This window comes from Spermophilus citellus (genome assembly GCF_964194105.1).
Source record: "Spermophilus citellus genome assembly, chromosome: 1".
NCBI lineage: Eukaryota > Metazoa > Chordata > Mammalia > Rodentia > Sciuridae > Spermophilus > Spermophilus citellus.
Genome location: NC_138182.1, coordinates 36,798,110 through 37,086,467, shown reverse-complemented (window position 1 = coordinate 37,086,467; position 288,358 = coordinate 36,798,110). Strand labels below are relative to the sequence as shown.

At 40.6% G+C, this 288,358-nt stretch overlaps 6 protein-coding genes across 23 annotated transcripts; 2 read left to right on the top strand and 4 right to left on the bottom strand.

Annotated features, from left to right (window-relative positions):
* Nucleotides 1-55,377: 55,377 nt before the first annotated feature.
* ATP7B (ATPase copper transporting beta) lies at nucleotides 55,378-132,363 on the bottom strand. Of its 4 annotated transcripts, XM_081266345.1 has the most exons (23): nucleotides 131,529-131,605; nucleotides 98,796-98,921; nucleotides 96,759-96,935; nucleotides 90,378-91,608; nucleotides 85,520-85,762; nucleotides 84,497-84,660; nucleotides 81,680-81,841; nucleotides 79,102-79,178; nucleotides 77,394-77,568; nucleotides 75,374-75,607; nucleotides 74,595-74,686; nucleotides 70,610-70,737; nucleotides 70,345-70,499; nucleotides 70,024-70,158; nucleotides 66,634-66,828; nucleotides 64,608-64,790; nucleotides 63,284-63,452; nucleotides 61,843-61,986; nucleotides 60,367-60,509; nucleotides 58,929-59,132; nucleotides 58,732-58,849; nucleotides 58,071-58,173; nucleotides 55,378-57,551 (listed from the first exon to the last, which is right to left on the bottom strand). In XM_081266345.1, exons 3-23 carry the CDS (start codon nucleotides 96,765-96,767, stop codon nucleotides 57,278-57,280), a joined length of 4,338 nt encoding a protein of 1,445 aa, XP_081122471.1. In that variant the 5' UTR covers nucleotides 96,768-96,935; nucleotides 98,796-98,921; nucleotides 131,529-131,605; the 3' UTR covers nucleotides 55,378-57,277. The 4 variants fall into 4 exon arrangements, 3 of the variants coding, with proteins under 3 accessions (XP_081122471.1, XP_081122470.1, XP_081122472.1); XM_081266344.1 differs by lacking the exons at nucleotides 96,759-96,935; nucleotides 98,796-98,921 and adding an exon at nucleotides 131,910-132,363 and having other exon boundaries at nucleotides 131,529-131,633; XM_081266346.1 differs by lacking the exon at nucleotides 98,796-98,921 and having other exon boundaries at nucleotides 131,529-131,635.
* Nucleotides 132,364-132,470: 107 nt separating this feature from the next.
* On the top strand, nucleotides 132,471-146,948 carry ALG11 (ALG11 alpha-1,2-mannosyltransferase). 2 transcript variants are annotated; one of them, XR_014018861.1, is made up of 5 exons: nucleotides 132,471-132,588; nucleotides 135,049-135,279; nucleotides 137,025-137,956; nucleotides 140,534-140,693; nucleotides 142,120-142,253. XR_014018861.1 is itself a non-coding variant. In XM_081266825.1 (4 exons), exons 1-4 carry the CDS (start codon nucleotides 132,545-132,547, stop codon nucleotides 142,389-142,391), a joined length of 1,479 nt encoding a protein of 492 aa, XP_081122951.1. In that variant the 5' UTR covers nucleotides 132,522-132,544; the 3' UTR covers nucleotides 142,392-146,948. The 2 variants fall into 2 exon arrangements, 1 of the variants encoding a protein (XP_081122951.1); XM_081266825.1 differs by lacking the exon at nucleotides 140,534-140,693 and having other exon boundaries at nucleotides 132,522-132,588; nucleotides 142,120-146,948.
* A 707-nt stretch (nucleotides 146,949-147,655) lies between these two features.
* Nucleotides 147,656-201,712, bottom strand: NEK5 (NIMA related kinase 5; the record flags this gene model as incomplete). The annotated part of the gene is made up of 22 exons (XM_081308630.1): nucleotides 147,656-148,566; nucleotides 154,725-154,833; nucleotides 157,318-157,455; nucleotides 158,928-159,053; nucleotides 161,848-161,974; nucleotides 164,230-164,298; nucleotides 164,543-164,623; nucleotides 168,462-168,554; nucleotides 170,743-170,829; nucleotides 171,845-171,961; nucleotides 172,928-172,994; nucleotides 175,770-175,954; nucleotides 179,613-179,746; nucleotides 181,678-181,759; nucleotides 181,839-182,039; nucleotides 185,211-185,265; nucleotides 187,903-187,989; nucleotides 188,799-188,869; nucleotides 188,956-189,039; nucleotides 190,737-190,834; nucleotides 196,662-196,758; nucleotides 201,596-201,712. The coding sequence occupies 22 exons, from the start codon at nucleotides 201,710-201,712 to the stop codon at nucleotides 148,359-148,361; spliced, it is 2,433 nt and encodes an 810-aa protein (XP_081164756.1). The 3' UTR covers nucleotides 147,656-148,358.
* Nucleotides 201,713-205,528: 3,816 nt separating this feature from the next.
* Nucleotides 205,529-234,662, bottom strand: NEK3 (NIMA related kinase 3). Of its 10 annotated transcripts, XM_081285214.1 has the most exons (17): nucleotides 234,608-234,642; nucleotides 231,325-231,367; nucleotides 230,298-230,467; nucleotides 228,359-228,452; nucleotides 228,173-228,270; nucleotides 224,971-225,054; nucleotides 224,265-224,332; nucleotides 224,088-224,174; nucleotides 222,756-222,810; nucleotides 220,079-220,279; nucleotides 219,295-219,367; nucleotides 215,340-215,386; nucleotides 211,015-211,117; nucleotides 210,212-210,361; nucleotides 209,246-209,380; nucleotides 207,058-207,184; nucleotides 205,530-206,582 (listed from the first exon to the last, which is right to left on the bottom strand). In XM_081285214.1, exons 3-17 carry the CDS (start codon nucleotides 230,412-230,414, stop codon nucleotides 206,498-206,500), a joined length of 1,524 nt encoding a protein of 507 aa, XP_081141340.1. In that variant the 5' UTR covers nucleotides 230,415-230,467; nucleotides 231,325-231,367; nucleotides 234,608-234,642; the 3' UTR covers nucleotides 205,530-206,497. The 10 variants fall into 10 exon arrangements, with proteins under 10 accessions (XP_081141344.1, XP_081141336.1, XP_081141343.1 ...); XM_081285215.1 differs by lacking the exon at nucleotides 231,325-231,367 and having other exon boundaries at nucleotides 220,079-220,273; nucleotides 234,508-234,648; XM_081285213.1 differs by lacking the exon at nucleotides 231,325-231,367 and having other exon boundaries at nucleotides 234,386-234,646.
* A 2,904-nt stretch (nucleotides 234,663-237,566) lies between these two features.
* Nucleotides 237,567-248,433, bottom strand: CKAP2 (cytoskeleton associated protein 2). 3 transcript variants are annotated; one of them, XM_081280551.1, is made up of 8 exons: nucleotides 248,329-248,433; nucleotides 246,748-246,826; nucleotides 245,771-246,639; nucleotides 245,151-245,355; nucleotides 243,628-243,798; nucleotides 241,156-241,225; nucleotides 239,906-240,158; nucleotides 237,567-238,821 (listed from the first exon to the last, which is right to left on the bottom strand). In XM_081280551.1, exons 2-8 carry the CDS (start codon nucleotides 246,808-246,810, stop codon nucleotides 238,575-238,577), a joined length of 1,878 nt encoding a protein of 625 aa, XP_081136677.1. In that variant the 5' UTR covers nucleotides 246,811-246,826; nucleotides 248,329-248,433; the 3' UTR covers nucleotides 237,567-238,574. The 3 variants fall into 3 exon arrangements, with proteins under 3 accessions (XP_081136677.1, XP_081136678.1, XP_081136679.1); XM_081280552.1 differs by lacking the exon at nucleotides 248,329-248,433 and adding an exon at nucleotides 248,102-248,187; XM_081280553.1 differs by lacking the exon at nucleotides 237,567-238,821 and adding an exon at nucleotides 238,868-239,425.
* Nucleotides 248,434-257,123: 8,690 nt separating this feature from the next.
* Nucleotides 257,124-287,928, top strand: VPS36 (vacuolar protein sorting 36 homolog). 3 transcript variants are annotated; one of them, XM_081283269.1, is made up of 14 exons: nucleotides 257,125-257,307; nucleotides 265,552-265,620; nucleotides 267,594-267,664; nucleotides 270,072-270,186; nucleotides 271,310-271,399; nucleotides 272,232-272,318; nucleotides 278,244-278,276; nucleotides 278,392-278,469; nucleotides 279,194-279,328; nucleotides 281,270-281,335; nucleotides 282,988-283,052; nucleotides 283,646-283,730; nucleotides 284,652-284,728; nucleotides 284,816-287,928. In XM_081283269.1, exons 1-14 carry the CDS (start codon nucleotides 257,212-257,214, stop codon nucleotides 284,907-284,909), a joined length of 1,161 nt encoding a protein of 386 aa, XP_081139395.1. In that variant the 5' UTR covers nucleotides 257,125-257,211; the 3' UTR covers nucleotides 284,910-287,928. The 3 variants fall into 3 exon arrangements, with proteins under 3 accessions (XP_081139396.1, XP_081139395.1, XP_081139397.1); XM_081283270.1 differs by lacking the exons at nucleotides 278,244-278,276; nucleotides 278,392-278,469 and having other exon boundaries at nucleotides 257,124-257,307; XM_081283271.1 differs by lacking the exons at nucleotides 265,552-265,620; nucleotides 267,594-267,664 and having other exon boundaries at nucleotides 257,146-257,307.
* Nucleotides 287,929-288,358: the final 430 nt, after the last annotated feature.

Below are 288,358 nucleotides of genomic sequence, written 5' to 3'. Positions count from 1 at the left end.
TTTCCTTAGTACACATTTTGCCAGTTTGAAATCAAGAATTAACCATGAGTTTCTTTTCCCTGCCTGGTGCTAGGGATTGAACCTAGGACCTCATGCATGGCAGGCAGGCTCTCTATCACTGAGTTACATCCCCAGCCCTTGTTGGATTTTTAATAATCATTACATATGCACAGATTCCTGCATGCTATAAAGGTTTCTCTGTTGGCATCTTGGGTAATACTGGTTTAACTTATTTTCATATCATTTACATTTATATCATTATTTTCTTGGGTTAAATTTCAAGCTCCAATTTTATTAAGGAACAAAAGGTGATGAGAAAGCTGGGAATGTGTACATTTGTTATGAGGTATTGGAGAACCAGTAGATGTTTCATTTGTTTGATTGCTTGTTTTTGTAAGTGAATATGTCTTTTGCTATTTAAAACCCTAATGGGATTATGAATGGAGGTTCCTTGATACACAACACACACACTCAAGTTTGATGTGCAAGCTGGAGACCAGGATTAGGGAAGAGAGAAATCTCTCTGAATACTAACAAGAAAATCTTTGGAACTCTTAGCTGGTGTTGACTCCAGAATTTCTACACTGCAGGAAGTTGGAGATTTGGTTGAAATGGAGGCATGAAAGCTAAAGTTTTTTTTATTCCTTCTTAAGCTTGACACTCACCATTGTTCCCAGGGACTGTGAAAGTCAGTGATGAGGGCTAGAGATGGGAGAAGAAAGGCACCTGACTAGCCAACCCCTCTCCGTTGGTCCCTGTTTACCCCAAGTTGTCACATGCTATGTGGCTCAGCACCTCAGGGGATTAAATGTGATGATACATGTCAAAGTACTCCTGCAATAAATATCTACTGCAACGTTTTCTCCCCACTCTCACCTAAGATGCCATTATACTGTAAGGAAGGTGCTATCGTTGGGATGTTGAAGCTCCGCCCAAGGCCTGTGCAGTAAAGGCTTGGTCCCCACAGTGGTGCTATAGGGAGAGGATAGAACCTTTAAGAAGTAGGATCAAGTGAGAGGTCTTTAAATCATTGTGTGCAAAACCTTAAAGGGGATTGTGGGACCCAATCCCCTCCTCTCTCTCTCTTCTTTGCTTCCTGGTTATGATGGAAACGTGTGGACTGGAACCTTCAAAACTGTGAGCCAAAATAAAGCTTTTTTTTCTCTGTCTCTTTTTAAAGCTCTCTCTATGTAAGTTAGGTCAGGTATTTTGTTACAATGACAGTGGCTGACCAGCATGGCAGGGGAACGACTTTACCTTGCCCATCTTTGTATCTTCAGCTCTTTGCACACAGGGTCTGCTGGTGCTTGACGGATGTCTGGTGCGTGATAAAATGGGTCATAATTCACTATATCATTTACTAATAATTAAATATTATATTTGTTTTAAAATGTTCTTCATTAGAAACATCACTACAATGAGTTTATTTGTCCCTATTTTGGATTTTTTTTCTTAGACTCAAGAAAGTAAAAATAGTATATGAAGGGACAAATTTCCCCAATTATTTTCTGATATGTCTATCTTGACAATCACCAGGGTTTTTAGCATTTTCTTAACAATTTGTATGAAGTGTGTAGGTACTAAAAACACTAACTTCTGTCTTATTCATTGCAAATTCTTTTCCTACTCCACTGTTTATTATGTTATTTAAGTGCTGATGTATGATTTTATTTTAGTTATACTGGGTCATTTAAGTTTTAAGAAACTTGATGTCATTTTTTTTCTAGAAAATTTATACTGAGGTCTTTTTCATATACAGGTTTGATAAATATCCACTTCTATTTTCTTCTATTTTTCCCACTCATATAGTTTAACTCTTGAGTTTATATGGAATTAAATTGACATGTGGTATATGGAGAAAGGTAAGGATCAGAGGAATTTTTCTGAATTGGTATATAGGAATTCTCTCACAATATATTAAATAGCTCTTCCTTTCTCTATGCAAAATCTCCTTTGTTATATCATGTGCAATGGAGCTCTATCTCTCATTTATATTCAGTGTTTTATTTCATTAGTTGGAATTTCCAAAGGATATTATATAAAAACAGTAACCTTGGGCCTCTGCAACTGGGTCCTAATGTTGGCTCGATGTGCATTGACACAGACTCCAGGAATCGAAGCTTTCTGCAGGCAAGAAAAAGCCCAGGGCCTCACAGATCACAAATACCAAGAGACAAAGATTTTTGAGTTTTTGGACCACTTGGGTTGGATGGGAATTAGGAGAGTAGGGCCTGTGTGCAGGATGGAGCCTCCAAGCAGAAGATGACTCTGGTGAAAAGAGTCTATGACTCAGGAGACCTGGGCATTAGGCAGCTCCTGAGCACATGGACTGAGACAGAGGAAACCAGTCTGCAGCAGGAGAGAGGAACACAACATACTTTCAGAGCAAGCTGACCTTCCCAAGCCTGGAATCTCCATGGATACCTCCAGGTCCTTGTAAGACTTTCTCCTTTTTCCTAACATTAGCTCAAGTCATTTTTATTTCTTGACAGTGAAAAGGTCCGAAATAACAAAAGTTTCCATGGGTTGGATGAGCCCTCTCTGAGCCATTGCTCAGAGAGGCCATCCTTTAAATGGAGAATGAAGAGGACTGTTGATGGCTTTAAGGTGTCCCCTGTGTCACACAAATCTGCCCACAGGGAATGTAACAGCTATGAATTTCTACAGTTGGGGGAAGATTTAGAATATGAGTTGGAGCTAAGATGAGGGGTGGCAGTACAAAGGCAAATGGAATATGTGTCCTTCACCTTCTCCCCCTCCCCCACATCTTTCCACCAGGAATTTCAGGTCACCTGTTGTGTGCCAGGCACCAAGCCCACAAGGATGGCATATGGTCACTGTTCTCAGAGACATTAAAATACAGCTGCAGAATAAGATTTAATTCCAACAGAATGCAGTAGGTGCTGAGAGAGGTTTCAGAAGAGGTCATTTAACCCAAAGGTGGGGTTCTAGAGAATAAAAGGAAATCGGGCATAAAACAGGAAGTCAAGTCATAGATGCCTCAAGTGGACAACTTTTCACAGTAAAGAGTCAAGTGCCCCAAATATCTTCCTGTAACAGCAAGAATTCTTTGTTCCTTCCCCAAACCTGCCATGGGTAGGGGAGGTGATGTGGAATAGGGCATAAGGATGTGGATCGTGGTGGGGCAAGGGGGTTGGTCAACAGAGCTGTAGAATTTCTGTTTTCAAGCTTAAATTTGATTTGAGAACACTGGTATGAGAGAAACCATGGGTAATACATAACCGAGCCCGTAGTTTCAATGGGCGCCTATTTTTGGAAGGTAGTAGGCGGCTGCAATAATTTCTAAGCTCCTAGGTTGTTGACTTTTAAATTAAATTCCTCCCACCCAGAAAAGCAAAAGGGCTAAGCTGAGCTATGAACAAGGAAGGACTGAGGGTCAACTGAAATACTTGAAGAGAGCCTCTGATTGCCATTCTCCTCCTTGGAGGTCATTAACCTGCCCCACGGCCTGTAATGTTAAAGTGTTTGGAAATGAAAATCGGTTGTTTTTAAAAACTTGGTTGGGATGTCCAAGAGACTAAGGAATAATGATACTTATGGGGAAACTTTTTGAAGAGTAATTCTTTTTCTGTATAAAGTTAAATGACAAAGAACAACATGAAGGAAAAATTCAGTTACCACACTCCTTCCCACCACCTAATTATCCCATTTCAGTGGAGGGAAAAAAATAGACAAAACAAACATATACTTACGATGAAAAGAAGATATTTATAAGTAGAAATGCTTCAATGCTATTTTTTTCCCCACTGGGTCTCATTTTTAAATTTTGGAGACAGGTCCCATAGTCCCATAGTGCCATGAGAAAACCACTTGTGCTTTGGTAACAGGCTCTATATTTCTAGCTGAGGTCCTGGAGAAAGATGGTGATTGAGGCTTATGCTGGAAAGTAAGGGAAACAGAGATTGCTTGGCTTGAGGAATGGAAGCTAAAGGTGAGTTAATAACAATCATCACCCATCCAGGGGCACCCAGGCAACAGGACGGCATGAACAGACAGAGCATGGACGCTGCAGTAGTAGGCATTTTACTGGGGCTCCTAACTGATGGTGGCTGTAGCCTGGAAAGGACATCAGATCCCTGCTCTGGGACTTCAGGAACAGGACGGACTCCCACCCACCACATAGAGTTCCAATATTAATTGCCAAGATTATATGAAAGTATCCTCAGGAGAAGGACTGCAAGTTTAAGGCCAGGCTGGACACCTTAGTGAGGCCCTGTCTCAAAATACAATTTTAAAAAGGGGTTGGGAGTTAACAGAGGCAGAGCAATTGCCTAGCATGCATATGGCTCTGTATTCAACCCCCTAAATGACTAAAGAAAAGAACAGGGAAGAAGAGAGAAGGGAACAGAAAAGAGACCTGGGTCACTTCATCAGGCTAATTAGATAATTAAATAAACTAATATGTGAAATGTATATCAGATCACCCTAAAGTCATGTACTAATATGTGTAACAGCCTTACATTTAAGATTTGGGACCCTGGAGGCAGATCAAGTTGCATTTGATTCCTGATTTCAACACCTGCTTTGGTGTATTGTATGTGACCTTGGTAGTCTAGTGACCTCAGCTGTGCATGGTGAAGTGCCCTGAAACAGAGTGAGACTATTATGAGGCCAGAGGAAATAACATTTCAGCCTCTAACACAATTTTCCAGGGCACAGTAGATGTTTGCAGAGTCCACTGCAGTTGACATGATGATTACTACTGTATGCCAGTCAATGTCCATCACGGTCATTCCACCCTCTTGTCACCTGACCAGTTCTTGTCTAATAAGACTTGCAGTTCAGTCTGCTAAGGGAACACTAATTTCTCTCCCAGGAGAGAGTCCTGGAAGGACACTGTCTCAGGTTTGTGTCTGTATGGGACACACGTCTTCCCTTTCTACTCAATTCTCAGATATAATACCAAACAAATGGTTATCATAAAATTGGCATTTGCCAATAAATTACAAAGAATAAAATTTTTGTAGACCAAAAAGACTCAAGGAAGCTGGATACTGGAAGGCACTGATCTTATTCCCCAAGCGACACTCCTTTGGATATCAACGATCAGATAAACTTGGGACTCTTGGAACTAGAAGTCTTGGAAACATAACCTTATCCCTCAAACCACAGATCCCAACTTTGGAATAGAGATCACATATAGAGTCAAGTCAAACAGACAAATGTCCAGTGCGAACAAAGGGTTTCTAAAATCATGGCAAAGAGATTTATAAAACTTGCTTGCCTTATTCTGCAAACAGGAACTTGGGAATCATGAGGCTACTTGGCCACTCAAAACTCCATATAGAAAAAAGCTTTCAGAAGGTATTTCTTCCATGTCCAGCTTCCCTGGCTGGCACTAGGACCTTCAATGGCACCCATCATTCTCCTTTAATTGCTGTATGGCTTTTATTTTTTTTAATTTTTATTGTTGGTTGTTCAAAACATTACATAGTTCTTGACATATCCTATTTCACACTTTGATTCAAGTGGGTTATGAACTCCCATTTTTACCCCGTATACAGATTGCAGCATCACATCCGTTACACATCCACTGATTTACATATTGCCATACTAGTGACTGTTGTATTCTGCTGCCTTTCCTATCCTCTACTATCCCCCCTCCCCTCCCTCCCCTCTTCTCTCTCTACCCCATCTACTGTAATTCATTTCTCCCCCTTGGTTTTTTTCCCTTTCCCCTCACTTCCTCTTGTATGTAATTTTGTATAACACTGAGGGTCTCCTTCCATTTCCATGCAATTTCCCTTCTCTCTCCCTTTCCCTCCCACCTCTCATCCCTGTTTAATATTAATCTTCTTCTCATGCTCTTCCTCCCTACTCTGTTCTTAGTTACTTTCCTTATATCAAAAGAAGACATTTGGCATTTGTTTTTTAGGGATTGGCTAGCTTCACTTAGCATAATCTGCTCTAATGCCATCCATTTCCCTGCAAATTCTATGATATTGTCATTTTTTAGTGCAGTGTAATACTACATTGTGTATAAATGCCACATTTTTTTTTTATCCATTCGTCTATCGAAGGGCATCTAGGTTGGTTCCACAGTCTTGCTATTGTGAATTGTGCTGCTATGAACATCGATGTAGCAGTGTCCCTGTAGCATGCTCTTTTTAGGTCTTTAGAGAATAGACTGAGAAGGGGAATAGCTGGGTCAAATGGTGGTTCCATTCCCAGCTTTCCAAGAAATCTCCATACTGCTTTCCAAACTGGCTGCACCAATTTGCAGTCCCACCAGCAATGCACAAGTGTACCCTTTTCCCCACATCCTCGCCAGCACTTGTTGTTGTTTGACTTCATAATGGCTGCCAATCTTACTGGAATGAGATGGTATCTTAGGGTGGTTTTGATTTGCATTTCTCTGACTGCTAGCGATGGTGAGCATTTTTTCATGTACTTGTTGATTGATTGTATGTCCTCCTCTGAGAAGTGTCTGTTCAGGTCCTTGGCCCATTTGTTGATTGGGTTATTTGTTTTCTTATTGTTTAATTTTTTGAGTTCTTTGTATACTCTGGATATTAGGCCTCTATCTGAAGTGTGAGAAGTAAAGATTTGTTCCCAGGATGTAGGCTCCCTATTTACCTCGCTTATTGTTTCTTTTGCTGAGAAAAAAACTTTTTAGTTTGAGTAAGTCCCATTTGTTGATTCTAGTTATTAACTCTTGTGCTATGGGTGTCCTATTGAGGAATTTGGAGCCCGACCCCACAGTATGTAGATCGTATCCAACTTTTTCTTCTATCAGACGCCGTGTCTCTGATTTGATATCAAGCTCCTTGATCCATTCTGAGTTAACTTTTGTGCATGGTGAGAGAAAGGGATTCAGTTTCATTTTGTTGCATATGGATTTCCAGTTTTCCCAACACCATTTGTTGAAGATGCTATCCTTCCTCCATTGCATGCTTTTAGCCCTTTTATCAAATATAAGATAGTTGTAGTTTTGTGGATTGGTTTCTGTGTCCTCTATTCTGTACCATTGGTCCACCTGCCTGTTTTGGTACCAGTACCATGCTGTTTTTGTTACTATTGCTCTGTAGTATAGTTTGAAGTCTGGTATCACTATACTGCCTGATCACACTTCCTGCTTAGAGTTGTTTTTGCTATTCTGGGTCTTTTATTTTTCCATATGAATTTCATGATTGCTTTATCTATTTCTACAAGAAATGCTGTTGGGATTTTGATTGGCATGCATTAAAACTATAGAGGACTTTTGGTAATATCGCCATTTTGATGATGTTAGTTTTGCCTATCCATGAACAGGGTATATTTTTCCATCTTCTAAGATCTTCTTCTATTTCTCTCTTTAGGGTTCTGTAGTTTTCATTGTATAAGCCTTTCACCTGTTTTGTTAGGTTGATTCCCAAGTATTTTATTTTTTTTTGAGGATATTGTGAATGGAGTGGTTGTCCTCATTTCCATTTCAGAGGATTTGTCACTGATATACTGGAATGCCTTTGATTTATGCGTGTTGATTTTATATCCTGAACTTTACTGAATTCATTTATTAGCTCTAATAGTTTCTTTGTAGACCCTTTTGGGTCTGCTAGGTATAGAATCATGTCATCTGCAAATAGTGATAATTTTTCTTCTTTTCCTATTTTTATGCCTTTAATTTCTTTTGTCTAATTGCTCTGGCCAGTGTTTCAAGAACTATGTTGAACAGAAGTGATGAGAGAGGGCATCCCTATCTTGTTCCATATTTTAGAGGGAATGCCTTCAATTTTTCTCCGTTCAGAATGATGCTAGCCTGAGGCTTAGCATAGATAGCTTTTACAATATTGAGGTAAGTTCCTGTTATCCCTAGTTTTTCTAATGTTTTGAACATAAAGGGATGCTGTACTTTGTCGAATGCTTTCTCTGCATCTATCGAGATGATCATATGGTTCTTATTTTTAAGTCTATTGATGTGGTGAATAACATTTATTGATTTCCATATATTGAAGCATCCTTGCATCCCAGGGATGAATCCTACTTGATCATGGTGCCCAATTTTTTTGATATGTTTTTGTATCTGATTCGCCAGAATTTTATTGAGGATTTTTGCATCTAGATTCATTAGAGATATTGGTCTGTAGTTTTCTTTCTATGAAGTGTCTTTGTCTGGTTTAGGAATCAGGGTGATGTTGGCCTCTTAGAATGAATTTGGAAGTTCTCCCTCTTTCTCTATTTCCTGGAATAGCTTGAAAAGTATTGGTATTAGTTCTTCTTTACAGGTTTTGTAAAACTCTGCTGCATACTCATCCGGTCCTGGGCTTTTCTTAGTTGGTAGTCTTTTGATGGCTTCTTCTATTTCCTCAATTGATATTGGTCTGTTTAGGTTGTCTATATCCTCCTGACTCAATCTGGGCAGATCATATGACTTAAGAAATTTATCTATGCCTTCACTATCTTCTATTTTATTGGAGTATAAGGATTCAAAATAATTTCTAATTATCTTCTGTATTTCTGACGTGTCTGTTGTGATATTGCCTTTTTCATCCCGTATGCTAGTAATTTGAGTTCTCTCTCTTCTTCTCTTCGTTAGTATGGCTAAGGGTCTGTCGATCTTATTTATTTTTTCAAAGAACCAACTTTTAGTTTTGTCAATTTTTTCAATTGTTTCTTTTGTTTTGATTTCATTAATTTCAGCTCTGATTTTAGTTATTTCTTGCCTTCTAACTTCTTTTGCTGTTGTTTTGCTCTTCTTTTTCTAAGATTTTGAGATGAAATGTGAGATCATTTACTTGTTGGTTTTTTTCTTTTTTTAAGGAATGAACTCCAAGCAATGAATTTTCCTCTTAGAACTGCTTTCAATGTGTCCCATAGATTGCGATATGTTGTGTCTGTGTTTTCATTTATCTCTAAGAATTTTTTAATTTCCTCCTTGATGTCTTCTATAACCCACTGATCATTCAGTAACCTATTGTCCATTCTCCAAGTGATGCATGATTTTTTCTTCCTTCTTTTATCATTGATTTCCAGTTTCATTCCATTATGATCAGATAAGATGCATGGTATTATCTCTACTCCTTTATAATGTCTAAGAGTTGCCCTGTGACATAATATATGATCTATTTTTGAGAAGGATCCATGTGCTGCTGAGAAAAAAGTGTAACTGCTTGATGTTGGGTGGTATATTCTATATATGTCAATTAAGTCTAGGTTATTGATTGTATTATTGAGTTCTATAGTTTCTTTATTCAACTTTTGTTTGGAAGATCTGTCCAGTGGTGAGAGAGGTGTGTTGAAGTCTCCCATAATTATTGTATGGTGGTCTATTAGACTCTTGAACTTGAGAAGAGTTTGTTTGATGAACATAGCTGCACCATTGTTTGGAGCATATATATTTATGATTGTTATGTCTTGTTGGTGTATGGTTCCCTTGAGCAGTATGCAGTGTCCCTCTTTATCCCTTTTGATTAACTTTGGCTTGAAATCTATTTTATTTGATATGAGTACGAACACTCCTGCTTGTTTCCGAAGTCCATATGAGTGATATGATTTTTCCCAACCTTTTACCTTCAGTCTATGTATATCTTTTCCTATCAAATGCGTCTCCTGTAGGCAGCATATTGTTGGATCTTTTTTTTTTTTGATCCATTCTACTAGCCTGTGTCTCTTAATTGGTGAGTTTAAGCCATTAACATTTAGGGTTATTATTGAGATATGGATTGTTCTTCCAGCCATATTTGTTTATTTATGTTACTTAACATGGTTTATTTTTCCTCTTTGATTATTTTTTCCCTTTACTATACTACCTCCCACTGTTGGTTTTCATTGTTATTTTCCATTTCCTCTTCCTGTAATGTTTTGCCAAGGATGTTTTGAAGAGATGGTTTTCTAGCTGCAAATTCTTTTAACTTTTGTTTATTGTGGAAGGTTTTAATTTCATCTTCCATCCTGAAGCTTAATTTCGCTGGATACACAATTCTTGGTTGGAACCCATTTTTTTTCAACGTTTGAAATATGTTGTTCCAGGATCTTCTAGCTTTCAGCGTCTGTGTTGAAAGATCAGCTGTTATCCTGATTGGTTTACCCCTAAATGTAATCTGCTTCCTTTCTCTTGAAGCTTTTAAAATTCTCTCCTTATTCTGTATGTTGGGCATCTTCATTATAATGTGTCTAGGTGTGGTTCTCTTATGATTTTGCACATTCGGCGTCCTGTAGGCTTCTAGGATTTGGGATTCTGTCTCATTCTTCAAGTCTGGGAAGTTTTCTCGTATTATTTCATTGAACAGATTGCTCATTCTTTGGTTTGGACCTCTATACCTTCCTGTATCCCAATGACTCTTAAATTTGGTCTCTTTATGTTATCCCATACTTCTTGGATGTTCTGCTCATGGTTTCTTAACAGTGTTGCTGAGCTGTCTATGTTCTTTTCAAGTTGAAATGCTTTGTCTTCATTGTCTGATGTTTTATCTTCTAAGTGTTCTACTCTGCTGGTAGTATTCTCATTTGAGTTTTTAAGTTGGTTTATTGTTTCCTGCATTTCTAGGATTTCTGTTTGTTTTTTATAACCTCTATATCTCTGTATAGTTGATCTTTTGCTTCTTGGATTTGTTTATGTAATTCATTGTCGAAGTGATCTTTCATTGTCTGATTTTGCTGTCTAATGTCTTCCTTGAGACTCCAGATCATCTGAAGCATGTAAATCCTGAATTCTTTATCTGACATTCCATCTGCTGCGGCTATTACCTCTTCTAAAGTTGAGTTGACCTGCATTGCTTATGGTCCTTTCTTTCCTTGTCTTTTCATACTGCTCACGTTTCTTTCTGCTTGGTGAAACTGTTGTGTTATTGAATTTTCCCCCTATATATTTATATTGCTCTTGTATAGTTGCAAAGTCTCCCTTGCAGGGGCGGGCGGCGGCTGTGCTTCTCCTCCAATTGGGGTGATCTGTCTATCATGCCGGCGGGCCGCTGGGCCCCTTCTCCAGGTCGGTGGTCTGCCTACCTTGCGGGCAATGGCTGGGCCCCTCCTCCAATAGGGATGATCTGTCTACCACGCTGGCGGGCCGCTGGGCCTGTTCTCCAGTTTGCAGTTCTGCCTACCTTGCAGGCGCAGGTGGTGGCTGTGCCCCTCCTCCAATTGGGGTGATCTTTCAACTAGGCTGGCAGGCCGCTGGGTCCCTTCTCCGGGACACGCGGTCTGCCTACCTTGCGGGCAGCAGCTGGGCCCTTCCTCCAATTGGGGTGATGTGTCTACCATGCTGGCGGGCCCCTGGACATGTTCTCCCGGTAGGTCGCAGGTCTGCCTACCTTGCAGGCGTGGGCGGCAGCTCTGCTCTGCCCCTCCTCCAATTGGGGTGATGTGTCTACCATGCCAGTGGGCCACTGGGCCTGCTCCACCGGTTGGTTGCAGGTCTGCCCACTTTGCAGGCGCGGGCAGCGGCTCTGCTCTGTCCCTCCTCCAACTGGGGTGATGTGTCTACCACACTGGCAGGCTGCTGGGCCTGCTCCGCTGGTCAGTCGCAGGTCTGCCCACCTGCTGTATGGCTTTTACTCTGAAGATACTGGTTGGGAAAGTGACATGAGTGATCTTGACAGGGAAGAGACTGACTGATGCAGGTGGCAAGCACCCAAATGACGATAAGCCTAGAAAAAAGGAAAGAGGTGCTGATGGAGAAGTTGGTGTTAAGGAGTCCCCAGATGGAAGGCTTTTTGGCTTTAGTTTTAAATAACTTGACTGTTAAGTTATTAAGCAATATTTATATATGTTGACCAGTTAGCTTGTGTGATCTCCTAAATGTTAGACAGATAGTAACTTGTTTAATCCTCAAGACATCTTATAAGGAAGAGGTTTGTATTATTCCCATTTTAAAGATGAGGAAAATAAAGCCCCAAGCTGCTGAGTAACTAATTCAGTCACACAGCTAGTAAGTGACAGAATGAGGATTTGAAACCAGGTAGTTTATCTCTAGAACTAATGCTCTTAACCTTCCTACTATTGGTGCCTTAAATAAAGATTTTTCCCCCTATAGACACAAAGCTTTTTAAATTCCCTACAGCAGTCTTATTTCAAGTCATAGACTACAACACAATCCATGACTAGCAAAGATTTGGAGCAGTATCTTGGAGTTTACTATCGTAAGATTCCATTTTCAGTAAATTGCCAGTGATTAAAATTTTCAAGCTGGTGAATAATTAAGGGGTAAGAACTAAACCCAAACCTAGTTTTCCTGTCCCTATGTTAAACAGTGCTGAGATTGAGCAAAAATAACTTATCTACCTGCATCAGGAAGTACTTCTGTTTCCAGAAGGTGGGACTATAGATGAGTTGAAATGTGAAGACTATCAGCTAACCTATCAAGGCTATGAGCTAACTCCTCAAAACCAATGTCAAGATTCTTATCTTCCTGGGCTCACCTGTTCAAAGCTGTTATGCCAGAAATTCTGCTCAATTGAAACCAGTTTCCCACTTGCAAGAAGCACGGTAAAATCACAGAGCCGAAGACCTAAGCTATATGGATCTCTTCTGAGACATTACTAAGACCCCTAAAGGTGGTATGCTCTCTACTGCAGTAAGGCTAACAAATTTGGCTTCGCTTGACATCTTGACTTGTGGGGTGGTCTTTTGGGGGAGCTGATGGTTGACAGAGGGGATGCATTTATCAACTGATGGTTGCTACCCAGACTCCTTTGAGTCCCTAAACACCACTGACCAACACCTTAAAGGGAATGAGAGGTATTCATTGCCATCATCAGATCACAGCATGAGGAAAATGATGAGTCTGCTGGGACAGTAAATTCTGGAAGACTCCATCAATTGCCTTCAATCCTGTGTTTCCTTCTCCCATTCTGGAAGATTTCAGGCCTATTGGGGAACAAGGGTTGCTGAGGGAAAGTGGCTGAGGAAGAGCAGAATTAGTATTGCAATATTAATTAGGGACTTAGTACCAGGATTTTTCTCTCTAAAGTGTCACCAAGGAACAGAAAGCAACCAAGGAAGTTCTTTCAAGGTTCAGATTAGTTTAATTTGCTTTCTTGGCATTTCTCAAGTATTCATTTAGGAGATTAAGAGGGAGTCTAAACTCTGTCTATTGTTTCAGCCATTTAAAAAAGAATTGGATGAGGGATGCACTCAGAAGTAGCTAACTAACCTCATGTAGCATGCATAGGGTCCTGGGTTCAATCCTCAGCAATGAAAAAAGAGAGAAGGAGGAGGGGGAGGGAGGAGGAGGAGGAGGAGGAGAGAGAAAGAAATTGCCAGTATCATCAAAAACGGTCTCCCTTGGTAAGAAAATAGCAGCAAGAAGCACCCCAAATCTGAAAATTTGGGCTTTGTCTCTGAACTGCAGATCTTTCCAGTCCCCAATCTCCGATGCTTCTCCTTTCTTCCAGATCCTGCAGGGCCTGCTGCCTCAGAATCATTTTGGTCCTGAAACTAGTCAGAAATACAATGGTTACAAGAAATGTGTACATTTCTGGGGCTCTGGAAAAATAATTTGTATCTAGAAAAGTTGTACAAAACTCTCCTCCTCGGGCTTTCTCCATATGTGCTTCTGTTTGGCTGCCCCACCTGAGAACATGGACATTCAAGTGCTCACCACCCACTGAGGGCTGATCCCTGGAGTGTTATAGTGCCCAGGAAGCCAGAGGGTTGGTTCTGTGTTTGGGGAAAATGTTCCTTATTTAATTAATATTATTATGTATTGGAAACATGCCCAGAATTAAGATCAATCCAGATAGGGATGTTTTTAAAAATGTAAAAATCATACCAAAAGTTTGCCCTCTCATTGTGGAGGGGAAAAGAATACATGAACTCCTCAATGCAGAACTTTATATGACTTAAGTAATAATGATGATGATGATAATTAAGCAACCAAGACGGCGGTGACGTAAGCAGGGTGAAGAAGTAAGCGCTCGCACACAGGACAGAGCCTTTCAGGTCCTTATGGCAGGTGGGTGACATCTGCTTATTTTCAAATAGATTTTGATATATAGAGACTCACCATCACCTGTGTTGGGGAATTGTGAAAGGAATAAGTTTGTTTTCCCCATAATTTTAGAGGTTAAAAGTAACAGAATATCTCATGCTAGACATAGAAGCCATGAACATACATTGGGGAAAACACAGTCTCTTTAAGAAATGGTGCAGGGAAGACTGGAAATCATATGTAGCAAAATGAAATTAAACCTCTCTCACCCTGCACAAAATTCAACTCAAAGTGGATCAAGGACCTAGGTATTAGACCAGAGGCCCGGCGCCTACTAGAAGAAAAGTAGGCCCAAATCTCCATCATGTGGGCTTAGGAACTGAATTCCTCAACAAGACTCCTAAAGTGCAAGAGGTAAAATCAATAATCAATAAATAAATGGGATGGTATCAAACTAAAAAGCTTCTTCAAGCAAAGGAAACAATCAAGAATGTGATCAGAGAGCCTACAGAACGGGAGAAACTCTTTGCCATCAGCATCTCAGATACAGCATTAATCTCCAGGATATATAAAGAACTCAAAAAACTTAACACCAAAAAAAAACCCCCCCACAAATAACCCAATTAATAAATGAACTAAGGAAATGAGCAGACACTTCACAGAAGAATAAATACGACTGGTCAACAAATATATGAAAAAAATGTTCAGCATCTCTAGCATTTAGAGAAATGCAAATCAAAACTACAATGAGATCTCATCTCACTTCAGTCAGAATGGCAAGTAACAATAAGAATACAAGTAACAATAAATGTTAGCGAGGATGTGGGGGAAAAGGTACACTCAAACATTGGTGGTGGGACTGCAAATTAGTGCAACCAATGGAAAGCAATATGGAGGTTCCTCTGAAAACTTGGAATGGAACCATCATTGGACCCATTATCCCACTCCTCAGCAAATACCCGAAGGGCTTAAAATCAGCATACTATATAGTAATGCAGCCACATCAATGTTCACAGAGCTCAATTCACAATAGCTAAACCATGGAACCAACCTAGGTGCCCTTCAATAGATGAGTGGATAAAGAAAGTGTGGTATTTATACATGATGGAATATTACTTAGCCATAAAGAAAAATAAATAAAATTACAGCATTTTCTGGTAAATGGATGGAACTGGAGATTATCATGCCAAGTGAAATAAACCAATCCCCAAAAAATCAAAGGCCAAATGTTCTCTCTTATATGTGGATGCTAACACTCAGTAAGGGGCAGGGGGAAGTATAGTACTCTGGATTAGACAAAGTGGAATGAAGGGAAGGGAGAAGGGATGGGAATAGGAAAGACAGTAGAATGATTGAACATAACTTTCCTGTGTTCATATATGAGTACACGACCAGTGAAGCTCCATATCATGCACAACCCCAAGAATGGGAAGTTATACTCCATGTATGTATAATATGTCAAAATAGACTCTACTGTCATATATATCTAATAAGAACAAATTAAAAAAAAATTTTAAAAGTAACAGAAAAAATCCAGACAGTGGGATTTACTGGTTCAGATAACTGTGAAAGGACAAGGACAGAAGTGGTCTCGGGTACAACTGAATTCAGGAACTAAAGCAAAGGCATCAGTACTCTACAACCTGTAGCATATTGTCTTGCCATGTTAGTCTAGTTCTCTCCCACTGTGGACATGTTTTCATGTCAGGGGACAGGGCATCAGCACAGGTCACACCAGATTCATGCCACTCCAGTTAAGGATGCTCCAAGGTGGATGAGAGGACCAACTGGTGGCAATTCAGTGGGAGGTCTCAGATTGGCTGGGTTTGGGTGTCAAATTCATTCCTGGAGCCAATCAATGCTTGTGACCAGGAGTGAGTGCTTGTGGTTGACCAGGATGGAGTCACAGACCCATGTTCCATGCCTTTGGCCAGTGAGCAGGGTTCCGTGACTCTAACTCTGCCCCAGTCCCACTTAACTGTAGGGTGGGAACTGGACACCTGCCAGGTGTCCACTGGAAAGGCGTGAAAGGACTGAAAATTGGCAAAAGGACAACCCCAGATGTGTGGGTAGAAGCTGCAATCACTTTAAGGGAAAGGAACCAGGGTCCCCCTGGCTGGGGCACTGTGGGTGGTTTGTGGGGAGGAGCAGAGAACCCACAGTCGGGGAGTTTTCTGATAGCATTGCCCCGTTTGACTGCCATCTTGGGTGGGAAATGATGACTGTAAGTGGTTTTTAAATCCTTCACCTGTGGGAGCGGACACCCTCAGATGGGGCTCACACTTGGTGGTAGCGGCAGGGAAATTGAGTTGCAAGACTGGGCTCACCTGAGACGCTGTTTCTGGAGAAATGGATTCTGGTGTGTGGGAGGGGAAGGTTCATCAATGGACTGACCCCACCTGGGGACACACACACCTACCTGCAGGACAGGATGATGCTGGGGCTGCCAAGGACAAGCAGACCTGCGATCTCTTCATCTCCCATCCTCTCTCCCCACACTCCTCCCAGCCTTACCAGGACACCACTGCTCACTTGGGATTAGGGTGGGGTGACAAAACTGCTGAGAAGGCAGTGAATTGTGACTACCAGAGGTGACTACTGCCCATGTGCTAAGGGCTTAACTTACAGGATGGGACGGCACTTCTGGATTGTAAACACTCTCCTCTCCAGATCAGAACTCGGGATCCCTGAGACCTAGCATGTTCTTGCCCCAATTCTCTCTCAATGGTTGCCGGATCCTTCTCCCCGTAGCCCAGATACCTTGTCTCTTTTCTGTGGACCGAGTCTACTTCTCTTCAGGTAGAATAAGGAGAGTTTGCGAAAGTTCTTTTAGCACTCAGCCAACTCCGGGCACCACCTGCAGATGCCTGTTCCCAGAGGAGACGGCCGTTGGGAAGCCTGACTCAGCACACGAGAAAGCCTCAGGCCAGCTTCTCTCTTTCTCCAGTTCCATCTTACAGGGCCAGTGGGCTGTAATTAGCTATATGGCTCTACAGAGGAGAGAGAGAGAGAGAGAGAGAGAGAGAGAGAGAGAGAGAGAGAGAGAGGAAGAGAGGGAGTGGGAGATAAGATTTTCATTTCATCTGTCAGAGTCCCGTGAAGCCCCCAGCTTTGGGGGTGGGACCCCCAGTGTTTGCTGAATGCTAATAGAACTTTCAGATACCCTTGTTCTCCCTGAAGAATAGAGATATTTTAAAGCATACACTGTCCACAGAAAAAGGTGAGGTCTCTGGGCTAAAAGGAGAAGCATCAGGCAGCCAATGAGAGAGATTTAAGGAAGAGCATCCTGGGTCTCAGGGATTATTTTCATTTTTTTAAATTGTTGATGGACCTTTACTTTATTAATTAATTTATTTATATGTAGTGCTGATAATTGAACCCAGTGTCTCATACATGCTAGGCCAGCGCTCTACCACCGAGCCACAACCCCAGCCCTATTGTAATGTTTTAATCATTCAGAAACTCTGTTTTAAATTTGAGAGGAAGCTGGGCGTGGTGACGCACGCCTGTAATCCCAGCAGCTCTGGAGGCTGAGGCAGGAGGATCACAAATTCAAAGCCAGTCTTAGCAATTTAGCAAGGCCCTAAGCAACTTAACAAGACCCTGTCTAAAAATAAAAAGTTGGTAGAGTGCTTGCCTTGCTTGCACCAGGCCCTGGGTTCAATCCCCAGCAACACGAAAATAAATAAATAAACAAACGAACAAAAATAAATAAATAAATAAATGGCCTGGGGATGTGGCTCAGTGGTTAAGAATCCCCAGTACCAAAAACAAACAAACAACAACAACAACAAAAAACCCAGAAGAATATATCAGTCGCAGCATTTCCAGGAGAGGTTTCTCTTCTACCCCCTAGCTAAAGATGCTCAGGGGAGCTCCATGGCCTGCTCTGTCACTGGCCTCTCAGGAGCTTACTCTGAAAAGTTGAGGGTGTACATGACCTACTGCCTCACCCACAGGACGCTCTGAGACTGGGATGATGTGGTTGTCAAGCAGAGCCTGGAGACCACCAGAGAGGCCCACCTCTCCCCGTGAGTCATCACTGCACCTGTCTTCCTACGGTGCAGTGTCTGCAGAACCCTGCTGGGTACTTCTGGCTGTGAACTCATCCATGTCAGAAGCTTGGCCACCCTCTTGTGCCTGCCAAGGGGTCTGACCATCATGAGAACACTGGTCTCAACTAGTCGTGTACTAGGAAAGCTTACACAAACACAGGTGCCTGGGGTTCGCTCTGGACATACTAAATGTGAATCACCTGGATGGGGCCCAGGTGGGTATGAATTTTTGAAATTCCACAGGTGATTTTGATGAGTACCTCGACAAGGGTCATCTACCCCAAGTTAGCCAGCCACAGTTCCATGGGTGTTGGCAGGGTCAGAAGCAAAGGACTTTATTACAGCACAGCAAGCAGCATAACTTTCATGTTTATTTTTTTTTTAATATTTATTTATTTTTTAGTTCTCGGCGGACACAACATCTTTGTTTGTATGTGGTGCTGAGGATCGAACCCGGGCCGCACGCATGCCAGGCGAGCGCGCTACCGCTTGAGCCACATCCCCAGCCCCTCATGTTTAGATTAGTTACTTTTATTCCTCGAGTACCACAGGGTGGTACAGAGGATACTAAGCACACAGTGGGTTGTCACATCAGAGGAAACTCAAGATTAGGGAACCTAAGTATTTGAAAAGTACTACAAATAAACCTGCCCAACTTTTATATCAGAGCGAGACATTATCTTTACTATCCTAGAAAGCAAGCAAATCTGCCCTTTGCCTGAAGGGAGACATTCTTTTTGCCTTCCAAGGTGATTTGCTTTATTATTTTCCTTAAAAAGGTAGTTGGGAAGATGATTTAGACAAAAGTTCAGTTCCCCTGCTCACAAGAAATGTAGAAGCCCAAGAGACCCATGGAAAATATCTTCCTGACCAACTCCTGGTTCAGAAGAGTTGATGTAGAATATTGCTTCTGTATACAACTGCTTCTCAGTTTTCAAACAACTAATTGAGTCTTTATAGTGACTGCTTGTTCTGTGGGAGGGGGAACGAGCAACTTCCTTGTGGTATGATGACAACTATGACTATATAAATGCCACTCATTTCTGAATACAAAACAAACACCAAATTCACAGCTATAGGAATACTGTGAGGGTTAGACTAAACAATACAGGCAAAATGTTCACATAGTCAATAACACATGATGCTAGTTCTCTTCTTTTTTCTTTGCCAGTCTTGTTCTGGAGCTATGCTAGTTGTGCAAAGCCAAGAAGAATGGTTTGGGTTTGGGTTCTTTTCCTGCTACCAATGGCATTGCTAAAAGGAATCCATTAGATCCTCAAATGGAGATCCTCCAGGAGAGGCACCCATTATGCCAAAGGGGTAATAAAAATGACTAGCAGGCTACCTATTTTCTCATATTCCCTCATTTGAACCTACCTTGCACTTGCCTATCATTCTCCCTGACTTCCCTCTTTTCCTCCATCCTCAACCCATTCTTGACTTTTCTCATCCATTGCTGACCATGGGTGGTCTTCTCAAGGCCACATTCTAGAGTCTGTCAAATCAAAACCACAATGAGATATAATTTCATATCCACTAAAATAAAAAAGGAAGACAATAACCGCATTAGTGGGGATTAGAGAAACTGGAAACTTCCCACATCACTACTAGGAACACAAGATGATGTAGCCCATGTGTCAGTTCCCCAAAATGTTAAAGATAGAGATAGTGACCACATTAGGCCAGCAAGTTTATTCATAGGTTTGTACCCAAGAGAAATTTAAGCATATTTTCACACAAAGATTTGTGTGTAAATATTCATAGCAGCATTATTTGTAATAGCCAAAGAGAAGAAGGAATCCCCATCAAAGGATGAATGGATAAACAAGATGTGATATGTTTATAAAATGGAATATTATTGAAAAATAAAAAAGGAAGGAAATACTGGTACATGCTACAACATGGTGAACTTTTAAAACACTGAAAGTTAAGCTAAGCAAAAGAAGCCAGACACCACATAGTGTATGGTTTCACTTATAGGGAATACTCAGAATAAGCAATTCTATAAAATAAAATTTAAAAAGTAAATTAAAGACTTGATGAAGAAGCAAAGTGTGACTCTTAATGAATGCAGGGTTCTTTGGGGGAAGGAAACCATAACTTTTAAAAATTTGAAAGTGGCCATTGTTGCACAACTCTATACCAAAACCTACTGAACTATAAGCTTTAAGAGGGTAAGTTTGGGGGCTGGAATTGTGGCTCAGCAGTAGAGCACTCGCCTAGCACGGGTGGGACCCAGGTTCGATCCTCAGCACCACATAAAAATAAAGGCATTGTGTTGTGTCCATCTACACCTAAAAAATAAATATTAAAAAAGAGGGTAAGTTTTGTAGCATGTGAAGTATATCTCAATAAAGTTCCTTTTAAAGATGACACTCAAACTTCAGGTTGTGACATTAGTGTTCATAAAACTTCATTTGAACTCACAAGACTATGAAGGAAAAGAATTTGCATCTGTCTGTAACACTTCAACATAGCATTAGCTGGATGTGTCTGCACCTGGCTCATCTAGAAAATTGTACCTGGTACCTGACCTGCTGAAATGCCAAAGTTCCATATGGTCTATGATTCAATGCAGAAATCAACCTCATACATTTAAAAAAAAATCCACTCTGGCTGGAGAGGGTAGTGTGCCCTGTGGATTATCTATGCCCTACCCAGCTGGTCCATGCCTCACATCCTTTTCAGTTATCTATAACCCCTTAAAACAGGCACTTCTAAGAATTAATAAAGCCAAGGAAACTCAAAACAAAGAATAGTCCAACAAAAATTCAGAAGACATTAGTTTGCATTGGTAAAAGACAACAAACTAGCCACCCAAGGAGAATATTGGGCACACCTTCAAGCTTCTGGTTTCCTCACTGCCCTTCCCTAGTGCCCACCCCATCCAGAGCCTTTTTACCAATCCCTGTGGCAATGGCTCTCCAAAGTCTCTGGGATCTACCTGCTCCCCTTAGATTCTCTGCCTCCTCCATTTCAGGTTCTGTCACCCCCTCTCTCCACATAGCTTTCTGCTTTCCCTGCCTCCAGCCTATCCTGGGACAATCCACCCAGGAGAAGCCTTCAGAGGGTCCATTCATATCCCATCCCTGCTCTGAAAACACAAATAACTCATTGGGCTCCCCAGTCTGGCACAAATATGGCAGGCCTTCCTTATCCTGTCCCTTCTCATCCTGTGGTGTTATTTCAAAATCCAACAGAAGAGGGTTTCATAGAAAAGCCAGCTCCACAAGGAGGTCATGTAATGAAAGGACCGAAATGAATCTCTCTGAATGTGGTTTCCATTTCAATGGTGAGGTCAGAAGCCAACACACATTGGATGAAAAATAACACAAAGATGGGTGTATTCTCCATTTTATGAAATGTTGAACTCCAGAGAAGCAAAATGGAAAACAAAAAACCCACTGATTTGAAGATAGATTTCCAATCACTTTGTTACATTTTCTAGTTGGAACCGTGGGAGGTGGACCTTGCTTTAGCGCGGTCACACCACACTTACCCCTTCCCATGACCTGGTGGATGAAAAGACTTAGGAAGATGGCTGCTGATGTTGCTACCAAGGCCACCACATGACCAGAGATCAGAATGTTCAACCTCTGAATGGCTGAAACAAACTGCTGAGAGAAATGTGCAGATCCGAAAATTAGAGGAAAGTGATGAATTATTTTATTTTATTTTAGAATATAGGTTTTCTAGAGAGTATTTTGTCTTAGGCCAGGTTTTCTAACCACTGAGCCTGGAAATGGGCATCTTTCTCAAGTGATTTATTAGGGGGGAAAGGGAAGCAAGATGAGGAAGCCGGGAAATGCTAGGCAAGCCAGGGGTCTCAGCTGAAGACATACAACAACTTGACCCGTGCAACTGCTCTTCAGAGTTGGTCCCTGTGGTGGCTTTACATTAAGCCCTGCAATTCTTTGACTGACTCCCTTCAAAAGGTGGGGCTTCAAGTCCTCTCCCTGTGCATGTGAGATACCTCTGTAGGAGAGAAGCCAAGCCTCCTGCCAATAATCAGACAGCCAGGTGAGCAGGCAGCCCCAAAAGCAGGTCTTTTCACCTCAGGCTGGCCTTCAAATGACACCCTGCACAGCCTCATGAGAAACCTGAGCCAGAACCACTCAGCTAAGCTGCTCCCAGATCCAAGAACCCCCAGGACCTGTGAAATAATCAACGTTTAGTGTTGTTCTAAGCCACTAAGTTTTGAATGAATTTTTGGTGAGAAATAGATAACTCATCCCTCTGTGACGGCAATGTCATTGGTTGTGGAATAACAAGGGAGTGGACAACCTTTCAGGCAAGACTTGGTCTTCCAGGACAATTCTTCCAGAAGGTGGCAACTGCTGTGAACCAGCTTTCATAGGAGCTGGACATGAGAGCATCTGCCCAGTAAAGAGGACCTGGCCAGCCACCAATAGGTCCACCATAGGGGTTGGCTATAAACTATCTAAATACAGTTTTGATTTTAATAGTTTTCTCTGTGTACACACACACACACACACACACACACACACACAATTATGGAAATATTCTGCACTCCTTTAATTCCTTTCTGGGTGCCCTCTCCGTCTGTGTAACTAGGAAGCACACATTGCAACAGCAAGGTGATCTGGAGGCACTTTATTACTCCCTCAGTCCTTAAAAGTGCCTGCAGATACAGAGAGTGCATGCAGAGGATCAATGATAACTAACCACATTGCCTTCATTACTAATTCAAGTCTTGCTTCCCAGTGTGAGGTAGACCCAGGAAAATGTCAGCTGGCCTCCAGTAGCTAATGAACAGTAATGGCAGGTAGTAATGGCTAATTTCCCAGGGATTTAAATGGGAATTGCTGCTGCTATGGGCTTAGAGAAGGAGGAGAGTCTAGATCAAGAGAGACGACCAGCATGGCCCATTTTCAAGGTTATGTGAAAACTTTGATACACAGGTGAAGCTTCTCGGACTTACAGGGAAGGTAAGAGCTGCTAGCTATCATCAGTGAAGTTTCTCAACCTCATCACCATGGACATTTTGGTACAGATGATTTTTTGCTGTGGGGGTGTTTAATAGCATTCCTGATGCCCATGGATGCCAATAGTGTACCCTCCAGTATTTACCACCAAAAATATTTCCAGACATTACTAAATGTCCTCTGGGGGAGGTCAAAATCACCCCAGATGAGAAGCACTGAGCTAAAAGAAAGGCAGAAACCATAGAGCAGTTGACAGAAGGAAAGCAGGTGGCAGGGAGCTGGTGCAGGGGGAAAGATTTTTCTCCTCTGGAAAAAAGTGCTGTGAAGACGCAGGAGCAGGGGCCCTGTTACAGGACTCCAGGCAGCAACCATGGGCATCCGTGACATCAGAGCAGTCTCAGTACTTCCACCTACCTCAGGATGCTTCAGACACCTCACTGGATTGGCTGCACCTGCCCCCAGCTCCTCCTCCTCCCAGTCAGAGAGATGGCATTGCCCTCTTGAGACCCTTTCATGGGGATGGCACCTTCTTCAAGGTTCCCTGAATGTCCTGTCAGCAGCTCTCTGGTTTTTTTTTTCCTTAGCAGGCTAGTTACCTTTATTTGCAAAGGAAGCACCTAGAAAGTAGAGAAGTAAGGAGGCAAGTCCTAGCAGAGAAGGTGTGAGTTATCTATTTCTCATGTGGCTGTGCCTGAACTGCCCCTTCTAGGGGCCTCGTGGAATTTTATGAACTATGAGTTCTAGAAAATACAGAACGTGACCCAGGGACTGTGCAACATTTAAAAGACCACGCTCTGATTTCCAAAGAAACCGGATGTTATCCTGAGAGACTGTCTTGGTGAACGTCAGTGCGTGTCTGAGGACAATACCCCATGGTGCTTTGTAGGAGAGTGACTCAAACTATGACTCAGCCTTCTTGTCCTCTATGGAATTGATATTGACAGTATCACTTGTTGGGAATCTGAAACAGACAGGTGGATGTCTAGACTCAGAACAAATACCTCACCTGAATCTCCACACAGAAACACAGGCACTGAACTCACAGGGGACAGACTGGGGCTTTGACGGGCAGTTTGGCTCTTCACGGGCTCTGTGTTCTGGAGGGACTGAAATATCCCAGCAAATGGCGAGCCAGTCTGGAGTCCTTGGAGCAGGAATAGCGTGGAGCAGTGGACAGAACTAGCAATGTCAGAGCTGTATCTTCCAGCAAAGGTTAACTCCTTGGTACACAGAGGAGATTCCCTGAAGCATCTAAGAAACTCCAGAGGGTGAAATATAGCCAGACAGAATGAGCAGAAACCAGGGACAGAAGTGGTTCACTGAAGCACAGGTTCAAAGTGGGTGAGGCTTTGCAGGGCTCCATAGCTTCACCCATGGGCCCAGGGAAGTGTGATTCTAGGACCCCAAGCTGATGTAGACCCCCCAGTGAGTCCCTGAAGCCCCATAGTGTCTGTTCTTATATAACTGGGGTAAGGAGTCCCACCCTGTAGGTTACTATGAGGACAATTGGAAGGGGCTTCCAGGGCCCTAAATCATGAAGTGAAAGTTGATTATTATGGGCCCAATTCCTCATACTTTGCAAATGGCATAAAGATCTGCAAGTCTACAGAGGAAGTTATAGGTTTCTATAACTCCTGGGAAGAAGATAATATGTTTATGACAGAACCTGACCCTCAAGCATTCAGTTTGAAGCAGGCCTAGGCTCCCTGCCAGAGCCAGCAGACACTCTCCTGGGATGTCAGGCCCTGAGGCAGTTTGAGGGACAGCAACTCAAGCCTTGCCAGCCCTCCTTTAAAAATACAAAAAGTCCCTGTGACTTCTGGGCAAATTCCCAACTGACCTTTGACACTGGGGAACAACTGTGGGTGGGGAGGGATCCCTGTGCACACACTAGCAAAGACAATGAGTGAGAGCTCAGCTTCTTTCTGTTCTTCCTGTTGACCTGACCAATTCAGACAGGACTTGGCAATGCTCTGCAATTGCATCATCTGTGCTAGGTGCTTTGCAAAGATGGCTACAACAACCCCCCAGACCAGAGTGGGGATTGGAGCCCAACATTGTAAACACAGCTTTTAGGTAGCTGGTCAGCCAGGAATGAGTGAGCAATACAGACAATGAAGGGTGACTGACCACAGAGAGCCTTATCTGACAGATAAGCACCTGGAAGATGGGGTTTGGTATGTTGAAACCTCCCCCACCCTTAATTATATCCCCTTGAGAAAAAGCATTGTTTGACAATCACGTCACTCCCTATCAGGTGGCCTGGACCCTTCCTTATCTCCGAAACTATGATAACCCCCAGTCACCCTGGCAACCAAAACATCAAGACCCTCACAGAGAAGCTTGCTGAAGGCCTTTCAAAGGGCAGTAAACCCATTAAGGGGACAGAAATTTAAGGTGAAAACAGGGGACTCAATTTCCTTAAACTCGAGCTATGTGAGCACCACACTCCTCCTTCAGAGGAAGTCCATGCTGATCCTATGCTGTCAGTCAAAAGTCAGGAGGTGGACCTGCACCAGACTCTGGAAACTTCCCTAAGACTCCCAACAAAATGTCTCATTTTTGTAACCGATGTGATTCTGCAATCTGTATTTGGGGTAAAAATGGGAGTTCATAACCCACTTGAAGCTAATGTATGAAATATGATATGTCAAGAGCTTTGTAAGGTTTTGAACAACCAATAAAAAAAAATTATATCATCAGTATAGGAGTGGTTTGCGATCAGCTTACTATTGCCTCGTATCTTTATAAAAGGAGTATAAAAATTATGTGGACTAACACACTGGTATACCTACATCTTTTCAAAGTAACATCTTTGACACAGAAGTTTGAACTAGTAAATGGTTTTGTGGTAGAAAAAAAAATGGAGGGAAGGAGGGGCATAGTGTCCTCCTCTCTCAGAGTGTTACCAAAAGCTCACTCCTTGTCTCCAATACCAATCCAATAATGAGGAAAAACAAGGTCTTGAAAAAAAAAAAGAAGATATTTTATTGCTTTGCTAGCAAAAGAGAAACACAGGGGACTCCAGTCCCAGAGGCTCTGGTTCTGTCCATCAAGAGGAGCAAGGGGATTCTAAAGAGGTAATTCAAAGGCTACATTCCAAGTGTTCTTTGCTCAGAGTTGAATTTCACTTGTTAATTTGGGAGAGTGTCTTTTCTGAGGTTTCCTAGTGCCATCCCCAAGTCTGAATTACTTCCTTCCTGTGGTGGGCTATGCTCAAGGACAGATAATTCCCAGTAGCATGGGGAAGAAAGAAAGGTAATCCTGTTTCCCCTGGGATCAGAGACGGGAGAGATGAGGGAGGAGGAAGGAGAGGGAAAGACCAAGAAATCTCCATTTTGAAAATAAGTCACAGTTGGTCTGGAAATAGCTTAGTTGATAGCGTGCTTGCTTTACATTCACAAAGCTCTGGATTCAATCCCCAGCACCACAAAAAAAAAAAAAAAATAATAATAATAATAATAATAATAATAATGTCACCAAGGCAGAGCAGCAAGGGCTCTGAATATTCAAAACATAAAGTGGACTCCTGTTAAAGAGAACCCACTATCTCCCCTGAGAATGTCCCCTTTCCACCTTTCCTATTCCTTCTAATAATTTTCTTCTAATAAACTCTGAGCCCACATCTCAGCTGTCTCATTTTTGTTTTCTGTGCTTAGGATGGAACCCAGGACCTCACTGAGTTACACCTGGACTCAACTTCCTCCTCCAGCCTTCTGCTAGGCTTCAACCCTGGTCACCTCGGGGTTGGGGAAAGACAACTAGGGACAGCCTTTGCACCTGAAGACTACTGAAATTATCCAAACCAGCCAGTCCTGAACCTGCTCACCTTGCCTCATCATTTTTTTCCATAGAAACCACAAGAAAGACTCTGGTCTATGTTTTCCCTTCGATCCTTCTGCCTCCTGACCCTGGTGCTTCCTCTTGTGTCCCTGCATGACCACAGTGTGTCCTCTTCTATGACCTGTGAGTGTCACACCAGTTTTCCAATGGCAGTTGTCTCCTGATCTGTGGGCGTCACCTACCTGAATAATAATGAAACCTGTCTTTTAAAATAATATTGAATGAAAGAAAAGGCTCAGGTGACCCACATCCCAGCTGTGCCCATCTGTAAGCTGACCCCCAGCTGAATACTGCCAAATGAGTGACCCCAGGGGAGACCAGCAGCAGAACCTCCCAGTTGATAGAATCATAAGAAATACCTCATTTTATTTATTAGTTTAGGTATTGGCACTCTATGACTGAGCTATACCCTCAACCCTTTTTATTTTGAGACAAGGTCTTGCTGAATTGCTAAGGCTGGCCTTGAATTTGAGATCCTTCTGCCTCAGTCTCCTGAATAGCTGGGATTACAGGTGTGAACCACCTTACCTGTAATCTTTTTTTTGGGGGGGGTGCTTGAAATTCTTTTTTGGGGTGCTTGACTAAGATTACTCCCCATGGTAAATCCTGATAGGTCGTTTCATAGATAAAATGCAGGTCTTCTTATGAGCCTTTGCTTTTTTGAAGAGATTATTATGATCCCTATCTCCTCTCACATGAGACAGATTGTTCTTTTCAGATACCCACCTCCAGGAGAGGGTAGAAGTGCTCCCTCCTCCTAACGTGATCCTTGCCTTCTGGCACATGGCGACGCCTCTCTTACCTGCCCCCCATGGTTGCCCAAGCCTGGATCCACTCTGCAACACAGATTCCTGGCCATGTTGGAGTGCGCCCTTGGGGTCTATATCTTGTTCCTGGATGAAGACCTGCCCTGCACCTTGTTGTCACCCCCTGGGTGTCTTCTTGTTGTTGTCGTCGTCGTCGTCCTCCTCCTCCTCCTCTTTCTTCTTCTTCTTCTTTTTTAATATCTTTATTTAGTTTATTTATTTTTATGGAGTGCTGAGGACCAAACCCAGTGCCTCACATGTGCAAGGCAAGCTCTCCACCACTGAGCCACAACCCCAGCCACCCCGGGTGTGTTCTTCTCCTCCACTCACACAGGGGGCTCACTCCTTAGGGAGAAGAGCCGCCCAGCAAAAGGGCTGCACGTACTAGATGTTCTATAAATATCTTTGCTGAGACAGTTTCCTCAACCCCAGATTTTTCTTTTCTAGGCACCAGTTCACTGCCCTGAAGTCTGGGTCTGGACTGACCTGAGAGTGGGCACTCATATTAAAACAAAACTCACATCAGGCCACTTCCCTGCCCAAAGCCACCACTGGCTCCTCACCTGACTTAGAGTCCAAGCTCTGGGCCCTCTTCACTTTGGCCCAGTTCCCTCCACCACCGTGTTCCCAGCTCCAGAGCCCTTTGTCCTTCTCTGAACACAATAAGCACCCATCTGCTCGGGGGACAGTGCACTTACCCTTCCCTCTGCCTGTGTACTTAGGGCATTCACATGGCTTCCTCCATCAAGGGTTTGCTCAAACACCAACTTGGTGTGGATTCCCATGCCCACCCCCCTGCACTCTTTATCTCATGGGCCTCCTTTTTCTTTCTCCATTACTATGTCACCCAGCACAGACTTACTTGTTGATTGTTGTGTCCCTCTTCATTATATAAACATCAAAGGTGCAGAGATACAGCGCTCATTGCCTGTGTTCTCAGTCTCTAGGACAAGGTGGATGGGTGTTCAATTACCACTGAGAGGTGAATACATGAGAAGAAGGCTTGACTCTGGTGAAGGCGTTCTTGCACCTGCTGTCTGACAGGGTCACAGCATGGGAGATGCTGTGGCAGGGCCCCACCATCTGGAAACCAGAACCATTAGGAATGTTAAGTGTTTTGTTTATGATACTCATGAAATGGATAACAGGGCATATGTTAATCAATAATAAAAGTACATATTGCCTGAGATTGCAGGAAAATTCCCAGAATGAGACTAAGGATACAATGGAGGCATGCCATGAAGTGCTTTTCAGTATCACTCAGGATACAAACAACAGTGTTAGTCCTCAAGCCTGAATAACAAGAAATATTTATCCATGGTTAACAATTTACACTAGCCCCCCTCAACCCCATCCTAAAAGCCACAACCTGCACAACAGCCTAGTTACAGAAAAACAATTGCTGTGCCAACATTACAAGGACCACCGTATGTGGTTTATGGTATCCCCCCCGAGGACAAGAGGCTAATAAAAATACACTCCCCAACCAATAGACCCTCCTTTGCCTTGCACAGAAACTTAAGATGAAAATGGAAAACACATAGTTAATATAAATGACAAATGGGTTGAGGTGTAAATCCTGCCCTTTAGTTAAAGATTACAAAGACATAAGAATCAGTGTGCTTTGACCAAGGATCAAGGAAGTTCTTTAAGAAAGCAGTTGAATAGGTCATATGAAAAAAGGAAATTACCTTGGAAATTAAAATAGAATAATGTAAAATTAACATAGACATATTTTTGAGGCACTTCAGAGTAGTAGGCTTTTAAATAATAGACTTTCACTACTATAAGTGTGTTTTACTGGGATTTTAGTTTAGAAGTAAGAAAGTTTACCATTAATCATAAGTATGCTTTAAAGTTAAAGGTTAGTGAAATAATTATAGGTATGCTTTAAAGTTAGAAGTGAATAATAGGTCAGGAGTCATGTAGTCTAGCTGTGTCGCCTAGCACCTAGTGATTGGGGTGAAAACGTAAAGCTTAATCATGATTGTCTAAGGTCACAGAAAAATATTGTGAACCATGTACTCAATATCTCAGGTAATCAATGTATGTCAGAAAAGATTGGAACTCTTGAAAATTATCTAAATCAAAAAGTTTCAGGATTTGAAGCTCTCCATTAACTACCTGAAAAAACACCTGTAAAAAAAGGTATAAAAATAAAGTTCCCTCCAGGGGCAGCAGAGATGTCTTCTGGTGGCTGCTTGTAACTTGCAACCTGTGGCCCCAACTCTTCTTCTTTCTCTGACACCACTCCTCTTTCAGGATCCCTGGAACCCCACTCCCCCCCCCGCCCCCGCCCCCGCCGGTGCTGGACCTGGGCATGGCTCCTCCGACCTAGGGTTCCCATCATGCTTGCTTTTTGGCACTGCAACCTATGACTGCTTGCAACCTTCCCTGTGTCCCTCGGGGCAGCAGCCTCCACAGCAGCTTCAGGGTGCCTGTGTGTACCAAGGTCAGCACATCAACACACCCTGACAGAGCTGCCAGCCCATGAGGGACTCATTCACAAGAAGTGCTTCTCTTAGTACATGCTGCGGGGAGACTGGGAAGAGGTCTACCTGGCACGTCATGTAGCTAGCTATACAGTATGGTTCAGATCTAGGAATATCCCCTCAAAAGCTCATGTGTTAGGCAATGCAGCAATGTCCAAAGGTGAAAAGATTGGTTATGAAAGCTGTAACCGCAACAGTGGACTGATCCATTTGACAAATTAATAATTTGAACGGGTTAGTGGGTGGTAGATGTAGGCAGGTGGCATGTGGCTGCAGAAGGCAGGTTTTGGGGAGTGTGCTCTTGGGGACTATATCTTGTTCCTGGCTCCTCTCTCCCTCCCTCCACCTCCCCGTCTCCTTTCTTGCTGGGCTCCTTGGCTGAGCAGATTTCCTCTGCCATGCCCTTCTGCCATGGTGTTCTACCTCCCCTCAGTTGCAGAGCAATTAAGTCAGCCTATCATGGACTGAGACCTCTGAAACTGTGAGCCCAAAATAAATCTTTCTTCCTCTAGGTCATTCTTGTCAGATATTTTGGTCACAGCAGCAAATAGCTAACACCACACTGTACTTTTCAAAAGTTTCCTTTAAACATCTCTTTCTCCAAAATGGTATCTCCCATTTATTTCTGTAGGACCCTTCCAAGAAACCTCTCCATACCTCTAGAGCCAGTAAGTGCCACTTCACATGTCCCCAACCTCTGGGTTTTCCCCAGAGGTCTCTGCCCCTACTCTAAACAACTATAAGCAACTCCAGGGCAAAGACAGTATCCCGAGTGCAGTCCTGGAATGCAGTTCACATTTGACAACTGGTTTTTGAAATTAAATAATGAATAAATACATGAATGAATGAATGAATGAATGAGCAAAAGAAATACTCTAGAATCTGCAAAGTTAAACTGATTGGAAATGACTAATAGAAGGATTTTCAGAGCTGTATAATTCTCTCTGGTGAGCCCCTGTCTGTTGGACCTCAATACTAACAATTGTCATAAACAAAGATTTCCAAGGAAAGGAATCTCACAGTTTCCTGTCCTCATCTTTCCGGGCTGTTGATTCAGACACCAAATTAAGAAATGGATGAGTGAGCTCCTTGCCTTCCCAGGGCTGTCTGAGCGCTTCCTGTGCAGCAGCTCGTGGTGCACACACAATATTGCTAAGGTCAATGGGTTTAGCAAGAGAGCTGCTTCCTCCTCTCTTGAACTCCCTGCAGAGGGAAGGCTCAGGAGCTTCAAACCACTGCAAAAAAAAAAAAAAAAAAAAAAAAAATCATTCTAATAAGATATATTAAATCCTAAGCAAATAACCAAGGAGCTAAGCTTTTACCTGTGGCATTTTGCAATTTACCAGTAAGTTAAAAAAAAAAAAAAAGTATTGGCACCAAAAAGATAGGAGGGGCTGTCTCCCAAAAGGGCAATTCAGCAGAAAGAATCTCTTGGAATGACTGTAATTATATTGTCTCCCGACTCTCTAAGCCAGTAACAGCATGTGCTTAACGAGCTGTTCCTTGCTGAGAAGGTGCCATGTTCATCTTTTTCCACATTTACAGCTGCATTGCAGGGACAGGTTAAAATAACCCAAACCCAGGCCAGCCTGCCACTGCCACCAGGGCAGGACCTTGAGAGTGTGACCATTGTGGTGCATATCCTTCTGGCTTTTCCTTCTGGCAGTGCAAAGACCAGGAAGCCTTGTGGATCCAGACAGCTAGGAAACAGCCTGCTCCAGCTCTCCCTTCTGGAAATGTGTCTGCAGGACAAATATATGAGAAGACTCTGAAAAAACACCGCCGCACATGCCCTAAAAATGACAAGATCGCAGCAGCATGTTGCCATAAGGTGGCCTGTGGCTATGAGGTGGTGTAGTGAGGATTTGGGGTACATCTGGGAGAAATGAGGCAGGGAGAGGCTGCCAGAGGCTGTCAGCCAGCTGTACGGCTGCACCGTGCTGAGAGACCAACTGGCCAAGCTGACATCTGTCAGGTGACAATTAGCTGCCATCAACCCTCAGCCTCTGCTCAGCCCTCTGTGGGATTTAAGATGTTTCCAGATGTCCCCGTGTTTCAATGTTGTCCCTTCTTCACACATATTAAGAAAAAGGAAGCACAGGCTGTAAGATGTAGTCACTTGATTCCCAAGGTCAGCTTAGCCCTGGAACAACAATGACCAGTTCCACAGGGGCTATGGGCCAGCACACGCAGAGTAGTGTCATGTAACTTGTTTTATAATGCCTCATTTAATCCCTGAGCAACTCTGTGAGGTGGATCATGTTAAGTAAGCCCTTTGACTGCACATGGGACCTGATGCTCAATGAAGCTAAGAAGCTCTATCTCCAAGGTGGAGAGAGCCAGGTCAGTAGAGGTCAGCCACGTATGTGTGTCATCTTAGGACCCTCTTGCTGGCAGATCTTTTTTTTTTTTTTAAATGGTGCTGAGGATTAGAACCCAGGGCCTTGTGCATGCAAGGCAAGCACTCTACCAACTGAGCTATATCCCCATCCCTTGCTGGCAGATCTTGAGGCTTCCTGTGGCACCCTGGGCCAATCCCAGACTGGAGATGATCTCAGAAAAGAGAGGCCTGGGTATTGCTGCCCGCCTGAGGTGCAGGATGATGGGGAGGACATTCTTCTTAAGCACTCAAAACTGACTGCTGGGACTTCCCACTTAGCCCACCTGCCACTAGGTGAGAGGGGGACCAGAGCTGTGAGTTCAACTGACCCTGTCACACTGAGCAAGTCACACTGCCTCCCTGGATGGGATGCTCTTGTCTGCAAAATGGGAACATGCCCACCTGGAGCAGAGAAGATGAGAGCTTAGTAATGACCTCTGGAAACTACACAGTCCATGGGAGGAGCTCCAAAAGGTGTAGGAGGGAAGTCAAGGAGTGCAAAAGGTGTTCCCAAAACTTCTCAATTCACACAGGTTTCCAGGATTGAAGTGAGGGGAAGGTGATTATCAGTGAGGCCCCCTTCATAAGGAAGCAATTACAGTGATCTAGTTACAGTGCACAAGAGCTAGCCATGGAGCACATTAGCTTAGAGACCCTGGCCCCTCAGCGTGTGGCCCACAGAGTAGCAGACTCACGCCGCCTGGGCCCTGCACGCTGACGGAGCTAGACAGAACCTGCACTGACCCAAGGTCCCAGCAAGGTGGTGCATGGTAATAGTCCAAGATGCCCTGTGAGGCCAGCACTTGGGTTCTGGCTTCAAATCTCCCTGGGCCATGGAGTGGGCATGATTTCACCTTGTCAACTATTTGGCAGAAGGAGCTACAGAGTTTGTGGGACTTGACACTCATGCAATTTGGAGTTTTAAAGAAGAAAAGAATATAAAATGACAAATAAAATATTAGATATAAAAGTGATGGTTTGGGTGGAAAAATTACAAATATTAAAGAGATGACAAATATCAAAACACCATACAATCCAGAAAAACAACTTTATGCTTTTATTAAAAACATACACTCTATAATATTTTTACCCTATTTTTTGGGGGGGAGAGGAGGCTCTGATCATCTCTTCACATGACAACGACTTTATAGAAGACAATTTAGTCTTTCCTCTAGCATGGTTGTTGGAAACGTTTTCATTATTGTGTGTTGGAATACATAGAACACGAGATTCCATGTATAGATACACTTGCTATATTTAGTACTACTATGGATTTGTGCCCTAAAAATGCAGCAATTGCAATAGATTGTTTTTCTTGGACTTGCCATCAAGAAAGAAAACTGTGATATTGAGAATACTCCTGACACGAGAGACCTTCCGTCCATGAGAATGGACGCTGCTGACAATGTTGCCCATCTGGTAACTGGGAGAGCTCCCCACAGAGTAGCTTCAAGTTCCAGGTGCTTCAGAACTGTGTCTCCTCCCCCTCTCCGTGTGCCCCACAAAGACACAGCCATGACACTGGCAGATCAGAAAGGTGGCAGTCCAAGACGTCCTAGAAGTTCTTCCAACACAAAGTTAGCTTGAACCAAAGGCAGAGGTGAAGAAATCACATAAACGTACCTCACTCGGTCCAAACTGAATACATCTCCAGCTCAACAGTCCTTTACCCCCACCCCCATCACTATGGCCATCTGACATCACCGGACACAGGGAACATACGTGCCCTATTGGGGACATCAGAGTGGAAAGGAAAACATATGCTAACCAATTGCAAATATAATAATTTTCTTTTGCAAAACTTATAAAATACATGACCACAGAGTAGAGGAAGGGGAACAGGATGAGGAAGATGAGAAGGGATAGAGGAAGTACTGAGACTGAATGGAGCTAGTTATATTCTATCATCTGTGATTATGTCCAAATAAATCCCACTATTATGTATGATTATAATCCCCTAATGAAAACTCTAAAAAAAGAAGAAGAAAATATACAACCACAAGAACACGTTGAGGGTCTCCTTCCAGGGCTGGCAGGGCCCCAGGCAGTGGATGGGCCTCAGGGGGAAAGCTTCCTTAGCTTCCATTGAATGGCTCTGTGCTCCTGTCTCAGTTCCTCCTGTTGGACACAGAAGGTTGCATGAAAATTAAGAGAATTGGCATGTAAAGGGTTTATATCTACTTATTATGGTGACTGGCATGTGTTTGAAGTATTTATTGTCAATGAATTCCTTCCTTGTTGAACACATTCTATTTCTTTTTTTTTATTGTTGGTTGTTCAAAACATTACATAGTTCTTGATATATCATATTTCACACTTTGATTCAAGTGGGTTATGAACTCCCATTTTTACCCCGTATACAGATTGCAGCATCACATCAGTTACACTTCCATTGATTTACATATTGCCATACTAGTGTCTGTTGTATTCTGCTGCCTTTCCTATCCTCTACTATCCCCCCTCCCCTCCCCTCCCCTCCCCTCTTCTCTCTCTCTACCCCCTCTACTGTAATTCATTTCTCCCCCTTGTATTATTTTTCCCTTTCCCCTCACTTCCTCTTGTATGTAATTTTGTATAACCCTGAGGGTCTCCTTCCATTTCCATGCAATTTCCCTTCTCTCTCCCTTTCCCTCCCACCTCTCATCCCTGTTTAATGTTAATCTTCTTCTCATGCTCTTCATCCCTACTCTGTTCTTAGTTACTCTCCTTATATCAAAGAAGACATTTGGCATTTGTTTTTTAGGGATTGGCTAGCTTCACTTAGCATAATCTGCTCTAATGCCATCCATTTCCCTCCAAATTCTATGATTTTGTCATTTTTTAATGCAGAGTAATACTCCATTGTGTATAAATGCCACATTTTTTTTTATCCATTCGTCTATTGAAGGGCATCTAGGTTGGTTCCACAGTCTTGCTATTGTGAATTGTGCTGCTATGAACATTGATGTAGCAGTGTCCCTGTAGCATGCTCTTTTTAGGTCTTTAGGGAATAGACTGAGAAGGGGAATAGCTGGGTCAAATGGTGGTTCCATTCCCAGCTTTCCAAGAAATCTCCATACTGCTTTCCAAATTGGCTGCACCAATTTGCAGTCCCACCAACAATGAACAAGTGTACTCTTTTCCCCACATCCTCGCCAGCACTTGTTGTTGTTTGACTTCATAATGGCTGCCAATCTTACTGGAGTGAGATGGTATCTTAGGGTGGTTTTGATTTGCATTTCTCTGACTGCTAGCGATGGTGAGCATTTTTTCATGTACTTGTTGATTGATTGTATGTCCTCCTCTGAGAAGTGTCTGTTCAGGTCCTTGGCCCATTTGTTAATTGGGTTATTTGTTATCTTATTGTCTAATTTTTTGAGTTCTTTGTATACTCTGGATATTAGGGCTCTATCTGAAGTGTGTGGAGTAAAGATTTGTTCCCAGGATGTAGGCTCCGTGTTTATCTCTCTTATTGTTTCTTTTGCTGAGAAAAACCTTTTTAGTTTGAGTAAGTCCCATTTGTTGATTCTAGTTATTAACTCTTGTGCTATGGGTGTCCTATTGAGGAATTTGGAGCCTGACCCCACAGTATGTAGATCGTATCCAACTTTTTCTTCTATCAGACGCCGTGTCTCTGATTTGATATCAAGCTCCTTGATCCATTTTGAGTTAACTTTTGTGCATGGCGAGAGAAAGGGATTCAGTTTCATTTTGTTGCATATGGATTTCCAGTTTTCCCAACACCATTTGTTGAAGATGCTATTCTTCTTCCATTGCATGCTTTTAGCCCTTTTATCAAATATAAGATAGTTGTAGTTTTGTGGATTGGTTTCTGTGTCCTCTATTCTGTACCATTGGTCCACCTGCCTGTTTTGGTACCAGTACCATGCTGTTTTTGTTACTATTGCTCTGTAGTATAGTTTGAAGTCTAGTATCGCTATACCGCCTGATTCACACTTCCTGCTTAGCATTGTTTTTGCTATTCTGGGTCTTTTATTTTTCCATATGAATTTCATGATTGCTTTCTCTATTTCTACAAGAAATGCTGTTGGGATTTTGATTGGCATTGCATTAAACCTATAGAGAACTTTTGGTAATATCGCCATTTTGATGATGTTAGCTCTGCCTATCCATGAACAGGGTATATTTTTCCATCTTCTAAGATCTTCTTCTATTTCTCTCTTTAGGGTTCTGTAGTTTTCATTGTATAAGTCTTTCACCTCTTTTGTTAGGTTAATTCCCAAGTATTTTATTTTTTTTTTTGAGGATATTGTGAATGGAGTGGTTGTCCTCATTTCCATTTCAGAGGATTTGTCGCTGATTTATGCGTGTTGATTTTATATCCTGCCACTTTGCTGAATTCATTTATTAGCTCTAATAGTTTCTTTGTAGACCCTTTTGGGTCTGCTAGGTAGAGAATCATGTCATCTGCAAATAGTGATAATTTAAGTTCTTCTTTTCCTATTTTTATGCCTTTAATTTCTTTCATCTGTCTAATTGCAAACACATTCTATTTCAATCTGCATTTCAGTTTAGAATAAGAAGTCACATGGACCCAGGTCCTGACTTACATTGGGTACTTCCAGCGATCTGAGCAGGGAACAAGCCCAGTCCCTCATCCCTGATATCCCAGGCCAGGTCTGGCTCCCTTGGGTACCATTGGCTAAGAGTTTCTGAGAGTGACCTCAGGTCAGGTACTCAAGGAATCCTTGATTCTTTAAGTCATGCACCTTAAATTTCTCTTTCACTTGGTGATTTTCTTCTGGGTACCATATTATGCACATCTTTCCTGTTTCAGTTAAATTCAGCAAAGTTTGATTGACAGCTCGCTCTCGCTCTCTCTCTCTCTCTCTCTTTTTCCAGTCCTTCCCTCCCCCACCAATCATAGACATCATTCTCATGCATCATTTCTATTTCACCTTTAGGTTCTGGAAAACAGACTGACTCACTCTAGGTCATTTAAACTCAGCTCTCCCTGTCCCACTACAAACCCAGTGCCTTATTCTCTGTTATTCCAAGCAGGACAAGTAATATCCCACTTAACACTTACCTGAGGACTTAAACCCTGCTTGCCCCCCTACTGGCCCAGGAAAGGCATTTCTTAAAGATTGCAAACATGATTTATGGATCTCAGTCCACCCACCTCCTAGTCCTAGTCGGATCTTCCTATTTTGTAACACAGTCCCCAAAGATGGCAAACATTACCATGAAACTCAATGGGGGCAATTGTTGTTGTTGTTTTCATTTTCTAACAGGTTTTCCAGTGGATCCACAACATATACAGGTCTCCTCCTCCTTCCAAATTAATGGCATCAAGTTGGTGGGCTGCCGTGTTTTACCTTTAAAACCAGGTAAAGGATCAGCTGAGGACAAGAAGAGTTTTCTCCAGAGAGGCTGCTCAGAGAAGGAAGGAGAGGGAGAGAGTGGAATAAGGGTCAGAAACCAAGACAACTGAGGAGTATCCCTAGGTTCCTGTATCCCCAATCTTCTCCTACCTCTGCCTGCCCACGGATCCAGGTACCTTACACACCTGAATCAATCCAGCCAGCTATTTCCTGGGAGATGTTAGAGAAACTCTCTCCTGACGACTGGTGCCACCAGAAAGACCTGCAGTTTAGAGACAATGGACCCTCAGGGCTGTGAAGAAGGGCTCTTGCTATTTGGTAAGTGTGCATTGGAGGAATCCACTCTCCTGAGCTGTGTTAAGTCATCAAGTGTGTTGATGAGGCTTTCGTGACCTGAATGAACACTTGATAAATCACAGCATCATCACAATCCTGGGTTGACCCTCATTTCTTTGCCCATAGGAGTCCCAAATTCCCATGTTCTGAGCTGAAGCTCAGGGCCCTCCAACAATGTTGACTCCCTTCCTCTCACCTTTGGATGTCTGAGTGACTTCATGCTCACGTGTTGGAGAACTAGCTTCACTATACTCTTCCTCTCATTTACTTCTGCCCCTTCAAGGATTTGCTCTATCAATTTTGCTTCCTTTTCATACTTGTCTGAGCCTCCAAATATTGATCTCTCCATCTGAAAAATATTTTGCTCATCCTGGCCACCGTCAATCTCCATCCTCTTCTCTCTCTCTCTCTCTCTCTCTCTCTCTCTCTCTCTCTCTCTCTTCCCAACCATCAAACTTCATAAATTGATGTGCTGCATTTTTCAGTGCTTATTCTCTCGAAGGCCCTCCATGACCCCCTGTTGCTTATTTCAGCAAAGCCTTGGGGCCAGCACCCTCTCCTGCCACCTCTGTAGCCTCAGAAGGTCTCTGTTCTCCATCCCCTTGATCTTCGACTCTCTCAAGTCATCTGCAACATTAAAAGTTGCTGACATCTCCCTCTTCCTCAGTGTGGGTATGGGGACATGTGCCTGTGGCCTCAGCACTGTGTAGGACATGGCAGGAGGATTGCTTGAGCCCAGAGGATTGAGGCCAACCTGGGCAACATGGTAAAACCCTGGCTTTTATGAAAAACACCAAGAAAGAGGTCTGCCTGGGCCTCTCGTGTCCCTGTTTGGGTACCAACTGCCACAGCTGTCTCATCTCTCTCTGAGCCATGGCCATTAATTAAGGGAGTGATACTGGATGAGGAATGATGGGGGATGAAGAAAAGACAGAAAACAAAACAAAACAAAAGACACACATAGAGAGAGAAAAAGGTAGAGCCAGGTGGGCAGCCAAGCTCCGATGGATTTTGACTGACCGAGAGCTAGCTCAGCACATTTAGTATATAGGCTCCATCATCAAAGGTTATCTGTGCCCCCACTGACCTGCTGACCCATACCAGAGCCTAGGCTCAGGTCTAGGACCACCCACACTGACCAGTGTGAGAGCCCAGGCCCAGAATCATCCTTGGGAAGCATGGAGGACCACGCCTGGGCTCCCCATTTACAAACAGGTTGCTCCCCCAGCCTGCCTCCATCTTGGGTCACTGCAGCCTTTGCCATATAGCCTTCCCCACGTAGTAGCCTCCACCTTGGGACAACAGACAGGCCTTGGAGGCAGCTACCTGCCCTAGCACTGCGGCCACAGTGCTACATCTCTGTACAGGCAGCACAAAGCCATTGTATGGCCTGCCTTTCAGCCCCATCTCTGAAAGTGGTTGCATCCATCTTGGGACACCCCCACTACAGTCTTAAGTTACCTCCGCTACTGCCACCACCACCTTTAGTTGCAGTAGCATTCATCTTGGGACACCAGCCAGGGATTGGAAGCCCAACACCAAGGTGAGGGACAGGTAATCTGCAGGGACACTACAAGAATATAGTGTAGAAACTGCAATACCTCAGACCCACACTGCAAGAAAGGAAGACACATAGACAAAATGAAAAAACAAGGGAAGAAAGTGCCCCCCCCAAAACCAAGATACTAGAATAATAGAATCCATTGACAGTGCAACTGATGAAGTGTCAGAGAAGGAGTTCAGAATGTACATAATTTAAATGATCTTCAAATTAAAGAATGACATAAGAGAGCAAATACAGGCAAAAATTGGTCACTCCAACAAAGAGATAAGGGAGAAAATACAGGTAGCAAAAGATTACTTCAAGAAAGATTCTAAAAAAAGGTAAAAAAAAAATAACAAATCTGTGAAATGAAGGAAACAATAAACCAAACAAAAAACTCTATAGAAAGCATCACCAACAGACTAGATCATTTGGAAGACTGAATGTCAGATAATAAAGACAAAATATATAATCTTGAAAATAAAGTTGAACACACAGTGAAGATGGTAAAAAACCACAAAGAGAATATCCAAGAATTATGGGATACCATCAAAAGACCAAATCTAAGATTTATTGGGATAGAGGAAGGTTCAGAGATTCAAACCAAAGGCATGTACAATCTCTTCAATTAAATAATACCAGAAAATTTCTCAAACACAAAGAATGAATTGAAAAATCAAACACAAGCGGCTAACAGGACACAAAATGTACAAAATTATAACACATCTACACTAAGGCACATAGCATACAGAATAAGGATAGAATCTTAAAGGCCACAAGAGAGAGGAATCAGATCACATATACGGGGAGACCAATTAGGATCTCAGCAGATTTTTCAACCCAGACCCTCAAAGCCAGGAGATTCTGGAACAACATATATCAAGCTCTGAAAGAAAATGGATGCCAACCAAGAATCATATCCAGCAACATTTAGCTTCAGATTTGATGATGAAATAAAAACCTTTCATGATAAACAAAAGTTAAAAGAATTTATAGCGAGAAAGCCTGCACTACAGAGCATCCTCAGGAGAATATTCCAGGAGGAGAAAATGAAAAACAACAATGAAAATCAGCAAAGAGAGGAACTACACTAAAGGAAAAGCCAATCAAAAGAGAAACCAAGTCAAGTTAAAAACCAAAAATAACCCAAAATGTCTGGGAATACAAATCATATTTCAATAATAACCCTGAGTGTGAATGGCCTAAACTCATCAATTAAAAGACATAGACTGGGGCTGGAGCTGGGGCTCAGTGGTAGAGCGCTCGCCTAGCATGCATGAGGCACCAGGTTCGATCCTCAGCATCACATAAAAACAAAATAATGTGTCTGCTTAAAACTAAAGATACATAAATGAATGTTTAAAAAAATTAAAAATAGACTGACAAACTGAATTTAAAAAAACAGTTCCAACAATATGCTGCCTTCAAGAGACTCATCTCACAGGAAAAGACATCCACAGACTGAAGGTGAAAGGGTGGGGAAAAAAATGTATCACTCACATGGACCATGTAAACAAGCAGGGGTTTCATTGTCCTATCAGTTAAAGTAGACTTCAAATCAAAGCTAGTGAAAAGGGATAGAGAAGGACATTTCATACTGCTAAAGGGATTCATACATTAACAAGACATAACAATCATAAATATCTATGCCCCAAACAATGGGGCATCTATGTATGTCAAACAAACCCTTCTCAACTACAAGAATCAAATAGACCACAGCACAAGAATACTGGGAGACTTTAATACACCTCTTTCACCACAGGATAGATCTTCCAAACAAAAACTAAACAAAGAAACTATAGAACTCAATGATATAATCAATAATTTAGACTTAATAGACATATATAAAATATTCCATCCATCAATGAGCGAATACACTTTTTTTCTCAGCAGCACATGGACCTTCTCCAAAATAGACCATATGTTATGCCACAAAGCAAATCTTAGCAAATACAAAAAGAGATACTATCCTGCATTCTCTCTGACCATATGGAATGAAATTAGAAATCAGTTATAAAATAAAAAATATAATTTACTCCAACACCTGGAGATTAAATAACACACTAATGCATGATGTATGGATAACAGAAGACATCAGGGAGGAGATAAAAAAAATTCTTAGATGTAAATGAGATATCCAATACAACATATCAAAATCTCTGGGACACTATGGGCAGTGCTATAAGGAAAGTTCATTGCATTAAGCTCATTCATTAAAAGAATAAAAAGTCAACAAATAAATGACCTGACATTACATCTCAAAGCCCTAAAAAAAAGAACAACAAACCAATACCAAAAGTAGTAGAATATAGGAAATAATTAAAATTAGGGCAGAAATCAATGAAATTGAAATAAAGGAATCAATTCAAAAAATTGACATAACAAAAAGCTGGTTTTGCAAAAAATAAATAAATAAAATTGACAAATCCTTAGCCATCCTAATAAAAAGAAGGAAAGAGAACTACTAAAATTTGTGATGAAAAAGGAAATATCATGACAGACACTATTGAAATACAGAAGACAATTAGAAACTATTTTGAAAATTTATACTCCAGGAAAATAGAAAACTTTGAAGACACCAACAAATTTCTAGAGGCATATGATCAACCCAAACTGAATCAAGAGGATGTGCATAATTTAAACAGATCAATTTCAAGCACAGAAATAAAAGACACCATTCAAAAGCCTACCAACCAAGAAAAGCCCGGGACCAGATGGATTCACAGCCAAGTACTACAAGAATTAATATCAACACTCCTCAAATTATTCCATGAAATAAAAAAGGAGGGAACCCTTCCAAACTCATTCTATGAATCTGGTATCATCCTGATACCAAACCAGGCCAGAGACACATCAAGGAAAAAAAAAATTCATACCAATATCCCTGATGAACAAAGATGCAAAAATTATCAATAAAATTCTGGCAAATTGCATAAAAAACATGTTAAAAATAGCTCACCATGATCAAGTGGTGTTCATTCCAGGGATTCAAGTTTTGTTCAAAATACAGAAATCAATAAATATAATTAATCACATCAATAGACTTAAAGATAAGAATCATAGGATTATGTCAATTGATGCAGAGAAAGCATTTGACAAAACACAGTACCCTTTTATGTTCAAAACATTAGAAAACTAGGGATAGTAGGAACGTACTTCAACATTGTAAAAGCTATGTATGATAAACCCAAGGCCAACATAATTCTAAATGGAGAAAAATTGGAAGCATTCCCTCTAAAAACTGGAACAAGACAGGGATGCCCTCTTTTACCACTTCTATTCAACATAGACCTTGAAACTCTAGCCAAATCAATTAGACAGATGAAAGAAATTAAAGGAATATGAATAGGAAAAGAAGAACTTAAGCTATCATTATTTGCCAGTGACATGATTCTATACTTAGAGAATCCAAAAAACTCCACCAGAGATTTTCTAGAATTAATAAGTGAATTCAGCAAAGTAGTAGGATATAAAATTGATACCCATAAATCAAATGTATTTCTATACATTAGTGATGAATCCTCTGAAAGAGAAATTAAGAAAATTTTCCCATTCACAATAGCTTAAAAAAAACCTTGGGAATCAATTTAACAAAGAGTTGAAAGACCTCTACAATGAAAACTACAGAACACTAGAAAGAAACTGAAGAAGACCTTAGAAAGATGCTCTTGGATAGGCAAAACTAATATTGTCAAAATGGCCATACTATCCAAAGCACTATACAGGTTCAATGCGATTCCAATTAAAATCCCAATGTCAGTCCCTATAGAAATAGGAAAAGAAATCATGAAATTCATTTGGAAAAACAAGAGACCCAGAATAGCCAAAGTAATCCTTAGCAAGAAGAGTAAAGCAGGAGGTATCACAATACCAGACCTTTAACTATACTCCAAAGCTATAGTAACAAAAATGGCATGGTATTGGCACCCAAATAGACATGTAGACCAATGGTACAGAATAGAAGGCCCAGAAACTAACCCACATAAATAGAGTTATCTCATACTAGACAAAGGTGTCAAAAACATACATTGGAGAAAAGGTAGCTTCTTCAACAAATGGTTCTGGGAAAACGGGAAATCCATATGCAGCAAAATGTAACTAAACCCCTATCTCTCACCCTGCACAAAACTCAACTCAAAGTGGATCAAGGACTCAGGAATTATACCAGAGACCCTGCATCTAATAGAGGAAAAAGTAGGTCCAAATCTTCATCATGTTGGATTAGGTCCTAACTTCCTTAACAAGACTCTTAAAGTGCAGGAAGTAAAATCAATAATTGAGATAGATTCAAACTAAAAAGCTTCTTCTCAGCAAAATAAACAATCAATGAGGTGAAGAGAGAGCCTACATTTTGGGAGCAGATTTTTGCCACACATGCATCAGAACACTAATCTCCAGGATATATAAAGAACTCAAAAAATTTAACATCAAAAAAATAAACAACCCAATCAATAAGTGGGCTAAGGAGCTGAGACACTTCTCAGAAGAAGAAATACAATCAACAAATATATGAAAAAGTGTTAAGCATCTCTAGTAATTAGAGAAATGCAAATCAAAACTACTCTACCATTTCATCTCATGCCAGTCAGAATGGCAGCTATTAAGAATACAAACAACAATAAGTGTTGGGAAGGATGTAGGGGAAAAGGCACACTCACACATTGCTGGTGGGACTGCAAATTGGTACAACCAATATGGAAAGCAGTATGGAGATTCCTTATAAAACTGGGATGGAACCACCATTTGACCTAGCTATCCCACTCCTCAGCAAATACCCAAACGACTTAAAATCATCATCAATGTTTACAGCAGCTCAATTCACAGTAGCTAAACTGTGGAACCAACTTAGATGCCCTTCAATAGATGAATGGACAAAGAAACTGTGGTATATAGTCACAATGGAATATTACTCAGCATTAAAAGAGAATAAAATTATGTCATTTGCAGGCAAATGGATGGAGTTGGAGAATATCATTCTAAGTGAAGTTAGCCAACCCAAAACACCAAAGGCCAAATGTTCTCTCTGATAAGTGGATGCTGATCCATAATGGTGGGGGAGGGGAGTATGGGAAGAATGGAGGAACTTTGATTGGGCAAAGGGGAGGAGGCATGGGGACAGGAAAGATGGTGGAATGAGATGGATATCATTACATGTATGACTGCACATATTTTGCGACACTACATGGTGTACAACCAGGGAAATGAAAAGTTGAGCTGTAGTTGTGTACAATGAATCAAAATGCATTCTGCTGCCATACATACCTAATTTGAATAAGTAAATAAATATATTTTTTAAAAAGGTTATTTATGGGAAAGTTTTAACAAAGCAGCCAATCTGAAGGATGCAGGACTGGTGGGACGTTAGGGTCATCTTGTTTAAAATCCTCTATCCCTGGGAGCTAGTGCCTGAATTCAAGGTCTCGACTGATAATGCTACATGCCTTTGTACACAGCCCCCTCTAGTTGGCGTCACGATGGCAACGGGGCCACTCCACCTGCACCTTTGTACAGGAAGTTCCCTGTGCAACACAGACATCAGGGAGTCAGACCATGATTTAAATCACTGCTCTCCACAGAAGTTCTTTGGTCATAATATTTATTTTAAAAAGCTTTCTTGATGTCTGGGTATTTTAGAAATGCACACTGCAGGGTGCAGGGGCAGAAAGACACGAGGTCCAGGATTTCCTTTATATTAATGGAAGGAAATGGGGAATAGAAGAAGCATTTAGAATAAAGTAAGATCTTGACAATTATTTACTTCACGGAGAGGATCAGAGTGGGTACATGGGAATTCACTGCGTTAAGTCTCTCTGTTTCTATATTCACGCGAGTTGACATTTTTCATTTCAACTTCTTTCCTGGAACTTTTCACACATCCCTTCTGACTGCTCCGTCTCTGATTCCTTTTCCTGTTTACATATCCTTCTCCATTTCCCCCTCTTATAACAAGCACCAAGGCCTGTGCCCGGCTCTGGGTCATGACCAGTACCCAGGACCAGGAGAGCACCTTCAGCCACTGCTTGGCCAGGGCCTGCTGTAAGGTAAGCCCAACTCTGCAGCTACATCCTGGCTTCTCTCCAAACTTGAGACCCACATGTATTTTTTTAACTAACACATTTTAAAAAGATATATAGAAATGCAGAGAGCAATACGAGAAAAATGCATGGACCCCCCACTCCGATTTAATCAGAGCTGACAATTGGGCACATCTGCTTCATATTTCTAGACACAACAAGTTATAAATACAGCTGCATATCTTGCTCAGACCCTGTCCTCTTCCCTTGTCCCTGAAAGAAAGAACTGTTCTGCATTCGTCGTGCAACTCCTCACCAGGTTTATACTTTGGCGAGGGAAGCCTTTGTCTTCAGTGACATATAGAACTCTTCTGTTTTCTAAATTGCCACCACTCTATGTCTGTCTGCAATTTTTCACACTCCACAGTGTCCTTTTGCCCCATTGATTCAGGGGGATCTAGTTGGTTCATTCTGAATGTTGCAGAGTATTTCATCACATGACAGGTACATCTAGTTGTCTATCCACTTACTTAAGATGAACTCTCAGATACTTCTGTGCAAACAGTGCTGCAGGGACCATCTTGGCAGGTGCCCTTATGTGCACCTGCATGGATGAGCATGTCACTCCCTTCTATGTGTCTCCTACCAATGTCCCCATGACACTTATTGTGTGTGCTTGCTTCTCCAATCCCCCCACTCGACCCCACACACAGAGAGCATTCATTTCATCTCTAGGCTGTTGGCACACAATATCTAGAAGATTAATAAGAAGGCAGGAAGGAAAACTTTCCATCACCAGGGTTAGGAGCAAAGGACCAGGCAGCAAGGGAAGTGTTTGGTGGAAATCCTTGTATAAAGTTGGTAAAAAAAAAAAAAAAAAAAAAAAAGTTGAAGGATCCGTGAGGCATTTTAATGGTGACTTAGACACCTGGGACCAAAGAACATAGAGTCAGCAAGCTTTTTCCATCCCAGCAGAAAAATAAGTGCTGCCTGTATTTGGCATCATACTGAAAGAGAAGTATTAATTCCATGTGGTTTTTCAGATGAAGAGAAACCACATTTCCTAAGCCAGCTAAGACTGGACAAATAACAGACAAGACTGATGATAATTTGTCCAACACCTATGGAACTTCTACTCTGCGCCAGACAGCCCTGCTGAGCTCTGAGAAGGGTCAGGGCCAAGGTCAGCCCCCTGTACTCCCTTTAGTCCATTCACCACAGCCGCTGGAGAGGTCTTTTTAAAACATGAATCCTGTCACGTCACTCCCCTCCTTAAAACCCTCCAACGTCTTCCATCAGCTTTTGAGCCAGCATGCCCAGACAACATGGTCTTGCTGGCCTTTCAGGGGGGTAGAGGTGACAGCCAGCATCTCATTGGTTGTGGGGGTTCTTCTTGCCCAGGGGAATCCAAGCCACCCTAAAACTACAATCTCAGATAATTAGTAAGTAACAAAGCAGAAATAGTCTGAATTAGATTCACACAAGACGAAGCCCCTGATAGATCTAGTCCACATGAGTTCTGGAACTAGACAAAGGGAAAATGGCTCTGGTGGTTTATGTAAGGGGGTACATCCACAGCAGGGATAAGGTTTCAAGGACAGAGTCTTGCTTCATGATGTCTTGCAGTCAGCAGGTTGATTGACATCTTGGCAGGTCACACCCATCTCAGGTGCAGTGTGGGATCTTTGGCAGAGCTTGAGGGGGAAGTTCACCTGCATCAGGAGGTCAATCCCTGTGGGGGTGCCAGAGGGAGTTCCCAGTGCCAGACTTACCCCCTCAGGAGGCTACTATGCCCAACAGTCCACACACAGCCACAGACAGCTCATGACACTGGCCATGCCTTTCCTGGGGCCCTCCCAGCTGAGTTCCTCAACAGGTCAGGGACTGGTTGGTGCAAATCTCCCCTCCCCCCTCTCATGGCTGGTACCTGTACCCTCCTGTCCTGCTACAGTGTCATGCAAACACCTCCCACTTGTAGATAGTACCTGATATTTGCCTATTGCTCTTTGTTCCACCAAAATTGAAACTCTTGAAAGACACCTTGTCTGTTTTGTCCTCTGGCTACAGCCCCAGCACCTACAACTGTGTTAGGTAGGAGAAGAAGGACTGAGTGGTCCTAGTGGCCTTTAGATTCCTCGCCCTGTCCTCCCTAAGGACCAACCATGTTTCTGCAATACTAGTTCGCCTGTTTTAAATACTACCCCCACCCTACCCCTGCTCCATGTTCCTTGATTTGGTTGGCTTTATTTGATGTGGCTTCTGATACTTGGCAATTCAGAGTTCTGCCCAGGGATGTGTTGTAAGAAGTGTTTATTCTGGTCCACACTCAGACACTGTGACTGCAAATCAGCAGAAGATCTCCTGGGGACCAAGGGTCTGTGGTGACTATGGGCAATAAAGTGTCAGTCAAGGGTTGGGGCCAAGACCCAACCTTGTATAAAGTTGGTAATGAAGGCTCCGTGAAGCATTTTAATGGTGACTTAGACACCTGGGACCAAAGAACAGAGAGTCAGCAAGCTTTTTATATCCCAGCAGAAAAATAAGTGCTGCCTGTATTTGGCATCATACTGAAAGAGAAGTATTAATTCCATGTGGTTTTTTCAGATGAAGAGAAACTACATTTCCTTGTAGTCTGCAGCAGGGAAGACATCAGATAACTAAGCAGCTTTACCTCTTAGTCTGTAAACTTAGGTCTCTAGGTCATTGCCATTCCGACTCCTAAATCTACTGGGCTGGAAATGACCATCACTGGGCTCCAGGTGGCTCCCAAGGTCTTACAGGAATTCAGGAGCCCTAAATGACCCAGAGCTTGAGAGAGCCTCTTGTCCCCAGCATAGCAGGTTTTCACCTTGATCCTCAATGTCTAGTACAGAGCAGTCCTTGGGAGTGTAGTGCTAACCAGGAAGGTCTTGCCCTCTCAAGATCACCTGACTGCACATTCAGGCAGCACCTGTCTTTGGCTCTCCAGGCCACGGAGGATGCTCTGGGCCTATTTTAGTCAGGTTTTCCCTGCTGAGACTAAAGGAGTTGACCAGAACAACTGGGGGCTTATGGTTTCAAAGTCTCACTCCATGGACAGCCAGCTCCATTCCTTGAGGCAGGATATCATGGTGGAAAAGTGTGGCAGGGGGAAGCAGCTCACATGATGATCAGAAAGGAGAGAGAGAGAGAGAGAGAGAGAGAGAGAGAGAGAGAGAGAGAGAGAGAGAGAGAGAGAGAGAGAGAGAGAGAGAGAGCGCTCTACTTGCTGGATACAAATATATACAGATACACACCCCAAAGCCACACCCCAATTTCCACGTCCTCCAGCCATACCCCACCACTTCAGTTATCACTCAGTTAATCCTGATCAGGGGATAATTCACTGATTGGGTTAAGAATCTTACAATCCAAGGATTTGTCCTTTGAATCTTCTTGCACTGTCTCAGAGTGACCTTTTGGGGAACACCTCACATCAAACCATAAGAGGGCCACTCAGCCCACAAACAGCATCATGCAGCATGAAGGACAGTGGTCTGCTTTATTTTCAAGTCTTCAGGATTTAAGAGATCCGAGCATTTTTCACCCCCAAATATAGGTCCCCTCCTCTTCCCTCCTTATCCTACTTAGCCATGGGGTGGGGTTGGGGGAATAGTCAAGAGCAGTTTTTCAGGGACTCAACCTAATTCAAGCTTTCTTGTTCACTCTTCCCCACCAATGTTCCTACCCAGTGCACTTGTGTGTGTGTGTGTGTGTGTGTGTGTGTACATGTGTGTGTGTGTTGGGGACAGGACTATCAGTCCATGGTGGTGAATTCTTTTCCCTCTTTCCTTTGTGCATCTGGGCTGTGTCTTGTTAAAACACAAGGACAAGATTCGTGTCTCTGTTCTCTGGTCCTCGAATCACACCTCTTTTCCAGGCAATGCTGGCTCCAGGAGGTGGAGATAAAACGCCAGGGAGAGGCAGACGGTTTCAGTGAATCCTTTATCAATCACCCGACCGCCAAGAGTTCTCTCTTGAAACAGGAGCCTCAACAGTTGAGGCCTGTTTCCTTTCCCGAGAAGATTCACTTGGCAGTGACTTCCTAGTGACTTTGCTCATGATAAACAAGCAGCTGCCACCCTCGCTCAGCAGGGGCGAATTTCAGGACAGTGCCTGCTCTGGTCACTTCCCAATTACGAGGTCACTTGAGTTCAATGGAGAGATCTGCTTCCTGAGGTGACTCACACTATTGGCTGGTCTTCCCATAGGGCCACTTCGATGACACAACAGGAGAACGGCAGTTGATTTCACTTGTGGGAACTATGGTCCCACGGCCCCAGCAGAGGAAGGGATGAGCCAGCGAGAAGCCAAACAGAAGTAGGACCCTTCCTGGTGTCTTCACGGCAGGGGTGGGGAATGCAGGGAACAGGGCAGTAGGGTCACCCACATGGATCCCTTAAGGAGGGGCAAGAGCTCAGCATTGAAACACCACTTGGAGATGGATGGAACTTTAAGTGGCAAACAAGGTCCCAGCCTGAGGTGTCCCATATATTTCATACTCTATAGGAAACCCTATTAGAACCCCCAAACAATTGTGTCCAAAGTCAGAGGCTGGTAGCATAAACTTCTTTCAGATTCCCATCCCTTTCACTTTCTTCTCTGGATTTAGCTGGATTCGAAACTCATGTGGATTTTAGTCCGAATAATCAAACAGGAAAAATAAAACAGAAATTTATAAAATATCTATATTCCTCCCCAAACTAAAAAATACTCTCATGTGCTCCCCCTAACCCCTTGTGTACTATTAAAGGCAAGTTATTTTGTGACTTCAATTCCCATGATGTCACGGCCCACTCACTTTGGTGATAGAAATACCACACCATGGGGATGGGGTTATATTTAGCTCTTAAAGCTGGGTCATCAGAAATAGAGGAGCAAGTTGTTCTATTTTAATAAAAAATTAGTGCAATCTTTAGAAAACCACACCCCAAAGTGATATAATTCTATCCTAGAGAAAAAAGAAAAGACATCAGAAAAGATTGGTACGACGATCAAAGTTCTAAATATAACACAGGTGGATTGAATTAGACAAATTCCACCTCCAAAACTCAGACTGGAATGTCATGTTAAAAATGTTACTTTGCTTTTGTGGCATTTGGTGTTCACTCCCATCCCTTATACTTTCTGCTCAATTTCCATTGTGGAAACTGGCCCTGTTCAATCAATAAATATTTTCCAAAAGACCACATCCCATCCCAGGACAATTCAGATCCTCTCTGAGCATCTTGTCCACGGGTCTCTCCCTGAGGACACCAAATCAGTGTCGTTCTAGCAATGACTGACTGCCTTTTAGGAGGGTCTACCATGTGTCAGGCACTATGCTAGGCATTGTACATACGTAATATCATTTAACCTTCACCACAAAGGAGGCAGAAGTTTTACACTGATTTGGAAGCTCAGAAAGGCAGCAACTTCTTCAGATGGGTTGAGCCAGGGTTTGAACTCAGGTCTGCCCAACTCCAGGGCTAGTGCTTATAACATCCACCACATTGCTGTTGAAAGGTCCTTCCTTGAACATGGGACGTGCCATCCAGGAGATAACATGCCAGGACCACCAGGAACCAAGAGGAATAAGCAGGGGTCTGGCCTGGCATACGCTAATGGTTGGTTTGTTCCATTTTAAGCAAACTTAAATTAATAGCTTGCTTGGCCTTAAAAGCAGAGCTTCAGGTTGAGGGGGTAGCTCAGTGGCAGAGCATTTGCCTACCATGTGCAAGGCCATGGCTTCCATCCCTGGTAGCGCGCACACACACACACACACACACACACACGTCAATAGGCACTTCCTCCAGGGTAGCCATGCAACATACAGACTGCTTTTACCTGCTCAGGGCAGAGAGGCTGAGTTGTTTTACTTTCCTAGAATAGAGACTCCATCGCTCATGAAAACAGCAGCTGGCATCTGTTGAGCATTAAGGATGCACTAGGCAGCATTCCTAGTGCTTTACCCCGATGACCCCACCGCACCACACAGCAACCCTGTGCAATGGGAACTACTGTTATCCCTGTATCTATGGATGAGAAGCAGAGATGCTAGATCACACTTGGTTATTTTTAAAATTGCAACAAGGAGGATGATCCACCCCAAAGGGCAGGACAACACATTTGTGGTTCGTGGCCTGCTGAGATCACCTGTGACCATCTGCCATCCTGTAGTTGGTGGGTTCCTAGGCACTGACCTTTCTACCATTTGCGGCGGCGGGGGGCGGGGGGGGGGGCTACTGGGGAACCTCCTGAGTTGCTGGGATTACAGGTGTGTGCCTCTACCCCTGGCTCGTATTTCACATCTTGGGAGAGTGGAATGGGTCGTTCTCATGGAACAGAGGGGAAAAAGGTCCAGAGCAAGTAAACCTTCCCAGGGACATTTGTCCCTGAGAACCATGGTAAGGATCTATCTTCCGGCCACCAGGGTACCAGCTCTGTTTCTCTCCTGGGAGTTGGGACGGGGCCTTATGCACCCAAAGCAAACACAGGAATTTGAGGACTTGGAAGTTTGGAGCCACCAACAATGTTTGAGCCCTTTATTTTATTCATTTATTTTGGTACTGGGGATTGAACCCAGAGGTCTTTAGCCACTAAGCCACATCCCAGTCCTGTGTTATATTTTATTTAGAAGCAGGGTCTTGCTGAGTTGCTTAAGTCCTCACTAAGTTACTGAGGCTGGCTTAAAACTCAAAATCCTCCTGCCTCAGCCTCCTGAGCCACTGGGATTACACGTGCCTGAACCCTTTTAAAACATTTTCTTTCTTTTTTAATGCTCAAGCCAAAATAAAGTATCCAAATTTACACGAATATATAATATGACAGAGAAGTATGGTGACTGTGTGTACCCTGCAAAGCTACGTACAAGTTGTGAGGAGGCTCTGAAGCTCCAGCTGCAAGTACAGGTGTTAAATGTAGCTTGGAGGCCCCAGGTGCCAGGGCACAACTCTAGCCTCACATTCTTCCCTATTTCCATGTTTTCTTTATGATGACATTTATTTGGATTTCCAGATGCATAAAAAAATGATAAAGAGAATGTGCACTCTAGCTACAGACTGGGAGGTTGTTTTGGTCAGAGAGACACCTGGTGGCTCTAGAGATAAACCACACTGTCCTGCCATAGGACATCTCTCTTGTCCTACAGGAGGGCATTCACATTCACCTTTGGGAGCAGGCAGGCTCTTCCTGCAGGGTGCACAATGGATGTTGGGTTTTAGGGCCAGAGCCAAGTGGGGTTGTCTTCTGAACAGCCAGCTCAGTGACCCTGAGGTTGGAAATAGGAAGTGACAGAAATAGCTTTTAAGACCATCATGAGAACTGGAGGCACAAAATGAGATGGAAACTGTCACACAGTCAGCACACAGTAGCCTGGAGGTATCTGTTCATTGCCTGACCTACCAGGGACCTTGATCAGCTAACAGCAGGTCCATCCTGGGACCCTTGCAAAGTCTCTGTGCTCACATGGCAGGAACTTGGTTAAAGAGGCGGGAAGGCTTTGCTTTGGGTGTCCTGATTTGGTCCACCCACGAAGGACAAAGGACCCCCTACCCTGCACAAAATCATATCTATGAGCTTCTCCCTTCTGAGGCCAACGTGGGTTATTATGGTGACTTTTCTAGCCTCTATGTTTATTTAACATATTTACATTTTCATCATAAGCAGTTATATGCTTTTTGTTTGCACGTGTGTGTGTGTGTGTGTGTGTGTGTGTATGTGTGTTGTTTTTGTGGTGCTGGGGCTGTAACCCAGGGCCCCCGCTCATGCTAGGAAAGCTCTCTATCATTGAGTCACACAGTCCCAACCTGTTCCATTTATATTAAGATATAATAGCCATTTACATTTCAGAGAGGAAAAAAAATGTTAAATTTCCCATCAATTCTTGTTTTCATTTTAGCCCTTGGATGGTTTTACATCTGTTTATCCATTTTTTTTAAAGTAGAATAAAGGAGACTGGGATTTCCTGGCATTACTTAACAGTTCCACATTCTCTTCTGTAATTTCAGCTGTTGTCATTGTCTTCACACAAAGGAAAGGGCAGACAAGGAGACATCTCCCTTGGAATGAGCACCGACCATGGCTTAGGCCCTGCCCAAGGCCTGTGTGAAAATGTAGAAAGCAGAGCAGCTTCTTCCCCACCAACCCCACAATTCCTTCCAATACAAATCAGCTCTCCCACCAGCCAGGTAAGCTGAAAAGGGAAACAGAATTGGGCTGGCTGCTTACCACATTTCTTCACATATGAGCTCCAAAGAAAGGTGCAACCAACTAAGAGAAGGTTGTACCCCAAAGTTTTCTAACTCAAGAATTTTATGAACTCTTTAAGGGAAATTGTCAAATGAAATGTGCATGTGTGGTACTGGAATTGGACCCGGGGCCATTCACATGCCAAGTAGGTGCTCTACCACTGAGCTAGGTCCCCAGTAGCCTGACATGAATTGTTTAAAGCCATAAAAACCCCTCTGTAGTTTAAGTAATCTTTTTCTAATGAGATTATATGTTTGATTGATTGTCTTAAAATGAAGGTCTCTTTTATTAATCTCAGTTCCTAAGCAAACGAGTAATTTGGGGATCTATTTTCTGACATGCCAATTTCCAGATGCCTTTGAAAAGAAACAACTGGAATTATAATTCATTAAAATGGTAATCACACCACAATTTTTCACTAAGGCTGAAAATTTATCAGGAATGGACAGATGCTGTGATTTATCCTGGCACCCAAGGGATTTTATCAGGGAAGTTTGTTCAAGTTTTAGAAAGGGTCTGTCTGCTAAAGAAGCCCTTCCCAAGATGGGATCAACGTCCCCTTTCCACAGCGGGACACATATTCTATGTGAAACTTCCATACCTGCCATCCAGCACATGTGGCATGAAGTTGGTGTCCTGGAGGGCACTCGGTGTACCAGTACACGGGACCACAAGTTAATCACCTCAAGGACTCAACAGAGGAATACTGGCCTAGGGAGGGGGACACTGAGGAGCTGCTTAGAGTTGTGTTTAAGGATTATGTCATTGTCACATCACTGGGACCTACAGTTAGGGCGAAGTTCTAAAACAAACTGTTCATGTTGATGGTGATTTCACAATGTCCACTTCCCTTCTAAGGAAAGTGACCACGTGTCCCAGTTTAGGACAGTTGTCCTGCATAATTATTAATAGTGCACCCTTATACTCTGAAGAGTCCTGGTTTGCATGACATATTATCAGCTCCCTATAGGCCTAACTCCCTTCAGGCAACCTGCCATCCCCAGATGCCCACAGAGCTTTCTCAGCAGAACCCCCTGGTCCAGATTTTTCTAAACACTCCCACCCTACTCCTTCAGGACCAAGGGACCTAAATGAATCCCTCCTGAGTACAGTGTGCTTGGGAATGGCCTTTTGCTGGCAACGGTCCTAAAGCAGCGAAGTCCACATGAAGGGACTGGAGGTGCATCACTAGAGGTGCATCACCCCCTGAGGCTGCGACTCTAGCAGGGGCCACCTCTTGAAGCTCTCCCTACACATCACTAAGGCCAATGGCCTTCAGCCAGAAGGAGAAGGCTCAGACTAGAGCAAGGGAGGGCAGAGCAACAGGGCATTGGCCACCCTCATGTCCCCAACTATTAAAATCCCTCCTTCTCTGTCCATCACGAGGTAGCAGGCCAAGTCAGCGCCTGGCTGATGTTCTAACCTGAGACAGATCACCCCAGCCTGATCACCCCAGCCCAACTGGTTTCCCACGCACACAGCCAGACACAGGAAGAGATTTGGATGAACAAAATGAAACTTTATTCTCATATGGCATGTAAAGTTTTTGAAGTAGGCACTGTTACCTGACCAAAAAAGTTCCTGACACTTTGAACATCTAAAAGGTTATTTTCTGTACAATTATATAAATATTTTCATGTCTAAATATGAACAATGCTTACAGTCCTAGCAGTTTTAAAATTCAATACAATTAGATTCTTTAGAAAATGATTAGCCTAGTTTCAAAATAAGAAATATTCCCCAAGCAAGAATAAAAGGAGGATACGATGGGGTGGGATCATGGAAGGGGTTAGCAGAGAAGGGAAGAAAGACTGCAAATAGTAAGAGCACAACAAAACCCAAACGTGGATTTTAGGAGATAAAATCCAACAAGACTACATTATATGCAAAAATTGAAAATAACCATCCAAAATGAAGGTGGGATGACCTTGTGACCAACTGCATTTGAAGTTGATATAAATAATACATAATCTGGCAGATTTGCTTTTCCAGGAGCAAGGACATTTTCTACTTTGTTCTTATCAAATAAACTGACATTTAAGGTGGCAGGAGAATTAGAGAAGACTTCAAAGTCAAAGACATTGTGTATATATTGGCTGTGTGAGCCTCGGCAAAATATTTAGCCTCTCTGAACCTGTTTCTTTGCCTGCAAAATGTGAAAAAATAACTAACTTGCTACTTTGTTGTTGAGGGGGTTAGAGATAACCTACAAAATGTACCAGCACTGCTCCTGGTAAATAAGTGATACTCAGTAAATAACTAAGATTATTTTGTATGAGACCAGGCTTTCACTTTGGATAGTCTAATTCTGCCAGGCTGCTCCCAGGTGTCCTGTCAATCACCACTGACTTCAGAGCCTACACCTGGGCTCATCCCTGCTCCTCTGATGTCACACAATCACAAAGTACCACTGACAGGTAAAAGCAGACTTTCCCCTGGGGAGCTGAGGCTGCCCTCCCTCTAGCGCCCACTCTGTGTGCAGAAGACTCCTGGAAAACTGTGCTCTCCTTTCATCGGGGGACAGGTGCTTCATAACACAGGGACACTAGTGACCTGAATGCTCTATTAGACCCTGTGAAGTGACAGGGAGGTTCCTGCACACATATACCTCCCACAGGGCCTCTGTTTCAAGCACCAGAACCTGAGGCAGGGACATCAGGACACCTGGGTCATCAGCACCTGGGCCCCACAGGAAGCTGAACTGGACTCCAGGTCAGTAGCACCATGCACGACTCTGCAGAAGCAGCTCTTAGCAAGAAGCGCCTCTCCTGAGCATGATGAGGGATATGGCCAGCTCCTGGGCTGGGGTGTGGACTAGCAGATTGGCTGGATGTGGGCGTCAGTCCTGCCCCAGATGATGGACAGGCACATCCCCAGTGTCAAGGATGCCAAGCACACATGAGGGCAGAAAAGGGAGAGATGGTGCTAGCAGGAAACAGTAGGCACATTGGAGGTAAACCACGGGCTCAGACGCACGGGCACCTGGACATCATCAAAGAGGCCAGCTGCGAGTTTTATTGGTGTTCCCTGGAGAGGTCCAGCTAGCTTTCTGGTCCTGATGATTTTGTTCCTCATTTCACAAGCAGGCACCCTGAATACTCCCAGCAGAGGAGACTTCTCTCCTCTCTGGAGTCCCAGCAAAGTTCCCACAATGCCAGCATGGTGAGTCCAGGCTGCTTGGCCGGTGCCAGGAAGACCAGGCAGGGAGTCCAATCCAAGTTGCACCTGGGCCAGGCCGTGGGCTGCAGGGAGGGCTGATGGGAACATCCAGGGAATGGGAGTCCTCAAGGTGTGAGTGAGTTTTGCTCAAGCTGCTGCAGCCTGCTGGGACTGTACCTGCTCCAGTGAACTGCAGAGAGTAGATGTGAATCTCCTTGGGGGGAACTGGGCCCTGGCCAGCCCTGGATCTGCCCACCTGGAGCCTTCAGATGTACTGTTCCTCATCCCTGTCATTCAGGAGCAGAGACCACTTGTCCCCACCATTGTCCACTGCGGCGCTGTGCCGAGACAGCCTGTCGGACGTCAGAGAAGACAGAGACACCTGGCTGACATAGCTGACCTGGTCCCATGGTGTGGCCCTGGGGGAGTCCCGTCTCCGGTCGTCCATGCCGACATGCACGCTGACTTGGGACGCGCTCAGAGGCTTCATGCGGCCATGGGCCTGAGCCTCATACCTCTCCAGGTCGGGTTTCCTGTAGCTGGAAAGTAAGAATCCAAGAGCATATGCACCACTCTGCACATAAGTTCTGCTTTTCTTTTTGAAGCCTGGTGAAGGCTCTCATTCAAGTCTTTCAATAACACATGGTATCAAAACCTCACGGGTTTTAAAAGAAAAAGGACACTGAATGCCTATGTTCAAAAAAAGTTCAACTGATTTAGAAACTTCCTATGCAAATACCAACAGGTAGATTTTGCTAATAACTTCAGTTAAGTAAATGCATGAATAAATAAATAAACTCCTTTTTAACAAGGACGAATAACACCACCAGGGATTTCAGCCTGCTTGAGACCCACAGAAACAGCCTGTGAGGAGAAGAGTACGTGACAACTGGGGAGAGGTAAATGACTTGCTCATGGTGCTGACAAATCACTACCCAATCCTGCTCAGGCTGCCCACTGTCACCCAGGAAGCATGCCAGCACCCCAACCTGCTGTGAGCGCACAGGGGCAAGGGCCTCCTAAGACTCTCCAGCAAGTGCTCCTGGCCCAGGACTCACCACTTGAGCTGCAGAGAAGAGAGCACCACAGACACTGAGGAGGCCGCCATGGCCGCCGAGCCCATCCAGGGTTGCAGCACAATGCCAACGGGCATGAAGACGCCTGCCGAGGAAAAGGCGGCACTCACCCCGCAGCCAGGGGAGGCAGGGCCCCACCCTTGGCCGCCCTGTGCAGCACCATCCTTGGGGTGCTCCGAAGACCCTGTGCCCACCGGCCTCTGAGGTGGGCAGTAGAACACTGGGCAGTAGGATGTGAGAGGACCTGGTCTCTTCCTCCTGCCCTTTCTAGAGCCATGCACAAGTGACATCACCTGATATGGGGAGTGGGAACCGCAGCGATGGGGAGGAGCAGGCTGATATTAGACTATAGGTCTTAATAGATGGTTCAGAAAACATGGTCACGGTAAATAGACAGCCGAGCATCTTGACCAGCTGTTTACAGAAGACCAGAAAAGGAGCTTTGGGGTCCTCTGGGCAGTTATTCTCATTTTTCTTTAGAGACACCTAAGGCAGCAGCCAATACCAACTTTTCTACATGCATCCAGCGAGCCAGCCAGCAAGGGGGGCAACTCACTGAGCTCTGCAGAAACCCGGCAGAGGACCCTTCTGGCTGCTGGAGGGGCTGAAGTTGTCAGGGCAGGTGAACACCATGCCTACCTACCTGCTGCGATGGGTATCCCAACCATGTTGTAAATCAACGCCAGCACCAGATTGACCCGGATCCGCCGGACAGTCCTCTTGGAGAGGTGAATGCTGGCCACCACATCCAGCAAGTCATTCTGTAAGGGAGGATGGTGCTGAGTACCGGGCCCTCCCTCCACCTCACCACCCCAGCAACCTGGACGAAGCCAAGCTTACTCTGATGAGGACGACATCAGCTGCCTCGATGGCCACATCCGTGCCACTCCCAATGGCTATGCCCACGTCGGCCTGAGCCAAGGCGGGGGAGTCATTCACCCCATCTCCCACCATGGCAACTTTCTTCCCTTCGTTCTGCAGCTCCTGGACCTTGGCGACCTTGTGAGAAGGTAGCACCTCTGCAAAAACTTTGTTGATACCAACCTAAAGGAAAGGAAATCGATACCCAATGCTAACAAAGCCTCTAGTCACCCTGGTCCCCTCCCCTCAGCCCCCAGGTCGAGTCATTCATGCCAATCAAACAACTTTTGAAGACTCAAGGTCACAGGACAAATAGACCCTCTGCTCCTATCCCTGGTTCAGGTCCCTACTGGTCTGCTCGTCATGGGCTTGGCTGCCTGCACACTTTCCAAACTGTTTATCAGAGCAGCAAATATTGGTCATGTTCCTCTCTTTGCTTCAGTCCCATCGATCCCACCCACTTCCTTGGATACAGTCTAACCTCTCAGGAATCTGCCTTCCACAGTCCTCCTGGGTCTGTCCTCTACCTGCTGGTCTGTAGCCAACACCACCCTCAAGAATGCACCACTCAGCTACTGTTCAGCTACAGATCACGGCGCCACTCTGCGTCCCTTTGGGCAGGCTGCCTGCTCTGTCCTGAGAAGTTCAGTTTTCCTCTCAACACCACCCTCTGCAGTTTCTTCATCTGACAGAAGCAACCCCTCCTCTGGGGAGCCACCCCCAGTCTGTGAGGATGGGGATAAGTTGCTCCTTGGTGACTCTCATGGGGTCCCTGCCCACTTCTACTGGACCCCTGAGCACTCAGCCACAGTGTCAGGGTCCATCCTCCCTGTAGGACCATAAGCCTTTCGTTTCTCTTTGTAGCCGCAGTGCCTGGTGTGGTGCCTGTCCATCACCCTCATGGTGCTTCCTAAGTGAGTGTTTTTAACCAGGAAAAGAGGGCAGATACTCATCAAGTCCACCATTAGTAAGGAAGGCCATGCACCATCAGAAACAAGTCAGGAGAGTGGGGGATGGAGCAGGGATACAATTTCCAGGCATTCACCCTAGAGTCAGGCTGTGTAGGGATCAGTCATCCAACAGTTGTTGCCCTCATGCCCCCAATGCAGAATCAAGGGCCCCTGAAGCACTGCCCAGGACTAAGTCATCCATCTGGGAACACACTCATGAGCTGAGCCAACAGAACATGCCCCAAACATAAAGGTTAGAGCATTTCTTTTGTACCCCCTGAGACCATGACTATTTGGGAAATGGTTAGAGAACATTGGGATCACTTCTCCAGGGATGCACACAGCAGGAAAGAGCAGAAGCAAAACTGAGAACGTAGGTACTGGTGCTTATTTTTTCCCCTGCTTCTGTGAACTTAACACAGTTTACAGTTTTAAAGGAGAAAGATGTCTCTGGCCTCCAGCCGTACCTGGGTGGCAATGGCTCTGGCTGTCTTCCGGTTGTCCCCTGTGATCAGAACCACATCTATACCCATGCTTTTCAGTGTGTGCACAGCCAGGGCAGCCTCTGGCTTGACAGCATCAGCGATGGCGATCATCCCACAGAGCACACCTGGAGCAGACCACCGTGATCAGCCACGGGGGGGGGGGGGGGGACTCGATGGCCCTCATGCAAGCAGGACATCAGGACGGGCTATGGGTCTCATCATATAATACTACACACAATAAACAAAACTCCAAACTGTGTACATAATATGAATTGGGTTCTGTTTTCTTTTTGTTTTAAATCATGTACAATTAAAGTCCGGAAGGGATATCAAGATGTTCATGGTGGCTCCCTGAGGGGCAGGACTATCAGTGATTTCATTTGTTTCTTTACAGCTCTCTGAATTTTCCAGATTTTCCACAAGGTACATAAATTATTGCTTTACAAAGTATCTGTCCCATTATAAGAACTCAAAAATGTTTGCAATTAAAATAAAAGAAATATAGCAAATGTCACAATTGTTCCTTAAAGTGATAGACATCCAAACGAGTAGATCAGTCCTTCCTTTTTTTTTTTTTTTTTTGGTTGAGACGGTGAATCTTTAGACACAGAAGAAGCAGGAGAGTTCTGGGCTGAGAAGAGAATGGGTACAGATGAGAATGGGAACAGAGTGTATGGCAGAGCTGGCTCCTTAATTGTGCCCATTCTGGCTTGAGGAGCTGAGGGGACTGAGGGTTTATAAGGAAAAAAAGAGAACGAGAGAGAAAGACATATTTGGCTGGAGTTTTCAGAATATAGTATCCTAAGTTATTTATTGGCATGCAGTTTTACTATTATTCGCAGAAACTAAACGAACAAAGTGTAGGTTCTGATCTCCTCGAAGCATGTGGCCCAGGGTATAATCTGAGTGCTATGGCACACAGAGCCACCAGAAGCTCTGTGCACATCAACAGGTGTGGAGAGCTGTAGTGCACAGAGCATTTAAAGCATCTGCAGGATGCAGACCTTTGGGGCAGTGGATTTCTGAGCTGTCCGCAGTGATGGGACAGAGGGGTGACTCTGCACTGCCAACTTGGACAGAAGCAAAGATGATGGCAAATAGTTTAAAATTCATGAGCAAGAAGGAAGACGCAAGAGGAGAGGTGGCTCCAAGTCAAGGTGGAGATGGTGAGAGAGAAAGGGCTACAGGACTAGAAAGGAAGAAGGCAAGACAACGTTCTGGAAAACCCAACTGAAAACAGGGGGGAAATACTTATTTAAAAGAAAGAAAGAAAAAGAAAACAGGGAAGAGAGAGGAAAACAAGAAAAAAAAGAAAGAGAAAGATAAGAAGAGAAAGGGAAAGAGGGAGACAAAAGAAAAAAAAAGAAAGAAAAGAAAGGAAGGTTGGAAGGGGGAGGCCTCGTTTTGCCTGGACTGCATTCTTGAGGGAGTGGAAGGAAGGCTCTGGGAAAGCGATACCGTCAATGGCCACCAGGATGGCGGTCTGTCCCTTCATCTCATGATCTGTCATAGCATCACTAACGTCGCTGGAGATGGTTAAGCCATTGCGCCTCATCCATTCGCGGTTTCCGATCAGCACCGAGAAGGTCTGGGGAGCCGCATCTGTGCGAGAGAGACTGGTTATTCCTGCAATCTAGCTTCACCATGAGCTAGAACAGCAGAACAGCTGTTGAACCATCCTAAAAACTAACTTGGTAGGTGTCCCACCATCTGTAAAGGACCAGAGGAAGAGTACACCTAGTGTGTAGGCCATGGGGGGATGCATTACCACAGCGCATTGGCAGAAGGAGCTGTATGTGTGGAAACGCTGTGAAGGTGAACCTCATGGAATGCCCTCAGCTGCCTTTAGAGGCATCTGTTGGTTATTTTTCTGCAGAGATGAGAGGCAGTTGGGTATTTTCCAGAACAAGGCACGTGCTGACCACATTCATTACTGTTTGGTTTGGATGACCCACGGGGAATCAACAAATCATCAGCTAAGTGTTTCCATGATTGTTTAAAAACTATCCCCCAGCCAAGCGGTTCCTTCACTGTCACCTCTAACAGTGTGTGCTAAGTAAGGTGCCATTGCTCTGCCCCTCTCTTGATGCTTTAATGAAAAGGTCGCCCCAGGACTTCAAACATCTAAACCAAGATTACACTGTCAACACACATAGGAAAAAGAACAAGACATGGATTTTGGGGTTTTGGGTGTTATCTATACTCTTAAGGTGCCAGTTGGCAAGTTGTCCTGAGACAGGGACAGCCAGTAGCCACTCTAAGCAGCATCCATTCTTGGCTTGGGCAGATCATTTCTATCACTTCCCTGACTTTCAATCAGCTCTGTAAATACTACATAACCCATCACAGTTCACCTATATGGGCAGGAAACAGGAAGAACAAAAGTAGGTCTCGTCTGAGAAGCAAGATCTATCTGGACCAAGAAAGAGGAGACTCAAAATACTAGATCAGCAAAGCAATCCTCTATGAATCTAAGTCAATACTATTTTAGCCTACCACATGCATCAAAATTTAGATGCAACAAAGCATGCAAGAGAGAGATTGCAGGGCTGGGTTTGTGGCTCACTAGTAGAGCACTTGCATGTGGGAGGTACTGGGTTCGATTCTCAGCACCACATAAAAATAAAATAAAGGTCCATCAACAACTAAAAAAGTATTCTGAGAAAGAGAGAGAGAGAGAGAGAGAGAGAGAGAGAGAGAGAGAGAGAGAGAGAGAGAGAGAGATTGGTTGCAGGCCTTCAGGTATGGGGTACCCAGCTATAAGCCACCCGTCTCCATGGCAGGGAAATCCTGGCAGGCAGGGTGGGCACAGGGATCCCTGTGGTTTGACCCACCTCCACTTTGACCTAGTGGGACCAGCTATGGGCAGATCCAGCAGAAGAAACAACAACCAGGATACCTTTTCCCATAGGAAGGCTGCCAACTTCCTTTGGGTGTCCGGCCCACTGGCTCTGGGGGTGCTCACTGTGGGCCAGGATGCCCTCCACATTGCTGACTTTGCAGCCGATTCCACAGCCTGGCACCGCCTGGAAGTCCATGCAGTATCCCAAGGTCTCTGTTCCAAGTTCCTGTGAAGGTAGTGTGGGAGTGGGGGACCAGAACACAGGGAGGGCAGGACAGAGGCGAGGGAGAAGGCAGAGTGAGGTAGGAGGGATGGGAAGTAGAATTTAAAGCAAAGGTCAGGAAACTGACTCTTAGCTCAGCAATCACTTTTCTCTCATCTGACAGCCTAACACGGTTACTGAACTGAACCACGTTAAACAGCCTAACCCCTGCCTGGACAGATGCCTCGCCACGGTGCAGAGTCTGCAGACCAGAAGGAGGGAAGGCAACTAGCATCGACACCTCCAAGTAAAGAAAAGTTCTTGTATGTTGCAAATAACTTAATGAGAACAATGCAGTAAGTAAGAGTGGGGAGCAAAGCTATTGTGAGGCTATCGAGAGAGAAGTTCCCATGGCTGGACCCTGGAGAGGAGATCGTGAGCTGACAGGGGAGGAATGAGCAGACCAGTAGGTGAAGGACAGCTGAGGGTGATGTCCTCCCCTGGCCGCAGAGGGTGGAGGCGAATGGCGGTGTGCTGACCCCTACAAAAGACAGATCATAACAGAAGCTTCCAGAAGATGCTCTGTCCAGGAAGAGCGGGCAGCCTTTTCTGAAGCCATCTGCACCACATGTCTATGTTTCTGATAACAGCATTGGCTCAGGCCATTTAAAAACTGTCAACACAACATTTGGCACATTCTACTGCCTCCGTGTTCAACTGAAAACAGAAAACAAAACAGGACTTTCCCTGAGGAGAGGAGGAATGCAATGCCTCTCTGTGAAGTGTGTCAAGAATCCTCAGGGCTGTGGCTCCCCTCTGCTGGCCCCTCTGCTCCCGCCCTCCCTGCAACACCCTACTGTGCTGCATGTCCCCTCACCAAGCCTCCTGGAGGCCAGCGTTCTAGGCCAGCCTACCATCCTCTCCCACCCTAGACTCGGGCTCTCGGTGGGCAGAGGGCACTTCCTCATGGGTTTTGTTCTGAGCCCAGTGCCAAACAGATGCTCAGCTGACCACTGTGACGCAGAACTGCTTCTGTGGTGACCTGAGGCTGTGAGGGGCTGACCGTGAGCCCACCTATCCCAGGCAAAGGCCTCTTCCAGGCCAGCAGGGAGGGCGGCTTGTGGTTAAGGAGGAGGATGGGACCTGGAGAGGGGTGCAGCCAGGCTGGGCTCTACATACCTCTTTACAGTATTTGGTGACTGCCACACCCAAGGGGTGCTCGCTGCTGGCCTCTGCGGTGCCCACCACAGCCAGAACCTTCCTAAGGGGAAGTGTAGCCACGTCTGTGAGCAGCAGGAACCGCATGACTCTGGGGACCCCATAGGTAATGGTACCAGTTTTATCAAACATCACGGTCTTGATCTGCCAAAAAAAAAACACATCTCAGTGACGCAAGGTGGATAGGAGGGGCTTTTACAGTCCATTCTGTCTCCAGACAGAGCTTTATCCACTTTCCCTAGGCAGGTAACTTCTTAACCTGACTGTCTGTGGGCAACCCCTGAGCTCAACAACTGCAAACAAACTGATTTCCACCTGCCCGGTCAGAACATCCCCACTGTGGCTGAGCCTTGACCAGATAAAGCTGGACACTCCCTCACCATGCAAGAGATGGTGTGGCACAGTCTCCAGAACTTTTTCTTGTGTCACCTCAGGAGTCTAGCCTCAGAGAGTCCTCTGTCCCCTATTTTCCGTCCAGCCCAGCCACTGTTTTCTTCTGTCACCAAAGTGCAAGAGCCTGTCTAGAATAAAGTCCTCAGGCTCTGAGTTCCAGACAGGAAGAGATAGATATGTGGCCAAAATAACTGGTAACTATAGAGACAGCCATAAACCCATCCCATGCGATCAATGGTAGTTTTGCCCCAGTCCTCGTGTGTCTGGGTTTAGTCTGCAACAGTCACTCTGGGGCACCCTTCCATGGCAAGAGCCTGAGCCCTCATTTCTCAGAGATCAGACAATGGACTGATGCTTCCCCATACCCTATTCAAGGTAGCAGGATGCTCTGCTCAGACAGTGCCCCAAGACACAGCCTTCCCTGGCCAGCAGGCAACACTCTGCGTTTGAATTCCATTGCTGAGTGACAGCTCTTCCTTCAACACTAGCAGCTGATCTCCAAAGATCCCTGCCTCTCAATCTGTCCTGTGCTCTGCAGGCAGAACATCCTTTCCAAGGTGTAACCTAGTTGCCCACAGAGGTGCGTCCTACCCCTAAAGTTCAGAATTCAAATCTTCTAGGCCTCTCTGATCTGGTCTCTCCCTCGACAGCCTCATCCATACACACACATTCATATTCTTTCTTTCTCTGACTTTCTTTTAGCTGATCACTTATTTATTCAGCAATTAACCTCTGAAGGCTTTCAATATGCCAGGTTCCGGGCCAGATGCCGGGGATACAATGGTGAGGAAAAGTTCAGACCCTGATCTTAAGGAGCACGGCTTCCCCAGGACCTTTCCACCAGCTGTGCTCACTGCTGGAACATTCTCCCTGCCCTCTGTTGACTCTTGCTCAACCATCAGGTCTCAGATGCACCTCTGCCAGCCACCTTCACCTGCCTTATCCCTGAGTGTCCCCAAGGCACTGGCAGTTGCGTAATACTCAGCATTTGGCATCTGTCTTCCCCACTACACTGCAAGCTCCTGGAAGCTGGGAACCATGCCCATCCCCAGAACCCAGCATGGGCCCCCACACTGTAAAAATGCTCAGCAAACACCAGATAGATAAATGAAAGTGTGAAAGGTCAGGGCCTGGCATGTGGGACACAGGAAGACTCTTCGTTCACACTGTTGCTCACTGTTCCAACCCCATGTCACAGGTCTCTGCCACTAATCCCATGATATGAGCCGGTAGTTTTCTTCTGTAGCATGATGGCTCACAGATAATCCTGGCTCTGTCACTTGATAGCTGCAGAGACAAGTTGCCTAACCTCCTCCTGCTGCAGTTTTCTCATCTGTAAAATGGGAATAAGTACCTACCACCAAGAGCTGCTGAGGACATGAAATCAATGAAACTCAGGACATGAAAGCATTTAGCTGCTGCTGCCTCGCTGCTGTTGCACCTAACCAGTGTGGCTTCCTACCCTATTTAATTGGCATTGTGGCCCTCAGGTTGCTCTCAGTTTTTTCTCTTATATAAAATAGCAAATAGACACCATTTTCATTAGGATTAAAAAAAAAATGCCAGCTGAGGGAAGAGACTGGCGAGGACCTACCTTGTGCGCCATCTCCAGAGGCTTGCCTCCCTTGATGAGGATGCCGTGCTGTGCGGCCACCCCAGTGCCCACCATGACCGCCGTGGGCGTGGCCAGTCCCAGGGAGCAGGGGCAGGCAATGCACAGCACGGTGATGGACGTCTGGAAGGCAAACCGGATGATCACCTCCGTCTGGGAGATGTGCTTGCTGGGGTTCTGAAGAGGAAAGAGACAGTAGCTGAGAGCCAGCGAGGAATCTCCTGGGATTCTCGTCACATACAAGTGTCTCAGTGGGGTGGCGGAGCTGGTTTAGGAAATAAACACATTCTGTGCTGCTCAGTGAGAGTTCTCACTGCTCCACATCCCAGCTCCTGACTCAATTCCAGAGGCTTCCTTGGAGAGGCAGTACAGCAGCAGAGAGTCACAGAAGAGTCCATGATGGGGACAGAGTGCAGACTTGGGATACAGACCACATAGTTCACGTGGGGATGGCAGGACCTCACATCCCAGGAGTATGAGATGGGACTAGGACACATTCAGGTGATGGAGGGCATTGGGGGCTGCGGGGGTGGACCTGGCTCTAATGCTAACTTTGCCTCTCTGCTGCCTCAGTTTCCACTCACAATGGAGAAGATCCTATTCAGCTCACAGGTTGTTTTAAGGACTGAATAAGGCAGTGTACATATAAACACAATGCATACATACACATAATACAATAATGGGCACAGGAGAGGCATGTAAGAAGTTATGACTCTTACATCATTATAATTTTTATCATTATTACTATGAAAACTTTAAAAATGATTGGTCTCCAAAGAATGGATTCTAAGAGGATAATCATACAAATGGGAAAAGATACAAGTATATTTATCACTGTGCCTGGTTTTGTTTTTGTAATGGAAAAAAAAAAAGCCTGGAAACAATGAATAGGAGATTAGCTGATTAGATTGTGGGCATAATGGGGTACCAGGCAATTGTTGGAATGATGATAAATACCTACATCTACTGACATGGAAAGATACCAGTAACAGCAGAATTTTAAAAGCAAGTACAAAAAAAAACAAGTGCTGCAGTTTTATTCATGGAAAAATTCCTGCCTATAGTGGGCATAGCCTTTTTCAATAATACTGGAAAAATGTTCACCCAAGGGCAAAAAACAGTCACCTAGAGGTATGGAATGTGGAGCCAAATGGGATTTCTTGACTCTAAATGCGATTGGGGATGTCTCATCTAGTGGTTTCTTTGTAAACCCCAAACAAATAAATATGGGTCTATTTTACAGATGTGTTGATACAAACTGCCATTATCGTTTATACCCTGAGATCTTGAATTATCTTGATTTATTTTTTCAAAATGCCTGGTAGCTATGGAGTATAACAAAGAGTTAATACATTCACTTAATTACAGTGAAAAAACACATTTTCTACATCAAGGATACAGACCACAATCTCTTTACCTTCCATTTATTCTTTATTCTTTGATTTTAAAAGATAGGATTCTAAAATAAGGTAATTATGAGGGGCATTTAATTTTTATAGCAATGGTTGTATTTAGGTAAAGATTCGCACTAAGTTATGATGTGATTTTTAAAGAGATAAAGATAATGCAATTTCTTTCTTTCTTTCTTTCTTTCTTTCTTTCTTTCTTTCCTGGGGATTGAATCCAGGGGTGTTTAACTACTGAGCTAAATCCCCAGCCCATTCTATTTTGTATTTTGAGACAGGGTCTAAGTTGCTGGGGGTCTTGCTAGATTGCCCAGTCTGGCCTTGAACTTGCCTCCTGCCTCAGCCTCCCACGTTGCTGGAATTACAAGCATGCACTACTATACATGACACATGATGTGATTTTTTTTTTTTTTTGTAAACCCAGTAATTCTTGTCAAAGTAACACTTGGCATTCTGGTGACATGGGTAGACTTCTGAGGATTTGCATGAGCCCTTCCCTATAGTGATGTTTGTGCGGCAGAGTGATGAGAGAATTTTAAAGGAACATGCAGTACCTCATTTGCCAGCATCCTCCCTGATTTTGCAGATAAAAAAAAAAAAAACAAAAAAACAAAAAAGCCAAAGTAAGATAGAAAAGCATGGAACAGCAGAAAGCCACATATTCCAACTTGTTTAAGACTGAGTCTTCCTATGGCCACATGCCAATGAGCTATTTCCCCCCCCCCCCGAAAAAAAAAAGCAGAAGTTTTTGGCAATCAGGTGTGTAAGCATCCACTGCCAAATTCTAGAAATACATCCACAGGTTACTTTTAAAATCACTGAGGTCTCCTTAGATGTCAGAAAGTGTTTAACTTGGACTTTTTCAAATTTAAGATAGGGAATTTGAGGGGGAAAATGACATTTTAGTAAATGACATGTACCCTAAGAATATCTGATATACCTTCAATTATGGGCAGAAAGTTTTAAAAAGACAACAAATGTATTCCATATTTTTAGTTTCTTACTCTTCATCTCTAAGGTAAAATAAGCTTTGGATTGGTTAGGTATGAGATAAGGTAAAGCATTGTTCCACCTACTGGGCAGTTAGCCAATACTGCTCTATGGGTCACGATATATACACACACACACACACACACACACACACACACACACACACATACATATATATATGTAGCAGGAGCCTGTCCTCAGTCTTACACAATATTGAGTAGCATTCTGGGTTTGTGCACAGATGTAAGTAGCATCCACCTCCAAGTGGTATCTACCTCATTCACGAAAACAAAAAATGTGTCCAGATACTACCAAATGTCCCTGAAAAATCACTGATATACATAGTTTTGTTTCTCAAGCAGATAAGGGTTTTGAGGAATGGATAGCATTTTTCATATTGCTTTTTTTAAGTTCAATAAAACAATATTTCCTAAGGCAGCTTTTTCACCCACATTTTTAAAACTAAAAATGCTCATTCTATTGCCTCACATACAAAGTTAAATAAATATTTGTTATTAAAACCCTCTGCTCATGATGGTATATAAAACCTTTCAATAATACAGGAAAATATCATTGCTTGAAAAAGTGGGAGACTGATGGATGTAGATGGCAAAAAATGTATTTTTCTTGATATCTATTCAATGCTATTATCATGCCATCAAAATCACAAAGTGACCTATCTTAAGACTTAACACCTCAAAACTAAGAATTGAACAATTCTGCATACTGTAATGCTTTAAGCAGCATAACCAAGTGCTATCTGTGAGTGGAAAGCAAACAGCCTCTGTAATAAAAACCTACAGCAGTACATTGGCTGACTTTTTCCTACCCTGATTTAGATTTTGCTGTCAATAAGTGAAGGAAGCAAATAAATAAATGATTAAAGCCCAGTGAATCTAAGACATGAAAGATTAGGAATAATGGCAGTGACTGTTTAAAACGCAACAACCCATACTGCCCAAAGCATTCAACTTACAGGAAAGTATTTCTGAACAACACCAAAATCGATAAAACCGATTATAATCCATACCACCAACGTCAAGGTTGAAATGATGATGATAAATGGGACAAAATATCCACTAAATCGGTCAGCCAGTTGCTGAATGGGAGCCTGTGAAAAGAACATGGAGACCATGGGAAACTGCAGCCTAGGAAGGCACAAGACACCATGAGCACGGTAAGGACTAAGACCCCCAGCTCCTCTTGGCCTGTGTTTACTCATGAGTCACCTCTCAATTTACTGATTCTATGGGCCTCTCGAGCTAACGTTATGCCATGTGTTAAATTTCTTCGTTACCTTTGACATCTGAGCCTCTTCCACCAATTTTACAATTTGAGCTAAAGTGGTGTCGTTGCCCACATGGGTGGCTTTAATGAGCACAGAGCCATGTGCATTGATAGACCCGGCGATCACAATGCTCCCAGGTTTCTTAGTGACAGGCATGGCTTCTCCTAGAGGTGGGAGAAGAAATAACCATCACTCCCTCAGCCCCATTCCATGTCATGTGGCCTAGCAAACACTGTGATGCCCGCCCGAGGGAACGTGAGACATGCCACCTAACCTGTGATGAGGGACTCGTCAGCCATGGTATTGCCTTCCAGGACCTTCCCATCCACTGGGAATTTTCCCCCGGGGACAACCTTGATGATATCACCCCGCTGCACCAGCTCCATGGGCACTTGCTCCTCTCTGCAACAGATGCCACTCAGGTCATACACAGTCACACACCTTCTTGGTCTATCACCAGGTCAGATGTGAGACCAACCACTGGACCAGTCAGTTTATACAGCTGGCCCGCTGCATCTCAGGGTTCTGTACCCACAGATTCAACCAACTTCTTATCAAAAATATTCAGGGGAAATAAAACTTTGTGAATATGTACAGACTTTTTTCTTGTCATTATTCCCCAAACAATACAGTATAACAATTATTTACGTAGTATTTACGCTCTGAATTAGGATCATGAGTAGTCTAGAGAGGACTTAAAGTATAAAAGAGAACACATAATATGCAAATATAACTCCACTGACTTAGGAAGGGGCTTGAACATGGGCAGATTTTGGCATCTGAGGGGATCCTGGAACCAGTTCCCCACAGGGAGCCAGGGATGACTACCCTTGCTTCATACTGAGCAACAGATGGGGCTGCGCTCAAGAGCAGCAGGTGTCGCTGTCACACTGAGCAACACAGATTTCACCCTAAGACATGGGGAATCACTAAAAGACTTCCCACCATGGAGCGATACAACCAGACTTGTGCCTTCAGAAAGCTCACTGGTTTGAATGTGGAAAAATATTTTGAAGAAGGCAAAGCTAGAAGCAGGTGGCTAATGAGGGGACTGCTGTAACACTTTGGGGGAAGAGCCTGTGGTTGCCTGGACAAGTGTGCTGGCCATGGCGGGGCCAGGAATGATAGTCCTGAAGATGGAGGAGCAAGAACCAAGAGGCCAGATGTGCAGATGAAGGAAGGAAAGGGGCCACAGAGGCAGCCAGACTCTGCCCTGGAACTGTGTGGTGGCCCCAGAGGAAAGGAAGCATCTGGAGGGGAGGGAAGGATGGTAGGCTGGGCTTGAGCCCTTGTGAGCTGTGCAGGGGAAAGCTGCACCCAGCAGCTGGGTCCTGGGGTCCACACGGCTGGGGTTTGGGGAGGTGATCTTTCCCAGTGACCATCTGTAACGCAGTTAAGATGTCAAAGACAGTGAAGAAGGTCCAGAAAGGAGACTGAGCAGCAGCAGGGCAGCAAGGGAAGATCCAGAGAGTCATACGTGTAAATGCCCCATCACACAGACCTGGGGTAGAGAGGAAGGGCAGGCATAGCTGCCACAGGGATGGAGGGAAGGAGAGGCCCAAGCCTTGTTGAAAGGAGCCAACCAAAAAGAAACTCCAGTAGTCTTCAGGAGGCACCAAGGACCCATTCTTCTAAGCAGGGTCCCAGAGGTGGGAGGCCCCTGCAGGAGGCAGAGGGGACTGTAATACCTGGCACCCACCATGCGTCATGTTACAGCACGGTCAGCTCCTCAGGAGAGGCCTGGACTGTTGCAATCCAAGTGGCAGAGGGAGGAGCTATGGCCCTGGGAGACTAGGGTGCAACCATGGGCCTGCAGCAACCTGTGAGGAGGGCGGATGGGCATGGCCTCCCCAGAACTGTGCAATAGCAGTGTTAATAGCACGTAGCCCATTCTGGGCAAAGTCAGAATGAACTCTGATCTTCTGACTCCCAGCTTAAAAACTGGTACCACCCCAGTGTGATGGCAGTAGTCAGGCCCACAGGATCACCATCTTTAGAAAAGAACTGAGTTATGGCAAGTACAGCCCATACTCCTTCGGCATCTCAGCTGGCTCGCACCTCCTGGCAAAGACGTTCAGATCATTGGAGCTGCTACAGTGGGGGCCGGGCCGTCAGCAGCACTTCAGACTGCAAGAAGAGGCTAGAGGCTGGGTGGTGGCAAGGTGAGTCCCAAGAAATGGAGCTGTGGCCGGCTTTGTTCACACACCAAACACTTTACTCCTCAGAAAGTCTCACGCCATTAATTTATAAGAGAAAAGAAAGACACCAAAGTGTGTGAGACCATAGAGCCACCAAGGTGGCCAAGCGTGTGGGAGCCCAGCAGTACCAAATGCTTATCCCACAGAATCCCCTCAACTGGGGGACAGGGTGGCGTGGTAGCCAGGGGCCTGTGCCTCCAGGGGCCTGATCCCAGCTCTGCCATGTGCCTGCCGGTGGACTCTGGGCAACTTACTTCACTTCGTTGAGCTTTAGATTCTCCCTTGTGAAAACAGGGATAATGACTGTACCTACCTCACAGGAGGGTCACGGGGATTAATTTGTGTTAATTAGCTAATTAGTGCTGAACAGCATATCTGGTATATAGTATGGAACCAAATCTCAGCTGTTATTATTATAATTATGATGCATAATTAAAAGCCAGCATCCGGGGCTGGGGGCATGGTTGAGTGTAAGCTTAGGGTGTACAAGGCCTGGGGTTTGATCCCAAGCAACCCCACCCCCCATTTCCCCAAAAGCTAGTATCCAGAACAAAACTGGCACTGCTGGGCTTCAGTCAGCCTGCACCCCACAATGCCTCTCTCATCAGCTCTTCCACCCCAAAGGCTCACCAAGGGCTGCTCTGCACCAGCCCAAAAAGCCTGCCAAGCAGCAGAGGCCCTGTCTGAGTCCCCAGTGGTCAGTCATCACAGGACACAGCTGTGGCCACTGGCCTTGGCAACAGGAGGATGTGTGAGAAGTGCATAGTGGGGAGAGGGGTGCAGAGCTTGTCTGTCTTAACAAGGAAGACTCCGGAGTGAGTCATCCCAGATGGAAAGAATCAGCAAAGATGGAGATACCAGAGACCACAAAGAAAAGTGGCAGGAAGAAGCTCCTAAGCTGAGACTGAAGGAGAGTCCCCTGTCTGTCCACTAAGATGGGGTACCATGGCGAAGGCCAGTTTGCAGGGTGAAAGGCAGGGAACTGCCAGGCTGTCTGTGGAATGCCTGTGTCTTCAGCAATCAGAAGTGAGATCACAAGCTAAAGGGAAGGGAGGGGCCCCAGCAATGTGAAGAAGGCCTAGAACAACCACTGCCCAGAATATATAAAAGAGGCCAACCAAGGAGACAGAAGCCTTAATTTGTGCTGGGCGTGGTGGCGCACGCCTATAATCCCAACAGCTCGGGAGGCTGAGGCAGGAGGAACATGAGTTCAAAGCTGGCCTCAGCAACTTAGTGAAGTCCAAAGCAACTTAGCAAGACCTTGTCTCCAAATAAAATATAAAAAACGGGCTAGGGATGTGGCTCAGTGGTTAAGCGCCCCTGGGTTCAATCCCTGGTACCTAAATAAATAAATGCCTTAATTTGTAAACATTTCCATATTATTAAGTGCTCTAAGAGTTGAAATGTGGAAATGTTATGAACAGCCTAGATTATGTCCTAATCCTTACCACTTAATTCCTGTGTAATCCTGGGCCAGCTGTGTAGCCTCTATGAACCTCAGTTTCTCATCTATAAAATAAGAGTAATAACAGTCCCTTCATCATAAAGTTTGCTTTTATTCCTCAAGGGATGGGGCTAGGTTAAATATAAAGAGGTTAGAATAGTGTATAGCAAACAATAAATTTTATAGAAGTTTCCAGCAACGATGACAATTATTTTTAACATCAGGCAACCTTACAAGGAAGATAGATACCACTCCCATATCATTCTTTGGCAAGATGAAGTCTTTCTCTCACTGCTTATCTCAATCCTCCAGATCTTGCAAGGAAGACAGAGTTCATATTCCATGTTGTCTGTGAAGTATCCCTGTCAACCTTTAACCTTCCTCTTCTAATTTCTGGAATACAAATAGTCTATGCCTCTCCTTTGCCACCGAAGACACAAACACCACCTCCAACTCTTGCTGGTTCTTTACTTCAATGCCTTGTTCACATAATGGGTTGAGAGTGTCCCTACCCACCCTCCAGGGTCTTGTGCAGGGCCACCACACGATGGGTGATGGCTGTGTAATATACAGGTGACATAAACGGATCAAGAGCTCTACTGGTGAACCTGACTCACCTGATGATTAAGTTATCCTCGCCCAGGGTCACCACTGTGGCTTCTGTGGCTTGGAGAGACATGAGTTTGGCAAGAGCTTCTGAGGTTTTGCTCTAGGAAATAACCAGAGTGTAAAATGAGAGCTATGTTAACTGCCCAAACCCAGACTGACATTCACAAGCTGGTGCGCTAGGCAGTCACAGAAAGGGGCTCCCCTAACGTGGGCACACCACGCACAGGCCAGGGGGGATGGGCAGTGCTCAAGCAGCCACACGTCTTCACCCCACTGAGTGCGCAACACTTATGCTACGACTGTAGTTCTAGGAACTCCATTTCAGGTTCAAAACGATATCAGTCAGCCCTGCGGCCGTTTTCTTTTCAGTTCCAACTAATTTCTTACATGAACTGAGCCCCACTTTTTTATGGGGGCCATTACACTGCTAGGTTCAAAGCAAGATGTTAAAAATGACAAGACCTCAGAGTGGAAGTATGGATTTCTAACTAATAAACTGTCTACTCGGGCGCTGAGAGACCACGTGGGCCCTGACCTGAAGTTCAGTGTTCTTTCCATTACACAATATGCCCAAACAAAGGTTTTAATAATTAACCAGATTAGCTGGGATTTCAGAAGTAGCAACCAATTTGGAGATTAGTGACCGCAGCACCTAATTATATGGTGGTTTCAGATTTCAACCTTTTCCTGTGTATAATTAGCAATTCTCACCCTGCATTCAGATGGATACAGATCTGTGTTACTGAAGGACTAATTCTTTCCTTAACCAGAAGCTACATATATCTACCTTTGCCACGTGTTCCAGCCACCGCCCTAGGGCAATGAACACAAAGAGCATGGGGGGCGTGTCAAAGAAGGTCACAGGGCTCTTCTCAGCCTTCTCAGCAATTGCGACCACCAGGATGACGATGGAGTAGGCATAGGCGATGCTCGTGGCCAGTACGATGAGCACGTCCATGTTGGCTGACTTGTGTCGCAGAGATTTGTAGGCCTGGACGTAGAAGTACCACCCACCGAGGAACTGGAAGACAAGGAGAGCAAAGGCTGCTGACAGCCAGCAAAGAGCTCCCTGCGCAGCTGGAACCTGGAGCCCCTCAGGATGGCAAATATGCGAGGTGGTGCGTGCACAAACCTGACATCCCTCGTCCTCAGTGACTGACATTTTTGAAATACACTTTTTGATTCAGGCTACAGAAATGGATGATCAAAGTGTGTGCAACCTTTATAAATGTCCATCCACAGGAGAATGGTAAAAATGGCTCATTGATCCTGTGGACGGAGCTAAGCAATCTCTAGAGAGAAAGTGGTATATCTGCAAACCACTGGCGTAGAAGATGTCTGGGAAACATGGGTAAGTGAAAAGCCAGTACACAAGAGAGTATCACATATGATCCCATCTCTGTTATAAGCCTGTGTCTGTGTTATGTGAACATGTACACACACACACACACACACACAGACACCCAAATACGTGTTTTCTCTACACAGATGATATCTGGGAAGGTACATGCCAACTCCTAATGATACTCCTAATGATCCTAATGGTGAAGTAGTATCTTCCCCTTTGCTTCTGATACCTCAACATGGCCCGTGTTGACTACAATAAGTTTAAGTTACATTGCTATTATTTTTTTTATTGGTTGTTCACAACATTACAAAGCTCTTGACATATCATATTTCATACATTAGATTGAAGTGGGTTATGAACCCCCAATTTTACCCCAAATGCAGATTGCAGAATCACGTCAGTTACACATCCACAATTTTACATAATGCCCTATTAGTAATTGTTGTATTCTGCTACCTTTCTTATCCCCTACTATCCCCCTTACATTGCTATTAAAAAGAAACTATTAAAAAGTAAATTCAGCCTACAAATGCCTGTAAATAGTCCTAAACATTCCAATATTAACTTAGGAGTTCAGTTTTATACTCCAAAATATGTGCGTAGAGCATACACTTCCCACCAAAAAATGGATCACCACCATAAGTGGATGTTCCATGAAGCCAGCTTCTGTTGAATTACAATTTGCTCATAGATAAGAAACACATCTTTACTTTGCATGATAGAATGTTCAAGAGGGTCATGAGCTCTGGGGGCTTCTAGCTGCTGCTTCTAATGACACAGGTAAATTAAGCTAAAGAGGAAGCAAACCAATCGGGATACATGGGGTCACCAATCTTGCTATAGAGGAGACTGCTGTTCTAAGGAGGTTTCAATCACCTGCAATCAATATGAAACTTACACTGAAACTGAGCCACTCACATTGTTCTCCACATCAAAAAGCCCTGCCCCTCCTGGCTAGTCATAAGATGGAAATAAAAGCAGTAACCGACTGGAAGCAGGGCAGGCAAGCCTAATAGTGCAGCTTTGGGGCTATGTTCTCAGCTTCTGGGCCTCAGTTGCTGCACCTACAAACTGGAGGTCATATACAGTTGTGTGAAGGCCTAAACATCTCCCAAATCTCCTTGCAGTGTTGTTTAGACCTTTAGATTATCCCACAGATGGCTGGGTCATGGAGAGACTCCCAGGCCCCACCTCCTGCCCAATCCTGTCCCCTGGTGCATTACTAGAAGTTGGGCGTGCACCTTTTTGTATCTTATCTGTGTGGAGAAAACACACACCTATGTGTATGTGTATGTACATGTTCACATAATACAGACACAGACTGTTAATGGGAGTGTGGGATCATATGAGACACACTGAAACCAAGCTAAAGGGTTGTGTAGAGCCTAAGTAGGCAGAGCATCCCTGGGGCACACACAGTCATGGGGAGCAGAGGTTTGCTTGGCTTTCTTATACGCACCTGAACAAAGGTACACAAGATGAAGAAGATGAGGTTTAGGATGGACAGCCCTGGAATGATATTGTGGTCCAGGACCATCACTTCTTGGGAGTCCTTGCTGGGGATTAACATGTAGATCATTATACCCATGACCGGGATGCCAAACACCAGGCTGCATAGGAAAGACTTCTTCCACCTGGAAGCCACACAGCAACACAGACACATTAGACAACATTTATCACTTGGATGATGGGCTGGTCCCACCTGAGGACTTGGTTTAAGATGTGCCTTTGTCTCATGGCTGGGACAGAGCACCAAGGTCAATCTAAAGGCCTAAATATTGCTGCAAGGACTTCTGGGAGATGTTTAAGCCCATTCTTGCCTTCATATAACCAATAAAGGACCGCTAATTTATAGGTGCAGCAACTGAGGCCCAGAAACTGAGAATTTAGCCCCAAAGAGGCTAAGGTCCTCCATCTATGGCTAGCTATAAATCTTTTTTAAAAATGCAATCTTATATAAATTCCCAAAGAAGGAGCGGGGGGGGGGACCCCTAGGCAAAAGCAGTGTATTATATAAGCTTGCTTACATATGCAACTTTTAAACAACTATTTAAAATAAAGTCACTGAGAACAGTAAGGCTGTCTTGAATGCAAAAGTCTGAAATTGGGAGTCACAAATGACAGCTGTAGTTTCTTGTTATTTGTGACATAAGTGAAAATTCCAACCAAGCAGGCTGGAACCTTAATTTAAGGCACTTCTACATCAAGGCACCTTAAGCAGGGCCTGCAAACCACCAGCCTGTGAGACCCAAGTCCTGTGCACTCAGCTGCTGCCCAAGGCCCTGGAGAGTCCAAGTCTGCTTGCTTTCCAGATGCCTCACTGCCCCAGGGATGCCAATAGGACCAAACCACATGCCTCCCTGCTGGCCCCTAGAGGACCCCTTGCCCCACAGACTCCTTCGGCCTAGCATAGCTCCACTCATTCCCTAAGCTTCAGCTCATGGGTCCCCTGCTTGGAGCTTTCCCAGACCTTCCCAGAGTCCACCTAAACCACTGCTGTCAAAGCTCACTCATTCTTTGCCTGCCAGACCAGGAACCCCTCTGAGGCAGGGTCCACGGTCTATTAACCATCCCCAGCACTGGTCACAGTGCCCTGCATACAGTTGTAGCCTTTAAGTTTGATGAAATAATAAAGGAGTGGCCATCTGAAACAATAAATGACTCTTTTAGGTCTCCTGCTTCTCTATTTTCTTTCTACTTGGCCATGATGTCTGTCCCCAGATCCTAGTTCTAGAACCTCTGCCAACCAAGTCTGAAAATACTGTAAAAGAAAAACCTGGCCCTCAATCCCAATTAAAGCATTATCCAATCTGCTAGGTGGCTATCAAAATTAATTTAAATTAATTTTAAATTAAATTTTAAAAAATTCGGTCCCACAGTCAAGCCAGCTGTATTTCAAGTGCTCACTAGCCACATGGGATACTGGCCACTATCAGTGCACACACAGGATGCTGCCACCATCGCGGAAACTTCCACAGACAGCAGTGCTTCAGAGGGCTAATGTCACAGGGTAAAGGCAACGGACCCAGGTAGAAGTCACCCAGGGAAGCAAGGACAGCAGGGACACCAACAAGCCACGGAGACATTTGCACAGTATGAGCCACAGTCAGCGGGGAGGGGAAGACACATAACCAAGAGCTACAGTTTAGCTTTCATATTCTACCTACTGCTTTATTTCCATCTTGTGGTCCAAGTGATGAGCGTTGGGCTTTCTCTGGGACAGGGAGGCATGATAGCCGAGTTCCTTGTTATTAAAAAGAGAGGGGCAGGGAACAAGGGGGGAAGGTACTTGTTAAAACATGCATTGGCAGAAAGCACTTTACAGCCCTGGAAATTATAAAGCAAATCTAAAAAGTGCCTCAGAAGATCAGTGGGTTTTCCTCTCACAACCTCTTTACCCAAATTGGCCAACAGATCCTGTTCAGAGGTTCAGCACCAGCTTACACTGAGCGACCACACCATCTGTAAGGAGATGGTGTCAAACGGTGATCCCTGTCCCTGCTGTCGGCAAAGGGAGCAGGCTCTGGGAAGCTAACCTTGCCAGGCAACCCCAAATACCTTATGGGGTCTAGCACCCTCACTCCACACATGGGGACATCGAAGGTCAGAGGGGTTAAGCACTTTGCCCAAAGTCATGGCACTACTCTGAAGAGCTGAATCCAGAGCTTGGGTCTCTAGGCCTCCGGGCCAGGCTCCTCCTCCACAGGGAACTCGGCTCCCCCTCAGCATCTGGAAGCACGGCTTCTGCTGGGCCCCACAGAGGCTGTGCTCAAGCACTTCTGCCACCACTGGACCTGACTGTTTTGTCTCTGACCCTCCTTATGAGGACACCCAGGGAAAGCTGTCAAGAAATGTCTTGTGGGGCTGAGGCTAGGGCTCAGCAGTAGCACTCTTGCCTGGCATGTGTGAGGTACTGGGTTCGATACTCAGCAGCGCATATAAGTAAATAAAAAATAAAGGACTATCAACAACTAAAAAAAATTTTTAAAAAAATTAAAAAAAAAAAAAAAGAAATGTCTTGTCAGTCAGCACAATATAGAGTGGGGCCCAGAACTGTGCTGTGACTTGTACACAAATACTAAAACTCTTAGATGTTCTAAGACCAATGTTTTTATTACCAATATCGGTCTAATTATATTGTGAAAAAGTGCTCCAGAGATACAAGCATGGAGACCAGGCAATAATCTAATATTCTACTATTCCTCAAATAAGGACAGAGAGGATGATGCCCACAGGCTGGGGAGAGGCAGACAAGGGCACTAAAAATCAGACAGAGATGAATTCAAAGGCACCACCTAGGATTCTCCTGCCCATCTACCCCATCAGTCTGACTCCTCAGCATCACCAATGCCACGTTCCTTAAGATCCATGGCGTAGTAGAAATAGAAAGGCTGCTGAGCTTGGAACTGAGAGATCTGGGTTTGAATGCTATCCACCACCTGTGAGCTGGGTACTAGTGAGCAAAGTCCTTAACTTCTCTGAGGATCCTTCCTCATTTCATGAAGCAGCCATGCAGGCGGCCTCCATGGGTGAGGCCTCCTGAACCTCAGCAGCAACAGCAGCAGCACTGCCAGGTCACAAGGCTCTGCTGGCCATATGACAGAAAGCACCTCTCTATAAACACATGTACACAATGAATCAAAGATGAAGGATGAGCTGGGCGTGGTGGCGCACAACTGTAATCCCAGGGGCTCAGTGGCTGAGGCGGGAGGATCTCCAGTTGAAAGCCAGCCTCAGCAACAGTGAGGTGCTAAGCAACTTGGTGAGACCGTGTCTCCAAATAAAATACAAAATAGAGCTGGGGCTGGGGCTCAGTGGTTGAGTGTTCCTAAATTCAACCCCTAGTAGCCAAAAAAAAAAATAAAATAAAAAAATAAAAACTAAGGATGACAGCATTAAACATGCTATGAGATTATTTCATTTCACAAGCAATTTCATTAGTAATCGTTCTTGCTAGATTTAATTTATCCTTACCAGCTGTTACAAAGTTAAATTTTGTTCATTTTGATTAGCTTAACCCACTCCTATCACCACTGATTCTCAGTCTAGGGTATAACACAGCCCACAAAGAGGAAACAGTTGGTCTGTGGACAAACTGAGGGAGATAGAACAGGCGTGAGAATTCTGATTTTCCAGAGCAAAAATGAGCAAACTCTTAGGGCAGGTCCAGCAGAGGGACAAAATGTGGTATAATTCTGTCCAATGCCAACATTCCTTTGTATAAAGATAACTGGCACAGACATAAATAATATTTTAAAACTGCAATTACCCATTGGCTCCTGAGGCTGGAGGATCACAAGTTCAACATCAGCCTCAGCAACTCAGTGAGACCATGTCTCTAAATAAAATATTAAAAAAGGGCTAGGGATGTGGCTCAGTGGTTGAGCGCCCCTGGGTTAAATTCCTGGAACTAAAACAACAACAACAACAAAAAACCCTGCAATTAAACAATTTAACCCTATATACCACATTTATCATGGCAATACTCACTGATCTCCAGGACTATCTGAAACAATAATGTATTTTCTCCCCCTCATCTCTTTCTTACCAATTCACTGATATTCTCCCTCAGATTATTTGATAGTTACTTACCTTCCCAGATTAATTTAAAATGATTGACCATATTTCCACAGAAAAAGCTGATGGATTTTAGTGATTTTCATTCTGCTTATCTATACTTTCTCATTTTTCTTCAATGACTACATATTACTGTTTCTTAAAAAAAAAATGAATTGAATGAATTACCTCAATGATTTTGACAATATCCCGCGGACCGATAATTTCAGGGTCAAACTTCACATGGGCTTTGCTGGTGGCGAGGGCCACTGAGGCATAGGTGATGCCATTTGTCCTGGTGAGCCTGGACTCTATGTTGTGAACACAGGAAGCGCAGGTCATCCCTGTGACCTGCAAGACAGGAGAAGAAACTCCCACAGGCCCAGGAGCCACTCAGGAAATTCCGCCGGGTGACGTGCCATCATAGGATGGGGCCCTTGAGTGTCACACCTGCCCTGCCAGCCTTCCCATCCACAGCACCTTCTTGAGACTCTGGATGCCCACCTCCAAACCCCTGTAGGAGATGCTCGCCCTTAACCTTCCTCAGTGGCTCCAGGGTATAAGCACTGCTTCTTCCCCAGCTCAGGCACAGGACACAGCGATCATTAGGCAGATGGCAACAGACGGAAGTTCAACTTCTGGCTCTGACAAGCATGTGCTTTTGAAGCCACCCTCTGCTCTACCTCAGATTTCTCACCAACAAGATGGGGACAAGAACCGCCTCTCAAGAGTAAGGTGACATACTTCTGCCAAACCTTCTGGATTCCTGAAAGACTTATGCATATGTCACCAGTGCCTGCCCTGCAGCCTCTGCTATACCCTCCCAGCTCCAATGCTCTGCTGGTGATAAGGGGTCTGATGGCAACGCCTCATTATCAAGAAGGAAGAGACTTAGGAAGTGACCAGTGGAGGAGATGGAATCCGAAGTGTTCAAAGTATGGACCGGGTTTTGAACAGGTGATGGTAAGGGTAACATTAGGAGGAGTGAAAAAGGCAGGACAGTGCAGTGTTCAGGCACCCACCAACAGCTGACGTGGCTGGTGCGGGAATGAGAGGAAGAGGGGGATGGTCTGCAGTACTGGTTGGGTCCACAGCATGAAGGCTCTCGGGCACCCAGCTGAAAGGGTGGCTAAGCCATTACTGGACGCAAAGCCATTGGGGAGTCATCAGGATAATGTGACCAGAACTGCACTCTGAAATTTGCATCAGTCATCCCAGAATAAATATCAAAGAGACAAGCGTCCCACCTGGAATTAGGGAAGAGAGGCAAGCTCATCTGTAATCCAGACACATTCAACTTGGCCTGGGACCCAACAAGACCAGAGAGGGAGGACCATCAGAAAAACTAGAGCTTACCTGCTGGCAAGTGGCTGTGCTAACAGAACCCAACTATTTCAATGATCCTTCTAAGCTCTCCTTTATATTTGCAATAGTAATAAGCAATATGTATGTACTCTTGTGTAACGTTTGTGTACTGTCTCAGGCACTGTACAGCTTTCACCAGCCCTGGGAAGTAGGCGTCAAAGCCGTAGCACCAATAGGTTTAATAAGTTGCCTAGAGGCACACAACCAGTGAGGAGCAGAGATGGAGCTCCTCATCTGGAGCCAGATGGACTGGCTCCAGGGTCTGCTCCAAGCCACCCTTGTCTGCATAATGAGGTGGTTCTCTAAGTTAATACATGTCCCTGAGGCAACAGGGCCAGAATTCACACCCAAACCTCCTGCATTTCTACCATACCACAAGGTGCATCCTGACATGATAAAAATGGAGTCTGAAGGGAGGCATGCCATTCCTGGAATACGAATGAGGCAAATTAGACAATTTACTCTTCTGATGTGAGTGGTCACTGTTTCCTCAAACACTAACTAAATATTTAGAAGTTCACAGAAAATGTCTGTGATCATGCGATACTAATAGAACTTTTACCACCACACTGTTTTAAAAAAGAACACTGCCAAAAAACCACTGTTTCAAAGAAAGTCTTCACCATTTCCAATAATAATCTTTGTTTAGATTTTCCACATAGTAGTCTGAGTGGGTTGAGATGATCACATGTGGAACTGCCAGTTTGCAGGAGGGACCCTCCCCTGTGACAGGGCTGATGTGGGCATAGCCCAGGAAGTTTACCCCTCAGCGCTCAGGAGGCCTCCCCAGAGCAAGAGATCTGCTCTACAGAACACCACTCATCAGGAGCTCAATGGAGCTCAAGGTGCCACTTCTGCATTATACACTTCTTCTTCAAACATTGACTTAACACTAATGGCAGTGACTAAACACAAGTGAATAAAGGGCCCCTTCTGCTTTCAATGACTTGTTGATGTGTAGCTAAAACCATGAACAAACAGAAACTACTCCTTCCCGCCCCAAACACTGAAAGCCACCCCCTTAGGCATTAGCCTTGGACTGAGCTTCTGGGATACTCTGGTCACTAATTACTCCCTAGACACCCAGCACCTACAAGTCCTCTTCATTTTTGTGGGTTTTGGTTGGTTGTTTTTGTGGGGCTGGGGATCAAACCTAGAGCCTTCCACTTGCTAGGTAAACACTCTGTCATTGAGCTGCACCCCAGCCATCTAGCCTCCTCTGAATGGCACTCTGTGCCCCAAGGTCCCACCTTGTCTACCTAGAGATGTCTGCAGGTGGTTGAGGTCTCTTTAGGCTTTAGACCAGGTCCATATTCAACCTCCCCAAACCACCTTACTCAGGACAGCCCACTATTCGTGATTCCTCCTTGTCCCAAACTCCTGCACCTTACCACCTCTTCCTCCTGACACCCCAGACACCCTCAGTGATGGCCTCCTCTGACTCTTTGACATAGCTGACCTTCCTTCACAAAATGAACAGGTCACTGTTGTTAGTGTCAGAGAAAAACAAAATAAACCCTGACACAACAACAAATAGGGTATATACCCTATATATAGATATATAGATAGAGAAACTCATTGGTCAGAAGGAAGGCGCTATCGACTTATCCTCAAACCCGCTAAGGCTGTGACGATACTCACAATCAGCTCGATGTTGCCATCCGCGCCTGCGTTGTCTTCCATGACTGACACCTCAAAGCCCATGTCCTGGATGAGCTGAGCTATCCTGGGTGGCTGGATGACCTCGGGATTATACTTGACCTCTGCTTTTCCCGACATCAAGGCAACCAACACCGAGAGAACACCTAGAACCATCAAGTCACAGTTGTGACACTCTGGGCATGGCGTCTGGGATGACATGGTCAACACAGTCAAGCAAAGAAAAATGTCTCCTCAGAAACCTCTGGAGTGGTGGGGAAATTATAAGTTAATTTTCCGAGCAGCCAGCCCACGGATGGCAAAGGAACTCTTGCAGCACCTCGATTTGAGCACAGTCATCGTGGAGGCCCAGGAAACTGTGGAGCACAGCAAGCAGAGGGTGGAGGAACCCTTCATCCTCCCTGAGGGCTGACTGAGGGCCAGGAGCCCAGCCTAAGACACACGGAACCACAGGTGTGGAAAGAGAATGGACTCTGGAGGCAGGGCTGAGTCATGGCTCAGGCAATTCCAAACAAAATGGGGACAGGGTTTTTGTTGTATTTTCAGATTTAAAAGACAGTACTGGAAATATAGCTTGGAGGATAAAACTTAGATAGTTCCACAAAACTCTATGGTTTCAGGGACAACAGAATGGAATATTTGAAATCAGAATTTCTACACAAAATGGAGATAATTCACTCATTTTACGGGAAGGGGTGGATGAGAAGGGAAAGGGAGGATATTAAATAACACAAGACAAACTAATTGAGAAGTCTAGCCACAGATTTAAGTTGGACTTTCCAAGGCTAACTTTGAGTAACTTTGAGATACAGTTTATCTCAAACTAAATAGAGAAAGAATGCCAACTGCCCAAGAACATTAGACAAACATCTACACTATCGCACACAATGGATTTGCTGCCAGATTGTCAGGGCTCTTGATAAACGCTGCCATGGAGACTCTGAGGGGAGACCATGCAGCCCGCACACAGCATTTTCAAGTTCAACATGAGGCCAGATCTCTTACCAGCTTCTTTCTGAAGATTCCTTTCAATGTTAGACACACAGGATGCACAGGTCATGCCTTTGATCTGCAGAAAGCACTTCTGTGGTGCTACTGTACCAGTGGGTGGTGGGAAATTTGGCAAGGGGCCAGCGCTGTGTTTTTTAGGGAGCACTCCACCATGGGGAGCCACTTCCGGCACAGACACAGAGGTGCCAGCCAGAGTTTGCCGCATGGTATTCCCAGCATGGTTGGCAGAATACTTTTCTAGGAAAAAATGTCAGAAATAATTCAAATTAGAAGAACAAGTAGTATTTTTTCTTTTTTTCAGAACAGGAAGCTCAAGCCTGATAATATTCAGGTAAAAGCTCCTAAAGAAGCAATGTGGAGATTGAGGTTTCCACCTCTGTCTCTCCCTCCCTCCCTATGACCAGGACAGAAGCACACAACTACAGACACGTGAAAACATACAGTGCTTTGGGGTGACAGCTCTGGGCTGGTGAATGCTCTTGCTTAGAAGACAGTGGTGGTAACAGTAGTCAGACTAACTCCAAGGTCTGTGCCTTTGACCATCAACTCTTCCCTGTGAGCAGAGGCATGGCTCTCCCCATGAGCATCTCATCTTCATGGAACTGTCTGCCTTTTTCTTAATGCTTGTACAAGTCCTACACACAATCTAGACATACATCCTTTGTCATCTGGGAGCCCTGCAAATGTCTCCTCCCAGTCTGTGGTTTATGTTTTTGCTCTTCTATTGGTATCTTTTGGTAAATGAAATCTTTGATGTTAAGGAAGCTCAATAGCAATTAGCATTTTTTGTGCTCTTTTGATGGATGTCTTCCTCAACATGGCAAAAAACATTTGTGACGTTTTCTTCCAGAATCTCTATTGTTTTAATACATACCCACATTCAAGGCTATGATACACTTCAATTATTTTTTGTGTAAAGGTAACAGTCGACGTTAATTTTTTTTGCAATTATGATCCAGCTTCACAGACTGAAAAGACCACTCTTTCCTCACTGGTACCTTTGCCATAAATCAGGAGAACACACAGGTACAGGCTTGTTTCTGGGCTCCATTATGTTCTCTGATATTTTTTGTCTATTCTTGTGTCAGTACCACACTGCCTTTTTTTATGGGGGGGGGGGTTAATTTACTTAGAATAAGATGTGCAAATCAGAACAATACTATTCTTAATCTTGATATACTGAATTAGTTTCCTACTACTCCTATAACAAATTACCACAAACTCAGCACCTTTAAGACCACAAATGGATTTTCTAGCAATCCTATAGTCAGAAGTGCCACATGACTCTTCCCAAGTGAAAATCAAGGTGTGGACAGGGCTGTGGCCTTCAGGAGGCTCTAGGGAAGAATCTACTCCCTGCCTTTTCCAGAACCTAAAGGCCACTTGCATTTCCAGATTTGTGGCCCCATTCTGCCATCTTCAGTTATCAATCCTGAATCGGTGACATCTCTAACCCAGTCAGTAAAGGGTTCTCCCCTTGTAATGACTGATGGGATCTTCCTGCGCTCATCTGGATAATTCAGCATTCCCTATCTCAAGGTCCCCTCCTTCCATCACAGCTATGAAGTCCCTTTTGTCATACAAGGTAACATTCCATTTCCAGGAATTAGGGTGTGGACCCTTGGGGACCATTATCTGCCTACCTGTAACTACCACCCAGATCAACACATACTACAGAGAAAGTCACACTATTTTGATAATTCAAAAATACCTTTAAGAGCATGTGGAAAAGAATCCTATTATTTAATGATAGAGTCTCTCAGACAAAAAAAAAAAAAATAGCAGTGATCTATACTGACTGTGGTCCATAACTTAATTCTGCATGAATCTCACATACTGGATGCTTTGCGCATTTTCTGCAGAGGGGTGAACTACTTCCACTCACTCCTTCCCTGGGAAGATCTGCTGGGGCTTCTCTCTGAGGTCTCCTCCCAGGGCCTATGTGGCTTCTCAGCCAACATCCCTGTGATTATTCCCTGCAACACTCCTTCATGGAGTACCCCAGGGCCCTGCTTTTCACAGCCTATTCCTTCACAAATGCCTGTGATGTTCTGGGTGCTCAAAAGTCCAAGGAGAAACAAATTTGAAGTCTGTCCCCTAAGAGCTCCTAACCAATCCAAAGGGAGTTGTACCAAATACAAATAATACCTTGTAAGCATTTAAGTAATTATAAAGGATAGTCACACCAAAGCCCTCATGGCTTATCCTAAATTAAAACTGCTAGGTAAGACACAGGATATCCAGTTAAAGTTCCATTTCCACAAATAACCAATGATTTTTTTAGTGTAAATATATAATAAATGTCCATACACTAAAAACAACAACAAAAATGTGCACTATTTTTCTGCAGTTCAAATTCACCTGGGTGTCCTATATTCTCATAATCCTGGGCTAGATATAATTCTTATTCTATAAAATAAAAACTACTTCTTTCTAGGTTTACTCAGTCAGATCCAATTATTCTGTAATATGTAGTTCAATTCTCACTTCTTTTTTTAAATTTTTTGTTTTAATTAGTTACACATGACAGTACAACGACCTTGACATAAAATACATTTGAATCAGATGGAATATAATATCTCATTATTCTGAGTGCACAGGTTCAGAATCACATTGGTCATGCAGTCACGTATATACACACAGTAATAATAATGTCTCTTTTATTCTACTGTCTTTCCTGATCACATGCTTGGAAGACTACACCTCACAGAAAAACAACAAATGCTGACCCTATATTTCTTCCTTTTAAGTACAGAATTTACTGTGCTATGCTATTGTGTTTTCTTTATTGATTTTTTTTAAACTGTTTCCCAGGGTGCAGTAAGATTGATTGGGGGCAGGGGGACAAAACAAAACCCAAAACTCCTTCCTGAAATTTGGTACAAAGGACAATGAAAGTGGCCAAACCACCCCATATGACTTACCCAGCCCTTCAATGGTGGGTGTGCTGTGTACAGAGGGAAGGCAGGGAAGTTTCACAATACAGCAAACTTTCCAAGGACGCCAACTTTATCTTGGTTACTAGAGGAACAAAATGTGGGAAACCAAAGTCCCGCAGGCCCTGGCTGCTGCCACAGGCCCTGTGTGTGGGTGCTGGGCTGCCTCTCTCTGTAGCAGCAAACTCCAGCCAAAAGGCTACCATATCTGGTTCAGCCCACAGATTTGGAGGACACACAGGACCTGCATCCTAGACCTAAACAGTTACTACTGAGTTGACCATCATCAACTGTGGCCCTTCTGCTTAAAGTACCCACAGCTTATCCAGGTACTCGGCTACCTGTGGGGCCTGAGGCAGTGGATCTCTTAATCCCAGGAATTCAAAGCCAGCCTGAGAGAGTAGCTGGCACTTACATAGTGAGACTTTGTCACACACATAAAAGAAGTGCCCTTCCCTCCTGTTCTTCAGCCCTCTCTGGAACACCCCCATATCCATTGGTCCCAGGCTTAAGGGAGCTGTTTTGTGCTTGATGACAGCTTCAAATCCCATATCACTTACATGGTCCCTGAGGTCTTCAGGTTGAATAAGATAAGGCTGGTAAGTGATGACGGCCTCTTGGTTGCTGAGCGAAACTTTGACTCTCACCTCTCCATCCCCCTCACTACCATGCAGCCTGGACTCCCACTTTCCTAATGTCATGAAGCAGCCAGTGGTCACCCCCCACTAACCCTGAGAGACATTTCACACCATTGCCTCTGTGGCAATTTTCAGCAGGCCACACTCCAATCACTGAGAGATTCTCCTTTATGCTCCCACCTCCAGACTCCATCTTCTTTCCCTTCTCCCATTCATTCTTCTGGGGTCTCTGTTCTTGCCCAGGACTCCCACATTCAAATCTGCACCTCTAGCCCCACACTATCTTCAAGCATCAGGAGGGGCTCCTCCTAGGTTCTGCCTCTCCTCTCGGGTCCTCCCCCATCACACACAATTCCTAGCAAGGGCAAACTTGGTGGCTCTGACCTCCCAACTTTCCAAGTGGAGGACTAGCCTCCCTGTCCTTCTGCTTGGGCCATTCTGCATCCTTCCACAGCTCCCCCCACATATTGTCAGGCTGAGGCCACTGCCCAGGCTGGCCTAGCTAAACAGGCTGCTTCCTCTGCTTCTGATGGTCTTGGTCCTCCCTTCCCTCCCCACACCTCTCTTAGTTGACAAAGACAAGGCCTGGGCTCATGTTGGACTTGTCCTGCTGACAGCAATGACTTACTTCCATCTCCCTTCACTGCAGCATAAGCTCTTAGGACAGACTGTTTTCCTAGTTGTGGCCCCACAACTAGCACAGACCCTGGCAGGTGGCATGCAGAAAAGGTTGAGATGATGCTGCACGGCAGGCTCTCAAGTAAGAGAAAAAAGGGGCAGGAATGACCACCTCTCAGGAAACAGCACAGGTGGGGGCCTTTCCTTCGTGAAGACTGTCATATCTACCCTGCCAGCCCTGTGCCCATCAGAGGGGCAAGGGCAAAAGCCTTCCCTTCATTCCCACTTTGAACAGAATGGCCTCTGGGTGCTGAGACTACGATTCTGTTGTTTTTATTATTTTGCTTTACTTAGCAGAGAAAATCTTCAAAGCAAATTTATCTTTGGTAAAAGAAGGGTCTGCTGCTCCCATGCTCTGTTTTAGGACACAGAATCAGAATTCTTTCCAGAAAAGAAGCCCAGATTAGAAGTTTAGCATTTCACAGCCAGCTACCTGAGAGCAACACTTGGAAATCCCATTTCCTCTCTCCTGACCATTTTAATGCGAGGAGAGGATACAGAATCTTGCTAACTGTCAATAGGAGAGACAATAAGCCAGGAACCTTGTATCAATACCCAGATACACCCTAGGACAAGCTTTGAACATCTATCAATACATACCAGGAATCACTGAGGCTTCAAATCCCATGTCTTCTATAGCAGCTCTGAGTTCTTCCGGGCTAATTACAGTGGGATCATAAAGAAAAGTTCCAGTCCCTTCAGCCAAAGAGACAGATACTCGCTTCACCCCTTCCCGCTGGGAAAGTATGCCTTCAATGGACTGGATACAGGACGCACAGGTCATGCCGGTGATGGCAAGCACCACGGTGCTGCATGCAGGCTGCCCCTGGTTTCTCTGGGAGGAACTGGGGAAATGCTGGTCAGAAGTCTCACCGTCTGTCCCAGTCCCTCCTGCTCCAGCAGGAAGAGAAACTTTATAGTGCCCAGGTGGAAGGGCCTCAATGGCCCTCTTTAAAGACACAGGGGTGACAGAAGAAGGGTCATACTCTACTAGGGCAGTTTTGTTCTCCAGGGACACTTGAATACCTTGAACCCCTGGGAGTTGGCCAATATTTTTTTCAATGTTCAAGACACAAGAGTTACAGTGCATTCCATCTATTCCCAGTTGCAGGGTAACCACGTGGCTTCCTTGGTGCCCTGAGGTCTCAGAATTATTGAAATTCTGATTAGCTGAAGCCGACAGTCTCTTTGGGTTAATGCTCTGTAAGCGGCCAATATCAATTGGTCCCAGGCTTAAGGGAGCCGTTTTGTGTTTGATGGCAGCTTCAAATCCCATATCACTTACATGGTCCCTGAGGTCTTCAGGTTGAATAAGATAAGGCTGGTAAGTGATGACGGCCTCTTGGTTGCTGAGTGAAACTTTGACTCTCACCACTCCCTGCAGTTTCCGGATCTTGCCTTCGATGGAGTTGACACAGGACTGGCAGGTCATGCCCTCCACCCTCAGCTTGACCACTGCCTCCTGGGCTGGTAAGGACCTTGAAGGCCACGAGGAAGCTTTTCCTTCTGCAATGCTGGCCTCGAAGCCCATTTCCTCAATTTGATGGTAAATCTGTTGCAGGCTCATGACTGATGGCACGTATCTCACAGTGGCACTGCCTTGTTCCAGAGAAACCTTAATGCTCACGACGCCTTTCAAACCAGATATTCGGCCCTCGATGGACTTGACACACGACTGGCAAGTCATACCCTGGATGCTGAATGTGCCAGTGGCTGTCTGAGAAGGGCACATGCCATCCAGACCACCTTCGTAGCCGACATTGTCAAAGGCAAAACTCTGCTTCATGGCTGGGTCCCAGGAATGAGTAGGCACAGAAAGTTTAGAGAAGATCTAAAAGGAAAAGAAATAACCATTTTTTAGCTTTAAAATCAAATACTTTTTACAGTATCCCAGCTTGCTTGGCACTAGAAATGATGTTAATAACACTGGTGTCAGGATGAGAACATAAAACAGACAAAAGTGGAGGCATCATTTACTAAATGAATGGGCTCATGTGAGTCCCCTTTAGCTCTGACATTCTGTGATTATGAACCTAGCAGTCAGTCACTGTCTGCCCACCTTAGTGAAAGGCCTTTCTCACCCAGCAGACGGAAGTTTCTGAAGTACAGCACGACCTGGCTTTATGCATAGAACACAGCATGACTGGGCGACGACAGAGGCTGAGACCTCAAAGACAAGGCCTAGGTGTCCTTCCTTCTGGCTGATACCTGAGACCCCAAAGAACTTGCTCCTTTTAGCTAAAACTATGCAGGGTCCTAGTGAAATTCAACTCCCAGAACAGGCAACCCCTTAATTCTGTGTATCTTTCTAGAAGTCAGTCTGATTTTCTAAATAGGGTCTCAATACACCAACTGGATCTTGGTATAACTAGATCTTGCCTTCAATGGAATTGGCGCAGGACTGGCAGGTCATGCCCTCCACCCACAACTTGATCTTTGGGCATAGGCTACAAACGCAGGCCTCCCAGGCCTGGAAGAGTTGGAATCAACAGGTGGACTACATGTCAGCAAAGAAAGGTCTAAAGATATGCTGAGGCAAAATGAGCATAAGTGGCTGGCCAAGAAGGGCAAAAGGGAGAATCAGGAAGAACAGGAAATTGAGTTCCTGGATCTATTTTCTTTTCCCACATTTTTTTCAGTGCATTACAGTTGTACATAATGGTGGGATTTGATGCTACATATTACTCTATACACATAAGAAAACAAAACAATTTGGTCAATATCATTCCCCAGTATTTCTCCCCTCCCTTCCCTCCTTCCTTCCCCTGGTCCCTTTCCTCTCTAGCTTCCACATTTGAGAGAAAACATACAATCCTTGACCTTCTGAGTTTGGCTTATTTTACTTAACATAATGTTCTTGAGTTCCATCCATTTTCCTGCAAATGACATAATTTTATTTTTCTTTGTGACCAAATAAAAATCTATTGTGTACATATACCACATTTTCTTTATCCATTCATCCACTGATGACACCTAGGCATGTTCCATAGTTTGGATAATGTGGATTATGCCTGCTATAAACATGGACATGCATATATCACTGTAGTATGATGACTGAAATTCTTCAAGATAAACACTGAGGAGTGATACAGCTGGATCATATGGTGGTTCCATGCCCAGTCTTTTGAGAAACCTCCATACTGATTTCCATGGTGGTTGTACCAATGTACAATCTATTACAGTTTAGCTAACAGGTGTCCCCTAAAAACTTCATATGTGAGACAATGCAACAACATTCAGAGGTGAAATGATGGGGTTGTAACAGCCTTAACCCAATCAGTGAATTAATCCCGAGATGGGGATTAACTGACTGTTAACTGAAGGGAGATAGGTGTAGATGGAGGAGGTGGATCATTAGGGGGTGTTCCTTTGGGGTATATATTTTGTATCTGGCAAGTGGATTCTCTCTGCTGCCTGATTATTATGTGAGCCATTTCCCTCCATCACATGCTTCCACCATGATGTTCAGCCTCACCTTGAGCCCTGAGGAATAGAGCTGGCTATTAATGAACTGAGACCTCTGAAACTATGAGCCCCCAGTACAAAATTTTCCTCCTCTAAAACTGTTATTTCAGGTCTTTTAGTCACAGCAGAAACAAAAAAAAAGCCACTGACTAAAACAAAATCCTAAGAGTCTTCTAAAAGTGTTACTTTTTCTCCACCTCCTCTCCAGCATTTATAATTGTGTGTATTCTTGATGGCTGCCATTCTGACTGATATGATATGAAATCTTAGTGCAGTTCTGATTTGCATTTCCCTAATTACTGATGATGTTGAACATTTTTTTCCATATGTTTGTCAATTATCTGTAATTCTTTTGAGAAATGTCTGTTTAGTTCAGTTGCCCATTTATTGTTTTTTTTTGTTTTAAGTGTTTTGAGTTCTTTATATATTCAGAATATTAATCATCTGTCAGAAGAATAGCTAGCAAAGATTTTCTCCCATTCTGTAGGTTCTCTTTTCTTATCTTTAATTGTTTCCTTTGCTGTGCCAAAGCTTTTAAATCTGATGCCATCCCATGTTATTAACTCTTGGCATTATTTCCTGAGCTTTAGGGGTCCTATTTGAGAAAATTATTGCTTATGCCTACATGCTAGAGTTTTGACCCAACATTTTCTTCTAGGAGTTGCACAGTTTTTAGTCTAATTTTTAGATTTTTGATCCATTTTGATTTTTGAGCAGTGTGAAAGAGTCTAGTCTATTTTACATATGGATAACTAGTTTCCCAGCACCACTTATGAAAAAGGCTGTATTTTCTCCATTGTATGTTTTTGGCATCTTTATCAAGGATCAGATGATCTGTGTGGGTTGGTCTCTATGTCTTCTTTTTTTTAATTTTATTTTTATTAGTTCTAATCAGTTATAACATGACAGCAGAAAACTCTTCGACTCATTGTGCATAAATGGAGCACAATTTTTCACTTCTCTGGTTGTACATGAAGTTGAGTCACACCATCTATTCTGTACCATTAATCTATATATCTGTTTTCATGCCAGTAATACACAGTTCTTGTTACTGTAGCTCTGTAGTATTGACTCTGGACCCATTTTCTTAATCCACCACAGTATTCACATTATTTCCTAATTTCTACACATAATGATGCAGCCTCAGTCATTCTATTAACAAGACAAAAATCTTCATTTTGTAGACTCTCAGCCTTCTGCTTTCTTAATTAGATATAATTTTCATAGCAGTTGTATTTTCCCCAGTTTTTGAAGCATGTAATACTACTGTGGTGAAAACTATATCTGATTAAGAAAACAGATGTGATTTTTAAAAAGCATGTTTCCCTCTACTCATACACAATCCTACTGACCCTCAGATGAATCTCAATCACATAGATTGATCTCCACATCTCTGCACATAGCACAGATCTTATCAACTTGCCTTTTGAGCAGAGTAATATGATAAAGTTTAAATAACTTTTAAATGGAAAATACAAATGTTCATTTGTAGATCCACAAGAGGAATCATAAGCCAGGTTGGGATTTATAATAAAGAATTATGTTTTTTTTAAATATTCACTACAACATTTTCTATGACAGCAGAGAAAAAAAGGAATAATTAAATAATTTCTGGGGAAGCAATTCAAGAGTTTGCTAAATTTAACAGACACTGAAATTATCTGAGGTATGAACATGGGATGTAGTATATGATAAGGATGACATGGAATAACTATTATTCCATGGATAACTGGCCAGGCACCTTAGAAACCTATGTGGAAAAAAAGAATTCAGAACCTATATGTCAAAAGACATTTTGGATGGATCAAAGACTGAAAATTCAAAAAATAAAATAATGAAAATACTAGAGGAGGTTCTAGGGATGTGGCTCAGTGGTAGAGTGCTTCCCTAGCATGCCTGAGACCCTGGGTTCCATGGGGCAGGCCGGGGTGGGGGTGCAGTTTGAACAAATATAGGAGGATATCTGTAAAAATCTTTGAGTGGGGAAAGCCTAAATATGACCAAGAAAATGAAACAGAAAAAAGTTATAAAAGACTGATTAACTATAAGAAGGAAAAGAAATTACTCAAACCCACTAAAAAGATAAATAAAGAACTGGAAGGAAAAAGAACTTGCATTGCTAATTTCCTTTTTTTTCCTTTTCCTTTTTTTTTTTTTTTTTTTTTTTTTTGCTGTGCTGGGGGTCAAACTCAGGGCCTGGCACATCTAGTGCTCTATCACCGAGCTACACTCCCAGCCCCAAGAGCTAATTTCTTTAATACAGACGAAGTTCCTCTGAATCCAAAAATCCAACAGAAAAAGGAAAACAGTTCATCAAAAAGGAAATGTGAATGATAAAAAATGAGACAAAAATGACTTTCAAACACATGAACAAAACATTCGAGGAGAAATATGACATTCCATGCTCACCACAGCAGAGTGCTCACCAACCAGGTTGGTCCCATCTGTGTGTTCTCAGAGCAGGCCCTTCCCACATCCCCATCAGGAGTGGCACTTCCCTGGAGAACAATGTGGCAATGCTTTTTTCTTGTTTTTTTGATACTGGGGATTGAACTCAGGGTACTTTACCACTGAGCTTCATCTTCAGACCTTTTTTTTTTTTTTAATTTTTAAAGTTGTAGTTGGACACGACACTATTTATTTATGTATTTATTTTTATGTGGTGCTGAGGATCGAACCCAGCAATCCCAGCCCTTCCCAGAACTTTTTACTTTTTTTTATCTTGAGACAGGGTCTTGCTCAGTTGCCCAGGCTGGCAGCTGAGCAAGTGATCTTCTTGCCTCTGCCTCTCCAGTAGCTAGGATTACAGGTGTGTACCACTACACCTATCTGTGATGATACCTATTAAAATAGCAAATTCACATCCTTTTTGACTTCAGCAACTCTATTTCTGATAATTTTTCCAATAATTATATTTCTTTATGTGAAAATGAAAGCATGTAACAAAGATTTAAATGCTATAAAAGATAAGAAAAAACAAATTTCCATCTGGTTAGTCTGGTTAGTTAAATTATTATAACCATACTACCTAGTTTTTAAAATGAATGAGGCAGCTTTGAACATACTTTGTTCAGGGGAAAGAGCAAGGCACAGAACAGAGGGTATGTTTCTGTTATCTTCTGTTATATGACAAACCAAATTTAGCAGCTTACAGAGTTTTTCCACTTGGACAGGGCTCAGCAGGGAAAGCTCATTTCTGCTCTAACAGCATCATCTGGGCAGGGGGGCCTAAATAGAGCCACCCTCAGCTGGATGGTGGTTCATTCAGCACAAGGCTGCCAAACTGATGTTGGTGACCAGTTGGAGGTTCCATTGAGGCTGGTGGCAGAACCTGTTTTTTTTCTCCTTATAATGAAGTGGGGAATCTCACAGTTGGTGACTCCTGAGTTCTGAGAGCCAGTGTCACAATGGCAAGCATTCTCACAGAACAAGTCTCAATGTGCAAGCACTTATCAAAATTCCCATTAGCCAAAGCCAGTCACATGGCCAAGCACAGTCAATGTGAAAGGGAATTACCCAGAGCATAAGTGCAAGCAGGTGCAGTTCACTGAGAGGGCCACCACAAGTTTACCACAGTAAGCCAGCACTGAATGACACCAGAAACCATTATGCAAATAGATCATCTCTGAGTGAATGCATAAGAAATCGGTCCAGAGTTCTGCAGAGGACTGAACAGCTGAAGGAATCAGGTAGCTGGAATACAAGGAAAAAAAGTCATGTACACTGTACAGATTAGTGTACAACGTACATGCATTACCAAATGCTAAAAAATAATTAATTTCGAAATTAAAAGAAAATATCATGAGTGCAAAAGAGATCCAGAACAGAGACTTGTTTATAGTTATCACTAATTAAATACTGATTTAACTTAAGGGATGAAGGAAAAACTAAGAATATATTTAAGGACACTCACTTTCATACAGTGCTTTCTTAGTAGAAATTGCCTCCTTTTAATAAGACATCACCCTCACCTATCTAGTCTGTTCGAAAAACAAATCTCTAATGATTTACTACCCAACTTATGTCCTGGTCCTAGCCCTAGCGACAATTTACCAAATCCAAGCCACAATGCTGGCTCTTAATCTGTGGATTGTTGAACTTACACTCCTGCCAAAAGGATGTGCAGAAGTGTTGGAAGCTATTTGCTTGTGACAAACAATATTAACAGGTACCCCTTTTTAGGTAAGCAGGTTTCTAAGGACCAGCAGTTATAAGAAACAAGAATTGCAAATAACATGTCTTTGTGAAAACACTTGAGTACCTCTTGGTTCAGGAACCATCTCTTAAGTGTAGACACATGGTGTGTGTGTGCTTTCAGTTCAATTAATACAATCTTTGGAGAAGAAGAAAAATCCTCCTATTGTGTTTTATGTCAAACTAACAAAGGTTTAGATTTAAGGGCTCATCAAATAATCATGATGTTGGACAGCAGGCCGGAGCTTCGAGCCTTGCAAAAGCCCTGGTTTTTCTCCTATTCCCACCCAATTCCACATTCCCTATAAACATTTGGGGCTTTTTCTGCATACCCAACACCATACTGGGGGAAAAACTTTGCAAGCCCTTGAATTTTTAATAAGCTATTCATATGGTGGTCATCAAGATTAGAAGGAACTGGGACTGGGGTTGTGGCTCAGTGGTAAAGCACTTCATAAAGATGAAAAGATGCATAAGGTGAGGCACATGAAGGAACAGAGCTTCCATGCCCTCCCTGTGTGAGCCACCTCCAAGAACTTCCAGGAACCTTCACAAGTTCAGCAATCTGGAGGCTGACCAAATCTTCCCTTTTAGGATTTTATGAAAGCTCTAGTTCATGACACGATTGATTAAATCACTGGTCAATGGGATCGATGTAACCTTCATTCCCTCTCCCCTCCCCAGAGGTTGGGGAGTGGGGCTGAAAGTTCCAATTCTATCCTTTGGTTTTGGTCTTTCCTGTGACCAACCATCATCCTGAAGCCACTTGGTGGTGGCACCAGTCAATTCATTAGCATACACTGCTTTGAAGATTCCAAGGATTTCAGGAAAAGGAGGAAGACCAAATGTATATTTCATAATATAGCAACTAGTTACTTCTGAGATTTCTTACTTATACCTGGATCTCCATCACCCTTAACAGGTCACCACTGGGCTACTCTCTTTGAAACTTCTTTCACTGTGAAGGATGTGTAATGTTCTTAACATCCTATGCAGCAAAAGCATTATAAGTGATGCAAATTTTCCAAGATAAAACCTCCATCTTCTATATATTCCACACTCTGAACTTTCAGGGAATGCAAAGCACAGAAAAGTCCTGGTTCATATATTCATACACACACACTCAAGAACAGCAAATAATGAATGATTCTGGGTGTTATTTTATAAAGATGGATGGCATTTTATATCCCTTATGCTCACAACAATTCTAGCAGTAGGTATGTTTGCTTTTTTTACTGTTGAAACCACTCCGGAGTTTATCCAAGTCCACAAATCAATTTAAATAATAGAGCTGGGGTTGAAATCCAGTTCAAAAGTCCAATAGGCCCTGTATTTTCTTAAAACAACTTTTAAGGTTACCTTTTTAAAAATCCATATTAGGGCTGGGGATGTGGCTCAAGCGGTAGCGCGCTCGCCTGGCATGCGTGCGGCCCGGGTTCGATCCTCAGCACCACATACCAACAAAGATGTTGTGTCCGCCGAGAACTAAAAAATAAATACTAAAATTCTCTCTCTCTCTCTCTCTCTCTCTCTCTCTCTCTCTATCTATCTATCTATCTATCTCTCTCTCTCTCTTCCCCTCTCTCTCTAAAAAGAAAATAAAAATTCATATTATTACAACAAGTGACTATAATGCAGAAAAGAAAACAAACGCAAACAGCCGTGTCCCACCTGCAGACAAGCTGAGCTGCCTAAACCTGAGTCAGGGCTTCACCCCTAAGTATCTGTCTCCTCAGAAAAACTGAGGCACTCACTTTGCTGTCCTCAGTGTTCCCAACTGCCACACACTTGAGGGAAGCAACTTAGCCATGAATGCACGACACAAGTAACAGGAACAGGTTCCTGGGCTACATCCAGCACCCTGGATACACTGTAGGTGAGTCAGAGCCTCGCTCGGCCTTACCTCAGATTTCCCTGGATGTCCCTGATTCCGGGCGAGGGAGGGTAAGAAGGCTGCTTGACTCAAGCAAGGATCTCACCCAGAATGGGAGTGTGGCTCAGTGCTGGAGCCCATGCTCGGCATACACAAGGCCCTGTTTCCAATCAAAAGAGGTAGGGGAGGGGAGGGAAGGAGGGGGGAAGGGAGGGGATGGGTTCTCACCCAAAAGGACCTGGGCATCAGGACGAGTGGGTGTTAGTCTCCAAAACCCCCTCTGAAGAAGAATCCATGTTAAACCTCTACGTAATTAATCAAGGACATGTATATGTACTTGGGTGTTCAAATGAAAAATTGAGATTCTCTTTAGCTGAGTTACGAAATATTGATTATTTTTTAAAAGTATATCCTTTCCAGTTTTAAAATTTAAATAAAAAGCAAGTATTACTTTTCTTTAATATCTTTATTTTATTTTATTTATTTATGTGGTGCTGAGGATCGAACCCAGTGCCTTACGTATGCGAGGCAAGTGCTCAACCACTGAGCCACAATCCCAGTCCCAGCAAGTATTACTTTTATAATCAGAAAATAAATGTGATTTTTTTCACTTGTCTAAAGCAAGAAAGAAAATGTTTTTGCTCAACCATACTAATTTAAGCCAGAATATTAATAATTATAATAAAGATGATGAATGGATGACACATTTGGATATTATTTTATATTCTAAAGAACACTTTCACATATATCTCTGTTTAAATATCTTCTTTCCTACTCATTATGAATTTCCCAAGGGTGTGTCTGACTGTCTTGGATATGAAGTCCATCTCTGAGCAAATCCAAGCCTGACTCCTTATGGTAGAGTGGCAGTAATAATACTGACTACCCTACAGCTGTACTTTTATAACCAGCACTAAGGGGACTTAAAAGGTTAAGAGCGTACATGTCTGGTAATGAATGCCCATAAGAACACATATGGCCTCATGTGATCTTCAAACATGGCCCAGTTTGCAAGGCCCTTAATATTTTCTTCATTTTACTGATAAGGAACTAGTCACTGAAATTAGTGTACATATTTTCCCAACTCCCACTCCAACTCCTCTACCATGTCCTTTAACATTATTTCACACAGGTTCAGAGAGAGCTTCCAATAGTAGTTATTTAAATTTTGTCTATTTCAAAAACTCAGGCATTCATTCAGACATACAGAAGGACCTACTATGTGCCCACTGTGTACGCAGCAACCCAATATCCTGATGGCAGACTGCACCTTCTGGGAAATTTTACACCAAGGACTATTCAGTGCCTGTTTTTCTCTGAACCACAGCAAGGGAAATTATTAACCCTAACTAGAAAACTGGAAACACATATTTGATACTTGACTGGAAAAACAAAGTGAGTAAAATAAAGGACAGATGAAATTAACATACCCCAACACATACATGCATATAACATGTTGTTTTCAACAAACAACAAAATCCACAAATTCACAACTTGTGAGACAATGGTATCCTCTCCAAGGAGCACTTCCCGTTATCTCAGAAAACACACTCCCAATCTCCTGCCACACAGCTTTATATCAACCAGTTCAGAGAACACTGTTGTTTTTAACTGATGTCTACTGTAACAACTATTCCATCAAACTTACCAATCAATCCCACTTTTCTACTCTGAAATCTTCTCTGAAAGCACTCTATAATCAGAGAGCGTTTTCCTCTCCCAAATTATAAAGTTTTAAATGACAGGCCCGTCACTAGCAAGCAGCTGTAAATGTCTTGGAATTTATTTTTAATGTTTGAATGAAGTAATCTAATTCCAAACCATAAAGTCATAATTTCCTTATGTCATTTCTCAGGATTAGTATAAGAGCATGATATAAGAGACCTACACTGGATATGTGAAATATCACCACTGGTTAGAAGAAATGGCAACACCAAAGATATTAGTTCAGATATTCATACTACACAGCAGAAATGAATGGATTTGAGATTCTTTTTGTTGATAAATTGCATATGGTTGTCATATTTGAAATAATACAGTTAGTATTTTATTTTGCTTTACAAAAATTTATAAAATAATTGCTAAGGAATGAAGTGGTTTTTGCCTGGAACTATGACACATAAAACAAATATATTTCTTTAAAAGACTTACCTATAAACCTATTGTTTATAATACTACTCTATAAATGTATGGTGGGTGGGAACTAGCTACTAATTCCCCAAAAAGAAATGCAAGGGGCTGGTAAACCCTTTTTTAAACATAAATAAGATAGGAATTTAAATAATATATATTTTTTTTACCCAATAGACTAGTAAAATATTTAAAGTTTGATGATAAAGTAAGCAAGAGTGTAGGGAAAATAATTTGTACCTTTTGGGAGAGCAATTAGGCAGTATCCATCAATGTTAATGCTCATTACCTTTGCTCCAGAGAATTTTCTTTGAAATTCTGGGAATTCCATCATACAGATATAAAATTAGAAATAGCAATGCTCATTGCTACTCAAATGGTGAAAAATTGAAAATGAGTTAAACAGTCTTCTACAGGGAGCCAGCTACAGAGACTCAGACAGAAACGCTGTGTCATGATTAAAAGGGGAAGGGCACATGAAAAGGCACCCTTGAAAGATTAAGGGAGAAAGCAGCAAAACAGCATAAATAGGGTCCTATCTGTCCTAAGGAGGACAAAAAACACATTTCTATGCCTTGTTACTGATGTTTCCATCCAGCAGACACTGCTTTTAGGGAACGCTAAAGAATCTGATCAACATGATCTCTAGGAAAGCAAATTAATTTCTCATGATGCTGCTGCTGATTCTGTGGTGATGGACAGCCACTTCTTTAAGTTACTACTTCACCCCACTTCACCTATTTTCCCCTTATTTTAGAAGGCTTATACTTATGCCAGCTGGGTCTTCTTGATTTCATCTAGGAAAAAATAAAACTCAGCCCAAACACCACTCATCTATGGTAAAATTCTGTACCCTGCTTCCCAAAAATGGTAAGGGATGGGTGGTAAAGCATGTGCCTGGAATGCTCAGGGCCCTGGGTCCTATCCTCAATACCACAAAAATTTTAATAAAGATGGTAAGTCCACAACGTAACAATGCTGTTGCCTTTATCAGTTTAATGCCTCTGAAACCAACCCTCCTTCCTGCAAGATAAACCTAGTTTGAGCTCATCTGTGTGTTTACTCAATAGCTTGATACCAACGAATGACACTCTGCCAGACGTGAGATACAAAAACAAAATCAGCAGCTTAGGACTGTGTGTAGCTCAGTGGCACTTGCCAGCATGTGTGAGGCCCGGGGTTCCACCCCCAGCACACCACAAGATTAAGAGGGGGGAAAAATACCAGCAGCCAATTTTGGTCAAAGAGGTCAATAGGGTCATGAGTAAGGAGGCTTAAGCAGTTGTTTCTGGACAGAAAGGGGAATTCTCTACACACCTTAGACAAAACCCCAGGAACCGCCAACTACTCTCACTTCCCAATGAAGGTGAAGGAGAGATAAGGAGGGGCAAGGGTGGGCAGATAGGTTCCCTCCTCTCTCTTCCTCCCCTTTTCACAACTAATTTCTTAGGAAACTCCAGGTTTAGCCCTGTTGACAGCAAAGAGAGATCTAATAAGTAAGGAGGTAGAAGGAAACGTACTACCACCACTGGATTGGCTTTGCCTGTTCCAACATTTTCCCCGTCTCTCTAAAACACATACAAATCAAAGACAGGTTGCTTAAAATCGTGCTTTAATTCTCAATTGTACAGAATGTACTCTACATTGTATAAGAAATATAAAATTCAGGGGCTGTGGATATGGCTCAGCAATAGAACACTTGTGTGGCACATGTGAGGCATCTGGATCCATTCTCAGTACCACATCAAAATAAATTTAAAAAATAAAGAAATATAAAATTCGAACAAAGGCACTAATCATAAATAACAAGTTTTAAGTTGTTATTTATAACATAGCAGCTACTGTGTCTCTTGTGAATAAAGTGTCACCTGAAAGCCAACTTTCCATCCACCATAAATTAGAAGCTCTCGAACACTCAAGCATATTCAAAACTCTGTCAGAGTCACAATGGAAGAGCAAGGGATCAAGTCCTTCAAGCTAGCTCAGCTTTCATGTCCCCACAGGAGGACTAAGGACACCTCCTTGGGTAGTTAAGATGACTAAATTAATTGACAAGTGACACAGGCAAGGTGCCTACCACACACTAAGTACTAAATAAGTGAGTTCTCAAGATCCAAAATTTGAATCATAACAGAATTTTAGTCAAGACACTATTGACATGAAAAACAGTGAACTGTAATTGACTTTTAGTTTGGTTTTTATAATCATAAACCAGCTACTACATATTTTCCCTATTTGAGGATCATTTAAGTTCTTTCTAAAAGTAACCTTAAATTTAAAAGTGGGGCTGTCATTTAAAATGGCAGTGTAGCTGTGTCTATGTATTGACATAGAAAACTATCCACAAAATATTGTTAAAAATCCAAGATATACAACACTCTGTATAATCTGATCCCATATTTATAAAAATATATTTAAACATGTACATGTACGCATACATAAACAGATATACACAGCTATTTGTATGTGGTTGCTTTCATTTCCCTCTTCATACCTTTCTGCATTTCCCATGCCCCATGATACACTCATTTTTATAATAAGTATGTGTCACTTTTATAATCAAGACTTCAGGAAAAACAGTTGCAACTGTGATCAGACAGACTACAAGGCTAACCCAGTCCTATGCAGACATTCAGACAGCCCCAGACACATCTCAGAGTTGGGAATTCTATGGAAAAGCTTAACTTTGGCAGAGGTGGTACCACTTTGTGTTTGCGATACTCCACAAAGTGCTTTCGCTGTCTTCTGAGGCAGGATCTCTCACCCAGCTTTGCAATGAGGAACCTGACCCTAGGGGTGTTCCAGACTCACCTACCCAGGCCCCACAGCCTATAGCTGACATAGCATGGATCACCTGCCCCACTTAGGCCTCTTCTCACCCCACCTTCTGAATGGGCTCCATAGCCAGATTCAGGGTGCTTCCCAGTCACTGGGGATAGTAAAAATTACTAGCCTATGTCACATCCCAAAATCTCAGAGAATCTGCAAATTAATGGTTCAGACTTTTTTTTTTGGGGGGGGGGATACTGAGAATTGAACCCAGGGGGGCTCTACCACTGAACTAATTATCCAGCCCTTTCTATATTTTTATTTTGAGACAATCTCACCAAGCTGCTAAGGCTGGCCTCAAACTAGTGATCCTCCTGCCTCAGCCACCTGAGTCCTTGGGCTTACGTGCATATGTCACCATGCCTGACCAGTTTGGACATTTTGAAGGAATGCTCTCAATGATCTTAAACACTTGGCTAAAAAATACAAATGCTGGCCCTGAATTGTACAAAGGAGCAGGATACGAAAAGACAGACCAAATGCTTTGTTAAGTCTTTACGATTCTAAATGACTTAACACATATTAGTTGAACTACTGGTTGAATGGAAGTTCAAGAGGTATAAACTGGAAGCTTCACAATTTTTGGAAAGCCAAGTAATTAAAATTCACTGAGCATGGAGTTTGCCACCTATCCCCTCACCTTGCCGAAAACCTCTTTTATCCAACTCTGTATAAAAGCTTCTCAAACTGGCAGCCACTGAATGATTCCACACTTCCTGTTATTAAAGTTGCCTGAGAAGAAACTTTGAAGAAGTTTTTTGGAATTTTCCACAAATTCACCACACACAAATCTGTGTGGGAGCTGATGGGCTGGGGGGAAGGGGGGTGCCAGGGACTGAACCCAGAGCCTCATGCATGCTAGGTAATCACTCTGCCATGGTGTCACAACCCCAGCCCCCAAACACATTCTTAATATTACCTTAGAGCATAATTATATCCTGGTTAAAGACCTAACAGCAAAATACAAGGTTTTTTTTAGGGTTTCTATTGTCAACAGCCAAATACAATGTGACTTCAACATATGTAAATCTCTTGCACAATACATTTCAAACAGTTCTCATAAAAATTCCTTTGATTTGGGGGGACTTTCTAAACAATGAACACACACATAAAAAAAGTTTTAAAGGAAGCTAAATACTTATGAAAACTTCTCTTTGCATCTACTTAGTATAATGCCTTCAAAACTACTTGCTTTTTCATCTGAGTACTCAAGGAAGACCCCAACCCCACATAGATTATTGGTGCCACTTGGAAACGGTGTTACAAGCACCATTTTTACAAAATATTGTACTTCCCTACTTTTGAATACAACTGACCTTTGGGTTAATAAAACTTACATTTATTTACTTAAGAAAAGCAGCTTCTTTCTCTATTTTTTTGTACTGGGGATTGAACCTAGGGATACTTAACCACTGAGCCATATCCCAAGCCCTTTTTTATATTTTATTTAAAGACAGGATCTTGCTGAGTTGCTAAGTGCCTTGCTAATCTGCTGAGGCTGGCTCTGAACTGGAGATCCTCCTCCTGCCTCAGTCTCCCAGGTTGCTGGGATGACCGGCATGCACCACCGCGCCCAGCAGCAGCTTCATTTTAAAGCAACATTTTCCAAGTATTTAGTTGAAATGTGATGATTAACAGATTATATACTCTTAAAAAATAAAAAGGGAGGGGCTGCGAGTATAGCTCAGTGGTTGAGTGATTGCTTAGAATGCTCCAGGTACTGCATTCAATCCCCAGCAACATAAAAAATAAAAATAAAAAGGGAGGAAAGACCCATTTTTGTCCAACTTACCTTTTGGAACACTTGTGCTCCGCAGGCTTACAAAATATCCTGAAAATATGAAGCAACAAGACCCAAACTTCACCTGCCATAAAATAAACACCACGACTCTTTCTGGTGCTATACCTGAGCTCTCTCTCTACACCCCAGACTGCTTGCTCCCTGACCCTTCACACATGAAATAAGGAGAAAGGGCCGTCTGTAACCTGGTCCCAAGTCCCTCATGGCTTTCCAGCCCTTCTGCAACTCCACTGACCTGACGGGAACCTATTTCCTGGGTTCCATCCATGGCCCTCTGTGGAAATCCTCCCTCCTCTGATGGTAGAGAGCTTTTCTTCTCTGAAGATACTGGCCTGGCCGAGCACCTGGCCCCAGGACTCCTCCTGAAGGACTTCCACTTGTGGACAGACAGCAAGGTCACCTGTGGATCACTCAGAGTCGCTAGGAAGGCTTGCTCGGTGCTCCCGGGCACCTGGCCCTCAGCCTTCTCCATGGCCAGGTGGAGGGTCACACCTTGACTCCTTGCTAAAGCAGTTCAGCTTCACCCACCTAGATGGTGGTAGTAGAAGAAAAATGCTTTCGGTGTCCTTCGGATTAGCAGGGAAAGGCACCCTTCTGCAGCTGAGCCAGCCAGAGAGGCTGCCTTCAGTCTGGCAGCCAGCTTCAGGAACTGGGCAGACTGCACACTGCCAGGTACCTGTTTGCTTGCTTATCTACAACCGTCCCACCAATTGGCAGCCTCTCACTCATCGCACTGCATGCAGCACCATGGTCTCTGCACACGGCCCCTGCATGGCCACGTCTGGCACTGACTGAACACTCGGCTGCTCTCTCTGGAGCCCAGTACCTAATCATCCCCAAAACTACACACAGCTTTCTTTTGGCCACATGCATGCCTAGAAACCTGGCCTAGAGGCCAGTTATTACCAAACTGCAAGTGTTTTCTTGTCTTCCACAGCTCCAACACTGGCAGGGTGCGGAATACCCAGGGAGAGAAGCAGTCCTTAGGCAACATGACTTGCATGTCCAAGAAGGGGTAAGAAAGCTCCATGTTTCCCGTAGCTTTGTTTTCCCTTGAACCAAAGACTGAACTGACTGCACAAACTCACTGGCTAAACAGCTCATGCATCTTTTATACACAGCATAACAGCCAGGAACTAATCCACCATTCAGGCTTCTCAGGCTACCTGCTGTTCCACTGAGGATTAATATAAGGAGACACACGACAATGCAGTAATCCAGACAGACGCCTGCTTTGTTGGGCTGTGCTGCCTCCCTTCCCACCTCCCACCTGTTTGGGAAGAAGGCGACCTCATCCCCCAGAGGAAGAACAGCTCTGCCAGTCACTAATCCTGGCAACACCTAATACTACAAATATGTGTGGAATGTCCACACTGCAGACCAAACTGAGTTGGCCAGCCAAACAGCCACCATGTCCCTCTGTAATATTCCCAACGACGCAATGGACCCCACCTTGGAGTCACGAGGGCAAGCACCCAATGAAGGCGTTCGGAACTCAGGCACTTCTGCTCAAGGCCACTGAGGATTCCTCCTCCTCATGAGTCATCAGCAATGACCCTCTTCCCCCATCAAAACCGCCATCACTGCTCCCGAGAATACTGGACCCAGAAATCTATTCTTAGGCTAGTGGTACAGTTCAGTCATAGGGCACCTGCTTAGCCGGCACCAGAAGGAAAAAAAAAAAAAAAAAAAATACCTGCTCTCTTTGAGGAAAGGCAGCTTTACTGAGACCACGCACCAAAAGCCCTTCAAGGCTTCACTGTTCTTCCACCTCTAGTTTTCATTCCATGAGAATTTGACAGCTTGTTTACTACCACTGCTAAAGCAAGTTCAGGGCAGCCAACTCCTCCAAAATGTGTCTGGGTTTAAGTTTTATCTTCCAAGTACTCCACCAAAAAAAAAAAAAAAAAAAAAAAAAAACCTCAATTCCAAGAAATGCTGTTCCAACCAGTGCCCAAGAATGGTAAGGCAAACCTGAGCCGCCCCAAGCCCAGCCTCCCTGCCAGAACCAGCATGGCCAAGGCTTGTGGTTTCTCAAATCCTGCTTGCTTATCTACTGCTCCTGTTTCCTGGTAGGATCTCTCAGGATCTCTCCTTGCCTATGATCCCTCACATTTCATTCATTGGGCAACATAAGTGGATAACAATCTCTTTAAGCATTCAATTTTAATAAAACTTTAGCCTATTTGGTTGAAAATCCTCCCCAGGTGTCACTTCTTTCTGGTATCTTAAAATATGAATTATTAAACCATTTTTAATTTTTCTTTGGTGATATGGGATCGTTACAAATATAAATGTTTCTGTGCTATAGCTATGAAGAGCTGACAGATTCAACTTGGAAAGACAGCAGCCGTGTGGAGTTATAACCGTCATGATTGCCCCTGGTAGGTTTTTCTGGAATAGCTTCCCAGCAAATCACAAATAGACAAAACCATTAGCAGGTATGTGGTGCTTTACTACCCAGACCACAACACTGTCAGTACCAGGAATGTGCCTGACATCTTTGATTTTATCTTAATAAACCAGGTATATTTTGACTTGAAGTCACTTTTGCAGTGACTATTTTATAAGCCAAGTTGCCAGGACCCACTGGTCTTATGGCCACCCATTACCACACATTTGTAAGTCCCCCATAAATTGCACTGTATACAAGCCTGGCTCGGTCTCATAGTACCTTGTGGCCAGTTCTCAAACATTGAGACTGGGTTTCTCCAGAACAATGGCTAATAGGGAAAATATGTTGGGATCATACATCTGAAATGCTTTAGTATAGTCTATCCTGTCAGATCCATGAACTATGGAAATTTTAAAAATTTTACTGTGCACTTCTCCTAGTCACTCAGACTTAGAACACAGCCATAAAAGTGGGTTAGGAGCAGGTCAGGAAGGACAGGAAGGACAGACTGTTCTGCAGATGGTGGAGGATCACCAGGAGTTTCCTCTTGTTTCTGTTTCTGGTGGTACTGCGGGTTAAACCCAGCACCTCATGCATGTTAGGCAAGTGCTTGGCCACTGAGCTATGCCCTGGGTCCCACCAGGAGTTTGTAAGGAGAGTACTCACAGAATTACAGTACATTTGGAATCTGGAAATATAAATCAGGCAGGATCAAGAATGAAGACTCAGGAGGAGGAAGATGGCGGCGAAGGGAGTGCATCACCCCAGTGTGCCGCGTCACTGTGCGGGAGAAAGACGAGGTGAAACAGCTGAAGGCTATCTTGTTGGGAATTTCCAGTGAAATTGAGGTGCTCCAGAATCTAGTGGATGGATTTCCATCGCGCGAGGTTCGGCTGTGGAGGCTCGGACGCGGGCGATTTCTCCGCACGGAGGGTCGCGCCCCGCAGCTGGAGTCTGCGGCGCGCACTGGGAAGCGGCGAGGTGCCGGAGCGGGGGTGCAGCGATGCGGATTCTGGGGGCTCCTGCCAGTGGTGCAATGGCCGTGCTTAGTGCTGAGTTCCGGCTTTGAGACAGAGGAGAGAAGCGGTCCAGTTCGGTTCTCGACACCGGTGGGACCACGGAGAAGGACAGCAGCCGCCATCTTGGAGAGCTGATGTAATCATCCCTGTTTTCTACTAATCTCAGCTCATTCAGTTACGGAACAGGTGATTTCAGGCTGGTATTTGCCTGCGTCCCGCAAACAGATCGCTCAGGCTTGGGGCTGGAGAACCAGTGGAGAATACTCCTAGGGGCTCGCTCCTGGCAAGGCGTGCGCCGGGCTCTGAGCGGACGGATTCTGGTTCCAGGGGCTGCTTTGGCCCAGGGCTGGGGAACCTGCGGAGACTGTGTGTTGAGGCCAGCTCCAAGTGGAGTGTGCGCTGAGCTCGGGGTGGCTGTGTTCTGACTCCCGGAACAGTTTTGGCCCGGGGCTGGGGAGCCCGCGGGGACTGCGTCTTTGAGCCTGCTCCCAGTGGAGCGTGCACCGAGCTCAGAGAGCTTGGAGCGGCCGGGCTCTGGCTCCCGGAGTTGCTTTGGCCTGGGGCAGGGGAACCCGCGGGGGTCGCTCCTTGGAGCCTGCTCCTAGCAGACCGTGAGCCAGGATCGGAGAGGCCGGGTTCTGGCTCCCGAAGCTGCTTTGGCCCAGGGTTGGGGAACCTGCGGTGACTGCTTCTCGGTCCGGGTCCTGCTGGGTGCTGTGGGGGCCAGGGGGGCAGAGTGGAGCTGCCGCCTGCGCCCAGAGCAGGCCAAGTGACCCACCGGCGTGGTATCACGACACCCCAACTGCAGCTGGGGCCGAAGAGAGTAGCCTCCCACGCCTAGAACAGGACCAGCGACCCGATGGCATGGTAGCCAAGTCACGCCATTTGGAGTAGGGGCTGTGCAGAGCCGCCGTCTGAGCCTGCAAGGTAGGCAGACCTGCGATCCACTGGCAGGACAGGCCCAGTAGCCTGCCAGCGTGGTGGACACGTAGCACCGAGGCAGTCACGTCACACTGGTTGGAGTGGGGGTGGAGCAGAGCCGCCGCCCGTGTCCGGAAAAGGCCCAGCGACCCGTTGGAGAGGCAGTCAGGTACCCCCATTGGGAGTGGGGGCTGAGCAGAACTGCCGCCCGAGCCCGCAAGGTAGGCAGACCTGCGACCCACCGGCGGAACAGGCCTAGAGGCCTGCCAGCATGGTAGACACGTCACACCAATTGGAGTAGGGGCCGAGCAGAGCCGCCGCCCACATCCAGATCAGGACCAACAACCCGAGGGCGTGGTAGTTATGTCACCACAATTGGAGTGCGCAGAGCAGAGCCGCCACCTGCGCCCGCAGGGTGGGCAGACCTGCGACCGACCAGAGTGGTAGATAGATCACCCTAATTAGAGGAGGAGCACAGCCACTACCCGCCCTGCAAGGGAGATTTCCCAACTATACAAGAGCAATATAAATAAATAGGGGGAAAATTTCAAAAACACAACAGTTTCACCAAGCAGAAGGAAACGCGAGCAGTATGAAAAGACAAGGAAAGAAAGGACCACAAGCAATGCAGGTCAACTCAACTTTAGAAGAGGTAATAGCTGCAACAGATGGAATGTCAGAAAAAGAGTTCAGGATATACATGCTTCAGATGATCTGGAGTCTCAAGGAAGACATGAGACAGCAAAATCAGACAATGAAATATCACTTTGACAAGGAACTACATAAACAAATCCAGGAAGTAAAAGATCAATTTCACAGGGAGATAGAGGTAATAAAAAACAAACAAATAGAAATCCTAGAAATGTAGGAAGCAATAAACCAACTTAAAAACTCAATTGAGAATACTACCAGCAGAGTAGATCACTTAGAAGATAGAACATCAGACAATGAAGACAAAGTATTTCAACTTGAAAAGAACATAGACAGCTCAGCAAGTCTGCTAAGAAACCATGAGCAGAACATCCAAGAAATATGGGATAACATTAAAAGACCAAACTTAAGAGTCATTGGGATACAGGAAGGCACAGAGCTCCAAACCAAAGGAATAAACAATCTATTCAATGAAATAATACGAGAAAACTTCCCAGACTTGAAGAATGAGACAGAATCCCATATCCTAGAAGCCTATAGGACGCCGAATGTGCAAAATCATAAGAGATCCACACCTAGACACATTATAATGAAGATGCCCAACATACAGAATGAGGAGAGAATTTTAAAAGCTACAAGAGAAAGGAAGCAGATTACATTTAGGGGTAAACCAATCAGGATAACAGCTGATCTCTCAACACAGACTCTGAAAGCTAGAAGATCCTGGAATAACATATTTCAAACACTGAAAGAAAATGGGTTCCAACCAAGAATTGTGTATCCGGCGAAATTAAGCTTCTGGATGGAAGATGAAATTAAAACCTTCCACGATAAACAAAAGTTAAAAGAATTCGCAGCTAGAAAACCATCTCTTCAAAAAATCCTTGGCAAAACATTACAGGAAGAGGAAATGGAAAATAACATTGAAAACCAACAGTGGGAGGTAGGACAGTAAAGGGGGGAAAGTAATCAAAGAGGAAAACAAATCAGGTTTAGTAACATTAATAAACAATATGGCTGGAAGAACAAACCATATCTCAATAATAACCCTAAATGTTAATGGCTTAAACTCACCAATTAAGAGACACAGGCTAGTTGAATGGATCACAAAACAAGACCCAACAATATGCTGCCTACAGGAGACGCATTTGATAGGAAAAGATATACATAGACTGAAGGTGAAAGGTGGGGAAAAATCATACCACCCATATGGACTGCGGAAACAAGCAGGAGTGTCCATACTCATATCTAATAAAATAGACTTCAAGCCAAAGTTAATCAAAAGGGATAAAGAGGGACACTGCATACTGCTCAAGGGAACCATACACCAACAAGACATAACAATCATAAATATATATGCCCCAAACAATGGTGCAGCTATGTTCATCAAACAAACTCTTCTCAAGTTCAAGAGTCTAATAGACCACCATACAATAATCATGGGAGACTTCAACACACCTCTCTCACCACTGGACAGATCTTCCAAACAAAAGTTGAATAAGGAAACTATAGAACTCAATAACACAATTAACAACCTAGACTTAATTGACATATATAGAATATACCACCCAACATCAAGCAGTTACACTTTTTTCTCAGCAGCACATGGATCCTTCTCAAAAATAGATCATATATTATGTCACAGGGCAACTCTTAGACAATATAAAGGAGTAGAGATAATACCATGCATCCTATCTGATCATAATGGAATGAAACTGAAAATCAACGATAAAAGAAGGAAGGAAAAATCATGCATCACTTGGAGAATGAACAATAGGTTACTGAATGATCAGTGGGTTATAGAAGACATCAAGGAGGAAATTAAAAAATTCTTAGAGATAAATGAGAACACAGACACAACATATCGGAATCTATGAGACACACTGAAAGCAGTTCTAAGAGGAAAATTCATTGCTTGGAGTTCATTCCTTAAAAAAAGAAAAAACCAACAAATAAATGATCTCATACTTCATCTCAAAATCCTAGAAAAAGAAGAGCAAAACAACAGCAAAAGAAGTAGAAGGCAAGAAATAATTAAAATCAGAGCTGAAATTAATGAAATTGAAACAAAAGAAACAATTGAAAAAATTGACAAAACTAAAAGTTGGTTCTTTGAAAAAATAAATAAAATCGACAGACCCTTAGCCATGCTAACGAAGAGAAGAAGAGAGAGAACTCAAATTACTAGCATACGGGATGAAAAAGGCAATATCACAACAGACACTTCAGAAATACAGAAGATAATTAGAAATTATTTTGAATCCTTATACTCCAATAAAATAGAAGATAGTGAAGGCATCTATAAATTTCTTAAGTCATATGATCTACCCAGATTGAGTCAGGAGGATATAGACAACCTAAACAGACCAATATCAATTGAGGAAATAGAAGAAACCATCAAAAGACTACCAACTAAGAAAAGCCCAGGACCGGATGGGTATACAGCAGTTTTACAAAACCTTTAAAGAGGAACTAATACCAATACTTTTCAAGCTATTTCAGGAAATAGAAAAAGAGGGAGAACTTCCAAATACATTCTACGAGGCCAACATCACCCTGATGCCTAAACCAGACAAAGACACTTCAAAGAAAGAAAACTACAGACCAATATCTCTAATAAACCTAGATGCAAAAATCCTCAATAAAATTCTGGCGAATCGGATTCAAAAACATATCAAAAAAATTATACACCATGATCAAGTAGGATTCATCCCTGGGATGCAAGGCTGGTTCAATATACGGAAATCAATAAATGTTATTCACCACATCAATAGACTTAAAAATAAGAACCATATGATCATCTCGATAGATGCAGAAAAAGCATTCGACAAAGTACAGCATCCCTTTATGTTCAAAACTCTAGAAAAATTAGGGATAACAGGATCATACCTCAACATTGTAAAAGCAATCTATGATAAGCCACAGGCCAGCATCATTCTGAATGGAGAAAAATTGAAGGCATTCCCTCTAAGATCTGGTACAAGACAGGGATGCCCTCTCTCACCACTTCTGCTCAACACAGTCCTCGAAACACTGGCCAGAGCAATTAGACAGACGAAAGAAATTAAAAGCATAAAAATAGGAAAAGAAGAACTTAAATTATCACTATTTGCAGATGACATGATTCTATACCTAGCAGACCCAAAAGGGTCTACAAAGAAACTATTAGAGCTAATAAATGAATTCAGCAAAGTGGCAGGATATAAAATCAACATGCATAAATCAAAGGCATTTCTGTATATCAGCGACAAAACTTCTGAAACGGAAATGAGGACAACTACTCCATTCATAATATCTCCCCAAAAAATAAAATACTTGGGAATCAACCTAACAAAAGAGGTGAAAGACTTATACAATGAAAACTACAGAACCCTAAAGAGAGATATAGAAGAAGACCTTAGAAGATGGAAAAATATACCCTGTTCACGGATAGGCAGAACTAACATCATCAAAATGGCGATATTACCAAAAGTTCTCTATAAGTTCAATGCAATGCCAATCAAAATCCCAACAGCATTTCTTGTAGAAATAGATAAAACAATCATGAGATTCATATGGAATAATAAAAGACCCAGAATAGCAAAAACAATGCTAAGCAGGAAGTGTGAATCAGGCGGTATAGCGATACCAGACTTCAAACTATACTACAGAGCAATAGTAACAAAAACAGCATGGTACTGATACCAAAACAGGCAGGTGGACCAATGGTACAGAATAGAGGACACAGTAACCAATCCACAAAACTACAATTATCTTATATTTGATAAAGGGGCTAAAAGCATGCAATGGAGGAAGGATAGCATCTTCAACAAATGGTGCTGGGAAAACTGGAAATCCATTTGCATCAAAATGAAACTGAATCCCTTTCTCTCGCCATGCACAAAAGTTAACTCAAAATGGATCAAGGAGCTTGATATTAAATCAGAGACACGGCGTCTGATAGAAGAAAAAGTTGGCTATAATCTACATACTGTGGGGTCGGGCTCCAAATTCCTCAATAGGACACCCATAGCGCAAGAGTTAACAACTAGAATCAACAAATGGGACTTACACAAACTAAAAAGTTTTTTCTCATCAAAAGAAACAATAAAAGAGGTAAATAGGGAGCCTACATCCTGGGAACAAATCTTTACTCCACACACTTCAGATAGAGCCCTAATATCCAGAGTATACAAAGAACTCAAAAAATTAGACAATAAGATAACAAATAACCCAATCAACAAATGGGCCAAGGACCTGAACAGACACTTCTCAGAGGAGGACATACAATCAATCAATAAGTACATGAAAAAATGCTCACCATCGCTAGCAGTCAGAGAAATGCAAATCAAAACCACCCTAAGATACCATCTCACTCCAGTAAGATTGGTAGCCATTATGAAGTCCAACAACAACAAGTGCTGGAGAGGATGCAGGGAAAAGGGTACACTTGTTCATTGTTGGTGGGACTGCAAATTGGTGCAGCCAATTTGGAAAGCAGTATGGAGTATTCTTGGAAAGCTGGGAATGGAACCACCATTTGACCCAGCTATTCCCCTTCTCGGTCTATTCCCTAAAGACCTAAAAAGAGCATGCTACAGGGACACTGCTACATCGATGTTCATAGCAGCACAATTCACAATAGCAAGACTGTGGAACCAACCTAGATGCCCTTCAATAGACGAATGGATAAAAAAAATGTGGCATTTATACACAATGGAGTATTACTCTGCATTAAAAAATGACAAAATCATAGAATTTGGAGGGAAATGGATGGCATTAGAGCAGATTATGCTAAGTGAAGCTAGCCAATCCCTAAAAAACAAATGCCAAATGTCTTCTTTAGTATAAGGAGAGTAACTAAGAACAGAGTAGGGACGAAGAGCATGAGAAGAAGATTAACATTAAACAGGGATGAGAGGTGGGAGGGAAAGGGAGAGAGAAGGGAAATTGCATGGAAATGGAAGGAGACCCTCAGGGTTATACAAAATTACATACAAGAGGAAGTGAGGGGAAAGGGAAATATAATACAAGGGGGAGAAATGAATTACAGTAGAGGGGGTAGAGAGAGAAGAGGAGAGGGGAGGGGAGGGGAGGGGGGATAGTAGAGAATAGGATAGACAGCAGAATACATCAGACACTAGAATGGCAATATGTAAATCAATGGAAGTGTAACTGATGTGATACAGCAATCTGTATACGGGGTAAAAATGGGAGTTCATAACCCACTTGAATCAAACTGTGAAATATGATATATTAAGAACTATGTAATGTTTTGAACGACCAACAATAAAAAAAAAAAAAAAGAATGAAGACTCAGGGGAGGCGGTGGGTATCACAGGGCTTACAAGCCCAGGGAGAATTCATATCAGAGCAGGATTAAACAAAAGAGGGGGTCCTCCAAGTTCAGCGATCCTCGGATCACAGCAGGTGATACAAACAGAACCTGAGAATGACAATGCCATTTCTGATATGTCCCACTGGGCACATGGAGATGTGTAAACCAAGATGAGGAGGAGTGGTGGGAAGAAAGCAGGTCGAGGCGAAAAGAGTAGGTTCTCCTTTGTTTCCATGGAACCTAAGGGACCTGGGAATCAGGCAAGGCACAAACCACTTTCCTAGGCTAGAAGATCAATTACAAACTCCTCTTTCCGGAACATTCTCCTTATCTCAGACTCCAGGATTCCTCAAGTGAGAAGTTGCCCAGGCTGGCCTTGAACTTGTGATCCTCCTGCCTCAGCCTCCTGAGTGCGTGGGATTACAGGTGTGTACCCCTCTCCTATCTCATCCTTGTTATCCTTTCAGCCCTGCTCTCTCTATGGAGCTGCCCTCAATCACCCTAGTGGGCAGGGCTCTCTCACTTGTCTGAGTCCAACATCACTGGTATCGACACTGTAGGGCTCAGCCTTTATCACTCCTGGAGAAGGAGTCCACTGAGACGGCAATCAGGTCAGCCCACTCTAGTTACTACTGCCTAGCAGGTGCTTAGGTCTGAGAAACATGGTAAGCTCCTGGAACACAAAGATTTTGCATCTTAGCTGCCCACGAGCTAAAACATGTGATGAGCACATGTCAGATGTTAAGTAAGTATATTCAAATAAGTGTGTTTAATTGTATTTAAGTAAGTATATTTCAATAAGTAAGTATATTTAAGTAAGTATATTTAAGTAAGTATATTTCAATAAATGAGTTGAACCATACATACAAATGTATGGTTCTATCTAGATGTGCTTTCTACCTAGATTTCATGCTTTTCTATCTCTTTATCACAATGCAAGGGTAAACTCCATTATTCTCACACATTCCTTCTAGAAAAATAGGTCTTCAAGTGTCTCCTTGCACAAAATTATTTTGCCTCTCCTATGCACAAACCAGCCATTTTCCAAAATAAAATTAATCTTGTTTACCTCCTATGCACCTTTCTGTTCTTTGTGTACCTTTTCTGTATAAAATGGAAAATCCTTTGGTGTCCTAAACAATCCTTTTGCAATCTGAGAAGCCTGGGCCCAAAGGCAGATGGGCAGCTCCTGTTTCCGTGAACCTCCAGGACAAAGGGCCCTGTTTGGGAGGAGGGACATCTTTTAAAATATTTCAGCTCTCACAAGATTACCTGCTCAGTGCAGCTAGAGACTCAGAGTGGGCAGGACTTCCTGCAAAAACTCTCAGGCAGGCCAGACCAGCTCCCCCAAGGCTGCAAGAGTCCCAGATCCTGAGGCAGAACTTGACACTAAGCTGTGTGCTGGAAGCAGGGCCTGGAAGGTTCCCACACAGATGACATAGGCAGTAAAACAGCACATCTGTGGAAAGGCAGGAGCCCACAGCTCATCCTTCTTGCCAGAGATCATTTCCAGCCTGAGACCCAAACATTAAGTGTGTGCATAACAGAAGACACATGGCAGCACAAGACACGTTCTGCTGTTGGGGGAGAAGAGCAATAGAGGGCAGCATTAAAGTATGAAAAAAAGTTTCCAACTCCAGGTGCTGGGATGGGGTGGGATGGCTAGAGGTCAAAGTCCCACTGGGTCATCCCACCACAGAGGCTGGTGATTTCAAGACTGAGCAGCTAGTGCAGCAGGACTTTTATACCAGCTTATTAACAGGAGATCTAAACAAAAGATACCTGAACAAGTTCACTGGAGGGGCTGCCCTTGAGTAAAACTGCACTCAGTAAACAACATGGAGTAAAAAACATGATGATAGAAGGTTCATGACTTATAGAAAGACCAAAAGGACTCAAGACAGAAACACTGAAAATATCAAAAAGTAAAAGCCGATATTTTGATTTCACAGTTCATTAGGTGCAGCCCCAACTTCCCTGGTGGCCCTTGCCATCGGTATCCACCAGTAATCCCCAGCGATGGTTTACTCCACGCCTGTCTCCCTGCAGCTGAATAAGGATGTGTGACATACACCCGGGCAGCTGGCTACAGTCTGGCAGTCCTCCCACTGCCTTCCTCTTCTTAGCCAATGAAATTCCTTCCTTCTACCAGCCCAAGGAAAAATTTTGAACCCCTTCTTGATAAGAATCGTCTCTTTCTTTCAAACCCATATGGAAATGTCCAGCAAATTCTGTCAGTTCCACCTTCAAAAGACACCCAGACTCCTACCTCTCTGGAGCACCTCCACTCAACCCTGGGTCAAGTCGCGCCATATCACCAGCAGTACTCTGAAAACTCCTAAGTGACCTCCCGGCCTCTGCTCTTATCCCAAGTCTATTCTCAACACGAAAACCAAAGCCCTGTAAGGAAAAGTCAGAAGATGTTATTACTCTGAAAAGCCTCTGCGGGTTTCAATGTACTAAAATCTTCAGAGGCCCTGTGAGACATCAATCAGTCTGTCTCCTCCCATTCCTCCTGATTTCACTCCCTGGCCTGACCCTCAACCCACTAAAACCAATCTGATTTTGTCCTTCCTTAAATAAAGCAAGGCCAGACTTGGGGGCTTTGCACTGGGGACCCCCTCAGCTTAGAAATGCCTTCCTCTGGCATCCCATGTGCAGACATCTCCTTGAGGGCTCTCCTCCTTGAGGTCTCTGCTCAAACATTACCTTTTTAGTGACTTCCCCCAATCAACTGATGTAAATTTCAAATGTTCCCAACCCCCATCATCTTTCCCTGCCTTATTTTTCTCCAGATTACTCAACCACTATATTCTACAATAATATATATTTTACTTATTTGTTAACTGTCTTCCCAGCTAGGGTTTAAATTTCACGAGTATAGAAATCCTTTGTCTATTTTGTTCAGTCCCTTGCTATATTCCTAGCCCTAAAACACTGCTTGGTACGTAAAGTGTTTCTCAATGTTTGTTGAATTAACGAATAACAGAGAATGTCAAACACAAACACCTTATGTATCTATTTGCTGAAAGTCGACTGCTAAGCTTTCAAATATTGGCTCCCTCTTCCTCCCCTCACTCATTCCTTTATCCTTCCACGCCAGGAACTAAGTTCCAATAATTTCAGAAGCAGGCAGGGACCTCAATAAATGGAAATAGGCTGGGGTGTAGCCTGTGACTACCTGGAGAGCCCGTGCAGCTCTTCCTGACTCCGGCCAACTTGTCCAATGGCCCAGTGTCACCAGAGACTCCAAGAGAAGGTTGAAAGCCAGAGTTGTCTACAATGTAATCTTCCAAATTTAAAATGTTTGAAAACTGTTCAAAGTTCTGGCCAATTTAATAAAAGGAATGTTTTTTATCAGATGCCCTCAAGAGAACAGGACTGTCCCTGCTCCCTCTAATTACAAACAAACTAGAAGGGATATAGTGCTAACCAGCCATAGTAAGCCATGAGATATTAGGAAGATGATGCTGTGTCCCACATTATGCTAAAAAAAAAATTAATAGGGAGGCTGTTAGATGGAGACAGCTCTAGCACCTTGGGTTCCTACATAAGCAAATTCCATGTGAATAGTCAAATAAAATGTAAGCTTAGTCAATAAGAAACTGTCAACTAACATCTAACTAGGGACTTTCTACCTTAACTAATTAAATATTTTCTTTGTTTTGCTTCTGTGAACACCTTTTAAAAGTTTCTTCCTATCCCTTCAAAGGAGCCCTGAACTGCTTGATTTATGAACTGCTGCCTGCTAAAATAAAAGTTTGCTGCCTGACTTATGAATTGCTATCTGCTAAAATAAACTCTTTAAAATTTTTATGGGCCTTTATTTATCTTTTAACACTTGCACACAAATGTCTATAGCAGCACTATTCATAATAGCCAACAAGTAGGAAGAACTGAAATGTCCTTCAATGTTATCTATTGTTAGTAAATGGATAAATAAAACATAGTATAATCTATATCATGGTAGCTTATTTGGCAACAAAAACAAATTAAGTACTTCATGGATGGATGAATCCCAAAAATATTATGCAAAGTGTAAGAAGCCAGTCACATAAGATCCAACATTACTATATGATTCCCTTACATAAATATCCACAATAGGCAAATCCATAGCAAGAGAAAGTAAATTAATGAGTGCTTAGGCATTGGGGTCACAGAGTGATAGCTAAAGGGTACAAGATTACTCTTTGAGATAATGAAAATGTTCTAAATCTGACTGTACTTATGGCTGCAAATACCTATGAATTGTATGGGACGTGAACTGTATTTCATGAATGCTTATTTTTAAAAAACGCGATGGAGAGGTTGCCTTAGATTGCTTGTACAACTACAACACTACACCTGAGAGGCGGTAGTTTATGAATACTAGAAATTCGTTTTTCACAGTGCTGGAGGGTGGGAAGTCCAAGACCAAGGCACTGCAGGATCAGCGTCTGGTGAAGGCCAATCCCTCAGACCTGGCACTATCTAAGTGTCCTCTCATGATGGAGGTGTCAGAAAGGATGAAAAGAGATGAACATCCTCTGTTAGGCCTCTTTATAAGGGCATCTGATTCCACTCCTGAGGATGTCACCCTCATACTCAATCACCTCCTAAAGGCCACACTTCTTAATATTGTTTCACTGAGGATTAAACTTCAATATAAATTTGAGGGGACAAAACTATCCAAACAACAGCACTCCAACCCTGCCCCCCTCCCAAATTCACATCCTTCACTCCTAAAACTACATAGATTCTATAAAAGCCCCAAGGTCTTAACCTGCTCTGTCACCAGGCTGAACACTGAAATGACTGATAGCCTGTGGTGCCACCAGCTATGTCACTGGCTTGTAAACATTAAAGCCTGGAGGCTGATAACCACATTCTCCTAGATGTCAGTGGCTGCATTATCACATATTCCCAGTCCCTGAGGCGGGTTCCAGACCTGCTGTTCTAGTGCAATTTGACACCCCGGTGACCTGGGTTCATTATAATAAGACAAAAATGCACCTATTTAGTGCCATAACAGATCCAATCATGCCCAAATTATGGAAGAAAAAGGGTGGAAACCTGGAAACCTCTCCTTGCCATGAGAAGTTCCAATGACACCATGCACACCACAGCCCCTCATCACCAGCCCTAGTGAAACCCAGCCCGCAGACCTGTTGGGGAGACAGTACCTTTAGGGGGGAGCTCCTCTTCTCTAATCTTCAGTCATAGAATAAAATGTCCTGCTGCTACTGGGACTGTTTGGTTATTTGTACAGGTATTGAATAGGAAAAGAACCTGCAAATTTCATAACAATTCCAATATCAACTCAAACAGCTAAAGTCCAGAGTCTTATCTACACATCATTTGAATCACATACGGTTGAAACTCAAAGGTATGTTTCATTCTGAGGCAAACTGCCTGCGAGAGCAAACCAGTTGTGTGCTTCTAAAATACAATGCTGGGACAGGCAATAGAACAGGAATTTCCATCCTAAAAGGGAGACTTAGGAGAGAAGAAAGGGGGAACTGGTCCCAAATAAGTAGATTTTTTTTTTCTTTTTAAAAAAATGCTGAGAATAGAACCCAGGAACTCCTGTATTTTAGGCAAGTGTACCACTGAACTACACTCCCAGCCCCTAAGTAAGTCTAAATAAAATCCAACAGAGAAAACAACATTAAATGTTTTTAGTTTGGTTGGTTTAGTTTGCCTTTCGGTACTGGGGATGAACCCAAGGTCTCGTGCATTCCAAGCAAGCATTCTACCACTGAGCTACGACCCCATTAAATCTTAAGGCTCAAGAACGATCTTCTTTGACTCTACGTCCCACCACCTGGGCCCACTAGAGTGGGGTCTGGGCCCCCACAGATCTTCTGAGCATGGCCCACACAGCAGCTCTCCCAGGCTAGGATCTCCTGCCAATGACTGCAGACCCAGGGTATCAGGGACAGGCCTACCTCCACAGCTCCACCTAGATGTTGCCTGTTATGGTTTAGATATGAGGTGTCTCCCCTAAGCTCCGGTTAATGCAGGAATACTCCAGAGGTAAAATGATTAGATTATGAGAGCTATGACCTGATCACTCCATCCTAGTATGAATGGACTGAATGAGTGGTAACAGCAGGCAGGTGGGCCATGGCTCAAGGAGGTAGGTCCCTGGGGGCTTGCCCTAGAAGAGTGCATCTTCTCTGTGGCCCCTTCTCTCCTCCATGTCCCTGCTTCCTGACCCGCTGTGAGCTGAGCAGCTCACCTTGGGCCCTGAGCAATGTAGGTGACTATGGAATACCTCTGAAATCATGAGCCCCAAATAAACTTTCCCTCCTCTAAGTTGCTCTTATTGGGTATTCTGGTCACAGCGAGGAAAAGCTGACTAAAACACTGCCCCTGTGGGAGCTCTCCACAGTGACCCTATCCCTGAGGCTGTCCACTCTCTGGGCCCTAAGGCATTCCTTGATCTGGAGGAGGAGGCCCTGCCCAACAACTCTCTCACTCTGCACACCCGCAGAGTCAGGGCCATGTGAAGAGTGCCAAGGTTTCTATATCGTACCCTCTGAAGTGGCAGCCAGAGCCACCCTGGAGCTACTCCTGAGGCCACTTGAGCTACAAATGGGGTGACCAAGAAGTACTACACTGGAAGGGAGCAGAGACTTAGGTATCTCTGGGGAAGCCAGTCCCAAGGTCCCACAGGAGCCCTGGGCCCCTCCCTTGAAATCTTTCTGCCCTCCAGGCCCTGGCACTCAAGCCCTGTGATGGGAGTGGCCTCAAAAATCTCTGAAATGCTTTCAGGATCACTCTTCCATGATCTAGAATAGCATCTGGCTTCTTTCCATCCATAATAATCTCCTTACCAAATGTTTGCTTGGCCACACCCTGTATTCTCCCAAGCACACCTTTTTATTCTTTATAACTTGGCCAGGCTGAGAATTTTCCAAATCTTTAAGTTCTGCCCCTCTTTTGACTATAACTTGTCTTTAAGCCTTTCTCTCTTCTTGCACACTACTAGAAGCAATCCAAAGAAGCCATGCAGCACCCATGCACCTTGCCTAAGGATTTATTCTGCCAAATATCTTGGCTTATCACTCTTGTGTTCCACCTTCCATAAACCATGAGGACAGGGACACAATTCACCCAAGTTCTTTGCCATACTGTAAAAGCATGGTCTTTGCTTCAGTTTCCAATAAGCTAGCTCTCATTTCTGAAGCCTCATCAGATGGCCTTTACTGTCCACATTTCTACTAATATTCTGATCACAACCACTGAAGTACGAAGAAGATTCAAGCTCTATCGACAGCTCCCTTTTTCTTTTGAGCCTTCACCAGAGTCACCCTTAACACTGCGTACACAGCAAGCTAGGCTTTTTCTAGCCAACTCCTCCAACTCTTCCAGCCTCCACCTGGTTCCAACTTGAGGTATTAGGGCAACACTCCACTTCTCACTTCTTGGTACCAGTTTCTTAGTCTATTTGTACTCTGTAACAAAATTACAGACTGGGTGACTTATAAACAATAGAATTTTATTTCTCACAGGTGGGAAGTCAGCCTCTGGTGAGGGCCACTCTCTGCTTTAAGATGGTGGCGTAGAGCTGTGTCCCCCTAGTGGAGGAACCGTGTCCTCACAATTGCAAAAGGGTTGGAATGGACAGGAAGGGTGAAAAGGGGCAAATCCTCCCCATCAAGCTCTTCTATGATCCTATTCGTGAAGGTTCCAACCTCATAACCAATCGCCTCCTAAGACCACATCTTTTAAAGTAGTAAAGTTTCAACATGATTTTGGAAAAGACAACAACATTCAAATCATACCAAAGGACAAAATATGAGAATGGGGAAGGATACGCCTTTGGCACTCATGGAAACTAAATAAGAGAGATTTTAAGACAGTGGAGAAAGCAAAGCCAGAAGGTCATACCCTCTGCCAGGATTCTCCATCCCTTCCTTTCTACCTGTCTGGAGCCATCATTCTCTTCACCTTCTGTCTTTCCCTTTCTCTACCTCTGAAGCCATTCACTTTGCTTTTGTTTTAAAATTGCTCCAATCACCTGTGTCTCCTGCTAGCTGTTGTTCTTAGGGAGTGGGTGCACTGCCTGTGTGCATCACCAGACACAAAGAGTCTTCACAGCAGAGTTGGTCATGACTGCAAAAAATCCACAAAGCACCCAAAACCTCTGAGGAGACTGCGTAAACTGTGCTATGTACCCACAAGGACATATTACACAGCAATAAATCTTAGAAATAGTGTCTAGTGAGAAAAACTAGTCCTTTAAAACTAAACACATGATGATATCATTTTTATAAAGCTCAGACATGAGAAAACTAAACAATGTGTTGTTCAGGCACTCATCTATGTGATGAAACTTTACAAAAATATAAATCTGGATTATGAAGGCTAGGGTGTGGCTAAGTGGTAGAGCACAAGCTTATCATGCATGAGGCCCCAGACTGGATCCCCAGCATCAAAAACAAACAAACAAACAAAAAATAAAAGTAGGGTATAACAGACACAAAATTGAGAATGGTAGTTACCTGTATAGTGGGTAATTCTGTGGGTGGTACAGAAAGACGAGGAAAGAGCAATCAGGTGGATAACATGGCATTGGTAATGCTCTGTTCCTGGATTAGCTGAGGTACAAAGGCATTCCCTCTACTGCTCTGCTTTCTAATTACATGAGGAGATATATATGTGTGTGTATATATATGTATAAAATTTCTTTTATAGCCAATAAATTGATAAAAATAATAAGAGAAAAACCTTAAAGTGAATGAAGGAATGGAAACACACAAGTGCAAACTATTCTTTCAGAAGACTCAGGAGGAAGGGAAGTGGAAAAGAAATAAAACAGCTAGCAGGAGACACAAGGTAATGGGAGCAATTTTAGAATAAAAGCAAAGTGAATGATTTCAGAGGCAGAGAAAGGGAAAGTCAGGTGAAGAGAAGGATGGCCAATAAAGGCTCCAGACAGGCAGAGAGGAAGGGATCAAGAATATTGGCAGAGGGTAGTATGACCTTGAAAACAAAGCAGCCTATCCTCTGATTCTAGAGAGGAGATAAAAGTAGGTTGTAAGTCTAAACAAAATTTTGGGAGAAGGTGGATAAGGCCAGGCAAAAAGTTGAAGAAAAGCAAAACCAATGGTATAAATATCCTCGAGGTAAAAAGTGAAGTCACTGGTTGGGACCAGAGAAGCAGAGATTGAGTATGAGGCTTTTGCAGCTGGTGACAGTTTTCAAGAGTCACACCAAATTGGCAAACTAAAAGGCATCAGAAGGCACAATGCGGATATACAAAACAAGAAACTGCTAGCAGTACCAACTATGTAGTTGCCTAAATTTCTAGCCAGAAAAACTATGTTCTGAAACAAAAGATGTCACAATTCCTGTCTTGTTTGCCTGGGGGTATAGTTCAGTGGTAGAATGTGTGCTTAGCATATTCGAGGCCCTGAGTTCAATCCCTAGCACCAAAAAATAAGTAAGTAAGTGACTCTCTGTTTTGCCATCTATCTCACTGACCTTTTATTTTATTTATACACACACACACACACACACACACACATATATATATATATATATATATATATGTATCTTTTTTTTAAGTTGTGGATGAACCTTTATTTACTTATTTTTATGTGGTGCTGAGAATCGAACCCAGTGTCTCACACATACTAGGCAAGCACTCCACCACTGAGCCATGACCCCAGCCCTCTCATTGACCTTTGATCTCCTCATATTTTTTCCTTTTACTTAGTTTTAAAAGAATAAATAAATAAATGACTGACATGGAGCTAGGAAGTAGCTCAGTAGTAGAATGCCTACCTAGAATAAGGGAGACTGTGGGTTTGATCCCCAGAATTTCACTTGGCTGTGATTTCAATTTTTTTCTGTAAATAAAAATGATACTTGAATCATCTAACACAGATAAGTCCTTGATACCTATGCTGTGGTTATTAGCAAGCAGTAATCTGTCCCTGCGTCATAGTCATCCTTCAAAGTCAAAGGGAAATGCATGTCAGTAAAGCATTTAAAATCCAGCTCTCGGGCTAGGAGTGTAGCTCAGTGGTAAAGTACTTCAGAGGTCTACAATTCTCCCATAGAAAGTAAAAGAGAGATAACCATTTTGTAATAAATGTGTCTATATATACACACTATAATATATCATATAGTAATATGTATTGCATACATTATATGTGTGAAGCCCTGGTTTCCATCCTCAGCACCACAAAGAAAAACATAAATACATAAATGAATAAATAAGTAAAATCAAATCCAGCTCTCTCACTTCCTGAGATTATCACACAGCTACTAAGGAACCAATTACACCCCGAGTTGTTTCTGTGAGGACTTCCCTCACTCCTATCACTCTGGACAAAGGAGGTCTAGACAACCTGCTCTTTCTCTGAGAAGGGAATTTCACAACAAATCAGGACAGAGTCCTTCTGGGGGTGTAGTTCAGTGGTAGAATGTGTCTTAGCATGTTCAAGCCCCTAGGCTCAAGCCCCTAGGCTCAATCCCAGGGCCTGGTATTAAACTTCTAATACTTTCAGACTTTTCTGAGACCTTCTCTTTGGCTTTCAGTAACCTCCAGCTGGTGGCCCAGCAGCTGCTTCCAGGGTTCACCCTCCTCCCCAGCGAGCCTCAGACTATTCCCCAATTCCCCATCAGACTATTCCCCAAGCGTGAACTCTCTCTCTGAAACAAAAGATGTCACAATTCCTGTCATGTTTGCCTGGGGGTGTAGTTCAGTGGTAGAATGTGTGCTTGTTTGAGGCCCTGGGTTCAATCTCCAGCACCAAAAAATAAATAAATAAGTCACTCTCTTAATAAATAAATAAGACTGTGGGGTAAAATCCAAACTCCACAGGTCTTCCATGGCCACTCTCCAGGCTTGCCAAACCCCGTCAGTTCCCCTAGAGCCTCTTTTCATTTCTAACCTTCTGGGCCTTCCTATATGCCGGCTGCTCCCTAAGACACCATGCCTAGCCAATGCCTGCTCTCCTTTGGGGACCCACACAAGCATCACCTCCTCTTCAAGTTCCTAGTGTTTCAGGAGCAATAAGGAAGCCAGAGTGGGTGGAGCAGAAGGAGGAGGGAAGGGAATGCGGTAGAACATGAGGTCAGAGTTCATCATTGCTTTACAGATGAGGCAGAAGTTTACTAACTTATCCAAGGGATTTTGCTGATGAGAGGCAGATATAGGATTGAGTCTTAGCCGTTTCTTCAGGAACCTATCATCTTTGGAAGATAATATTATCTTCCAAACTTGCTTGACACATGGCCAAGCCACCTGATATTGCTCTTTACAATAACGAATATAGCCAGGCATGGTGGCACACGCCTGTGATCCTTTTGTATTATTTGTACTCACAACCCTTCTGACATAATATATGTGGGGTGTTTCTTCCCACCAACCAATTCTCCAACTTCCCAAACAACAACTTGGTGACCTACATTCAATTCAGTTCCGATACTACCTGGAGCTAGCACAGACCCCAGAGATAAGGGCTCAGCCCCACAAGTCTTCCCTCCTCTTCTGACACCAGTCAGCAAGTCTAGGGCACACAAACTTCTGAAGGACTGGTTATAAAGTCCAAGGGTTTCCAACCCTTGAGCTACAGTGGCTCACAGAACTCAGATAAGTGCTTCACTACTATTACCAGTTTATGATAAAGGATAAAATTCAAGAACAGGCAAAGATACTCAGCAATAAACAAGAATAAAATCATGGCATTTGCAGGTAAATGGATGGAGCTGGAGAATATAATGCTAAATGAAGTTAGCCAATCCCAAAAAACCAAATGCTGAATGTTTTCTCTGATATAAGGAGGCTGATTCAACATGGGGTTCGGGCGGGGGGGTGGGGGGGTAAAGGCATGGGAAGATTAGACAAACTCAGATAGGGCAGAGAGGTGGGAGGGGAAGGGGAGTAGAAAAGATGGTGGAATGAGATGGACATCATTACCCTCAGTACATGTATGAAGACACGAATGGTGTAAATATACTTTGTATAAAACCAGAGATGAAAAGTTGTGCTCTATAGGTGTAGTATGAATTGTAATGCATTCTGCTGTCATATATAACAAATTAGAATAAAAGATTTGAAAAAAAGAAGAAGAGGCAAAGAGAGAAATGCAGAGGGCAAGAGATGGGGGATGGCGCACAGAGCTTCTGATCTCTCTCCAGGCACGCCACTCTCACAGAATCTCAATGTGCTTACCATCTGGAAGCTCTGAAACCATCATTTAGGATTTTCATGGAGGATCCATTCTGTAGGCATGACTGATTAAAGCATGGGGCCACTGCTGATTAGCTCATCTCCAGTCCCTGTCACCTCCCCAGAGGTTGAGGGTGGTGCAGAAAGTTCTTACTCCCTAATTACATGATTGGTTCTTCTGGCAATCAGTCTCCATCTGAAGCAGCTATCTAGGGGCCCATCAAGGGCCACCTCATTAGCAGAAACTCAGATATGTTGAAAAGAGCTTATTTTGAATGACAAAAAAATGTTCCTATCACTATCACTCAGGAAATTCCTAGGGTTTCAGCTCTGTCAAGAACCTAGGACAAAGATCAAATACCATTTCTTATTTTCACACTCTTGCCTTAGGACTTGGATACTTTTTGGTTTCACAGCACAGAACACTTCCCTGAAATCTGAACCATTCAGGTCTCTGCTCAAACCTGACTTCCCCTGCAAAGCATTCTCTGGCCACGTACTTAAATAGACTCTTCCTCCCCACCTATGCCCTTTTTTTAAATATCCCTATCATGATTTATTTTCTTCCCAGCACTTAGCAGTACCTAAAATAACAATATTTGTTTACCCCCCTTTCTTTTCTCCATCTCCTACTAGAATGTAAATTCCTTGAGGGAGGGGTCTTGCTTTTACCTGGCTCCCCAGGGTCTAGTATCCCTGACACATTAAAAAAAAAAAAAAAAAAGGCTGGGACTATAGCTCAGTGGCAGAGCGCTTGCCTAGTATGTGTGAGGCACCAGCTTCTATCCTGAGGGCCACATAAAAATGAAACAAATAAAATAAAGGCATGTTGTCCATAAAAAAAAAAATTCAGGGACTATATTCCCATTGAGGCAGGAGGATCCCTTGAGCCCAGGAGTTTGAGGGCAGTGTGGGTAACATAGTGAGTCCTATTTCTTAAAAACAAATGATGATTTGTTGAACAAATGATGATAACAGAAGGATGATACCTACATTAGGGCTAGGAGTGCTGCTTAGTTGTAGAGTGTATGCTTAGCATACTCCGGGCCCTGGGTTCAAGCCCCAGCACCAAAACAACAAAAACCCCACCTACTTCAAAGGGTGTAGAGGGATATAAAGTGCTTAATATAATTCCTAGCACATAGTAAGCTCAATGACGTTGGCTAAGGCTATTATCAAAGGAATCCAGAAGAACATGAGGTTAATGTGGGCCAGAGCAGTTACAGAAGGTATCAAGAAGGGGCCAGATCATGTGCTTGATCTGGAAGAATGAGGTTTTTTTTTTTTTTTTCCTCTCTCTAAGTTGGGACACTGTAGAAATTGTTAAGTCTCCTCTGCAGAAGCCATCCCTCCCCAATGTAGGCTGTCTTCACATTCCAGATCAAATGCAGTCTCCAGGGACTGGGAGTGTATGCTTCACTGTGTGAAGCACTGGGTTTGATTCTCAGCACCACATAAAAAAATAAAAATAAGCCAGGCACTGTGGTGCACACCTGCAATCCCAGTGGCTTGGGAGACTGAGGCAGGAGTATCGTGAGCTCCAAGCATCTTATCAAGGTGCTAAGCAACCCTGTCTCTAAATATAGGGTTGGGGATGTGGCTCAGTGGTTGAGAGCCCCTGAGTTCAATTCTAAGGACCAAAAAAAAAAAAAAAAAAAAACCCAAATTAATTAAATAAAGGTATTGTGTTCATCTACAACTAAAAATAAAAGTAAAAATAAAAGAAAGAAAACCTATAAAAAATGCAGTCTTCATACTGTAAAGAATCATCTACTGATCAGCATCTCTCTGGCTTGACCATCCATTAATCCACTTTTCTTTCTTTTCTACACCAGAGACTAGATAAATTTCACTTCTAATGGTCCCTCCATAATATTGTTAAATTGATTAATTTCAGAGACCTATAGAAAAGAAGCAACCCAGGGCTGGGGATGTGGCTCAAGTGGTAGCATGCCCACCTAGTATGCATGAGGCACTGGGTTCGATTCTCAGCACCACATAAAAATGAAATAAAGATATTGTGTCCACCTAAAACTAAAAAAAATAAATATTAAAAAAAAAAAAAAAAAAAGAAAAGAAGCAACCTACTCTTTGGTCCAGCAATCTAGGCTTTTGTGTCTATCCTAAAGAAATACTCAAGAGTCAGCATTAGTTCAAGTATAAAGATCATGTCCACTTGCACATGCGAATGTGTGTGTGTGTGTGTGTGTGTGTGTGTGTGTGAGAGAGAGAGAGAGAGAGAGAGAGAGAGAGAAGCAGAGAGAGAGAGAGAGAGAGAGAGAGAGAGAAGCAACCAGAATGTCCACCTGTAAGAGGGCAACAAACAACGATTCATCTACCCTGTGCAGAGGCTAAATGAAGACAGACACTTTATAAAACAATCTCCAAAATATTGAAAAAAAAAGTTGGATAATACACAGCATTTGATTTTCATTTAGGTAAAACAAAGTATTTTAAAATAACACACACAGAAACCTATAAGTTTCTCTGATCTGTGTATTTATGAATAGCACTGGAAAATAGATCTGATTTTTGTCCTGAATATTTGTGTACTATTTGCATTTTTAAAAGACCACACTGAACGCATTACTTACACAAACTAAAATGAATTCAAAATAGCTGCATTTAAAAAAAAAAAATCCCAAGACTTGAATATATACCATAAAGAGATTCAGGCATTGGACTGTGACTAACTTCCCCAGGTAACTAATTTTGAACTATTAGGGCAAATCCACGCTCATTTTACTTCTCAGGCATCAGACCCCTTAACAGCATCGTATTAACAGAAACGTGCTGGGTTTGCAACGTTCTCTAACACCTGTGGACAGCACGCCCTTTCTACACAGTGCTTTCCTCCCAAACCAAGACCCCGCTAGCGCTGGGCTCTGGAGAGCGCTTGCTCTTCCTGGGCACCTGGAGGACAGAGGCACTAGGAAGAAAGCTCTCCAGGTAGATGTGTGCACACGTTGTCGGAGAAAGAAACTTACTTTCCGACTAGCCTCTTCTCTGGCTGAAATCTGTCTCTCCTGCTCAGGCATCACCCCCGCAGACACCAATTTCTTCTCAGATCCGGCCCGGAGCCCAAAGGTCACCTGGTTAGGGAAGGGCGAGAAGAGCCTGTTAAAATCCAGGAGGAAGAGGAGTGGGTGTGAGGGCTTCAGTTCGGCTCGATTCTAAGGAAACCGTCTCTTCGCTTTGAATCAGGGGATCCGCAGCACCAAAACTGTAGGTTAAAATTGAGCGCCGCCGCGTCCCTAACTTGGGAGCGCAGGGATAAGAGCGCGTGGGGAGCGTGGGCCTCAGACCTTCACTCACACCCAAGCCCGCACCACAGGGCGAAGACCTGTCCTGACTCCCTCCTAAACTACCTCGGACCGATGCACTCAGCACTAGGTCCTCAGATCTGCGCCTGTGCTGGAGATGAAGGGCTGGCGAGTGGTGCAGTCCCGGGCCGGAGATGCAGATGTCCCGGGTTCGCCCAAGGCCTGGGGGACGGTTCGTCCTGGCGGGGTGTCGGATCAGCTCCGCTCAGCCCCCTCTCCAACTCCGCGCCTGGCTCCTGGGCTCCGCGGATCTCAAATGCAGCAATCGCTACGGGAATGGACTCTACACTCGGAAGATTGATCCGTGAGCTGCAAGGGCCTCCCATTTGGTCACCAACCGGCCGCGGGTTTGGGACTGAGGGCAGGGGCGCCCCGGCAGGGGCTTCCAGTGGGGGAGGGGCCGGGGACCTGAGCGCCGGCTGTCCGTCAAAGGCCACGCCCCCACAGCCCACCTCCCACTACGGTGCCGCCCATGGGGGCCGGACCCGTTTGCGCCACGCCAAAAATCTCGTTTACTCCTCGGCCATTCTATTGGCTAAAAGGCCGTGGGAAGCTGCTACCGGTAGCCAATTGTAATGCACAATTGGCCCGCGAGGGCCAGAGGAGCGCCTCAAGCTTCCTCAGTAGCCAATAGGGAAGAGGAACGGCCAAGCGCTTCCTGAGTTCGGGGTCAGCCGAAGATGGCGGCCTCCAAAGGGGGATGGTGCTTGTGCGAGTTGTTGAGGTGAGGAGCGGGTGCTGTGGGCTCCAAGGGCTACTTGTCGGGTGGTGACACTTGGCTATCCAGTGCAGCTAACGTTTGCGGGAGAAGGGCCACCCTTGTCGTGGATGTAGGCTAATTTCCTAGGATTTAGGGTATTTTCTCAGGCCAGTGAGTGGTTTTCCCCTCCCTGCGGGGTCTCTCAGGTTGGAGCAGACTGAGTCTAAAGACTCAGTTTACCGCAGTTTTTTCGCCCGTGTCCTTGTGGCTGAGGGGCGTTCCTTCCCTGTTTCAACTTTTTCTTTCTTTTCGCAATCCAATAACTCTGTCATGGTACTTATATGTGCATTACTAATTTCCCCTTATGATTGAGCCGAGAGTGATTTTCCAATCTATCATGTTTCTCTCTAGTTAAAGAAATCAATTTCCCTCCACTCCGTTTCTCTATCTCCCCCCAACTTTGGTACTGAGAATTGAACCCAGGGACGCTTTGCCATCCATTGATTTAGTGTCTCTGTTGTAAAAATACTTATATGAAAATGTTACCCTTATTGTAATACGCATTATCGTTTCTTCCAAAGAAAAGTTAGGAAATAGAAAAGTAAAGGAATGCTACCATCTGGTGATAAACACTCTTAATATTTTGGTGAGAAAACACTTTTCTCCACCTTTGTTATAATATTGTGATATTGTAAATGCCTTACTCTGCACTGATTAAACTGAAGACCTACTGTACGCTACTACCTAGTCAGGTTGAAAATTTATAATTAACACAATATATACCTGAATAGCAGTATGTGCATATTCTCAACAAACCTCTGGTATTTCTTCTTCATTTTTGTCCTACTTCAAGTTCTATAATTATTTAAAACATTCTGAATGGGAAAGTATATTCTCAGAATTTTCATGTTACCTACCTGCCTTATAAATGTCTGCTAAATGAGTGACTCACTATTGATTACAGCCACCTTTTTTTAAGCCTTTTGTCTAAATATGGGCAAACATTATTTAGTACTACATATTTTAATTATATGTAAATCCTAAAATGAATAATTCTAATGTGCAAATACTGTATGGTGTTTAATAAATTTATTTATAGAAACTATAAGTGTATCTTTGAAACTAACATACTCAAAGGACTGGCTTAATTTTAATTATTAGTATGATTCTGAATCTGATTTAAGTTAAATGGTTCAATTTGAAAGGCCTATATGTAAAACTGAACCATTTGAAGGAATTGTCATTAAAAAAAAATCTTTAGATTCTCTGAGTCGTTTACATTATAAGTAAAACAGGCTTTTGAAAGCTCTTCTTAGGGAAGCAGACTGTCCTATATAGAGTTGCTTTTGTGAACTCATACATTCCAACTCATATATTCTTAAAGTGGCAAGTAAGATTTGTCATTATTTAACATTTAATCATTTAAGGTTGTAGTTCAAAGTGTGGTTCATAGATCCATACAGATTCAAGATTCTTTCAGTAAGTCTTCAAGGTCAAATTTTTTTTGTAATAATGTTAAAATAGCAATTGCTTTTTTCAGTATGTTGACATATATACTGATGGTACAAAAGTAACGGTGAGTAAACCTGCCCTAGTACAAATCAAGGCAGTGAATGCCAAACTGTAGTAGTTAGTCCTTATGTTTTTTAGCACTTGCAAAACCCGGTTTTAATTAGGAATATCAGTGATGAACTGAGAGCCATGGCACATGCCTATAATCCCAGGAACTCAAGAGGCTGAAGCAGGAGGATTACAGGTTTGAGGCCAGCAATTTGGTAAGGCCTTAAGCAATTTAGCAAGACCCTGTCTCAAAATAAAAAGGTTAGAAAAAAGTCTGGGATCCAACTCTGTGGAAAAGTGCCCCTGGGTTAAATACTAGTACCAAAGAAAAAGAAAAAAATATATCTTTGATTAAATAGTAAAAGTTATGAATTTTGTTAAATCATAACCCTTGAATACATATATCTTTAATATTGTATATAACAAAATGGGGGGTGGGGGGACACATAAAGCACTTCTGTACTGCTATATGGTGGCTGTCTCAAGGAAAATCAGTTTGTTACCTAATCATCTAAGCTGCATGCTGAATTAGACACTTTATGGGAGACCATTTTTACTTGAAAGACGGACAGATAAACTACCAAGTCACAATGCTACAAAATGGAGAAGTAAAAGATCCACTGAATCCTGGGTTCAGATAATCCTCCTATCTCAGCCTCTTGAGTAAGGTGGGACCCCAGATGCAGGCCTCTTTGCCTGCCTAGAATTTTCAAAAAACAAAAAAGTAGGAGGGGTGGGTCTTGGGTAGAATGTCTGAGATCCTAGGTTGAATCTCCAGCACCATAAAAGTATTTGAAGTATTTTGTTAGCAGGTTGGCAAACTACAAAAATTTTCTTTGCTACCAATACAAAAAGTAAATATGTAAAATTTTTTTTTTAAATGTGGGCATCAGATGAATTTTCACCTTTTTCTTCTTATTTCAGGTTGTTTTATTCATTATTCTTCCCTGGGCTAATTGTATGTGGAGCTTTATGTATATGTTTGGTCATTGTCCTTTGGGGACTCAGATTACTGCTACAGAGAAAGAAAAAGTCAGTGTCAGCCAGCAAAAATGGAAAAAATCCAACAGTGATTGCATTTTTTCATCCATACTGCAATGCTGGTGGAGGAGGGGAAAGAGTTCTATGGTGTGCCTTGAGAACCCTGCAGAAAAAGTAAGTATTCATCATGTTTAGCAAATTTTCTATATTGTTGCCATTTCTAGAAAAAATATTACTCAGAAATTCCTTTCTCCTGTACCTTATTCACAGCCAGGAATTTCTTTTTAAAACTGTTCTTTAATAAGAGAATTTTTCTCTCATTTGCTCACTTGCTTCATACAGTCCTGTTGAATTTTAAACCAGTGCCCCCAACGTGCCTATGGTAGAGGCTGAAGTGGGAAGATTGCTTGAGCCCAGAAGTTGCAGGCTGGCCTGGACAATGTAGACCTTGTCTCAAAAAAAATCTAAGCCAGGAACAATGGCATATGCCTGTAATCCCAGCAATTTGGGAGACTGAGGCAAAAGGATCACAAGTTTGAGACCCTAAGCAGTCTAGTGAGACCCTGTCTCAAAATAAAAAAATAAAAAGGGCAGGAATGTAGCTCAGTGGTAAGGCACCCCTGAGTTCAATCCTTAGTACCCAAAAATGTACCTAGCTTTAAAAACATGTTTGCATTTCCCAGAAACACTTTGATCCTATATGAGGACATGTTTATTAAATTTTAATTTATGTTTATGAGTATCTTATTAATATTTCACTACTATTTTTATATTGAGAATGTTGTCAAAATGAGTTGTTGTATTTTATTTGCACTGTCGGGGATTGAACTCAGGGCATCACACATAATAGATAAGTACTCTACCTCTGAGCTATACCCTTACTCTGTTAAAATAAAATGTTTTAATATTTCCTTAAAAAATAGAAATTTCTCATTAAACCCTTAATAGAAGAAATAGCAAAGAACTAGAAAACAGAGTGTCTTAGTCTAATTGGGCAGCTGCATGAAAATATTTTAGACTGAGTAATTTATAAAGAACAGAAATATATTGCTCACAGTTCTGGGAGCTGGGAAGTCCAGGATCAAAGCACCAATAGCTCTAGTGTCCATGGAGAGCTCACTCTGCCTCATAGATGGCTGCTTCTTGCTGCATCCTCATGTGGAAAAATGGAAAATGGGTTCCTTTAGGCCTTCTTTAAAAAGGCCCTTGGGGGGCTGGAGTTGTGGCTCAGGTGTAGAGTACTTGCCTAGCATGTGTGAGGGCCTGGGTTCAATTCTCAGCACCATATATACATAAATAAAATAAAGATCCATTTACAACTAAAAATTATTTAACAACAAAAAAAAAAGGCACTTGAGGGTGGAGGTAAAGTGTGTGCTTAGCATGCACAAGACTCTGGGTTTAATACCCAGCACCAATAAATGGAGAAATAAAGGCATTAATCTCATTAGGAGTCCCCCTCCTTTTTGGGGAGGTAGCAGTACTGGGTATCAAACCCTGAACCTTGTACATGCCAGTACCAGAGAGAGAGAGAGAGAGAGAGAAAATATCTTTGATGAAACAATAAAAGTTGTGAATTTTGTTAATTCAGAATCCTTGAGTAACTCTATCACTGAGTTCCATCCCCAGCAGCCCCTTCCTCTTAATATCACTATATCGAGGAGTCATTTTCAACACATGAATTTGGAGGGGACACAAATATTCAAACCATAGCACATGTTCTTATTTGAAGAACCAGCATTTTAGTCTTTGGGCAGTAGACAACTCAGGAAAGGGTATAGTCAGCAGTTCAAATGCAATGAATGAAAAACAGTGGAAAGCATTTTTTAGTATCAAAATGAGCTTAAGATTATAAGAAAACTTTTTGCTTGATTTGAACCTAAATAAATGACATTCTTAACTATTATATTCTATTCTAGGTATCCTAAAGCAGTATATGTTGTTTATACTGGTGATGTTAATGTCAGTGGTCAACAGATACTAGAAGGTGCTTTCAGAAGATTTAACATCAGGTTAACTTGCCCAGTGCAATTTGTTTTCTTAAAGAAACGTTACCTTGTGGAAGATTCACAGTATCCTCACTTCACATTGCTTGGCCAAAGTCTAGGATCCATTTTTCTTGGCTGGGAAGCTCTGATGCAGTGTGTTCCTGATGTTTACATTGATTCAATGGGCTATGCCTTCACACTCCCTCTGTTTAAGTATATAGGGGGTTGCCGAGTTGGAAGCTATGTTCATTATCCCACTATCAGCACTGACATGCTCTCTGTAGTGAAGAATCAAAATGTTGGATTTAATAATGCAACCTTCATTACCAAGAATCCTTTTCTCAGCAAAGTAAAGCTGATCTACTATTATTTGTTTGCTTTTATTTATGGACTTGTTGGTTCTTGCAGTGATATAGTCATGGTCAATTCTTCTTGGACACTAAACCATATTCTCTCACTGTGGAAGGTTGGGAATTGCACTAATATTGTTTATCCGCCTTGCAATGTGCAGACATTTCTGGATATTCCCTTACATGAGAAAAAAATGACCCCAGGACATATATTGGTTTCCATTGGCCAATTCAGGCCTGAAAAAAATCATCCATTGCAAATCAAAGCTTTTGCAAAATTGCTGGATAAGAAAGTAGCTGAGTCACCTTCTTCACTTAAACTTGTCCTCATTGGAGGTTGTCGTAACAAAGATGATGAACTTAGAGTAAACCAACTGAGAAGACTGTCTGAGGATTTAGGAGTTCAAGAACATGTGGAATTTAAAATAAACATTCCATTTGATGAGTTAAAGAATTATTTGTCTGGAGCAACAATTGGTCTGCATACCATGTGGAATGAGCATTTTGGAATTGGTAAGTTTGTCTTTTAAACAACTTATTTGGTGCCACTTACTATGCAGGTAACTGTGTTGAGGTTTTTAGAAGTATGATCTAATTTAATCTTCTCCAGAACCCTATTTGATAGGTATTATTATTATTCCTGTTTACAGATGAGGAAACCCAGGTGCAGAAGTTTAGAAACTGCTAAATTCAGTCACACAGGAAGTGGTAGGGCCTGGATTCTCACCCAGATAGCTATGCTCTTTTCTTTCCCCATCTAAACTCACTTACCTACAGACTCCTAGACCCTACCCTAATCCTGTTAACAACCAAATTAGAAACTGGACAGGGCCCTCTGGACAGGTATTTCAATATAGCTGCCTGGTAATTCTGTTGTACATCAAAACCTTAGACCCTCTGTTTCCATATGGATTCTCATAGTAATTCTTTGTGTCTTTTATTGATTCTACACTCATTATTGAAATGGCCTCTCCTTCTTTGCTGCCATATCCCATCCTAAGTATTCCATTTAAATCTCCTTGCCCTTTATTATTTCTCGTTTATTCTAGCACAGATTGCTACCTCTATGCTGACTTCATGTTAAGCACACTACTTGAGTGTAAGACCAAGTACTGCTTTGTGCCTAATTTGGTTTAGCATATTTTTTTCAAGTGCCTACCTTGTACCTCACAAAACTGTTAAGGGAAAAATAGGACAACATGCAAGTGAAGTTTCTTATACCAAAATCATAACTTAATTTTTTACACATTGTTTTAAATCCCTAGTTAGTAGCACGATACTAAACTGAGAAATTCAGCAGGAATTTGTTGACATAACCTTATTCACAGGGTGTGGCTTCCTGTGCTTCCTTTCACTTATAATCTGTGCCAGGTATACTCTGGTGGGTGCTAAGAATATTCCAAAAAACACCTAACACACTCATAGGAGCAGAGAATGGTAGCCAAAAAAAGTACTGTGACACCCAAGCTGGGGCCTGGACAATAATTAGAAGTTGCGCAGCCCAAAGGGGAGCATATCTAGCAAAGGCAGCAACACTGCGACAAGAGTGACAGCAGAATCAACACCAGGCACATTCAAGGGACTAAGAGTCCAACCTAGCCCAGCGTGAAGGGGACCGGGCAGGACAGCAGAGGTAATCTGGGCCAGGTCAAACCATTGGGAAAGGACTGAAGAATATTTTGTGGGGAGGAGGCAGTACTGAGGATGGGACTTAAGGCCTCACATGCTAGGTCAGTGCTCTACCACAAGCTCCCCAGCCCAGAATGGAAGCATTTCAATTACCGCATTTAAAAGCTTCTGTTTCTTAAAGCCCACTATGGCTGCAGTGTGGGGAGTGTGGGAAGGATGAGGGCGAGCAGGAAGCTGAGCTGGGCTACTACAGCAACCCAGGCAGCGGGTCTGGCCATCTGAATTTGGTAGGCAAGCCTACTTGAGAGAGATTCTGAGGGAGTACTGGACTGGGTGGTTAGCTAAATATGTTAAATGAGGGAGCAGGCAGACTCAAATGACTTCCTGGGCTTGGGCAACTGTGGGGATGGTGTTGGCTTTCCCTGCAGGGAACCCAGGAGCAGGGCACTTGGTAAGCCAAGTCTCCAGTGAGTGGGGTTTGAGTCAGCTATGGGACATGTAAGTCCTTGTACCCTGTAGGTCATTGTAAATATGGGCCTGAAGGTGACACGAGACCTGATGTGGAAGTGTGGAGTGAGGGGTCATCCTTATCCAGGTGGTTATTGAAGCCTTGCAGATGTGGGTAAAGTGTGCAAGAAGAGCCTCTCAGCCAAGTGCTGTGAATAGGAGTAGTTAAGGAGTGGGCAGAAGAGGGGCCAGCAAAAAGGAGAATATGAGTTGGGGAAAACAGGAAGAGTGCAGTGCTTTGGAGCCCATGGAAGACAGTGTTTCAGGAAGAAGGGAAAGGGCAACAGAGTCCCATGCTGCCTAGATGCTGGGAAAGGTAAGAAAGTCATTGTGCACCTGGGACAGACTAGTTTCAGGGAAGAAGGGGAAGCAAAAGCCATATTATGCTAAGTTGAGCATTAGTTAAAGGTGAGCAAGTGGAGTTCATGCAGACCACACTTCAGTTTATCTGTGAAGGAAGGTGAAAGAGATCAATAACTAGGGAAAATGTGTCTCAAGAAAACTTTGTGTGCCTTCCCTGAGACCCAGGTGCTCATTCCTGACTCTGCTTCCACCCTTATTTAACACATGCAGCTACCATCTTGTTCTTATGATTTCCAACTAACTAAAATGCTGATAGAGAAGGACCAGGAGAGCCAGATATGACGGTGTATGCCTGTAAATCCAGTGAGTGGGGCAGGAGGATTACAAGTTCAAGGCCAGCCTCAGCAACTTAGCAAGGTCCTAAACAACTTAATGAGACCCAGTCTCAAAAAATAAAAAAATGTTCTGGGAATGCAGTTCATTGAAAAGTATCCTGGGTTTGGATTTACTCCCCAGTACAAAGAAAAAGAGGAAGAGGTGGAAGATCATGGAGGGAAGAGATGAATTGATTAGATTTAGGTCTAAGAGAAAGGGTGAAAGGAAGTTTGCTGCCCTTCAACAACCTATGAGGTGCTGAATGCCGCTCTGCAGGGACTTCACAGCTGTAGAAGAAGCAGTTGGAACGACTGAGCTTCTTTCCTGTGCACCTGGGATGATACCAGCTCTGTGCCATCCTTCAGAGGAGTGATCACTTAAATCATTTTCTGAAGGGCTTCTCTCCAAGAATATAGCTATAAAACAGCTGCCTGAGGTACTTTATACCCTCACCTGTATCATTTGGTAAACACTAACCACAACTTCTGTTTAGTTCAAAACTGCTCTTAGGCACAGTAGTATCAAATACACCAGAAATTCAGGCATTAACATGAGCACCGGCAGCAGTACGCATCACTGAGGTAGTTTACATTTTTCTATTTTCTGCTAGTAATGCAATTTGAACTCTTAAACTTTTGCTTTTGATATCTTTTCACTCCTTTTATCTTTCTGATACCTGCTAATATTCTACCATCTTGCTAACATTATTTAGACATTTGTCTTATGCAGTATACTTACTTTTTATAGAATATTTTTATAGACTTCTAACTACTTACCTGTTTTAAGAATGATGCAGCATTATTGTGAAGCTTTAAGAACTAAAAAAATTTTAATTTTTTTTTCTTTTTTTTTTTTTGGTACCAGGGATGGAACCCAGGAACACTTAACCACTGAGCCATGTCCCCAGCTCTTTTTGTATTTTATTTAGAGACAGGGTCTTGCTGAGTTGCTGAGGGCCTCGCTAAGTTGCTGAGGGCCTCGCTAAGTTGCTGAGGCTGGCTTTGAACTCACAATCCTCCTGGCTCAACTTCCCAAGCCACTAGAATTATAGGTGTGCATAACCGTGTCTGGATAAATTATTTTATTTTGCACCATGGCAGTTAAATGATCAAATTTATAGACATATAGACATTTAATTAAATTTGTCATTGAGTCTCTTAACATTTCTGAAGGTTTCTATTCATCATTGTTCTTTTTTTTCCTTTTTTTATTAGTTGTTCAAAACATTACATAGCTCTTGACATATCATATTTCATACATTTGATTCAAGTGGGTTATGAACTCCCATTTTTCCCCCGTATGCAGTTTGCAGAAGAGCAGGGAGGAAGAGCATGAGAAGAAGATTAACATTAAACAGGGACGAGAGGTGGGAGGGAAAGGGAGAGAGAAGGGAAATTGCATGGAAATGGAAGGAGACCCTCATCATTGTTCTTACAAACACACTCTAAAACTTAAAGGATGGCTGAGTAGCATGGCAGCTATTCAGGAGGCTGAGGCAGGAGGAGCATAAGTTCAAGGCCAACCTGGGCAACTTGGCAAAACCCCTGTCTTAAAATAAGAAGGACTAGGGATGGACTGGGGTTGTGGCTCAGTGGTAGAGCACTCCTCTGGCATTTTTGAGGCACTGGGTTCAATCCTTAGCACCACATAAAAATAAATAAATAAATAAATAAGAATAAAGGGATTGGGTCCATCTACAACTAAAAAAATATTAAAAAAAAAAAAAAAGGACTGGAGATGTAGCTACGTGGTAGAGTGTTTGCCTAGTATGTGTGAGGTCCTGGGTTCTAAGCTGAGTACTGCAAAACCAAAACCAACAACCAACCTAAAAGAATGTGTGTGTGTTTTTTTCCCCTCCTCAGGTGTTGTGGAGTGTATGGCAGCTGGCACAATTATACTCGCACACAATTCAGGGGGCCCAAAGCTTGACATTGTCGTCCCTCATGAAGGAGATATAACTGGATTTCTGGCTGAGAGTGAAGAAGGCTATGCTGAAACTATGGCTCATATTCTTTCCCTGTCTGCTGAAAGGAGACTCCAAATCAGAAAAAATGCTCGTGAATCCATAAGGAGATTTTCTGATCAGGAGTTTGAAGTGACATTCCTATCATCTGTGGAGAAGCTATTTAAATAGTGCCACGTCTGTATAAATTAAAGATATTTTATATAAAATGGTTGGACTAGGGATGTAGCTCAGCATGGTATGTACAGACCCTAGTTTCAGTCTCTAGCACCAAAAAATATCATAAATACCTTCATAAGTAAATATTTTTCTAAACTCACTCCCTGTTGTAATAAAGTCAGCCTGAGCAGTGTTCTCAGCAGTGTATATAGACACAGTATTTATTTCAATGAAAAAAGGCAAAATTACCGAAATGGAAAGGTAATTTTATATAGCTTTTTATATTTAATTCTGATATAATCTATATCTTTTACATTCAATTTTTCAAGTTAGCAAACAGGAAAGAAAAAAATTTAATGCTGTGAATTAAATATAGGGCAAGTGATCTACCAAGATACATTCCCACATCCCCAAAATTCTGGTACATTTAAATTCTAAGCAAATTATGCATGACCTTTTTAAATGCATCTAGTGATTTTCATAAAAGAAAAAATAGGTGGGCATGGTGGTACATACCTGTAATCCAGGTGACTTGGGAGGCTGAGGCAGGAGAATCCTAAGTTTGAGACCAGCCTCAACAACTTAGCAAAGCCCCAGGCAACTTAGACTCTGTCTCCAAAAAAGAGGGCTGGGGATGTGGCTCAGTAGTTAAGCATCCCTGGGTCCAATCCCTAGTATCAAAAGAAACTTGAAGCAGGCTTATCTAATCATGTTCCCAAAGTATATATAGTCAAGAGATTCCAGTGTGTGTGGAAGCATGTGGGGATCAAGTTACTACTACCAATATTTTCCATAACTAGGTTTTTGTGAAAGGTGCTTTTTGTTTAGTGCTGTGATAGCATATATCTCTGGGTGTCTCCTCATCTCTCAGCAGCTCCACATCTTAAGCTAAAAGTCAGCCCTGATTCATTCAAGAGAATATAAAGATAAGTTGTTTGTTTTTACATCATGGTGGTGTAATGCACAGAGCTGTCGACAGAGTGTCTATGATCAGCATCATGCATTAAAAGTGGCATTTTGAAAACAGGACTGGAGTAGCAGTTGTCATACCTGGACCAGCTTCATAATGATAAAATGTAAATTCATCATCATTTACAGTGTATGGCCTCCTCCTACTAAAGCTGCACCTTAATCTTTCTGAGTCTTAGATTTTTAATCTATAATCTGGGTTTGTTAATACCTGTCCTCACTACCTTTTAGATTACCTTTTAGAGGTAGTGCCACTGAGAGGGAGTGAAACTTCTTTGAAAATTATAAGTTACTTTAAAGGCAAGAACCTATAGTAAATATATTTTATAATCTTGTCTTTTACTAGTGCATTATAATTGTATGTGGATCCTTGGTTTCTACACTGGTAGCTAGGAATTAGTATAAATTTAATTTGACTTCTGTCCTGAATAACTAGCATGGAAAAGCAAATAAGTGTGCAGATATGGCTATAAAGACCTACAACTTTTGGCATTTTCTGCATATGTAATTCCTTCTAGTTCACTGAGTTGACCTTCCCTTTACAGTCTTTTTACATTTATGTTCGAATCATTTGAAAGAGGTATATTATTCCTTTGCAGTCTCAACTATTCATCTATCCACTTATTTTTTACTGGAGTTATGTTGATTCATCTGCAGCCCATCTTTATTGTCAGATTAAAAAGCAATAAAACTGTTCCAGATGCCATGCACCAACAGAACTTTTGTAGTGAAGGTGATTTAGTTTTTACAAAGAATGGAAATTGTAGTTGGGAAATTCTGCAAATTCTTCAGTCCAGCTTTCTCCTATTTTCAACTTCATAGACAAGAACAATTTAAGTCTAAAAAACCTAATAGACTCCTTCAGTGTCACAAAGCTGTTTAATGAAAGCATCAGTAATATCCCAGTGTTCTGACTTTCAACCCAATGCTTATCTTATAACTAGTCTTTGAGGTAAGATTTTTGCTATTCCTCAGCCTATCCATCAACACAAAATTATGGAACTAAAGATAAATTGAAATAAACAGAGCATAAGTAGAGGTTGGAGTGAAGGAAAAGAAGATTCTGGAATTCCTTAAACATTTTTAACCTTCTTCAAAATGACTTTTATGAATCACATATGTAAAAAAATTATTTGCATATATGTTCATTTTCAGTTTTTCTAATGTGATATAGTATATGTTGGGGTTTTTTGTTGTTGTTTGTTTTCTGAGTGACTTACTATGAAGTATCCAAGTGGTATGTCTGTCTGGGGAACTTCTGGGTGATATTAATTCTTCTAAGACTTCCCTTCTGAGTAGCCCAAACATGCTGTTTTAAACCCACAGCAATGGGGATTTACATTCCTATTTCCAACTGTGCACTATAGAATATATGTTTCATAGCCTTTGTACCTAATTATGATTTAGATTAATAGATGCAAAATGTATTTGTATCTAAATATAACTTAAAGCAGTGATTTTTCACTCTCTTAGGTATTTTTCCCAATACAGTGCCTTTTATATCTTTCATGTAGTCTCCCAATTTAATTATTATTGTTCCACACGCCAAGAAATTCCTTTTTTTTTTTTTTTTTTTTTTTTTTTGTGCTGGGGATTGAACCCAGCACTTTACCACCACTGAGCTACATCCCTAGCCCTGTCACTGAGTTGCTGAGAGTCTTGCTAAGTTGCTGTGCCTGGCCTTGAACTTGCAGTCCTCCAGCCTCAGCCTTCTGAGCTGCTGGAACTACAGGCATGCACCACTGCACCTGGCTAGACTTTATTTTTAATAAATATTTCAGACATACCAAAAACTGCAGAGCTTCATACACTTGAGGGGTTTTTTTGTTTGGTTAGTGGTTTTGGTGCTGGGGATTTAACCCAAGCCCACACTTTACCACTGAGCTATACACCTAGCCCTCATATACTTTAATAATTTCCAGGGTATTTTATAGGGCAATCTTATAGGCAAAATTATGAGATAAAGTCCAGTATGTTTATCATTGCTTTCAGAATATTTGTGTTTAATTATGTAAATGTACCCTTGTTGAGAGCCACAGCAAAGGGGCCCCAGCAAACTTCCAGCTGCCAGCTGATGATTGGCTCACAGCGGCCCCAGCAAACTTCTAGCTGCCAACTGATTGGCTCCTCTGCAGTGATGCTCATTGGGTTGTTTCCCTGCCCTTTCAGACCATGGAGCTGCTCATTGGGGGACTTTTTTCGCTCCACCCACGCGACCCAGCCAATCGGCCTCAAGAGCAGGAGGAGTGGGAGAGGTTGAGAGGCTTGTGGGAAGCCAGTGGTGGGAGTTGGGCTCTGAGGGTTTTTCCTGAGGAGCTGTGTGGTGTGGTGTGTGTATTCTAAAAATAAAGTTCATTTCTTTTGACAAGTGGCTCCTGAATTGTGCCCATCCAGACTGCGGCATACCCTAAACTCCAAGACTGAAATAGTATGTCTGTGCCATGTCAATGAGTATGAAAGAAAAGTTAACTTCTGTTGCAAAACTACAAGCTATATAGGTGTCTAGAAGCTAATTGGTCTCTGTAATTTACCCCTCCTCTCCATTACTCGTCTGCTAACTCTCTTTTCCCATCTTAGAAAAATAGATTAGCATCAGTTCTAATATCTTAGTGGTCTGTGCTCACATGGACTACTGTAAAAGTTACAAGGCACTTAGAAGAGAGATCGCAGGACCTAGGTGCCCTTCAAGAGATGACTGGATAAAGAAAATGTGGTATATATACACACAATGGAGTATTACTCAGCCGTAAAGAAGAATGAAATTATGGCATTTTCATGTAAATGGATGGAACTGGAGACTATCATATTCAGTGAAATACGCCAGTCCCAAAAAAACCGAAGGCCAGATGTTCTCTCTTTTGTGTGGATGCTAAGGCATTGGGTGGAGGTATACAAGTTTATTGGATTAGACATTAGAATGAAGGGATGGGAATAAGAAAAACAGTAGAATGAATTGGACTTAACTTTTCCTGTGTTCATATATGAGTATATGACCAGTGAAACTCTACATCATGTACAACCACAAGAATGGGAAGTTATACTGCATGTATGTATGATATGTCAAAATGCACTCTACTGTTATACATAAAAAGAACAAATTTTCTAAAAAAGAGAAGGGAAGTTGGAGGGTTTATGTACTGATTGGCACCATTTAAAGGATAATTGGTTTAGTGACTATCATACATAGCTAACAAAAGCTGATTTTCCTAATAAAATGTATTCTAAAAACAAGCAGATGCAGGTCTGATCAAACAGTTTCTGTTCAGTAGCTGGAGCCAAGCCTAAAATCAGAGCAAAGTCCATCAACTGCCCCTAAAGAACACAATGTAGGGAATGTGTTTAAATGGTAAGATGAATTAGGGGCTGAAACAGGTTGAAAACCCTTGCCGATAATATGTATTTACCCCAATGAATACTTGCAATGTATGTATGTATATGTGTGTGTGTATATATATACACACACACACACTGATATGCTTATTCTTAAACTTTTTTCTTCTGCCTTTCATTGACTTGGTCTTTGGATTTTTAGGAATCATTTTGCTTCTCATGCTTTCACATTCCATTCAAAATTGGGGTTACATGCAGACTCTAGCAGATTTACTATATCTGAACTAGTCATGTCTTGAAAGTAAATAAACATGTATGGCAACCACTAGCAGAGCTGTAGAATTAATGATGCTCCAATCTCTCAGGACCACTTGTTACCCAGTTTGAAATAAACATAATGTTGAGAACTTTTTAATTTCAGCCTCATGATATACACATACTAAGCACCTCCCTAAATAAGTAGAATGTAACTGTACAAAGTTGAAAGAACAGTCCCTCAAATATCACCAGGAACTAAACACTGGACATATCCCAGGTGAGTGACTCCTGATACTTGCATTCCCCACATTTAGTGAAAAATAGACAAATGCAAATACTAAGCAGATCTTAGAAATAATCTGAAAAACTCTTCCTCTTCTTTCTTGGTCCAACAATATACCAACCAATGCACCATTTTAGTTTTAGTATAGAGCAGATATTTCAGATGGAATTCTAAAAATCTAGCCATCTTGTCCATCCTTCAGCAGATATATATCTAGTATTTAAATTAAATATATCTAACTCTAGGAACATGTTTAACACTGGAATTAATATGATACAATTTCCAGTTTCCTGCCTCAAAAAGTTTACAGTTTTAACAAGAAATGTATTAGCAGTTATTTATTCATTCAAGAAACATGTATGTACTAGGCTAAGAATTTTATACAAAAAAGACCATTGTGAGATATAAAGACCATGCCAAGCACAGTGGCACACACCTGTAATCCCAGTGCTCGGGAGGCTGAGACCAGAAGATCACAAGTTTGAGTCCAGCCTCAATTTAGCAAGACCTGTCTCAAAATTTTTTAAAAGGGTTTGGGAATCTAGCTCAGTAGGAGAGCACACACTTGAAGTTTATAACCTGTACACTTAAAACTACTAAAAACTCAATAAAAGTTATTTAGTATATAATTAATATAACATGTCTTTTTCCTCTTGTTCGCTGACAGAAGACCAACATAGCAAGAATTACATTAGAATTACGTTAGAATTTAATTCCCTCTGCCACCTCAATTTCCCTTTGCCAGGTAACAACATATTCACAAATTCCAGAGACGAGGACGTGACGTCTTCTAGAGGAGGGCGTTGAGTTGCATCATTCTGCCTAGCACATACATTATCTCAAATATTTCTTTATAGAAATTTTAAAGTAAAGGTATTAATTAATACAAAGTTCTATTATCTAAATTGAAATAAAAATAAGTGCTTGGGATAACTGGAAAACTCTTAACAAATAAATGAATATTTTTTATTTGCACCCAAACAGATACTACAGTAAATAGATGCTAATTTACTATTTAAGACAAAGGCCATCAGTCCCCAACAGCACAAAAAAGAAAAAAGAAAGAAAAAGTATAGTAATCACACTTGTATATTTTGACTGGCTGCTGATGTTCCTTTGTCTTCATCAATAATGCAAATTCAGTCATTAGTTGGACTAGAAACAGCCTCCAAACCTTCATTTAATTCTTTAGATTTCAGCATGCTAATCCTTTCTCTTTCTCCTGGTTTTTCAACATCCTTAAAGGAACTGGAAACCTCTTCCCTTTTTACTTCTTTGGAAGTAGTGAGTTTTTCTAGGGATTCTACTACTTCGTTTCTCAACTCATCTTCAGACTCTTCAAAATTTCTGAAATAATAAACAGTAAAATAAAACAAATCAACATTGTGTTATAAAAGCACTAATATGAAAACTAGTTTCCCAGGGCTGGGGTTGTGGCTCAGCAGTAGAACGCTTGCCTAGCACATGCAAGGCCCTGGGTTCCATCCTCAGCACCACATAAAAATAAAAATAAAGATTAAGAAAAAAACTAGTTTCCCTTTTCATTGCCTACTCCAAATTGAATAATATGAGTGATATGAAAGTTGCATTTCGCTCAGGTAATAAATTACTTATTGTATCAGTTTGGATTTCCTAAGGGTGACAACCAACCAACATTGGGAGAACCAGTCCTCTGGTGGATTTGCATTCAATAACCATTACTGTATCTATTAGTGTCCACCACAACTATGATGAAGAGGAAAGGAAGAGAAAGAAACAACACAAAATAAAACTTCTGTACATATTAGTTCCTGGTACACATATGCCAGTCCCTGACCTTGGGAACTATCACACACTACATTTCATTTAAATACTAATAGCTTAAGGTAGACATTCTTATCAAATTATAGATAAGAAATTGGGGCTTGGGAGAGGTTGAAAAACATGCATGGGGTTTCAGCATCATTTTATGACACTAGGCTAAGAATTTTATATAAAAAGGCCATCATAGGATATAAAGAGCATAGTCGGTATGGTGGCATACACCTATAAACCCAGTGACTAAGAAGGCTGAGGCAGGAGGATCGCAAGTTCGAGGCCAGCCTCAGCACTTAGCAATACTCCCATCCCAAAATAAATATTTTAAAAGGGCATGGGAATGTAGCTCATTCAGAGGCACCACAGTCACTCACTACATAACAATGTCTCTGTCAATGATGGACTGCATATGCAACAGTGGTCCCACGAGATTAGAGTGGAGCTGAGAAATTCCTATGGCCTCGGAATGACACATATCATGTTACGTGTCTGTGGTGTTGCTGGTGTATATACTTACTACAAAAGGTGTGACACATATAATACTTAATAATGATGATATAAAACTATATATATATGTGATATAATGATATAATAATCTTGTTAATACTTGATACTGACAAGTAACTACGCTACTAGGTTGTGAATTTACTGTATTTTTTATCATATATCATTTAATGTGTTACCCTGTCAGCAGCCTTATATATCTCTTGTTTACTGCATCTCTTGGTGGCATCAAGGGGCCAGGTTGAGTAACCTCAAGTGACCTTCACTGACCTTCACCTCAGGGTTGTGTAACTGCACTTCATCATGTTTGCACAAAGATGAAATCGCCCAACAGCACGTATTTCCCAGAGCTGCCCGTCAGTAAGTGACCAATGACTGTAGTCAGCAGAGCCAGGAATTGAAATTGTGTGGAAGACTGCAACACTAAGGTTTTTAGAAAGGGAAAGAATAGGAGACCAAGAAAATAACCTTGAAGAACGCTAATATTTCAGCAGCAGGTGAAGGAGACAGAGCTGGTAAGAGCCAAGAATAAGAGTAAGGAAGCCAAGGGGAAGCCAGAGGAGATGAGGGTTGAGAAATGATGTCCCGCCTGGGTGATATGGTAACAGACCACCTCTGAGAGCATATTCCAGAACAGTGCCAGGCAGCAGGGGCCAATGTACAATGGACTGAGAAAGCAACGGGACAAGAAGGTGGTGACAATGAGCAGGAAAGAAGGGAAGCAGGACTTGTGTGAATACAGAGAAGTTCCAGAGCTGGGAAACTCTGGTGACTCCACCTATAAACCGCACAGTGTCTTGTGAAGTCTGTATCAGGCACTGTCGCAGGATGAGAGCAGGATGGTCAGGAGTGGGCGTGCAAGGATGAGGGTTCACACTAGTTGTGCCACAGAGAAGGACACTGACCAGGCAAGGGATTGTGAGGCATTGCAAAGGACTCCACTGAAACCAGAGACCACAAATTTAACATGAATCCTTAAATAAGGAGGGATCCATAAATTTGACAGCTCCCACTTATCAAGTTATCATTCTAAGGTATGTGGTTTACAAAAGATTTCCCCTTTGTCTTCGTTCCTTTATAATTTAAAGTGTGGGGGCTGGGGTTGTGGCTCAGTGATAGAGCGCTTGCCTAGCACATGCGAGGCCCTGGGTTCGATCCTCAGCACCACATAAAAGTAAATAAATAAAACAAAGGTATTGTGTCCATGTACAACTAAAAAAAATTTTAAAAATAATTTAAAGTGTGAAGAATCTAGGTATGGGTTTCTTTTCATCATTACTGCTTGGTAATTGTTTTATTTCCCATATCTGATGATTCATGTGCTCAATGATGATGAAAAGTGAGGCTGGGGTATACTCAGTGGTACAGTACTTGCTTAGGATATGTAAGGCCCTGGTTCAATCCCCAGCACTGCAGAAACAAAATCATGTAATCAAATAAAAATTGCAAAAAAGTTCACAGCTATCATTGCTTTAAATATTGCTTTTTGGGGGCTGGGGATGTGGCTCAAGCGGTAGCGCGCTCGCCTGGCATGCGTGCGGCCCAGGTTCAATCCTCAGCACCACATACAAACAAAGATGTTGTGTCCACCGAAAACAAAAATAAATAAATATTTTAAAATAAATAAATAAATAAATATTGCTTTTTCCTCACTCTCTTCTTTGAGAACTCTTTTTTCACATATATTGGACCTTCATGCCTCTTAACATTCTTTCACATTTTTCATAAAATTATAAGTTGTATTTTGTTATAAACTTGCATGTTGACAATGTGTGTGCCGGACTACTACGCAGTGTGCTCTTTGCCTTTGCTTTTCCGCTGAGCTCCACTCACTCCATCATGGAGGTTCATCTCAACTGATGCCTGCAGATCCAGCTCCCTTTAACTGACAGTTACTCCATCTCTGAATGGACCACTGCAGCAGAGCCTGCCATCTATTCCCACTCAAACCTGACCCTACTTGTTGAGGGCCACAGCCCGAGTTGGGATGACGCATGGCATTTTTGCCAGAAGTAGTGGTTGAGAGGTGACTCTAGCAAGCCATTAAGATGATGACTTTTGAGTTCTTGCGGAGTTCCCGTTGAATTCCAGTTGAGTTCCAGTTGAGTTTCAGTTGAGCTCTCGCAGGGATTCCTGAAGAGTTCCCATTGGTTGGGGAAGTGCCGGAGGAGGGACTTCCGGTTGGTGGTTCCTGGAGGAGCCATGTGGAGTTCCCAGGGAGCGTGTGTGGAGTGTACTGGTGGAGTTCAGAAATAAAATTTGTTCCTCTTGAGTGGCTCGTGATTTGTGCCCAGCCAGACTGCGGCACGTACTGGACATAAGCTGCATTGGATCAAATCCATCTGATGCCATTGTCAACCTCTTATTCTGTCTACACCTTGACCTACAGCTGGGCCTACAGCTGCCTTGCTGGGCTCCATAGATGGCAGTGATGTGAGGGACAGAAGAAGGACTCTGTAGAGAGACGAACACTAGACTGAGCCTTGCTGCAGAACCCAGCTGTCCTTGCACATGAGGATGCTGTTGTGTGATAGAGAAATGAGCCTCTTGGCTTTAAGGGAATCCTGGCTCACCAGCTAATACAACTACACTGCATTCCCATTCAGAGGGACATTGCGGTCTCCCTGTCATCTGGCAACTCATGTCCTCCTGCGTATCTCCTTGGGCACATGGTATGAGGAGCTGGAGAATGGATAATGTGGAATCGTGAGTGTTCAGTTTCCAATTCATGTCCTGCACTCACCCCCAGGAAAAGCCAGTCTTTCCCAGCACCTCGAAGCACTTTGTGTGGTCACTCTCACCATGTCTGGGTGTTTTGATGTGAATTCCCCAGGTGCTGATGAGGACTGTCTAGCTTCATGTCTTGCCCTGGGCTCTCCTTCAGTGATCATTCATGGACTTTGCATGGCTTTCCACGGGGTGACTTCTTTGTGTGTATTCTTCATTTTATGGACCTATCCTTTGTTGTTTATTTTGGTTGCAACTTCTCTGAGTTGTGTATCATCAGATGTAAGTCTTCTAATGCAGGCTCTTTATTTCTTTTTTATTTTTTTGTTGGTTCTTTTTAGGTGTATATAATGTGGAGTGTGTTTTGACATATTCATGGAGTTTAACTTATTCTAATTAGGATCCCATTCTTGTGGTTGAACATGATGTGGAGTTACACTGGTTGTGTATTCATATATGAACACAGGAAAGTTATGTCCAATTCATTCTGTCGTTCTTCCTATCCCCCCCTCCCTTCCCTTCATTTGCCTTTGTCTAATCTAGTGAAATTCTATTCTTCCCTCCACTCCCCCTTATTGTGTGTTAGAGAGAACATTCAGTCTTTGGATTTGGGGAATTGGCTTATTTCACTTAGCATGATATTCTCCAGTTCCATCAATTTACCAGCTGATTTTAAGTCCTTTGGGTATATATCAAGGAGTTGGATAAATGGGTCAAATGGTGGTGAGGCTCTTTATTTCTTAAGAGAGAAAAAGAACCATTCCTTTCTTTTGTGGTGGCTCAACTGTTTGTCCTATTGATATTTTTCTTCTTCTCTTTAAAAGTATTTATTTTTCCTATATATATGATTCAAGTTTATTTGGTCCTTTTAGTGATCTAATAGTTTTATATCTTGTTGCTGTAGAAAACTTTTTTCCTCAGACCTGTCTTCTATTTACTAATTCCTTCATTAACTATATCTATTCAGGTATTTGTTTATTTGTTGAATTTTGTTTTTTTTTTTTTTTTTTGGCTTTTTATGCTGCTGGGGATGGAACCTAGGGTCTTCAGATTGCTAGGCAAGCACTCTATCACAGAGCTATAACTTCCCAGCCCCTGGGGCTTAAATTTTAATTTCTACCTATAGAATTTTTTGAATTTCTAGAAGTTCTAGTTAGTTAATTATCAAAATTTTTCCTGTGGTTTGAATGTTTGCATCCCCCTAAAATTCAGAACCCAAACCTCCAATGTGATAGTTTTAAGAGATAGGGCCTTTAAGAAGTGATGAGGTCATGAAGGTAAAGCCCCAATGAATGGGATTAGTGCTTTTATAAAAGAGACCTGGGGCAGCTCGTTGACCTCCACCATGTGAGGGCACAACTAAAAGGTGTTATCTATGATCCCCAAAGCCAGCCCCGACCAGATATCGAATCTGCTGAATGCCTCATCTTGGATTTACTGACACCTAGGACAGTAAGTAAGTATCTGTATTTGTAAGTTACCTGGTCCAAGGTATTTTGTTATAGCAGTCCAGACAAGGCAATTTTCCTGTTCTTCATTGAGGGATTGTGTTTTTTTTTTCTCTTGTTTCTTTTGTTGTTGGTAATGGTGGTGCAGGGGATTGAATCCCAGGTTCTTGTGCATGCTAAGCAGGCACTCTACCACTGAGCTACATCTCCAGCCTCCTAATTATTTTAATTGAATGATTTTAAATGTTTAGTATTAAAATCTTCATAGGATAATTATATTATCTGAATTTTTTATGGTCTTAATCAACTTGTGTTACTATTTTCTCTAGCAGATTCCAAGTTTCTGCTTTGTTGGTTGAGAAAGGGTTTTGTGATACCGCCCCCAGGCTGGCCTTGAACTGCTGGGTTCAAGGAATCTTCCCACCTCAGCTTCCCAAGTAGCTGGGGCTACAGGCCTGTGCTACTGTGCTAGATTCTATTTTTAAATTTTAAATTGTGAGTTCGTCTTCAGCAGAGCTTTGGTAGAAAAAAAAATACAATGTTTATAACGCCAGAGTGGTTTTTGTTTTTGTTGTACCAGGGATTGAGCTCAGGGCCTCACACATTCTAGGTAAGTACTCTACCGCTAAACTACATCCCCAGTCCTTTTTGTTTTTTATTTTGAGACAGGGTTTGGCTAAAATACTCAGGCTAGTCTCAAACTTGCAATCCTCCTGCCTCAGCTTTCTGAGGACCTGGTCTGTACCACTGTACCCAGCTCTAGAGTGTTTTATATTTACTTCTTTTAGAGATACCAGGAGTATTACTATTCCTTAATGTCAGTTTTAATGTTAGTTTCTCAAGATTTTTTTTTCCTACTAAGGATTGAACTCAGAACCTCACTCATGCTAGACAGGCATTCTACCACTGAGCTATATTTCCAGCCCCAATTTTAGTCTCTCAATGAAAATGTCTCCCAACCATCCAAGCATTGTGATTCAAACTCCAAACCCGAGTGAAGTCAAATCCATGGTTGTATGGCCTACTTACGTATCATCATCAGAGCCTGGTTCCAGTTGTTCTTCATCTACTTCAATGCCAGAGGACATTCCCACCTTCCCCTCTTCTTCTTTAGGAAGCCATTGTTTTAATGTTCCTTCTGTTAACGAAATGACAGCAAAATTAAAGCAGCTCAGCCTATACACTTGATGAGCAATATACAACAAAAATCCTACAGTTGTACATTGAACCATGAACCTTTAATCATCTCCATTTAAACAGAATAAGAGCCAGGCGCAGTGGCACACACCTGTCATCCCAGTTACTCAGGGGACTGGGCAGAAGGACCACAAGCTCAAGGCCAGCTTGACAACTTAGTGAGACCCTGTCTCAAAAAAAGAGAGAGAAAAAAGAAGAGCTAAGGGGCTGTGTAGATCTCTCTGTCCCCTACCATGACAAGTATATGGAAAGATGTTCCATATCATTTATCATCAGGGAAATTAAAATCAAAACCACAGTGAAATATTACCTCATCTCCATTTGGATGACCCCATTAAAAAGCAGAAATGAACATGTGTCTGTGAGGATGTGGAAATATTGGAACTTTTGTGCTCTGTTAGTGGCATTGTAAAATGATGCAGCTGCTATGGGAAACAGTCAAAAGCCTAAAAATAGAACTACCACATGATCCAGCTCTCCTACTTTGGGTGTAATATCATTGGGGCTAAGAGAATCAGACCCCTTCAATATGGTAATTTGCTTTGGTTTTTTTTTTTTTTGGGGGGGGGGAATGCTACTCGTTTGACTTACAGGAAAAACTTGCCCATCCAGGTACAGGAGGGGACTCTGAAATTCCCTTTTATACCTTAAGAGCAGACTATGGCGGGGAACACAAATGTCGTCCTCTCTATCTGAAATCCCACTGAAATCCCTTTGGTTTTCATAAGACCTCCCCCACACACCTTTTTCCCCCTTTTTTCTCTCTAGCTTTCATATATGAAAGAAAACACACGACCCTTGATTTTCTGAGTTTGGCTTGGTTTGCTTAACATAATGTTCTCAAGTTCCATCCATTTTCCTGAAAATTACATAATTTCATTTTTTATGGCTGAATAAAATCTCTATTTTGTTTTATTTTTTGTTTGTTTATTTTTGCAGTACTGAGGACTGAACCCAGGGCCTTGCATATGCTAGATAAGCACTCTCCCAGTGAACTGCATCCCCAGCCCGTAAAACCACTATTTTAAAATCTATAATTGAGCTGTAATCCCAGCAGCTCAGGAGGTGAGGCAGGAGGATTGCGAGTTCAAAGCCAACCTCAGCAATTTCATGAGTCCCTAAGCAACTCAGAGAGACCCTGTCTCTAAATAAATTTTTTTTTAAAAAGCTATAATTTATTACATTTAGGTAACTTTCTAGACATTTTACATGCATTATCTCATTTAATATTTAAAACAATCCATTGAAGTTGACATTTCCATAACTCTGATTTTACAAATGAGGAAATGAAAGATAAGACTGGTTATCTTATTGGCAGCAGGAGAGCCAGAAGTTATTCCCATTCTGTCTAAGTACAGTGTCCACTCGTAACAATTATTCAGTACTGCTTGCCAATATACTGCAAACAGGCTGAAGGTAAGCTCAGTGGTGTGTCTCAGTGTGTCTCAGCATTTGCAAGGTCCTGGGTTTGATCCCCCACACCAACAAGATTCTCTTGCAAGGAGTAAAACCCATGAAAAATAACTTTTATGGTATTATAAAAGTAAATGTATGTAGTTAAAAATTAAGTGCATACCAGGCTCTCCTTCACTGACAGAAAATGAGCTACTATTTCTCTTTCATTCACACTCAATATCCTTTAAATTTTTTTTTAATTTTTTTTTTTAGTTATATATGGACACAGTGCCTTTATTTACTTATTTATTTTATGTGGTACTGAGAATCAAGCTCAGTGCCTCACATGTGCTAAGCAAGTGCTCTACCACTGACCCACAACCCCAGTACCTCTAAAATTTTACAAAAGGAATTTATACCATCATCGTATAAAAATCATAAAACAGTCAAAGGCTACAAGTATAGGTAATGATATTTATGTATTGATGGAGAAGAAATGGCTTAGTAATAAATCTAAAAAGCAATTAAATAATAAGCCTTTTAAGCAGGAAGATCATATAAACCCAGAAGTTTGAAGCCAGTCTGGGCACCATGTAAGACTCCAGATCAAAAAAAAAAAAAAAAAAAAAAAAAGAGCAAAATCTTGCTAAAAATTGAAGACAAAACAAAACAAACTACATCCAGAAGAATTTTATTGCCAAAGGATAGTCATGAGTCCCCCTGCAAAACAGTCAGACATAAACTGTCTCTCTCAGGTAAAGCTAAGCAATACTAGATCATCAGCTTCAGAGCTGCTGGCACTTGGCATCAGCTGTCAGCTGGTTATGTTAAAGAAAATGATGCCACTGTCCTTGGAAGTTCATGTCATTTGTTAATAGTATTTGGGATTCGCTTAGACAAAACAAATTGGCTCCTAAAAAGGATGGATCTCCTCTCCAGGTTGAAGGAATCGTTATCCACTTTCTGCACCTACAAATCTTTGACAAAATTTCTCAGGGAACTGTTATTTAGTTAAAAATTAAGTGCATACCAGGCTCTCCTTCACTGGCAGAAAATGAGCTGCTTGTAAGAGGTGCTGCTGCCAAAGCATCCATTAAAGTCCCTGGTGCTTCCTGCTGCCACTGCTTCCTATTTTCTGAAACAGCTTCAGTCACAATAACTTGGCCATCTAAAGAGGAAACCATTATTAAAAATAAAAATGCTTTTTATTTGAGTTTTTATGAAGTCACAGAATATTAGAACCTTAGATTAATTTAACCCCTTATTTTTTTAAATAAAAAACCTATAGAAAACATAGCTGATGGGTAGAAGAGTCTTTTTAGTGGGGGGTTGTAAACTGTCTTTTTGTTGTGATAAAAATTCTAATCTAGCCGGGCATGGTGGCGCATGCCTATAATCCCAGCAGCTCAGGAGGCTGAGACTAGAGGATCGTGAGTTCAAAGCCAGCCTCAACAATGCTGAGGCACTAAGCAACTCAGTGAGACCCTGTCTCTAAATAAAATGCAAAATAGGGCTGGGGATGTGGCTCAGTAGTCGAGTGCCCTTGAGTTCAATCCCTGGTACAAAAAAAAAAATCTATTTGCTTATTTTAAGTTGTACTTTCAATGTCTTGTTAGATCAGCTGTCTTATCAAATAGTCAATAGTCAATTCACTTACATTTACTTCAGTGGATATACACTCATCCCTTGGTACCCAAGAGGGATTGGTTTTAGGCCCCAAGGTTATAAAAATCTGCAGAGTTCAAGTGCCTTATATAACGGTACAGTATTTGCACAGGACCTATGCAAATCCTCCCATATACTTTAAATCATCTCTAGATGACTTAAAATACCTAATATGATATAAATAGTTGTTATACTTTATTGTTTAGGGAATAATGACAAGAAAAATAGTTTGTACATGTTCAGTATAGATGCAGAATTTTTTCTGAATAGTTTTCTTCTGAGGTTAGTTGAATCTGAGGACATAGAAAGCTAACTATACTTACATATTTCAATTTACAGCACAGTTTAAATTTTAGGTCTCTCTCAGTGCCATGTAATCAAGAGGAACACAGGAAATAAGTAATAAAAATCTTTACTGCCTACGAAGATAACTCCCAGCGGTTGCTGTGAACCTCTTCTAAGTAAAGGCTACATCAGAACCTCAAAAATGAATGCAGGAATTGGGCTGAAAATATCATTAAGTCCAAAACATTCCACACATGTAAGTAGCACATTGGTTTACAAAGAAATTTTATGTGCATCTCTGCACTGTGAACTCTCTAAATCTCCTAGGAAAATTTACCTAACAATTTTATTGGTGAAAAAAATGACCTGCCATAGAATTACAAGTAAATGATTAGAGAGTAAATCAAGTCTACTGCCTTCCTCGGACCTTCTCTCTCTCTTCAAGGATCTTTCCTCCTTTACTGTGCCTGGTTAGGGTGTCCAATTTTCTAGGATAATTATCAGGCAAATTTCTCTGGGGATGGAGGAGAAACCAAAACAATGTCCTTGCAAAGTGTTTAGTACAAAATCTAAAGGGCTTGTAGTGAGAACTAGAAACTATTCCAACAGGATGAGCATGAGCCACACAGTGGTTTGGGGCCCCTGGTCTTCCCTTGCTATCAGTCAACTGGTGCTTTTCCAGAGACTCACCATCAGGCACAGTGGAGCACGTGGAGGTGACATCAGCAGCTGCCATCATTTGTATCAGAGTCTGAGGCACTCTGGTATCCCACTGCCTCCTGTTTTCTGTGGCAGCGACATGCAGAGTGAAAAACTCTGGGTATAAAAAAATAATTCATTAGTTCAAAAGCAACCAAAATGTGACTAATTGCACCTAACAGTTCTTAGGTAGCTGAGCCAGTATCCATCAGCTGGTATGTGCAAAACCAGGACTGGAAATTACAAACATATTTAAATATTCTTTTGCTTTTATTGTTTTTGCTATTATTATTGGTGTGTGATAATGGGAAGTGAACCCAGGGGTACTCTACCACTGCGCAACATGCCCCACCTTTTTTTTTTAAAAGAGAGAGTGAGAGAGGAGAGAGAGAGAGAGAATTTTTTTTTTAATATTTTTTTTTTTAAAGAGAGAGTGAGAGAGGAGAGAGAGAGAGAGAAGAGAATTTTTAATATTTATTTTTAGTTCTCGGCGGACACAACATCTTTGTTGGTATGTGGTGCTGAGGATCGAACCCCGGCCGCACGCATGCCAGGCGAGAGCGCTACCGCTTGAGCCACATCCCCAGCCCCATGCCCCACCTTTTTATTTCATATTTTGAGACAGGGTCTAAGTTGCCAGATTGATCTTGAACTTGTGACCCTTCTGCCTCAGCATCCCAAGTAGATACCTCTCTGCGCTCTTTTATTATTACTGTTTGACTGACTGGCCAATTTAATTAAGTGCTAATAAAATATTAGTGGCACAAATGGACAAATTCATTGAGTCATGTATGAAAACTCTTTAATCAGTTTCAACAGAACACAATCTGTTCCATTTTAATTTAAAAAATAACTTGTATTTTCTTATTACCATGTTTTCACTATAATAAAACTAAAAATCATATAAAAAATAAATAAAAATCTGTTGAGAGCCACAGCCGAACGGGCCCCAGCAAACTTCCAGCTGCCAGCTGATGATTGGCTCACAGCGGCCCCAGCAAACTTCTAGCTGCCAACTGATTGGCTCCTCTGCAGTGATGCTCATTGGGCTGTTTCCCGCCCTTTCAGACCACGGAGCTGCTCATTGGGGGACTTTTTTCGCTCCGCCCACGTGACCCAGCCAATCAGCCTCAAGAGCAGGAGGAGTGGGGGGGGGGGGTTGAGAGGCTTGTGGGAAGCCAGTGGTGGCAGTTGGGCTGAGGGAATTCCTGAAGAGCTCGTGTGGTGTGGCGTGTGTGTTCAAAAAATAAAGTTCATTTCTGCTTGATAAGTGGCTCCTGAATTGTGCCCAACCAGACTGTGGCAAAAATCCACCCATAATCTCACCATCCAAAAGCTATTAAAATTTTATAACATTTTTGTTTTGCTTTAAAACAAACATTGGGCTGGGTGTGGTGGCGTATATCTGTAATCACAGCAACTCAGGAGGCTGAGGTAGGAGGACTGCAAGTTCAAGGCCAGCCTTAGCAACTTAGTGAGGTTCAACATAAAACTGAAAAGGAATGGGGTGTAGCTCAGTGGTAGAGCAGCCCTGGGTTCAATCCCCAGTACCAGGGGCAAAAATGGTCTCCACGTGACATTTGCTCTCATAACTTGCTTTTTTTTTTTTTTAGTCAGCTACATATCTTTTTCAGGTTATTAAATATTCTTCTATACAACCATTTTAAAGCAAACATAGTAGTCTGTCTCATAAATAGGTTATAATTTAATTCTTTTTTGCTGGACTTTTAGGACATTAGCAAGTTTTCACTGTTTAAATAATGTTATAATGACTTTATTTACAGCTAAATTTTGATGGACATTTATGATTATTTACTCTAAATAAATGATTGAAAATAATAATTCTAAGGTCTAGCGTTGTCTTCTTACCAAAGCTTTTTGTTATTAAAGTCAACTCTATTACTAATTTATTCTGTGATTTTTCCTATGAGTTTTGAATAGCTACTTCTTCCTTATCATAAAAACTGACCTATTTTCTTTTACTTCATTTTCTAAATGTAACATTTTCACACATACACTGATTTTTTAAAAATTTATTTCATTATACTACATCAGGTCTGGTTTCACAGTTTTTCCTAAATTGTTAACAAGTTGGTCTAGAAGCATTTATTTAAATAATCCTTTGTCTTTCCATTGACTTGGGTTGCTGGCATGCACTATATTATGTATGAGACATACTGAGGTTTGTTTCTAAACTCTCACTTCTCCCTGATGCCACTATCACACTGTTTGAATGAGTATAACATATATTTTGATACTTGAAAAGGTAAGTTTTCCTTCACTGCTCTTATTTCTCACAATATTTTGGCTAATTACAAATCTCTGCAATCTTCTGCCAAGATCTTCTCACATCAGGAAAAAAAAATTCTATTGTGATTTTTATTGAAATTGCCATAAATATATTGAGGAAGCATACTTCCAATCTATAGCACCGCTAATTCTCTCCATTAGTCAAGTGGTCTTTACTTGACTAAAATCTTATAGTTTTCTTTGAATGCCCTGCACAACTGTTACAAAGTTTACTCCTGAGTGAACACACACACACACACAATTTGCTGTTGTTACTGTGAGATCTGAAGACCAACTGGGGGAAATAGTCACAATACAGATTATAGGAAAAGTTTGATTTAAATGAATCTTATAAAGAAAAAAACAAATGTGCTATTTTCAATAGAAAATAAGGCTGTGAGCTTTTCCAGCAGGTAAAGAAAAAGATTGGTAAGTTGGAGCTCCTAGGAGAGGCTGAGGCTGTAGAGAGAACTAGTGAAATCCTCAAAGTGTGGAGCAGGAGAAGAGGGCGGAGTCTGGGGGTATGCAAAACAAGAACCAGGGGGAAGCCGGGCAGACAGAGTTCAAGATAGATTGCTGATGAACAGGCTCCGTCTATCCATAGAGTTCCAAGAACACGTACCTGCTTCTGGGCCACAGAGTTCTTCAAAGGCTTTGTCTGTGTAATCTTCGTGCTCCTTTATACTTTTATGTTCCTTAAACTTCATCCCGTCCTCAAAGGTCAAAGTTTCATTTAGTATGTCCGTTGCCTAAAGCATTTCCACAGTATTTCATGAGAAATAAGCCATGTTGGGGGGAGGATGTCAAAATTGTTGTGTTCCCAATAATATTCAAAAGCAAGACAAACAAATCTATAGAGTTTTAAAAGCTGAACTATAGCCAGGCTCTGTGTTGCAGGCCTGTAATCAGAGTTACTCTGGAGGCTGAGGCAGGAGGATCACAAGTTTGAGGCCAGCCAAGGCAACTTAGTGAGACCAAGTCTCAAAATAAAGAAATAAAAAGGGCTGGGGATGTAGCTTGTAGCTAGCTCAGTGACAGAGCACTCCTGGGTTCAATCCCTAGTATCACACACACACACAATGGAATTATAGTGATTGAAATAGAAACAGCCATGTTTTCATTTCTCCTTCTCAATAGTAATGAGCACTTAATTTTATCTGGACTTTGAAAAGTCTTCAATATTATTCTACTTCAGTTCCATCCCACTACATCCTCAGGTCCTGCTGTCAGTCTATAGCACAACAGTCTTTTATTTGAGACAGGGGGTCTCACTATGTTATCGAGGCTGGTCTCAAACTTCTGGACCTCAGAAGTGATCCTTCTGCATCAGCCTCTGGAGTAGCACAAATCAGACCCAACTTCACAGCATTCTCAACTATGTCCCTAAAACTGCTCCTCATACACCACAATCAATACTAAAATGATCAATTTTGTTTAAAGCACATTGATGCATAGAATAAGAGAGGATGAACACCCTGGCAGCTAGTGCTTTGGGAGTCCATTCTTTCTTTCTAGCAAGCTGATCTCAGCACCTCCAGTAACAGAAGCCCTGTGGAGGTGCCACTCCCCAGACCTGCTCTGCTCTGATCCCACAGCTCTGGGGCACCTGGAGACCTAATGGATGAACAGAAGTAGGAACTAATTATCACCATTGTAGTGAAGTCTTTATGTAGCAAAATGCTTGTAAAAATATGAAATGATGACATACAAAAGCTTTTGGTGTCTTGTGGAGGGTTTGGTTTGGGGGTTGAACCCAGGGCTCAGCATGCTAAACACACATTCTACCACTGAGCTACCCCTCCAGCTCCATAAAGTTTTAAGATAATAAAGAACATGAAGAACTGGGGAGGTAGTTCAGTGGTAGAGTGCTTGTCTGCATGCCATGTGCAGGGCCCTGGATTTTATCCACAGACACACACAGATACACACACACACACACACACACACACTGAAAAAAAATGAGTATCAGATATGATTATTCATACTTAAATTTTGGTAATCTAAATGGTGAATTTAGAGAAGGTAAAATGGAACAACAATCAGTTAATTTTGACATTTGTTAGCAGGTATGATAAAAAAATGAGGTAAACAAGATGGACTGGGGCTGCAGCTCAGGGGTAGAGTGCCTGCCTTGCACAGGAGGTACTAGGTGCGATCCTCGGCACCACATAAAAATAAATAAATAAAGAGATTGTGCCCATCTACAACTAGAAAAAAAATATTTTTTAAAAGAAGATGTTGAGGGGGGGGGAAGGGGAGAGAATTGAACAACAGCAGAGGAGGTAGAGAGGGAAGATGGGAGGGGAGGGGAGGGGAGGGGGGATAGTAGGGGATAGGAAAGGTAGCAGAATACAACAGTCACTAATATGCCATTATGTAATAATGTGAGTATGTAACAGTTGTGATTCTGCAATCTGTATTTGGGGTAAAAATGGGAGTTCAAAACCCAATTGAGTCAAATGTATGAAAGATGATATATCATGAGTTCTGTAATGTTTTGAACAATCAATAAAAAAAAGATGTTGAAATCAAGTAATAAAATGAGATTTGGATTTACTAAACATGTGCCTTTACTTCTGTGGCAAGGAGAGACCAAATGCATAATTGAGATTTACCCAGAGATATGTACAAAGCTGTATCAGTAACTAATTAAGACCGAAAATGAATGTGCCCAGGGTACCTGCCCAAGTTTTTTTAGGTCAGTATATTTGTTGTCAACTATGTATCCTGTCTTCTATTTTAATTTGGCAATAATAAAAACATAATAATGTGAGGAAAATAGGTTCTTCATAAAATAAAAATAATTTTAAACATAATAATTTACCTAAGTAAATAACCTCTATTTAAGAAAAAGAAGAAGAAGGATAAAAAGTATTTGGAAGACTCATTTGAATACTAGAGATCCTTTTAGGAATATTTAAGCAATTTTTCCCTACAGCCTGTGAAACAACTTCAAGAAACTTAAGACACACTCATTTTCTCATGTGTGTACTTAATAACATACCTTTTCCTCTTGGAGGGGGTTTTCATCAGAAATACATTTGTCTAAATTAATTTCAAACTTCACTCCTCTCTACAAGAAAACAAGGGGGAAAATCCTTTAATTTAGCAATTCTTTAAAAGCCTTAATATAACAACTCCCTAGATCAATTTATTTTAAAATTACATATACTTAAAACCATTAGTCTAACATCACAAAGTAGGGCTATTCCATAAAATAACAAGAGGTGTGCAGAATCACATAGGTGACCCAGACTGCAGGTGTGGACCCCCAGCCAGCTTCTCACAGGGAGCCAAAAGACAAAAATGTGGATTACCTTAGCTTTATATTTCTGTTCTGGAATTTTGCTTTCCTTTATGTTCTGAAGCCTCATTTGTTTCAAGTCTCTTTCAGTGTCCTGAAAGTTTTTTTTTTTTTAAAGATAGAGTGAGAAAGAGAGAGAGAGAATTTTTTTACTATTTATTTTTTAGTTCTCGGCGGACACAACATCTTTGTTGGTATGTGGTGCTGAGGATCGAACCCGGGCCGCACGCATGCCAGGCGAGCGCGCTACCGCCTGAGCCACATCCCCAGCCCCTGTCCTGAAAGTTTAGAGGAAAAAAATGATTCTGTCACTTAATATTGAACAATAATATTTTCACAACCTCAGAATTCACAGCCTTGTATGTTTACATGATTTTATATCTAGATTGAATCTGATGATAGATTTTAGAATACAAACATGCCTTTGTAAAGGAAAATTAATATCAAAAACCAAAGCAGAATGTCAATCAACAAACACTCAGACATTAAACACCGACATTTCAATGGGTAAAAATTCTATAATGTGACAAAGCTCATCCCGCAGTGCAGTCTAATCCAATCAGGTCCAATTTAACAACATAAATATGCTGATTGGGGTATAGCTCAGTGGAAGAGTGCTCGCCTAGTGTGCACAAGACCCTGGGCTCAATCCCCAGCACCAAAGAAAAAAATAATAACTTTTTTTTTCAGTGCTATGGATCAGATCCAGGGATTTGCACATGCTAGGTAAACAGTCTATGGTCCAGACGCCTAGGCAATGATTAGCAGAGTGAAGATAGCTGCGAGGGCCCTTGCTGACATGGAGCAGAACAGTTAATAAATGAGTTGACAAATTAACAACATAATTTCAGAAGTACTATAAAAGAAAGTGAAATAGGGTAATAGAATAGAAATGAGTAGGGGAGGAGAATAATATGGGAGAAGCTATTTGGCATTTGATTTAAGGTATAGAGTGATATTGGGCGTCAGTATAGGAAGTAGACGTCTGGCTGGGGAAAGCATTGGGGATAGTGGGGTAAAAGCCCCAAAGCAGGTTTGTAACCTCTCAGATCTCTTCTAACTCCAGAATGGAGCTCTTGGTCACCTCACACACCCAAGAAGTGGTATTGCATTCTGCTTGTAGTCAGGACACAGTACCAGGCACCAGAGTCACTCCCCAACTGAAACAACCCCAAAGCCACATCAAGTACAGAAGCAATAATGGTTTTAACACATTAGACAGCCAGAATGATAAATGAGGATACTTGAGAAATGGGATGTGATGAGCCCTCCAACTGTCCCTACCCAGGGGCACTTTACCACGGAGCTACATTCTCAGCCCTTTTTAGCTTTTATTTTGAAACAGAGTCTCACTAAATTGCTAAGATGGGCATGGAACTTTTGATCTTCCTGCCTCAGCCTCCTGAGCCTTGAGGATTACAGACCTGAGCCGCCACACCCAGCCCCCCCTGCCCCCCCCCCCACTAAGTCTCCAGAGAGTTTGCAGGGCTTGGTGGAGGGATGCTGAGACTGGCAGACTCCCTGCCGTGAGGAGACAAAGCTGTGAACTTGGAGATCTTAAGGCTCTAGAGTCTGAAAGGTAGAGTCCCAGAGAGGAGGGAGCTGTGCCAAAAGAGAACTGGAGCTCTCCTACAGCCTGTGGGAATGTATCAGTTCAACCACTTTGCAAACCCATTTGGCAGTGTCTTAAAATGTTAAACATACCAGTCAGATGTGGTGGTGCCTATCTGTAGTTCTAGCTGCTCAGGAGGTTGAGACAGGAAGACTGAGAGTTTGAGATCTGCCTAGGCAACACAACAAGAGTCTATTTCTTATTTTTTAAAAGAGGGGTGTCTGGGGGTATAATTTGGTGGTAGGACACTTGCTTTGCATGTGTGAAGCCCTGGGCTCCATCCCCAACACTGGGGGGAAAAGAAAAGTTAAATATAAATCTGTTATATAATCCAGTCACTCCTGTGCACTCTATTTATCCAAAAGAAAGAAAAGAAACATATGTTCACACAAAAACTTATATGTTTATTTGTAATAAGCTGGAAACAACCCAAATATCCATCTATAGCTGAATGGATAAACAGATTTTGATACAGTCACTTGATGGAATATACTCAGCAATAAAGAGGAATGATACTATTGATAGGGGACAGACAAATGTGAATGGTGGGAACAGGAGGTTAAGGGAATAATTCTATAAAATGGGCCACTGTGCTGACCCCCACATGTTTTCTTTTCTAGGAAGCAATTTACCTGCAGCCCTGCCTGGCCTAAGTGGACAGGATATGTCACATTCCTCAGCAAACTACCTGTTATCTGCAAGAGAAACGCAGGCCCAAAATAATGTCGATAAAAGGAATCCAAGTTACCCTGAAGGGAGAGACTTTTGTGACCCTTTTTGCAGACCAGATCCCGAAACTTTGGGAGATAAGGATAATTCCTCCTAACCATAAAATCTGTAAGAATTCTTACAGATTGGTTAACAATCCAAATGATAATGTGTAAGCAAGGGCCAAAATGACATAGAGTTGTCACAGCAGTGGGGACTTGAAAGTCTGATATCATCCTGCAGTCAGTCAAAAGTGGACCTGGATAGGACTCTCTGGAAACTTCTCTGATTCCCCTATGAAACTGGAGTGCAGGAGAGGCACAGTCTCCCTCTCCTCTGAGAAGACCCACTCCCTCCCAAGAGTGTCCCCTTTCCCCTTTTCCATCCCTTCTAATAAACTGATTGCTCATTACTATGAGTGGCACATCTAAAATTTTTCTGACGTAAGAATTGAGGTTTTTAAGAGGGGTCTTTGTGCTGCCTCAGTTTCCTGGAAGACCTCAGCCTGTAACACTATTAATATCAAAACATGGATAAATCTCAACATTTATTATGTCAAATGAAGCCAGACATAAGAAAGCAAGTATAGTATGGTCCTATTTATAGGCTGTAAACTAACCCAGAAAGTACAAAGTAAACCAGTGACAAACAGCAGATCTGATGTGAGAGGAACAGCAGCATGAAACTGGAGAAAGAAACTGACAAAGAGAGCTCTGAGTTTTTAAAAGGCCCCCACAAGATTCTGTTGCACAGTGAGAGATAAGAACCACCAGGCTAGAGCAACCTTGCAGAGAAGTTCATTGGTATGGTTTAGATATGAGGTGTCCCCAAAATCTCATGTGTGAGACAATGCAAGAATGTTCAGAGGAGCCAGGCATGAGAGCACACGCCTGTAATTCCAGCAACTTGGGAGGCTAAAGAAGAGGACCACAAGTTCAAGGCCACCCTTAATAACTTAGGGAGGCCCTAAGCAACTTAAAAAAAAATTAGAAAAGGCAGGGGCTGGGGTTGTGGCTCAAGTGGTAGCGTGCTCCCCTGGCATGCGTGCGGCCCGGGTTCGATCCTCAGCACCACATACCAACAAAGATGTTGTGTCTGCCAAAAAACTTAAAAAAAATATTTTAAAAAATATCTCTGTCTCTCTCTCTCTCTAAAAAAAAAAAGAAAAGAAAAGAAAAGAAAAGGCTGGGGATGTGGTCTAGTGGTTAAATGCCCCTGGGTTTCAATCCCTGGGTCCAAAAAGAGAATGTTCAGAGGTGAAATGACTAGATTATGAGAGCTGTAACCTAAAGGTGGATTAAACCACTGATAATGGATTAAGTGTGTGGTAGGCAGGTAGGATGTGGCTAGAGGAAGTAGGTCAATGGGTTTATATTTTGTCTCTGGTGACCAGAGCTCTCTCTCTCTTCTCTTAGCCACACCCTTCCTCCAAGATGTTCTGCCTCACCTCGGGCCCAGAGCCATGGAGTTGGCCAAGCATGAACTGAACCTTTCTGAAAGTGTGAGCCAAAATAAACCTTTCCTCCTCTAAAATTGTTCTTCTCAAGTCCTTTGGTCATGGCAACAAAAATACTGACTAAAACACATGTATATCTAGCAACAGGGGTCCTACCTGCACAGATGCTTCCTCCTCAGGTGCTTCTTGGTGGATGGGCAAGCCACTCTTCTTCACCAAATAGGTGTGATGACTGATTTTTGAGTTCTCCTTAACACAAAGTGTACACAGTCAACAAGAATGATTCTGCATGAATGCTGAAGGCAACTTCCTAACCCTCCACCATGGTCTGAGTAGGTCTAGTGAGAGACACATCCCTGCTGACAGAGAGACTGGATAAAGCCTTTGTGTGTGTGTGTGTGTGTGTGTGTGTGTGTGTGTGTGTGTGTGTGTGTTTTGGTGCTGGGGATTGAACCAGAGCCTCATGCATGCTAGGAAAGCACTCTACCACTGAGCTACACCCCAGGCTAGAGCCTTATAATTCCTTTTCCCTGTGGCTGCTTCCAGCATTTCTTAAATTCTTTCATAATCTTTCTAGAAATGTCTGCTACCCAGTGCTTGCCTAGGATGCCTGGAGTTCTGGTTTCAATCCCCAGGACCACCAAAACAAAAATGTCTGCTACCCATCTTTCTTGGACTCAGGTTTCCTATCACAGACCTGCCTTAAATATAAGGTTGATACCAGCACAAGGCTCCCCATCATGAACAAAACCTCTGCTCTGGAGAGAACCATCCCAAGCTGCCCTTCCAGCACATCCTGTTGGAATCTTTGCATGGTTCTTCCAAAGCTTTCTCCTTAGCTCGGCCTCTAAATTCAACTCTTCTTCTCAGACTAGCTTAGTCCCACCCCCTTCCTCCATAAAAAATGTTCCTCTTACTCAGCCTTCTTATCTTTGCTCCTGAGTACACAGCTTAACTATTGTCAGTCTTACTTGTTCTATCGTTGTTTCATATATTGTCTTATCTTTCCGACTATTTATGAGTAGAACTACATCTGCTAGAAAGAACAAAGGTATCAGAGTCAGATTTAAGTATGTATGTATATATGTTCTGGGGATCAAACCCAGGGCCTCATACATGCTAAATAGGAGCTCTACCACTGAGCTACATTCCCAGTTCCAGAGTCAGATATTTTAATATTCAATCTGCCTTGTAATATCTAAGTCACTCAACTTCTCTGTTTGGGGTCTAAATGAGATAGGATATGTGAAAACTCTAGCCTGTATTCTTACACATACAATTGAATTGGGCCATCATTTAATTTATTGTAATTCCGCCATATGCACTAGAGGTGGAGGAACATGGTGGGAAAAGGGAGAGAGAGAAAGAGATATCAATTTCTGTTGTGTGGGTTCTACTCAACAAGCACATAGCCTAGTGGTGGGAGATGGGAGACCACAGATCTCTCATAGGAGGGGCATTCCAGAGCACACCTAGGATTAAAATATCCAAGTGATTTTCATACTGCATACTCAAGACACAGGCTAGCTGCTTCATCTACTGAAGAAGCAGCAATCTGCTACAATTCTGGAAAAGATCAATTTCCAATGTGGCACCTTTACAGAATTTTTAAGAATCATTCTCAGCTATATTTAAATTTTGCCTTTTTCAGTCTTGCATCACTTAACAATAGGAATATGTTCTGAGAAATGCATCATTAAGTGACTTTGTCATTGTGTGAACATCAGAGACTGTAGTTACACAAACCAAGCTACAACATCACTAGGGAGTATAATCTTATTGGACCTCCATTATATATATGGTTCATTACTGACCAAAACTGATGCTGCTCATGACTGTATAGACTTTAGAACATTCGGCCTGCCCATATTGAACTGAATCAACTCTAGATGTTTGGTTTTATTCCTCCTTACGAACATGAATTTATTCTCATTTTGAACTTTCTGCATCTGATCCAGATCTGGCCTGAAGTAGTTGCTCAGTAAATACTGACTGATAACGAAGAAAATCAATAAGTATGTGTGTTTGTGTTTGTCTGTGTGTATTTGTATGTGGTACTGGGCATTGAACCCAGGGACTTGTGCATGCTAGGCAAGTGTTCTACCACTCAATTACACTCACAACCCTTTTTGTTTGAGACAGGGTCTCACTAGTAAATCATAATAAAATGAAGCTTTTATTTGGTCTGATAGCTTTCCTATTTAAAAAAGAATTTTGTATGCTTTTTTCTATAATAAAACTTTATCCTATCTACAAAGAGATCATTACTTTTTGTTTTCCTTTTTGGTGCTGGGGATTAAACCCAGGGCCTTGGGCATGCCAAACAAGAGATCTACCACTGAGCTACACGCCTGGTTCAAGATCATTGCTTTTAACACCTACTCATTTAAACAGCTCTTAATTGGTAGAAGTGTTTCCTCTAGAAGAGTGAATTTACCTCCTGCTCTCTTTCCATCTTCCTTCTAATTTCCTTCATGTCACTGTGGTATTGTTGGCGTATTTCCTCTAACTGTTTCCAATATTCCTGCAAAACAAAAACGAAATGTTTGTGAACAACATTCATGAAACATATATAATGAAACAACATATAATGAAAATAACCTGTCTAGCCTACATTTTTTTAACATATAATATAAAATAAACATTAGAAAACCTGTGGCTGCTTAAGATGATAATCTGCCTTATTTTGACTGTGGCATTTCACATCCTGTGAGTGATACACTGGTGTGGGATACAGAGCTCATGTTCATATATAACCACAAATGAATTAATGATGTAAAGTTATTTTACACATTTTACTTTTATATATAATCCTGATATGGTTAATATGTATTAAGTCCTACCTCCTTTCCAGTGTCTCTGAATGTGACCTTATTTGGAAATAGGGTCACTACAGATGTAATTAGTTTAAATGAGGTCATGCTGGTCCCTAGTTCAATGTGGCTGGTGTTCTTTCAAAAAGACAGCCATTGTATAGACACAGATCTAAGGAGAAGGCCGCACAACAAAGGCGGAGTTTGGAGTTCTGTTGCTGTAAGCTGAGGAGTGCCAAAGATTGCCAGCCAAGCTAGAAGCTAGGAAGGAGCAAAGAAGGATTCCCTTATAGACTTCACAGGGGGCATGGGACTGACAACACTTTGGTTTTGCACTTCTAGCCTCCAGAAATGTTAGACAATAAATTTCTGTTATTTTAAACCACCCAGCCTATTGTACATCCTTACACCAGATTTGGCAAACTAATAAAAATTCTAAATAGGTTATCGACAGTTACTTTATCAATCCAAGGAAAGAGGCCTTATGAATTTAGCTATGTTGTATTCTCTGAGCAAATGACATAGCTACTTCTGCTCCTAAAACACCCAGCATAGTGCTTGACAGATTGTGTGTGTACAGCTCCCTCCCAGGCACCCTGTGGGAAACAGAAGCAGTACCCTAAGACAGAGCAAGACAGAGTCATGGAAACAATGGTAGGAGCTGAGGGTGTAGAAAACAAACAAACAACACACAATCGTAGCCCTGGTATTAGACCATTTTTTAACCTGGTCCTTCATTTCGTTTTTTCTAAACTGCAGCTCCTGGAATCGAGGCTTTTCTCCGTGCCTTCTAATCTCTTGTCTCTGGTTGTGATTTGGCTCAGCAGAAGATGGACGAAGACCCTGTTTATTGAATGAAATCATTTATAAACCATTCTTGCATTTTGGAAACATCTTCTGATTTGACTTAACTTTATCTTACAGATAAAAATATCACCGAGAAAACTTGGTAGTGGGGAATTATTTTGTGGCAAGTAGTAGAAATTTCTTTTAATTCAAGTATGAAACACTGAACACTTTTTAAAAATGCAAACGTTTATGGTCTTTATTCTAAGCAATGCTATCATTCGAGACACCAATATTCCTCTTCTGAAGTGGTAAATATAATTGTGAAATTAAAGCTCTGTGACTGGGTAGAGGATTAGAACTCTACTTTTGAGCAGTTCAAAATATGAGTGACACAAATGGGATGTGTTTGCAGCCTGGGCTCAGCCCCAGAATTCTGAGACAGTACTAAAGGTTAAAGGTTAACTTTTCAACTCAAATAAAGTAATTATTTTATTATTATTATTATTATTTTTAGTTGTAGATGGACACAATGCCTTTATTTATTTTTGTGGTGCTGAGGATTGAACTCAGTGCCTCACATGTGCTAGGCAAGCACTCTGCCACTGAGCCACAACCCAGCCCTGTAATTACTTGATTTAATGTGTAGAAAAGTCTTTAATAAAATATAATCATAGCTAGCTCAAAAAATGAATAAAACAGAATCAAAGAAGTGCAACACTGAAAGGGACCAGGAGAAGGTACTTCACTCCAAAGTGATCATTCATAGAAAAGGAAGTTGAGGCTCAGAAGGGTTGTTCAAGGTTAACAGCAATTGTTAGATCCAGGGACAAAACCAGGCTTTCCAGACTCTGATTCAAACTTCTTCCCATTATTCTTCTGTAGCAATTAAAAATTAGGGAAAGATGAAAGGTAGTCTTGCCCTTCTAGTGGAATAAACTCTGACTTAAAGATCCATGAATATGTGCAAACAGAGAAACCAGCAAATTTCTAATTGCCTCCCATATTTAGTATTTTACTTACCAATTGCTTTTCCACTTTTAACTTATATTGTTGAGCTTCAATTTTCCTTTGAAGATACTCAGCAGGCCTTAGGAAATAAGGAAGTTCAGCTTGAGTAGAATTTTAACTACCCTTAGGCACCAATGTGACAAGTAGATTTTCAGCTTAGTAATGAAATTCACAATGCACCTTTGGCTTTTTTTTTTTTTTTCCTTTTTGAACCAGGGATTGAATTCAGGGTTGCTTAACCACTGAGTTACACCCCAGCCCTTTTTAAAATTTATTATTTTGAGACAGGGTCTCATTAAATTGTTTAGGGTCTTGCTAAATTGCTGAGGTTAGCTTTGAATTTATGATCCTCCTGCCTCAGCCTCCTGAGCATCTGGGATTATAGGGGTATACCACCATGCTCAGCCCACCTTTAAGTTTCAAGTTCAAGAAGTGTAGGTCAAAATTATAGAATGTTCACAAAGAATTTCTTATAATTATAGTTTGCTAAATAAAAACTACTACATTTCAGAACTCAGGATGAACTATGTGATAAAATATTTGGTGATACCAGTAATTTCTAGGGTTTCCAAAGACAGAGCTATAATGTCAGAAATAACTCTTTAAGGAACATCACAATGAGAGGTCCCCAATTTACAGAGTCAAGTTAATAGTTGTTTTAAAAGTTGTTTTAAATGATAACTAGTTAAAGTTCCTACATCTTAGTTCCTCACCTGTAAAACGGACACAATGCCATTTAACAGGAATTGAAATGGGGTTTAGAGGAGATCAGGCCGTGAAGGTGTCTGGCCCAGGGCACACAGAGAGGCTTGAACTGAAAAAGAGCTAAACTGTAGCACTCATTCCTTGAACCCTTGAAAGAACCAACTGGAATAGTATATTCATTAGAAAAAATATCCAAGAGACATTCTCTCTATCCCCTCAGCCCTGAATAAACCCTGTTCCTCTAGCTCATGGCTTTGAATGGGAGTTCCATAGGAGCAAAAGCTGGGAGCAATGGGGAGGGTAGAACAAGGAAGAGGTAACTACTCACCAGGGGGTATCCTGGGATACAGCAAGATGGAGCTATGACAGGGCAGGGACATGTAGGAAGAGAAGGAGTTTCTAACATTTCATGTGAGAGTCTGGGAGATAAATAATACAGAATCACAACAATTGATAGTTTGGCAGTTCCAATATCTAGACAAAGAATGGAAGATCTATTTTTCCAGGTCTGAGAAAAGATGAAGGGAGTTTTCTGACTGTTCCTAGTTTGCAGGGAAAATTCATATCCCTTACTAATTAAGTCCTACATGGGTATTACAGTTTGAACTAATGGAACATATAATTTGTTTTGATCGAGTGGGTATGATGATGAATAAAACCATACCAGCACCCATTTTATTTTATTTTTTAAAATATTTATTAGTTGTTGATGGACCTTTATTTATTTATATGTAGTGCTGAGGATGAAACCCGGTGCTAGGCAAGTGCTCTGCCACAGAGCCACAACCCCAGCCCAACCCATTTTATCTTTAAAATTAAAATGCCTAATTTTCCCATTGTGAATTCCCGAAGAAATCATTCTTTTACCACTCTTCCTCATCTAATTTTCACTAATTATTGATGAGAGTACTATTACATAGTGATTCATTACATATGATTCATCCAAAATTTCACTTGCCTGGCATTTATGAGGTTCTGGGTTCAATCTCCCAAGATATACATGTGCGTGCACACATACATACATACACACACACACACACACACACACACACACTCAACAATAAATAACCAAAGTTAACAAAGTTAGAAAATCACTAGCCCTGAACAACAATGAGAACAACAACAACAAAAAGTGATGGCAAAAACATTTAAAAAAAAATAAAGTGAGGATGTATGTAGGTCAGTGGTAGAGTGCTTTCCTAGCATGCAGGAGGCCCTGGGGTTTTGTTTTGCACAATGCAAAAACAAAACCACCTCTCAGACTTAGGTCTTTATGCCTGTGATGGCTATCCATCATTTTGAACACAGGAACAGTGATATTAGAGTAAAAAACAAAACAAACAAGAAAAGAATAAAAAGAAAATACTGTAGATCTGCAGAAATTTGTTAGGGTAAACTTTTAATTAAAGGCAGTTTCAGTATAGTATTCTTTTTTGAATGTATACATATTTTGTACCTCCCTAGAATATAAACGCTGAATGAAATCTATTTCACTTTTCTAATATTCTTAAGTGATCATTTGGTTTTAATAATTAAATTATTAATGATTCTTATGAATAAACTCCTTGGAAAATGAAATAAATACAACTGTTTTAGTCGCCCCTTGGGAGTAAAACTCACTAGGAAGAAGGAGAAAAAAAAACATTAAAAATTCAAGAATGTGCCTGTAAATCCCAATGACTGGGGAGGCTGAGGCTGGAAGATGGCAAATCTATGGCCAACCTTAGCAAGACCCTGTCTTAAAATAATAAAAAAAGGCTGGGGATATGGCTCAGTGATTAAGCTGCCCCTGGGTTAAAATATATATATATATATTGAGAAAATGAAGCTTGCCTACAGTTCAATAGCTCTATAAATAAGAAAATAAGCTACACCATATTTGAGATGAAAAAAGGGCCAAGAAATTGAATGAAGAGTTTAAAGTGAAGATTTTATAAATTCTTCCTCAATTATTTGTTTTAGGAGAATTTAGGAAGATTTTAGAAAACAGAGCTGATAAATGAGACAGAGGATCATTTGAGCCCAGGAATTCGATACCAGTCTGGGCAACTCGGCAAGACTCTGTCTCAAAACCAACAGACAAAAAAAAAATGCTGACACAAAAAGATATTTTCAGAGGATAGAAGCTTAGGTTAGACTGCCACATTACCATTGAGCAGGTGACGGACTGTGACTTTCTTCTTGATTAGAATTCTCCTCAGTTCCAGAGTCTTTCTGAAGAACGTAGTGATCACTTGGTTCACAGGCTCTCTTCCTCAACAAGTCAAGTTGAGCATAATAAAAATCATAATGTCCACAAACTGCATCAAGTTTGGGCCTTTCTATCATTTTTATCTGAGAGATTGAAAAGAAGAGGGAAGATTTGTGTGTGTGTGTGTGTGTGTGTGTGTGTGTGCGCGCGCGCTAGGGATTGAACCCAGGGCCTAATGCATGAAAGGCACTCTACCAACTGAGCTATATCCCCAGGAAGATTCCTTTTAAAGACATCATATAAATCTATAATTGACCATTTGATGGCTACCATGACCAAGCATTAAAGGTAGATTTTTGTTTTTATTCTAGACCTGTTTTAGAGAAAAATGATGTTAGAGCCCCCAAATCCTATAATTGAAAAGACCTTAGAAATCTAAGTACTTGAGTACAGCAGTTTATAATTATAATCTTTTTTGTAATTTCGAATCACATATATTTTCATGTCTAGTATGTGAAAAATATTTAATATGCCCAGCCAAGGTCTGAAAGTTTACTCATAATTATTGTTTTCTATTTAAATTTTTTTTTTTTAGTTTTCAATGGATTTTTTATTTATTTATATGTGGCGCTGGGGATCAAACCCAGAGCTTCATACATGCCAGGCCAGTGCTCTACCACTATCACAGACCTATTGTTTTCTATTTTTTATAAACTTTCTTATACCTTACTGTACTTTATGGGAGAATAAAAGCTAAAGTGCAACTCACAGATTTGGGGGTTTGCCTTACTGGTGGTTTCTAATAAATTGAGTAAAAGCAAGGTATCAGGGCTTGAAAAATAGAAGATGCTGAATCACTGAGTCAATCTTGCTGAGAAAACACCAGGAATACAAAGGCTGGAATGGGCATAATAACCCTCCAAGCTATTCCTCCCTACCGCTCACTCTTCCCAACCAGAAACACAAGTTTATCTCATCCCAGAGACAAGCAGAGGTCAATACATTAGAAGATAAGAATCAGGCCATATTCAGATAAGACCTGAGCTAAAGAACAAAGTGTCCTTGATTTAAGTTTGAATTTGACAACTCTACCTGTTTAACAGTTGCTAATAAAAGAGGAGGGGAAAAAAAGAGATCAAGTCCCTGTAAAGACCTAAGTAGTTGGGAACATGAATAACCAAACAAACAATTAAAACTTAAATGAATGGAAGGAAAATGTTACATCCTATGTTCTTTGTTAAGCTATCTGGCTCACATGTTAGCTGGATCATGGAATTATATATACCTGACCCTCTTCAACTTACATAAATGGCTCTTTTTTATAGTTCTATTTAAATATTAAGATACATGTAAAACTTGGTTTATTGGTCTATACAGAAATTGTATGTTTATTTTTAAAATCTTTGAAAGTGAAAAGTAGTTACAATTACACCTGAATGCATACAACCCAGAAAAAGGTAGTACTGAGTTAGTTGTTGAAAATTGTTTAGACACAGTTAATAAATATGAAAAGTGTAAATATAGATTTTTGTTTGTTTAATCTGAATAGTTTGCTGTTAATTATGTTCTATTTAGACTTTGGAAGTTCTTTGATGTCTTACTGTCACCTCATATTTTGTTAAATGCCATTGCTGTTGAATATCATATATGGTGTGCTGTTTAGGGTTAGTTGATTGTGTCTACTTTTCTTTTTTTAATATCTTTTTAGTTGTTGATGGACCTTTATTTTTTTTTTTTATTTGTATGTGGTGCTGAGGATCAAACCCAGTGCCTCATGCATGCTAGGCAAGCACTCTTCTACTGAGCCAGAACTCCAGTCCCCTCCCATTGTGTCTACTTTTTAAAAAGTTTTTAATTAAATGTTTTTGTATTATAAAAAATTATAGTAGTTCCTTTTTATTAGTCCGAATGTTTTCAAGTCTTGAAATAAATCTTGATTAAGGAATTTAAAAAAAAAAACAGAAAATGGTTAAAAAAGGAATAAAAACGGCTTCTTTAGGATTTTCTATAAAATCCAAGTCAGTAATGGGAACATCTGAGATGGTTTCTGTGCAGATCCATTTATTTTATTGCATCAGCAGAAGTTGTTCAAATAATTGGAAAAGATGTCAACTTGCTTGACAGTTCTCCTGACTTAATCCACCCCCAAATCTTTTAGATGTTTTTTCTCCTACAGGTCTGGGTCAGAGTATTCTGTATCCCAACATACTTTTCTTATTTTTTAATAGTTAATCCATATTTTATCAAATGAAGGGCAACATTTTAACAACAGTTTAGAAAAACTGTTTATGTATCAATACGTTTTCTAAAATGTCTATATACTAAGCAAACATGTAGTAAATGTACTTCCACATGGTCCTCTAGGGCTGGTGGTGTAGCTCAGTGGTAGAACATTTGCCTAGCATGTACAAGACCCTGAGTTCAAACATAAAGATAGAAGAAAAAAAAAAAAAAGAAAGAAAGAAAGAAAGGAAGGAAATGAAAAGAAAAGAAAAAGGGGAAAAAACAAAATGTCCTCTAATTATACCATGAGCCTTCTTTAAAAATACAGTTCTTCAGACTGGGGATGTAGCTCAGTGCTAGTCCTAGCATGCAGGAGGCCCTGGGTTTGATCATCACCAAATAAATAAATAAGGGCAATGACCATTTTATCATTTGTGTTTCAGAAGCATTCTATAGCATGACCTAAAAAACAACAAACAACCAACAACAACAAACACTGTTTAAGTAGATTCAAATAACTCAGTATAAAGGATCTCCAGGGGGCTGGAGGCCATGGCAAACTCCTGTAATTGTAGCAACTTGGGAATCTAAGGCAGGAGAATCACAAGTACAAGGCCAGCCTCAGCAATTTGGCAAGATGGTGTCTCAAAATGAAAAATAAAAGGGAGTGGGGCTGTAGCTCAGTGGTAAAGCATCCCTGGCTTTAATTCACTGATTAAAGTTCAATTATTATATAATAAAACTCCTCAATTACATATATAGCAGGTTAGAACTTGATGTACAAAATGCAATGTTTTCTGTTGTTGTCTTACTCAATTGTCCTATAAGAAAAACTTTTAATATAAACAAAGAAATTAGAAAAATTTCAGTAATAAAAAGAAAAATAAAGCTAATGTATAATTGTAAGAAAACAAAGCATTCATTTTTTTTAAAAAAATATAGGCTATAACTCAGTGGTAGAGTGCTTGCCTAGCACGTGCCAAGCCCTGGGTTCAGGCCCTAGCATTGAGAAAAAGCAAAAAAAAAAAAAAAAAAAAAAAAAAAATCAAATACACAAAAATATTAGCTAGGAACCCAGCTACTTGAGAGGTTGAGGCAGGAGGATCACAAGTTGGAGGTCAGTCTGGGAAACTTATGGATTTCCTGTCTCAAAATAAAATTTAAAAAGGGATAGGGATATAGCTCAACGATAGAATGTTCCTGGTTTCAATCCCCGGGACCACAAAAATAAACACAAAACCAACACCAATTAGGGCTGGGGATATAGCTTAGTGGTAAAGTGTTTGCCTAGCATGAATCAGGCCCTGGGTTCAAGCCCCAACACTGGTGGGGAGATTATATAAATAAATATATATATTTATTTATTTTAGTTTTTGATGGACCTTTATATATATATATATATATATATATATATATATATATAGTATACTTTAATGCTCACTACAGAATGATTTTATTTTAAGTATAAAACTAATGGATTCCAAAATTAATTTGCTTGTAGTGTGTGAACATGTGCAGGTAGATCTTTCAGAGTATACCTTAGCTAAAGAACCAGAGGGAGGGATTAGCACAACTCACAGACGTGGGCTTCTGGGTCCCAGCTGGTGGTCTCCATTTTTTTCTAGGTAATACAGCCTTCCTTTCAAATGGCACTGATATTCTTGATTGTGGAGGGAACTTTCCCTGGAATTTCACTTGCTGTATTTTAGAATCTTATTTAACCAAAATGAAACAACTTTAGTTTTGAATTTTTTTCTTACACCTTTACTATTGATACTTAAGTACAAACACATTTCATAACACAGAAAGTTTACTCAGGCCAGAGATATTTTATACACAGAGAATCACTGATGAAATATCTCTGTGGTGGCTAGGATTGTGGCTCAGTGGTAGAGCACTCGCCTACCATGCATGAGGCACTGGGTTCGATCTTCAACACCACATAAATGTAAAATAAAGATATTGTGTCCACCTAAAACTTAAAAAAAGTACTTTTAAAAAATTAAAATAAAAAAGAAATATCATTATGCATTCTCTGCATTTTTAAAGAAAATAAAACCATTTTTCCCCAGAGTTTCTTTATAAATTCCGAGCAATGAATAACACTACTTTTAAAAAGAGGAATTAATGTAAATATTTATAAAAACAATTTATAATGATAAATGTAATTAAATGTAGTCACGACAGCTTGGGTTATCAGGCAACACTATTCCTATCTTATCATTGTTTGAAATATTCCTTCTAACATATTTGTCTTTGCCTCCATTAAAATTCATTCTTGTTTTCCTTTTCCTATATCAGAAATGTGGATGATGTATTTTCTCTCACCCTCTACTTATCTATTTTCAAACATTCTCAATCTAGCCTGATAGATGAACTCATTTTCCCTTTATGACTTTCCTCTGTCAGCTTCTCTAGCACATTGGATGACATTTCCTCATCACAGGTGCCTCGGAGAGATTTTCTACTCCTTCTGATCCTTTCAGTCCAGAAATTTGATTATGGATAAATTCTCCTGCTCTTACTTTCACATCATCAGTTGAATTAGTCATTTTCTCTTCTTTAGTGTACATCCCACATGCATGCACATTTAGTATTTCATCACTTTGGCTAATTCTTGACACCATGACCAAAATTGTTCTCTCTACTTACCAGTACCATAAAATAACATCTGCTTCCTTTGGAGCTCACACTATTTTCAATTTGGTCCAAGATCCTAACTTCAGCTCCAATGTAGAGATGTAGAGTTCTCTTTGTAAGAGAATGCTTCTTCTTTTTTTATGTGTGTGTGTGTGTGTGTGTGTGTGTGTGTGTGGTGCTAGAGATAGAACCCAGGCCCTGTGCACCTGTGCATGCTAGGCACATACTGTACCATTGTGCTACACCCCCAGGAATTCTAATTACCAGTCTATCCTCTCTATGTCTGGGGGGGGGGGAATGTAAAAAACTTCATTACATCATTTCATGTCCGTCTGTGAACCTTCTCCCACTCTATTCCTTCCCATACAAATGTTAAACTTGGATTTGACCTCTCAAAGCTTCTGGAAGATTCCTAAATTATAAGAAGAAAGGAGCTAAACCCCCCAGGATATCTTGAGTTACATATACAACTTCTCCAACACACCCACTGGTCACTACGTGATAACAAGGTGATTTCTCTTCTGTTCATACTGTGCATATTTTCTAAATGTCCATGTTCAATATATTTAATGGAATTCCTCCGATAACATTGCCAGCTCTGTAACTCAATAAACTCAGTATATGAGACACGTAGAATAAATGCTTTTTAAAAAATATTAGACAAATAATGTGTTGACATCACACACAAAGCTGTGAAAACCCAGTCATTGGGACTATGAACCACAAAAGGATCATAAATGCTTTTTCCTTTTCATTGCTGGGATTAGAACCCAAGGAATGAATAGTAGGCAAGCACTCTGCCACTGAGCCACATCCCCAGCCCTATTTTGTATTTTATTTAGAGATAGGATCTCACTGAGATGCTTAGCAGCCTTGCCTTTGCTGAGGCTGACTTTTGTATTCGAGATCCTCCTGCCTCAGCCTCCCAAGTCACTGGGATTACAGAAGTGTGCCACCGCGCTGGCCATAAATGCTCTTTGATTGCATGGTAAATCATTCTTACCCTGGATCATCTTTCCAGCAGGTGGGGAGGCAGATGATCTTGCTCTGTATCTGAGCATATGATTGAATTCTTCCTGAATGACCTAAAATCCAATACAAGTGTCAAGGAAACCGCCAACTCAAATCTCTGCCCAACACAAACAGAATCACCTCAAAACTCACCTCAGGGGTCAAGTATTTGGCAATCAGATTCTCTAAAAAGGGCCTTTTCAAGATGGAATTAATAGATGGTCGATCCCGAGGAGAAACTTTAAAGAGCTGAGGGATCAAGGACCGCAGGTCACGAGAAAACCTAGGTGATATGGGGGCAAAATGCGCTTGACAAATCTTCAGAACCAGCTGGTGCAGGTTGCTGCCCTCGAACTGAAAGGACAAGGGTAACAATGCTGTCAAAGAAGAGTCATCTTGTGTTAAAGTAATAAATATCCCGAGAAACAAAAATAATGGTTTTTATTTATTTTTCATGGTGCTGGGGATAGAACCCAGCACCTTAAGCATGCTAGGCAAGCCCTCAGGACCCCCAGACCTTTTTATTCTTTTTTTTTTTTTTTTGGTGTGGGGGGGGATTGGGGATTGAACTCAGGGGCATTTCACCACTGAGCCACATCCCCAGCTCTATTTTGTATTTTATTTAGAGACAGGGTCTCACTGAGTTGCTTAGCACTTTGCTAAATTGCAGAGGCTGGCTTTGAACTTTCGATCCTCCTGCCTCAACCTCCCAAGCTGCTGGGATTACAGGTGTGCACCACTGTGCCCAGCTAGTTTTAATTTCTGAGGTTTAGTTTGTTTGGGTTTGGTATTGAGAATTCAACTCAGGTCCTATGCATGCTGAGCATGCACTCTACCACTGAGCTATGTACCAGCCCCTTTTTTAACTAAAAAAGTTTTCTTTAAAGTTTTTCTTATTCTAAAAATAATATTTGCTCATAAAAAATGGAAAGGGGGCTGGGGTTGTGGCTCAGTGGCAGAGCGCTTACCTAGCACATGTGAGGCACTGGGTTTGATCCTCAGCATCACATAAAAAAGTAAACTAATAGAGTATAAAAAAGTTAAAAAAAAAAAAAAAAGATAGGAGCTAAGCATAGTAGCACACACACATAATGCCAGCTGCTCGGGAGGCTGAGGCAGGAGGATCACGAATTCAAAGCCAGCTGCTGAAATTTGGCAAGGCCCCTAAGCAAGTTAGTGTGACTCTGTCTCAAAATAATATAGACATTATAAGAGCTGGGGATGTGGCTTGATGGTTAAGCACCCTGGATTCAATCCCTTTTACCCCAAAACAAAAACAAAACAAAACAAAAAAGTGAAAAGGCATAGGAAATCATAATTAGTCAAGCAAACAGGTATAATTTCTCCACCTAGAGGTGTATTTCCTTCTAGTCGTTCCAAAAATAATGTTTATTTTACAGAGTTGAGGTCATACTGATACGAAATTTTACTTCTTGCTTTTTAAAAATTAATATGATACCAACATTTCCTTGTCTCCTCAAAAACTCATCATAAATTAGAAAATCTTCTACCATATGAACACCTCAGTTATTTATACATCACCATAGAGTTCAACATTGCGGTGTGCTGATGAAGGTACAGATTTTGGTTAGACAATCAGCGTGTGACCTTTGACAAATACGATAACAACAATGGCTGCCTAGGAGTCGACAGTAGGCCATTCTTAGAAAGGCCTGCCTTCAACGCTGGCCCTCAACTGTTGTCTGGGAACTACTCGATTTGAGAATTCCCACTATTCCTGGAAACTTAAGAGTGGTTTTCTTTGCCTAAGCTATTTGTGTAAATGATATAGTTTATGTTGAACATCTGGTTTGTTTCTGGAGTCTAGAAATTTGGTGCATGTCAAGGAGAGATGGCATCTATGTGACCAGTCTCCAGTGAAATCCAGGGTACTGGGTACCTGATGTGCCAATACGATTCAGTAAATTAAATTAGCTATCAAAGAAGAGTTTAAACCAGTCATCATGATAATGACTGAGAAATCTGGCACAGAAAAGTAAATTTACAGCTATAGAGTTTACAATCATGCAGCTTCACGAGCTTGTAGGTAAGTAAAGATTATGAAAAGACTTGTATGGACGCATTTCCCAGGTCCACCTTTAATGTGCCTTACAGTGTAGACTGGAAGTTCCACTCATATAACTAGATTAATTGTACTGACTGTAATGGTCAATTATATATGGATTCTATGGTAAACAGGCTGTCTGGAAGTATCTTGTAAGAAAAAGACAGTGTTGAAATAACGGGTTCTCCCGCATCCATATGGATGGCAGCTATGGACCAGATTTAAGTAACAGCAACTAAGGGCCAGTTCTCTGTGAGGGATCATGCCCTGAGTCTTAGCACTGCTCTCCTCTTCATCTATCTGTGTCTCTCAGCTTTGTCACAATATTAATGTTTGTGCTCCTCTGACCTTAAGGGTCTACAGGAAGAGAGAGGGAGAGAGAGAGTAGCGCTGTCCCATTTTATTGAGGAGAAGCTATTCAAATGAGGCAAGGGGTCAGGTTTCAGGGGGCTGAGTCTATCTTCATGATGTCCACTGTCAGCAGGTTGACTGACATTTGGGTAGGCCACACCCAAGGGCTCAATAAGAGAAGGGGACACACACAAGGCACTTCCATGGAACATTCTATCCTAAACAGGGCATGGAGTAATATTGCAAAGAAACAGGTGAGCATAGCTTCACCTATGGGGCTGTAGGAAGCCACGCCTAGGCACAAAGACACAGTCACTGGAACCCTAGAAGAGTGGGGCAGTCTAGCAGCATGGGTGCCTATCGCCATATCGCCCAGCAGGGGAGTTAACTCAGTCGCGTGCAAGGTTGGTCTCCCACACTAATGAGCTTCCCTTGTAGATAATATTCCACACTCCCTGTAACTTGTTGCTGGAGGACTTGGTACCTCCTGGGTGACAACTGGAAGAAGACCCTTTGAAGCTCAGGCCTGGTTTCCTACAGACTCTGTCACATGTGCCTTTTCCTTTGGTATACACTCACACACACACACACACACATACACACACACACACACATAGGTGGGTATACATGTGTGTGTATATGTATGTACATTCATACACAACTTATTTTTAATGAGTATATAACTATCCTCCAACTTGGACTATATATAAAAATAGTTTGCTTGCTGGCATTTTGAGACTGGGTCTATGTTGCCCAGGCTAGTCTCAAACTCCTAGGCTCAAATGTTCCTCCTGTCTCAGCCTTCTTAGTAACTAGGACCACAGGCAAATTCCACTATGCCCAGCTATCCATATAATTTTTAAGAATTTAGGGACTGGGGTTGTGGCTCAGCCGTAGAGCACTCACCTAGCACATGTGGGGCACTGGGTTCGATCCTCAGCACCACATAAAAATAAAATAAAGGTATTGTGTCCAACTACAACTAAAACAAAATATATATTTTTTAAAAAAATCTAATGAAACCAAATGTTAACCTTTTTCTCTCAGAAGTTAATTTCATTTACATCATTTCAATAGTTCAACACAAATTTGATGATTAACATACTTACTGGATGCTTGAGTGTGCAGAGCTCATATAAGACACAGCCAAGGGACCAAATATCCCTAGGAAAGACAAGAGTTTACATGCCAAGAAAATATTCATGATTTTTACTAAAAGCTCTCACCCTTACAGTGCCTTGCATATATGCAGCTCTGTTTTTATCAGTTTTTACAAAAGCTTTGAGATACATTATCAATTCTAAGAAGTAAAATAAAAACTATTGTAATTAGTCAGAATCCCATCAGGCAAAAGGTATACAAACTTAGCTACAATGAGATGGCTCAATGTTCACTTCAACTTCATGTGTCCAAAGAAAACATGTTGTGGAGTTTTTGGCAATTTGGAAGAGAGAGGCAGTAGTCAAATATGGATTTGTCTTTACTCAAAAGATGAAATATGGTTGATTTTGAAGGGTATATTCTACTCAAAGCTCTTGATAGAGCTAAAGACATAGTAAGTGATGAACATAGCATCTGGCTAGGACCCAAGCTTTGCTTTTCACCAACTTTGCACTTATTTTATTTTTTGTAATGTTCAGGTTCAAATCCAGGGCCTCAGGAATGTCGGACAGGTGCTGCACCACTGAGCTGCAACCCCAGCCCCTGTTGATAAATGTTGATATGTGATCAGTTTAAGAAGGAACTATGTTATAAAATAAAAAGCAAAATTAAATCTGAAAGTGAAAAGAATATATAATGAAATGTCAATGGGGTTGTCAAAGAGCCAAAACTAGGATTCATTAAAGAGAGGTAGAAGCTAATCGGGGGAGGTAGCAAAAGCTTGAAATCTTAGTGACTTCAGAGGCTAAGGCAGGAGGATCACAAGTTTGAGGCTAGCCCCAGCTACTTAGTGAGAACCTGTCTCAAAATAAAAAATGAAAAGGGATAGGGATGAAGCAGTAGATCACCCCTGGGTTCAATCCATGTAGTGAGGCGCGGTAGGGTTGGCTGTGGGTGTAGCTCAGTAGCACAGCATGTACTGAGCATGTGGAGAGGCCCAGGGTTCAATCCCCAGCACCAATCCTCCCAACTACAACAACTAAAAAAAAAAAAAAAAGAAGAACTCCCATGGTTTAGAGCATGTAACAAATCTTGTGATTTCTTTTTCCTGTTTAAAAATAGAGATAAACAGATAAGTAGACAGGAGTCAGATACACAGAGGTAAATATTTCCACTATTACCAATAACTCTCTGTGTGTGTGTGTGTGTGTGTGTGTGTGTGTGTGTGTAACAGGTGAGACAAAGAGAGACTTATACCAAAGCTTTAAATAAAATAGAGAATGGGCACGGAATTGGCAGGAAACAAATCTGAAATATTTTCTAGAGTTTCAAGAAACTCAGAGACCCTTTCTCACCACACAGATTTTGTGTTTATGAGGTATTCCTTGGGCCCCAAACTTCTCTTCTGTTTCCAAAGCACCCTCTGTGGCCAGTGTGCTAAAGTCACCTGCCTGCAGGACTCAGGCCAGTAAGGGAGCTGCCTGGGAGCTGGGCGGGGCCATTGGCATGTTGTGCCATCTTCTGTGTGGTGAGGGCTATGGTGATCCAGGGGCTGGTTCACAGATCTAAAGGGGCCAGTGGCCACCCAGAAAATTAAAATCTTCCAATTTTCAGAAAAACCAAATCTGCATGTTTTAAAGTCTCTCAATATTTCAATGTTGACTCAAACTCTTAAAAAGCAGTAGGAGGAAACAAAACCATGCTGGGGACAATCCTTACCAGGCAGTGCAAGCTCTGCTCCCCACTCCCTACCTTCCACCAGGCAGGACACTACCTGCAGCACTGTACAACCTGCAGCCAAACTCCCTGGGGCCAGACATCAAAGCAAACTGACAACCAACACTTAGTAGGGCATATAACTCAGTGGTAGAATGGACAAGGGCAGGACCTTGGATTAGATTCTCAGCCTCAAACACAAACAAGCACAAAAAATGTCTACTATTTTATTATGCAGAGAAATGTCTATTATTCTTTGTATACAGTTCTATCTTCTAGGCTTTGCCTTCCATTTGTTTCTTTCAAAGCCCAATAAATACCCACTGGCATTTTCTTAAACAAATGAGACAATTAACCCCCAATGGGAACTTGGTCTTGCTTCTAGTCCAGCTGGTCCAGTGGCAGCAGCTTTGAAAAATGAAATTTTTTCTTTCTCTTACCTGGAGGTAAAAACTACACCTTCATCTTTTATTGCTGTATGCATTGGCAAAGAAAAAAATTACAATTTGGCTTAAAGATATTAATTAGGTTTCTTTTTTATTCTAAAATCAGATAACACTTCATTTCACAAAATAGGATGAGTACAAGATAAATAAAATAGGACTAGGTAATGACTCAGGGTACAGCGTGAGCTTTGCATACTCAAGGCCCTAAGTGCAATCCCATCATCATCACACACACACACACAAAAAAAAAGTAAATAAAATATAAAGATGGACACCCCAGTGACTGCAATTTCCAATGTTATTCTCCATATCACTTGTATTTTTAAATGAAGAAGAATGAATTTATTCTAAATTAGTTTGAAAGATCCAGGGAACACTAGTCAGAAAGTCACTGGGAATTCTGTTTCCCACCTGGAGAAAATGAAATTACAAAAGTACCAGAAGAGAGAGGAGATTAGAGCTTTAGTTTCTGGAATCTTAATTAATTATCATTCATCAGATTTTACTGACACTTTCAAACCAACAGCCAGCAACTCACGTTTTATTGTTGTACGGTTTACTCTGACAGATCTCTGGGGACAGGTAGTAAGGTGTTCCAACACAAGTCCTGGCAAGTTCCATGGAACTAGTAAATTATATTAAATAAAAGTAGTGTGGTTGATTATTGGAGTAAGAAAGGCTTAAGATATAGACATCTGAGAAAAGGTATAAAAATGAATCACAAAATTTGATACTTACAAACATTAGAAAAAAGCAAAACACCATACATTGGTAATAGAGTAATAAAATTAGTAGGTTTTTAAACTTATAACTCACCCCCTCCCCAAGTTTACATTGTGTGTGTGTGTGTGTGTGTGTGTGTGTGTGTGTGTGTGTATGTATGTGTGTATCTTTTTAAATCATATCCTGGGCCTGGGGATGTGGCTCAGTGGTAGAGCACTTGCCTAGCATGCACAAGGCCCTAGGTTTCATCCCTAGCACAGAAAAAAAAATTAAAAATTAGGTACATGGTTATGCCACGTGTTATTTTAATTTCCCAATTATTATTAAACTATTATTTAAATTATTTCAAATCTCAAAAAAATTGACATCTTTAAATCTCTTGATTTATATTACCACCAAATGGTCTTCCAAAAGAGTTCACAGTACATTTCCCTAGCAAGTGTAAACCTGCCTGTTTCACCCAATTCTTAATAGTTTGATGCCTGTGACAGTCAAGTCTCACATTTGATAAACTTGGACCATACAATACAACACCACCACAATCATTCAATGATGCCACAGTTAATCTTGGGAATTTTAATTACTTATATATGAATGGATTTAATGCATTTATATAAAGTTACCTAAAATTATTTACACAACCATGTTCTTAATAGTTTCCTAATTCCTGACACTTGGGTAGAAAGAAAAATGATTTTTAAAAGTACTTACTTATTCAGGACTCTTGCTATACCAAAGTCCCCAAGTTTTGCAACCATTCCATTCTTGCTAAGAAAAATGTTCTAAAAATGGGAAAATATTACACTGTTTGAGATATTTCAAGAAAAGACAAACTCATACTGTCTGAGCCTTCTCTCTGAGCTGTTACCTGTGATTTTATGTCCCTGTGTAATATCTTCCTGTCGTGAATATGTTTTAGTCCAAGAGAAATCTGTACAAACCAACCCAGGATCTGTGGAGGCAAACATAATACGCAACTATTGGCAAGCCTGAGAGCCATTGAAATGCCCTCATTTTAACACGTAAAGAGAGAGAAATAATATTTTTGTGTGTGTGTTTATAGGAGAGGAGCTAATAAATATTATCTTATCATATTGTTTTTCTCTTACAGCTAGAAACATAGAGGCCCAGAAAGGGAATCCAAACATCATTGGTATCATAGGAATTCCACAACAGAGGAAGACAAATGAGCAGGGGAGGGAAGCCCTGAGTTCAATCCCCAGCACTGAAATAAATAAATAAATAAATAAATAATAAATAAATAAATAAATAAATCAAACAACAACAACCAAAAAACTCAATTATATTTTAGTCATAATTTTATCTTAGTTGGCCATGAGCCTCTTTATTCAAATGTGTTCTGTTCCTATAGAGATTCATTTAAATTTTTCTAAAATTTCTCTGGTTCTCTGCCAAATTATATAGAAAGAGGAAAATAATAAAAGAAAAATGGCTAAATTCCAGATATTATGATTCCGTGGTCATTTTAGTTCTTTCCCAACAAAAGGAAATGTAATTCAAAATTTTGTCCTGAAAAGCATTTTTATAAAATGTGCCCAAATAATACCTAGATAAGAAGCAGGACTTCCATAAATACAGAATTTAATATATAATGTAAATGAGAGTAGGAAGAATGCTTGATTAAATTTACAGAGATTGAAGATAATGTCTTAAAATATTCAACATTCAAAATATTCATACGTTCAAAATTTTCAACTTTAGGAAAAAATTACATGGGCATGATGCTCTTAAATGCTAAAATAGAATAAAGAAACAAATGGCCAAAAGAAAAATGATGGGCCATTCCTGTATACTGCTTGAGACAATGGCCTTGCCCATCAGCCACACAAGCCCTAATTTAGATTCCCCTCCACACACGCATACTTGTGTCCTTTATGAATACAACTCCCAGGAGGGTCCCAAAGGAGGCTTGACATATAGAAGAAAAATGCCTTTGTACAAAGAGAAAATGGGAAATGAGGCCATTATTCTTCACCTTTTCCCCTAACCAATAAAACTAGGGTTGGAGGCTTTGCTCAGTGGTAGAACACTTGTCTAGTATGCACAAGTTTGATTCCTAGCACCACAAAAGAAAAAAATATATAAATTAAAAACTAATGAAACTGAACAGGCATTGTTAAGAAGATCCCCTATCTCCCTTAGAAAAGTGGGAAGCTACTTTAAGATAACCACATGGTAAAAGAAAAGAGAGTAAAGCTATGAATATGAACATTTAAAATGGCTAACGAATATCAACATCAACGTTCATACTTTTTTTTAAACCATAAAGTCTTATCTTAGAGGCATCCTACATAGATCATCCAAAGAGATTATCTTCTCTTTAATTCTCAAAAAGAGATTCAATTTCAGTTCAATTATAAACATGTTCTGGGACTAAATCTACTAAGAATATGCACCCACTATTTTGAATTTCTCTAGCAAAAGCCATGCTTCATATAAACATGGTCTGCTATTTATTCTCCTTATTTTTATGTGGTGCCTGGAATTGAACCCAATGTCTCATGCATGTTAGGCAAGCGCACTATCGTTGAACCACAACCCCAGCCCAGATACGCTACTCTGACTTTATATGTTTAATACCCTCACACACACATATAAATTAAAAGGCAAATTAGAAATGCTCTTTACCTGATCTTCACTAAATAGCACTCCCCGCTGCCTGAGGATCCTTTTTGCAAGATCCCCTCCATCACAATATTCCATTACGATAAATAATTTGCTGTTTTCTGTAAAAAAGGTCATCATTTGGTGCTAGAAAATGTTAGATATTCAACAGTAATTTGCCCTTCAAATTCTAGAAGGTAGAGAAATATAACAGAAAAAGTCAGAATACAATTTAAAACTCTGGCTGTGAGACTCTTCTCAGCAGAAGGTATTCAAATGATCAACAAATATATGAAAAAATGTTCATCATATCTAGCAATTAGAGAAATGCAAATCAAAACTACTCTTAAGATTTCATCTCACTTAAAATCAGCATACTACAGAGCCAAGTCAATGTTTATAGTAGCACAAATCACAATAGCTAAACTGTGGAACCAACCTAGATACCCTTCAATAGATGAATGGATAAAGAAACTGTGGTACATATACACAATGGAATATTACTCAGCATTAAAAAAGAATAAAATTATGACATTTATTGGTAAATGGATGGAAATGGAGACTATCATGCTGAGTGAAATAAGCCAATCCCAAAAAACCGAAAGCTAAATATTTTCTCTATATGTGGATGCTGATCAACAATGGGGATTCGGGGAAAGAATGGAGGAACTTTGGACTGGACAGAGGGGAGGGAGAGAAAGGGAGGGGATATGGGGGTAGGAAAGATGGTAGAATGAGAAGGTCATCATAACTCTAGGTACATGTTTGATTGCACAAATGGTGCAACTCTACATGGTATATGACCAGAGAAATGAAAAGTTGTGCTCCATTTGTGTACAATAAATTGAAGTGCATTCTGCTGTCATGTATAATCAATGAGAACAAATTTAAAAAGAAGTACAACTAATAAGCCAAACAAAACAGAATAAAACTAAACTTTTGACTGTGAAATCAAGATGGTCTGAATTATTTTTGTTTGTTCATTTGTTTAGTTCTGGGGATTGAATGCACAAACATTCCACCACTGAGCTACATCCCCAGACCTTTTTATTTTATTTTGAGTGGGTTTTGTGAAGTTAGTGAGGCTGGTCTTTAACATGTGATCCTCCTGTCCCAGCCTCTCCAGTTGCTGGGATCACAGATGTGCACCACCATGCCCAGCTAGACTGCGTTCTAATCTCACTTCACCACTTATATTACTTAGCTCTGTGACTCTGGGTAAATTGATTTCTCTGTGCCTTATTAACTCATCTGTGAAATGGAAATTATAGAATAGAAACTTCCTCTTAAGGTTGTTGGAAGGATTTAAATGAGTTAATACCAGATGCTTAGAACAACACACTCAATAAGAGGTCAATATATGGTAACTATTATTATTTACTATAATCCCATAAGAGATTAGAAATCTGCTGTAAAAATAGCAACTGTGAGTCTTTCCCAACATTCCAGGAAGAATTAATAGCCCCTTCTTGAATTTGGATACAAACTTGTGTTTAGATAAAATTGTTCAATCATACTGTTGACACAACAGAAACTCTTCTGACTGACCTCTGCCTAACCTACTCGCTAGACCGCTGAATGCTCACCATTGCTGTTGGCCACCCAAGGTCACCACCAGTGGCTCCTGGGCTGTCAAGGACATCCAAGTCCCTGTGCTCCCGCCAATCAAACTGATTCTCACCAAGACAGATGCAATATAAAAAAGATGCGATTATTTCTATAAAAGCATCTTTGAATGATTTTGGAGGAATTCATGAGCTGCTAAAAAAAAATTAAGATGTTGACCTCAATGTTGGATGGGACAGGTAAAATAAAATGGGAAAAGCTCTAAAAGGATTGTGGACCCAGATTACATACAAATTCTTTCTTATTGCATGTTAAAGAAAGGAAACTCAAGATTCCAGATGAGGGATATAGGTTATATAAGGAATAAGAAAAAACCAGGTCTTTGCCTTACATCAAAAGGTTAGTAAATTATTTTAAAATATATTTCTTGGTCTACATGTTTGTATCCCACAAAATCTATGTTGAAATCCTAACCCCCAAGGTAATAGTATTAAGAGGTAGGGCTTACAGGAGGTGGTCAGGCCATGAGGGTGGCACCCACATGAATGTGACGAGTCTTATAAAAGAGGCCCAAGGGAGAACTCTCCCCTTCCACCATGTTGAGGACACAGAAAGAAGTTACCATCTATGAACCAGAAAGTGAACTGTCGTCAGACCCTGATACTGCCGATACCTTGATCTTAGACTTGATCTTGGCCTAGAGAACTGTCAGCAATACAAGTCTGTTTGAAAACTACCTAGTATTTTGTTATAGTGGACAGAAGAGTCTAAGACATATCATTTCCTAATTTAATTTTTTCATTAGCCAGTCCACCAGCTGGGATCTTGTTAGGAAGGAGAAAAAAAAAAAAAGGCTTTTACTAACTTGTTAGTTTCTCTTACTAGTTTTTGGGCTCTCTGAAGACAAAGCCCACATATTATTCTTTTGTAGTCCTTGTATCTAATACAGTAATTAACACATGAAAGAGACTTCTGACCCACAAAAATTAAGAGATACATCAGGGAACCCAAAGAGAGAAGGACATAGAGACAGTTAATAAACAGGTACTGTTTTAAGCCATGAAATGTATGGTTCCTGGTTATGTGACAATAAACAGTGCAGGAATTTTTGTGTGTTTTGTTCACTGATTGATCTCCAAGACCTAGAACTTGCCTAGAGATAGTTAATGAGTTACGCCATTCCTCAGTATATACCCAAAGGACTTAAAATCAGCATACTATAGTGACACAGCCACATCAATATTTATAGCAGCTAAAGTCATAATAGCCAAGCTATGGAACCAACCTAGGTGCCCTTCAATAGATGAATGGCATATATACACAATGGACTATTACTCAGCTATAAAGAAGAATGAAATTATGGCATTTGCCAGTAAATAGATGGAGGTGGAGACTATCATGCTAAGTGCAATAATCCAATCCCAAAAAAACAAGGCTGAATGTTCTCTCAGATATGTGGATGCTAACACACAATAAGTGGGCAGTAGTGGGGTGGGATAGAAGTTTACTGGATTAGACAAAGGGGAATGAAGGGAAGAGAGGGAGATTGGGAATGGAAGAGACAGTGGAACGAATCAGACATAACTTTCCTATGTTCATATATGAATACATCTCCAGTGTCACTCCACATCATGTGCAACCACAAAAATGGGAAGTTATACTCCATGTATGTACGATACGTAAAAATACACTCTACTGTCATGTACCTAAAAAGAACAAATAAAAAATAAAAAATTTAAAAGGAAAGTTAATGAATATTTATTGGTGGAATTTAAATGCAGTTAAATTAGTCTTAGGAAAACATCAGTACACATTCTTCTTAAGTTAATTCAAACCCATAAAAACCTCATATTTTTCGTAGACAAACATTAGAGCCACGGATCTAATGTTCAGAGATAAGCTGTCTTAGGGTAAACAAAGCCTGCTTTCACACACTCTCTTAGTCAGGGGCAACAAGGACCTCTGAAGCTTTTGAAAAAGTTTGATGTGTCTAGTATCAACAATCTGCCAAGCAAACTCATAGGCATTCTAGTAGCTCCCGTTTTCCCCAGCACAGAGATGCTCTACTTAACAAAACAAAACGAAAAAAAAAAGTCCTAAGGAAATTTAAATTAACACTAGAATCAAACTCAGTAGAGATTATTTATAGTGTAAGAATGACCTTGGTTTTGTAACAGTATTGTAAACTTTCCTTAAAAATACATTTTGGGGAGAGAAACGGAGAGAGAAGGGAAAGCACATGGAAATAGTAGGAGACCTTCAATGATACATAAAATTATAAGAGGTTATGAGGGGCAAGGGGGAGGGAAAAAAAGGGAGAGAACTGAACAACAGCAGGGGAGGTAGAGAGGGAAGATGGGAGGGGAGGGGAGGGGAGGGGGGATAGTAGGGGATAGGAAAGGTAGCAGAATACAACAGTCACTGATATGGCATTATGTAAAAATGTGAATATGTAACAGATGTGATTCTGCAATCTGTATTTGGGGTGAAAATGGGAGTTCAAAACACAATTTGAGTCAAATGTATGAAAGATGATATATCATGAGCTATGTAATGCTTTAAATAATCAATAAAAAAATACATTTTGCATGGGGTAAAGATATACTGTGGTCTATTGACAAGGTCCAGTTCATTTGCTTATTCAGCAAATACATATTGAGCAACTACTACATGCCACATGCTGAGGAACAAAGGGGTGAGCAAAAAAGACAGAAGCCCCCCAGATTCGTTAAGTTTTCTGTCTGCATTATGTGTGTGTACAGTGCTAGGGATCAAACCCAGGGCTGCATACAGGCTAAGCAAGTGCTCTACCACTGAGCTTCAGCCCCAGTTCCCCAATGCTGTCTGAAGGAAAACAAATGCTAAATAAATCTGTAATTCTGTATATGTAGATATGCATACATAAGTTAAAAAAAAAGTGCTGTGGAAGATCAGCAAAGGGTTATAGTTTGACTTATGAGTTCAGGGAAGGCCTAGGGATGAGCAGGAGTGACCTACATAAAGAGAGTCACAATAATAACAAAAAAAATTAGGAAAAGAAAGATGGTCTTATGGAGTTGTTAGGAATCAATGCACAGGAATGCGGGAGACTTTCTTCATTGGCTGTCCTTCATAGTTGTTCAGGACTAGGGTGTAGCTCAGTGGAAGAACATTTGCCTATCACGTTTGAGGCCCTAGTGCAACCCTCAGGACTATAAAAAAAAAATTCACTGCCTGCCCCCATGTACTGCTTTGTTCCCAGGAAGTCTTCAGAAAAATCCCAGAGATCCTTTATACACCCATAGTTAAAGGACCAGATGCACAGAAGTACTTTGAATCCAGGGGGTTTAATCAGGAAGGAGCACAGTACCCTGTACGGAATTAAAAACTCAAGAAAGAGTGGGTGTATTTATTTATTTATTTATTTAACCACTGGATTATGCTTGACAATATCTAGGTTAACCCTTTGGTTCCTTCAACTACTTACACACAAATTAAAATAGCCCAGTACTGGGGGCTGGGCTGAGGACCATCCCAACCTTGATAAACTGTGGGCATATATGGCCCTGCCACAGCCTATAAACACCTGACACACCCTATATTGGTGCACTGTCTCTCTCTACCCATTTTAATGTAAACTTCATGAGGACAGGGGTTTTGTGTTTTGTACACTGCTGTATTCCTGATATATGGAATTAAGCTTAAGTAAGCATTCAGTTAATGAATAAATGGTCTTTGACCAGGACTCTCTAATTTTTCTTTTTAACCTCTGTAAGAGTGATGGATGGAGGCAGAATAGATAAATTCAAGCTGTGCAGGGGAGAGAATTCCTTCCTCAAAGTTCTTCGCCTCTAATGGGCAGTTCACTTGGCTGTCTTCTGGCTGTTTGCTGACTCTCTATGAAAGGATTACACAGCCCTGTTGCCATGGGACACTCAGGGCCTCCTGAAAGCAGATTATACCCCCTTACACACACATCCTAGTGGGCATGATAGTGTGGTGCTCCGTGTCTTCCTCTTTCCTCTTGCTAAGAAAAGAGTATGCTCTGTCTAGGTTGTCCCTTCAGCCCAGAACCCAAAGTTCAGACCACAGCCTGCCCACAGCCAGCACATGTGAGTGATAAACAGGTGTTTATAGCATGGGCTATGGAAACTCAGGAGTTGTTACTGCTGCAAACCTAATATGCTAATCATCAACTACTTTGGGGAGTGAGATTGAGAGGGGAAGAGTTAATAAAACAGAAGAAAGCTGTCTACAGAAACCCACTAGAAGATAACATCTCAAACTGCAATTTAAGTAAATGGGAAAATGAGTCCATTTATAAAAATTAATGTATACACAAGCCTCAGGAACATCTTTTATAAGTCAACATGTGCATACTTAAGAATATTAGAAAAACCTCACCTTGAAATGAACTAAAGAAGGTTACAATGTTGGGATGTTTCATCTTGGCCAAAAGAATCACTTCTTTCTTTGAAGCTTCTTTGTCTTGGATAGGCATCTAAATTATATTAAGAGACAAGATAACAAGAGTTATCTGTGAAGGTAACTTACTTTCAGGAGCATGCTTCTGTTGTAGGGACAGAGGCAAGGCACCGAAGATAGCAGGAAACAGTTTTATTTGGCTGCAGCCAGGTTCAGAGGGCACAGTTTTTGCTGTAATCAATTAATCCCCTGAGCCCCGAGTTCAGGGAGTTTCAGAGTTTTATACCCAGCATGTAAGGGGAGGGGCTCAGAAGTTCACAGTCTGAGAAGTTCACATAAAAGCAGCTTTTTCTTTCACTGTTCTGGACAAGTTAACTCTTCAAGGACAACACCTGAGAAATGGAGAGCTTCTTCTCCCCTTTCTTTCCTCCCCCTGCCAGCTGTAACCATGGAGTCCAATTGTAACTTATCTAAAAAAATGTAGACATCTCTGTGAAACCCCAGCTCAAGGCCAGAGGCCTTGTTTGCACATTTCTTCAAAGTACTATACTGGATATGTTTGTGAAAAAGTAATAAGGGGGTGTTCAGCACCTGGAGTGCTGGTATCTTCCCGGCCAGTGGCCAAGTAAATAGGGCGACATGAAAATAGGAAGTTTATCTACACTGGACTCTTCCGCAGAGACTCTTTTTGCTGACAGTCCTAAAATCAGGCATGGTGAAGAGGGCTTTTCTGTGGAGAAAGGGGGTGCCACTTCGCTTCCTGTTCACTCCCACCTAAAATTCCCTAGGATGCGCTGGGAATGTAGCTCAGTGGTATAGTGCATGCTAAGTACGTATGAGGCCCTGGGTTCAAACCCCAGCACCAAAATAAATGAATTACATTAAATTCCTAAGATGAAATTGGTTTTTAATGTCACTGCTAAAACCCATCTCTTAGATAGAGAAGATGCCATGTCTAGAATTAGTAAAGTGTTCCATATTTAATCAACATTTGTCAATGGGAACCATAATCAAGAAAATAAATACTGCTGGTGCAATTTTACTGTATTAAAAGTCAGAAGCCAGGTGTGGTGAACCACACCTTTAGTCCCAGGTACTGGGGAGGCTGAGGCAGGAGAATCACTTGAACCCAGGATTTTGAGATCAGTCTGAGCAATATAATGAGAACCTGTTTCAAAAGTAAAAGTTGTCCCCCTCCCCATCTATTTCTATTTTTTAAAAAGACAAAACACCCTGATAAAAAAACAGCAAAGCAGCATGGCCTGATGGCACTGCCTGTAGAGCACCCCCTGGGTTCAATCCCTAGTGACGCGCTTGCACGCATTCTCTCTCTCTCTCTCTCTTTCTCTCTCTCTCTCTCTCTCTCTCTCTCTCTCTCACACACACACACACACACACACACACACACATACACACACACACACCGAAAAAAAGAAAAGAAAAAGAAAGAAAGAAAAAAGGAGAAGACAAAAACAGCAAAGCAACATACACAAAAAAGAAAGAAAATAAAGGAATTAAATATGATCAATAAATAGGAAAAAATCGGGGCTGGGGCTGTAGCTCAGTGGCAGAGCACTTGACTATGCATGTGTGAAGCCCTGGGTTTGATCCTTAGCACCACATAAAAATAAATAAAATAAAGGCATTCTGTCCACCTACATCTACAAAAAAAAATTTAAAGTAGGAAAAAATACATCATTCAGTAATCAAAGGAATAAAAGCTAAAACAAAATTGGCAAAGATGAAAAGAATGTTAACAAACACTATGGGCCAAAACCCCAGCAAAATAGACATTCATATTTCTGGTAAAAGTCCATACATTGGTAAAATCTTTCTGAAAAGGTAATTTTATAATACATAATATGAAATTTAAAACTATTCCTATTTTTGAATAATTCTAGAAAAATTTCCAAAGAAAAGAATAAAAAAAAGCCAGGACCACAGATGAAGAAGAAATGGTGGAAATTCATTTGGAAAATCAAATGGGGGTGGGGAGAACTGCCTCGATACAGGCTAATCAGTGGATTATAATAACAGTGGAGGGTTGAAATGTAGTTTCAAAAGTGGACAATTTCTGTTCTTACATCTGTTTATAAAGAAAATCATAATGTCTTGAAATCACTCTTATGTAAATAGATGAACTTTTTGCAGTGTAAAAAAATAAATAAATAAAAAATGTGCCCAGGAGTTATACAAAATTCTTTAATACAGAGTTTTATTGCTGCTGTTTAAATTACTCTAATAATACAGACTTGTAAATTTGATTGTTTGGAGTGCCAGGGATAGGACCCAGGCCCGTGTGTGCTACAAACTCGCTCAACCTCTGAACAACACTCCTAACCCTAAAGTCCACTTAATCATTAAAAATAGTCTGGAGAACAAAACAAAATTAAAAAAAAAAAAAAACACTGAGCTACATCACTAGCCCTTTTTATTTTTCATTTTGATACAGCAAGCTAAGCTGACAAGACTGGCCTTGAACTTGTGATCCTCAGTCTCCCTAGCAGCTGGAGTTACAGGTATGCACTACCGAGCCCAGCTTGGAGAGAAATTTTTAAAAATGCTTATAGTAAATAATTAAGAAATATGTCATAAATTATCTTTGTTTTCCTCTAAAAGGTCTTATTTTCCTCTTTGCTTATTTTCAAAATTTCTACAATGATTTTTTTTCCCTTATAATTAAGAAAAGATACAGCATGCACAGGGACCTGAATTCAATTCCAGAATTGCCAAATAAAGGAGGGGGTATGGTGGAGAGACAAGATACAACACTTTTTTTTGAAGCAATATACAAAAAGAACATGTTTAATAACAGTAGAATGATAAGAGAAAATATTAGTTTTTTGATACCTGTAAGAAAATAAGCAATTTAAATTCTGACCTAGAGTTATTGGTGGTGGTGGCACTGGAGAGATGAGAAGAAATGTAAACTTCTCTAGACAAGAAATAATAAATTAAATAATAAAATAAATGTAAATTTCTCTAGACAAGAAATAATAAAAAGCTACATTAGAGCAGAAAGAAAGAAATAGGTAATCAATTTTTTTGTAATCAATGTTGATACTATGACAGCAATGTCACAGGCAAATCTGATAGCATAAAGAAATATGGGGAGATGAGAATAATGAGTTCTAAAATAGCATTCTACTTATTTATGGAACATAGTTAAATGATGAATACAATTAATATTGCACTAGAAAAACAGTTTGTGATCATACTAACAATTTGGATAGATGCTATGAAATGAGTTGATAAATATTTTTATAAAAAAGTTTTTCTGTTTTTCTGGTACTGGGGATCAAACCCAAGGCCTTGTACATCCTAAGTAAGCGCTCTACCACTGAGCTATATCCCAGCTCTAGAAGTTTTATATTTTTATGGAGTCAACCCTGCTACCTTTTCTTTTATGACTTTATGACTTCCAGTGAAGTTTGGGAGCGTGGCTCTAGCATTATGAAAACTGTACTATAGAGGCTGGGATTGTGGATCAGAGGTAGAGCACTTCCCTAGCACATGCAAGGCCCTGGGTTTGATCCTCAGCACCACATTAAAAAATAAAAAAATAAATAAATAAAGGTATTGTGTCCAACTATAACTAAAAAATAAAATATTTTTTAAAAAAACTGTACTATATGAAAAATGGCGCCATGAGAAAGCTGCTGGAGGACCCAAGGTATTGACAAATGACCCAACTCTACGTGACAAAAGAAATTTAAGCAAATTCAAGGAAGAGAAAGAGTCCAGAGTATTTAGCAGATAATTGGAATTTGGAGAGAGAAAAGACTCACAGATGACCCCAAGATTTGGAGCCCAGATAACATAAAGATATTGATGTCATTAACACAGTGCAGTACAGGGATGGTGAAATGGGTCTGCATATAATGATGGGAAATTCCCACTTGGTTTTGGGCACAATTGCGGTAACTAGCTCCCAGATGGTCTCAATGATCCTTGTCCTAAATTCTGTCTTTTTTTTTTTTTTTTTTTTTTTGGTACCAGGGATTGAACCCAGCGGCACTTAACCTCTGAGCCACATTCCCATTGTGTGTGTGTGTGTGTGTGTGTGTGTGTGTGTGTGCGCGCGCATGCATAGTTCTGGGGATTGAACCCAGGATCTTGTGTATGCAAGGCAAGCACTCTATCAACTAGGCTATATCCCCAGCACCCTCCAGTCTGGTTTTTATTTTTAATTTTGAGGTAGGGTCTAAGTTACTGAGTCTGGCTTTGAACTTGTGATCCTCCTGCCTCTGCCTCCTGGGCTGCTGGGATTACATGACCACATCCAGCCCTTGTCCTAAATTCTTGGTGCATAGAAACTGTGAGATGATTAATGTTTAGCATTTAAGGAACTAATATGTTCCACAGCAATAGATCACTAACATAGATATTACTTAGAGATATCTAGCTGGAAGGTGAAATGTGGAATGAAGGAGCAGGAAGAAGAGTAATCTGCTTAGTGGTAAACACTGAAGTGAAATGAAGTGATTACCAGGTGCTTATGTGCAGAAAGAGAAGGTCAGCAAAGGGCAGATGACTGGGGACATACAGAGAGTGAGGAAAGAGAGGGGCCTCAGGAACAGCAGTCAGATAAACAAAAATGAGTGAGCAGAACAAAGTCATAGAAGAAGACTATAACAGGCTACTAGAATAAGAGAACACTATGAATATGCCATGGATCCATAATACGGGACCTGTATTGGAAAATTGCATTATGTCTGAAGTTAATCATTCACACATGAGGTTTAACTTAGGTTTGGGTAGTTTTTAGGGAGTTTCTTTTACAACTTTCTTTTAAAGTTCTTTTACAACTTTAAAAATTGTGGTAAAATATATAAAAGACACAATTTATACTATTTTAATCATTTTTAAGAGTACAATTATTCTTAACAAAAATTGGAACTTCTCAACTTTACCTTTGCAAAATTGATCTCTTTTATGACACAGTGCTTGCTATCCAATTTTTCTTTAGCCAAGTATGCTTTTCCAAAGGCACCTTCCCCAATGATTTTAATCATGTCAAATTTATCCATGGTCTACAGTGCTCGAAGGTTTCTGGGAATAAAGTATTGAAATTTTACTGCACATTCCTCATGACAACTAACAAAGTCAGATTTTTTTTTGTACTGGAAATTGATCTCAAGGGCACTTAACCACTGAGCCACATCCCCAGCCCTATTTTGTATTTAGAGACAGGGTCTCTCTGTGTTGCTTAGCACCTCACTTTTGCTGAGGCTAGCTTTGAACTCATGATCCTCCTGCCTCAGCCTCCCAAGCCGTTCGGATTATGGGTATGTGCCACTGCACCGGGCCAAAGTCAAAAAATTGATGACTAAAATGTAAAAGAACCGACGTTGCTAAAATTTCCCTTCCAACTTTGCAAAGACAGAATCAAATAATTTCCTTGCATTGTGGCCTTGAGCAAGTCACTTAACCTTGCAAAACCTCACTTTTCAGGTTTTAAATGGAAATAATACCTGTGTTGAAAGTTTGTTCTGACAAGGAAAGATCTTATATCCCTGGTGCCTGTCACCTTCAGAGAAGAGGAATATCCTTATGTTGGTGTGGTAGCACAATCTAGCCCTTCTCAGTGAGAAGGTGCTGCCCCCTAGGGGAAGCTTGTAAATTGATACGGGGTTTTCAGCTCTGCACAGAATCAGAGGCATTACAGTATTTAGAGGCAGTTAGGGTCTGCAATACTAGTTGGCAAGCGAAGGCCTGCCCTACACAGTAAAGGATTGCCCTGCCGCTCAAACTTGGAAAGTCTCCTCGTACATTTATATGTGTAGAAGAATCCGTTCACAATTATCTGCGGCTTGACTCAAACTCTGTTTTACCTCTAGACATTATATATATATATTTTTTTCCTACAGGTATAACTCACACTGCATTTCCTACGAATGATATATAGATATCATTTATTGCATTCTTTATTGCATTTTGGAACTTTACCAAAAATTGTTCACCATTTTTGAAAATCACGCCCTCCATTGGCCGCGCTGAGACCCAGCAATCTGCACGCCGCCGCCACATTCAGGAGACTGCAGTACTACTTTGTAGTAGTGCTACGCACTTACAGAGGGAAATACACACTTTGTCTCCTTCTACTTCCCTTTATGCTACCATTAGAACATAACGCGGGTTTTTAAAAATCAGGTGAACAAGACAGGTTGTTTTTCCATGTCAGGGTAGGAAGCGTTGCCAGCGGAGACTACGGGCACCAGAAGACCAGGTTCTGAACCAGGCGGGGGCGCAATCGCCGGGATTCAGACCACCAGTCCAGGAATAGAAGGCGCATGACAGAGGACCACCCTTGGAGTTTGCTTGGCTGGAGGGCTGCCGGGTCGCCGCCTGTGCTCTGGAGCTCAGCGTCTTGCGCGTTGCCATGGAGCGCGACACAGCCCTGGACACTAAGCAAATCCTCGCCGGCCAGGCCCCCCAGTCTGGGACTCCATCGGCCCTCCCCACCCCACTCCCATCACCGCCCCGCCCCCTGCGGATCCTGGGGCAGCTCCATCTAGGGACGAGGCCTGCCCGCAGCATACCTTTCTGCCGGCTCCCGGCTCCGCTAGGCCAGCAAAGCGTCTGGGTGGATCCAGGTTTCCCGGGCAGCTGAAACTGCCGGTGGCCTGGGCGGAGCCAGTGAGGGAACACAGGTAGGGTGCCGGGCTAGAGACAGGACACCTGTCTGAACCGTTCACCCTGAGAAAAAGGGCAGAGACCCAACAGATAGATCACTAATCTCCTAATGCCTTAGGTCGCGACCGCTATAGCATAACACAAGATCTATACCGTCCCCGCTCTTTTTAGGGAGCACCTTGCATACATTTTTCTCTATTCTTTAAATCACACTCCAGAGAGGTAGTCTCCCAGTTTTACAAAATGAACTGAACGGAGGCAGGAAGCATATTATTTGTTTTTGTCATGGTGGTGGTGCCGGGGATCCAACCAGGCACTTGGCGAAGGTTGAGCCAGTGCTCTACTACTGATCTACACTCTGAGCAGGAAATGTGTGTTGTATAGGGCCTTAAATACTGTCATGGGCGTATGTGAGACAGATCCGGTCCTACTCTTGGCCACAACCTACGCCTTCCTTTGGGTCCCCTTACAAACTATCTGCTGCCCAGTAGTTTGCAAACTGGCCCTCTCACCCCGTCCTATTCCTGATTGGCACATCAAGTTGCAGTCTAATACAGTTCATTACTTGTCTAAGTAGTTGAAAGGATGTAACTTTCACCAAAGGTAAATCCTGACACAAGTAGAACACGTCCATATCCAATGAATCTAAATAACATGACCATTTAACCCATCTTTGACACTCATACATTGCTTGTGGAACTGCAAATTGGTGCAGCCAATATGGAAAGCAGTATGGAGATTCCTTGGAAAATTGGGAATGGAGCAACCATTTGACCCAGCTATCCCTCTCCTCAGTCTATACCCAAAGGACTTAAAAACAGCACACTACAGGGACACAGCCACATAGCAGCACAATTCACAATAGCTAAACTGTGGAACCAACCTAGATGCCCTTCATAGATGAATGGATTAAAAATGGCATATATATATACACAATGGAATATTACTCAGCAATAAAAGAGAATAAAATTATGGCACTTGCAGGTAAATGGGTGGCGATGGAGAAGACAATGCTAAGTTAGCCAATTCCAAAAAAACAAATGCTGAATGTTTTCTAAGGTGACTGACTCATAGTGGGGTAGGGAGAGGAAACATGGGAGGAAAAGATGAACTCTAGATAGGAAAGAGGGGTGGGAGGGGAAGGGAGGGGGCAGGGGGTTAGCAAGGATGGTGGAATGTGATGGACATCATTATCCAAAGTACATGTATGGAGACATGAATTGGTGTGAACATACTTTATATATAACTAGAGATATGAAAATCTGTGCTTTATATGTGTAATAAGAATTGTAATACATTCCTCTGGCATTTATTTAAAAAAATCAATAATAAAAAAGTAACCCACCTTTGTCTAAAAACAAACAAAAAACCAACCACTGCCTGTAAAGATCTATCAATAACTAAAAAAAAAGATTTTTTTTTTAAAGGACACTTAAGTTTGAGGTTAGCCTCAGCAACTTAGTGAGTCCCTGTTTCAAAATAAAATACATAAATAGGGCTGGGAATGTAGCCCAATGGTAAACACACACACAATCAATCCCATCAGTTTTTCTTCATTCCAGCCCCTTATTTTATCCCCAGTTCTGGTGACCTTGAACCCAGGGGTGCTTTTACCACTGAGTTACTTCCCAGTCTTTCCCATGTTCCCTTGCCCTTTTGGAGACAGGAAAAATTGCAGAAACTGGCCCTCAAACTTGCCATCCTCCTGCCTCAGCCTCCTGAATCACTAGGAGGTATTTGCATACCTGGCCCCATCCTTTTTCTTAAAAACTATTAAGTGCTTGGGCTGGGGATGTGGCTCAAGCGGTAGCCTGCTTGCCTGGCATGTGCGGGGCGCTGGGTTCGATCCTCAGCACCACATAAAAATAAAATAAAGATATTGTGTCCACTGAAAACTAAAAAATAAATATTAAAAAATTCTCTATCTAAAAAACAACAACAAAAAACTATTAAATGCTGAAAAATCTCATCTAAATATAGACGCAGGACTAGAAGCTTTGTTAAAATTATCCCTCAATTTTGCATAGTTGTATGTGCAGAATCATACAGTAATTATCACAAAAAAATGGTTTATAATCATCACCTGATAATTCCATTCACTTCCTGAAATTTTATTGAGGCAAACAATCCTACAAACCATTGGATTTTCAAAATAATTAATCCAAGACTCATTCAGCCTCTTATACATTCAAGATACCTTTAATTGATGGTTTGGAAATGTTTACACCCTGGGGCAATGCTAAGATTTGAGATGACTGAGAGCTATAAAATATAGTGTATATGGAAACTGAGGATCTGTAAATACCTTTAAAACTATCCTTAACTTGCCTGCCTTAACTTTTTTTGTAAGAGAGTAGTGACTACCTTCAAGGAGCTAATAACAATCCAACTCATTCTCCCCATAGCTAATCCTCTGACTGGGTTCTTTTGTATATCCTATAAGAATCTGTACTTAAGGATAACTACCCAGAGCTAGATCTTATTTAAAAATTGCACATATGCTGGGCACAGCAGCGCATGCCTATAATCCCAGCAGCTCAGGAAGCTGAAGCAGGAGGGTTACAAGTTCAAAGCCTGTCTCAGCAACATAGTGAGGCCCTTAGCAACTCAGTGAGACCCTGTCTCTAAATAAAATACAAATTTGAGGGCTAGCTCAGTAGTTAAGTGCCCCTGAATTCAATTCCCAGTACCAAATAAATAAATAAAATCGCACACATTATATTCTAAGTAAATGTATTTAGATCTGCAAACCTTGAGGAAATGTGAAAATTGTTATAGTAATAAACACAAGTTGTAGCAACAGGAATAGTTAACATATGAGCTGCTAAAACTATCTATGGTCAGCATCCCCAAGAGGTAGGCATCATTATCCTCATTTTATAACTAAGAAAATTTGGGGTCAAAGAAGTTAAGTAATTTCCTACCATCGATCACACTACTATTTAGTGGTAGAGCTAGCATCCAACCTATGTTCTATCAGATTGCAAAGCTCATACCCGTCTGCTCTACCTTCTCACTTGTGCTCACTCATAGGAGTTCTAGATTTTTAAAACTGTGATGCTAATCAGGAGCAATTTTAAGTATTGGCAGTTCCCCACTCTTCATTCTATTTCCAAACATGAATTCTTCATTTGAAACATCTCTCCCATAGGACTCCAGCACATTCTCTCGGGCAGGCGTTATCCATCGCACACACCCTGCCATTCAGCTCGCTTCCTCAATTCTGACACCCAATCAAGGTCGTCGTCATCTTCCTCAAAGTCCCTGTGCAAAAACAATTTGGATGATAAGCCTCTGTATTAAAAGTCAACACGTATTTGTTGAGACGTTCAAAGTAGAACACTACCATATTATTCAAATTTTAAAAAATGAGTTCCCTGAGGAATAAGATTGTTGTTAGTTCTCCCAAAAGATCACTTATTTCATTGTTTTAAAACTTTTTTCTCAATGCAAAATCTTATGTATTAAAAAATAACAAGTCCTCCAGTACTGAAAACAAAACAAAAAAACAAATCTAAACTGAAAGATTATATGTGCAAGATTCAGCCAGGAATTCTATAATAAAATTGTAAGGCATTACACATCTCTAACAAAAAGTCAAGATATAAATATTACTGTATAATGAAAAGTAATGTAACAAGTTCCTACTGAATCTGAAATTATGATATAATATGGTGTCTGCACCCATACACTCAGACATCCCCCCCAATTAAGGCCTCCAAAGTATATCACAACATACGTGTCTTCTTCATCCAGCCTAGGTTCGAGTCTCTCTGGATCCAAAATGACAGAATTGTGATCTCCATCAACACTGTCTGTTACTTCTGTTTCATCAGATAGGGGGCCTTTCAAAAATCCTTCTGAACCTTCAGGGGAATAGTAACAGAAAGTAAGTGAACTTATTTATTTTTGAAATGGTAGGGGGGTGTCTTACAATGTTGTTCAGGCTGCCCTGAACTCCTAGACTCAAACAAATCCCTGACTTCAGCCTCCCAAATGCTGGGACTACCAGGTTCACACCATAGCACCCAGCTAAGTATGCCAATTTAAACAATATCTACCCAGCATGATTTTGGCATAAACAGGCCCAGAAAGCATCAGTATGTGGATTAAATTTTAAAATAGTACTTTTTCCAAAAAAATTTAAAAACACCTCAGAAATTCACACTTTACCCTTCATAAGAATCTATGATAAAGTATTAAGAGATATACTTCTTTGGAAGTTGGATTACAGTTAACTTTATCTTCTTTTGAATTTTCCTCTCCCTAGTTTCACAATGGAGAAGAAGAAAAGTAAGGAATTAATGGAAGATCACATGTCACTTATTATTCTTATTTATTTATTTTATAGTGCTGGGCATGGAACCCAGGGCCTCTTACATGCTAGAAAGGCAAGCTCTTTACCATTGTACCCCAGCCCCCATATATTATTTTTAACAACACTGCAGATACTGATTACATTTGGACTTTTTGCTCATGGAATAAACACCTAACATAAAAATGCAGGCTAAATCTTTATAAAATTCATTTCAGAATAGAGGAATGATATAGTTTTCAAACAGTGAATCTCCTAAAATGAAAATTACTTCATCATTGGGCCAGGAAAAAAAATCCAGTATCTATAATTGCTAAATCAAAACTTATAGTTGCCAAAATAAAAGGTACAGTGAGGGGCTGGGGGTGTAGCTCAGTGGTAGAGCACATGTGCAAGGCCCTAGGTTCCATCCCCAGCACCAAGAAAGGAAAAAAAAAAAAAAGCATTTGCAGTTATTAACCTTCCTTGACATCTTTTGCCCACCCACCCACCTCCCCTCAGGGCTTCCATAATATTCTGTGCACAACTCCATCAGAACACATACAATGCCAGCAACTCAGGAGGCTGAGGCTGGAGAATCTCAAATTAGAGATTTAGGGAGACTCTGTTTCAAAATAAAAGGGCTGAAGACAGTTCAGAAATCCAGTGGATTCAATCCCATATTGCAAACAAAACAAAATGAAAACCACACATACATTCTTAAATGCAGACCAGACCTTTGGTCTACATGCCTAAGGGTAGTATTGTGGAAGATTATTTTGTATAATTTTAAGAAAAATATCTATAAACATAATTTTTAAGTCAGATCATAATTAGTCATCATTTTTGAGCTCTATTCACTATAATAAAACTCAAGTATACAACAAAAGAAATCTTGGAGTTGTCACTAAGTAATGATAAATTTGCATGGCAAAAGGGGACTAGTCTTTGTTTGGTGGTCTTAGGGATTTAACCCAGGGGTGCTCCACCACTTAGCTCCACCCTCAGCCTTTTTTTATTTACTTTTTTTTTTTTTTTTGAGACAGAGTCTCACTAAGTTGCCCAAGTGGGCCTTGAACTTGTGATCCTCTGGCCTTAGCCTCTCAAGTTGCTAGGATTACAGCTATGGCCACCATACTAGGCAAAAACAGGGCTATTCTTGGGCAGGGATGTAGCTCAGTGGTAGATTGCTTGCCTAGCATATGCAAATCACTGGGTCTGATCCCCAGCACTACAAAAAATAAAACAAAACAAACAAAAAAAACAGGGGTGCTATTTGCTTATTAAAATAAGCAAACAAATAAGCAAATAGAAGTTAAGTATTTCTATGAGCATTTTTAAACTACAGCTTAAAACTAGCTAGAAAAGATTCAAGAACCCCTAAAAATACATTTTTGCAACTTTCTAATAAGGGAGAATGGGGAATTATTACTTTATAGGGATAGCTTCAGTTTGGCAAGATTAAAAAAAAGCTTTGAAGATTAGTTGCACAACAATGTAAAAGTACTTCACATTACTAAATTGTAGATTTAAAATGATTAAGATAGTCAATTTTATGTTATATGTATTTGAGCAAAAAATTTTTTTAAAAAATGAAAGACATTACTATGATTATACAGTAGGGAAGAATTACCTGGTCTATATATTGTGTACGTTTGAAATGCCAGGCTGAGATCAGCATTGCTAAGGATGTTCAATAGGGTGTCAGGGGTCTCTCTGAGCCACTGCTTACGGGTGTTATTTTCACTATACTTTATTATAGAACCACCTAGTTGTGAAAAGATAAAAATTAGTGCCAAATAAGAAAAAGATTTTCAGCATCTATCTTCCAAACTATTTCTAGAACAGTTAATTGTATTTGACTCTTAGCTAAAATTTCACTCCCCTATATGAGTAGCACTTTGATATGGGATGCCAAATATTCTTTATAGATGGACATAAAATGGTAGCACAGTGAATAACTACTAGAAATTGTTCTATAATAAATAATACTATTCATTCTGACTACAGTTGGTCTTCTGTATCTGAATTTTTAAAAATAATATACACAGTTACACATTACACAATGTACAAGAACACAGCAAGCACCAAGAGAACTTATTTACATACAGTTTGTTATGCTTTTTATGGTGGACAGCAAGCAAATACCGTTTTTCCTAACAGCTCTGACAGATAACTACTTTTTTTTTTAAGTGCTAGCTTCAAAAATATTTTTTGAAAAATTAAGTTTGGACTGAGATTCTAATTATAATTAGATTATTCCATGCTTGTATAAATATATCAAAATAGATTCAAATGTCATGTATAAATAAAAATAACAAATAAAAATTTTAAAAATTAAGTCTTCACTAAACATGTAGACTTTTTTCATGTCATTTTCCCTAAATAATACCATACGACAACTTATCTTGTATTAGGTATTATATTTACATATAATAAGTACTGTAAGTCACTTATAGATTATGTGAAGTATATAGGAGGGTATGTGTAGGTTATATGCAAGTACTATGCCATTTTATATATGGGACTTGTGTATTTGTGAATTTTGGTCTCTGGAACCAATCCCCCATAGATATCAAGGGATGATGACAGCACTAACCTCTATCATCCTCTGCAGTTAAACTGGAGGTGAGTATGGGTGCATTTTCCAAAGCTCTAAGAGTTGTGCTGGGTACATTTTTCTCCCATTGCCGCCTCTGAGGACTTGGTGAACTGCCTTTCATGGAGTGGACTGACAGATTACCTGATTCTAAAATGCAAAAAAGGAGTGCCAAGCATATTATATTATTTATTTATCTACATCTGCACATGTACTCTAATAATGCAGATTTTCTTTTTCAAACTCAGATCTAGCAACAGTGTTATTTCAAGTCTTAAGGAGCAAAGTAAATGAAAATAAAAATGCAGAAAAGAAATAATCCAAATGATGGATCAACTCAAAATAAATCACTAAAGTAAAATGAATTTAAAAAATAATATGCAGAGAGTTATACATTACATGGTGTACAAGAATGAAGCCCGAAAAGAACTTGAACAGCTTGTTATATTTTTTATGGTGGACAAATATCAATTTTCCTAATGGCTCTGAGTGATAAATACTGGTTTGGTTTTTTTTTTCAATGCTAGGGATTGAACCCAGGGCCCAAGCTTGCTAAGCATACACTCTAACACTGAACTTCACACCCAGCTCTTAATCTCTCCCTCTCTCTCTCCTTTTTTTTTGGGGGGGGGATGGGGATGGGTAAGTAACATAGTCCTCTAACATTAATTACTGAGTGAGCTAATAAATATCTGCCTGTATACTTGCTAGTGATACCTAAGACCTACAAACATGAAAATTGGCACCCCTTCTATATTCCCCAACTGCCCATATAAGTAATGATTACAATTTGAATAACTTACCTTTTTTCTCTCTGATTATTCTCCTTAACGCACTTTCACCCAAATTTGTATTCGTGTTTTCTAAATTGGGATGGTTATACTTTCTACCTTTGTTTTCCTCTTGCTTTAAAAGAAGAATTTTAAAATATTCATTAAACAATGCTTGAATGGCTATGAAAGAGTAAACAAATACACAATGTCAGGTGTTTTCAATATAATCAATTTTTTTTTAAAGAGAGAGTGAGAGAGGGAGAGAGAATTTTTTTAATATTTATTTTTTATTTATTGGCCGACACAACATCTTTTTTTGTATGTGGTGCTGAGGATCGAACCCAGGCCACACGCATGCCAGACAGGCTCGCTACTGCTTGAGCCACATCCCCAGCCCCTATAATCAAAATTTAACGAATCAAAAACCATGAAAGCTGGGTGTAATGGTGCAGGCCTGTAGTCCCAGCTATTTGGGAGGTGGAGGCAGGGGGGACTGAAAGTTCTAGGCCACCTTGGACAACTCAGTATGATTCAGTCTCAAAATAAATTTCTTTAAAAAAAGAATTTGGGGATGTAGCTCAGTTGTCAAGTACTTGCGTAGCATGCACAAAGCTCTGGGTTTGATCCCCAGTACTGCAAAACAAACAAAAAAACGAATGGTCATAAAACCCCAAATACATGTATATCAGCAGCCATATACGTTGATAGCCATTAATCTCAATTATTACAAACAAGAAGACAAATTTGACAAGATTTTTATTGAGGAAAATAAAAATGAGGGCTGGGGTTGTAGCTCAGTGGTAGACCACTTGCCTAGCATGCATGAGGCACGGGGTTCAATTCTCAGCATTGCAAATAAATAAATAAAACGTTCATTGACAACTAAAAAAATACTTAAAAAAAGGATAATGAAAAAAATTTCAATGTAGTCTGCTGTCCTGGGCTTGATGTACTTTTTTTTTTTTTTTTTTTTGATGCTAAGAATTGAACCCAGGGCCTTGTGCACACAAGGCAAGCACTCTACCACCTGAGCTATATCCCCAGCCCTTGATGTACTATTAAAATGAAGATATTTTACAGAATTAATAGATTTGGGGCTCAGAAAACAATGCCCTGAAGTATGGCACCTTGGCATACTGAGTACTTTGGAAAAAGGAACTGGAAGACTCCAGGAACAGCCTCAGAACCAATGTCTCTCATCATTCCTTTCCTCTTAAAGCAATTTTTAGAACCCAGAATTATTCTTCTGCACAGTGGGTCACAGAAACTGGAACTCCCTTTCCACAAAGCAAGCCATAATCCTAAATCTATTACTCTGACCTTCCCTATCTTTCTGTCTTGGAGCTAGCCATAAAGAAATATCAAATATCCTTTCTCTGATCTACCTTGTCCAATAACCTCTCATTCCTGAGGGGTCCTGTCTCATACCTGGGGGAAGTATAACCAAAGGCCTACAACCAAAGGTCAAGAATAATGTTAATGGACAGGCGTCACTGATTTCCCCTTTAGTGTATTCCTATTATAATGGTCAGACCCTTTTTGTCCAATCGCATTTCTACATGGATGTCTGAGCTTCAACAAACGTAAGCTAAAAATGGATTGTCACCCTGGGTGTTTGGCTCTTCACTCTGAAGGCTCTCATGTCACATTAAATTTTGATTAAATTTGTTATTCTTTTCTTGTTAACCTGTCTTTTGTTAGAAGGGTGCTGGCTGTGATCCTTATGACAGGTGAGGAAAGACATCACTCCTTTCTGTGCCTCTACTATATATGGTCAAAATATACCCACTTAAATCAATATATTTCCAAATTATCTCACCCCTAGATTTCATGGAGTATAGTAAAATACTATCTAGCTTTTACTAGGTCTTCATATTTTTTGAGGAGAAATACATATGCAGTGCCTAGACAGTCCCAGACCCACAGATTTATTATTATTATTATTATTATTATTATTATTATTATTATTATTATTATTCAGTATTGCACTCAGGGGCACTCAACCACTGACCCACATCCCCAGCCCTATTTTTGTATTGTATTTAGAGACAAGGTTGAGTTGCTCAGTCCCTCATCATTGCTGAGGCTAGCTTTTAACTCGTGATCCTCCTGTCTCAGTCTCCCAAGCCACTGGGATTGTAGGCATGCACCACCACACCCAGCCAGATTCTCAATTATTTTTTGAATGACTAAATAAACAATAGGGCTTGGCTGGCATATTGAGCTTTCTTCTTCTTATGCAATGGCTGGTGCTCAGACTTCTCTTCCCACACATCTGGGGACACAAACATCTCTATCACTTCACAGTTGAGGTTCACCATAGCACTGATTTTAAAGCCAACCTCCTAAACACACTGGAATCCCAGAGAAGCAAAAGATCAAATTAAATTGGGGAGGGGCAGATATTAACTGCCCCCTAAAGAGTCCAATCTTTCTCCCCATCGTGAATCACTGCTCTCAGCTCCTATAGCAGCGTCAAATTTCTGCCTGGAGCCACTCGGCACTGCCCAGAGCTGGCCTACAGGTCATTCTCATTATACCTCAAGTCTCCCATTACCTAACTTGCTTTCTGGCCATTCTGCCATTTTGTTTACATGCTGTGCCTTTTTCATTTTGCGGACCCACACTGATGTGTCCACTGTAGCTGGTACTGTCACATGATCCACAGTGATGCTTCAGTCAACAATGGGCTGCATATGCAACAGTGATCCCTAAGATGTATCACTTAGTGACATTGTAAGTACACTCTCTGATGTTTGTACAATGTTGAAGTTCCCTAGGGACACATTTCTCAGAACATGCCCCAGTTGTTAAATTACATCTGACTATTAAAATTACAGACGTGGTTGCTTGGACAGAGTTTGGGATCATCTGCAAAAAGATTCAAAAACTTTTCAAGGGGATATAACTTTTATATCTTGAGTGTGATGGTGACCATATCACTGTATAAATAAAATTTAAAAATTCATTAAACTATACACTAAAATTAGGTAAATTTTATTGCATGTACATTATGCTTCAATAAAACTCAAGAAAAAAAATTACCATGAAAAGGTTTTTAAAAGGACAGCCACAGGATATATTCCATTTGTTGCAACATAAGAATGGGACACTATTTACAACCTGGGGTTCATTAAAAAAAGTCTACAAGTTTAATTACTAGTACATCCCATAATTAGGAAAATATGTTGTCAGAATATATTTTTCCTTTTTGAATTAGGAGTTTAATTAAAATATTGAAGAAAGAAAAAAAAATCACCAATAGCACACAATTTGCTAAGATGGGTATGATAACATGGAAAGTGGATCAGCTGCTACGATTCACAACTTTATTACATCTTTAGTGTAAAGAGTGTCACAGCTGCCTGGGGCTGGACAAGATGGGCTGGACAAGATGAGCAGGACCTTGAATGCCCAGATGAAAAATGCTAATTTGATTTTCTGGGATGACAGAGAGGCACTGCAAATTTTTGAACAGAAAAAATGTCAAGATCAAAATAGTGGTCTAAGTGCTATTCAGCTATGAAAGGAAATGAAGTTCTGGTACATGTTATGACACAGATGACCACAGAAAACGTCATGTAAAGAAGCCAGACACAAGAGGACAAATCCTGTATGATCCCACCTATGTGAGACATCTAGAGTTGGCAGATTCATAGAAACAAAGAGCAGATCAGGGGTCACCAGGGGCAGGATTGGGGTTGGAATGAGGGGAAAGGGGAGTTAGTATTGAAGAGACAGAGTGTCGTTTAGGGTGATGAAAAGTTTTAGAAGTGGTGATAATGGTTGTACAATGTTATGAATAACATTGAGTATTGTAAAATTTGTCATTTCAGGAAATTTTAAGTGTAGAATTCAGTAGCTTAAATTGCATTCATAAATTTGTACAACAAACATATATTTATGTATATTTGTATTGTATACATTTATATTTATATATGTTTATGTTGTACAAAGTTATAAATGCATAAATGTATATAAACAATAAAACCACAATTAAAAAATGATAGGCTGAAATATATTTTCATTATTATTGAAGGCAGGGTAAAATTCTGCCTTCACATCTATATTGAAACCCCTGTCATTAGTAATTAAAACTGGAAAAACAAACAAAATAAATGATGATCTAAATGCAGGATGACAGCTACCCGTTACTTCACATGCTAAAAGATGAAGAACTGCTTAACTGAAGGTCATAGTCTTCCAAATATCCAATGGATATTTCATAAATTGAATTTTTTTTCTGTTTTTACAGTTCTGGGGATTGAACCCAGGGCCTCGCACATGCTAGGCAAGAGTTCTACCACTGAACTACATCCCCAGCCCCCAGATACATTTAATTTTGAAGCACTTACCATCACGTTCGTTTCATTTCCCAAAGCTATCATGATTCTGCTAGGATCTAGTTAAAAAGAAAAAGAGGATAGAAAGAAAGCACAAGAAGGCTTATCATATTAAGTTTCCTGCATGAAGTTTGAGAAAAATGAGGGTTTTAAAATCAAAGAGCCAAAGCATTAGCCTCAACAGGGAAACAACCTTTAATTCTCTGGTAACACACCTCAATTGTTTAAAGAAGGTTTCTGCTATTTTATTCCTAATATCATGAAAATCTCAAAGTTAAGAGATATCACTATTCACTTATGCCTATTCATTTCTGCAGGAAGAAGTAATATACTCTGCACACTTAAAGGTCATCTTCCTCCTTTGCACATGCCACATAATGGAGTCTGTATTCTTGAGAGTGGCAGGTGGAACAGGTACCCATTACAAGAAGTGAGATGCTTTATTCACTCTCAAGGGAAAAAGCAGAAGTCAGGAAGAACTCTGGCAACCAATGCCTTTGGTAGGGACAGCTCCTGGTTTATTTTCCTCCAGCAATTCACGTACCTAATTCACTCAACATTTTAAAAATTACTATTGAACATCTATGATGACAGGCACTGAGAACATAAGAGTGAGCCCGTTCCCCTCGATCCCTGCCCTCACATTCCATCTCACTATTCAGGCCTCACTACCTACAGAAATGGCACTGACAGATGGTCCCATTATGGCGACACATCTCCGAATCCCTTTATTCCTCTTTTTTGAGGAATTGTGAAAACTACACTTTTTCCAAACAACTTCTTCATCTGTTTTTTCTTATCCAGTATTTTTCACTATCCTGGAATGTGAACAAAAGCTACAAAATAATACTGAAAGTAAAATTAACACCAAAGCAAACTGGTAGAACAAAGGTAACTGGTACTCTTCAGTAAAGGGGAAAAGGTTCAATTATAAGACTTCAGGGTTTGTGTCTGTGACATTACAATTTATATATTTTGGTTTTTGTCCATGGTTCCTGGCTCACAACTCCCATGGCTTGTATTATTTCCTAAACAGCTAGAACAATGACTATATCTTCTGTTAAAGTATTTAGCCTTTTTTTTTACTTGCTTCCTCAAGAAGGATGGTAATGTTGGAGTACTTTAGGCCTCTGAAAGCAAAATCTCTCTCTGATCTTTTCCTGGGTTCCTTTTCTCTGCTCCTATTTCTCCCCAAGGCAGGCTTTAGAAACTAGAATTTCTCTTCCCCAAGGTGAGTCATAGAAATTAATAATATACTCTAATTTTCCTTTCTGTCTTAGAGCTGACCATAAAGAAATTCTCTGATCTTTCTTACTGATAGTTAGATCATAAGACCTTCATTTCAGTGAGGTATGGTGGCATGTGCCTGAAATACTAGCCACTTGGAAGGCTGAGACAGGAGGATCTCAAGTTCAAGGCCAGCCTCAGCAACTTAGCAAGGCCCTTTATCAAGATAAAAAGGGTGGGGGATGTAGCCCAGTGGTAAAGTGTCCAAGGTTTAAATCCCCAATACCAAACGAAATAAATAAAAAAGCGAGACCCCCATTTCAGAAGGGGTTTTGCCTCACACCCAGGAAGAAGGAATGCATAGAGAGGCCAAGAAGAATATGGACAGGCCCAGCTGAGTGCCCTCACTCAGCCAAATGGCATTAGATCATACTTCTTTTATCCAATTGCATTTTTACACAGTTGTCCAGGTTTCTATCTTATCTATATAATGAAGTCTCTAGAAACCCCCAAAAGGGGGCTAGGGATGTGGCTCAAGCGGTAGCGTGCTCGCCTGGCATGCGTGCGGCCTGGGTTCGATCCTCAGCACCACATACAGATGTTGTGTCTGCCAAATACTAAAAAATAAATATTAAAATTCTCTTTCTCACTCTCTCTCACTCTTTCTTTAAAAAAAAAAAAAAAAGAAACCCCCAAAAGGACAGGGTTGGGAGAGCATCTAGAGAGCTGAACATCTGGAGGCTCACAGGAAGGTGGAAAACTCACCCCTATGCCTGGAGGATGCACCCAACTCCATGTATACAGAATCTCCTGTGCCTCGAGGTCTTCCAGACACTGCCTGTGTATCTCTTCATCTGGCTCTTTATGTGAATCTTTTAAAATATTCTTTTATAACAAAGTGCTAAACCTAAATATTTCCCCTGAGTTCTGTAAGCCATGGCAGCAAATTAATCAAGCCTAAAGAAGGGGTCATGGGAACCCCAATTTGTAGTTGGTTGATCAGAAGTCCCAGAGGCTCATACTTGGTACCAATGTCTAAAGCAGGGTCAATTTGGGGGACTGAGAAATGACAGGTAGACAACCTGTGGGAAATGACAGGTGGACAGTATCAGAATTGAACTGAATTAGAGGACACTCAGCTGGTGTCTGCTGCAGAATTGATTGTTTTCTTGCAGGTGGGAGGAGAAAGCTCTACACAATTTGGGAATGCAGAAACGATCTAGGTTATGAGTATGTAGTATGAGAAAATGGATTGGATTTTCCTCTATATCCTCATAACATCCTTCCAAAACATTTAAAAGCTAACTTTCAGAAAACAGAACTGTTTTGGGTGCTGGGTATGTGGCTCAGTGAAGACAGAGCAATTTTTTAGCATGCTCAGAGCTCTGGATTCAATCCCAGGTACCACAAAAACAAAACAGTTTTCAAATGGTTCTTCTGCGTGTACAACTATGATAAATCTGGGCACAGTGGCACATGCCTGTAATCCCAGGGACTTGGGAGGCTGAGGCAGAAAGATTGCAAGTTCAAAGCCAGCCTCAGCAACTTGGCGTTAGCTGGTGTCTCAAAATTAAAAATAAAAAGGGCTGGGGATGTGGCTTAGGGTTAAGTACCCTAGGGTTCAATCCCTTGTCAAAAAATAACAAAAACCTGTTTAAAAAAAAAAAAAGGCCCATGGCTGGTAGGAGGGTTGCAGCATGTCCACCAGGGGGGTGATCTACACTTCTTAACTCTTCTCTCTTACTCTATTCTATTCTCTCTTCATATCTATTATCTCTGTTGGACTTCTTCAGAAGGAAGTCACTGATGATAAATGAAAAGGAATAAAAATTGCTTTGAAAAACTTTGGAGATGATAAGTTCCAAAGGGACAATAAATTCTATCGGATACTTGCTCAGGATAATCATAGATGTATGAACATTTTATGCGGCCACTATGTGGATGGTTCCTAATTTTTGAAAGGCTCTAGGTTTTATTTATTATTTTTAATTAATACATTTTTTTAGAGAAGTTTTAAGTTCATAGCAAAACGGAGTGGGAAGTATACATCCCTCTTGTTCCCACACATGCACCACCCCCTCTACCCCACCATCCAACTGCCCCTGGCATTTGTTACCACTGATAAACCTACACCAACATCACTACCACCCAAGGTCACAGTTCACAGCACAAAAGGCTCTACTTCTGAAAAGTCCCTTTACATGATGGTCCTTTAGAAACTTGAGGACACCTTTTCCTATAAGATTAGCATCATATTTTCAGAAGGCAGAGACCTTCTGCCTGACCCATAGCCTCCCACACCTCCCTAAGCCAGGGTAAATAAGATACTAATAATGAAACAGACAATAATATTTCCATCACTAAACTATCCCAAGTAAACTTTTTTTAATCCCTGGAAAATTAAAGGCCAGTATAAGATTCAGTGGTGAATTATGTCTGAAGTAGCAAAAAGTAAATTTTGATTTGAGGAATATCTTTGATAATTATTTCTAATAGCATGAAAATTACATTTTTATTTTCCCTTTTTACTATATTTTTAAGAGTACTTAAAAATAACTTTTCCAGGGGCTGCAGTTATAGCTCAGTGGTAGAGTGCTTGCCTGGCATGTGTGAGGCAGTGGGTTCGATCCTCAGCACCACATAAAAATAAATGAATAAAATAAAAGTATTGTGTCCATCTACAACTAAAAAAAAAAGAAAAATTTAAAAAATAATAAAATAACTTTCCCAAAATCCTTACCATTTTTTCTCGGTGAATTATGCTTACACATTTTGGTTTCATCTAATATTTGTTCTCCATATTCGGTGATGATCTGAAATTTAAAGTTGAGAATTTAAAGATCTGAAAGATACTTTTCTTTAGACACTGCCATCGTGTCATTTCTTTTTCTACCTTTTCTTCTTTTTCTTTTTTGGTACTGGGGACTGAACTCAGCTACATTCCCAGTCCTTCTTAAATTTTATTTTGAGACAGAATTTCACTAGGTTGCAGAGTATGGCCTCAAACTTAAGATCCTCCTGCCTTCACCTCCTGAGTAGCTAGGATTACAGGTGTGTGCCACTGTGCCCAACCTGTTATTGTTATTTAATCATTAACATGCTTTAACACAAGAATATTTAAAAGTAAAAAAAAAAATGCCATTTAAGAGTACATATAACAGTGGTTGAGTGCACAGATCAGTGGTAGAGCATGTGCTTAGCATACCCAAAGTCCTAGATTTGATTCCCCAGTACCAAAAAATATAAAATTAAAATTTAAAAAATTAAAGTACATATAATTAAGATTGACAAATATAGATATTTACATGTGTCTAGAAAAAGATCTGGAAGGATATGTAAACTAAAACTGTGACTATTCTTTGGGAATAGCATTCTGGGAGGGAGAAGAAGAGGGAAAGAAAATCTTACATTTTTAATATACTTTTGAATTACTTGAATTTTTATAGGCAAGTAATTGTTTAAAAGATAACAAACCATTTTACCATCCACTTGAAAACTGTTCAGTCAAGCAAACCATATCCTACCTCAGGGGGTAAGCACTTCTGAACCAGCCGAGCTAAACTGCCTCTGGAGAGCAGAGTGGTAGCTGACGGGCGCTGTGAGGGATTCCTTTTAAACATCTGCTTGACAAGGTATTGAAGCTCATAGGAATAATGAGATGGCAGTGGGCGGACGGACCCTTGACATATTTTGAGGATAAGACTTTTCCAACTGTTTGCCTGAAACTGAAAAGTAAAAACTGAACTTTAAAAGTAGATATAGGGAAGAAAATAGAAACTACCAAATGAATTGAATTCATATGCACATAAATTATTTTAGTTTGATAAATGGATCTGCTGTCTGGTCATTTTTTCTGTCTAGAGGTGACCTTAAGATACAATTCTACAATATGATGATGGTTTAGAAGAATGGTAAACATGAAAAGGAAAAAAATTTCCCCACCTAGAGAAAGGTTTTCCATCAGTGTCTGTTTTGGGTACCTTATTATAATAATTGTAAGTTCTTGCACATACACATTTGTACTATATATGAAAATCAAATCGATACAGACATATGGCTTTTTAAAAGTTAAATGCTACTAACGGACTTGATAATAAGAATAATATTACTTGCCCTATCCCTTCCCAGAAATCCCCTGGCTCACTTCATAGTGACAAGCACTTCAAACGTGTCCAGGTTTGTCTTTTTCCACTGCAAAATCCTTTTTACCATTCAAGTCATTAAAGCAGCTATCAGAGTTTGACAAGTCACAGAGTGGAATAGGAAATGACATACTAGAATAACATTTGAAAAGTTTTCAGGGATTAGGGGTGGTACAGTGCTCACGGAGGATGCCCAAGGCCCCGGGTTCCATCCCCAGCACCTAAAAAAGGTTTTCAATATACATTATAATAAATATATTAGAGCTAACATTAGATATCAACCTTTGTAGCTTATGTAAAAACATTCGCCATTCTGCCTTGAAAGTGTTTTATAATAATAATAATAATAATAATAAAACAAGTAAAGATGTGACAAAAGGTCTAAGGGTGTAGTTTAGTAGAGTGGTTGCCTAGCATGTGTGAGGCCTTGGGTTCAATCCCAGCACTGCAAAAAACAAAAAACAAACACTAGTGCCCAAGAAATGTGCAGAGATTTTAATTCAATTAACCTGGACAGGGAACCAGCATTGTTATGGGTTCCTCAAGTTGTTCTCACTGTGCAGCCATCTTTGGAAATCATTTGTACTCAAGAAAGGTGGCCTCTGGGTAACAGTGCATGTCTTCAGTTTGAGTTACTCTCATCTTGAGGTGCTGATGGGTTGTTTTCAGCCACTCACTCTCCCCAGCTCTATATGTTCTCCAGTACATCTATAAAAAGTTTCAATCTGTGCCCCAAGAACAATTTGTTTCTATGTTAAGACCTAATAGGGATCAACTCCATGACTGTTGTATGTAATAAACTACTGTTGAACAAGTTATTTAATTTGTTATTAACTTCTCTTTTTGTTACATTACTACTTAAAATATCCAGAAAACATACATATTAGGGCAAAAATACATATTTTTTAGGAAGTGCTATGATAGGAGAAACAAAAAGATGAGTATTAAAATGGTACAGTAACTCTGGAAACAGTTTGGGGGTTCCTCAAAAAGCTAAACTTACAACAATCATATGACCTGCAATTCCACTCTTCAGTATATACCTCAAAAAATAGAATCTGGAATTTTGAATTCTAACAGACAACTGTTTACCCATTTCATTCCAGAGTTATTCACAATAGCCAAAAGGTATAAACAATCCATATGTCCATCAACAGAAGAGGAAAAAAACAGAAAAAAACAAAACATATATACATAATGGAATATTATTCAACCATAAAAAGGAGTGGAATTATCACACATGCTACAACATGGAAGCTCCTTGAGAACATTATGCCAAGGGAAATAAAGCAGACACAAAAGGACAGATACTGTATAATTCCACTTACAGGAACTATCTAGAACAGGCACCTTCATAGAGACAGAAAGTAGAAGTTAATAAGAGCTGAAGGAGAAATGAGAGTTTGATTTAAAATGTACAGAGTTTCAGTTTTGCAAACAGTGATAACTGTACTATATTGTGACTGTAATTAATGACACTGAATTGTAGGCTTAAAATGGTTAGAACTACAAATTTTATATAAGTTAAAAAAATAATAAAAAGAAGGAAAGAAGCTGGGCACCCTATTATGTGCTTCTAACCCCAGTGACTCGGGACAGAGAGTCAAGAAGATCACAAATTTGATGTCAGTCTCAGCAACTTAAGACCCTGTCTCAAAAAAAAAAAAAAAAAGAAAAGTGGGGGGTTTGTGTGTGTGGGTGCTACGGATGTAGCTCAGTGGTAAATGGTAAAGCATAAGCATCCCTGGGTTCCTCTTTCTCCTCAGTGGTAAAATGTCCCTTTGGGATGGGGAAGAGAAGAAGAAGAGGAGGGGAAGGGGGACAGGAGGGAGGAGGAAAAAAGAAAAGCTATATATAGAACTATAGAAACTAAACATTGACATTTTATTAGAATATAGTATAAAGGGACTCAAGGCAAAGATAATAACAAAGGCAACATGAAACTTTCCATAATGAATTCACCCTAGGGAAGCAAACTGCCTGCTGGAACTGGGCACTTTACTTAGGACTTAGCTAGACACGACAGCAAGCGGTCATTTGTTTTGTACAGGATACTTACTGGATGCTTAAGGGTACAGAGTTCATACAGAATGCATCCTAAGGACCAGATGTCACTGGAAGCATAAAGAAACAACATAACAAGTGGGTTATGATATATATGAAAATATATACATTTTCTAATAACAAAAAATGAAAAATTCTACTACTTTTAATAAGACTAAATATCACAAGTAATTCTTAGGTATTAAAACGATCAAGTATTTTGTTCCACTGCTTAGAAACTTTCTAAGAGTAACGTTCACAATAAAGCTCTCTGTTCCTCAAACCCACACCTCTAAGTCAGAGTGTACGATACCACTGCAGCAGCATTCGGGAATTCAGGAGCAAGAGAAAATATCTGTGGACTCCAATTATCACATTTAGAAGGACCCTGAAGATATCTAGGGCAGCTTCCAGGAGACCACCCTGTGAGCAGCACCAGCCCACGAGGGCTTCTCCTGACGGGCAGCTCTCTTCCTCAGCACAGAGGGACAGCGCTAAAGGATCAAGTTCTTATTTATCAAAACCTGAAAATGTGTCTGCCAGGAACTCTCTCCACCCACAGACTTAACTGTGTTCCAAAATGAAGAGGAAAAGACTACTCATTCTCCCACAAAGTGGCTCGTCAGAATCGGAGGAGCCCTACAGTTGGCCCTTATCCTGCTTCCTCACTCTAAGCATCTCCAGCTTCCTCCATCTCTCCTGCCAGCTAAATCCCCAATACCTCTATAATACTCTTTATTTTAACTAATTCTCTATCTACGGTTTCTCTCAACATTTTTTGGTAAATTGCAAATCTACAGAAAAGTTGCAGATGCCCACCTGCTGTAACCTGGGGTCCCCGAACATGAACAGTTGTCATGTTTAGGTCCAGCATTCCTTTCCTCTGTTTATCTCGATCTCTTGAAAAAAGGTTGTAGATATCAGATACTTCAACACCAGAACATGTCTAAACATGTCTGTATGTATCTTTGAAGAGCAAGGACACACCTCTCATATACACGGTGTTGTTTTCATGTCCAAGCCATTTAAACTTAAGTTAATGATATTATCTAAAATTTAGCCCATACTCACATTTTCCCGATTGTCCCCAAAAAAACCCCTTGAGAGCTGTTTTGTTCCCAATTCAGTAAACTTCTACTCATTTTTTTTCCCCCTGTGGTGCTGGGGATCAAACAGAGGCCTTAAACCTGTTATGCAAAGGTTCTACTATTAAGCTGCTTTTTAGTTTTAAAAAACCAATATATTCCATGCATCTGCTTTCAAGTAGCACCAGACTCTGGCATCATTTGCAGGCTATAAAACCTGTGACCAAATGGTCACCCTTCCCCCAAATAAGTACACCACTTACCTTTTATTGTTATAAGGCAGGTTTTCCCAAATTTCTGGAGGCACATAATAAGGTGTTCCCACATATGTACAAGCAAATGCCATGGGACTAAAACAACAAACAGGCAAAGAATGATTAAAGAACATTCCTGAAAATGGATGTTTTGATTATTGCTACTATAACACAATAGAGACCTACTTGGAGAGAAGACGTGCAGATCCAAAATCACCCAACTTCACTTTTCCATTTTGGGTGAGGAAGACATTCTGCATTGAAAAAGAAGAACTTAGATTATGTCTCCTGTCATTCAAACATAGGGCAGAGTTCTTCAGAGAAGCTATCTTTCAAAGCCTATTGCTGATGGAGATTAAAAGTAGAAATACTGACAGCTAAGTCTTCCTGAGTCCCCCAAGTGGACTAAAGTGGAATCCTTCTTGATAGCTTAAATATTCTTTTTTTTTTTTTTTTTTTTTTTAGTTATTGGCGGACACAACATCTTTGTTTGTATGTGGTGCTGAGGATCGAACCCAAGCCGCACACATGCCAGGCGAGCACGCTACCGCTTGAGCCACATCTCCAGCCCATAGCTTAAATATTCTAACCACAAAAAAAGCAAATGAGGTTATGGATATGTTAATAAACTTGGTTTAATCACTTCACAATGTTTACACATATCAAAACATCATGTTGTATACTATAAATACATATAATTTTATTTGTCAATTTTACCCTAATAAAGCTGGGGGAATTTTTAAATTAAAAAATTAAATATAAGTAAATAAATATTAGGCTGACAAATATTTCTAAACTAAATATGTCTTAAAAGAAAATGAATGATAGAAAAAAGATCATGAAATAGGGTTTTTTTTGTTTGTTTTCAAATCTAGAAATGGATTCTACTCACCTTGGACTTGATATCTCTGTGTAGCACACGTTTCTTGTGAATATGGTTTACTCCAAGGCACATTTGTGTAAACCAATTAAGTATCTGTAAGAAAAAAAGTATGCAACCTCTGCAAAAATGTAATAACTGGTTCATGTTAACCCAAAATTCCAAGAATCACCTCTAGGCCTTTCTTGACCAGAATTTTACATGTGAGTACAGAACTCATGAAAATTACTTGGGTCAACTACATTTCAGTATTACCTAGAGAAATTCAGAAAAGCTGAGATTCCCATCTTCCATCACCTTACATATGATCCAAATAGCTATTTTAATGAAACTTCTACCATATTTTTCTCTCATTTAATCAGATAAAAGTATTTCTTAAATGTATATCTAAATATATAGTTCATCATTAAGAAATGAATGTGTTGGTTGGGAGTATAGCTCAGTGGTACAACACTTGCCTAGAATGTGCAAGGTGCTAGCTCAATTCCCAATTCCACACACACACACACAAACAAACAAACAAACATAAACACATGCACATACACACTATAGTTTTTCTAGTATAATCATTGTTTATGTTGGATTTTCATTTACTTTTTCAGGATATTAATATGATGACATTAAATAATTTCATTATGTTACAAACAGTTCATTGAGATCAACATTTTCTGCTTATAAATCCCAGTCCCAGAATTTCCAAGTGCTTTGGAGGCCTATGATTAAATGTCAAACTAATTTTTATTCTTTTTGCTGTAGAGATTCATCCACTCAAAGCCATGGTTGACCTCCTTTCATGGAACCCATGTTAATAGGAACCTATATTAATAATATAACTTTTAAATGAAGAATATTTATATACTTTCAATGGTTATAACCTAAATAAAACTAAGTCCCATTGAAGCTATTTACTTAAGTATGTTCCTTAACCAATTCGTTACAAATTGGTTAGAACATAATAACCCAAAGTATATTGTCTTGGCATGATGAATGCTTTGAACCAAAGAAAGGGGTTCAGAAAACAAAATCTTTCTCGTCTTCTCCTGCCCTTATTTCTCTGGCTCCCCTTTTCCCTCTAAGACAGCCACAGAACCCAAAATTCCTCCTCCCCCAAACCAGCCATAAAACCTAGAAATATTATTCTAATCTTCTCCCATATGTAAAAGCTGCTCATAAAGAAATTCTCTGACCTACCTTGTCTGAAAGTAGATTAAACACCCTCATTCTAGAAGGGTTCCTGTCCTACACCTGGAAGGAAGGAATACCATAGCGAGAGGCCAAGAAAAACCAGACAGACAGGCCTAAAGGGAATAGACTATTATTTGATAGTTATGTAATAGAAATAGTCTATTACCATCAATTTAGTTACACCCTTTTGTCCAATCACATTTCTACATGGCTGTCCATGCTTCATTGAATCTAAGCATAAAAATGAGAGTGTATTCTGGGTGTTTGGGTCTTCATTTTAGAAGGCTCCAGTTGAAAAACCAGCCTCTACCTCAGAGCAAAGCCTGTCCAAGGAAGGGACATGACCTTTGACCTTGGAAAAACCCACAGAGCACTCCTAGGCACATTCCCACCCTGCTAAGTGGTTTATCTACAAATAACAGGAGAGATCTGCTGTGCCAGGTGTCCCTGACCCAGTCAGGCTAGGTGGGGATCCACAGCAACCCCCTAGCAGCCACCAATCAGCATGAGACAGGGAAATACCTGGGATGCCAGATGACCCTCCCAGTAATTTATGGTGGTTGATAACGTGTTGGGAAACCATGTAGTTCAGCATGAACACGCCTCTTGGCTTAAACCAATCAGTTCAAATGAATACCCCTTTTGTACTGACCAATCACCCTTACCCAACTTGTTCCCGCCAGGGAATGTGCTAATCATGTTTTAGAGTTGTTATTTGATTTTCCCTCGGTGTGTGATGATTTGCTAAGAGATGCTATGATGTATGTGAAGTCCCTGCCTTCTCCAAAGAATGTATAAAACTGCTGCAAACCCAGGGCTCGGGGCCTCTCAGCATCACCAGTTGCTGTGTGTGCACGCAGGAAAGAGCTAGCTTGCAATAAACACCTCTTTGCTTTTACATCGATCTTGGGTCTCTGGTGGTCTTTTGGGGGTTCCGAATTCGAGCATAACACAGTGTTATATAAAACCTTGATTAAGTAAAAATTTGTTATACTTTTATCTTGTCTCTTGTTATGGAGGTGCCAGCCTTGACCCTCTTGTTGGTTGAGGAAAGGGATCACATCCTTCCATCCCTACATAAGCAACTTTCCATTAAAAAAGCAACAGGTTGTAGACTTAAGGGAATATGTTGAGCTTTAGGAGGAAAAGGACTGAGAATAGAATCTCCCAAGAAACAGAAATGGTAGACTTCATTCTTCTAATGATCTAGTAATATGAGATAAATCTATTATGCCTTCTAAAATTTCAGAACAATAAAGATCAAGATTTGTAAGTATCAAGTACAAAGTACAATAGGTAATGCAATTCTGAAATTTCTCCTAAATATATGAAATTTGTATCCATACTTAGTATTTTGTAACCCATTCTACCATGCGGCCTGCGCAGTGGTTTCATTAATGAGGTTCTAGGCATAAAGTTAGTTAGAAGAGATCAAAATAAAACACACAGACAGTACCTTATTTATATTGCTAGGTCTGAGATGGCTCACCTCCCTGGTTCCCTCCTCTAACTGCCCAGCAGGGCAGCAAGGATTACTCAGGGCTAGCAGGAGAGAGAGAGAGAGCGAACACACCGGGGAGTAGCCTTTTATTGGGGAACAAGAGATTCAGGGGAGAATTCCATCCAATGAAGGTTGAGGGGGGGCTGCACTCCAAGGTCAGGGTCAGTGATTGGGTCCCCGGGGTCAGTGGTCAGGCACACCCCCACACGGATGGGCTCTCTCATCAGGAAAGGGTCGGGAAAGCTTCGACAGAGCCAAAGCGCCTCAGGCCCTTAAAGGGAGTCACCCAATCACGTGTTAGAATGGCTTCCCACAACCCATATTGATTTTACTTCTTAAAAACATTTCAGGCGGCCACATCCTGAGGACACTAAACAATAACACTGATAGAGAAATAAGTTATTTCTTATTAAATAATAAGGTAATTGAAGGGCAGGCAGGTAATCAAAGATATCAATACTTTCATTTTAATTCATGAGAAAACTTGCTTCCAAACTATGAGGGTAACTATGTAAGTCAATCTCTTACCATATCTTCAGGAAATAACTTTCCTCTCTGCTGTTTAATCTTCTGCATTAGATCTCCTCCATCACAATATTCCATCACAATATGCAGATGTCCTTCAGCTAAAACAAATATAAGACTCTTTAGGAAAGCCACAGTGGCTACAGATCAAATTTAGAAATGAACATATTTAGAGGAATTCATACTTACCCTCAAAGGATTCTTTAAAGGCAACAATATTCGGGTGTTTCATTTTGGCTAAGAGAACAGCCTCTTTCCTAGAATTCTGTGTATCAGAGAGAGACTGGGAAAATATTTTAAATAAACATAAATTTAATACTAAATTTTAAAATAGCTTTACACTAACATTTAGCATAGTTTGCATGATACTCCAAAGCTATGTGCAATTTTGCAAAACTGCACTTTTACTCAAATTTATTGAACTCCAAAGAAAATATGTGGTGATTTGCTACTGGCTATTTTGCATGCTTGAGCTGACCCTTCACTGTATAATGTTCTTTTTGTTTTTTTTTTTTTTTCATTTTATTCTACACATATAGAATGTTACTAGTTTTAATATCTGTCTAAGCACCACCTGACTTGGAGAGTCAGTAAAAGAGGGTATCTTTAAAAAGAAAACTGGAGAGCTTACATTTTGACTGTCAGCATCTCTTTATCAGTCCCCTGGCTCATAAAAAAGAATGTGCTGATGGACTACTGAAACAGAATGAATTCAGGGTGGGTGGGGGCCTTCTGAAATTAAAAGCAATTTCTTCATGCTGAAATTGGAAGCTGAAGGGTTGTAATCTCCCACCCTACTGAGCAGCAAGCAAGCAGAGGCTAACTAAATCTGCATATTTATATTTCCTGCCTTCTGTCCCATTTTACACGCCCTCACTAGCCAATTAAATCAAAGTAAGTTTACCACCTGGTTTTTGTTTCTCTCAATTGGAACTTCTTCAGGGAGGCCCTTAGGAGAAGCAAAATAGCTGTTTCTCCAACAGTTTCATCAAACTGCATAAAGTCCACTTTTCCTTTTTCCATCCTTTGCCTTTCTTAGGTGGGACTGCGGCTGAATCTAGCCAGCAGGGAACCAAGCAGGATGGACAAAGCTGACATACAAAATACGTTTCCAAGACTATTTATCACTAACTATGCTACAAGTATGAAATTGTGAATAATTTATAATCAAGTAACTGCCAAAGAGGCTAGGAATGTAGCTCAGTGGGAAAGAACTTGCCTATCAAGTGTGAGGCCCTGGGTTCCATTCCTCGTACCACAAAAAAAGGGGGTAAAAAGGAAATTGCTATTCAGGGTTTCTTAGCACCTTGGGTTCTTAGACCAGCAGCATAAGCACCAACTGGAGACATGTTAAAAATGCAAATTCACAGGCCCACTCAGGTCCACTGAACCAGAAACTTGGTGGTGGAGCACAGTAATCTGTTTTATTAAACCCTCCAGATGATTATGATCCCCATCCAAATTAACAATCCAAAATACCATGGAAAGTTCTTCTAACGTTTGAAGAACTTTGTTAAAATGTTTTTTTTATTTTGTAGTGCTGGGCATTATTGAACCAAGGGCCTTGAGCTTGCTTGGCAAGTGTTCTGTTGCTGAGTTACAGCCCCAAACCTTAAAATATATCTTTTAAAAAATTGATCAAAATATTATTAAGAATCCTTTATAGCATGGATTACTTCTCAGGACAACTATGACACATGGTAATAAACCGTCTACAGAAAAACAAGACCTAAAAACTGACGCACAGAATAGGTTCCGTGATAATGGAAGGTTTGCATTTTAAGTCTTTGTTCTTTATTGTATTTTTTTAATGTCCTTTTTCATTAGTATTGCACATGAGTTGCTTTGGGCAAAGATTTCCTACACTGCTAGGTATGTGAAACTGGAAATTATTACCAACTAATTTATTGAGATAAAATAAATGGTACACATTGACTATTTCTCTCCCTTTTTAATTATACTAGCCTCCTAAGAACCACATAAAATATATCAAGCCCTTTAAAGCTAATGAATAAACTGATTATATATTTTGCAGGAAGGAGAAATTCCATGTTAAATTTTAATAGCTTATTCTCTTATATAAATTGCATGTTCACTTTCAACGTGAGCTATTTTCTTTAGCAGTAACCTTAGGAAGCCTTATTTCCTTAATGGCAAACAACTGATTGCTGATTTTCTGCTGAACCAAAAGCGCTCTGCCAAAGGAGCCCTCCCCGATCACTTTCAGGACAGTGTAGTCATCCATGCTGGGCACCACAGCTGGGCTCCACTCATGCGGTCACCATGGACTCTCCCAAACTGTATTCAAAAACAGAAACATTTGAGAATTTACTGAATTCATTCAAAGTTGTTCTAATTACTGTGATAAGCCAACAGCAACATCTTCCTTTTGAAGGGTATCAAGCATGGGACCCCAAAATATTCTATTTTGGCATAAAGATTGTTTTGAACTGAAAACAATTTGCTCTTTTCCCTTCCTGCTTTTGTCTAAATATAAATCATATATTTCCCTATGTAAAAGCAACAAATTTCCATTTGTAAATGTATACATAAATATATGTATACATAATATAATACATGTAAAATATACTAAGCCCTTATAAAGCTGATGTATAAACTGATTAACTATTTTGCAGGAAGGAGAATTTCCATGTTAAATCTTAATAGCTTATTCTCTTATGTAAATTACATGCTCACTTTCAGTGTGACTTTCTTTCATTAGCAGTAACCTTAGGAAGCCTTATTTTCTTAATGGCAAACATCTTAATGGCAAAATACATATACATTTTTTTTAACAGTACTGGGAATTGAACCCAGAGGCACTGTACCACTAAGCTACATTCCCAGTCCTTTTTTATTTTAAGACCTGTCTTAAAATAAAATTTAGCTCAATTTAGCTGAGAGTCTTGCTAAATTGCCCAGGCTGGATTCTAACTTGTGATCTTCCTGCCTCAGCCTCCTGAGAAATTGCCAATTTGATTCTGCATAACATACCTTACTAAATAAGCCTTATCTTCCATTAGCTTCCCCATAAATTTACACTCCTAGGACAATTTCCCCTAGAACCCCAAGATCCCCTCTTCCTTTGTCTGGTTACTTCTCCATAATTTATAGATCTTTGTTAATGGTAAATCATTTATGCATATGTACCAAACCTTTTCCCTTCTTGATCTTTTGTCAGTTTAATTTTCAGGACCCCTAAGAAGAAAGAGGAAAAAAAAGTTTTTTCCTACCCTACACTATTCATTCAACAGATATTCTCTGAGTGAAGAGTTACAATCCTCCATTAGTCCTCAGCAAATATCTCTTGGTCTCTGCCATCATACATACCCTATACAAAGGTGACCACAAACTTCAGCAAATGCAGAGGGATGAATCTTACAGAAAGAGCTAGCTGGCCTGCAGTAGAAATATCCAGGGAGTTAGGAATCCTAAGTTTATTTAAGCAGAAACCTGAAAGATGATTGGAAGTGGGCTAAGCAAAGAGGAGAGAAAGAGTGATCAAGGCAGAGGAAATGGAATACTTAAGGGTAAAAGAGATTGTGTTCAGTTCAAGGAGTTGAAAGGAGAGTTAGACTGACGAGGTAGACAGGGATTTATTGAAGAGCCTGAACCAAGAGAACAATATAACCATCATATCTGCATATTAGAAAAATCACTTTAAAGCTGCTTAGTGACTGGACCAGAGGGTGGAGGCACTGGAGGTCCAGATCAGAGATGCAGACCAGTTAAAAAGTGCTACAATAGAAAAGACTGCTGCAGTCTGGCTGGGCACAAAATAACGGAGCCGCCACAAGGCACTTGTGAGTTCAAAATAGGAACTCCTTTATTATCTGAACTCCCGAGAACGCCACCCACGCTGCCCTTCCAGGAACACCACACACCGGAAATCCCTCCTCTGGCACATCCCCAACCAATTCGAACTCTCCAGGAATCCCCAGGAGAACTCCAAAGTAGCAGGCCAAGGCGGACAGCAGGGGTCTAATATACAATTGAATACACAGCTTAACATAACCATCATCATCTCAATGGCTCGCTGGCCTCACCTTTCAACCACTCCCTTCTGGCACAAATGCCATGTGTCATTGTCATTTGGACTCTGTGGCTCTCAGCAAAAGGCAGGGAAATGATAGTGAAATGCAGCAGGGTGGTGGAAAGGGAACAATAGAAGAAAAAGAAATAATTGATGCACTCTTTGGTGAAGGATTATGGGGGGACAAATAGGGAGATGGTGAGATAGGAATTTAGGGGCACAGAGACCACTGGGGCTCAAAAGGGAAACACCCATGAACTGTTGGAAGGCAAAACAAACAACCTGAAAGAAGCCTAGCCTGCATCCTGCCTGCAGCCATTGACTGGTTAACCACAAGGTTTCTGGTGGAACTAAGTAGCAGAATTAAAACATTAAAAAAAAAAAAAAAGAATTAAAACATGTAAGGGCACTGTGCAAGCATGAAGAAAACGGTGGGGAATTCTGTTACCCAGCGGATTCCACCTCCAGCTCAGCCCTTTAGTTACTCTGTAAGTATTAGAACCCCAAACTAAAGACAGGACTTGAGATCTACCTGCACCTCTTCCTTGAGTGTGTGCTCTTTGCTTCCTCATAAAAGTTCTCCCTTCTCATTCTACAATCTGACTCGTCCTTAAATTCTTTTCTGCAGTGAAGTTTTGGACAGGGAAGCAGAAAACTCCTAAGAGCCCCATGGTGACAGAAGCAAGGTTGGCTCCCAGATTTCTGTATGAATGGTGCTACCATTCCCAGAGAAAGTTAAGGCACTAAGGTTGTGTGTGTGGTTTTTTGTTTGTTTGATTTCTCTGGGGGTGAGAATGTGGCAGGAGTGGGGCAAAACATGGGGAAGAAGAAAGACATGTGTTCCATTTGGTATGTTTAGCTGGAAGGTGCCTAGGACTCAAAAGAGATGTTAAACATACAGTTGGAGTCTGACTTTAATGTTTCCTTCTAGAAGCAGCTTGGATTTCTAATATACTTTGCGGGTTTATAGACAGTCCTGACTAAATGGCAATTATTATTATTATTATTATTATTATTATTATTAAAACCTTGGGGAGGGCCACGGATGTAGCTTTATCTAGGATGTAGAGCTTTTGTCTAGCATGTTAGAAGACCTGGGTTTGGACCCAAGCAACATGGATGGGGTAGTGAGCTGGTGACCTTAGGGAGGGAATACACTTAAGAAGATGATGTGCCTCCCCCCCCCACCACTATAGTAGAAGACACTGGAATAAATTTACTTGATTCTTTTCAAAAACCAAACTTGCTGACTTGTTAATATGTTCTAAATCACACCACAGCTGAGTAGTAGCACACAAGGTGACTCATGCCTATAATTCTAGACACTTGGGGGACTGAGGTAGGAGGATTGTGAGTTCAAGGCCAGCCTTGGCAACTTAGCAAGATCCTGTCTGAAAATAAAAAATAAAAAGGGATGAGAACTTAGTTCAGTTGTACAGCACCCCTGGGCTCAATCCTCAGTAGCAAAAAATAAAAAAGAGGAAGAAAGAAAAATAGCACAACAAAAAAATTCTAAGGAACAAAGAGCATGAAAAGGTAAAACAAAAACCACAAATCAAAACCTGTAACATACTGACATGTAAACCTTTCAGTTTGTATTCCTGTTTTACCATACAGGAAACCCCTGAAATAACTTCTCCATATAATCAAATTAGATGCCTTGTCTTGAAAAACAATTCTTAACAAGAAGAGGTTTTCGAGTGTATTTAGGCACATAAAAGGAACAAATGCTTTACCACTATTCTAAGTGGTTTCTGGTATTTAACAATGAAGCCAAGTTTTCCCGTGTGTCTGGTTTTTGTTTCTAGGGATTTAATTCTATGCAAGTAAAAGAAGTAAACAAGTACAGCCAGACTTTTCTTAGACGACAGTCACATTTTCCTCTAACAGTATTAACACCCATAAGACAGGCCCGAATATATTTCTGAATGTGGCAAAAGTAAATGGGTTCCTTCTCAAGGCTACAACAATAGATTCATTTTTCAAACAGTTATTAAAAAGAGACTTGCAAATGCCCAGAAGTGGAATCTCGGGTAAGACGGCTAAGTTCTGCAGGTGTGCGTGCCACCTTACCTAGAAGGCTAGCCACCGGGTTCACCCACTACCAAATCCTTTCTGCTTAAAAACCTGCTTGGCCCAGCTGGACACCCAGCCCCCGCCCAGGTCCAGGACCTGGCACCTACTCTCTCCACCTGCGCCGCACCTGCGCGGGCCAGGGGAGCGCGGCTGCAGGTTTGAGGGCGGGCGCAAGTGGAGAGCGGCGGGACCCAGGAGCCGGAGCGTCCGGGGCGCCACTCGACCTCACCCGCCTGCGCGCGGTCCTGCTCCGTAGCCCCTGGGCCCGTTTTCCCCCGGCGCTCTTTTTGCCCGAGGCAGTCCCACTAAGGCCTGGACCCCTTCCTCACCCGCCTCCCAGGCGACCCGAGTCGGTTCCTCCGCCCAGGCAACTGGCGCGCTTCCGCCGGGAGGGGCGGGGCGGGCTGGGCAGGGCGTCTCTTAGGTTGTTGGCCAAAGAAAACCGCCTGGTTGTGGCGGGAGGCGCAATTTTCAGAGTAGCTTAGACCTATGAAGAGCACATTTTAAAGCTGTTGTTCCACATTGCTCTAGAATGATGCTAACAAAGGAAAAATGTTCCCCCAATAACATGAGTTCTGTCTCCAGTTTATGTGGACAGCCCATATTGTTATGGGCTGATTTGAAGGTTAGGTCAGATGGACCCCATTTTTCTCCAATGCCTCGCCCTGCATGGAATTGGTCCCTCTACCTGAAAACATCCTCACCCTCATGCACCCAATCCAGAGCTTCTGCAATTTATAGAACAGACGTTAGCCTGCTTCTTGAGCATGTACTGAAATATGTAAATATGAAATATGTAAATATATGCTGTATGTATATATGTGACTGAATGACCAATGTGATTCTGCAACCTGTACAATCAGAAAAATGAGGAATTATACCCCATTTGATTCAAATGTATGAATTGTCAAGAGCATTGTACTGTCATGTGTAACTAATAAAATTTTTTTTAAAAATCTGAGAAAAGTTAAGCTGTTTTTTTCTACCTTGTGAAAATATTCTATGACTATATTAGCTTCCTAGCCCCCCTATTCCTTCAGGGTCTTTTTGGCTTTTAAGCAGGCTCCCCCACGAATGCTTTGTGTCACAGTGGCAGAACTGTCTGCTTTCTGCAGACTTGGAGTTTTATTTGGGATTTAGGAATCATGCCTTAACAATATGACAGCACTCATTTCTGGCATTTACTAGTTGTGTGATCTTGAGCAAATGTGGAAGGCAGAATAATGTCCCCGGCTGCCACCCATCAGGATGTTAACATACTACTCTCTGAAATCTTTGTATTTATCCCATTATATAGCAAAGGGGAATTAAGATTGCAGCTGGAACTAAGATTTGTGGAAGAAATTAAAATCATGACAAAGCAAATTAAGTACCTCCAAAATATTAGGCCACAGAGGACATGAGCGACGAGCTTTCAGTCACATTTCTCTCAGAGAACTTTTGATCCTGTGTGTGTAAACATACATCTTTTTCCCAGCATATACCGAAGCCTGGCCCCCCCCCCAGGTGAAAACTTGCTACATCCTGTAGTTTACAAACTGAGACCAAGTTACATTATAACATAACTCTCCAATCCTATAGCCACCAGGGTCTTCTTTCTACTAACTCCCTTCCTTTCCCAAGTATTTTTTGTAGATCATTCCACTCTCCCTTTCCGAGGACTGCCTTCTATACACTTTTAAAGTTATCTAATCCATTTCTTACAAGACAGTTTGCTACCCTGCCTGCTCCAAATTCTTTATTTTACAGTAGAATGCATTTTGACATATTATACACAAATGGAGCGTATCTCCTCATTCCTCTGTGTGTGTGGTCTTTTGTTTGATTTCTCTGGGGGTGAGAATGTTGCAGGATCATACACGTATATTGGGTAAAAATGACTGTCTCATTCTACCATAGATCAGCACCATCCAAAGTGACTTTACATGTGTAGTTATTGAGCACTTTAAAAGGTGCCTAGTTTGACTAGAAATGTGCAATTAAATGTAAAATACAAGTCATTTCAAAGACCTCATATGCACATACAAAAAATTTAAAAATGTAAAATTTTTACATTGATTACATCCTGAAGTGATATTTTGGATATATTGAGTTTAGCGAAACGTACTGTATTAATTGTACCAATAACCTTTAATTTTTCGAACCGTAGCTACTACAGTATTTGGAAGTACATACATGGCTTGCAATGCATTTATTTCTAGTACTAGTCTGAATGGTCACAATGGGTAAAAGGGAGCACTTGAAAGACTAGAGGTCTAAAGTATAACAGAGCAAGAGAGCTAAAAAAAAAAAAAAAAAAACAAAAACAAAAACTAGTGGGAGAGTAGTGAAGAGGAAGAGACCCAGAGTGTTAAGACTTCTGAAAACAATAGTTCTTGGCATTATCAAAGTTCATTTTTCCCTATCAGTTGCTGAAGTAGGGGCAAAGTTCAGTAGACTGAGAGTGAGGAAATGTCTGAGAAGTTATTAGGTAGCATTAACAAGGAAAGAGCATAAATAATAATCAAGTTCAAGGTTTCTCCATCTCAGCATGTCAACATTTGGGACTGGATAATTCTTTTTTTTTTAATTGTTGATAGACGTTTATTGAATTTATTTTATATGTGGTACTGAGAATCGAACCCAGTGCCTCACACATGCCAGGTAAGTGTGCTACCACTTAGCCACAGCCCCAGACCCCTGGATAATTCTTTATTGGGGCAGGTGTGTGTTTGTGTGTCTTTAATCCTTAGAAGCCAACAGTACCCACTACCCTCAGTCTTGGCAACTATAAAGGTCTCCAGACTGAAAATGTCCAGGGAAAAGGTTAGAGTGGTACAAACTACCGATGGTTGAAAGCCATCATCTAGCTGTATACTCTGAACTTCAAAAGATGAAGTTGGGGGCTGGGAATGTAGCTGAGTCATACAGTGGTCCTGTACAGTGTATAGTACTTAGCTTGAGTGAGGCACTTCAATTCCTAGCTCCCCACATACACGAAAAAACTTACAATGTATTTCAAAGGCAAAGTTTAAATTAATTCACAGTGGTTAAATGACACATCATAAAAAATATATATATATTTTTTCATGGTGCTGGGGAAGTTAAGTCCTTAGTTATACCAAGTTATGGGCTCTTCCACTGAGGCATACCTCCATCCCTCATAAAATACTTGTTGAAATAAATTTCATTGGGATTGGGGCTGAGAGTAGGTTAGGTCCTGGGTTCAATCCTCAGTACACACACACACACACACACACACACATACACACACACAAAGAACATTATTATACAGGTACTTTTATTGTATACATATTAGATACACACAAGAATGAAAATCCTACTCTCTAGAACATAAGACAATACATAAAACAAAGATATTACATAAACGGCATGAACATTAGACCAAGTTTGTGATCTTCACATTCATATTACATATGTAGTTCAACTGTTCTTTGATAGTTCACTTATTTGAAACTATAGACTGATATAGAATATATGACACTTAAGTATTAGTTCAAGGCCTTAGAAAACAAGTTTATTGGTGGTATTTATATATGAGGAAAAGAAAACTGTTCACGGTATATAACTAGCATGTCTCAGGGGACATGATTTAAGAAAGCAAGTGTAAGTATCATTTCAGAAATGCTACCTACATTGGAATGACACTTCTTAAATATACATTCCTTCCTGAACTCCATTCTAATATAATTTATAAACTCTCAAATGAAGCTATGGAGGTTAAAATTTAAACATAATCCAGCTATAAAAGATTCGGACTTTTTTTTTTTTTTTTGGTGCTATAGATTGAACTCAGGGGCTTCAGGCATTCTAAGCACACACTATACCATTGAGCTCTATTCCCAGTCCCAATATTTTACTTTCATACTAATTAAATAAAGGCAAAAATATTGTCAGTATTCTGTTTAAAGGCAGGGAGGTACATCATAAAGTTTTAAAACATGTCAACATTAAAAATATACTTTTATCTAGAACACCTAATTTCCTGATGATGCATCATTACTGTACTTATATTTAGTAAAGTGAACAAGCTACCATTATGACAAACCCTATTTATATTTAAGGAACACAATAAATTGACTAAATTTACCTATGTTAAAGAAAAACTCAGTCTGTTGTGATTGACAAGGCAGGATGCACAGAAGGACAACTCCCATAAGATGAACGTTAGTAAAGAAGTTCATTGCCATGAATACTTACGATACTTAGCCAACTATAGACCTAAGGGAAGTAGAAAGCCACACAAAACAAAGGAAACCAAGGAATAATAAAAAACCCTCATTCCTCATTGGAGCCTTATTTCTCTTCTGTATCAAAGTTCAGAGAGCACAGTGCTGCATTAGGGCGGCATACAAAAGCATCAGTTTTGCCTCCTAGCTCTGATAACTGTTCCAGTGAAGACACACAAGGATAATGATCTTTTAACATATCTGGTAATTTAGAAGTCTTCTCTTGAAGACGTCGAGAACGTCTCACTGGTGTTAGAAACTTCAGCTCCTTAAATGCAGAACTTGACTCATCAAATTGCATCTTCTTTTTTATACTGAAGAAAACACAAAATTATTCTCCAAATTAAAAAAAAAGTTAATGTTTTTATTTTGTATTTCTATGCTATTCATCATAATAACATCATATGTTGCAACCATGTGACTGCTTGTCTTACAGAGTTATTACAAGCTTCTTAAAGTGAGGAACTTATCCTTTTCTCTATTAACTGTTATAACTGTTTGCAGTAGATACTCGAGTATCTATAGAATTGGCTTATTCCTCAGTTTTAAAACCTAGTATTATTTATAATACTTAAGAGTAAAGTAAAAATAATACAGCAGTTGTTGTTTTTTTCAAAATAGTAATGTTTAGGGAAAAGCAAAGCCAATACAATATTAAAAAGGTAAAATGTCCCAATGCCGTTCCATGAGTTTGAAAATTTTTTCATATTAACAAATGGCAGTTCTAATCTGAAGTTATTGGAAAAATTTTAAAATACTATATTTAGGGCTGAGGATATAGCTCAGTGGTAGAGAACTTAATTTAGAAGTAATTTAGAAGTCTTCTCTTGTAGACGTCGAGAATGTCTCACTGGTGTTAGAAACTTCAGCTCCTTAAATGCAGAACTTGATTCATCAAATTGCATCTTCTTTTTTATACTGAAGAAAACACAAAATTATTCCCTAACTCAGCCTCTTGAGTTGCTGGGATTACAGGCATGTACCACAGCAACTTTAAAGTCTTACTGTTGTTTTAAAATTTGGTCAAAAGCTTAAATCTCTAAATTATTTCTTATAATAATTTGCCTAGCATGTGCAAGGCCTGGGTTTGATTCATAGGACCAGCGCCGGAGAAAAATCATACTTATTATCCCTAAGCATCAAAACAAATAACAGCACATTATATTTTATTTTTTATTTTGGGGGGATATCAGGGATTGAACTTGGGGCACTTGACCACTGAGCCACATCCCCACCCCTATTTTGTATTTTATTTAGAGACAGGGTCTGTGTTGCTTAGCATCTCACTTTTGCTGCGGCTGGCTCTGAACTCGTGATCCTCCTGCCTCAGCCTCCCAAGCTACTGGGGTTACAGGCGTGTACCTCCATGCCTGGCCACAAAATATTTTAAAAGCTTACCTTTGCAAGTATGGTGTAGTAGATACATTATATTTAATTAAGCAACTTGCTATAGTTTCTGTATCAGGGGTTTTAACATCATTGGTCACAGCTTTCATTTTGTCATCTTGTTCTTTTTCATAATCTTTAAATACCACATTTCTATGATGTTTATTCTCCATTTCTGGTTTTTCTAGCTCTAAATTAACACCCATATCTTCAGTGTTGACTTCTTGAACTTGTTCTTTGGATGCAAAAGCCTCAATATTTTCTCCTATAAGAAATAATTTAGAGATTTAAGCTTTTGACCAAATTTTAAAACAACAGTAAGACTTTAAAGTTGCTGTGGTACATGCCTGTAATTCCAGCAACTCAAGAGGCTGAGACAGGAGGATCACAATTAAAAGCCAGCCTCAGCAAATTAGTGAGTACTGCATTCTACCCCTAGTGCTTCCCTACCGACCCCGCAGAAAAGAAGTTATTTAAGTTATTCCTAGTTGGCCAAAATTTCAAAATAAAAGAATTTAACTGTCATTTCCTACCCATTACATTTCCTAAGTAAATACTGCTGCCAGTTAACACATATTTACTATTTCCTATTTGCAGGGAAAATAGGAAATATTTTTTATATTTATTATATTCTTATATTTATTAAGTAAGAATGAAATCATCCCTGTTCTTTAAGAAGTTTACATTCCCTGAGAGATGCAGTTGGGCTGGGAATGGAGTTCAGTGACCCACATCATCCAAAACCAAAAATAAAACCAGAGAGATAGCATGCACAGAGTTGAAAACAACTAACTGTAAAGTGAGATAAATGCTACAAATTAGGTAGGAACAAAGGGTTAGTGAATCCATAAAAAGAAACAAATTTTGTTTGTTTCACAAGTGATATTTAGGCTGGGTCATGAAAAATGAGTACTTGATAAGTTCAAGGAAGTAACTTTTATAGACATTTAATGTCAAATTTGGATTTTTTAATTAATCTCCTAATTAAAAGCTCATTATAATATAGAAAGCCACTTTATCTCAGAGACAGGTTAATAGAAGTATAAAAAAAGAACTTCATATTTTAAAAGTTAAAAAAGAAAAAAAAAAAGGACTGAGATGTAGCTCAGTAGTAGAGCACTTGTCTAGCATGCACAAGGTCCTGGGTTTGATCCCCAATACCAACATAAAAAATAGGATAAAAGAAAAAAAAAACTAACTCAGAAAAGAAATTTAATAAACTCACAATTCACTTGAAGGAAATAAAAGAAACTAAAACTCACCCAAATTAACTTTTTCTTGACTCTTCATTGTTAAAATATCCACAAGGACATGTCGCATCTCTTCAATAGGCTTGATTTTTTTTTAATACAAAAAAGAAATCCATGTAAGTTTTATATTTTCAAGTTGAAATACTAAAACCAGCAATTAAAATTTGATATTTTAAAAGAAGGTAGCAGTTCTAAAGCAGTTCTCAGAACTCCTATTTTAAGATTGAAAAATGACTGTCTATTCCAACTTACAGAATAAAAAAATGAAGGATAGGGCTGGGGATGTGGCTCAAGCGGTAGCGCGCTCGCCTGGCATGCGTGCGGCCTGGGTTCGATCCTCAGCACCACATACAAACAAAGATGTTGTGTCCGCCGAAAACTAAAAAAATAAATATTAAAAAATTCTCTCTCTCTCTCTTAAAAAAAAAAAAAAAAATGAAGGATAGAAATTTACCAGTTGAAAGTCTACCCCCAATTTTTTCTTAAGCCCTTAATAATTATTGGTACCTGCTTGATATGAACAGAATTAATAAATATGATGTTAGTATTAGTAATATCTATTCAAGAGCTGATTAAAAGCTCCTTTTCTCTTACATTCATTTAAGTTTATTCAGACTATTAAATGCATCTCTGAATTGCTTAATGTTAATCAGCCCAACATATTTCATTCATTCAAAATGTATTGTGTCTCTTATTTGCTAGATATTACATGCACTTCCTATGTAATTTTGTGCCACTATGCCAAAACAACATAATCAAGATATTATATAAAAAGGAAACTCTGGTGCATAGTCTTAGTTCTAGAACTTAGTCCTAGAATTATTTACCCAGGACTTCTGCTTTACTTTTACTTTCAATTTTCTTGGGAATTTTGATTCTTGTTTTCCAATTTCTGCTCTGGTGTCACTTTTTTTTCTGTATTATTACTTTCTATATGTAGCCTTAGCTCCAGTTTTGCATACTTATTATGCTGCTAGAAGCTGCTTTAAGTAATGTCCCTTCGGTCCAATATAGTAAGGACTCCCTTCAAACTAGAATTCTATCAAATATATTATGAATTCAAAAAAAATGTTTACATATATAAGCCATTAAGAGAATATCTGCCTGGTGTTGTGGCTCAGTGGTAGAGCACTTGCCTAGCATGTATGAGGCACCACATATAAATAAATAAAATAAAGATCCATTGACAACTAAAATGTTAAAAAAAAAAAAAAGTGATTGTGAAAATTATATATAATGGGGGCTGGGGATATGGATCAAGTTGTAGCATGCTCGCCTGGCATGCGTGCGGCCCGGTTTCGATCCTCAACACCACATACAAAGAAAGATGTTGTGTCCGCCGAAAAATAAAAAATAAATTAAAAAAAATATATATATATATATAATGCAAAGCATTTAAAAAAAATAATATCTGATTTGATTTGATATTTATTGTACTGGGCATGGAACCCAGGGCCTCAAGAATGCTAGGCAAGTGCCTTACCACCAAGTTATATCCCAAGCCCTTTTTATTTTTTATTTTCAGAGAGGGTCTCACTAAATTGCTCAGACTGAGGATAGTTTTGCAATCTTCCTGCCTCAGTCCTGAGTAGCTGTGATTACAGGTATATGCCACCATGCCTGCTTGATTTTTGATCCAGTTGAAAGGTCAAATATCATTTGTTGGCTTTGACTTAAGTGAATATAGAGTTTTATTTTGTTTGGTACACAGGATTGAACCCAGAAGCATTCTACCACTGAGCCATACCCCAGGCCTTTTTTTATTTTTGGACAGGCTTTCACTAAGGTGCTAAGGCTGGCCTTGAACTTGCGATCCTCCTGCCTCAGCCTCCTGAGCTGCTGGGATTACAGGTATGTGCTACCATACCCAGATGTGTTTTATTAGAGACAGGGTCTTGCTGAGATGCTTAGGACCTCACTAAATTGCTAAGACTGGCTTTGAACTCATGATCTTCCTGCCTCAGCCTCCCAAGGCGCTGGGATTTGAGCTTTCTTAAGAAAGGCTAAGAGAGTACTTTCTAAAAAAAGTCTAACAATTTCCAAGAAGATAGTTCTGAGAGATCTGGTCAAAAGGAAATATGTTTTAGGAATACTTATGTATAAAAACAAAAACAAGGCCCAAACAAACAAAAACCCTGAAGAAGTGATTTATTTTATACAGAAAGCTTTGTGTATCAATAGAGTAGAAGAGAGATGGGCAGAACCAATTTATATAGTGTATAATGTGAGTACTCTAGATATACTCCTAAAATGAGGGAGTTCTCACAAAGCCATCAGTTTTCTAAAAAGTTAATTTATTTATTTTTTGCGTGAGGGATTGAATCCCAGGCCTCCATGCTACACTAGTGAGTATATCCCCATACCTGCTGTGGCCTTTAAAATACTTACTACTATAATTTTATCAAGTTATGTTGTTGATGCATTCTAAAATAATTCTGAATCATTTACATTGTAATAATAAAAAATAGTAAATTTTAATCTCACCTGAGCCCCTGCCAGAATGGCTTCCTCATAGATTGAGATAATATTTTCAATAGGACTTGTGATTGGTTCAATACGTACGAGACATATCCAATATTTTACAAGTTTTTTGGCATCTGGAATATTTTTAATTAGGTCATTCAGTGTAACCAATATTTCTTCTTTTGGGTACCCCTAAAATAGCAAGAAAGTGTTTGTGATATTTTTTAACCTGCAAACTACAAAAAAACAATAATCTTAACTATAATCAAGATCAGTGGTAAAGACACAAAAGGTTAATAGAAAATTCATCAAAAATATTCCCTATTATTATCCTAACTCTAAACTTATTTTGAATGATAAATAAAAAGAATATAAACCATGAATATGAGACAGTAAAAAAGATAATAGTTGAGATATATATTAGTACAAAAATGACTAATACTTTACTTGGTTTTGTATTTATCCTCTTATAAACCATGGGATTCCATTTGCTAATACTGTATTTCGAATTTTTGCATCCACCAAATGTTCACAACTGAAAATGATCTGCAGGGATTTTTCCCTCTTAATTGTCGGGTTTTGATATTAAAGTTAAAATCAATCTGCAATGATTTATGTAAGAGTTGTACGCAGACAGCAGGGCAAAAAATTTCATAGTATGAACAACAACAAAAAAACTCAAAATAAGAAAAGAATCAGTTTTTCTGTTCAAAACTTTCTTTGGGACATTAATGGGTATACAAAACAAGATTAAAAAGTAAATAAGTGCAGGCTGGGGCTGTAGCTCAGCAGTAGCACACTTGCCTGGCATTGTGAGGCACTGGGTTTGATTCTCAGCACTGCATATAAATAAATAAAAATAAATGCCTACCAATAACTAAAAAATAAATAAATAAGAAAAGTAAATAAGAAAATATTCTGAACTGGGGTTGTGGCTCGGGTAGAGCGCTCGCCTAGCATGTGCAAGGGAGCTGGTTCGATCCTCAGCACCACATAAAAATAAACAAATAAAATAAAGGTATAAAAAAATAAAATAAATAAAATATTCTGGAGTTGGTAATTATATTCCTGAGGATGTGTGTCCAAATAGCAAAATTCTACAAATTCAAGACCAGGATAATGTTGTTTTATATTAATGGGATTTTATTAGATAACATTTTAGTTAACTTGAATTGATGATAATATTTACTATAATTTTTGTTGCTAGTCTTTAGTAAAATATGTGACTGGAATAAAATAATTTGTAAAAATGTTTAACAGAAATACCAGATGGGCAAAAATAAATGTCCACCCCAGCTTACTGAATATTAACATCTTAAAGGAATACAATATTTATAACTCAAATAAAAAACTTATTACCCCTTTGATATACTTATGTGAACTCAATGGAAAATGCAATCAGTAAAAGGCTAGCAATCTCACAACACTCTTAACACAGTATCACTGATATTACTTGCTCCAAAGAATGACAATATAGACAGATAATGTTTATGAAAGTAATTTGTAAACCATACAATGTTGTATAAATATATGGTAAAGACTACCTTATTAATCAGGTTTAGGCATTCAGAAATCGTCTTGTTTACTTTTTCAGTAAATAATCTTTGTTCATCTTCTTCTGCCATGGTAGTCCAAAAGGACCCAACTGGTTTTTCATTTTGTCCTTCAGACGTGGGCTGGGTAACTACAGGGTTAGGGGGCCTTTTCAATACTTTTCCTTTGCCAATTTTCCACTCACTCAGACGAGCTCTACAGTCAAAAGCAGTATACAGAAACATTACTTTGATATTAATTCAAGATCTCTATTGAATGGAGGAAAAGTTTAAAAATATTTCAAGTCTTGAAGTAGTGCTACACAAGTGGCACACACATCATTCAAAAGTTTGTAGAAAAGATATCTTGAACATAAAAAGATCAATTATATGTTCAAAGATCCCAAGAATGCATTTTTAAATAGAGGGCTATGAAATATTTCCCAATTTATTATTAAGCATTTAACTTAGATTATAAAAAGCAACATAGAAACCACACCTAAATATAGTAACTTTTCAGTCATATTGTTCCATGACATAAATCTACCTCATATGACAGAAAGAATCCATTAAAGAAATTCTAATACAAGGAAAACTAAGATAATAAGATTAAGAAAATTATAGCTACTCACTTTCTCTCTTCCGCAGTTTCTTTGGGCCGAGCTGATCTATCAACCGTTGCTTTTGCTATAGTTTGTCTTCGTTGGTCAACGGTTTTTGACTTCTCTATCAGTTTGGTATTAGAAGATGAAGCAGGCTTGGCTACAATTTCAGATGCTATGCTTCTTGATAATACCCTATTTCTTTTTATGTCCTGAGAAGAACTGGTTTTGACATTAGATACAATCGTTTTGGGTTCTTTTTCTTGAGGCCCTTTCCGGATTTTAACACTGGCAGAGGTTTGGTTGATGCCTTGTTTCATGGTGTCCTGGGTGTTACTGTGGTGACTTCTATTAGGAGGTCTCACAAGTTGTGTGTTTCGAGGTTTAGTGTTCACAAATTTAGTGCTTTCAAACTTAGTAGTAGCAGTTATATTTGAGGCTTTATTACTTCTCACTGTTACGTTGGTGGTGTTTACAAGTTCAGGCTTTGTGGCTTTGGAAACAGTAGTTGAAAGTTGCTTTGTTGTTGCAGAACTCTCATTTTTGACTTGTAGAGGCTTTCTAAATGAATTAACCTTAGATTGAACAATCTGGCCACGATAAGACCCAAGCACAGGTTTCTTGGGCATGTTAGCAGCTTGGTTTGGTTTTTCTGCAGGCATTGGTTTCTTTTTAGTATTGTTTTTAAGGTGAAATGCCTGGCTTAATGTCATATTTTGATTTGGGGGATCATCTTTAATTGATAACTGCAGAGTCTGAGTGCCATCCTGAAAATCATGTGTTTCAATTTCTGTAGTTGAATCGGTTAATTCATTAGAAGGTTTTAAAAGAATATAATTTTTTACCATTGTTGTATTATTTTTGCTCTGTATAGGTATTTTGATATTTTCTTTATCAGCCTGAAAGAGTTATTTAAGACAAATAAGTGTTTCAGAATTATTTCTTTCAGAAAGAGCCTAGGAAAGTGGGGAAAGGGTCAAGTTATAAATGCTATGTCCATATCTTACCATTGTTGTTGTCAGTTTCAGAATTTTTGTCTCTTCTTGGAGTTGGTCCTCAGATGTCATCATTCTTTGGGCTCCAGTACTTAAAAGAAATAAAAATAAATTAACCCTGTTCTGGGGGTTTCCTTGTGTAGGGGAGGAGTTGTGGAATAACAACAATTAACCAACTTTGCAATTTTAATTTGTGTGTGTATGGTACTGGGGATCAAACTTAGGGCCTTATGCGTGCTAAACATGTACTCTATTACTGAGCTACATCCCTGGTCCCAACATTTTAAATTGTAAAACTAGGCAAGAAATTGGGCACTTTGGACATATCTGTAATCCCAGCAACCCAGGAGGCTGAGGCAGGAGGATCTCAGGTTCCAGGCCAGCATTAGCAACTTAGCCAGGCCCTAAACAATTTAGACCCCATTTCAAAATAAAAAATAAAAGGGGCTGGGGATGTAGCTCAGGAGTAGAGCAACCCTGGTTTCAATCTCCAATACCAAAAATAAAACAATGAGGCAAGAACTGAGTTGAGATTTGTCCTAAGCAAAACTTCATTATACTGTGATTTAATAGTGTAAATAACATGTCTAAGACACTTAAATATATCTTCTTAAAAAATCTTCCATCTCCCACAGACTGTTGGCCTAAATTCCTTTCTACAGATGTCCAGTCTTTCTGGAATAGAGCATGAAATCTCTTAGCAGATGATTATGATTTTGTGTAAAATCGAGAAAAAAAAAGAAAAACCCTGTTGATTAAACATACTATTGATTCTAAAATCCTAAATTCAGAGATTATTTTTAAAAGTGAAAATTTATACATGTTAGAACAGACGAAAGTTTGTATTTTTTTATAGTTAATAATTATGGTTATATTGTCTTTCACATTTATTTGCTCAGATAAGACATTATTCTCCAAGACCTAATTTACCAGAATTGGGTTGGGTAAGAATTTTTCTTGTTTTCTAATACGAATAATAATAATAATTATTATTATTAATTATTATTATTTCTATAGATCATCTAAATCTAGGTTTCCAAAAGTTGAGAAGGCGTTACATTGAAAACATCAGAGCAGGAGCAACCACACCCTTCCAGAATTTGGCTCCAGAGCCTGGAGGTATAAGTGCTCGCGCAAGCGCAGTCGGTCTTCGTGCCCTGCAGCCCCGCCCCCCGCGGCCCCAGGGCCCCCAACGCCAGTATGGGTCTGAGCCGCCAGTCAGGGCCTTATCTGAATGCAAGAAGTCAAAACACCTGTTATGACCAAAAAACAAACAAACAACAACATCAACAACAAAAAACCCCACGCTCCTCGCTAAACGGTTTCCTTCACAGCAGATCCGCTTTTGCTAAAAAGCCAAGTCGACCTGTAGCGAACGAAGAGAAGGCGCTCAAGCCCGCACGCCAACACACTGAGCGGACGCCGCTCTCACGGCCCCCTCCGCAAACGCCGTCCAGGGTTCTCACACAAGCAGTCGTGGGGGAAGGTAGTCATCCGACCAAAGGTCCTAATCACTAGGTTCACTCCCACCCGCGTTCCCTCAGCAAATCAGCCGCCAGCCGGCTCGCGCAGCTCCCGCCACCGCGGCCTCACCTAGGTACGCGGACTGGGTCTTCTGACTCGGGGGCAGATGCAGGTCCTGGGGCACGGCCAGGGATGCGATTCCGTCTCGAGTCCTCGGTATCGCTCAGGTCGCCACCCGCCCTTCACTGAGCCCGAGCCGGCAGCGGCTAGCTTTGGCCTTTGTCAGCGGCCCGCCGCCGCCTCCCATTGGTACGAGCGTGAATTGAATGCGCCAATGAGGGGAGAGGGGCGGAGCCTGGGTTCGGGTTGCCGCGGGCTGGTTCAGCGTCTGTCGGGTTCAGTTAGGAGGAGTCCGTAGGTGTCAAACTCAAACCACGCGCTTCCTCCTAGACATGCGGCGGGGGAGGAGTGGCCTGCTAAAATCCTCCAATACAGCAGCACTACGGTTGACAAAGACTCAAGATTGGACAGGAAAGGGAGATGGGAAAAAAAGAAAGTGTTTTGGCTTCTGAATGAACACCGGCGTGCTAGCTGAGAAGGAATTGTATCACTGAACTACTGTAGCAAGGGCGCATATTTACAAATACTACTTCATTTTGAACTTCATAAATGCATCTCCTGTTTCACTAAAGAAATAATAGTCTCGGAAGTTATAATGTTCACATTTGCCCGGCTTGCAAAGGGACACTGAAATTGAGATCTACTTTCATGCCTTTATAATAGTTATCAGATGCAAACAAAGGGAAGATAGGAGAGATGGATTAAAATGAGGCCAGCCCCCTCTCAACCCTCAAGGTTATATATAATCCTCCTGTGCAGATAAACTAACATTTGTTAGATATTTTGAGTGTGCGTTTAAGAGTGCTACCATAATCTTTCAGTCTTCATCTAAAAAATATCGCCTTTATAATATCCAAATAGCCAATCCTCAAGACAGAAACAATTCAGAGCCAGGAGATTTTAAGAGTTGGAGACTTATGGAGTATATGGATTGTGCCTACTGATATTAAGCACTGGGTTTACAACATTTCTCCACTTCTCCTGGACTGGACTCTCTTTCAGTCAGGGTCTATTTTTGTTTTGAGACAGGATCTCAGTAAATTGCCAAGTCTGAACTTCAACTCTCCATCCTCCTGCCTCTGCCTTCCCAGTAGCTGGAATTACAGGTGGCACCACCGCTCTTGGTTCAGCCTGGTTTTAAATGGGGACAGAGGTGGGAGGATAGAACTTCACCTCCTACTGCCCAGGTCTGAAGGTCTCCTCTGATAACTCTGAGCTTTGGTCAGTTTTTCTCATTTTTTTCTTCATACCTATTATGGTAGCATCTTGCTATTAAGGAATTTGGTTTAGTGTTTTCTGTAGGGTTTTTTTTTTTTTTTAATGAAATGTCCTATTTTAAATGTAACTTTGCCACCTCTGGGAAAAGGAACAACCAAACAGTGTCCATCACCATTCTTAAGACATTGGTCCTGGACATACACTATTACATTATAATTCATTATTTACTAAAGTTTCATCAGGTAACCAGGGTATTCACTGGGTAACCAGGAATTCTCATGAAATGATGGAGAACAGTTTAACAAAATAGAATAGTTAAAACTGACTTAAGAGCTGGGCATGGTGGTGCACACCTGTAATCCCGCAACTTGGGAGACTAAGAGAGGAGAAATTGCAAGTTTGAGGCCAGCCTGGGCAACTTAGTGAGACTCTGTCTCAAAATAAAATTTTAAAAGGACTGGGGATGTATCTCAGTGGTAAAGTACTTGCCCAGCATGCTCAAGGTCTTGGGTGCATCCCTAGCAACACACACAGACAAAAAAAAAAAAAAGTGACTTAAGAACCTCCAAAACATCATGCTAAGAGAAATAAGCCAGAAACAAAAGGTCACATATGATTCCATCTATAAGAAATACCTAGAACAGATAAATCCATAGAAACATAATACAGATTGGTGGATTCTAGAAGTGGGAGGAATAAAGAGAGACCACTTAATGGGTTTTATTTTGGAGTGATTGACAGGTTTTGAAACTAGTTAGAAGTAGTGGTTTTACAACACTGTGTATTAATGCAATTGACCTGGTGAATTTTATGTTATATGCATTTCACTTCACTTTTTTAAGTGAACATAATTTAAATTTTTAATTGTAGATGGACACAATACCATTATTTTATTTATTTATGTGGTGCTGAGGATTGAACCCAGTGCTTCATGCATGTGAGGCAAGCACTCTACCACTGAGCCACAACCCCATAAGTGGGCATAATTTAAAAAAAAATCACAGGGGCTGGGGATGTGGCTCAAGCGGTAGCGCGCTCGCCTGGCATGCGTGCGGCCCGGGTTCGATCCTCAGCACCACATACCAACAAAGATGTTGTGTCCGCCGAGAACTAAAAAATAAATATTAAAAATTCTCTTCTCTCTCTCTCTCTCTCCTCTCTCACTCTCTCTTTAAAAAAAATATTAAAAAAAAAAATCAGAGTTTTTTTTTTTTGGGGGGGGGGCTCAGATAGTATGAAAACCTACAAAATTGACAGATTTTTTTCAGCATAGCAATTTCCCCCTAATCTCCAAACTCTCACACTCCAAGAATGATGTTTTATTTGAGACACAACGTTCATATTATTGTCCCACAAGTGTTGGAGGGAAGGCAGAACCTTTATTAAAAGATCCAAAGAGAAGACTTCCTTCCAGAACACATACTCACCAACACAGCGGACCATGAACTACAGGCACCTGGAGTATTTGATGATCAGCTTCACTTGTTTCCCCTGTGGTCTGTAAAACAGATATGATGCTTTCAAGAGAATAGGGTGGGACAATCCTAAGGGTAGAAGTTGATGAGGAACGGAAGAGGAAACAAAGTCCATGAAAGAGAGGCCAAAGAAAGAGGGAATGGACCACAGTGTTGGGTGCTGCAGAGATCTGGCTGGATTGGAATTGAAAAGAACCATTGGATTCAGAAGGTAGAACAACCTCGCAAAAATGTTTTGTGGAAAAGTACAAAATACTGTTGAGAGAAATTAAAGAAACTCTAATAAATGGGAAAATATAATATGATTATGGATCAGAAGACCCTATATTATTAAGATGTCCTTGTTCTCCAAGTTGATCTATTAAATCCAAACAAAACATGAGCTGACTGCTGATTTATGACTTAGAAAGCCACAGAAATTAAGAAAGTATAAAGAAACACAAAGAAATCAAAGGAATACAATTGATTCCAGAAATATATCAGACTGATCTGGCCAACTGACTAGGGATTGAACCCAGAGGTGCTCTACCATTGAGCTACATCCCAGCCCTTTTAATTTTCTTATTTTGAGACAAGGTCTCACTACGTTGCCCAAGCTGGCTGGGAACTTGCCATCCTCCTGCCTCAGCCTCCTGCATCACAGGATTTGGGGTGGGGGCAGGTACTGCACCTGGTTTGGTCAAATGATTTTGACAAAGTTTCTAAAACAACTCAATGGAAGAAAAGGATAATCTTTCCAAGAAATTATGTTGGGGCAAGTGAATATCTATGTATGAAATATTAACTTAGACTCTTACCTCAAAGTGTACAAAACAAACACCAATCAACAACCTCAAAATGGAGCATACACCTAAAAAGTATTAAATGGCCAGAAGACAATATAGGAGAAAATCTTAGTGACTTCATGTTGGGCAGATTTTTAAAATAGCAAACATAAAAACCAGAACAACCCATGAACTCTAAAAGAAAAAAGTACACTAGACATCATTAAAATTAAAAACTTTTAGCCAGGCATGGTGGCGCACACTGTAATCCCAGTGGCTGAGGAAGGAGGATGTCGAGTTCAAAGCCAGCCTCAGCAATTTAGCCAGGGCCTAAGCAACTCAGCAAAACCAGGTCTCTAAATAAAAATATTTTTAAAAAGGATTGGGGACGTGACTCAGTGGTAAAGCACCCCTGAATTCAATTCCTGGTACCCCCCCCCAAAAAAAAGCTCTTAAAAAGATACTATAAAACTAAATAAATCATATTGGTTCTAAAGTCCTGAGGATACAGCCTCTTTGGTTTTTTGGATGGATCACCCTGGCAGGTACTTTGCCCTACTCTGTTCTCATTTGGGGAATATTTAAGACACATGACATTTCTCCTTGTTCTAGCCTGAAAATAGGAAACTGCTGTACAATTGTCTATTTTAGCAGCTGTCATATGTCCGTCCCTCGGGGACAGAAAACATACTTTGTTTTCACATCCCCACTCCCTGGTATTTTGATCACTGCAAAGACCAGGGGAAATGGTACAGTTCTACATTTGATTAAGACACTTAGGTTATGTGATGTTACTTTCAATAGTAAGAGTAGACTAAAAATGAATAACAATCTAAGGCTCAAAAGATCAGGAAATGATAGTAAATTATGACAAACAATGATGCCATGTTATAGCAATTAAATTTTTTTTTTAAGGTACTGAGGAGTGGAGCCAAGGCACTGCCATTGAGCCACATCTCCAGCCTTTTAATCTTTTGTTTTGAGACAGGAAGGTGAGTGAGTCCTTCCTTGATCTAAGCCTGGACTGTTTTATCCTACCTTTATTTAAATTGGGTATTTTTTTAATCATGGATTTTTTGCATTATTTTTTTTAAAAAAAAGATTACTTAAAATATCATTTCTCTTGATGATTAAAGTTGTTTTCTTTTTCCATATTTTTAATTGGTATATTATAGTTGTACTTAATGGTGGGATTTGTTGTTATATATTCATACATACACACAATATAACAATATAATTTGACCCGTATTACCCTCCAGTATTCCTCCCTTGTCTCTCCCCTCCTGCCCCATCCTTCTCCTTTACTGACCTCCCTTTGATTTTCATAAGACACCCCCATACACATCTTTCTTTTCCGTTTTCCTCTCTAGCTTCCACATATGAGAGAAAACAAATGACCGCTGACCTTCTGAGTTTGGCTTATTTCACTTATTTCACTCAAGTTCCATCTATTTTCCTGGAAATGACATAATTTCATTCTTCTTTATAGCTGAGCTAAACTTCATTGTGTATATAGACCACATTTTCTTTATCCATTCATCCATTGATAGACACTTAGGCTGGTTCCATAGTTTGGCTGTTGTGAATTGTGCTACTATAAACATGGGTATGCATGTATCACTGTAGTATGATGATTTTAGTTCTTTAGGATAAATACCAAAGAGTGGTATAGTTGTCTTTTGACACAACCTCAAATTTTGCCCCTGGAGGATATGCCTCAATCCCCTTATCTTAGTCCTAGCGGTGTCTAACTTGGAAAAATTAGCTGTTTCTCTTGCCAGCGATATTAGAGAAGAGATGAAATACACAGAACAATGTCAGACACAAAATAGGTGCTTGATAAGTGTTTTTTAAATATTTGTTGAACCAGTGAATAGGCTGAGAACCAAGAGACCTCTCTTGATGTAACTCTGAAGAGAGGTTCTCAATTTACTGAGAACCTACTACTTCCAGTCCCCTGGGGGAGGAAGGAACACCCATTAGGCCTTTCCATGTGAGACCCTAAAAGATTGACTTGCTGGGGATCTCACATACCCTGACACCTAAAGGCAAAAGGCACCCTAGGACACTTAAGGATACAGTGGCTTACTGAGCATAGAATAGAACAAGGAACTACCGAGGAGTGCAGAACTCAGGGGCAAAATAGAAGAAAATTTACTAAAAATAAAATGAGAACTCTTAAATAGACATAATTAGAACACTTGATTAAGAAAATTTCCACTAAATTTCAGTAGAAGAATTGGAAAACAAATGATCACTGTTTTAAAAACAAAACAAGAAACTGGAAACAGTGGCACTTGCCTATAATCCAAGGGACTGGGGAAGCTGAGGCAGAGGAATCACAACTTTGAAGCCAGTCCAAGCAACTTAGTTAGAACTTGTCTTTAAAAATGGGGGTTGGGGAGGGACCTGGGGGTTGGGGATATAGCTCATGGGTAAGAGAGCCCCTGGATCAAATCCCTAGTACCATTTTTAAAAAATGTGTATGATGAGGGAAGAGGGAAGGGTACATGGGAGACAGATAACTCTGACAAGCTTATTAATGCTCAAATCATCAGTAGCCTCAGGAGCAGAAAAGAACTTATAGACCAGAAGTAATAATCAAATAAGTGATAGAGGAACACTTTTGTGAAAAGAGAAAACAAACAAAATACAACTTGAGTCTTCAACTGAAAAGCCTCACCAACTCTCAGGTAGAACAATGAAAAAGGATACACACCTGGGATCTTGAACCTGAGGAAATTTCCCAACCTCAAGGATGATGAGAACAACTTACAGATTCCAAGCAGCAAGAACCAGGAACAAAGAAGAGATGTACTGAGCTGGCTTATACCCTTCCCTTGGTCCTCTCACAACCCATTCCTTGGTAAAACCAGATCTAATTAAATCTATCTCTTTCTCTTTCCTTCAGTGTTGTACTGAGTGAGGCTTCAGAAACCCACCCTGTTTTCACCTTTCAGACCTTTTGTCTCATAGTCTTGTTTCCTCCTTGGAGTAATATTGTAGTGTAAACTAATAAATAAAATCAGTAATAGTGTAAGCTATAGGTTATAGATTAGTAAAAAAAATGTAGATTATAGATATGATGAGTAAGTGAGATAAGACAATTATAAACCAAGAACTGTCAGAGGCCTAAGATTCCATTTTGCTGCCTTCTATAAAATAACTGTTACAAGAACTGTTTCTGAGAAACTGAAATGAAAGCTGTTTTCTTATAAAAATTGTTTTTCTGTACTTTGTACCCCACAAATTGTATCCTACTCAGGATGCAGTGGTGGTCACCGTGAGCTATATCCTGGGTTTGAGTGTACTTGTAGGTCTACATGACTTTGAAATAGATTCTCACCCCAACGACCCCTGCTCAAACTCAGGATACTGATGTCTGCTTGAACCTGGGAATGTGGTTAACCGACTTGCAAAGCTGATTGCCTTTTTCCTAGCTTCTGTACTTGCTTGCTTGCTAACTGGAAAATTCCAGTCCTGCTTAGGGCTTGCAGGTCCCGCTTTCTATTGTTTTAATTTCTGTGGTTGGCTTTCTTGCATGATGCTAACGAAAGTCCCTGAGCTGTGGTTTTCATCTTTAAGTTCCCAGGATACAGGCCAGTAAGTTGCTGTTCTCCCACAGAGCTTCAGTCTCTATAGGTGGGTGACAGTTCCTGGCCAGGTAAATAAAGCTCTCATTGATTTGAATTTGGACTAACTGAAAGAATCCAGAGAGTTTTTGCATCTACTCACCTCTCCTCACTAGTACCCCATTATCTGTCTTCCTCTACCAGATAAACCATTTCTGATCTGATCCTCTTTGGGGCATACCCTCTCCCTTCAATGACAAGCAAGACTCCCTTCTCATATCTCATCAACTTTTTGGCCTTGATCATTTTCAACAGCATCCTAATATTTCTTTTACTTTAAAAGCAAGCAAACAAATCAAACTCCCTCCCAACTTCACTTCTTTCTACTACCAAGCATTTCTTTGCTCTCCTTTACAGCACAACTCCTCAAATAAATAGTCTCTATTTCTTATCTATAATCCATTTCCTCTTTCAATACCAATCCAATAAGACCTTTTCTCCCTCTATTTCTTTGGACACACTGTTATTAAGGCCGCCAATACCTCCATGTGGTTAAAAGCAGTGGTCAGTTCTCTGTCTACATTGCACTTGAGCTGTCAGTCATACTGTATCTCTCCTCCTTTTTCACTTGGCTTCCAGAACACCACATCCTCTTGTTTTGCTTCCTCACTGGTGACTCCTTCTTGGTCTCCTCTTTTGTGTTAATTTGGTCTAAATTAATATTCCTATGCTCTTTAATGGAAACTACAAAACTTTCATGAATTGTGATTTTCTTTACAAAGCCTCAACCAATCAGGAGAGAAAAAGGCTGGTCACATGATGTGGCGGCCTCCCACACATGCCTATAATCTCAGTGACTCATGAGGCAGGCAGGAGAGGATCAGAAGTTCAAGGACTGCTTCAGCATAGTGAGACCCTTTCCCAAAATAAAAAAAAAATAAACAGGGCTGGGATACAGCCCAGTGGTAAGGCACCCCTGGGTTCAATTCCATATATATATAAAGTTGTTGGGAATAGCCTCGTTGACAAATTAAAAAAACAAACAAAAATAAAATTTTCAAGTATCAAAAGTTAATGAAAGCAATAATACCAATGTAGCATGGCTAGCTGGCTTGGAAAAAGATCAATTTGCTGGTTGCACAGCATTCTGGTTAATTAATTTCTAAATATGTAATAACTTTACGAAATTAATTCCAAAGAGAGAAATCTATCAGTTGTGGAAGGACAAAAAAAATATAGATGGTCCATTTGTGATGCAGAACATATAAATGAAATGAGCCAGCACCAAGGGTAAGTTTTTCATGGTAAATTATGGGGGATCTCTATCTAAATGTTCTCTAGTAAGCTTATGAAGTCTGTATTAATATTGTAAATGTCTAAATGAAGATGAGAGGAAAAAAAAGAGAACAGCTTTGCTTAACATATTGCTTGCGGGTATATTAAAACGATTCGTGCCATATTCACTTGAGAAAAAAAAGGTTATTATTTATGCCCTTAATGAACATTGCAACATGCTGGGCACTGATAAGAAAATTGCCACAAGTATGCAGGCATAAAGCACCAAGAGGAAATTCAAGCTGTAATCCGGGGTCAGGGATTAGGACGCTCAGACAGGGTTCCGGAAGGCTATCGGCGGACTGACCGCCAGGGGGCACTCTCCGCACGTTTTCACGTCCCCGGGCGCCCCTCGCAGCCGCGCTGCTCCTTAGGGCGCGGGGCCTGGCCGCACCCCGCTGGCTCCCTTTTTCTCTCCCGGCCTCTGCCCCGCCGGCCGCCAGGGGGCGCCGCAGGCTGCCCGGCGCGCGGCTCGCTGCCCGGGAGCGCCGGCGTTGGCGAGCGGCGGAGGCCGGCCTGGCGGCGGCCATGGACCGCTTCGTGTGGACCAGCGGCCTCCTGGAGATCAACGAGACCCTGGTGATCCAGCAGCGCGGGGTGCGCATCTACGATGGCGAGGAGAAGGTAGGGCGGCAGCCGGGCTTCCCGGTGGGCGCGCGTCCTGGCTGGGCCCGGCCCGACCCCGTTCTCGGCCCGCGGTGTCCCCGGCCTCCCCGTGCGGGGCGCGGCGCCCAGTCCCCTCCCGCCCGCCGCGGCCTGGACTTTGCGCCTCCCCCGCGCTGGCCGCGCGAGACAGTGGAGCGACTCTCGGCGGGCGCGGATGGTGGCCGCTTGCCGCCGCCCCAGCGATACGCTTCGGGGTGCACAGCCGGTGCGCCCCGAGAGCGCCTGCTGTCCGTCTGCAGGCGGCGGGCAGGGACGGAGATGCTCGACTTTCTGGCTCGGTTCAGAGCCTTAGTGACACTGGCTCGGGCGTAATCCCCGGGGCAGCCGAGGTCCGCCTTCTGCCAGCAGCGCGCGGTGGGCGCACGTCCCCCAGCACCCTGGCAGCTCGGCTGCGACCCCAGAGGCGGAGGGCTGATCAGATCTGCGCAGAGGGGTGGATTGCTTTGAAGAGATTTCTGAAAGAGGTAGCCTCTGTTCCTCTTTGAAACGCCCTTGCCAAAGACTCTTGGGTTTTTGTTTATTTGTTTTTGTAATTACTTTACGGGAGGGAGTTTTGAGCTTAGTCTTATAAAGTGATGTAGTTAGTCAACCTTGCCCTGTAATATAAGCATAAATCTTAGGAGATGGGTTTGCAAATTGAGAAGAGAAATACAGTATGTAATTAGATATTTTGTCGGTACTTGGGGGAAAACTACAAAATATCCTCTCCTGGATGAAATGTGCAATTTGGAATTAGGAAAAAAAAAAAAAAAGTAAACTCATTTACCCATAAGCATTTTTAGTTTCCTGAAGTTTTCACTTGCTACCTCTCTCCTTCCTTGCTATTTCTTAATTAAACTTCCTCCTACTTTGCTATACTTGGTATACTTGACCCACAGCTCTTCCTGGTCCGTGCACACTGCTATCTAGGGGCACAAGTGATGTGAAACCCAAGTCCTCTACTTCCTTTGGGCGATTTCCGTGGACTATGTTTCCTGTTATTAAATCAAGGGTTTTTCCTTAAGTGATTTGCTTGGACTTCATTTACTTCATTAGCACTTTCATTGACTTGATCTCAAATTGGATCTTGCATCGTTTGATTGGAGTGACAAGCAAACTTTACTTTTTCTTCCTTACCGAGTTTACATCTTTGGAACCACTTTGAATGAGAAGCTCAATCAATCCTCTCCTTTATTGGGTTTGATTCTGCGCTGGCTTTAAGAACTGTATGCTGACACTGACATATGGTCTTCAGAGACTTTTCCAGTGCCCCTCCCTGAATGAGTACCTGGAAGTCAACACCTTGTTGTCTGTGGGACACCAGTAACAAATTAGGGACGCCTTTGCTGGCAGACTGTGTAGCTATTATATATATATACATATATATATATATATATATATATATATATATATATTTAATTTTTTTTTAGTTAGGTGGACCCAATACCTTTATTTAATTTATTTATTTTTATGTGGTGCTGAGGATTGAACCCAGTTCCTCACATGTCCTAGGCACTCTACCACTGAGCCACAACCCCAGCCCCAGCTATGATATCTTTACAATAATATAAAGTCACCGCCATTAGCACCTGTTTGTGGAAAAAAATTGTTGAATCAGCAAAATCTAATTTTTCCTTTAAAATCTTGGATGCTTTTTCTTTCTTTCTTTCTTTCTTTCTTTCTTTCTTTCTTTCTTTCTTTTTTAAAGCAAATACATAGGTATCAGGCTTAAGAAAAAAGTCCTGGGTAAGGCCCATCTGGAGACCCATTCATTTAGTCAAAAACTCTTTAACTCTTCTAAAACCTGGGGCTGCCCAGAAGTGAATCAGTATCTTGAAATTAAAGTGGGACCCTACTTATCACTGTGTCCTGGGGGACCTAATCTATCACTTGCTGAGCTATTTGCAGCTGCTTGGTCCCTAGTGTGATTGAAGGCCAGATCGATTCCTGTGAGGAAGTGTTCTGATTTGGCTTACTCCCATCTTCTGGAAGATTTTCGACCTCAAGTGATGCTAAAGACTCTAGTAGGCTGTACATGAGCCTTGAGATCTGATCCAGTTAGTCTCCCATTCAGAATCCTTCATAGGCTCCCTTGGTCCCCAACTACAGTGCAGACTGCTCAGCCCTCTTAGCTGTGTATACCAGCAGGTTCCCTTGGCAAATGGGCACATGGTGTTCTTCTAGACCACTTGGATCCTCCTGAAGGGTGGAAAGTGGATTTTAGTCTTCCTTTTACCTACTGGCTCTTTGTGGGTATGAAATCCATTTTAAAAAATCAGAATGAATTACCTACTCTGTGCTAGGACCTTATTAATGATCTCATTTACTCCCCTCAAAATGAGTATTTTGCTGAATGAGAAGATTTTCACTTAGAGTTATAGTGACTTGCCTAAGATGATCAGTTAGAAGGAGAGGATTTGAATCTCTATTGATGGACTCCCAGCCCCGTGCTTCTTTCACTGTGCTGCAGCACTTCAAAGTATAGCAGTCCCTAATGCCACTTTATGTAATGTTCATATAGCTGATCCTTCCAAAGATGAAGAAACTGAGACCCATAGTTGTTAGTTGAGAAAACTGTGAACTGTCCAGGGTCACATGTCTAGTAATTGGTGGAACTAGAATTCCAAACCAGATCCAATGGACTATGATCTTTCTACTGCCCAAGTGCCTCTTGTGAATAAATGTGTGCTTGCTTGTTTATACAAGCACAGTTTGCATGGATGCATTATGACTGGATAATGTGTTGTTTTCATAAGCAGGTAGACAGGTCATTTGTTTCATTTCACAGATGCTTCTATAGCCTCAACTAATTTAAAAAACAATGTAAGATTACAAATGTATAAAGTGGTAAATTGGCTCTGCATACCAGAAAATTTACAAAATGTTTATTCTCTCTCAGCTATTTCATTTTATGAATTTACTCTTGGGAAATAATCAGTTATGTATAAAACTATTACACAGAAGGACACTCATCTCAGCATTATATATAATATTATTTAATATATGTTGGGAATTGGAAGCAATCTGAATGTTTATTACAGAGATTAGTTAAATTATTGCTTATCCTAATTAGCAAGAGAAATTTCTAACCATAGAGTGATAAGTGAAAAAAGTTGTAAAACTATAAATATCATGGTCTCATTCATTAAAGAGTATATATATACATAAATATACACCGTCTGGCTAATGTAATTACAAGTGATTTCATTTTCTTTCATAGATTTAAAATTTTTTTTCCATATTTTTCAACAATGAAAATACATTACCTTTATAGTAGAAAAATATAAAAAGAAAAAAAAAAGAAAAAGCTTATTCAGCAAGTACCTAAGTTTAACTTTTAAGTAGCTAATATAATTCTAGCTCTGAGTACTAGAAGCAAACCAGCCTAAACTTGTCTATCAGGTTAGATCATAATCCATTGGAACCCCTGAAGGGAACTATTACACAATTTCTTCACTTAGAGCAGCAACATCTTACATTTGATCATTGTTAATTGACATAGCAATGGAACATACTTTGGCTTGAATTTTAAATTCCTACCCTTATGCTCAGATTTCAGTAAGATGAAATGCAGTTGTTTTTTTTTTTTTTTAAGAGAGTGAGAGAAAGAATTTTTTAATATTTATTTTTTAGTTTTTGGTGGACACAACATCTTTGTTTGTATGTGGTGCTGAGGATCGAACCCGGGCCGCACTCATGCCAGGCGAGCACGCTACCGCTTGAGCCACATCCCCAGCCCATGAAATGCAGTTTTTTAATCAGAGCTTTTATGTTCTAATGCAGCACCATGTACTCTCAAGTTAATGAAATATTTGCTTTTGGAAAAGAGAAATCTTACTCATTGGTAAAAACGAGATTTTTAAAATATCTTAAATTTAATTATTTGGTTTAGCATACATAAGATTAAACAAAACATTTGAAGCCAGACTGAATTATGTACTGGAAACACCTATGCTTTACTTTTGATTCATAGGAGAACATGGAAACTTATAAGGCTTTTTCTCTTGTTGGAGTATTGTGGAATATCTTTCAGAATGTATATAACTAAACTAGATGGTTCAGTAAACCTCTTATTGTTAAAGTTTATCAACCATATCATTATTTAATACTTAGCTAATATTACAGAACTTATGCTTTAAAAAGTGTTTAAAAATGTATGGCATAAAATGTGTTGGAGCCAGGGTGTGGTGGCACACACCTGTAATCTCAGCAGCTTGGGAAGCTGAGACAGGAGGATTGCTATTTCAAAGCCAGCCTCAGCAATTTAGCAAGGGCCTAAGAAACTCAGTGAGACCCTGTCTCTAAATAAAATACAAAAAGGGATGCAGCTCAGTGGTTAAGCATTCCTGCACTCAATTCCCAGTACCCCCAAAAAAGTGGGTTTTTTTTTTGATACCTATTTCTGTGTGTGCTTGACTTAACAAAAACCAATTTATATATATTTCAGAGTTAAATGAAGTTATATATGTCAGTGATAAATTTTCTAAATTTTATTTGACAAAATTGTTAAATACAACTAAAACCAAAAGAATTTACTTGGCATGATCTATAAATCTACCCATAAAAATTACTTTTGGCATATTTTGTGTTTGTGTGATTATATGTGTTTGTATATAATCAAGTTATGTATACTATTTTGAAACTTAATTTTTTCCTCTCTTAATAATACCATGGGTATCTTGTAATATATTTTTGACTACATGCATAATTTATGATTATTTCTATTTAAGAATGATATATAGCTATGGGTGGTGCCAGCTATCAGGAGGCTGAGGTAGGAGAAAAACAAGTTTGAGTCCAGCCTGGGCAACTTTGTGAGACTTTGTCTTAAAATAAAAACATAAAAAGGACTGGGGATGTAGCTCAGTGGTATAGCCCTTGGGTTTAATCCCCAGTACTGGAAAGAAAAAATAAAATATATACATATATATGTGTATATATATAAAAAAATACATGCTATATATATATATATATATATAGTACTAATTGGTCATTTATTTGACAAACATATTATTGTTGTTGTTATTATTATTTATGGTATTGGGGATCAAACCCAGGGCCTCAAGCATGCTAGCCAAGCATTTATAACATTGAGTCACACCTCTAGCTCTTAATCATTTTTTTTAAACTAAGAAGAATTTTATTATTTATAATAAATTGGACCCTCACCAAAACGCTTTCCTTAGAGTTTATAATATAAGGTAGACAGGTAACTGGGACTGGCCTTATAACTTCTGATATAACTAAATATTTTTTGGTAGGATCTAAGCAAGGTCTAATCATGGCAAATTCTACTTTCTAGAAGAGTTAATAGAAGTTTCCAGTATATTTCTTGATTTTAACAGAAATGAAAGTATCTATCAATCTCTCAGATTCCAGCTCTAAAATTGACTTATTAATCTTACTTTCAGGAATAATAACAAATTATGAGTGTTAAAATTTGAAACTAAAGAAGAGGCTGGAGTATTTTTGTGATCATATTATAGTTTTAAAGGACATTTTAAAACATATTATTTTGAGTTGTTGATACAGCCGTAATACCCAGAAAGTAGTCTCAGCTCAGACTGCTGTAACAATGCCACAGACTAGGGTGACTTAAACAACTGACATTTATTTTTCACAGTTCTGTGGGCTCAGAAGTCCATGATCAAGGTGCTGGGGGATGTGGGTCTTCCAGGGTCCTTTTCCTGGCTTGCAGACACCACCATCCTGCTGTGTGCACTCAGTGGCCTTTCCTGGGTCCATGCATGTAGAGAGAGGACTTGTGTCTTTTCATTTCTCACAAGGACTCTGATCCATCATAGGACCCCATCTCATGACCTTCTCTACATACACATAAGCACTTCCTAAAGGGCCCCTCCAAACACCATCATAGTGAGGGATAGGCCAGACATTCAGATTTAGTCCAGAACAGTTAGAAGTCTCCTTCCCATTCTGTCTCCCTCAGAGACCACCACTATATAATTCTAGAAAGCATGCATACTGTCATACATAAGTATTTGTGCGAAGAGTGTTGTTTTTTCCTTTTTAAAATATAAAATTATATTATGTTATATGCAATGTGCTGCAAATTGCTTTTTCCCTATCAATTCTATACTATGTATACTGCTCTGTACCTCACTGATTCTAAGCTTACTTTTTTGTTCACATTTTAACAATTTTGAAATTAGGATGCACGTCACATTCAGTGACATCTTAGATTTTATCAAGTATTACAAGTATGTAAAGAGTTTCCATATTCTTTTTAGTGAAATGCCTATAATCTATTGTATATGTGTGCATTTCCCTGTTGATGGATGTTAGAATTGTCTCTCATCTTTTGCTCTTATAAACAGCAGTGAATAGCCAAGTACTGTATCACCTTGCTCATGTATGAATTCATCTGTGGGGTAAATTCCTACAAGTGCCAAGTATCCTTGGGTCAAGGGATATTTGTATTTCCAATTTGTTGTTGTTGTTGCAGCATGGGAGATTGGACCCTGGGTCTTGCCCATATTAGGAAAGTGCTGTACCACTGAGCCACATCCTCAGCACTTATATTTGTGATTTTGTTAGAAAATAACAAACTGCCTTTTGCAGAGACTGTCCCATCAGGAAATATATTTTCCCAAATACCACCAGTAAAGTGTTACCAAACTTTTGGATCTGTGTCAGTCAAATTAATGAAAAGGGGTATCTTAAAAAAAAATTTTTTTTAGTTACACATGGACACAGTATCTGTTAATTTTTATGTGGTGCTGAGGATGGAACCTAGTGCCTCTTATGTGGGAGGCAAGTCACTGAGCCACAACCCCAGCTCGAAAAGGAGTATCTTAATGATCTTTTAATTTTCATTTATCTGAGTATCAGTGAGATTATACATCTGTTAATATGTTTAAGAGTCATTTGAACTTCCTGTTTTTGTAAACTTTTCTGTTAATAGTCTTTGTTCATTTTTATAGTGGTTATAGGTTATTTTCTCATGAGTGTTCTATATATTAAGGAAATTAGCTCTTTGTCTCTGATGTGAGTTGCAATTCTTTTTCCCATTCTTCTGTTTGTCTCTTGTTTTTGCTGTTGATAGTTTTTCCATGAAGAATTTTTGTGTGTGCATGTGTACAGGTGAAATTATAAGTCTTTTCCTCTAGTGCTAATGGGTTTAATGCTTTTCTCAAGAAGGCTTTCCCCACCCTGAGATTATTTTTATAATCCTTTCATTTTTTTCCTCTGTTTTTATGATTTGCCTCTCTTTCTTTACTTTCTTCTTTCTTTCTTTTCTCTTTAATATTTGACCTATATAGAACTTATTCTGGTGTAGTATATAATCCAACTTTGGTTTTTTCTTACCTGGAAACCCAGTTAGCTCAGTGCCACTGATTAACTCTCCATCCATACGTATTCTTGTATGTGTTTGTGTCTATTTCTGAATTTTCTATTTTAGAAATTAATCAAACAGTTATAAAAGTAGTATACATGAACTCAGTCTCATTGTAAAAATATGCAATCTTTTTTTTTTTTTTTTTGAGGGGGGGAGTGGGATCTCACTAAGTTGCTTAGGGCCTGGATAAGTTGCTGAGGCTGGCCTCAAACTTACTTCTCCTGCCTAAACCTTCTGTGTCACAATTATAGGTGTGTGCCACCATGCCCAACAAATTCAATCAGTTTTTAAAAGGTCCTTTGCTTCTCTTCCTCTTATTCCCCTCACCCTTTTCTTGAAAAAAATCCATTATTAACATTTCACTGTGTATTCCTTTTAGAACTTTTTCTGTTACTTATGTATAGATGTGTGTGTGTGTGTGTGTGTGTGTGTGCGCGCGCGCACGCGCGTGTGTGTATTACAAACATGTCTTTTGAGGATTACATTATATGTTATATGCTGCAAATTGCTTTTTCCTCACCAATTCTCTTAAATTCCATGATAACCATAATGATTCTACATTGTCATTCATTTAACCTCTGCATGGATTCCATAGTATGAATGTGGTTGAATGGATGTGGCACACTTTTTTTACCACTCGTCTATTATTATACATCTCAATTTTTTCCAGTTTTCCCCTAATTATATCATGGCTGTGTTTATAGCTTTTATTTATGAAATGTGTATAGTGTTGCTTCTTTTTAATTTGTGATAAAACTAATTTGAAAATGTTCATGATTTAACTCATATTTTATGATTAAAGAGAAAAAAATCTGGACATTGAATGACATTATTAATCTTTTGTGATGATGGTCTTATCTTTCTAGATAAAATTTGATGCTGGGACCCTCCTCCTTAGTACACACCGACTGATTTGGAGAGATCAGAAAAATCATGTAAGATACAACCTTTAGCATCTGTTCTAGGTTTTAAATCATTCAAGTTTTTCGCTTCTTTTTTTGTCTTTCCCCCTTGTCACACACTTTCCTTTTTAGAACATCAGAAGAGTGTGTCCACATGATCTCTTTGAATGGTGTACAGAGAGTGGAGTTGAGGGTGTTTTCTCTCATTCGACTTGGGAAAAGCCTGTGTAGTTACTGAAAGGAGAACCATGGTGATTCCTGTGTTTCTAAGCAACAGTCAGGCCGGGTGTTCAGTATTTAGCAGGGGAGTTCTTCTCTCAGTTGTGAAAGATCCTTAAGAAAGACTTCAACTGTCCCCCAAACAACCTGTTCTCCCGGGTTGTTGCTGAGAGTTAGGAGGTGAGACTGTCATGTGCTTCACCTGGACACTGAGGACTACCTCTTTGTCATTCTGAAAGAGAGGAACTCCTCCCAACCTCATTTTTATAATCTCTAAGAAGGGAGAGTAAGTTATATAGAGCTGATATCTTCATTGTAAAGATCTTTAACTTGAAAGTAAATATCTGACATAATAATTTCAGCGTTGTCAGTGAAATAAGCTATCTCATCTGTTTTCATTTTCCTGACCAGTTACTCACAATGAATTAACTAACTACTTAATTAATTCATTTATTTATTTTGCTGGGGATGAACTCAGGGCCTCACAAATGCTAAGCACATCCTCAACCCCTGAGCTATACGCCAGCACCCATGAAATTGTAATACTACAGATAAACTATATACTTTGAGAGCTTGTTTGGAGGTTCTTACAGGGGAGTGCAGCTACCCCTATACCTTGATGGAAGAATGGCCCTCCTCTACTGGGGAAGCTCCTCTATCATGAAGCTTCGGGAGGGATGCATGTGGAGCGGTGAGGGAGGAAGGAGACACCCCCCTAGCCATTCAGATCAGCTGAATCAACCCTGGTGATCAGTGGGGAGGCAGATGTTGCAGCCAGATCACCCTCACATTCTATACTGTACTCTTTGAAAGGCCACTAACCATTACAATATCTGACTTTTTTTGCCTTCAAGAACCAGTTTTTGCCCACATTGATAATGTATTCTATAAATGGCTAATGTTGTCTAATTCTTTTAAAATAATTATATATTCAGGAAATCAATGTTTTTAGGGGAAGGTGGGAGTCATTTACCCATGTTTGATAAATTAATGAATCAGTATAATTTTTTTGATCATGATGTAAAGAGGCCGATTTGGAGAAATCCTTAGACGGATTATATACCAGTCACGTAAAATAATTTTTAATCAATCAATCAATCAGTTTATTGCAGCACTGGGAATCCAGCCCAGAATCTCATGCACAGTAGGCCAGTGTTATACCACTGAGCCACATCCCCAGCTCACTTTATTTATTTTTCAAACAAGGTCTTACTGTTGCCCAGGCTGGCCTCAAACTCTTGGACTCAAGCAATCCTCCTGGCTCAGCCTCCCTATAGCTGGGTCTATAGGTGTGTGTGACTAAACCTGGCATTGAATAATAATTTTAAAATTATATGTACTAATAAAAGGAGGTTACATCAATATTTTGTTTTAGTGTGTGTGTGTGTGTGTGTGTGTGTGTGTGTGTGTGTATGAGTAAAGAATGGGAAGTTATAAAGAAGAAAAATCATCCATATAATGCACTCCTTGAAATTGTTTTGTCTATTTTTTCTTTTCTATATAAGAAAAATTACATATAAAACGTTTTCATATAAGTTACTTTAAGAAACTATCCCCACTGTGAAAACAAAGGTATAGTTATGACTGCTTTTGTACCTCTTAGGTTTGCCTAAACAGTAATATGCCACCACAGTATCATTTTCATTTAATCCTTCCTTAAGTTTATTTAAGAAATAAAGCAACATTTTTAAAATTATTAAATCCCTTAGAAATATAGGGCACTGATGTTATAAAACAAGGGTTGCTGACTAGTATTATGGATCTTGTTTCTACTGATTTCCTCCTAGGAGTGCTGCATGGCCATTCCTCTGTCCCACATTGTATTCATTGAGGAACAGGCAGCTGGAATTGGGAAGAGGTGAGGTCTACATGGTATAGCCTTTATTCATAAAAAATTCTTCCTCTCCCACTGTTAGTCAGGAAGCCCCCAAAGAAGGTTATTTTCCCCGCTTAGACCAATTCTTTAAGTAAAAATTAAGTACTAAGGTTTGCTATGATATTCTTGGTTCATAATAAATAAATGTGGCCCTACTAGCATTGTGTGCATTTCCACAGAGACTTGGCTTTCACATCTGTGCCTGTCATTCAGTACTTGAAATCAGAAATGACCTATCTGAGAAAAATTACTGACTTTGGTACTATTTCTAGCTGATCATTAAATTTATTTTTCAGGTTCAAGTTGTTCAGGTATCAGAATTAAATAGAGCATCATAATAGCTATTTTGCAAAACAGAATATTTGAGCAGTAGGAGGAGGTGCATTTAACAATTAGGGCAATAGCATAATAATGAAACCTTCCCAGGCAGACTAGGAGATGTGGCCACTCTGGTGTGAAATATAGGTTCAGATGTTCTTATTTATTCAAGCATTCCCAAAATTTTGACTTTACATCTTAAGTGCTTGTGATTCAGGATAATGAACAAATATTCTTGGCATGGGATAGTGTTTTCTATCTTGGTCCCTCTTTAGGCTTAGCATAATTAGACTTTTCAATAGATGTTAAAACAATGTTGAACTTCACTGGAAATGTAGTGTATGCCTTAAACAATAATGATATGGCTACTAAAGAAGATTATGTGACATTAAAGAAACAAACTAACATTTTGAAAAAAGTAAGCCATAGATTTTTAGAGTAGATTGTTTCTGTAATTTGTATTTCCTCCTTTGCATGTTTTTCAATCTTATTACATTATAGAAAGTAAAATCGTAGGGATATTCCGGATCATTTGATCTTTCCTCTGCTGTGTTCCAGGGTAATCTAAACTATGTAATAAAAATATTTAGAATACTTACGTTCAAAATAGTGTCTTATTTTAAAAAATATCTCCATTGAGGAGGAATTCAGTTACATGCTATGTTAACTCTTCTCAGATATCCCCCTGTAGTTCCCAGTCCCTCTTCTCAAATGATTAGAAGATTACATTGATATAAACACATATATATTTCAGTTTTTTTTTAAATCAGGGCCTTAGTTAGGCAAGTGCTCTACCATAGAGCTGTATACCAGCCCCTAACTTTAGCTCCTGAAATTGGGATTCTTTTTTCATTTCATAGGTTTTAAATTTGATGAAATGTGATAATAGAATGACTCAATAAAAAGATATGAAAAATTGACTTGGGTATTTTATGCACACTTTGGAATTTTTAAACTTTATTTTGTATCATAATCTTACAGCTTTTGTTGGGTTTCCTTTGACAGAATCTGATAACAGGGCCAAGGGTTTTGAATAAGAGTGTGAAATGCTCTTGCTCAGTCACTTTATCATGATTGTCATAGTTTTGTTGCTTTAGTTGATGGCTTATTCCATGTGGTCCAGTGATTCTGCTCACATAGTTTATTTGCTGGCCTCGCCTGTCTTTAAAGACATTCACCACAAAGGAAGAGGAAAAGAATCTCATGAGGCTGGCCTCAGTTCACTTACAAAGCTTGTGTTAGTCTGAGGAGGCCCAACTCATGTTATTTTAATTTTACGGTGATATTTAGGCAACCATATGGGCCACACAAAGAAATGTTAAATGGAGTAATAAGAACATCTAGAACATGATCCTAAAGGGCTCTTAGCTAGGTATCCAGGACATTTTGACTATGTGTTTTTTTAAGTTTTGTTCATCTTTATGGGTTGTATATTGAGAAGGTTGAAAATTGGGAGGAAAACAGACTTATAAAGCTGAACAAATATGGTGGTATTTTTAAAAGCATAGAAAGTAATGTTGTAATAAAGATAATAGTAGTTTCTGTTTTACCATTGGATCTTTCTAGATCATGCTGCTCATTGAGTGGCATTTTCCAACAGATGACACTGTAAAATGTTAGTTTTGGATGGAGTTTTAATAAAATATCAGCTGGCCAGTTTTACAGATAAGTTTTCGTATTCTGTTTTCAAATGAGTAAGGTAATATGCTTTGGCAGAAATTTTAGGCACCCTATGATGACCATGTGGATGGAAAACCTTAAGTAGTTTTGAAAATTTATTTTGAACTTATTTTTTCAAAACTATACTTTTCTTTAATCTGTACAGCTGTAACTTGAAACTTTTTGGTTTATAGTTTATAAGTTTTAAATAACTGCTTGTAATTTTTTGGTATCAAGGAAAAGTTTCATTGATAATGAATTACTAGGAACTTTAAAAGGATATCTTTCGGGATATTCTTTGTTTCCTCATGAATTTAAGAGTGATTTGGAAATATATTAAAAGTTATGAAAATGGAATTAGTCTTTTTATTTTTAAAGGTAGTTAAATATGTTACATTTGCTCTTTCTTCAGTGCCAAAATAGTGGTTCATCTGCACCCAGCTCCTCCTACCAAAGAACCTGGCCCATTCCAGAGTAGTAAAAACTCCTATATCAAACTCTCCTTCAAAGAGCATGGCCAGATTGAGGTAAGCTTCCATATCAATAAAATTGGACTAGAAAAGTGTGTGTGTGTGTGTGGGGGGGTGTGTGTGTGTGGGTGTGTGTGGTTTAATATAATAGAAGGCAATATAACAGGTTTCTCCCATATTTTTACAGTAAAATCTTTTTACATCTTAAGCCTTATCGACAGTAGAGAATATGAATTTAGGTTTTAATGGGAACAGAAAGCATGAAGGTGTGGTCACAGGAGGGAGCTGAGGCTGTAAATATGCTAAGTCATGCTACTTGGCTACTAGTAAAGTTTTCAGTGGTGTAGTTTGATTAAAGAGTATGGGGGCTGTGGGTGTAGCTCAGTGGTGGAGTGATTAACTAGTGTGTGCAAGACCATGGGCTTGATCTCTTATATCAGAAAGAGTGAGGGCAGAAGAGAGAGAAAGGAAAGGGGAGGGAAAACAGTGTCTTGTGCAGGGAAATGTTAAACTGAGGTAATATCTGAAAGCTCACCAGCCTTAAAGCAGGCTCCACAAAAATCTAATCACTTAAGTACTTATGCTACAGTATAGAGTCTATATATTCTGATTAATGAATTACTGTACAGGTGTTTATTTGCAGGTATGTTTATCTCCTCATGAATATATATATATAATTTTTCTTTTCAGCAGCACATACAGTAGTCACTAAGCAAATATAAGTTAGTGACTGAAGTCCAGTCTCACCATAGTTGAAAAATATATTCAATTTAGTGAGCATGTTTTGTCCCTAATTTTTGGCTTCACATTTTAATTAGACAAATTATTCTCTGTATCCTTCATGGAAAAAGCGTTGTGTATATTTCCTGGCTCTGTGTTTCTTTCACTCTAGATTGAAAATAATCTATATATGCAGTATTGTTTAAAGTAAGTCTGATTTGTTTCATTGTCACTCATCTCTTTGTTGAAAGTAGTTCGCTTTATATAGGTCAGTAACTTTTTTTTTTTCCTTTGTGTTTTCTGAAGTTGAGCCAAGAAAAGAACTTCCTTTGATTTCCTTTGATGTCTGTGAGAATTCTAGGCTTGTTGTACAAGGCTGAACAACAGACTTTTATACTAATTTGTCCAAGGATGCCACAACTTTACTGACTCACTTAACGTATATGTCTGTACATAACAGTTTTACAGGCGTTTATCAGAGGAAATGACACAAAGAAGATGGGAGAACATGCCAGTGTCTCAGTCAATACAAACAAATAGAGGACCCCAGGTATTTTTAAAACTATATATTAATCCAGTATTTTCAACTCTGTTCTTGCATCTTCATTAAGATTGTCCAGCCCGGGCAACTTATCGAGATCCTGTCTCAAAACAAATTTTTTTTTTCTAATATTTATTTTTTTTTAGTTCTCGGCGGACACAACATCTTTGTTGGTATGTGGTGCTGAGGATCAAACCCGGGCCGCACGCATGCCAGGCAAGCGCGCCACCGCTTGAGCCACATCCCCAGCCCAAAACAAAAATTTTTAAAAAGGCTGGGAATGTAGCTCAATGGTAGAATGCTTACCTAGCATGTGCAAGGCCCTGGATCCAATCCTCAGGATTGAAAAAAAAAAAAAATAATACTCTGTAACCACAGAACTTGCCAAAAACAAAATAGTGTTATTTGGGTAAAAAAATTAATTTTTATAGCATTTAGTCTAAATCACAAACTATGAACAGGCTCTCAAATTTATGAAGTAGTTTGTATAACTGTCAAGTATCAAAAAAATTAGCTATAATTTTTTATACATTTGAGACCCTTTTAAACATTTGACTTAGCTTGCCGAAAAACAAACATGAATAGGAAATTTAATTTTTATTTAAATACAGAATAAAATGGTCATTTTTTGTATATTTGCTTTTTCTTTACCGATTCAAAGACATTATGTACAGTCAGAAACAGAAAAATGTTTTGAAAGGAAGCTAGATGTAATTGTATGTTGTTTTTCTTTGGTTCTTTGTGGTCCTTTCCCGCCATTGAAAACAATGTGGTTCGCAAAAGATTTTGTTTCCTTCCCATTTAGTATGTTTTATGTTCTGTATTTTCTTTTTTTTTCCAGCCAGGAAGAGTAAGAGCTGTAGGAATTGTAGGTATTGAAAGGAAACTGGAAGAAAAGAGAAAAGAAACTGACAAAAATATTTCTGAGGTAACTCTTAATAAGTTCCAGTCAGTCATCTTTTTCAGCTATCTGTGTTTATTCTTTTGGATACAGCTGTGACTAATTCCATTTTGTAATATGAATAATATTTAAATTGCATGCAACTCTGCAGTTTCCTCTTTCCTGTAATGGGTTTACCTCAGGCTGGCATTAAGTTAACCTAAACACATTTTAAAAGCTTTTTCTAAAAATAAAAAAGAAACCCAATTTTGTTTTCTGTTAGAGAACATCATAGAATGTTATATGCAAACTTTAAAGATGTAATTGATTAGAGGATACTCCTAATGAGTTCAAGGTTCTCAGTATAATTATTTTGGAAGTTTGATTAACTTAGTTGAGAGAAAAATGCTGTTCTATGGCCACTGTTCCCAGCTAGCCACCACACAGTTTTATACTGATGACCAATTAAGATGAGATACTAGACAATAAGAATGGCTCCAACCAGCCTATCACTCATACTCAGAGATTATACTGTCTATATATATTATGATGCTTTAAAACCTCATCATAAAAGAGGAAATTCAAGTAAAGGGGAAAGAACTCTGGTTAAGAAAGCCAGTTATGATTAGATTCTGTAATTAATATATCTAAACACATCATGATCTTGTTAGTCAGCTTTGTGTTATACTAACAAGATACCTGAAGCAATCAATTTACAAGAAGAAAGGTTTATTTTGGCTTACAGTTTTGGAGATTTCAGTCCATGATTGGTTGCTCCATTGCATTAACCCAAAGCAAATAATTTTTGAATTCCTATTCTGGGATTGCTAATTGAAAATATATATTATTGTTGAGGAATTAGAACATTTGATCTATTAAATGCCCATGGTATAGTTTTGCTGAATACTTATTTATGATAAAGTTTTGGGTGTTCTTTAGCCATGCAAATTGTATTTTTATTTCCTGCAAATGAGCAGGTAAATCCAACACTCATGTTCAGTCTTTGGCAAGATGAGAGGCGATACTGTGTTCTTTCATCTTAATTTTGTTGTTGTTGTTATATTAGTAGCTATTAAGGTTCAATATTTCTTAGTTCATGGATGATTACAAATGGTGGTATTCTGTTTATTTTTCATACCTGTTAGTTAGAATATTTTTTATTTAGAGAGCTACTTCTCTTCAACTGCAATTTGGTTTTCCACTGACATAGTTCATAAAGGAAAGGCAAGATAATTGGTTTTTTTCCTTTATTATCAACAGAATAAGTTAGTTCCTTATCATCCTTTGAAGCTGAGTAGATTTTTTTTTAAATGTCACCATGAATTTTAATGTATTGATGGGGTTCACTCAGTGGCAATTATTTATTCTGTTTGAAGCTGAGATCATTCTATCTTTGGCAAGTAGGAGCCTCTTCAGGTTGGCTCCTGAGTGCTTTTGACATGACCTGGTGGACTTTGGTAGTTTCCTTGATATATGATATAACAGAAGTTCCAGGGCCATCTTATACATTTCCTGCTGTAGATCTCAAATCAACATTTAACTGAGAAACTGTTTATTTTATTTTATTTTTAATGATAAATAATATTTGAAAATCACAATCTGTGTCCACAGCTATTGAGTTGATATTTATTTTTCAGCCTTTTCAATAGTCGGAGCTAAGATTTTGTTGTTTATGAAGAGCCTCATGAGATTGTACCAGTTCTTTCAATTCAAATTCAGGGCAACACCGCCAAATAATTACTAAAATAGCAAAAAATAATATTTTTGTATGTGTTCTCCCCATTCTTTTTCCATTAAAAATAGGGGTGCTCCATCCATATCATCTAAGCATTCAGCCCCTGCACACATCCTTCTCCCTCATCCCCAGCTCCCATTTAGTCTCACTTTCAGGAGAATATTTAATTCCGACAGTCCTTATGACAACTACCACTGGTCATTTTGGTTATCCCAGGTCATTTTCTAGTAGATTTTACAGGAGGTGCTCGTGGGCACAGTATTCCTTGTATCTGGTATGCCTGTGTTCCTTACACTTGACAGCCACTTTTGCTCAATTTAAAATCCTTGACCACGTTTTCTTTTCCTTTAGTGCCTTTAGTATATTCCTTTCACCTTTTTTGTCTGGCATAAGTGTTACTGTCAAAGAGTGAGGATGGGACTGGGGTTGTGGCTTAGTGGGTAGAACGCTTGCCTAGCATGTGCAAGGCATTAGGTTCGATTCTCAGCACCACATATAAATAAATGAATAAAATAAAGATCCATTAACACCTTAAAAATTAAAAAAACAAAGAGTGAGGATAATTAATTTTTTTTCCTTTAAGAGTCATTTCTGTGTCTGGGGTTGTGGCTCAGTGGTAGAACGCTTGCCTCACATGTGTGAGGCACTGGGTTCAATTCTGAGTACTGCATATAAATAAATGAATAAAATAAAGGTCCATCAACAACTAAAAAAAAATTTAAAAGGGAGTCATGTATTATTTTTCCTAAATAGACTAAATTTCCTAAAAGATTTCTTTTTTTCCTTATTATTAAACCCAATAATAAAATGTGACTGCTATTCTGGATTATTGTTCTAAGGTATACAATGTGCTTTTTCAGTATGTAGTTTCAGAAACTTTTTTAATTTCAAGAAGTTTTTCTGTTTAATTTTAAAGATTGCCTGGATGTTTTTCCCTTCTGAAACTCTATTAGCTCTGTATTGCAACGTCACTGCCATTTTGAACTGTTTTTTATTATCTTTCAAATGCCTTTTATCTCTTTCTTTATTTTACTTTGATTTAGAAAATTTCCCTTTTTTAGACATGTCTCTTAAATTGTTATCTGTTGTTTTTATTCATTCTTGTGTGTTGTTTAGTGGTAGGCTTTATTTCAAAATGATTTTTCATGTTTAATCCTTTCCTGAACCTCTTCGTCTAATTTCTGATTTATTGTCCTTTCATAGCTCATATCAGCTTTTATTAATTTATTATAGACCGACACAATACCTTTCTTTTATTTATTTTTATGTGCTTCCCTTTTCTCTTTCCTGCCTAGTGCCAACATCATGCAGATCTTGTCACTCTTTATTACCTGCATGTTCCTCTGGGGGTTATGCCAACATTGTGGCATTTAGCTTTGTAGTATATATTGCCTGTGGGCTCTTGGTTTTGTTTGTTTGTTTTGTGATACTAGGGATTGAACCCACAGGTGCTCTACCACTGAGCTTTATCCCAGCTCTTTTTATTTTATTTTGAGACAGTCTTGCTAAGTTGCTGAGGCTGGCCTTGAACTTGCCATCTTTCTGCCTCAGCCTTCTATGTCAGTAGGATTATAGGCATGTGCCACTATGCCTGGTGGTCTCTGGTTTTAAGATGTAGTTGCCTGTCTGCCTTTATGTTGGGATTTAGAGAGATTCACTAACTATGCGGCCCCAGCTTAAATCTCTTCAGAATCCTCTATTCCCATAAAATTCTGACGTTTAACATTTAACATTTAGAAGAGTTTTTATTATTCAGAGAAGAAATGAGAGTAAGTGGCTAGATCTGGAGCAAGGGGGATGAGTGCCATGGTCTCCTGCCTCGTAGGCAAGGGCACAGTGCCACAGGGCCTCAGAGCATCACTGTTCTCTGGTACGATGCTCTTCTGTCACACTCACTGTCATCTTCTGTGTTAATACGTAAGGAGATGGCATGGAACAGTGAACTACTTTGCATTATTAATATTCTTTTTTCTGCCATGTTCACTTGGTGTTATGTTCAAAATAAAGTTTTTCTTTTTTTAAAATATTTGTTTTTTAGTTGTAGGTGGACACAAATACCTTTATTTTATTTTTTTATGTGGTGCTGAGGATCAAACCCAGTGCCCCACACATACTAGGCGAATGCTCTGCCACTGAGCTAAGTCCCAGCCCCTCAAGTTTTTCTTAATTTATGCATAAGTTATTCCAGTTCAGTCTAATTTTCATGGAGTCACAAGCTCAAAGGATTCTCCATAAGCATTGTGCCTTGTCGTGCAGACCACAGGTTGGTTTAGCAGATTGTTCTTGCTCTCTGCTCTGCTGTCGGCACTGTGGTGGTGCTCCAGGCATGGGCCAAGGGCCAGACAAACAGCGACAGTGAGAGAGGCCTTGTGCAGAGAAAACAGGCTGCGCAGGGACACCAGTTGACTTCTAATTTCCCTTGAGGTCAAGGAAGGCTTGTTAATAGCAGGAATATCGGGTTAAAGTCCTAAAAGACAAGGAGGTGCTAACAGTGAGCAGCAGGGAATAGAGGAATCCAGGTTGAGGGAATGGAATACTACTCAAAGGTGCAGAATCAAGGATATTGATACTGAAAATTCAAGAATATATTGAGTTACTGAAACTAATAACTAAGGTAATGACTAAAAGCCAATAAGAAGGAGCTATAAGTCAGCTTAAGAGGGTACCCATCGTTTTTAAATAGATACGGTTTTTCTCAAAATTGGAGCAGAAATTTGGTTATAGGTACAGTAGACAGAAAGAAAGTTTGGTAAACCGACAAAGTAATAGAATTGGGTATGTGCATTCATCTTGCTTTACTGTATATTATAATGGCTTTATCATCCCTTGTTTTTGATAGTTCGTAATTCCAAATTTCAGAATAATAACAGAAATAGAAGTAAAAAAGCTTTTATTTATGTTTTATATTAAAATATTTTTTAAAAACTCTTATAAGAAACTAAAATATTTTTTATTGATCATTTATAAACAGTAGAGGCAATTGTATGTACTCCGTGTGGTCTCACCATTTTAGTATATTTTTTCTATGAAAATGTAATACAATAAAGTGATTTCAATTCAGATTTTATGCTATTAGTTTCCTTTACACAAGTATAAGAAATTTATTAACATTTTATATACTTAAAAATCTAAGTGTATAAAATGCCTGCTTTATTGTTGAAAACTCAGTTGGTGTGTGATTTGCCCCCATTTAAATGTTAGATTGACTTGGCTTCAGAGCTAGTGCCCAGAGCTTCCCACAGAAGGTTTCCTGCATTTGCTGGCTGTTGCTGATAAGAATTCAGTGTTTAAGCCTTTTGTTTATCTGAGGAAATTCCTGTTAGGTGTGTGCACATTACCCTTTGTTTTCAGTATTAACCTTGGTGCTGGCCATCAGAATCTTATACAACACTCTATTCTTTTAGCAAAATTCTTTTGCAGATGGAGGATACTTTTCTGCAGATGGGCATAAGCTGATCAGAGCCACTATTATATATATCCAGTCACTCTGGACCAATTTTTCAATTAATGACAAGTTGCTTGATTGCTTTTAAAAAGATAACATCTGTACACGTCAATTAGATAAATTCTGCACTGGCAGGATATTTTCAGTAACTTGAAATAATTTATTGGAAACATGTTTGATGAAGTTTGAAGAGTATTTTTGCTGTAGTAAATGAAACAACTGTTAGATTTTATTCAGATACATTTGGTGGCTTTGGAATACTTTTTGTGATATCCACCATATCCAAAGCTACAAGTATAAACATTTAGTAATGGCAGGCTGAGGCTGCTTCAGTTAAATCATAGCTATTATTGCAGCCAAAATACCTGAGCCCAAAAGGGTATTCATGCAGCTGTTCAATGCCATTTTCAACCAGGAAAGCTTTACAAGACCCTTGATTCTTGATCTCCTATCAGGAAAACCAGTGACAGATTATCTGATTTGTGTCAAGTAATAGTAAATAATATTTTAGACTATAATTTATGTTTCCTTTTGTTTGTTTAATCAATAATTATATTATTTTTGAAAATCTGAAAAGTTTTTGTTGCACTTTATTTTGAAAAATGTATGGTTTCTTAGGTAGAGTGGATGTTATAAGATAAGGTAGATGTATTACTTATATAATTATTTTATTAACAATTGATATTTCTAAGGAAATTTCATAAATTTGTATTATAGGGAAGAAAATAGAGGATGCTTCATTCATTTTCATTCTTTAGATGGATTCCAGTAAAAATTACATTTCTCATTTCAGGCCTTTGAAGACCTCAGCAAGCTAATGATCAAGGTATATGTTATTTACACCTCCAAAATTCATACCAGCTATGCTGCAATTTTGAAAATATGTTTTGTTAGAAGATACTTTGGGGACATTGTTTCTTTTTAGTCTTTTCTTTTGACAGGCTAAGGAAATGGTGGAGTTAGCAAAATCAATTGCTAATAAAATTAAAGAGAAGCAGGGTGACATCACAGAAGATGAGGTAAAGATGCCCTTTAAGGTCTTAGAAACCACGTGGCACCAATAATACACCCATGTCTTTGTGGCTTTCCAGTTTGCTTGCTTGCTGTCTCTCTTCCTCCCTTCCCTTTCCTTCCTTCCTTTCTCCTGAGGATTGAACCCAAGGTCATCTTACCACTGAGCTACAATCCTCAGATTCCCAGTTTACTTTTTAAAGTAACATTTCATTTCCTTTAGAACTTGAGGGTATGTGAAAGTGCTAAAGAAAAAGTGGACCATAAAAATTTTGTTAACTCTAGTAGGATTCAAGTTTGTTCCAATGCCTTTTCTTGAAGTATAAAAAACATAATGAAAGATGTAAGGAGTGGCTATTTCATACACCCCTAAATTTGATGTCTGTTTCATTAAATTTATCTACAATCTGGTCACCTATTTTCCCCAAATTTTCACTTGTATCATTTGGTTGATATTAAATATATTGTCATTATATAAATTCTCTCTCACACCAAACTTGTGATATAAACAGGATGAGAGATAAACATAGAAGGAAGGAGAATAATTCAGATTTCTGCAAGGAACTACTAGAAATCCACTGCCTTTTAGTTCATGGCATAGAAACATAGTGAAGAAATAGGTATATAGAGAAAATTGAGCAGAATTGAATTTCTGATGGAAGGATTTCAAATGTTGGGGTTGAGAAAAGAGTTCTACATTGTCTTCTCATGCATTTTCTCCTCTCATTATAGACCATCAGGTTTAAGTCCTACTTGCTGAGCATGGGAATAGCTAACCCAGTTACCAGAGAAACCTACGGCTCAGGAACACAGTACCACATGCAGCTGGCCAAACAGCTGGCTGGAATATTGCAGGTGCCTTTAGAGGTAAAACCAAACCTAATATACTTTAAAAACTATGTTAAGAGGGATAGTAGGGGATAGGAAAGGTAGCAGAATACAACAGTCACTAATATGCCATTATATAAAAATGTGAGTGTGTAACCGATGTGATTCTGCAATTTGTATTTGGGGTAAAAATGGGAGTTCATAACCCAATTGAGTCAAATGTATGAAAGATGATATATCATGAGCTTTGTAATGTTTTGAACAACCAATAAAAAAAAAAACTATGTTAAATTATTTCCATGATATCACAAAGCTTAACAAGAGCCTAACTCCTTTCATGATGTGGTTACTATCAATCAACATACTATTTTTTTTTCAGGAATATTAAATTAGTCTAGTGTACTTATTAATGAGTCTTTATAATACTCTAAATTGCTTTCAATTTGCATTTCAGATATCTATAACTATAAATCTATTTAATATGCTTTTCTAATTTAAAAATGTATTATATTTTTCTATAGATGTTTCTGTTTATCTAGTCCATAATGTATATTATACTATTAATAATTCTGTAATGCAGATTCATCTAGTGTAACAATATTCAGGTGACCAAAACTTTATTAAAGCCTCTGTATCAAGAAGTATTTCAAGCATATGCCAAAATCAGTAATATAATGAATCTCCTATGTGCCCATCACCCAGCTTCATCTATAAACCAACTTCCAAAGTTATTTTAAAGCAGATCCTAATATCACATCATTTTATCTGTAAATATTTCAGTAACTGTAATGATAAGACATCTTTAAATGTAACTAAAATCCTATTTCACACCTAATGATCCCTAATATCAAATATCTAGTTAGTGTTTACATTTTCTCTTATAGTTTGTTTTTTCAAATCAGAATACATTATAATTAATTGATTTGTCTCTCAAGTTTTGGTTCATTCTCTCTTTTTTTTTATAGTTTTAGAAATTCTTAAATTGCTATTTTATTTATTTATTTATTAAAGAGAGAGAGAGAGAATTTATTTATTTATTTTTACATCTTTATTCGTATGTGGTGCTGAGGATCGAACCCGGGCCACACGCATACCAGGCGAGCGCACTACCCCTTGAGCCACATCCCCAGCCCGGTTCATTCTCTTTAAGTCCATGGATTTTTCATTGTCCTCTCTCTCTCCCTGCCTTCCACTCCTAAAATGTATTTGTTGAAAAATTGGTAGTTTAGTCCAGAATGTCTCATAGCTTGGCTGACTGTGTAGTTTTAATAAGGCTTCCATTTTACATATTCCCTATTAACTGTTATAAATAGAGCTTTTTTTTTCTGGAAAGAATATTTCATAGAGAGTGCTGTATACTTCAGGAGGCACAGGTTGACTTTTTGTCATGTCAGCAGCCACTGACAGTCATTATTTGGTCTGTCATTTCATTAGGGGCTGCAAAATGACAGTATTCTTATTTAATACTATGTTTCCTATTTATTACTTTATTTCACTTAATAATCATTGCCACTGCACCAGTGTATATTCATGAGTATTCTGTGCATCCTAATCTTATACTAAAAACAGTTTAGTAATAACTTATTTTAAAGTAACACTGGCACGAAGTTTTTTAAAAAATAGCTTCACATAGTGATCATATTACAGATTTTTTGCAAAAATATTTGACATGAAATCTTCAAGGATTATGAAGTGACATGATAGGGATAGGTGGAATGACTTTACACATGTAAATGTACTTACATGTGCCTTTCCTTTCAAGTAAGTAAATGCTAAAACAGTAATAACAACATTAAAGTCCAAATACTGAAGGTGAAATGCCTCTTGATACCTGAATAGGCTCTCCTGTGTATAAGTCTAGTTTTTTAAAACTTCTTAAGAATTTTTCCTGATTTGTAATTTCACTCCAATTCATGATTTCTGCTAAGAAATGCTAACTGGTGCTAATTGTAATACTTTTTTTTTTTTTAATCTCAATAGGAACGAGGCGGAATAATGTCACTCACAGAGGTGTACTGTTTAGTAAACCGGGCTCGAGGAATGGAAGTAAGTACAGAATATTTAGATACTCTCTTAGCCAAATATAGACTTTCTTGATATAATACAAATTCCCCTAGAGTGAATACAATTTGAGGAAAGGTTGTGAATATCTAAGCTATTTTGAGAAATAGTGTAGTGTGGTGAAACTAATACTATGCTGGGATCTAGGAGGTAGATTTTGTATCTGGGTTTGCCAGTGATTGCTGAGTGACCTTGAGTAGCTTCACAACTTCTCTGGGATCCAACTTACCCTTAAGATAAGGGTTTGGAGTGAATGACATGTTTCATCTCTAATATTCTGCATTTTTGTTGTGAAGAATGAGGTTGTGCAGGAACCTCTTTCTCTGCAATAGTTAATTTGTTCCTAAGTTACAGTTAGATAGGAGGAAACAGCTCTGGGGTACTATTCGCATATTAACTGTAGACATAAGTATGGTCTGTTTAAAGAACCTAGCAGAAAGGATTTTGAGAGTTTTCTCCACAGAGAATTAATAAATATCTGAGGAGATAAACATGTTTAACTTGATTTAAACATTATGCAATGCATACACATACCAAAAATTGCATGGTATCACATAAAGATATGCAATTTTTCTGGGTTTGTTATGTCATTTAAAAGAAAAAAAAATAAATTAATTAATTAATTATAAATAAATAAATAAATAAAAGCGGGGGTGGGTGGGTGGGGGGGACAGTTAGATACAGATTGCTCCTTAGAGCGTGCAGAGGGAAAGCCACCTTCCTCCTCTGTCTGCCCTGTCACACCCACACATCCTTGGCCTCCAAGGTCCTGTCCAAGTTCCCTTTGTGTCCCAGCAGCCAAACACAGTCACCTCTATGCGGATGATTCTCACACATGCCTTTGCAGCCCTCACCCCAGCCCAGAGCTAAGCCTCCGTTGTGTGTGTGAACAGTCATCATAAGTGGCCTCAGCAAGTGCTCACTACCTGCCAAGGCCCTCTGTATGTGTTGCCTCGTTTATCCTCCCACTCACTCGGTGAGGTAGCTCCTTTACTGTCCCCATCCTAGGGATAATTTAGGAATGAGGAAATTGAGGCTTACATTAAATAACTTGGCCAAGGCCACACCTGGAGACAGTGGTTTGTCAGGGATTTGCACCCAGGCCTCAGGGGGCTGCCTCTGGAGCCATCCTGTATGATTCAGAGCTGTGCTTGTCCCTGCAATGGTTGTGATCTGTTAAAGCTGCACTAGCCAAAACGGTGCCACTAGCCAGCTACAGGTGATGATTGTGAGCTTGTAACATACTAGAGTTAAAAGAGTAGTACAAAATAAAGAAATGTTAAATATCAGCATCTCAAAAAAAGGTTTTTTTCAATGCTGGGGATTGAACTCAGGACCTTGGGCACTCCTAAGCTATATTCCCAGCTACTATACCATTTTTTTTTTTTTTCTTTACTTTTCATGTTGCTACTACAATTTTAAAGTTATATATAGTATTTCTTTTGGAAGGCACTGCTTTAATGAATTGAAGCATTTGGCTCATTTGTTAGTTCCTTTTGCTTTGTAATGATTAAACCACATAATTTTCTTGATAAATGCTAATTTTTAAATTTCCTATTATGTTTTAGTATCATTACAATTATATAGCATTACACTTATTGACTTGCAGTGTAAACTGGATTTCTTTTCCCCATTAGTTGCTCTCACCAGAAGATTTAGTGAATGCATGCAAGATGCTAGAAGCACTGAAATTACCTCTCAGGTAAAGGAACTTTCACAGAAGTTTGCCATCTGTAACCATGATTCTGCCCAGGAAAGAACCAAAAGCTCAACCAAGTTTACCATGCTGCAAAATGTTGTCCTCTTGAACTTATATGTGACTAGAGTTCACCTGGCACCACAAGCATCTTCTGTCATCCTGGTTTTCATCCTATCATACTGGGTGTGTCCTAATGGGATTCCCAGATTCTTGTTGATTTGAGGGAAGAAGATAAGACTGTGAGCTCCTCCTAGGAACTCGGGATAACCAGCTCTTTCCTTTAGATGGTTTGTGTTTGACGTGCTGGAAATTCAGAAGTTCAGGTGTTCAGCTGTGGAGTTAAAAGAAAGGTAGTCAGACATATTTTATTTAGCATGTAGATTCTAGTAAAAATGTAGTAATCTTATTACCTGTTAATTCAGGAGCACTTTAGTTCTGTCATAGTTACTTGTGGTCATTCATTATATTTTAAATGTTGTGTGATTATCGTTGTCCTCATTCCTGGGCATAAAAGAAAATAAAAAGTGTGTGCTTCTTCTTACTAGTTGAATATCCCAGATGATTCTTGACTCTGTTCTCACATATCTGGTTTTCAGACTCCGGGTTTTTGACAGTGGCGTCATGGTAATTGAGCTTCAGTCCCATAAGGAAGAGGAAATGGTAGCCGCGGCCCTGGAGACAGTATGTGAAACTAGTTTCCTCCATTCATTAAAACTCACCATGAAGACTCAAATGCTTACTGATCTGAGAACAAGATTTTCTTTTGAATTTAACTTTATTAAAAAATTAACATTCACAGACTCAGTGATTTATTATACACAATGAATACATAGTAATCAAAGTCATTCATTAAAAGCTTTTGGAAGCTTATTGGCCCTCTTAAAATCTTGGAAGTAAGGAGAGTTAGAATTAGTGAAGTTCTGCCTTTTCTACTGAAGTTCTAACTTTCTTAATTAGAATGTTACACAAAATTAAACTTTTTCTTTAAGTTAACACCTACATAAACAGCATTATAAAACATTAGAATTTGTTTTGTGCTTCAACAAATTTGAAGAGCGAATACAGTTTAGATGGATTTTAACTGGCCAAACTGCCAAACTTACCCATTAGTATACCTGAAATGCTATTGTTAAGCCTTTAAGATGAACCTGTGTAATTTAATAATTCATAATTATTGTATGTTTCAGTTCAAGCTATATGAAAACCCCAAGACTATAGATATTCTGCCACACATTTTAAACTAAACCTATATATATGGATCCTTTACTAAAGCATATAGTACTAACTTGATTAAAATTTGTTATGTGCTCCTTTCAGAATATCCAGTAACTCTTTCTAGGCTTTAGTATAGTGTTTGGCTCTGTTATGTTATAAGGGCTTCATGTTGATATTTTAGCTTCTGCTCTATTTGTTCTGGGTCCATAACTTTTACAGATTTAAGCACTTATTAAGATTTAATTTTAAGTGAACATTCTTTGGATTTTATTAGAAAAATCAGAACATTATTTCCTGTATATACAATTATATATTCTGCCTAAGGTTAGTACAGAGGTGTACTAAACTAATAACTTTTTTTTTTAATCTGTTCTGTGGTTTTGACAGGTTTCAGAAAAAGGATCCCTAACATCAGAAGAGTTTGCCAAGCTCGTGGGAATGTCTGTCCTCCTGGCCAAAGAAAGGTAAGTTAGGCCTTTGCCGTTCTTTATAGTTCGTGTTTGTGTTTCTGAATGGACAGGTAATTAAAGTTTTCTTCTTTTTATTCCTAGGTTACTGCTTGCAGAGAAGATGGGTCATCTTTGCCGAGATGACTCAGTAGAAGGCTTGCGGTTTTACCCAAATTTATTTATGACACAGAGCTAAGGGTTTTGTATTTGAAATACTTTTTGTCCATACTTTTATCTGGTAGATTGTGTGACACTGAGCTAAGAGATAAACCCCGATAAACTGAAGATTTATTAGAATTTCACAGAATGATATAAAACTCTTTTAATCTCTCCCTAAATATTATGGTTCTGAAAACTTATTTAGGATACATAAAGGAAAATATAGAAAAATGAATTCCAATATGAATTTAAAATCATGCTATAGTTGTGCAAAATCCTCCGAGTTTAACTTGAAATACAGTAGATTTTGATTCCCAAAAGTAACCATTTAGTGAAGAAGGGAATTTAAGTCCTTGAAGGAGGAAAAAGATAAGTTGCATGTTTGGATAGGTTACATTATTAATTTGGTATGACTAAAATTCACTGAATTATGAATGTTTTCCTCTGTGTCTGATGCACCCATTTTGGGGGGTTTTCTTGAAGGAAGTCATAGCTACAGTGTAGTTTAAGAACCTGACAACATTGGAACAAAATATCAAACTTTACTATGCCCCATGAGGCTCTTCCTAAGGGCTTTTTAAAGCAGTCATAGGCATGTCTTCGACAGACCAAACGAAACACCTTTAAAAAAGAAGAGGGCTGGGAGTGAGGCTCTGGAAGAGCTCTTGCCTAGCATGTATGAGGCCCTGGCTCATAGCTCTAGCACAGAAAAAAAAAAAAAATTAAGAAGAAAATCTTATTTGACTTACATTTATATTCTAAATAGGTTTTGATGTTTGTTTTTTAAGTGATGATTTCATGGCTGGCATTTAAAGAATGCAACTGTGTCATTTTGCTTAAAAAATGCTGTGGATTTTGCAACTGAATTAAAGAGCTGTATAGACATGCCCAGAGTTACGATTACAAATTTGGGAGGTAGATGGCTTAGGAATTCCCTAGAATTGTTCTGCGGGTGGAAGGGCAATGGGAACCTTTAGCTAATTTCACAGGAACCTTAGTGCTCTATTACCTGGAAGCCAAGGATGGGAAGAGAAAGTGGAAAAGTGGAAAAGTAATATGCCTCCTTCTCCCTCCCTTAAGGAATCTTAACACTGAACTTAAAAAAAAATCTTTCTTTCATATTTCAGAAATATGTATTTCTTCTTTGCCCTACACATTATAAGTTGTGTGAAGAAACTATCACACAACTACACACTATGGTAAAAGGTGTTAATACTGAGAACAATAACTGGCCAATGTTGCCTGTAGAGTGCTTGACTTTTAAAGTAGACTGGCTGACTTCATATGTTACTGCTCTACAGTGTACAGTGTATCAGCATTACCTCCAACTCAGGGACCCCTACGGGACAGGAGACCCCTTTCTGAGACTGAGTTGGACAGAGAAGAGTAGCGTTGTTTTTAGCCAATTCTCCAGGGGGGATAGTGTATGAGTGGGGAAACCCCTTGGTACCAAGAGGAGGGATGCCCAGGTGCACACTCCAGGACTTTCCTACTAGGTGAGGTAGAGGCTACTGCAAATGCCCTCTTGGGAGGTGCCGAGGTCCTCAGCCACAGGTAAGGGGATTCCCTACCTCTAATCTCTTCCTGAAAAGTGTCTGTTGCTGCTTGGTGTTTTCCAGTGTCATGGGAATGCTGTGGCCAAGGCATCCTGCTTTAGTCTTTGTTTTCCAAACCTGTCACTGACTCTTCATTGTGGTGACAGATCCCCTAATTACCTCATTGCTCAGCCTCAGGTTTATTTTGGAAGTAATAGTGTCTGGCCACCCAAGTCTTTTAGGGGGTTAGTTGGACCATAATGTAAACTTGTTTGTACATCTCCCCTCTGGGTTGCACTCACTCTGTCACATGGCTCTGGCAGACTTGTGTGTACATACATAAGCACACACACACAAATCACAGTATCTTGTCTGGCTAGGGATCTTAAAAATTAACAGAGATAAATAATAATCTGTTTCACATGTTGGAGTAGTTGCAGATAAGGTTGTTGGAGCTTCTGGATCTAGTTCTAATAGTTGGATTCATTACAGCAAGCTGACATAATTCAACATACTATTTACTTTAATGTGACAACAGATGAAAAAAATGAAACAATATGAGTTGTTGAGAGTGATCTAAAGAAAAATGAGATGAATATGCTTTTCAGATGTCACATTAACTAAAGAATAAGTACAATTGATTTTATTATTTTATTTTAAAAATGGGCATTTTTCACTTTTTCCAGACCTCCATTTGTATTTTTATTTTTTGCCAAATGAGGTGTTATTTTTGTCTTTTATTGTTAGAGGTTATGTTTAGATACAACCAATCAGGCCCTAAGTGCAAAAAAGTTCTTCCTTGGTGCTTATCACTGGTATAATTATTTTTGTTCTCCTAACTTTGCTCATAGGAGCATGAATCTCTTTGTAGCTTTATGGTAATGGAGTATTTCTAGCATTCAATAAATATCACTTCCTGTCAAGAAAAATTTTTTTACATTGTATAAGTGAAGGTTGTTTTCAGGGTTAAATGACTGATATTAATGTATATATAGTAAAATGATTGCAAAATATTAAAATGATTTTCTTACGTTGGTGTTCTTTTATAAATACTTTGTGAAAATGAAAAACTTTTAGTCATACCAAGCCAGTATGTTAAGAATTTTTCCTTTAGATTTTATAATTAAGCATTGCTTATAAATATTTATGACTTCAAGTGCTTACTATTTTAGTTTTCTTTAAACATGAGAAATGAGTCATGAACTGTTTCTTTTTTTTCCTCCTCTTAATGCTGGATGTGAATCCCATCGTGTGTAGACCCTGTATGTTTGTGTGAATGTGTAGCTCTAGTTCCCTGTCACCAGACCAAGCTGATCAGAATGGCGATTCATCGTTTCATCACTCTCAAACTCATATATTTAAAATGGTTCTCTTTTGCCCACCAATCTCAGCATCTTCAATGGAGTCACAGCTTAAAGGTGGTTAGGTTTTACAGATTTCGCCTAAGGACAAAATAGAGCATGCTCAACATGATCCTTGAAAATCTCTTAAATTGCCAATAAAGTTCTCTTTATAATCTTATAGTTTGAATCCCTGTGGAGTGATATGTAGGTGTGAATATGTCATGCATATAGTAAGTACAATATATAATAAAAACTGCATACCAACAATAGACTTTTATAGCATTAATAAATACACCATTTTAGGGCTAGAAGTATGACTCAGTAATACAGCACCTGCATGGCATGTGTGAGACCCTGGGTTCCATCCTCAGCATCACAGGAAAAAAAAAAATTACACTATTTAAATGTGTGTCTTTTTGCCAATACAAATGGTTGGATTTATGTAAATTTATTGCTGATCCCATACCTTATGATAGATCTAGAGTGTAAGCTCCACAAGGGCAGAGATTTTTGTCTGGCTTGTTCGTAAATATATCCCCAGAGCCTAGAACAGGGCCTGGCACACAGTAAGCATTCAATAAATATTTACTGAATGAATTAGCCTTGAT

What these genes read in the sequence shown, in the direction of transcription:
- ATP7B (XM_081266344.1), bottom strand. Translation starts at nt 131,579, where the DNA reads ATGCCTGAGCAGGAGAGACAGATTTCAGCCAGAGAAGAGGCTAGTCGG. An exon ending in ATGGCAACATCGAGCTGATT is followed by an intron (nt 81,842 to 84,496) that starts GTGAGTATCGTC and finishes CCTGTCTTGCAG; the next exon opens with GTCACAGGGATGACCTGCGC. An exon ending in CCAGAGCCATTGCCACCCAG is followed by an intron (nt 59,133 to 60,366) that starts GTACGGCTGGAG and finishes CCTTTCCTTTAG; the next exon opens with GTTGGTATCAACAAAGTTTT.
- ALG11 (XM_081266825.1), top strand. Translation starts at nt 132,545, where the DNA reads ATGGCGGCCTCCAAAGGGGGATGGTGCTTGTGCGAGTTGTTGAG. An exon ending in TGCTTGTGCGAGTTGTTGAG is followed by an intron (nt 132,589 to 135,048) that starts GTGAGGAGCGGG and finishes TTCTTATTTCAG; the next exon opens with GTTGTTTTATTCATTATTCT. An exon ending in TTGAGAACCCTGCAGAAAAA is followed by an intron (nt 135,280 to 137,024) that starts GTAAGTATTCAT and finishes ATTCTATTCTAG; the next exon opens with GTATCCTAAAGCAGTATATG.
- VPS36 (XM_081283269.1), top strand. Translation starts at nt 257,212, where the DNA reads ATGGACCGCTTCGTGTGGACCAGCGGCCTCCTGGAGATCAACGAGACC. An exon ending in GCAGCTGGAATTGGGAAGAG is followed by an intron (nt 267,665 to 270,071) that starts GTGAGGTCTACA and finishes CTCTTTCTTCAG; the next exon opens with TGCCAAAATAGTGGTTCATC. An exon ending in GCACTGAAATTACCTCTCAG is followed by an intron (nt 283,053 to 283,645) that starts GTAAAGGAACTT and finishes TCTGGTTTTCAG; the next exon opens with ACTCCGGGTTTTTGACAGTG.
- NEK3 (XM_081285212.1), bottom strand. Translation starts at nt 230,414, where the DNA reads ATGGATGACTACACTGTCCTGAAAGTGATCGGGGAGGGCTCCTTTGGC. An exon ending in GAAATGAAACGAACGTGATG is followed by an intron (nt 211,118 to 215,339) that starts GTAAGTGCTTCA and finishes CTTCTTTTAAAG; the next exon opens with CAAGAGGAAAACAAAGGTAG. An exon ending in AGGCTGGATGAAGAAGACAC is followed by an intron (nt 206,583 to 207,057) that starts GTATGTTGTGAT and finishes GTTTTTGCACAG; the next exon opens with GGACTTTGAGGAAGATGACG.
- CKAP2 (XM_081280551.1), bottom strand. Translation starts at nt 246,810, where the DNA reads ATGATGACATCTGAGGACCAACTCCAAGAAGAGACAAAAATTCTGAAA. An exon ending in GAAACTGCGGAAGAGAGAAA is followed by an intron (nt 245,356 to 245,770) that starts GTGAGTAGCTAT and finishes TTTTGACTGTAG; the next exon opens with AGCTCGTCTGAGTGAGTGGA. An exon ending in TCAAGAAAAAGTTAATTTGG is followed by an intron (nt 240,159 to 241,155) that starts GTGAGTTTTAGT and finishes TATTTCTTATAG; the next exon opens with GAGAAAATATTGAGGCTTTT.